General features: G+C 37.5%; 7 protein-coding genes across 16 annotated transcripts; 4 read left to right on the plus strand and 3 right to left on the minus strand.

Annotated features, from left to right (window-relative positions):
• Positions 1-24150: 24150 nt before the first annotated feature.
• gria4b (glutamate receptor, ionotropic, AMPA 4b) lies at positions 24151-110372 on the plus strand. 2 transcript variants are annotated; one of them, XM_039688387.2, is made up of 16 exons: positions 24151-24521; positions 28366-28524; positions 69818-70057; positions 76524-76708; positions 78227-78280; positions 78795-78953; positions 83273-83440; positions 84378-84482; positions 87368-87478; positions 90989-91195; positions 92070-92443; positions 101593-101791; positions 102861-103108; positions 106918-107032; positions 107710-107847; positions 108539-110372. In XM_039688387.2, exons 1-16 carry the CDS (start codon positions 24434-24436, stop codon positions 108701-108703), a joined length of 2715 nt encoding a protein of 904 aa, XP_039544321.1. In that variant the 5' UTR covers positions 24151-24433; the 3' UTR covers positions 108704-110372. The 2 variants fall into 2 exon arrangements, with proteins under 2 accessions (XP_039544321.1, XP_039544319.1); XM_039688385.2 differs by lacking the exon at positions 106918-107032 and adding an exon at positions 106029-106143 and having other exon boundaries at positions 24152-24521.
• Positions 110373-114980: 4608 nt separating this feature from the next.
• elmod1 (ELMO domain containing 1) lies at positions 114981-124521 on the minus strand. 4 transcript variants are annotated; one of them, XM_039693915.2, is made up of 12 exons: positions 124413-124521; positions 123910-123980; positions 122440-122585; positions 122275-122303; positions 121694-121791; positions 121473-121602; positions 121202-121335; positions 120168-120236; positions 119776-119799; positions 118814-118864; positions 118078-118211; positions 114981-117070 (listed from the first exon to the last, which is right to left on the minus strand). In XM_039693915.2, exons 2-12 carry the CDS (start codon positions 123924-123926, stop codon positions 116895-116897), a joined length of 1008 nt encoding a protein of 335 aa, XP_039549849.2. In that variant the 5' UTR covers positions 123927-123980; positions 124413-124521; the 3' UTR covers positions 114981-116894. The 4 variants fall into 4 exon arrangements, with proteins under 4 accessions (XP_039549849.2, XP_039549847.2, XP_039549851.2 ...); XM_039693913.2 differs by lacking the exon at positions 124413-124521 and adding an exon at positions 123145-123227; XM_039693917.2 differs by lacking the exon at positions 119776-119799.
• A 1157-nt stretch (positions 124522-125678) lies between these two features.
• Positions 125679-130646, minus strand: slc35f2 (solute carrier family 35 member F2). The gene is made up of 9 exons (XM_039693912.2): positions 130507-130646; positions 129042-129174; positions 128770-128942; positions 128184-128311; positions 127942-128101; positions 127607-127763; positions 126849-126901; positions 126599-126753; positions 125679-126390 (listed from the first exon to the last, which is right to left on the minus strand). Exons 2-9 carry the CDS (start codon positions 129155-129157, stop codon positions 126148-126150), a joined length of 1185 nt encoding a protein of 394 aa, XP_039549846.2. The 5' UTR covers positions 129158-129174; positions 130507-130646; the 3' UTR covers positions 125679-126147.
• Positions 130647-130725: 79 nt separating this feature from the next.
• Positions 130726-140784, plus strand: cul5b (cullin 5b). 3 transcript variants are annotated; one of them, XM_089124020.1, is made up of 19 exons: positions 130726-131018; positions 131926-132035; positions 132255-132354; positions 132441-132617; positions 132711-132852; positions 132941-133086; positions 133578-133658; positions 133804-133942; positions 134240-134370; positions 134937-135044; positions 135767-135831; positions 135956-136088; positions 136220-136351; positions 136437-136560; positions 137929-138104; positions 138940-139101; positions 139260-139378; positions 139622-139745; positions 140376-140784. In XM_089124020.1, the coding sequence occupies exons 1-19, from the start codon at positions 130836-130838 to the stop codon at positions 140568-140570; spliced, it is 2547 nt and encodes an 848-aa protein (XP_088980146.1). In that variant the 5' UTR covers positions 130726-130835; the 3' UTR covers positions 140571-140784. The 3 variants fall into 3 exon arrangements, with proteins under 3 accessions (XP_088980146.1, XP_039549650.1, XP_039549651.1); XM_039693716.2 differs by lacking the exon at positions 130726-131018 and adding an exon at positions 131103-131255; XM_039693717.2 differs by lacking the exon at positions 130726-131018 and adding an exon at positions 131103-131255 and having other exon boundaries at positions 133804-133897.
• A 146-nt stretch (positions 140785-140930) lies between these two features.
• Positions 140931-173976, plus strand: capn5b (calpain 5b). Of its 4 annotated transcripts, none has more exons than XM_039693720.2 (14): positions 140931-141538; positions 147688-147860; positions 154463-154594; positions 159229-159437; positions 159519-159711; positions 161387-161580; positions 164126-164203; positions 164903-165098; positions 165207-165329; positions 165520-165716; positions 166668-166789; positions 167754-167804; positions 169511-169647; positions 169799-173976. In XM_039693720.2, exons 2-14 carry the CDS (start codon positions 147696-147698, stop codon positions 169979-169981), a joined length of 1980 nt encoding a protein of 659 aa, XP_039549654.1. In that variant the 5' UTR covers positions 140931-141538; positions 147688-147695; the 3' UTR covers positions 169982-173976. The 4 variants fall into 4 exon arrangements, with proteins under 4 accessions (XP_039549654.1, XP_088980147.1, XP_039549656.1 ...); XM_089124021.1 differs by having other exon boundaries at positions 171281-173976; XM_039693722.2 differs by having other exon boundaries at positions 169511-169658; positions 169799-169911.
• Positions 157628-158095, minus strand: ompb (olfactory marker protein b). Its single transcript, XM_039693723.2, has one exon. It carries the CDS (start codon positions 158093-158095, stop codon positions 157628-157630), a length of 468 nt encoding a protein of 155 aa, XP_039549657.1.
• Positions 173977-183346: 9370 nt separating the features above from the next.
• myo7ab (myosin VIIAb) lies at positions 183347-212187 on the plus strand. Its single transcript, XM_039694054.2, has 47 exons — positions 183347-183412; positions 183919-184032; positions 184157-184309; positions 186711-186895; positions 186976-187097; positions 187694-187836; positions 187940-188053; positions 188323-188476; positions 188568-188644; positions 189901-190020; positions 190121-190263; positions 190355-190565; positions 190733-190868; positions 192210-192316; positions 193468-193605; positions 194947-195105; positions 195308-195400; positions 195487-195581; positions 195665-195749; positions 195823-196041; positions 196710-197027; positions 197116-197316; positions 198289-198465; positions 198671-198760; positions 198966-199093; positions 199194-199320; positions 199443-199562; positions 199668-199841; positions 200076-200303; positions 200395-200565; positions 202216-202333; positions 203195-203321; positions 203410-203579; positions 203681-203871; positions 204460-204584; positions 205661-205818; positions 205907-206060; positions 207063-207218; positions 207298-207403; positions 207902-208015; positions 208095-208182; positions 208271-208377; positions 208468-208653; positions 208743-208859; positions 208996-209079; positions 209742-209861; positions 210231-212187. The coding sequence occupies exons 1-47, from the start codon at positions 183395-183397 to the stop codon at positions 210318-210320; spliced, it is 6531 nt and encodes a 2176-aa protein (XP_039549988.2). The 5' UTR covers positions 183347-183394; the 3' UTR covers positions 210321-212187.
• Positions 212188-250265: the final 38078 nt, after the last annotated feature.

Below are 250265 nucleotides of genomic sequence, written 5' to 3' on the forward strand. Positions count from 1 at the left end.
TTATATTACTAATATAAATACGATTTGAAATTGTATAGCCATAATGGTAGTGCTGTTTGATTCACTATAAAGAACCAGTACAACTGTAGTTTCATGTAGAAGGTGCTAAAAATGTGCAGTGCTGCTGACTCAGAGTAGTTTGGACACAAATTGAGTACTTAAGTAAAAGTACAGATCATACCCTAATAAAATAATACTCCAGTAAAAGTTTTAAGTGGGGCCTACTACTATTCAATTTTAGTAAAAGTACAAAAGTACTTAATTTATTAGTGTACTTCAATATTTAAAGGGGTGATGAACTGAGAAATCAATATTTCCTTGAGCTTTTGACATCTAAGAGGTCATCATATTACAAGAATATCCTGTAAGTTTCAGAACTGAAAACATCCTTGTTAGTCCAATAAAAGCTTTTATTGACACCAGGCTCAGCAAACGTCTCGTTTTTCAAAGTGGGGAACTATGACTTCCAAGAGTATAACCCGCAGAAGAAGATCAATGCCTACTTTAACACGGCTGGTTTAGCCCCGCCCACAGATTCGCGCATTACACGCACAGCTAAATAACATAGATCTTAGAACATCGTCCATCTGTTCACTTCATTTCACTGAGGATTGTTTTGTAAACAAGATGGGATTTGCAGACCGATTAAGAGTAAAGAACGGTGCTGTGCCGTCTATATTGGATTGTGCAACACACGGACTCTCATGCCTGTCCTGTCTTGCGCTGCACATGGGTGTTTTGTTTTGTTGGGCCATGTGCTCGTGTCATTGTCTGATCCCTCCCCCTCGTTACCTGATTATTGTTTGAGTTGATTAGTTTCCCTTCTTAAGTCTCCTCTTGTTTGCAGTCTGTGTCGGTACGTAGTCTAATGTCTCCCATTCACCATGAACCACTGGTCAGGTTCTGTTGTTGTTTTAGATTTATTCTTATTCATTGTGTTCCCCTTCGTGGGTTTTTGCTTTGTGTTTATTTTGTTTTGTAATAAATTATAATGGGCTCTATGCGCGGTAGTACCGTGACAGAATCAATGCCATTTTACATCATTGGACGTTTTCAAAACAATTTCCCCCAAGTGCATCGACGGCGGGAGAGTTGAAACTCATTATAAAATGCAAAACTGTTATCCACTCACAGCAGTGGGCGTTTACTTCCAAGTCTTCAGTGCGAGACCCCCATAAAAACCAAGTGTTTTTCAGCTAGGCTCAACTTGGTTGCAAAATAGCCTTTTACTAATTCATTTTGATATTTTTGCATGCAAAAACCAAGCGAACGTCATAAGTTGACCTAAGACAACAATAAAATAAAATTTAAAAAGCCAGTTAATGACCCCTTTAAAGTACAAATGTATACTATTGAGGGTCAGGTTTGGAAACTGCTGTTTTAAAAATACAGTTAACCTGCCAGGTTAACCTGTGTACAAAGGAGGATTGTTTTCCTCGAATTCCAGTTCCCCTCTTTACCTTTAGATGATTATTAGATCAGCTCCTGAATAATGGATCTAATCTCATGCAAATTAGGTGACAGCCAGAATCCCCTCAGTTTAGGCATGATGAATGTTTAAGTGAATCCACGAATGTACTAAGAGACTGGGTAGAAAAGGAACAGATAAAGAAGCAAGCCTACAGCAATTTAGAAGTAGCCATGTTTAATTTAAAATGTGTGCTACCATGAAATCAGTTCAGTTGCGGTGGCGAACAAGCTTAGAAAACCAGCATTAATCCAGCCAGAGTTGGTGTGCCCTGCCAGGAATAGTGTTCCACAGCAGCTGGAACCTGGTGCAAGAAACTGATAAGGTCACGAAAAAACTGATAATAATTTCAAGCGAATCAGTGAGTAATCAGTGTTGCTGGCTAGAATGAAATGCCACTGCAATTTCACAATTTTAAACATTTCAAAAGGTTACATAGCACATTTCTCATGAATCTCACTGGTCGTATGACTCAGAGTAGATAATTGGATGCTTCGGTCACACTTTTCTCACTGCATTATTAGGTGACAATGGAGCCTTCCAGGTGGTTTGACTAAATCCAGGAGGTAATGTGCATTGAAACTGATTTAAACAAATCACTCAATATGCTCCCTCTGAATAATTTGCATGCTCTCTTATTATGAGGTAATCCTTCCAGCCATTGGCTTATTGAGGGATCTGACTTGGCATTATAACATCTGGCTGTCAGACCCAGAATCAATCCATTTTAGCTGAGTCAGAGGTGCCAACAGCAAACCCCACCGCCATCACAACCAGCATTGAAGAAAACAAGCCTGTGATAGAGAAATGAAATGTGCTAAATTAATTTTCTTGCATTTAATCATGAAAAACATCTCTAAAATATACATGTTATTTGCCACAATGATGAATGTATTGTTAGTGCAGATTTTTGAAAACTCCACTAGTCTCTGGTTTTAAATAGATTGTCTTTTATTCTCAAAAAGAACGGTTTCAATTAGGAGTGTCTATCCAGCGACACCATTATCTCTTTTTGCGTTTGCAATGACAAAATGATTTGTTTCTGTATTCAGATAGCATCCATGGAAAGTGTTCAGAAACAGAATGAAGAGCTTATTTATGTAACTCTGTTCCATTTATGATTTGCATCAATTGTAAAAAATCTAGAAAACAAAATCTGACAAAGAAAGCTTCTTAATGGCATAATAGTACATGTTTTTTCTTTGTGGGTGACTACAAATTGTTTCAGAAAGAAATTGCTCCTATTTTTTGTCAGACATGTTTTTTTTTTTTGGTATTCATTATCCATCTTGATGTGATTATTCATGTCTTTTTGAATAACGTATTCCGGTTCAGGCACAGGCTTTGTTAGGTAAAGTATTAGACATTATTGATGGTACTTTCAGATAAAAAGAAACTATGGCTAGAAATAAAGGCAAAAAGCTTTGTGGTCTAACTCACAGCTTTGGATTTCATCCGAATCTTGCCGTTCATACTAAACTTATTGCTTTTAAATATCCAACATTTACTGAGCTTGAACCATCATTGAAGCGCTACGGATGACTACTAAGAAAATATTCACTTTTTTCCTTCACCCATTCATTAACATAGAGAGCAACTTTGCTTCAAATTGTTGTTCGTATTTTCTAATGACCTCCACAGCTGTGCAGCGAGTTCAGCTCAACCTGCGTGCATCTGCAGACTGTGGAAGTGATGATTTCTCCAGGCGACAGTTACTCAATCATTACCCATACTGCCATGGTTTTAACGAGGTTGGGATTGTCGTTTTCTCAGAAGTATACATCCCCTTGAGGCAGTATAAACCTTTCCAACAGTTTTGTTGTCTCGGGAGACACCGAGGCACAGCTGTTTCATCTCAACAACATGAACAGAGCAGCAAGTGCAACTAAGCTCAGAATAATCAAGGTCTGACTTACACGGTGAGTCTGGTGCCTCCTCCGGAGAGAGATAGACATTTTTTAACTATTACTGATCTTTCGGCGGGACAGAGTAGAGATCCTGTAGAGATTTAATTCTGGGCTGTAAGTTGTGATGGCTCACCTGATCTGTCGGTTCCCCATTTGTGAGCGCTGTCGGCGTGTAATCGGCCCATCTGCTTTCTGTGTTTGAGGTATTGCCTTACCTGGCAGGAGACTCAAAGTTAGTTTTTCCACACACTCAGCTGGGCCTATTTGACAGACAGTAATGGGAACGTTTTGGGACAGTTAAGGACTGTAATCACACTGTTTTTGAAAGTTTCCTATATTTAGAGATTGTAGAAAATATGTATAACCACTTTATCTATCTATCTATCTATCTATCTATCTATCTATCTATCTATCTATCTATCTATCTATCTATCTATCTATCTATCTATCTATCTATCTATCTATCTTCTTAGGCTGCATTTGTTTGATTAAAAATAAAGTGAACACTTCTGATTACGATTATTTTAAAATGTATATAATCTAATTACAAGTAGGCTACTTACATATTTTTACAAATTAGCAGTGTCTCTGGATTTACTATATGTATATATGTATATATGTGTATATATATATGTGTATATATATATATATATATATATATATATATGGTGCAGCAACAGGGACCAAAACCAAATATTCAAAACCAAGACCAAAAACAAAAATCTTACTTTTTCTCAAACACATAAATAAATCCAGAGAAACTGCTAATATTGCAGTGCTAATATTGCTAATAATGTGTGTGTGTATTTATTGTATACTTGTGAGTACAATGCGGTTCTGCGTTTTAGGTAATATCAACCATCCCTGACTAGAGCACAGTGAAAGAACCCGCAGGAGACAAATTGATTTTGCCTTCGCTGTTTTTCCAAGGTCTCCGTTGCTGCACCGTCATAAAATACTGTCAGTTTTGTTAGTCATTCATAAAAGATCGTTGCTGTCAATGTCACATTTTCTCCACGAGCATTGTGATGTTTGAAAGCAACATGACACTTTGATAACTGGTGTCACTCTCTTCATTTAGTGCAAAAGATGAAATTTCAGATGAAAAGAATACAGTATCTTGCATCTTTGTTGCTTTACTATCGGAGTTGCCTCTCCGAAGTGTCCATCTGTTCCAAGCTCAGGTGTTTTTTTCCGAGATGTGGGCCTGGGAGAGCATCATACCAGCACAAGCAGTCAGCCGCTTGTTCATTGCTGATTACACAAACACAGGGCTCGGACCCCCTCCACAAGAGCAGTGTGTCTGCTCATCAAACTGCAACATCTGCTTACTGTTGTTCCAATCATGCTAGGAATGAATGAAGGCTCTGTATGCAAAAAATGAAAACAACTTCATTTTTGTTTAATTTAGCTCTTTAGTTGTTTTACAAAGCTCCTAAATTTAAGCCGGTTTGCTACTCAAACAAATGCATTTGGTATTTTAAGATGAATTTGCCTGCGTCTACTCAATATTGCATGACCGAGACTGCAGTTTTAGCTATTTTTGATTAAACTATTAAATTAATCTCTTTGTAATCTCACAGTTATGTTCTGGACAAAGCATTTGAAAGTGAGATTTATTAGAAGATGAAAGTTAAATAACCTCTCAGTCATGCTTAGATTAATCAAATGTGAGCCCTGAATCCAGAGACATTAAATGAGGCCTACATAGAAAATTTGCATTAGCATTAAGTCAGCACCTCTGTTATCTGATTCACTAGAGTCTGGTTTGAAAGGCTTTCTCGACTGTTACCGTTACCCAGGGCCAACTGCAGTCACAACTCTATTTAAAGAGCGGAAACAGTGCCCTGGCAATGACCATTGATTTATGCCCTGGAAAAGCAGTGCACTCGCAAGAAATTGCTCCATGTGACAAGTGAGCAGGGTAACACTTTAGAATACGGTTCCTTCGTTAATGAATAACTACACAAGAACTAATGAGTAACACAATATTAACAATCTAGTAACTATTATTAACTAACAAGAAACTCTGATTAATGAAGTAAGTAATAGCGCATAGACGAAAGTGGTAGTTCACTATTAAATAATCAATAACTACTATTTTTTTAATACTTCCCAGAGAACTACTGAAAAAGTTTATTAACAATCTAGTAACTACTATTAACTAAAAGAAATTCTTATTAACGAATTAGTAAGTAATAGCTTACAGATGAAAGTGTTACTAGATACTTCTGTGGGAATTACTAATTATTTGGATCCGTATTATAAAGTGAAGATCATTGGAACTAACTAGTAATTACTCAAGTGTTACTAAAGACATTTTCTAAAAGTATACTAAAGTTCACCAAAAATCTCAAAAGTTTGCACAAATCATGACTAGATCATGTAGTAACACTTCAGTAATTACTAGTTAGTTCCAATGATCTTCACTTTATGATACGGATCCAAATAATTAGTAAGTAATAGCTCACAGATGAAAGTGTTACTAGATACTTCTGTGGGAATTACTAATTATTTGGATTTCATCTGTGAGCTATTACTTACTAATTCGTTAATAAGAATTTCTTTTAGTTAATAGTAGTTACTAGATTGTTAATAAACTTTTTTAGTAGTTCTCTGGGAAGTATTAAAAAAAATAGTAGTTATTGATTACTTAATAGTGAACTACCACTTTCGTCTGTGTGCTATTACTTACTAGTTCGTTAATCAGAGTTTCTTGTTAGTTAATAATAGTTACTAGATTGTTAATATTGTGTTACTCCTTAGTTCTTGTGTAGTTATTCATTAATGAAGGAACCGTATTCTAAAGTGTTACCGTGAGCAGGACTGGTGTTATGAGTCATTGTGTGAATGTGCAATTTTAATAAAAGGAATCTAAAAAGATAGCATACTTTGTGTGACAAAACGAGGTTGAGGATCATCAAGAATTACTGTCTAAATCAGATTACAATGGTTAAACACAAAATGAACAGCTCCTTTCAAATAAAGGACTTATAAAGCATTCAAAACATAGAAACGAAAACCTTCATGATTCATTTTTTCTGCACGTAATTGGTGGGGCGCTACAACCAATCAGAGCAACCAAGAATGTAACGACTGAGTCCCATGTGTTTGCCCACCAGCGGAGCAAGTTGACTTTTCCTGTATCCGGTCGGCACGTTCTTTGTTCTGGTTTCAAAGAAAAGCTTAAGTTCAAATCATCCAGAGTAGCGGTCAAAGCCGAATCGAAAGACAGCTGTTCGCCAGCAGCAGCCATTCTTTATTTTCAAGTAGTAGTGAACCATCGCAACTCTGTCGTCATTATGTTAAGCCCGCCCGCCGACTCTATACACGATGTGATTGGCCTGACCAGAGTTCGTTTTTTCCAGCTAAAACGTCTATGGAGAGTTGCTAAACCACACTGGCTGCGAAATAATTTTTGCTGCCGCTAGGGTGCGTCTAGATTTCTACTTGGCCACATATTCTAACAGCAAGTTTTTCACTGTGTGTGTGTTTGTGTGTGTCATCTCTCATCTCTTAGTATTTCTCAGTATTCAAGGAACTCACTGTTCGAGCTTTGCTCTATAAAGATGTTGAAATAAGGTCAATTCACATATTTCCTTTTCTACCACGTGGCATTTCTTTATGCTACGGCAGCTTTGTATAGCCTTGCATCATGCCAAAATGTCCAGAGGCAGTCACAATCAGTCTGTTTAAGCTTAGAATAGAATGGCTCGGCGGCTCTTAAGATCCGTGAGAAGAATCTGTTCTTGTAGCTTAAACTGTAAAAAATGAATGGCTTAAATGGGGGATGATAGACCTGGATGATGTATACTCAAAAAGAAGAGAGGGCTCTAATAGTGTTACAAACACACTCTTGAATGTGATGTCGTCTCTGACTGTCTTTTTGAGGAACTGCACTGTTTGTTGTCAACATGTCTCTGTCTAAATCCTTTTCCTCCTCTCGGTGGAGTGTACAAAAACTTGGAGGATAAACAGAAGAGAAGGCAACAGCAAAGACACCGAAGACCCCTGATAAGCTGAAATCGGTCCTCAGAATGGACAAGCACAGGTCTCAAAGCCTTTAAGTTATTAGAGGCTTTTGATTCTGTTAGAAGATAGTGTAACTGCCCCTGAAGAAAACTAGCTGTTTTTCATTATTACACTTTGCCATTCTCCAACACCTATCCTCAAGCAATGCAATGGGAAAACTGTTATTGACTTTAGTTGTGGTCACTGGAAAAGTGCTTATCTTTTTTAGTTTTGAGAGAAGAAGGATCTGCAGTTTATGTGTTCTGTCCCAGATTGTGTGATGTAACCAGTAAACAGTCTTTGTTCATTTTATGGCAGATGTTCAGATGGTCATTGTGAAACTAAAGGGGTTCAACAAAGGACACAGACATATCCTTTTGTGCAGTGACTAAAAAAATGTGTTTCATTATGTAACACAGTATAGCCGTGTATTACGTTTTGGTTTTTGAATGTGATTTTCTCACAATGAGGATGTGTGCTAATGGAAACTCAGTCTTTTACCACAGTACAATAGTCCTGTCTTGTGTTTTTCGTGAAATAGACTACAATTCACAGGTTTGGGATCAGAAAGATTTTTTTTTTATGTTTTCGAAAGTCATATTGAATGATTGTCTTTTTTTTTTTTTTGTTCTTAGCTGATTAACAAGTATTGGCAATGAGACATCAAAAGACCTAAGACTACAGTATATTCCCCACCAAATAAGATTTGCCTGTTTTTATAACTTGTGAGATATCATAGCTTATGAAACTACTGCAGTGTTTTCATAATCTTATTACGATCAATAAGGTCTTTGGGGACAGCTGTTTGGGACAACAGAAAACAGTTTTGTTCATTTAATGAGGCATCGCTCTCATCATTTCACCTTCTCCAGAGAATTTTATAAAGCAGATCTCCAGAACAATTACAACAACAAAGCAGAGACAAAAACAGAAAAATAAATCATGTTATAGCCGCTCTAATAGCACATCGATTTTGAGTAATGATGCACTTCTGCATGTTTGTTCCTTGAGTTCTTAAGAAACAGACAATTATTCGACTGCTCTTGCCAAACTCTAATCCCAGTGCATTGCGGATTTATGCATTTACCGCTTCCAAAGCAACAGAGGAAAAAATTAAACCACAATCTTTTTGATTATGGCCCTTTCAGAATACAAAATAACGAAAAGGCACAGAAAGATAATGTTGCATTCTAGTTTTCCACAGTTTTTATATTATTTTGAATTTATTCTTCCTGATGTTGCACCTTTAGATGTAACACCTCAGCAGATCTGGGCCCAGTTTGTTCTACCAAAGACTTCAATGAAAAGAGCTGAGGTATCTCTCTATCTCTCTCTCTCTCTCTCTCTCTCTCTCTCTCTCTCTCTCTCTCTCTCTCTCTCTCTCTCTCTCTCTCTCTCTCTCTCTCTCTCTCTCTCTCTCTCTCTCTCTCTCTCGTTATTCTCTCCAAGGACAAGGCTTAGGGGTTTTATCCATTTTAAGGCAAAAAATAATTATGTGATACAAGGGGTGTAAAGTCTTGCATTTTAGCTGCAAGTGGGGAACATCTTGTGGGTAGAGAGCAATTTAAGTGACGATGAAATATTAAACAATGCACGTTTAGCTTTCCCACTTTAATACTTTTTCTTAATAATTAAGAGGGTTCCCAGGCTTCTTAACTGTACAATCATAATTACCTCCAGCCATATTTAAAAGACCTGGTAAAAGGTCTGGTACAGCAAGTCAGAATAAAAATATTATATTTTTAAAAAGTGTAAAATTGAACTCTCAGGTGCTCTTCGTTTCGGAGTCACACTTGTTATTTTCCCGGTCAGAAGTGACCGGACACCTAAAAATGAGTCTTTCTCTATCCCAGTAAAACCAATGCAATTTTGTTCATTAATATTTTTTTTTCTTTTTAATTTTGTATTTTGAGAGAATTTGATGTTACTTATTAATATTTATGCAATATTTAGGGTCCCTTTTTTGCCATTTTTTTATTTTTAAAAACTTTTTTTTTTCAATTATTGCAGTATTTCAGATTAAAGGAGAACTCCGGTCAATTTTAACATTGAGCTATTTTTTAATTTTTTTATTTTTTTTGTACATTTGGAGTGCTGTCAGTAAGACAAAAACGGCAAAAATCGGTGTTGCCTACACCTTCTTATCCTCTTTTTAAAATTCACACCCTGTAAACTTCAAAGGGGAAGTGTTAATAGGGTCAGATTCAAGTAGTGCTTTTAATCAGTATTAAGAACATGAAATCAGAAGCAAGACAGGATATTTTGTTGGAAATAGCCCAAGCTGTTTATAGAATTAATAGAGTAGGAGTAGTAGTAAAATTCATCTGGATTCCAGCCCATAGGAGTAGAAGGAAATGAAATTGCTGACAAATATGCCAAAAATGCAACCAAAAAAACAGAGATAGATATCGTAATAAGCTATAGTAAGGCAGAAGTTAAAAGCATAATCAAAGAAGAAATGAGAAAGAAGTGGCAAGATGAGCGGAATAAAGAAACAAAAGCAAGAATGTATTAATGTATTAGTATCCAGAAGAGGTATGAGAGAAAATAATAGGAATAAAAGGGAAGAGGACATTATTTCAAGAATGAGATTTGGGCATACTGGATTGAACAGTACACTTAAATTAATAGGGAAACACGAAACTGGGATATGTGAGGTCTGTAATATTAACGAAACAGTAGACCATAGGCTATTATTAATTGTCATAAGTGGAGGAAAGGATGAGGCTGAAGAACTGGTTTAGAAAAGAAAAATTAGATTTGAAATGAAGGAACTATTACAAATGAATTCAGGGCATGTAGGGTATAGAGCGATATTTGTGTTTTTGAGTAAAACAGGGCTTAGTAGAAGGATATGAGTTTAGTTGTCTTAGAAAGTTGTATTTAATGATAATGAATGAATATTAATAATGTTATTAGATATTTATGAAGTTATTTATTGGTTTTATCATGGATTTATGCATTTATTTATATATTTATTTCAATGGTAGTGAGGAAAAGCTGTTGTGATCCACACTCCATATCAGAAGGTGGCGGTAATGCGCACTTAAAAGTTGTTTGCCAAGAGAAGAAGAAGAACTTCAACGGGGCAAGTTCATGGGCACGTTTGGGCAAGTTGCTTTAGCCTCTTCAGGCGCACGCGAACTCGACAATCGACTACTGTGGACTTCGACCGAAAACAGGAAGTAAATACAGGTATGTGAGCTGGCTGAATTATCATCATTTTTATTAATATCTTTCATATCTACTGCAGTCAGATTGACCGTGGTCACTTTTAATAACACCACTCACATGGCTAACGACAAATCAAGGATGTTAAGAGGCTAAAGGCAGCTTTAGAACTTGCCCCATTGAAGTCAACAGGGTACGAATTTTAAAAAGAGGATAACACGGTGCAGTAGGCAACACCAATTTTTGTTGTTTTTGTCTGTACTGACAGCACTCCAAATGTAAAAAAAGAGCTCAATATTAAAATTGACCGGGGTTCTCGTTTAATACAGAGACCAGACCTTTTAAATCCAATCCAAGTCAGATTAGCTCCATCTGTTGAGAGAAAATAAATTAAAACATGTCATTTCATGGTGTAACCACTAGATGCCTGTATAGCTCTCCATGGGAGAGGCTTGTGAATTCTGTAGTTGTTTTTGGACAAAATTACTTACTTTTTACGTATTTTTTTTTTATATAATTATCAAACAATATATATATATTTTTTGCCTTGGTTTATAAAAAAAAATTTAAATAAATTTGATGTGAAGTCTACACGTTTTTGCATTATTACTACAGTCAAACCTGAATACAGAGAAAGTATTTTGTAAAAATAATTTGTACAGGTAAAAATAAAAAAATAAAAACAGTAATGCTTTTTCACAGCTTATTATTATAATTTATATTATTATTGTTACTATTTTTAAACATTGAGTTTACTTGATAACACAGTGGGTCTCGGTACTGTGTGTAGAAATATTTTAGTAACCATAAAATGTATGTAAAGAGTGTGTCAATGCAATAAATAGAGGTCCACTAACAGTCTACCACTCAAGCACGTCTATATAAATAGTCTCTGAGCACGTTCAGACCAGTGTTGGACACTGTAAAGCAATGGGAAATACAATGGAAATTAAATTAGACATACCGTGCCCTAGCTGTTTTCATATTTTTCCCATAAACCGTGTTCCAGAAAATGAAAAATAAAACCTAATATGAGTCCAAACTATTCACGCAAATCCCAGAAGCAGAAACAGGCTCCATTAAATCTCTAATAAATGATTCTGTGGAACAATGAAACTCCTCCCTGCATGCTTGCACATCAGTATAGAGAAAGTAAACCATATTCTCAGAGAAATGTGCACTGATTGATCAGCTGATTTAACATTTATATTATCAAAAGATAGCTCAAGTGTTATTAAGATAGAGCTGTGTAAAGCAAAGGTATTGTGAAAGATTTCTGTAATTAGATTTCTGTCATCTGTAAATTTCTGTACCATGAGCATTTTACCATCTACCATTTCTCTGTAATCTTTCTTTTCCTGTTGCAAAAGTGCAGGGAACTTTATAAAGAGGTCACCCAGGTCAATAATATTTCCTGCCGTGGCCAATAGATTCTTCTCTTTATTGGCTTTTCCTTCACTGTTTGTCCAACTTTATATGTCTAGCTCATACGTCCTCCTCTCTCTGTTCCATCCATCATTTACTCAGTGTAGTCAATTTTGCCAACCCTGTCCAATTCTCTTACACTTAACACACACACACACACCCACACAAGAAAAAGTCTGGAATGTTATTCCTTACCTTTAGTTATTCACAGAATTTTCACAGCACTTATACACACAAGGGAATATGCATTTACCGGTAATACTTTTTTTTTTAAGACCCTAGAGACACTCAGACCAGTTGATGTTTTCTGCTTTTCAACAGGAATCAAGCTATAGTGATCTTTTTTAGGTTTTTGAAAAAATGAAATAAAAGATTGCCATGAATATTTAGATTCAAGGTTTACTATTTTCCTCTTTCGTTTTATGTGAATAAGAAATGTGCACTCAATACATATAGAATTTTTCTATAAGCAAACAGGAAGCGTAAATCCTTGTTGACTTTCAAAGACTGTCAATCCACACAATTCACGCCATACATATTTATCTTCTGTATTGCTTTTAGAATGCATTGAGAGTGAACAATTCTATTTCAATGCAAATTGAGGCTCCTCTTAAAGGAGGTTTATGGAAAATTACAAATGGACAATATTCTTTAGCGACACTGCGTCTAACAAATATCTAGGGATGTTTGCATTTTAAAGCAGTGTTATTGTCGAGTCTAAATAGGTATTTTAATACAGAAAGGAGAGGAATACAAACTGAAAAAGAGGCTCTTGTGTTATCTGAAATGGATGGCTTCTCCATTTTTTTTTTTGCAGTTGTAGTCCACTATAGAGACTCAATTTTGTCCCCTCAGCTTTGTTCCTGACACAGACAAACACATAAACCCCTGCGGTGTGTGACAGCTCCCATATTTTTTAGCCAAGGAGACCCAACATGGCTTACATCAATGTTTTTATCACTCACACACATGCTATTTTAAAGGTTTCTGAATTTGGTTTTAGATGTCTCCTACAATAGGTTTACATTAAGGTTAAAAAAAAACTTTAATTTTCTCATAATATACATTGCACATTATCTCATTTCTCAAAGAGCTGAAATGATTCATTGGAAGATTCAGTCCTTTCTGAGAGCCTACTCTGCTGTGATTGTTCAGATGGCCCAGTCTGTTGTGTTTGGTCTACCACTTAAAGCACGTGTCAGAAACGAAATGACAATTACTACATGTATATTTGACAAATCGTTCCAATCATTTCAACATGTTTTCGAGCCTTGCCAATTTAAACATTTAAGCGCAAGACGCGAAAGACAACGCTTGTGCTGTGTAAGAAGAAGAAGAACGCATCCGAACCACACCTAGAAAGCTGCGAGTCTCAGTCAGACAGCGTGCAAATTATAAAATGTATTCTCTTTCACGTTTCCTTTAAACAAACAAATTCACACAAATTTACAACACACGTGTATCATTATATTGGATCCGCACATTAGCATTAAAGTGACATCAGCCTAATGTTCGTGCTGCTATGTGTGATTTTAATGCTTTCATTTTCTTGGAATATATAGCCTATTATATGTTTTAAACAAAAAAAGACTGTTGCAAACCCTTAGCTTCCATCGGTCATTGTCGTTTATAAGAGTTAAGAGAGCGCTGGTATCTGTTTAATTAGAGCGGCAGTTAAATTAAGCTCCGCCCCTGCACGAGTTGAGTGTGATGAAAATGTGATAAAGTTGTTAATTTAAGAGGAAAGCTGGCTAAATTTCTTTAATCATCCCATTTCTATGATTTTTGACATAACACAGCATCCCCTTAGCCAACCCTAACCACACTGGTCCAAATTAATATATTGAGTTACTATAGTAACCGAGTAACAATTGAAATAGATGTTACAAAAGCATTGAAAGATCAGTGGTGTAGTCAAGCAATCTTCCATCAGTGAAAAGACAAAAAGTAATTAGCTTTCGTTTGAATCTGCCCATTTATTATTCAGTCAAGAAGGAGTGGATTAACGGAGGGAAAGGGATATATGTGTTTGTGCTTTTAGCTATGCAGATGGTCTGAATATTAATACAGTGAAGTGGTGGAGCATAAACCTGTCCCTTATTGACCTATTTGGATCTCATATTTCCCATCTTTGGCCTAAGAAAGAGACAAGAGAAAGAATGAGTGCAGGTCTGAATTCCCTCTGAGCAGGACCTCCCCCTGTGCAGGGGGCACGCAGAGGATAATGTAGAATAAAACATTTTCATTTCGTTTGGTAGGATGAAGGGCTTGTTTCTGCATCTCCTCTAAGTCATTTCTTACTGGATTTCATCTTAAATGACCTCATTTAGTCCCAATTGTTAGGTCATAAATGAGTGATTTTTCAAAATTAGTTTTCAACTGTCAGCAGATGGTATTGTAATGTGCTGAGTGTGAATTCTGCCTATAAATATAGACTATTTAATGAGTGCCTTTTTCATAATTTTTTGTAGCATTTTGTAATACCATTGCAGATCTAGAAGACATGAGCTAAAACTGTGCTCGCTGCCTTCGCAGGGATTTGATTGAATCAGCAAAATTCCTTTGAATTTGAAATGAACACGACAAATCCGCCTAAATTTTATTGCATTTCTCCCTGTGTGCATCTGCAATGTATAGACCATTTCACAAGATGTAAACAACACTGGTCCAGAAGCACTTCCTGTTTCAGTTTTTTAACACTACATAAAAGCTGGGATAAAATACAACCAACAGAACATTTAAAACTGAATCAAAAAGTTAAACAAACATCTTTAAGATTTTTTATTTACATGTGAAATAAAGAAAACAGTTACAAACTGAAACAGGAAGTGCTTCTGGACCAGTGTTGTTTACATCTTGTGAAATGGTCTATTGAGCATGAAAGGAAAGAAAAATGTCTCTGCAAGCACTTTTCAGTGTAGAATGTTAATAGAGTGTGTGAATAGCAATGAGTGATTAAAAAAAGTGAAAGCATATTAGAGAGTATTGAGGTCAGGAATACAAGAGAATGTAAGAAAAAGACACTAATAGGAGAACCTTATTGGATGCTGACCAAATAAGCAGCCAGTCAAACCACAGCTGGATAATGAATGGTCTTCTATCGCCCTAAAGGGGTTTGTTTTGCGATAATGACGGTCTGTGTGTACATTATTAATCATATTTCATGTTTAGTTGAATTTTGTTGAAATTATTTTTATGATCTCATATCCACATTATAACGCACAAAGTCAAAATACTGCAACATTTTTACAGTTATATGAATACCAAAGTCCTCTGAGGTCATTTTTAATACATACGATAATTGAGATTCAAGATGACAGCAGTTGAAACGAGCAAGTCCGTGGTGTGTTAGTAGAGATATGAAAGTAGTGTTTCAATGTCTTTGCTGCTCTAACACAGTCTCATCCCAAGATGTCATATAACTGACGCTTTTGACCATACGTCAACATCCGCCTTTTCGGGGTACCCTTAAATGTCAGTTAGATGACGATCCTGCATGGGGCGTCATCCAATTGACGCTTTACCTTTAACGTCAGTTAGGTGACGCGGGTAGGTTTAGGTCTGGGGTAGGGTTAGGATTAGATAACGTCATCTAACCGACGTTTAAGGGTACCCTAAAACGGCGGATGCTGACGTATGGTCAAAAGCGTCAGTTGTATGACGTCTTGGGATGAGACTGCGCTGGCTGCTCACATTCGATGATCCAATGAGCAAAAATGACTTCACATGACCAAACATTACATTCGTGCATATCCAGAATTGGCTTTATGCACAGCTGCACTACTCCCTGAACTTTAGCCAGTTCCTTTGTTTCCTGTCGCCATTTTTGGACAAACTGATTAATCCAGGTGACCTCAGTAGTCACAACAACACTAATAATACACACCTGGATTAATCAGTTTGTCCAATAATGCAGTATGGCATCATGACTTTTGCGTGAACGTACACACCACTTTCAAGTCAAGTGCCGTGTTATCTATACGCATTTTGAGCTATCCATGTGTATGCATGTATGTCTACGCCGTTAAATGTCAGAGTGATTCAGTGTGTATTTACACGCCGTTAAATGTCCGAGCGACATGTTTTTTTCCAAGGATGGTAGGGGAAGACTCATAAATGGTATTATCCCAGTGATGGGTAGGTTGAGGGACGGGGTTAGGGTAGGTCATATATTTATACAGTAATGTAACGTTAAGTCAACGGCGTTCATAAACAAGCTGAAAAGCGGTTTTGCGTGTTGATAGCACAGCAAAAATGGAAATACGAATTGCCGTGTCATACATGCGCCATTTCATGAGATCAGTCTGAATAATGGCAGACAGGAAACAAAGGAGCTGGCTGTACTGCGCCCTCTACTGGGGTATTCATAAAATAAAAAAGAAGCCCAGTCCAGGTGACATAACGCGTTACTTTCCATAAAAAGTAACTGAGTAATGCAATTAGTTTTCCCAGCACTGGTTAGGATTTATTTTATTTTCAGTTGTTTTGTAGAACACTGTAAGTGTATATTAATACAATTTGTTTGCTTTTGGCTTCTGATAGAGCGTTTGAACCCGGAAACTGTGACTCGTGACATGATTCCCCATTTATTTCTACATTTTAATTTATTTCCCTCGAATATAGCTACGTCAGTGAGAGTGTGGAAGAAAAGATCTGTCAATAATAAAAGATAAATAAATATAAAAAAAACCCATCATGAACAAACTGTCCATTTCCATCGGTTTCCTTTTGTTTCTTTTCATTTTCATTACACTTTATCATTGTTGCAGATATCAGTCTGTCACTGGTTAACACGGCCACAGTAATCAAAATAAGCTGTAACAGAAAACATAGAAAGTTCAGATAAGAGAAGGTTGAGGCGAACAGAAACCCCAACTGAACTGTAACCTGGCAGCAGAGAGTCGGCGAGCCAGCTGTCCGCTGATAAGAAAAACTCTTAAAAACATGGAAGTGAAGTAGTGCCAGCAGATATCACGATTATTCCCATCTTCATCCACTCTGTGTTTGTGTCTGGCAGTCTTGGGAGATATGACAACAGAAAGACTGATTCGAGAACTGATTCGTGAAAGACAGTCCTGCCCATTCTTGCTGATTATGTTGTCTGTCTCACCCTTTGAAGGTCATTTTGGAATTGTAAAATGTTGCCAATGGAGATACTTTTTAGTCTTGCAAGAAGTGCTGATTTGTTATCAGAGAGCTAGAAAGGAAATAAAAGAATACATTACAAGGAGAGGGAGAGAAAAGGAGGCTTGCTTTTGCTGCGTCCGTGACTTGCAGAGGTTAATGTGTCTCTGCAGCGTTCTGACACACGTCTGCCTCGTTCCCTCTTACGCATTATCTCCTGTCTTCAGAAGCGACAAAGCTAGTAAGCTTCTCTGACAGGCGGCAAAGGTAAGGCCCTATTTCCTTTCATTATAAAAACAAGGCCAGAGATTCGTCTGGAAGTGGAAATCTGTGATTGAGGAGCTGAAGGACAACAGTGGCTTCCTGTAGTTAGTGTGAGAAAGAGAGTGAAAGAGTCTAAAGGACACACACTAAGACTTCAATTAAAATGTTACGCTTCACAGAAGAACACTGCCTGTATAGCAGGTGTTAGCCTGTGGGTGCAACTTCAAGACTGAAGCAATCAATCAGTCAGTCAATAAATCGTTAAGTGTGCCAAGCAAGTTCTACAGTAACTCTCCTCATACACTCACTTTGAGATCCAGCGATGGGAAGGGGTTAGACATCAGTACAATGAAGATGAATGAGATGTTTCATACTGACAAAAAAAATTTGTCATGTTTCAAAACGCATATTTCTGCTGAGAATAAGTTAATTTCAGCATGAATGCTGAAATAATTTCAGCTGCGTTTCCTTTTTTAATGTTGATACCTATTTATTTTATATAATAAATAAATAGTGAATTATATAAACTTTTTAATATTCATTATATGAATTAATGTGTTATTTAAAAAATATTAGCCTACATGTATGTAAAACAAATTTCTACGTATAAATTAAAAATACATTTTATAAATAATGTTAATAAACAAATGCTTAGTTTATTGATGAATATTATTTATACACTGTAAGAAAATATTGTTGGTTTAACTTAAAAAATGAAGTAACCTGGTTGCCTTAAAATCTTAAGTTCATTGAACTGGAAAAATTGAGTTAATACAATGAAGGAGATTGATTTAATCATCAGAAACTCAAAATATTATGTTATCTGAACTACATAAATTATTTAAGTTGATTTGACAAAAGAAAAAATGTTGTGATTACAAATCATGAAAATATACACATTTTACAGTGTACATTTAGTTTTTATTTTATTGTAAGAAAATAATAACACTATTAATTTCGCAATATATTTTTCACTGTAAAAAAACCCCACCTATAATTCAACTAATAATTTAAGTTCAGCTGCTTCCTTAAATTTTTAAGTATTTAAATTGGCTGTACCACTCATTTTCAACTACTTTTTTTAAATTGCCTTCTTAATTTAGTCTATTTATGTACAACATACAATACGTTGAAATTCGCTAAATTATTTTGATGAGGTAGCAGAAATGATAAAAGATACGTTGCCATAACATGATCATACCATTTTGTACAAGACAAAAATCGCTGTAAGGTTCACAAGGTAACAATCGCTTGTGTCTCTGATAAGATGAGCAGATTGCCCTAATGTCATCGACTCGTTTTCAGAGATAGTGTATTAAATTAGTCTTCTCAATGTATGAATTGTGTAGCTGTTCAATAAGGCTATTACTTATCCTTTGCACCTCCCAGCCCACCTAATTATACATTGTGTTATTCTTTACCCTTGCCTGCACATTATTCCTTTCTTTGTTTATTTGACTGATTACTGCGCCTCCTCTAAGATAGCCTACATCACTGTTTGCATTTCCTGCCATGCAGGTGCTGATCTGAGTGGGGTGGGAAAATGGTAAATGCCATCTAAAAATACCCCACCCCCCAATCCCTCCCCTTTCCTCGTCTGACTCAGCTCGTCCCTTGGAGTAACTAGCAAAAATGAGCGAGAAAATGGAAGAGTGACGACATTGGTACAATAACACATTCCCAGGGAAAATGTCATGTGTTTGAAATACAGCTTGGCCAGCCTGGCTCTCTAAACAGAAGGTAGAGTTATTGTTTATGAAAATGGGAGCAGATGTGAACACACCCACATGTATATACACACATTTTTATAGACATGGAAATCAGGTGCTGGTTCACTGATAGACTGGCTTATGGTATATGATGCAGGAAAAAAACAGATGGCTGAAAATGTTTCTCATTGGCAGTTGTGGGAAAAAGTTAATATTTGACCCTGTGTGTGAGTATCAGAACTGGGCTACAGTGGATCAATGCATGAAATGAGAGCGTTTGCCCTTTTCCCTATAATAGTCTGCCCTGTGTCCGAGAGAAGACCCCTGAGCACCGATTGCTGATCAAAAGCCCCTCGCTCCCCCACAAGCCCCCGAGGGGCCGCACGATAGACCCACCGCAGCATTTCTCATTCAAGCCATCTGCACTGAGAAAACCCTCATGAGGCCCACAACAATCATTGATTTATTTTAGTAACGGTAATTCCAAAGAATCTGATGGCGGATTGAATTTACATCAGCTTACTAACTTTTTGGGTTTTTTTTTTTTTTTGCAACTATCAGTTGCAGGTTGGTACAAATCCATTTGTATTATCCATCTCGAGTCCATAAGGCTTGTGCCTTCTGTTTTGCGGTAACTATTTCTGCATCAACACTTTCTGCAGTAAAAGGATTTATTTGAGATCGAGCAGGCTGATATTTCCACTCTCCCTTCAGCACCAGAAGTCCTTGTTTCAGACTAAAGCACACTTGACATTGCACATATGCCCATAACAAGCTCCCCACCGATCATGCATTCACAATAGGGGGCCGTCAATAGAATTACTCCTGAATTTTTAAAGACATTCTTCAAAAATGCAAGGAAATTCAATTAATCATTGATCCATCCTTCTCATGCAAACTGACTGATCTCATTTCAGTGCTGGGTTTGTCCGCAGGCTAAATATTATGAATATGTGGATGTTTAAGATAGGAAGACTCATTGCGCTCAGTGTAACTTGATCTGGCTTTGCACACTAAATGCCTTGATTTTCAGACAATGATGTAAGTCCTTAAAGGGATATTCCACTTTTTTTTTTGGAAATAGGCTCATTTTACAACTCCCCCAGAGTTAAACTGTTGAGTTTTACCGTTATTGAATCCATTCAGCCGATCTCCGGTTCTGGCGGTACCACTTTTAGCATAGCTTAGCATACATCATTGAAGTGGACAAGACCATTAGCATTTCTCAAAAAAAAAAATGGCCAAAGTTTTGATATTTTTCCTATTTAAAACTTGACTCTTTTGTAGTTTCATCATGCACTAAGACCAACGGAGAATGTAAAGTTGCGATTTTCTTGGCTGATATGGCTAGGAACTATACTCTCATTCCTGCGTAATAATCAAGAAACTTTACTGCCGTACCATTAGTGAAGCTAGCGCATATGATATGCCTGAATGATATGCCTGAAAATAGGCTACCTTCCGTCAACATAACTTCACAAACTTATGGTGTGTTCTATTATTCATCCGTCTCGGAGATCCGAATCGGACGACAGACGTTGCCTAGCAACACGCCCCCTTTCAAGATGGCTGCACCCTGTGACTTGTAAGAATGAATTCTTTCCATTGTTTTTGAACCGCTTTGGTATTTTAAATGACGATTATAATCACTCGTATTACTGCGTCCCCTGTAGGTATGGGAATCGGTTGTTGTGAGTGCAATTACTAACGTTGCTAAACAGAAGATTAACATGAAAAATAAATAAGTATTAAGTAATAAGTAAAAAAATATTAATAAGTAAATATTTTCAAGTTCAATGGCTGCATTTTGATAAGGTGTAGTCATAATATATATATTTTTGTTAATGTAAGTGCCTGGTACTCAGCCAGTGCTACCATTATAACTCCTTTCTGGATGGCGTCCAGTTTTTTCTCCGACTCCGACACGCAAAACATAATAGAACGCTTGTCTGAAAAGAACGGATGTCTAATCCGAGGTCCGAGACGGTTCGTTGGCTATAATAGAACGCACCATTGGTCACGGTCACGCTGGAAGTTACCGAGCTGGGGACTATTTTCAGGCGCTGCATCATATCATTACGCCTGCTGCACTCATGGTACGGCAGTAAAGTTTCTTGATAATTACACATGAATGAGAACATATTTCCTAGCCATATCAGCCTAGAATATCGCAACTTTCCATTTTCCGTCTGTCTTAGTGCACAATGTAACTACAGAAGAGTCAAGTTTTAAATAGGAAAAATATCGAAACACTTTGGTCATTTTTTTGAGAAATGCTAATGGGCTTCTCCACTTCAATGATGTATGCTAAGCTATGCTAAAAGTGGTACCGCCAGAACCGGAGATCAGCTGAATGGATTCAAAAAAGGTAAAACTCAACAGTTTAACTCTGGGTGAGTTGTAAAATGAGTGGAGTATCCCTATTTCCAAAAAAAGTGGAGTATCCCTTTAAAAACAGTGATTCATAATAAATCAATTGTTTGGATTTTTTTGTCTCTGTGTCAGCGCAGCTTTCGTGAAAGAGTCAGTGTCAAGATCAAATGGAAATGTGAGGCTAAGCAATTACAGAGCCCAAAAGATAATTCATTTTATCAATACGAATAGCTCCAAAATGGAACAGACTCCTCAGTCCAGAGGAAGCCAATGGGATGCCATTAGTCAACAAAACTGAGGAATATAATATGAACCTTCAGCAGTCTCTGTGATGTTGCATTGACTCAAACTCACAACCCAGTCGAGCCAATTTAATTTTGTACTTTAACCAAACAGGCGGTGCAATTGGCTTCCTGAGAGTTGCTGAGATACCAGCATCTGGGTATATGAAAAAAGCAGAGAGACTAATGATTTTGGACATCTCATTTACCACCAGTCTGATAAAGAAAAAATGTTGTGTCCATGATCTTTAACTGCAAACAAATATTACCTATTATGGGAAAAAAAAATTATGGTGACCTGCAGGGATAGTCACAATACATACATGCATGCATGTGTGTGAATTTTTCCCTGTTTAGGAAAATGTGTGTCTGTTAATGAGATGCCCTGTATTGGTGTGCTCCAGTTAAGTCAATTTTGACAGAGTCGCTCCGTAATTGCTAATTAAATGTATTTGGAGCATATTACTTTAAAACATAAAAGCATGTCAAAAATGTAAACGTGTAAGCTTCTTTATAGAGATAACATTTTTCGCACATGCTCTGTTTCATTTCAATGGCGCTGCATAGATTGAGGACCTTGGACAGAGACACTGCATTTGACGCCTCTCATGTCTGTTCACGCACAGTGAATGCCATGGTTGGTTAAAGCTGTGTAATTGATTCAGCCATTCAAATCTGATAGAGGACAAACAACAAAGTGACATTTAAAAGTCACTTTTGCAAGTATTTACTTATTTAAAGCCATCATAGACAATATTTGAGAGAGTACATTCAAAGGGTCATTGGGTCAATGACATTCACCTGTAAAAAAAAGAGTTCATTTTTTTGTTCTCCATCTCCAGATAAGCGTATTGGCTTCTGGGTTCTCTAAAGCGTCAGTAAATACATAGTGTTCTAAAGAACTCTATAACTTAAAGGAATAGTTCACTTCTGAAAAAACTTTTGCTGATAATTTACTCACCCCCATGTCATCCAAGATATCCATGTCATTCTTTCTTCAGTCGAAAAGAAATTAAGGTTTTTGATGAAAACATTCCAGCATTTTTCTCCATATAATGGACTTCAGTGGGAACCAAACGGTTCAAGGTCCAAAAGACACTTTCAAACTGCAAACTGTTCAAAGGGCTTTAAATGATTCCAGATGATGAATAAGGGTCTTATCAAGTGAAGCGATCGCTTATTTAATAAATAAATAACAAAGTTTAAGTTTTATAAGCTCAAGTGCTCGCCTTGCTCTGTTCTGTGACACACGTTTGTGACTCTCAATTCGAATTTGTTCATCAAAATGAACAAATCTTTTTCCGAGTCATTTGGTTAATTCAACAAACGAACGAAACGAATGAATTGACTCGGAAAAAGATTTGTTCATTTCGATGAACGACTTCGAACAGGAGAGTCACAAAATTTGTGATTCTTTTAAACTTTGTTATTTATTTATTAAATGAGCGATCGTTTTGCTTGATAAGACCCTTATTCATCGCCTGGAATCGTTTAAAGCCCTTTGAACCGTTTGCAGTTCGCACTGAAAGTGTCTTTTGGACCTTGACCAAGTTTTAGACCAATTGTCACTTGTTGACAGAAGTACAATCAATAACTTTGTACAAAACCAAATGTCACTAACCCATTTTTCACATCATTCCTTAAACTTAAAGACTAGATACTGAAGACATAGAGTGATACATTAAAGGAGGAAATTGAGATTGTGATGAACAGTATGATTAATGGGGCTGAACAGAATGGGAGTTAAAGACCAGAAAATGAAAACTCAGCGGCCATTCATTAAATGCCAACAAAATGTGTTAAATGTCTTTGGTCTCTTTCAAAGACTCATGTCTGCCATTTGTTTTATTCCCTTTTACAATTTTGTTGCAGTGCACATTTAAGATTTGTGTCTCAAAGTATGATATATATTGTCTACTAGTAGAAATATACTGGAAAGTGTCACAATCCTTTATGGTCAGCCATGATTTTTCTAATTTTTTTAACATGTAAATGCTAAACTTGCATGGATGTTGTTCCTAATTCAGATTATTTAATAACATCCATCATCATGATCACAAATTAATGTGACATTATAGGTTAAGCTACTATCAGAATAGTTTTTTGTTCCATAAATCCTGTTTTGCGATATTTGATCTATTTCAAGAGGTTGTATGATTGTGTTTCCCCCAATTTGTTCTAGATAGACACTTGTTTGCAAATTTCAAGGCAAAATAACGCACTTAAAACATTCTGGACTGCATGACGTCAAATACACCTTCATTGACCTGTGTGCACCACACTATCACAACTAGTCCAACTTAGCTTTTGTTTCAATGTGATAGTCCAATCGAAAGGGTGGTCGCGTTATAAATGAGCTTTCACTCGGCTGAGGGGATGCTGCCTCGGGAACGCGTTGGAATACGGCACTGAAAGAGAGAGAACACACGAACCCAGGCGAGAAAGAGAGTGTGTGTGTGTGATGGTGTAGAGAAGGCGCATGTGTGATGAGTGTGTATGTGTATGCAGACACTGCCCACCGCTGTCGCGCTCCCCCCATCTTGCATGTGGACCGTCTACCGCCGGACGGAGTCGCACCAGGGTTCGTGCCACTGCAGGGGAAAAACCCGGCAAGAATGGATTTCTAACAACGTTTCTCCTTTCTGTCCTTTACCCAACTGACGTCATCCTCAATGTCTCTCACAAATTTGAACTAACAAAATGAGGATTTCTTGTAATCAGCTCTTACTGCTATTCTCTTGCGTTTGGGGACTCACTATGGGTGCTTTTCCGAGCAGCGTTCAAATCGGTAAGTACGGCGATGCTTGTCAAAGACACGAGCTTCACGTTAAACAGTGTCAAATGAATGACAAAAATAAGACCGTCTGCAGTGGGGGTCAACTGCGAATGTCAGTGCGCAAATAATGCGGTTGGAAGTAGATTTGTTGTATGACAGTATAATATGATTTTAGAGGCAAAATTTAGTGTTTTAGGTTTTTTGGTTTACTTTTTGATTGTTTGTTTTTAGCTGTCACACAGATCAGTGGTTATGGCATCACTGCGGTGCTCTCCGTGGCTCTAACGGTATGTTGTTCTGAAGATGAATCATTCTGAACAAGGGCACAAACGCAATGAAAGTTTATTTATTTATTAACGAATGCTTTGTGAAATCAAAATAGTACGGATAAATGATCACAAAACGACTTAAATATTAATTCACCACCCTGTGAATTGAAAGTGGCTTAATTTATTCCAATACTGCATCAAGCCCCGTGTCAAGCTCTGAGACTCATGGTGCCTGTGAGATACATGATCTCTCTCGCAGCATATTATTTTACCGAAATGATGTAAAGTGTAGCCTACCGTTGTCAAAGGAATGTAATGCCTTAATTACAGTGTAAAAATTCAATAACATTTACAGTAAAAAACTACTGCCTGTGATTTTGTGAATTCAATATATGGTGACGTTTCAGGCATTAAGGGAGGAGTTTTGTTGTCCTTTACATTTTGTATAGGCTTTATTATTAAGTTATTATTTAAACTATTTCATTAATAATGAGTAGATTGGAAAGAAAATAGACAGTTAGCTGTCCACATATAATTCTTTTTTAGCCAACATAAATAGTTCCAAAAGTAGCCAGAGTGTCAAGTCTTGCGTGTCACCAAGCAATGCACAGACTACAATCCAGAATGGAGCTGCCTATGGAATGAAGCAATATATTTCCTTGCTCAAAGCATTCTGTAATCACTAGCTAGATCCACTCTGGGTTTTACATTTCACGCTTCCCACCCACTAAGGAGAGAAACCCACCCACAAATGGTGAATAACACAAATCTTTTTATTTTATTTATTATACCACCAGAAACTATAAAAGTCAACAGAAAGTCAAAAAATATATATTTGGACTTTCCATCCTGAAATATGTAGAAACCGTGAAGTGTTATCAAAACTAACAAACAAACATCAAATAATATGTAGCCTATAAATGTTGGCTTTGTTGCCTTTTAGAAAAAGCTTAAAAATATAAACAATACACCATAAAACAGCTACTGCTTATTAAATGTTTAAAAACAGGACTATAAGGCTAGAAAAAAGTAGAATGTTGGAGCCCGATCTCATAAAAGTTCGTATCTATAGCATGAATGTCATTTCTCGTGCCATTTATACACCAAAAATAGTTTTTGCGTGTATATGGTACGCGTTTTTCGCGTGCACATGATACGCACTTTTTGGCATATAATAAGTACGAACTCCCCATCCCCCTTTCCCCCTAAACCTACCCAGGGGGTTTTCGGTGCATAGCATATGCACGCAAAAAACATTGTTGGCGTAATTGCCACAATCGTGGTATATATAGATACGCACTTTCATGAGACTGTGTTGAATGTTTTGCAGGAAGCTGAACTCACAAAGTCCCTTCTTTGAACATTGTAACGCTCTAAATGTATTACCCACAGGAAAACTGTTAGACCGTTACAAGGTTCAGAGGAGGGACTGTGTGGGGGAGTGGGGTAAGATGAGCCAAGGGGTTGAGCCTGTATCTTGGCAACTGTACACTTTTATTGTCATGCGACTATATACTTTGGAACCACCCATTATTTCTGCCAGACTGAAAAGGAGAAGCACATGGGCGTATTGGAAAGCACCCATTTATTTTAAAAACTGTTTTGGGTCAAAGTAAAATGTTAGCATAGCAGATGTAATGGCTGTTGCATCAAAGCAAATTGTTCCAAATTGTTCTAAAATATTTATGATGCGTGTTGGTGATTTAGCAAGATATATAATATAAGATATTGGTAATAAACCGTAGCCAAACATTTCATAATTGACAGCTGTTTTTAAAGACAGAAATTTTAAATAGCCAACAAAAATAATTTTTGACTAATTTCATAATTTTTAATTGAAAATAGACCAATAAAATTGCATAACATTCATGAAGTTCGCTCTCTCTGCCATCATATGTTGCTTTTAAACATTTTTTCTTCATTGGACGTGTGCAAAATGACTAAATTAGTGATTATGTCTACACTGAACGAGTCTATTTCTGCCTTTCTCATATCTTCTCTCTGTGTAAAATACCTTGTTGTGGCATTTTGTCCACAACAATGTTAAAGGCCCATGCAGTGGCCTTGTACGAAACATTTTGCAAAAGACAACTTTGAGGTGTTTATTATAAATAATGTAAGACGGTAACTTTTACCTCATGCTGTAGGCAACGACGCGTTTCAAATCATTGCTTCTCCCGGGAGACTAGCGCTAAATTAATCACCTATTTTAGCGCCATCTACTGTTTTGATAACTATTGGAGTACCTACTGAGAAAATCGAGCTGAGAGATCTCATCTCACAATCAGACAGATATGCATTTGTATGCACTAGATTTGGTATTAATTCAAAGGTTACATGCAATTTGTTGGATGGTTTGTATTTATGTGTGAAATATTATCAAGGATCATTTGTTTATATTTGTAAAACACAATATGGTTACTCCACTGCATTTTCACTTAAAATTACCTTTGTTTTTGCAAATTGCAAATTGAGTTTTCCTTTGCAAAGCAGATCGAGTTCGTTTGCAAAATGCTGGATTTGTTTGTTTAATTTTTGCACATAATTCACTCCATAGCAGCCATCATTTTGAAATGGCTCCGTTGGGAAGAAAACCGGAAGTGTCGCTTTAAATCATAGGAGAGTCGCGAATGCGATGGGTTGTTGTGTTTCATGTAGAAATTTGTTATTCTAAAAATGTATATACATTTCTTTCATAGTTTAGACTACATACAGTGACGTTTATAAATGTATAAATACATTTTTAGATATACATTCAGAACATAAAAAAGAAGCAGGAACAAACTATATACATATCGCGGCAGCAGCTTCAGGTTGGTAGTCCAAGACATTGTTGTCTATCTGTACTTCCGGGATTCTTCCCACCGGAGCTTCGCTTTCGATTTCAAAATGGCAGCTGCGTGAAATCAGAGTATTGTGCAATTGCACGGCATTTGTTTTGCGCATGTTTTCATGCGCTCGCGGGCTTCGAGAAGCCTGATGTTTAACGGTGTGGCGTTCAGAAGCAAAACATAAACATTTAATTTTTGGGGGGAATCTGACATCTACAAAAAATAATATAATCGCAAATAGCAAGTTATGCGCGGGGGCAGACAACTCTCAAGTCAAGTTACAGCACCATATCTGCCAAATACTTGCTAAGTTACATCAACCTGTGTTTATGAGCTCATTGAAATCGTTTAATATAAAGTTCTCTCGTGCTTTTTTATAACAGGTCTGCTTGCTTTGCGGCTTCTTCTGCTATTGATTATTGTTAAATGCATATTGTTATACATTTTTATTGCTGTCAAAATTACAAGTATTTTTATAGTCCAAACCATACATTTTAATATTCCAGAGAGACGTCATATGTGCATAATGGGGTTATTCGCCTGTGAAAGCTCACTAGAGTGTGCAGTTGACTCATCTGATGTGTCATGTTACATGAATCTCAATATCCTTGAACCATGTGTATTTTTGTACCCATATATTCTCTTTTTCTTCTTAATCAAATAGCCGGTTTCCTATTTGATGTCTTCGGTGCAATGTGTTATTTTTCTTCTCCTGACTTCTTTCTTTCTCACTACGGCTCTCCCTCTTTCCTGCAGGCGGGCTGTTCATCAGGAACACAGATCAGGAGTACACTGCCTTTCGGTTGGCCATTTTTCTTCACAACACAAGCCCTAATGCATCCGAGGCCCCTTTTAACCTGGTACCCCACGTGGACAACATTGAGACAGCCAACAGCTTTGCCGTGACCAATGCCTGTGAGTTCAACCTGCTTAAACTGCCTATTTACATGCATGCTGCTTGATTAGCATCAGAAATAGGGTTGTGAAAGGATCGTGGGTGATTGCTTATGTTGATGGAAATACAGTTGGTTCAGATCAGAGATCAAGTCCCACTTCCAATATGAATAGTAAACAATTTTGGATAATACGAATCATACTGGCTACATAAACTGAACAGAAGCACTACAGACCTTCCATCCAGTCAGCACTGGTGTGTCTTTGTGAAATCTGTCCTCCGGCTCTCAACTGGCACAAATACAGGCTAAGTGCATGTAGGGAGTGTACGGTATATTTGTGTATTCACCCTTCCCCCAATGCCATGAGCCGGGTATTTATTCATGTGTGTGACTGTTTGAATGCATTTGTGTGCATTCTGCTGACATATGTGCTGGCATTGCATAAATTGTGTTTTGTCTTTGGATTTTGCAATGATACAGTCTAGGTCTGCCATAGTTGGTTTATAAACCCCTTCTGGTATTTCTTCTGTGTGGTGCCATGTTTAGGCCTGTGGGCCAGAGTGGTGGTTGTGCTTTAAACCAATAACACAATAAGGTTATGTCACTCACATTGAGGTGCTCCATACTTTCAGAAATTTTTTTTCATTCTTTTCATGCTCAGTATTTTTTGACATAGGGTCAGAGGGTAAACATGCAGCTCAGCCATATTGTGCCTGGACTTCCTTGCTTGTGCCCAGTTTACTTGTTATTTCCTTCACGTAGTTTTTTGTGCTCGACTCTAACCACAGCAGACGGTGTTCCTTATTTTTAGTTCCTTATCTATTGTGCTGTGATGAAGTGAAATGATGACCTGTGCTTCCCAGATATTTGAGCTTTGTGGAAAGTTTGAAACTATGCGACAAAAGAAATGTTTCTCTTTAACTTCTTGCAGAGACAGCATCATAAAGCCCATGAAATAAAAATTGGAGAATTGCAGCTTTCCTGTTACTTTCAAAGCTTTTTAAAAACTGATTGAAGCAGATGCACACATTTAAAATTGACTGTGTCTTTCTGGGAAATTGGAGGAATATTTTGATGACTCCTATTTCGATACACAGTTTTTGTCCAATTAAATTCTGTAGAGAAAATGACCCTCCCTCGAATATCAACCGCAGAGCTCAACAATAAGGATGTCGGAAGTGTTTCAAACTGTATACCCCTGTTTTCAGCTGGATACAAATATGAAGTTATGGTTTTTGCTGTATAATTTTGTATAACGCTGTTTAATTGTAATCAAAATTATTCAACCCCCATTGCAAATCAGGTTTATTGGCCAAATTTACAGACATTGATTCAGCTGTTTGCATTGAACAAATCAAACAAAAGAAATTGAAGTAGCTGGTACGTGATTTGAAAATGAAACTTTAATGAGTTCTGCAGTCTCAAAATTATTCAACCCCCTAAATAAAATATTCAATAGATCCTAAATATTCTTGGTGGTGGGATCCTAAGTGATCCCTAGCCAGATCACTTTTGGGACCTCAGTAGGCTATTTAGAAATTTGCATAGGACCCTGGGTGGAGACCCATTTGTGCAAAAATATTTAATTAGCTGCTCACACATTAACTTTGTGCTCAATCACTGTTATGTACCATTTTTTGAAATAGAATGGATTAAGATTAAAATTTGGACACATGCTGCTCTCCCGAGAATTTTTGGTTTATGTGGTTGCACCCCTCCACCTCCACAATGGCTGAATAGGTGCACTGGAACCCTTCCTAAAACGCATTAAACTTTAGTTTACAAAGAAGTTAAACTCATCGAGTGGTCAGGGGTGTTCACCAGTGTTGGGTGTAACTAATTACTAAGTAATTAGTTACTGTAATTTAATTACTTTTCCCTTGAAAATGTAAAGTAAGGGCAATAGTGGGTTTAACATCAAAATGTACTGTCTGATGCTAAAAAGTATGTTTTTATAATGTAACCTTCTCCTCCGTGGTCAGTTTAAAGATAATTCATGCAATTGTATAGTGTTTATTTGAAAGAATTAACAGATTCATGTCTATCATTGTATTATTCAGCTGGTTGAGATTGATATGGGATTTTGAAAGTAATTAGTAATTAAAAGTAATTAAATACTTTTTAGAGAGAGTAATTAGTACAGTAATCTAATTACACTGTTGAAGAGGTAATTAGTAACTAGTAATTAATTACTTTTTTGTAGAGTAACTAACTTACCCAACACTTGTGTTCACTGATATGCTCACAAAAAAAAATGCTGCAAAAGATGCTTTCCAACAAGTTTTATCATAGTTTTTGTCTGAATTGACTTGGACAAAAACTACGATAAAAGGTCGCTAGGGTGTTTGAATCGATCACAGCGTGTGGAAGGCAAAATGGATTCATTCAAGTTACAGGAAATCCTAGGAGAAAATGTCATGCCGTCAATGAGGAAGCTTTGGCATCATTGGACCTTCCAAAAGGACAATGATCCTAATGTCTTTACGCCAGTGAAAATCTGTCTCCATGTGTAGTACAAAAACAGAAATTTGTGCAAATGGTGACGTCATGCATATGCTTATTACGTGTTCAATCTATGGACGCTTAGTTTCTTTACAAAATGACATTGCCAACTACTGGCCTGGCATGCATAATACAGTGGTTCTAGTCATTTTTTGCGGATCCTGTGAATGGCGATCGTTTTGCATATATGCGAATAACGCAAAGGAAGAACTTTTCAGTTTTTAGAACATCATTGTCGTATAAACGTACGCTTGTACTCCTTAGGGCCGGTTCACATATCGCGTCTTTTGCGCCCTCAAGTTCGTTATTTCAAATATAGGCGCGCGGTATGCGCGCTCATAATGGAAGCGGTGCGGTCGCGGTGCGACGCGCTCGTTTTTTCCATGCGCGTCCGCGCCGCGTCAAAATAAAAACATCTCAACTTTTCAGAATACCGCAAGCGCACCATACGCACACAAGAGGTCATGTGACAAGAACAAACTGAAGCGCCACCGCCCTGGCGCTTTGAAAAATAGAGAATGCGGCGCGCCCAGCGTTTTCTACGCGTTTTTAGGCGCTATATGTGAATCCGGCCTTATCCGACATCATAACAGGCTGTGTTCCCTGATGATGGAGTTGGCCCCTTGAATGATGATGAATTCGTCTGAAATTTATATAGCCTTTTTAACCTTCTCAGCAGATTAACGCACCGTAGTCATTGTAATTTGAGCCAGCCTGATAAATTCCTGTCCTATTACTGTGTATGAACAATCGGTTTCAGTTAAACAGATTAATCGCCTGGTCCGTCACTCGCCATTTTGAGAGCAGTGTAAATCACTGCAGAGGAGCGGCATCCCTGCTTGTATAGTAGTCAGGCTACCAGGGATCTGACATGGTGTGCCAGATCCTCGGCATCTCATCCTTTCCTTCCTTCCTCTGTGGCTGTCTGCAGCTCTGTTTGCAGTGTGTTGCACATGATGGCTTTTATTCCTCGCTGGGGAGCCATCGCTGCCACGGGAGGATGAGTAGAGGACAGATTATTCGCTCCCAATGATCTTTTTTGCTTTCAGCCGCCCGTTTCTTTCCCTCCATCCTCTCAGTTCTGCAGTGTTATTTTACACAGTCAATGGTTAAATTAAGTGGAGAATGACAAATGCGTGTTTTTGGCGAGGGTGAAGGGCAATTTTGAATTGGATTTGTGTGACCTCTAGGACAGTTGTGCAAGTGGGCATGTTTTCAGCTTCTCAGCAGTGGGTATGTCAACTCAGCAGCATAGAGCTGATGCATGCCTCTTTTTGTGTAATTCAGTCATAGCCGAGACAATTTGTTTCCTACTGTCGTGTCAGTGTGCATGATAGCATCGCCACATGGGCATATGCCCCTCTCCACAGAGCGACGCTCAACCTATTTACACACAGCGCCACATGAGTGAATGCTGCTTTATAATAGGAGCATGGCAGCTGGATGAAGTGTTATTGGTGCTTTTAAACTGTTTTATTTAAGAGGTCAGCAAACAAAACAGTTGTGATGTTTACTTTTCCAGTTGTTCTAGCCCCAGGGAGTCTCTTGTATCCGATATCTTAAATATGAAATACGGTTGTGCCACTTGAGCAGGGTTCGGAGTAAAATTGTCACAAATGCGACGATTGACATTTATAAACTTGGTCAGGTTCGTGAGTGACTGATTCTGTAATTTGTAAACTAGTGATGCAAAATTTCTGCAACAGAAAATATTAGCCTGAAATGGCACAAATAAATAATTTTATGATTTCTGTTGAAATAGTTTTGGAGGGTTGACATATTGAGAGGTATTTTATCACCTCTGAACATGACAATGTGAACATCATATTAAGTAGGCCTACAGTTACCCAAATTTAATGTCCAGAATGACCAAAACTTAGAAGATCCAAAAAGGTATTTAGATGGAAATAAAAACCCATATTAAATATGGAAATTATATAAAGCAATTGCATTTTTAAATGGAAACTATAATTTCAAATGAAAACTCTATTTTTTTCTAACAAAAAAAAAACATTTCAGGTTATCACTATTGACACTTTGTAAAATAAAAATGTGATTTTGCCAATTTTGTGGCTCCCTTTTAGTCTAGAGCCCTGCACTGTAAAAATGAATATGCTTTATCTAATCAATAAAATTGTGGCAACAGATTACAAGCAATTTTATAAATTAAACTGAACAAATTAGAATTGAGTAATAATTAATCAAATTATTCCTTAAAAGTTTACACCAAAAAATTAAACTAAAATATCCGAATAACAGACAGAGGTCGAAGATTAATTAAGAACTTTTTATTTTATATTGCTAACATTGAAGACAGCTGATATTAACAAGCATAATCACTGAAGGAGAAAACCTTCATTTTATAACAAACCTAAAACAAACAATGATCACCACAATGGTGACTTAAATGTGTGTGGTTGTACATGTTACTCATTTTAAATGGTTAATTATTACTCAATTCTAATTTGTTCAATTTAATTAATGATATTGCTTGTAATCTGTTGCCACAATTTTTTTGATTAGATAAAGATTATTCATTTTTACAGTGTGTAGGCTGATTCTTATTTTTTCATTAACCTTGATTTTTGTCAAAAAATGTAACATCTGCGATACAGCAGCACTACAAGCTAGCTACGTGACATTTGCTCATCCAGTGGTGTGAGTTTAGGGTGAGAACTATTGGACATTTTTCAGACACCCGTGACAGCCTCTGTGTGGCCTTGATGCACCCTTTTGCCCAGCAATTACCTATTATATTTGCAGTTCTGTTTGGTATTGCTAGTGGTACAAAGTACTTTAAACTGCACTTTTAATATACTGTGTTCAAGCTTATGCTCTTTCATTCACTGTACTGTTTAATTTTTATTAGCATGGATCAGAGACATGATGCTCAGAACAGATTGTTTGAGAGAATTATGGTGTATGGAAACAGTGTGCAAAATAATGTCTTCGGCTAGTGCCTTTGTTCTGTTCCATCTGCTTTTCAAATGTATGAAGCTTTCAATCAGGCCCCTATGAACACCGCAAGAGTCTCTTTGCTTTGTTTGGTCTGTCAACAGAGAAGATTATGTGGCAAACAGATAGGCCTGTGTCCATATGTGTGTTTAAAGCCACAATGTCCCTCTGTCCCCATCATTCTCTCAGAAGGCTTTCTCTTCCAAGGGGTTTGGCTATCCAAAAAGAAAAGAAAAAAAGAGAGAGAAAACCGCACAAGCCAAGCGGTGATGAAAATAGCCAGAGGCTTGTAGGGACTGTTTCTCCAGATTGGATCCCTCTGTGAACAGAATCCACCCCATATCACTGTTTCTCCCTCTGCCTCACTCTTTCTCATGGATAGAATATTTCAACACTGTAGCTTTCTAACTGTCTTTTTTTATATATATAAAGGCCAGTTTATACTGTCAAAATATGTGTTTATGTATATTTTAATATTAGAACTCTTTACAATATTACCTGACAAATATTTACTTTTTATTATGATGACACTATACTTTTTTCTACCCATTATCCTCCATAAACCTGAAATGAAACAACATTTTTGCCGTCAGTAGAATTAAATAATTGTTATTTAATCTTATGATATCCAAGCAGTCTTTCAAAAACATAAACATAATGTCAAATTTGATGTAATGCAAGCTTATTTAGAGAAAAGATGTATAAATAAAATGAATGTATCCAATTTGTAGCCATTTGCTGCCCCCTCTGAGGGTCCTGAACCCCAGTTTCCATGTTGTTGTTTAGACAGAATATCTACATTGTGTATTCATGACTTGTTTTGTCTTCATCAAAAGTCTACAGTGTGCCGACATGTTTTAGTAAATGTGTGGCAGAATGTCTTTTTGCACTCTGCTGAACCATTTCCTCTCTTCTCCCCTGGAGGCAGGGCTCTGGACTCCCTTTGAGTGGTTGGGATTCACCTTTTGATTGAATGTCTCGGGCGGCTGGCTCTCTGAGGATCTTGGGGTGTATTTTTGGGTTCGGTTCGATCCTCCTGCCTCTGAATGCGTTCCGGTTAGGATCTGTAAATGATGAAGGGATGGAAGGGACTGTTTGGGCTAATGGGATGGAGGGGTGTGTAGTGGTGCAGGGTTTCCTTGAACAAGACATTAATACGGCCAGACAGTGCAGAGAACACACAGGGATGTCCAAAACATTACAGACTACTAACAAAAAAGGCTTACTTACCATACCGAAGCTATTTAATGGCACAATAACGAAATATTTATTAATGAAGATATTGTTATTTAAAAAAGGGTATTTTTTTTTCTAAATTTCTTTTTAAAAAATACAATGAAACTAGAACACTCAAATTGATGAACGGCAACATTTTCAATATATTTTGTCACAAAAAGATGCAAAAAACCTAAATGAGTCAGTGAATCATTTATTTGATCAGTAAATTTAGATCATTGAGTTGTTTATTTACACAAACTATGCGCATGAACTGGTTTAGTACAGTGAATGACTTCTTGGCTCTATATAAATACTTTTATTTATTTATTTTGAAATGTATGCTTTTATTCTGCAAGGTGATATTAAATCATTCAAAAGTGAGAGGAAAGGCATTTACAATACAAAAAAGTATATCTGTTTCCAGCATCTCTGTGCAATGAGGTTCGTTCTTGTGGGAAAGAGGCGGGAACCAGCGAACATTTCACAGTAATAACAAAATAAAACTAATACAAAAACGAAAACAAAAGTGACCGCTGTCACCGACAATAAAACAAAACATCACATAAAATCAGGCCTGTTCCTCTCTCGATCTTCACGATCTTCGCTCCTCCTGTCATGCTTCCACTCCTCCGTGAGAGATATGAGACCTGTGCGTCGCTCATCAGTGATCACGCCACCAACCTCGCCCCATTCCCTCATGGCCCCCTGCCTCGCCCTATTCGCCACACACTGTTTCTACACAAAATATGAAGCAGCATAACTGTTTTCAATGTTCATAATAATTAGAAATTATTCCGGAGCAGCAAATCAGCATATTAGAATGATTTCTAAAGGATCATGTGGCACTATACTGACAATTCAGCTTTGCCATTGGCAATAATAAATTCAATTTGAAAATATTTTAAAAGTGAAAACAATTATTTTATATTGTATTTTTTCACAGTAATACAGCTGCTATGATGAGGCTTTAGACACAATTTATCATCAGCTCTAAGTATGTCTTCACATTTACACTATTATTAGTCATTTTTTCTTGTACTTGGATTTCACAGATCAGTTGCTTTTATCAAAATTCTATTTTCCCCATGTTTAAAAAAAAAAAGCTTGGTTATCCACCAAAGAGTTCTCGAGAAATTCTTTAACTAGTGCAGAGGCCAGATATGTTCTATGGATTCTTTTCAATGGGCTCTGCTGCATCTATCTTAACGTTGCGCCAATATCTCCACAGATTAGAGCCTTTTTATCTGCCTCAAAGTGTTCGCTTCACCGAGCAACTGTCTCCGTCGAGGCCAGGTAGAGCCGATAGATTGGAAATCCTCTGAACCTCTTTCAAAGTCCTTTTCTCTCCCTGTGGGATTCTTCCCATGGCGTATTTCTCTGTCCTTCAAACTGTGCTTCAGAATCACGACGGGGCTGGAATGATGGATCACCTTAGACCCACGCACAAGGACGACATGTAGGCAGGGAGGGATGGGCTGATGCAGGGTAAGGGGTGGCTGTCCCTCAACTCTCCTCTGGCAGGTCCAGTGATTTGTCAGCCTTCTTTCATATTTTTTTGCCAGTGGATCAGACCACCGCTACATGGGAAATACAGATGTGCTGGTGGATGTTAGGAGGGGCCAGGACAGTCTCACGCAATAATAACCAACTGCAGAACCGCAGAGCCATACGTCACAGCAGTCTGAGGACAGCAGCGCCAGGCCAGGAGTCTCAGACCGGTGTTGGGGTGGAGTTATAGCGTCATTAAGGGTATATTTAGTGCTTGGATGGGGTTGGCCATGCTTTAATACACACTACAAGATATTCAGCGCAAGTTTGGGACGATTTATTCCCTTCTGTGTTTGAACAGGCCTTTAAACTCAATGGAATCCTATACAACACAATATAAAGAGTATTATTTTGGTGATGCTGGAAAAAGTGACTGTGAGTGACGCTTCCTTACACTGTAAAAAATGCCTGTGAAATGTACAGTTATTTACTGTAGATGTCACAGTAACAATACTGAAAACGATTTTTACAGTAGAATATTGTAAAGTTTACAGTAAGACCTTAAAAATCACAGTAGTCCAAGCATTACAGTGGAAATCACAGTAGTCAAAGAATTACTGTAAAAAAAATCACAATACAGCCACTAAAGTACTGTAAATAGTAAACTACTGTAATTTTCCTTTTTTAATCATATCTTTCTTTGTAACCCTTGTGTTGTAACTTGTACTCTGATGCACCTGCTGCATGAGCTTTCTATTCCATTATATATATATATATATATATATATATATATATTTATTATTATTATTTTTTTGAAGAAGAAGAATTTAAATATCTTTTGTTTGTTTGTATTTGTGACTGTAAATGGGTGTTAACAGGGCATAAACATATTTACTGTAAATACAACTAAAATCACAGTATTTAATTGTTTTTGATTTTACAGTATAAACATAAAATACTGTAAATGGAAGTACAGTACCCTTACTGTAAATAGTATTCACAGTAACTTACTGGCTAATCGTTGCCAGTAAGTTACTGTAAATTTTACAGTAAATTTTTTACAGTGTAGTCATTAGCTCCTTAATGAGTCTTTGTCCTTCCTTGCATGTTATACACCTGGAAGCTTGGCAGAATCAGTATAATAAGATTGGTAAAATCATGTTTGATGAGGTCTCTGGATTGTCAGCAATGCAATTAAGAATTCTGATTATGAATATATTTTCCATGACTTTGAACAAGATGGAGTCACAAAGATGGAGTCAAAAATTTCTACAAAATATGGCCACTGCTGGCTTATCTCCATTTGAGTCACTTTTCTTTAAAGGATTATTATTCCCTTATTCCCAGCTGTCCCGATTTGCCTTGTGCTTCTGATAGCAGCAATTGATAAGTAAGATATATGTATCACATCTGATTATTTTTTTTAGCGCTGACACATTTCTCGGGTAATGAGATAACAGCTTGACACATATGCAGCAATTTTTGCTTTGAAGCAAAATCGCTTTTATTTGTTTGTTAGATCTGTCATTTGCCATATGGCACAGCTAAAACGTTTGATCGGTCATGGCCTGTAGCCCCAACCTCATCTGCAATGCCTGTATCAGCACTACACACCTCCATCTTGATAAGTCAGTCAGCCACCTCTGCGTATGAGCGAGTCAGAATGATGGAGAGGTGTAGACAGCGGAATGAAAAGCTATGGATGGAAGGATGGATAATGCAACAAAGAGCTGACACAGGAGAAAAGATGAAGTGCCTGGTGGTGAAGAATGGCCCAGAGTACGAGACCAGACAGGTTTATTATTCCAGGAATTGTTTAGATTTCCCTGATATGTACACTGGAATTTTTATATTTTCCCTTTGAACTTGACCAACAAAGTGTAACGACAAACACGGATGTGAGCTTGACTTCTAATGAGTGGAAATACGGAAGGAGAAAATGTAGAAATTTGAATTGGAGAAGCCGTAGCACACAATATGTCGGCTATGTCGGCTACAGTGCTATTTATTTATACTGTATACTATTATACACTGCCCAGCCAAAAAAACAAACAAAAAAAAATTCACTGTTTGGATTTAAATTGAAAAATGCTTAAGAGTTGGATCATTATTGGAGTGATTATTATGTTTCTAGCATGTTATATGTTTGGCAACAGTTCTTCTAGCCCTAATCGATGGAGTGTGTAGCTTTTCATTTCTTAAACAACCATGGAAGACACATATTCCAGGATAACAAAGCCAAGATTCATCAGACTTAAAATGAAGAATCATTTTCACACACGAATTGGCAACTCTAAGTCCAGAAGAGTCTTTGGGATGTTTGCAGTGCTTCATTGCATCGTCAATATAAGATCTTGACCAAAAATTGATGCGCGTCTTAATAACATTACAACATTTATTTCAATCAAGAGGTGCATACATTTTTGGTCAAGATCTGTGCAGTATTTATTCATATTTTTAATATGTTCAATATTTTTTTATTTTTTTAGTTTAGTCCTATGCATTTGTTGTTGCATATACAGTAGTAAAACTGCAGCCTGTAGTTTACTCCTTTTTTTTTCTTCTTTTTTTTCTTTGTCAGATAAATACCATAGGCAAGTGTTTTGTTTCCCTTTAATATTTAAAGGATTTTAAAAATACAACACAAATTAATGAATTTATTTTTATTTTATTAGTTCATCTTATTTCAGTTATTTGACAAGACAATATTTCTAATTTTATTCATTTCTAAGTTTAATTTTTTCATCTAATGCTTATATTTTATAAGTAAATGTTGCTGTAATGCGATTTAAAAAATAGAAAACAGATTTTTGAATTAAAAAAAAGTATAACCTTTAAAATAATTTGCATATTTTCCATTTTATCGATTGATTTTGCCTGTGCACGTCTCTCTGCTTCTATTAACCATTTTAACTCCAATTATGACTTTCATTTTTTATGGAGTTTGATTAAATATTAAACTGTTGTCCACTCTGTGTTTATTTTAGGCAAGTTTTTGTTTATTTTTTTTTATGCTGTCTTTTTTTATTGCTGAGTTGGTTATGCAACTACCCTTTCCCTTGACACTCTTAATGGGGGAGGTGTAGACTGGAGGAGGACTTGTGTGAACTCTGTTGCTTACTGTTAATTACTTGGATAGTTAGACTAGAAGCCTCTCTTGTGTACTGCCCCAATCTTTCATATAGCTGTTTTTCATTTTTTTTCCCCACTTGGCAGCATCATTTTTTGACTAAAATTAGATTGGAAGATGGAATGATAAATGAAGTTCCTTTGCCTTAAAGCGGTGCCCTTATAACTTCCAAATCAGTCGTGCTTGGTATTACAAAATAGTTAGTAAAAGTGCGTTAAAAAACCCAAACAAACAAACACACCCCTCCCTACATTGCTCTGCCCCAAATGTACAAACACATAATGCAAAAGTGGTTGTCTCTATGATAGCTGAAACGAACCAAAAAAATGCTTTGTGAAAAATCAAGCTTTTCTAATATTATACAGTATACCCTAAACAGTTGAGAAAATGTAATGTGTGTCAGTATGTTAGAATAGATCTTAAAGTGACGGCAGCCTAATATACTTGTCTCTGTCAATAATGTTAATTAAAAAACAAACAAGATAAAATTACTCTTTGCTCTTGACTGAATAACTTTTAATTTCTGTACTAAAGTATTTGCTGAATAGGCCTTAAGTCAGAATTAACTTCGTTTAATGATTTGTTTATATAAAAGCAATATCATATTGCTTAAAAAGAGGCAAATGTGGCTCATTGATTTGAGTTTGAGGACATTATAATATGGTTATTTCAGTCCATCCACCAAGTTGTCTTTTATCCAAGGTTTGGCTATTGATCAAGGCATTTATGCAGTATACACACCCTGTAGACATTATAAGGCCAGCCAGGGTTATTCCTCTGGCGTCTTCAAGGAACTGTGGTTCCTAATTATCTTACTTGGCTTATTATAACTTAAAATACACTATTAGCTCAAATAGACCTTAGGTGAATGGACATTTATAGTCTATGCTCAAGAGTTGGCTAAATAAGCTATCGGGGGAGAAGCTTGTTTTGCTGCGTCATCCTGTACACAAAGCAACCGTCTCTTCTGCACGGTAATTACTTCTATTATAATGCTGCATTGGCAATCCTAAATATAAGCATATTAAGTTATCGTCAGTCTTTTTTATTTATGATTTCTCTTGGACTGTCTGCAGAGGAAAACTGAGATGTTTCCTAATCCATTCCGCGGCCATTGCGGTATGTCCTTTTATTGAGCGATATGAATTCATTTGTTCTTTTGAAGATCCCACAAATTGCACTCCTAAATCATTGCGCTACACTGATAAACGACCACAAGCTATGGTTTAATCTCATGACATTCCGAATGACTGGCGGGATGTTTTCAGTGGCCTTCTGCGATCCCAAGTGTGCTTCTCTCACTAAATCCAGCCAATAAATAAAGGCACTGTAGTAAATGAGTGCGAGGTCTGAACTTTGACCTCGGTCCCTGTGCAGCCATTTTCTACCCTTGGCCTTTTATTACAACTCCTTTATCATTGGGGGTTTTTCAGGACACAATGTAATGCAATGTCTTTGTTTTTTTGTTGTTGTTGTTGAAATGTGGTAAAATAAGCAAAAAAAAAAATGGTTACACAGCATTTTAAAAATATGCTGCTTATGAAATGAGATGCTGAAAAACAAAAATGCAATGCAAAAATTAACAAATATTGCATTCTTGACTGGAAAGTGGGAAAGAAAAATATAATATTTTATATTATGAAATTTTACGTCTAAAATCATAATCATAAAATGGCTTAGTATTATCTTAATTTTCAAGCAAATTTTGATTAAAACAATTTCAACAATTAATCTGCATGTCATAATTAAGATTAAGGACTTTTGACAAATTGCATTACTTTGTAAAGTATGCCTTGTTTATGATCTGTTTAATTGGTACAGTGTTATGAGGTTGTTATGAGGACTTAAGTATAAAGATAATAATTTATATTTTTTAAACTTCAGTATGTAATGTGTGTGTGTGTATACGGCAGAACTATATAGCTCTAGATTGCTGACTGCCGAGTCCACACTTCAAAAGGAAGAGGAACGGCATGCGATCCAGGTCCACAATGCTTTGTCATTACTGTGCAGGCAGACGAACAGCTGCTGTGAAAGGCCTGTGTTCCACAGCCATGCTGGACTTACGACGCACAGCACACTTTCAATTATATGGGCCGTGGGCAGGGCGCCAGGCTGTGTAGAGATGGGTGCTTTCCAATTACACGGCAGGACTCGGCTGCAAAGTGAATGAGCTGCGGCCGAACACACAGACACGCTTATGTTTTTAGCCCACACACAGGCTTGCGTGCAAGGGTGCCGTGACCAATCGCACAACTGACTTTATAGGGATGTTTAACATCAGCAATAGCTTTCAGTGTAATAAATCACTTTCTCAGCTAATGAAGTGTATGTGTCAAATGATGGTTTGTGTTTGAGAATTTTAAAGCCCTTATGTTTCTCTACTGAGGTTTGTTAGCCTGCCTAGGGAGAAACTTTATAGAGTGCTTATTGATTAGTTTAACGCAAGGTTCTTGCTCCCTGCATTTTATGAAAGGAAAAAATTACATTAGATCTAATCCGGTGGTTTTAATGGATTTCAAAAGTCGACTTGTGCACCGTTTACTCGTTTTGTCAGAATCAAAAAGGTTATTAATGGGGGCGTCATGCTTTCTTTATTTTAATCTTTTTTGTATGTACAGTAGTTTGTGCAGTAGGTGAGATAAAATATGGCCAAAGGAAAGAAAAATGTTGCATTTATATATAATCTATAATTTGTTGTTATATATAAAGTATTTTGTTTTGCATGTAAGTGTGCTGGTGACTGTGGGGGCCATTTTAGGGGCGGCAGTGGCTCAGTGGTTCATGTGGGTTGTCTACGAACCGAAAGGTTGGTGGTTCAATCCTCGGTTCCACCTGACCAAGTGTCGAGGTGTCCGTGAGCAAGACACCTAACCCCAGCTGCTCCCGACGAGCTGGCTGGCGCCTTGCATGGCTGACACCGCCGTCGGTGTATGAATGTGTGTGTGAATGGGTGAATGTGAGGCAAATGTAAAGCGCTTTGGTGGCCATTAGGTCTATGAAGGCGCTATATAAATGCAGTCCATTTACCATTTTAGTTCAGTGCTCATTGTCATGTTCAAGAAACCAATTCGAGCTTTGTGACATACAAAGTACATGGTGGCCATAAAGGGATGGACATGGTCAGAAACAATGCTCAGGTTGGCCGTGGCATTTAAACGATGCCCAATTGGTACTAAGGGGTCTGAAGTGTGCTAAGAAAACATCCCCCACACCATTACACCACCACTATCAGCCTGCACAGTGGTAACAAGGCATGATGGATCCATGTTCTCATTCTGTTTACGCCAAATTCTGACTCTACCATCTGAATGTCTCAACAGAAATCGAGACTCATCAGACCAGGCAACATTTTTCCAGTCTTCCAGTTATTTCGGTCAAAGTTGCTCTTCAATCAGCTTGAATCAGTCGGCCCATTCTCCTCTGACCTCTAGCATCAACAAGGCATTTTCACCCACAGGACTGCCGCATACTGGATGTTTTTCCCTTTTCACACCATTCTTTTGTAAACTTTAGAAATGGTTGTGCGTGAAAATCCCAGTAACTGTAGATTGTGAAATACTCAGACCGGTCCGTCTGGCACCAACAACCATGCCACGCTCAAAATTGCTTAAATCACCTTTCTTTCCCATTCTGACATTCAGTTTGGAGTTCAGGAGATTGTCTTTACGCAACTGCCATGTTATTGGTTGATTAGATAATTGCATTCATGAGAAATTGAACTGGTGTTCATAATAATCCTTTAGGTGAGTGTAAGTAGACTAGCTGCAGTAAATAATACTTCAGGGTAAATTAAAAGCAGCATAAATATAAACCATGGCAGCAAATGATTACTGTGGCGAGCAAGACGAGGCCGAGAGATGCGAGACAGGTTATAAACGACTTATTATCACTCACCCCACCGGCCTCACGCCCCTCTCACGTCCCTCGGCCTAGTCCTGCTCGCCATAATTATATTTAAAATAATAATTTAAAAGCTTGGGCTACTTTACTCCAATAGTAAGTATTCTAGCCCCATTAACCCTTAAGTTGTTGCATTCTAAACAAACTTTATCATAAAATGAAAGCAGATGGAATCTTTTAAGGTTCATGTTAGGTGTAAATCGTTGCTTTTGATATTGTTTTTTTAGCAGTAGTGAAGCCAGATATTCACAGTCTTCTCTGAACTATAATTGTAAACTTAAAAGAATCATCATCATGGAGCAACGAAAGGATCGAGGTAAAACTGCAACTTTGTGAAGTAGTTTAGCACTTGAACTACATGTTTCCAGAAATGGGATATGACCAAACAATCCCAAAACATATGCAAAAAGCCTATACCTTTAGAATAAGTATTACATTGACTAGATTAGGATTTGATGAGAGTTTCATCAGCCATCACCTATGGGGTACAATACATTTTGTGTGCAGTTTTGAAGTGCATAAGAATGTGTGAAGGGTTTTTGGAGGTGATTTAACCAAACTATTCCAATCAGAACTACAACCCAACCAGGAGAGTTATGTCTCCCATACAGCTAGTGCCTTCAATGATTTATATGAACAAGTACTAGTGTAGTTGCTTATAGATCAAAGTTTCTAGATCAAAGCTACGGAAGTTTCTAGTGTGTTTGATCCACTTTAACAATGGGTGATCACTGCAGACCTTAACTTCAAATATAAAAAAGAAGGTATACCTGACAAGTAGTAGTCTGTTTGAATTTCCTGAAATGTGCGCAGTCCTCTACCATTGAATATATCACCGAAAGTGAGTAATGGCTGCATTTATAGATACATTTCTATTTGAAGAGTTCAGATGCAAAAGTGCCATTTGAAATTTTCTTCTAGAATGATCATTTTTATCAAGCTTGTATATTTAAGTTCAGTAATTTCACTTAAATGACAATTAATAGGTAGTCTTCATTGTCATTTAAGTGAAATTACTGAACTTAAATATACAAGCTTGATAAAAATGATCATTCTAGAAGAAAATTTCAAATGGCATTTAGAGGCTTTTGCATCTGAACTCTTCATTTATTATCAATGCTGAAAACGGTCGTGCTGCCTAATTCTTTTGTGTAAACTGTGATACATTTTTTTCAGGAATCTTTGATGTATAGAAAGTTCATATATTTCACATTTATTTATTGATAAAGTACAGTTTAAAAAATATTTATCTGAAATAAAACTTTTGTAACTTAATATATTTCTTTATTGTCAGTTTTGTTCAATTGAATGCATCCTTGCTGAATAGAAGGATTAAAGGGGTGGTATAATGCCATTTTCACAAGATAAGAAAATAAGTTTCTGATGTCCCCACCCAGAGTGTGTATGTGAAGTTTTAGCTCAAACTACCCCACAGATATTTTTATATAGCATGTCAAAGTTACTTTTTGAGGGAGAGCAAAAACGCAGCGTTTTTGTGTCTGTCCCTTTAAATGTAAATGAGCTGCTGCTCCTGGCACAGATGGCTGAGCTTCTACAGCTTGTGTCCTTTTACCTCACACACACATGTATTGAAAATATCATAATACTTTTATGTTCAATCCGGAGTCAGACAATGATGGAGAGAAGCAATAAGTGATAACGTAGAATGGAACAGGACATTTCTGAATGGTTAGTTGATGAATTTAGGTAGCTTATGTGTAGTTATCTTGTAGACATTGATTAGCATATTCTGTCATGATTCTCGGGGGCGGGGTTTATGTAAATTTTAGGGTTTGTGATATCATTGACCCAGGAGCAATGTTGTGTAGTCCCTATCAGCCGTTTGTTGTAGTCCTTAAAAAGCAATTTCTTTAAAAAGAAATATCTCCCTTTGCTTTGAACTTTGAGCATCATAAATTTACAGATGTTATTTATGCTCAAACAGCAACATAACACACTAACTAAAGTTAGAAAAGTGAAATCATAATCAACCACCTCATAATCAACCAACCAACCCAACACCAGCCGTCGCCATCTTGGCAGCGCATCACCACCACCAGTTGCTACTGGCTAGGTGGCAAAACAACATTTAAGTGACTTTAATTGAGCTTAATTAAACATAATGATCAAAGACACTTTAAAAAAATAAATTTGCTTTTTAAAGTGTTTTTGTCTCAGAAATCTGTGGGGACATGTGGTTCACATCCGTCAGTTTGAATGGACATGACGCTTCTGGTTACTCAGAATTGAAGGCCGATTATGACCTCACTGTGTTCTATTTCAGTATTCTGTTCCATTCTGCCCTTAGAAAAGAGCTGTCAATCAAAGCCTCCCTGACACACATTTGTACAAAAAGACTCGACCTGTGGGACAAATGACCCTGACAGATCGCTGTATGACTCAGTCATTCTCCTGCTTGTAAGTGTTGACCCGCGGATTACAGCAAGGAACAAACCCTTCAAATTTAAAGGTCCCATGAAGTGCCTTGGAACGCAATGCTTTGTATGATTGATGAAATTTCTACTGAAAAAGGAAGCTAAGGTGGGACATATTTATTGGCTCCTCCCCCTTTTCAAATAGCCAATATCGTTTAGTTTAGACTGCTACTCGTACTTGACAGTACTGTGGAAGCGAATCCAAGTGCTGATGATACGTTGGATTTAATATTAGAGGTGTGAATAAATTCAAACCATTTCATTCTTAACCAACATACATGCGTAATAAAACTTGAGCGTTTGAGCAACCGAGCACACATCTCCAACCCATATTGCTCCGTGAAGTGCCAATGCTTTAATAAGATGGAAGATATGATGAGAAGCTGAAGTGGTTATAAAAATCTGTGATCCATTTTAGCGGAAGTGAGAGATCTCCTAAACGTGAATTTTGTCGTTGTTTTGGGACACACCAGCTTATTCATAACCTTAAGGCTAACATACTAAAAGCTAAAAAATAACATTTTAATTTCAGGGGCCTTTAAGGGTAGAAGATATCATTTTATGACAGATCGCAATGTTATGTTTTTTCAGTTTTTCTTTAAATGAAAAGAACTTCCAAACAATTACACTTGAAATTTGATCAATTCTTGCAGATTTTTTTTTTCCAAACAAAGATCATTGCCTGCCTCTCCTAATTTATTTAAACTCAGCCTTCGCTACACAGATGTTGCTTCTTGTTAGATGTGCATGTAAGAGCTCATTTGGCAAAAATGCGGTGGAAAACGTACGGGAAGGAGAGTGATTTTTCTATATTAAGACAGTGTTATGTGTATGTGTGAGAGAGAGAGCAGCTGAACGTGAATAATGATGTGAGTGTACAAGTGTGAATCTGTGTGTTGCTGTGGGTTGGTCGCGTACACATGGGGCAATTACAGGTACATAAAGCACTCCTTTTAGAGCCGTAAAAGAGTGTTTCCATGGAGATGGGGGTCATCTCGTCAGACTCGGGACTAAAGAGGGAGGAGAACTCTTAATAGTTTGAGTCGGTCACCTCTCGCCAGCCTGTGGGATAAAGTGCAGGTGTTAAGACAAGAGGATCCCTAGGTGTTGTATCTCTGTATGAATGTGATTTTCACTCTTTCTTGTCTTCTTTGAACCCCAGTTGTTGTAAAGCATGACTCGAAACTAAGGGGAAGTGGAGATGCTGCGCGTAGCCTCCCCTTTCTTCCTTTCCAGAGCGGCAGGAGTCTCGCTATGCTTCAAGTAATCAATGTATATTTTTAGCCCAGCTCGCTCGGTTTTCGAAAGAGAAAAGGCCATTCGGATAAATGGGTTTTTTTATCATTAGTCACAGACAAAAGAATAGGCAACAGCAGGGCTAGTCTCATTGTGCTGGGCCCGTGAATGGTCGTCGCACAGTTAGGGGTTGACATAGTGCTTTACTGGCCCAGTGGAGTTCCAGTAAAGGCTGACTTACACTCCTCGATCTTTGTAAAGCCCTGGCGTTGTGTGTGTTTATGAGCTTAGGCCAGCGGTAGAGAGAGAGAGAGATAAATTCCGGGCCCAAACGGTGTCGATAATGCTCGTTACAGTCCATAATGAGGTCACAGGCGCACTGTCTGGCCCTGATAAAGATTTATAGAGGCTGCGACTCATTGGAGTCCCTTCTGTATCCGGGCCCGTGCTGTGCAGCACTGCCACCGCTGGACACAGGAAGTGCCCGCTGAGACATGGGTGCGTCCTGCTGCTTTCACTGAAATTGAACTTGTGTGCTATTGCTGCCTCTTTTCATGAAGAGAGTACAAATTAGTGTCCTTTTACTTTTTTTTAAAGCATTAGCCCAGGGCAGAAATCACATTTTATTTATTTTTTATTTTTTCTTGCTAGATATATTATATAACAAAAAATTAACCAAGCATGAAATGTAGCTTGTTTTGAAAATGTATTATAATATAAATTATTATTGTCATGTAAATTGTTCAAAAGTTTGGGTGCGGTATTGTCAATGTTGAAAACCATTATGCTGCGGAAAGTGACTTTTTTCACGATGTCGATAAATACAAAGTTGCCATTTATTTGAAATAGAACTTCAACTTATATATTAGGTCTGTGCAACGAAAATAAAAGTTTGTTGTTTACATAATATATGTGTATAATTATTATGTATATAAAGATTCACGCACATGCATGTATATATTTAATAAAAATGTGTTATTAATATATAAAATATGAATATATATATATATTTAATATAAATTATGTAATGCACATATTTCTTAAATATATATGTGTATGTGTGTGTATTTATTTATACAAAATAATTATACACACTACGCACATATATTATGTAAACACAAACTTTTAATTTGGATGCGATTAATCATTTAATGAATATTAAATATTTATATATAGAAATATGAAATATGCTAGATTTATGTTGTACAACTTTTGTCTTTTTCAATTTTTAGAATAATTATTATATATTTTTTATTCATGTATATTGCTAGAAATTGGAATCTGTTCATAGAAATATGTTGACATCTCACAACGGTTTCAGAAATGGCAAACATCATATAAAATTCATATAAAAACAGCTCATGTAATATTTAGTTTGACCTCCTGTGGTTGATTATCAAGATTTTCTGAAGGTTAAGGGCCTCCTTTCACTGACAATTTGAAAACATAAGTTTAAGGACCTATTTATTCTATATCCACTACTGAGTTGTAGTGTAAGAGTGCTATTTGCTTGGTTGAGACAGCTGTCCTTGACCATGAAATGTTTTCAACTAGTGATCTGTACAAAACCTGCTCAAGGTTCAGTCTTTATCGATGACACACAGAGATGTGATGGAACAATGTGTCTGCAGAAAATCTGTCGGAAGTATCTGAACAGCTTGTCAGTGCGCCAGCCCAGTCTTTTTAGTTTCCGTCAAACATTCTTAATTCATTCTTAATTTTAATTTCAACAACCAATAAATAGGTAAATAAAACTACGGCTTTGTAGCTGTACATTTCTATTTTCTGCTCTAGCTTTTGAATTTCTCATGTTTATTCTTTATTTTCAGTATTGCGCTTCTGCTAATATTATTGGATCCTGCAAGATAAACTGCTTTTCCTCATTATGCTTGGAATAAAAGCTGCAGGATTAACATCAAGCCAGTGTGATTTCCTTCTCAGACATCTTTGCAGTGGGATGTATTCATGTTTGTGCAAATGCTTTGTTTTATGTAGGAAATGCCCTGAGCGCTTCTTTTAGAGGTGATCAGCAGTGTACACTGCTGCTCCCCACCTTCTCCTGCACATGTACTACACACACACGGGCAAGATCAGCAGGAGGAAACACATATAGTTATTCAGCCATGGGGCAAACCTGTTGGCGCGTGCTAGAATCAATCATATTAATGCCATACACTCAGACTCGCATACACACAAGTGTACTACACAGCCTATTATTTACACATGGTGCACAATACACACATATAAGCAAATAATAAAACCAAACCCATGAGGGTTTCTTATTTTAAGATTTAAAAAAAAGAGAAACAATGAAGTAAAATGTTTTTGGGAGATGTTGCTCTCATTAGGTCATTGCTTAATTTGGCATTCCAGACACACCTGATTTATTCTCATTCTTCGCCCCAGATTGCCAGTAGCTAAGAGCCCCACATCGACTTTAGTTATGCTGTGGTGCCACAGACAAACGAAATATCTCTGTTTTCACCTGCAGAGCTGCTACATAATTAAATCCTGTGGAGATCATGTAGATAATTAGACACACATGCAGAGTGTTTAACTGAATCATGAGAGGAACAATGACTATTTGAGTTTAAATCTGTGTGTTTAGGAGCATTTTATTTTAGTATATGGAGTGATAGAGTCTAATTTACCACTAATATTAAGACTAAACTGTATGGATGGTTACCAGGTCAGTTTGAGGCCAGTTGATGGTGACTTGCTATGTTTATATTTATTAAACCTGTTACTAATTTTGATGACTTAAACTTAAATCTAGCTAAATGTTTTTTTGTTGAAATTGCTAACATATATAAATGGTTTATAAATGAGCGACTTTTGAAGCTTGAGTTTTTTGACATATATAGAGTGCCGAAGTTACGACGTCACTCTGTAACACTGTCAGAAAAAAAGGTACGAAAGCTGTCACTGGGGCGGTACCTTTTCAATAAGGTACACTTTTGTACCTAAAGGGTGCATATTGGTACCATAATTGTACAAATATGTACCATGAAGGTACCAATATGCACCCTTTAGGTACAAAAGTGTACCTTTTTGAAAAGGTACCGCCCAAGTGACAGCTTTCGTACCTTTTTTTCTGAGAGTGAGTTAGTATTTTAGCACTCCCGGTTCCCTCGCTCTAAAGTCTATGGGATTTTTAAATGGGTTTTTGACCTAAATCGCCTGAAATAAGGTCTGTGGTGAACAAAGCCTCTAAATATTTTCACGTTTTGATCTATGACATAGAACACACATTTATAACCTGCTTGTGGTTTTTTAAATTTTATTGTGTCTGCTTATATGTTTTTTTAAAAAACTTTATATAGGCTTCAAAATGTATAAATTTTGGATTAACTTGTAAAGATTATCTTGATAGACAAAACGTGTAAGGGTCACAACTCTTATTTTTTGTGATTTTCCAAAAGTCTATAGGGAAAAAAATGCATACCTTTTCGATCAAGGGAACCCATGCGCCGCTAGCTTCCGAGTTGTCCTACAAAGTGACGTCATCACTTCGGCACTCTATAGGCAAGCAAAGTTTATATCGCATACACTATTATATTTCACAGTGCTTTACACAGAAAGGAATTAAAACAATCACAAAATAAACACATACAGTTTAGTCTTAATATTAGTGGTATAAACAGTTATAAAAGGAATTAAAAGAATTAAAGATGATACAGTTATGAAAGGAATTAAAAGAGTAAAAAGATAACTTATCTGGCAAAATACCGGTGTATCATATTTTTTTACAGCTGCTGTTTCACTGTGAGATTTCCCCATGTTGATTGTACGGTGTCTGCAGTGTTCTTACTCATCAGCCAATCACATGGCATCAACTTTAGGCATGTAGATATGGTCAATATGATCTGCTAGATTTCAAACGGAGCATCAGAATGGGGAAGAAAGGGGATTTAAGCAACTTTGAACATGGCAGTATTTCAGAAACTGATGATCTACTGGGATTTCTCTCAACCATTTCTAGGGTTTACAGAGAATGGTCAAAAAAAGAGAAAATATTCATTGAGAAAGCAGTTCTGTGGGTAAAAATGCCTTGTTGAGAATGGCCAGACTGGTTTGAGCTGATAGAAAGCCAACAGGAAAACAAATAAACACTAGTTACTACCATACCAATGTATGAAGAAGAGCAACTCGTCAATCCTTGAAGCAGACGGCCTACAGCAGCAGAAGACCACACTGGCGTGGCGTCACACCTGACAGCTAAGAACAGGATACTGACAATACAATTTGCACAAACTCACCAAAATTGGGCAATAGAAGATTTGAAAAATGTTGCTTGGTCTAATGAGTCAATTTCTGCTGCGACATTCAGATGGTAGAGTCAACAACAAAATGAAAGCATGGCTCAATCCTGCCTTGTGTAAACAGTTCAGGCTGGTGATGTAATTGTGTCGGGGATGTTTTCTTGGCACATTTTGCGCCCCTTAGTACCAATTGAGCTTCATTTAAACGCCACAGCGTATCGTTGCTGGCCATGTCCATCCCTTTACGACCACAGTGTATCATCCTCTGATGGCTATACTTCCAGCAGGATAACACACCATGTCACAAAGCTCATACCATCTCAATCTGGTTTTCTTGAACATGACTATTTAAAAGACCTCCACAGTCACCAGATCTCAATCCAATAGAGCTTATTTATTTGGGATGTGGTGGTGGAACAGGAGATTCGCACCATGGATGTTCAGCCGACAAATCCGAAATCTCTGAGGACTGTTTACAGCTCCTTGTTGAATCCATGCCATAAAGAATTCAGGCAGTTCAGGCAAAAGCGGGTCCAATTCGGTACTAGCAAGGCGTACCTAATAATGTGGCCTGTGAGTGTATATAAAATGTTGACAGGGCAAGAAATCCAGATTCCTCTCATAAATGATGCACTCTTTTCTGGTTATTCATTTAAAGCTTTTGTTCCCCGCCTGCAAACATTGAGTGCACCCCTGTGCTTGTAACCGAAACATAAAGGAATCTCAAACCTTTATCTCTGCGCTGACTGAGAGAACTTCCCACCACTTTCATGTAATAACAAACATGATAGAGCCATATCTTTCTTTAACATGTTGTTCTGTCAACATTTTTATAGAGCATGACATTGTAGTCAGGCATTAAATCAGGAGTCGAGTCAGAAAAGGAAATGTCAGAGATTAGAGCCTGTTTGGCTCTTTATTGAAACACAGAGGGGTTTTCTGCTTTAAATGTATTCAAAACATTCTCAACAATACCTCTGTCTAATGTGGTAATCTGGTGAATGCAGGAGTGCACATTGTTCAACAAAGGCTCCTATGAATCAGAAACAGAGCTGTCAAGGGATGCAGCTCTCTCTCTCTCTCACTCTCTCTCTCTCATGCCTGTGTACGATGTGTTATTGGTCATGCTCATTCAATAGGCTTCATTCAGTGTTCCTTCTCTGACTGGGATCAAATGATGTGGGCGTCTGTTCAGTCAGTAGCACTAATGTCTGTGCAGTATCAGAGGGATGGTGTCAGGCTGTGGTCACAGTTCTTTAGTCATTCGGCTCACTCCATACATTAGCTCTTCTTTCTTCCCATTTCAGAAGTTATGTATTTACTTATTTTAATATACATTTAATACATATCTTATTACAAACTATTTAGCTTTTCCCAGTACTTTACATTTTTACACTAAGAAGCAACATTGTTTAGTCCCTTTCCACTTACTTTAAATACACAATCTCATTCATCAAATTTGAAGCCCAATCACATTGATCGATGACTGCAAAGTGCAAACCATCATTTGGTATCAAAATATAGCTCACTGTGGGAGTGATTTGATTGGTCTAAATTTGCCACTACGTTATTCATTCATTTGATTATTATTATTTTTTGCTTATTTACTGTTTTTATTAGAAAAAAATAAAGTAAAAGAATCCGATTGTTAAACTTTACTGAGATTTCCAAGTTTATATTTGCATTTCCTTCTAAGCGAACATTGATTCTCTGTTGCTTGTTACTGTTTTATTTTGACAAATGACCTTACTGTACGTTCACACCGCCACCGACTTGAGCGTCAAAGAAGCTTTGGCCACCCTGTCAAGGATTATTTTTAAAAAGTACGGGGAAGCTTGTTGGCGCTTTGGACGCTTTGAACGCTCTGACGTTGCAGGGAGAATAGAAGTGTCACAACGTGAAATGTAATAAACAGAAAAAAAAACAAGCAATACATTGAAGAAACCTTTTATACTGACAGCATTTTTATAACATTTTTATTGGAAAAAAATAATAGTTAGCTATTATTATTATTCTTTACTGTCAAATCAGTGTCACCGTGAGCAAATGAATTGCATTCCCGCTTTAAAACGAGCGTTCGTAAATATTTCAAATAAAAGTTGCGTTCATGCGGTCCTTATAAACATGCAAAGTCATACAAACCTGTAGGAAACCCAGCAACGGCAATTATTAGCTTCTCTTCCATTTTCTCGGAACTAATGTTGTGGAAGGAACGAAAATTTACATTGTATGTTTCTCCGGAATCAGCCAGCGCGAATGACGTCTAGATTCCAATTGGTTGCTGCTGTTTTACCACTGAACCGTGTCACAGCTCATTACCATAAAGTTGAGCTTCCTTCAATTTCAACTTGACGCTCAAAACGCTCAAAAGCCCAAAACGCAACGCTGATGGATGTGAGCTGAGAAAAGCCAGCTTCAATTGAAAATGAATGACTTCCGGCCGCTTTGGAAGCTCAAGTCGGCTGTGGTGTGAACGTACAGTTACTTGTGTCTGTCGATCTACATTTACATTTTACATTTATTAATTTAGCTGAATCTTTTATCCAAAGTGACTCACAATTGCTATGTTAGAGGTTGCATGCCTCTGGAGCAACTAGGGTTAAGTGCCTTGGGGACACATTGGTGTCTCACAGTGGATTCAAACCCGGGTCTCTCACACCAAAGGCATGTGTCTTATCCACTGCGCCATAACCATCCTTCTATCTGTCTGTCATAACGTCATATCCTTCTTTATTTCTGTAAATCTAGTATATTGTTATGTTATTCTTTCTAACATTTATATCTATTGTTTTGTCGTTCCATCACTTTATCATTCTGTCTAATGTTTAATCTATCATTCTTATATCTATCGTCTTATCATCTTTTGTTCATTTGTTTTATTGTTATGGTTAGTTCTATCTGTCTGATTCTATTTTATCTATTATTCTATCTAATGTTCTGTGTATCTGTCTATGGTTTTATCGTTCGTTCATTCAATCTATCATGTTGTGTCTGTCTGTCTGCAAGGCATATATTTCAAGACTCTTTACCATGAATATCTTTAAACTCTCAGACATTATTCCGTCTCAAACTCTTTTCCAGTTACAAATTACATACAGCAGTTATGTGAATTTCTTCAAATCGGATTTCGTTTGAATTCTGCTCTTGTGTCTTGTTGCAATGCTTAATTTAAATCCAATTGTAAATGACGCACAACTCTCATATGTATCTGTAAGTGTTGGCACAGTGCAGTAACCGTTATCTCCTGCTAAATAATATCTGGATCAGTCGTGTAATCCCTGGCACTTGATTGTGACGCATCACAGTTTACAGTTTGAGCTGGATAAACTGAGGCAGGAGGTGTATCGCTGCCCCTCTTCCTGCGCTAATTAGAACAGGCAGTTCTAATCAAGCTAAGTGCGACCGACTGCGTTGAGTGGCTGTGTGCCTCTGTACAACAGTAGGTCGGGATGGTGCCGTGTGTCAATGGGGTCTTAATGATCCACACAGAGCGAGAGAGGCCTGCATCTCTCGGTTTCCACTCTCATTACGATGTTCAACCATTCAATGAGAGAAGTTTGAACAGAGAGAAGTTTATAAGCGAGCGCTGACATGGATTGTCGCGTTTATCTAAACTTGAGAGGCAGAAATGGAAAACAAGAGAGGGAGAGTGCCAAAAGAGCAAAGATGACGGAAAAAAAAACGAGAATATAGAGGGAGGCAAGGCCAAGAGGAAGCACTGAGATAGATGTGAAAGGAAATATATACAGTCTCAGAAATGTTTTATAGAAGACTAGCAGACTGGACAGAAATAGGCCAGAAATTCACTCTGATAGCTAAGGAAAGCAGCGTGGCTGTGTGCCAGTGTCAAAAAATGCCATGCGTCCCTTAGTTCTCCTTTCTGTGGCTTTGTAAAAATCGCAGCCTTGTGCTGTTTGTATTCCGAGCTAATTACTGTGACTGTAATTAGCAAGGATTGAAATAAAATGGATTTATTTGAATTAGTGACACAAGCGCAAATGAATTTTGCATTGCTATTCACGATTAAAAATGGGTGAGACATAACCTGCTGTTTTTTTTTTATCTAATGACTGAAATAATCCTGAAATATTCATCTTTCTTATTATGAAGTAGGTTTTGCTCAGACGTTTGCACTAATTGAATCAAACGAAGCCTTTGATTAAATTGAACTTAATTATGATAAAAGTATAATAAATATAATCAAATTTCAATATTTTAATAACTGAATATTTTCAGTCCACTTCCTGATCATGAGTTTATGTAGCTCAGAGGAGTGTGTCTTTTTTAGACATGTAGCCTATTATGTTGAGATATTTGGTTGCAGTTTATTATCATTTTTCTTTTAAACTAAAGGGATTTTTTTTAAATAACACATTAGCTATATACTATAAAAAATCATGATTTGTTATAATAACGTTTTTTTTTCTTCTGTCAAATCAACTTTGATAATTTATGTGGTTCAGATAACATAATATTTTGAGTTTCTGATTATTAAATCAGTCTCCTTCATTGTATTAACTCAATTGTTTAATTTCAATGAACTTAAAGCTTTAAGGCAACCAGGTTACTTAATTTTTTTAAGTTAAACCAACAATATTTTTTTTACAGTGTAGTTTTTTTAGTTTTCAGACAGTTTAGCAAAACGATGTCCTTCACCATGTCATTCTGATTCGGTTGGGTCTCTGAAAGTCTGAATGTCTGCGTGTTTCACGTTTGCCTCTGTAAAACAGAAAGGTCCTGACTGTAAATGCAGCATCAGACTGTAGTTCTGATTGATAGGCTGAAAAGTATGACAGCGTGTGACTCAGGGGAATGAGGATAAGTGATTGGCTGGTGGAGGAGGGCTGTGAATCATGATGGCTGGTATAATTTGTTATTCACTCTCTGAACGCTGTCATAGAACACTGCCCGTGTATGAGGTTAAGATTATCACACTAGATCTGATTTGTGCCACTGAAGCCTAAACCTCTCCATGTTTCTTCTGAAAAGCAGCTACTTATTGCAGTAGCTGGTGTAATTGAATGCTTTTAAACCATCTATTCCATTTTGATTGTCACTTTGGCTGTTTTGGGACACTGACAGAGATTAACATATACTGTTCATTTTAACTTAATGCTAACATATTACTTACTAGGCATAAATAAACTGGCCGGAAATCAATATTTGTATATAAATTGATATGCACTGGTTTAACTCTGATGTTTGGAGATGTTTCTCCTACAGTGCTTTGGGAATGTGTGTGTGTAAGAGGAGTTGCACCTTTGAGGGTGAATAGGTCTGACAGTTTGTGTTAAACCCAACGTCCTCGGACAGAGTGTGTGTATGTGTGTCTAGACCCAAATCCCAGGGCATTGCAGACTAACATCCTCCTCCTCCACTCTTTTGTGCTGATTTAATTTAAGAGTGGGTTGAATTACTAACGTCCCAAATGCGCACAGGGCATCCTAAAAGAGCCTATCTCATATTCACTCACCAATAATATTCATATGCAGTTCTTTTACATCTCTCCTGTGTCTTGCCAAACACTGCAACATGCTAAGGAAAGGCGGAGTTTAAATAATATTGTGAAGTTGACATCATAGTTGTCACAAATTTATGAAGGTAAAATAATGCCTAAAAGAAAGGTAAGATTTGTGAAAGAGTACATAAGATTGCAAGCGTGAAAAAAATTTGCATGCACAAGAGAAGATTTGTAAAGGTGTAAAATGCCCTTCAAGGTAACGCTTCCTTTTACAGTACAGTAATTACAGTGTACTTACTTAGAAAGTACTGCTAATATAAGGTAAGTACATGGAACAGGGGTAGGTTCAGGTTTAGTAGTTATTACCCAGTAATTGTAGTTACTAAAATAAGTACATAGTATTTACATGGGTAACTGGACTGTAAAAGGAAGCGTTACCGAAAAAAATATTTACAGAATTTAACTGTTATTCGTAAGTGTAATTCGTGTATTTTGAAGCTGCAGCTTCATGCTAACGCAAAGTAAATAAGATCTGTATTTTTCACACTTTTGGCACGTTTTTTGCGCACAAATGCGGCCAAAAGTATTGCAAGCCTGGCTATTGCAAACAACAGGGGCAGGGATTACAAAACAGATGAATTGCGTAAAATCAAACCTTGTGTAAAAAATAAACTGTTGCAAATGTCTGAATGACTTGCTGTGTGCATTGGCTAAAAAAGTTCTGGAAATAACCCGATCTGTACAGTTGCGTATCAATTTTACCTGCGCTTCCAGTTTTGGCACGATTCTCGCACTCACTGAGTTTTGTAAGCGCGAAGAGGAGGGCGGGTTCACCTTCATTCTGTAGCCAATCAGATGAGCTTCTCGCTGACACTCGGTTTACTCTTACTCCCATCATCAGAACACACCTTTATCTTTATTTGGTTCAGAAGTGTTTTCATTGTCGAACTGGTACTTTAAATATATATATATATATATATATATATATATATTCTATTTTAGGATCCCGTTTGAGCCCTTGAGCCGACCGGAGATCTCTCCATTTGTTGAAAGCCTTCCCGATGTTGACTCTCGTCTTATTCCGACGCCTGGCACTAAACAAAGTGCGTTGGGGTTTGGAATGAACTACAAGCTGGTCTCTTTGAATCCATCATCTACTTTTGTCGAAAGTTGACTAAAGTTTTGTTGCTCGAGTTGTCTTCGCTGAAGAATGGCGGGAATGCACAAACCTGCCAGGTGAGCGTGAACGCGCATGATGTCATTCCCAGTGTCAAAATCCATCCCGAATCTCTCTTATTTATTTTACTGTACAGAATTATAGAGGCAATTGCAGTGATCAGAGAAGGGCTTATTCAACCCATCAGGCAATTGTTTAAGCGTATGGGTTTGAAAAATGGGTATTTTTAACATGAATGTTGCGCAATGCACCTTTAAGCTCAGCATACAGTTTAAGGCTGTATGAATGAGTAAATAAAGAGAGAGAATTCTCTGAGGAAGTGTATGCGAATGCAAACTTGAGAGAATGAGAGCAAAAAAGGGAGAGGAGGAGGAGAAGCAGTCTGGCACAAAAGAAAAGGCAGAAAGAACACAAAGATAGCAGATGAAAAATGGAGTCACAAAGGATAGAGAGTTACAACAAAAGAATATGAGTGAAGGATAGAGACACAAGACAGGCAACAGAAGGAACAAGAGAGGCGTCAACCACAGCGGAGACCAGAGCGAGGAATAGAAGAGGAAAAGAGAGAGAGAAATGGGCCAGCGCTCCCCTGCAAGGCACACCCTGGCATTCAGCTAGAGGAGAGCAGGAGAAATGTCGAAAGAGTGAAGTGTATTTGTCAAGAACTGAGGAAACGGCGTCTGTGCAGTGTCAGGAAAAGAGACCGAGACGACACGTCTCAGAGACTGTACAGGAAGTGACTTTTAGGAATAAGCTGTGATGCGTAGATGCCAACCTTAGCTATCATCTCAGGCGCATTTGCTTGTGTTATGTCATCATTGCAAGGATATGAATATGTATCGTCTGATTGCTTAGATAAACATCAGCGTGCCAATGATTTACTGATGTCCAGATCTGGCAGAACAGAGGATGAACTATATTGTGCAGCACAAGCACACACAGTTCCAAAAGTATTCACAGGTGTTTTACTGGCGTATGCTACCATAAAACAGACTAAATTATGGGACAGCCAGTCTCTCTTTTAGTAGGCTAGATGGTTGCTTAATTGTATTTTAGGCTTATACAGTTTTATATATATATGAATAAAACTGTATAAGCCCAATTGTTTACAATAATATGCGTTGTTATTTTCAACTGATGCGTTGTCAGATTTAAGATGGGTGGACATTGGGTGGAGAATGGTTCGGTTACATTTTTTACTGAGAATAGTTACAACCCCTAATAGACGCTAATGAGACCTTTCCACTTACTCTGAAAATCACCAAAAGAAAGATGCTCTGGGTCTCTGATTGCCATGAGGACTGGAGATGTGTATGTTTATATATATATATATATATATATATACACACACTCACCTAAAAGATCATTAGGAACACCATACTAATACTGTGTTTGACCCCCTTTCGCCTTCAAAACTGCCTTAATTTTAAGTGGCATTGATTCAACAAGGTGCTGAAAGCATTCTTTAGAAATGTTGGCCCATATTGATTGGATAGCATCTTGCAGTTGTTGGATGCACATCCAGGGCACGAAGCTCCCGTTCCACCACATCCCAAAGATGCTCTATTGAGTTGAGATCTGGTGACTGTGGGGGCCATTTTAGTACAGTAAACTCATTGTCATGTTGAAGAAACCAATTTGAAGTGATTCAAGCTTTGTGACATGGTTCATTATCAGAGAATGGGTACATGGTGGCCATAAAGGGATGGACATGGTCAGAAACAATGCTCAAGTAGGCTGTGGCATTTAATCGATGCCCAATTGGCACTAAGGGGCCTAAAGTGTGCCAAGAAAACATCCACCACACCATTACACCACCACCACCACCAGCCTGCACAGTGGTAACAAGGCATGATGGATCTATGTTCTCATTCTGTTTTACGCCAATTTCTGACTCTACCATCTGAATGTCTCTTGAATGTCATTTTTTTCCAGTCTTGAGATCTTGCAATTATGTAGCCTCTTTGTAGTGGAGATGAGTGGTACCCGTTGGGGTCTTCTGCTGTTGTTACTAGCCCATCCGCCTCAAGGTTGTGTGTGTTGTGGCTTCACAAATGCTTTGCTGCATACCTTGGTTGTAAAGAGTGGTTATTTCAGTCAAAGTTGCTCTTCTATCAACTTGAATCAGTCGGCCCATTCTCCTCTGACCTCTAGCATCAACAAGGCATTTTCACCCACAGGACTGCCGCATACTGGATGTTTTTCCCTTTTCACACCATTCTTTTGTAAACTCTAGAAATGGTTGTGCGTGAAAATCCCAGTAACTGAGCAGATTGTACGGCCCGTCTGGCATCAACAACCATGCCACGCTCAAAATTGCTTAAATCACCTTTCTTTCCCATTCTGACATTCAGTTTGGAGATTTTCTTGACCAGGACCACACACTTAAATGCATTGAAGCAACTGCCATGTGAATGGATGATTAGATAATTGCATTAATGAGAAATTGAACAGGTGTTCCTAATAATCCTTTTGGTGAGTGTATAAATGTATAATTGTAACTTGCATCTAATGTAGCATTGCAAAGGATTGTGTTCCCCCAAAGAGTTAGTCTAAAACAAGGTATCTTGCACAGTACCTTCATCACACTTGTGTTTTGTGTGTTTTTACAAATAGCTACAGTGAGTGTGACATCAACAGGATGTGAGGTCATGGGAATAAAACACAGTGCTTAATGTTACAGGTGTAGACGTCAAGCTTCATTGATGTGATTCCTTTGCTTTCAGAGCAGACTGCACAAAGGTTTTCTCTCTCTTTCGCCTCTCACCATTAATGCCTGTGATGACGAATTTTGTAAATGTCACTGACAAGTGTTAGTTTATTCATTTGCCACCCAGCATTAGTCACAGTGCGCATTTCAGTGCGTGAGTGACGCCAACACTCTCTCTTGTCTCAGTCTGTACACTTGTACTTCAATGTCTGCCATTAAAAAAAACATTTCTTTCTATAAATATAGAACATGCCAATCTCGGGAGAGAAATTAATCTCTTTTTACCAGGTCGATGCAACTAAGTAACAGAAGATATGATTTCTATTCAACTTGGATTTTTAGCATACATGAAAGCTTATGTGGAATCAAACAGATTCTTATTATTCAAATGACTTTTGTTCTGACTTTTAACATGCATTGATATTATAAGCATTCAAATACATTTTCTTTCATCAACATTTTTTTATTTTAATTTATACAGGCTTTCACCCTCTACTGTCATGTGATTGCACTCCTGCGGCTCATTTCTAAAAAGACCGAATGTGACTTCTGTGTGAACTTTGCTTTATACATTGCTACGCTATTGACAAAAGACAATGGATCATTTCTGCCCACAAAACTTCCTTAATTTGATAGTTTAGAAGTTTTGAATTTCATTTGTTAAACTGATAAGTCATCCCATGTTACATAATTCCCAAGTCACCCGACAATAAAATAAGGGGGAAAAGAACAGATTCTGTAGTGGGAATATCCATATCTCTTATGTAGTGACAGGCAGCATTTAGCCCTTAGAAAGGTTAGTTTTCCTTGTGTGACCAGAGGATGGGTTAGGCTATTAGTATTGATAAAGCACTCATGCACTGAAGGATGCTCTCCATGGCCTCCCACACCGAAATAAGAGCCATTACCCTCAAACTAAAGCACCTCTAAAATGGTAAGACATCAAGATCCTCCCTCACCTTTCTACAGTTTTCTCCATTATTGAATGGTTGCTTCTATTTTGCCTCACTTTCCCACATTTTTGCCATAATCTTTAAGGTTCTGATCTGAAGAAGAGAGACCGGGCAGATAGGGACATCTAATCCATCTTTTCTGTCCCAGAGGCATTGTGGGAGATGAAGTCAAGCGCACAGCGAGTGAAGCTGTCAGCGGCGGTGATGTGTGAAGCGGAAAGCGGGATCTGTTTTTCTGCAGTTCATGGTTTACATAGAATCAGGAGCCAGTCGAGCCATACTTATTCCCTGCCCCTCGCCCACTTATGTATGCTAGGCTTTTAGGTGTCCAACTAGGGGGGTCAGAAGGCAAGACCTGCAAGCCATTATTGCATCATAAATCCCTTTGCTTGAGAATCCTGTTATAGATCAAATGAATTAAAGCAAAGCAGGTTTATTTCGCCTTTGGGCAACATTCATTTCACAGATGTATAGATGTTAATCTGAAAACTTCCTATAAAATATCCAAGCTAGCTATAGGTGATGTCAAGAATCTGTCTAAAGAGAGTCCGAAATGCTCTTTCTGTTTGGGGCGTTAAAAAAAAAGGTCAGATTAAAGGGACAATTCAACAATTGTCATTATTTACTCGCCTTCATGTCGTTTCTTCTGTGGAACATAAATAATAGATTTTGAAAATACTTTTTTAAAGACCATACAAAAAAAGTCCAATGTTGTTTTGGACCCCATTGACTTTCACTGTATGGACAACATCATTCTTCTGAATCTGTTCTTTTGTTCTCTGCAGAAAAAAGTAAGTTATACAGGTTTGGAATGACATAATGGTAAGAAAATGAATGACATAATTATTACTATTGAGTGAACCTCCCCTTTAAATGTGCTTGATGTTATATAAAACAGAATGGAGATTGTGCTATCCACACACACAGAGAGACATGCATTGATTATAGAAGTGCGGGATAACTGCACTGACCTGCTTGTTCATTTGTGTGGAATGTTGGTAGAGGCGCTTTAGGGGTCATTGTTAGCGTGGGCTGTAGCGAAATGGACCGTTGCAATGGGGAAACTGCCAATCACAGAACTGCATCATCACAAACGGAACTCTAATAGAACAGTTGATAAAATCTAGCCTATTAAATACCAAGCCTTCTTTTCACTCCTAAGGGGAAATATACGGCTCTGCTTGAAACACTGTGTGTTTACAGTATCCTGAGTATACATAAAGGGCATCTGAGCTGTGGCTTTTTGAAAATGTCAAATAAAACCTTCCTTGGGTTGTTTTCCTAAACAGACGTGGTCTCTTTAAAAAGGTCGGGCTGACAGAGAAAACAACTAAGCTGGAGTTTCAGTTGTTTCGAGGGGGTTGCCGGATTGGAGGAGCGTTTGGTGCGACTGCTTGATTGCTACAAGCAGTCTCCATGTTCCCTTTAGCGTAACTACCTCCACCCCACCCCCACTTCCTTTCCCCCCAGGGACGTATGTGATGACTTTGGAAGATATCCAACCCTGCAGAAAGAAGAAGTGTGACTGTAACACTTTAATGTTGTCTCAACCTAGACGAGATCGAAAATCTAACTGCGTTTTCCTCCAAAGGCCTGTCTGGTCACGAAACTCTTACTTTACAAAAACATTGAAGTCCCATTGTCGTTGATGATGCACTAGACACTAGCGTGAGAAAACATCCCTATTTTAGGTTGCCTTTCCCTTGGCTTGAGCTGTCCTTGGAAATTCCTCTCTGTTATTTTTTTTTTTGTGTGTGCTTTTAAAAACGGAAATATCCAAAAACCTATTAGGCTTGTAGAAAAGACAAAACTATTCTATTTGTGGGCTGTAATTCTACAAAATGTCTCATATTTATTATTTACCAGTCTCTGTTTCTCTTTTATTTATTTGATTATTGTTATCGATTGCATTTAGTGGCTTTATATAGCAGTTCAGTAGAGCAGCTGTAAGCGGTCATGCATTGTTTTGGATGTGTGCTCATGTCTTGATCAGTCAATAAGAATTAGTTTCAGTATTAGTTTTATATACAGGTGTATTTTGAATGTACAATATATTGCTAGAATATTATCAACTAGAATTTCAGAATCTGAAACTTATTTTATTGGTAAATATTAGATAAATATCAGACAATTTTTATATTGTTTGTATTTAGATACAGTATTAGAGATACTTTTGCCATAATCCAATGCTCTCTTAAAATTAATCTTTGGAAAAAAATAACCTGCTAAATGTACTCTTTTGCAAATGTCAAAATGAATATCCAGAATGTGAAAATTAATATCAGTTTTTGTGTAAAGTTTTGAAGCCTAGTTGATCTAGTTGATAATATTAATTATCAACAACTACAATTTCAGAATCTGAAACTTATTTTATAGGTAGATATTAGATAAATATCAGACAATTTTAATATTGTATGTATTTAGATATTAGAGATACTTTTGCCATAATCCAATGCTCTCTTATTATTGGATTCTCTCTTATAATTAATCTTTGGAAAAAAATAACCTGCTAAATGTACTCTTTTGCAAATGTCAAAATGAATATCCAGAATGTGAAAATTAATATCAGTTTTTGTGTAATGTTTTGAAGCCTATTTATTTAAAACATTTTTTTAAAGTATAGAGTTTTAAAACTTTGCATTTATTGCTCATCAACCATATTGTGAAAATAATTATCGGGTTATTGTATTGGCCGGATTTTATTATCTTATTTTTTATAATCAATGTTGCCACCATATCATTTTCTAGATCAATTAGTCTAATCGCAAATAATGTCCCTATAAACATAAGCATTTTTAAATATGTGTTAGATAGCAATTCAGTGTAGCAACTCTCAGCGCTCCTGCATTGTTTTGAATGCACGTAATGTCACAATCAGTCGACAAGCATTAATTTAAGGCAACAAGGGTGCCAATTAAGAAGTGTGAAGCATTTCAGTGTAGTCTGACACTATTATACAATACTTAATCACAGTTTTTTTTTTTCATTCATAGATAACAACAATAGACCTTTCAATTACATGTTGGCCACAGAACTATATTTAATTTCAGAAATAGGGTTGGCCTATACATTAAAAAAAAACCCCGATAAATTCAGTGATGTGAATGCTGGAATACAGTTTCTAGTGCTGTGTGGATTACTGGAAGACGGCAATACTGTTCTCTTTGTGCTCAATTTTGTGGCAGATATTCATTTGGGATGTGTGGTGTGACATGCACTGTGTGAGAATGTATTCAAAAGAGGGTTAACTGCAAATCAGGTGGAACAGAATGACTGCAGTGGGAAAAATCTGCCGCAATCTGGTTTCTCTCTCTGATTGGATAAACATCTAGCCTATGGCGTTGTGACTTGGTATGCAGGTCTCAGACAAAACTGCTTAAGTGGAGTTCAGATGGTGAAGGGCATGACGATGTGTGAGCTGATTGTGTGAGTGTGTGGTTTCCACTGGTGGGTAAATATAATAAGGAGACCAAACATCACTGTTCTTAAAGCGGTGATTCCCGACCAGGGAAATAAGTAACGGTAATAATGTATAATTAAGAAACAATAAATTGAATTATTTAAAACTGAATGGTAATAGATAAAATTAATATTAATTGAATGATTGTTCTGTTCTTCATTGAGGAAAGAGAAAATAATGTAAAAATGTATTTTAAAACTTGTTTGAATACATTTATATTTCCACATAAATATTATGCAGCTCTACCGTTTTTAACATTGATAAAAATAAGAAATGTTTCTTGAGCACCAAATCAACATATTAGAATGATTTCTAAAGGATCATGTGACACTGAAGTAATGATGCTGAACGTTTAGCTTCACCTTCACAGAAATAAATTACATTTTAAAATATATTAAAATACAAACGGTAACACTTTATTGTATGGTGTCCGTGATACAGAGTAATTACTTAAATTAGTAGAAATTGTAATAACATGTAACAAAGTGTAATTAGCATAACGAAGTTATGGAACAACCTGTACTTACAGATTGTAATCACACACTTGTAATAGGCAGCTACTCTTACACATATGTAACATGCCGAGTCGGTTACATACGTATTACCGACTTGGTACAATGTAACAATTATAATTATTATATATAAGAAACTACTTTGTACTACTCAATGAAACAAGTACTTAAATATGTTACTACAAAAGCCTACAGTTACATGGTCATTTTGTACCTTCTATAGTGTATCTACCTTCTAAAATGTTTGTAGATACACCTGAAGTACACTTAAGTACAATCTTGATACACTATAAGGTGCAAAATGGCCATGTAACTGCAGGTTTGATACACCTGATACAATCTTGATACACTTTATTTTACGTAGCTTATACCTGTGCAATATTATGTATTACAATGTAATTAGGAAGCTACCACATGTATTTAAGCTCTGAACAAAGGAGTTAGGCCTAATTCAAACTAAAGTACATATGGATAAGGTTTGTAGATACACATGAATTACACTTAAGTACATTCTTGATTCACTTTATTTTACGTAGCTTATACCTGTGTAATAATATTTTGTAAATTTAATTAAGAAGCTACTGCATGTATTTAAGCTGTAAACTAGAGGATTAAATCAGGTGGATAAGGTATGTACAAATGAAGTGCACTTAAGTACAACCTTGATGCACTTTATTTTAGAAGGTACAAAATGACCATGACCAAGGCTTTTACCTTAGTAACATCTTGTTACATTGGACCAAGTCGGTAACATGTATGTAACCGACTCGGCCTGTTACATGTGCGTTTTATTTTTGTTTTATTCTATATAAGCGAATTCAAATAATTTTATTTAAACTGTTCGTTAATTGAAATGTGAGATGCTGTTATTGAAAGTACGCTACCTTGTTCTTTGTTTATTACATTTTGTTAATTTATTTTTCTTCGTCTTTTATTTAAATAGCCCTATACTGTGTCAGTAATTACTGCTAATTTTTTGATTTGGGGGTGATTTGTTTGTCAGAAAAGTGTTAGGCTACCCCATTAAAAGTATTGCTCTTAACAGACCTGTGTGTTTTGTATCAGTAGTGCAGTGTTCGTTCTTGGAGCATATAAGCCGTGACCGCTTCCGGCTCGCACTGTTCTGCAGTTTATTAATTCTGAACATGTTGCGTGTTCGTATTGCACCAAATGCGACACTGCCCTTGGGTCCGCAGCAACACACCCGACACGTGTGAAGTCGATTGGATGAACGGTTCTCGGCATGATAAAAATGAAAACACACAGACAGACACAGAGATTCCTGCTTTTATTAAAGAGAAGGATATGTTCATCCCCTCCCTCTGAAGCTTCGAATATTCGGCGTTGATTATTACCGAAGCTTCGAATCTTTGGACTAGCCCTAGTATGAACACATTACTGTATTTTTATTTAGTTTTTTTGTCAATGAAGAGCTTCTTGTGCCTTAATAATGGGGCTTTACATGTGCATAAGACAAAAAAGGTTCAGAAACACTGCATGTACTTCTCTCTCTCTCTCTGTGTGTGTGTGTGTGTGTGTGTGTGTGTGTGTGAGAAAGACTGGCCTCTGCTTCTTTGCGGGAATGATGCTCCCCACCATCAGATCCAGGTGTCTTTCCGTTCCCTTCCCCCAGTCCGAGGCAGATGTAGTCTGTGCAGTCATGGAGATAGTGCTTTTAGCACATTCATGATCAAAGACCCTATACTTATGGCGCAATCAGTTCCTTCTAATAATCCACAATTACTTTCAGACACATCCCAGTGCCAATCAGAATCATACAAAAATAAATAACTACAACAAAGCACTTCAGCAATACGTAATTATGATACCATCGATTAGATAAACCTACTTGTGTACAATGACAAAAATGCCCTCATTGCCATGAGCGTATATACAACGTGTTGTTAGTTTTGACATGCAGTTGTCTTTTTGGCAAAAATCAACAAAACCAATTGGTTTTTCCATTTAGTAACGCAGTTAAGCTTCAAAGCTGAGAAGTCGGACTCGGTGCAAGAAAGAAATATGAAAAGGGAAAAACTGACAATAACTGCAAGACTGTCAGACATGAGAGATGTTTTCAGAGAAGTGCCTGCTTAACTACTCACTTCAGACTGAGGCAGTAGATTAGACGTTTCGTTCAGCAGCGACTTACGTTTCTCAGCGTTGCAAAAACACAAGGAGAAGCAGCATGGAGCTCATTATCATACAGCATATAAAGTGTAGCTATACTGGAAACTGATGGCACTTACAGCTGAAGCTCCACATATAACTGATCCAATTTTTCATTTTTTTTCCCCCTGAAAAGTTCATTTAGAAAGCAGGCGTCATGTAGCTTTTTCAATGTTAAATCAAGGGGCAAGGTTTAGCTGTTTAGCATGGTCCTGTTAGCGTGTTAGCAGATATATACAGTATATGGGGTTGGTAAGATTTTTTTTTGTTTGTTTTTGAATATTTTTGAAGTCTCTTATGCTAAATGTGTTTGCTTTATCAAAAATACACTGAAGCAGTAATTTGGGTAAATATTATTACTATTTAAAATAACTGCTTTCTATTGGAATATATTTTCAAATGTCATTTATTCCAGTTATTTTTCAGCAGCCATTACACGAGTCTTTTGTGTCACATTATCCTTCAGAAATAATTCTAACATGCTGATTTGATGCTCAAGAAACTTTATCAAAATTGATCGAATGCACTGCTTAATATCTTTGTGAAAACCATTAAAGTTAAAAAGGACATTTAAGCATTTATTTGAAATAGAAATATTTAAACTTTTTTAATATTTAACTTTGTTTTTTTTTATTAAATTTTTAAGTCTTTAACTTATATATATATATATATATTACATACTGATATATCAGTGTATATATATATATATAATATATATATATATATATAATATATATATATATATATATATATATATATTACATACTGATATATCAGTGTATATATATATATATATATATATATATATATATCAGTATATACTGGATTTATATTGGCCAATATTACAAACTTATAAAAAGGTATATTAGAGATGTTTTGCTGTCCTGTAATGCTCTTTTAAAGTTTAAAAACTATAATAATTGAATAATACTTTTAATGTAATCTTTAGCAATTCTCAAAATGAATATTAATTTTTCATACTTTATATCAATGTTTTTGATGTCTAAATATACTTGGAACAAAAAATAAACGTTTTTAACAATTTAATCCTTTTAGTGTATATTTATTTATACTCATCAATTATTTTATTGTATTTATTAAAAAAGAATTTGAATATTGTCCGTTACTGGTTGTCGGCTATAAGATGAAAATAATTATTGGGTTATTGTATTGGCCAGGTTTTTAATATCTAATGAATATAATCAGTGTTGCCATTAATTACCCCAGAGTAATTACTCACGTGATATTTACAGCTCGTGTGATTGGCTCAAAAATAACCTTGGTCTTATTGTCCCAATAAAGATAGCAGATTTCAGATCACAAACTTCCAGGGCTTCAATGCCAGCTGAGAAACTGCCTTTGACATTGAGATGAGGCAAAATGCTGCTAACAAATAACTTTCTCCAGAGATCATTGCCCCCCTTTTGTTAAACAATGGCTTTTGTATTAGTCATTCTTGTGTAACGACAACGTTCAAAACTATGATGCACAAATGAGCTGACCTGGTAATAGAATTTATGTAGACAATAAATGTACTTGTTCAGGTGGTGAAAGGGTCTCCCAGGCCGTTTCATTAATGTTTCAAACACCCACGGAAAAGCCCTGTACCAGAACACTAACGTCAGCTGGGTCCTAATGCTCTAAAGTCAATTAAATGTTCAGTACTCCCTCAGGTTTTGTGTAATTAATGTTTTAAGCATCTAACTCTCTTTCTCTTCCTCTTTGTTGTTGTGCTTTGCAGTCTGCTCGCAGTACTCACGGGGCGTCTTCGCCATTTTCGGACTGTACGACAAGAGGTCGGTTCACACGCTAACTTCCTTCTGCGGCGCACTGCACATCTCCCTCATCACGCCCAGTTTCCCCACCGAGGGCGAGAGCCAGTTCGTCTTACAGCTGCGGCCATCCATACGAGGAGCACTTCTCAGCCTGCTAGACCACTACGACTGGAATCGCTTCGTCTTTCTCTACGATACCGACAGGGGTAAGGCAATAAAAAGCTCAGAAACTCACCTACTCTTGCTAATACACATGACCATTTGCTGGTTGGATCGGAGAAATGGTATTAAGTGCCAGTGTTTAATAGGTGTCCTTTGAATGATGACTAAATATGTCTTGAAGGAATGGTTTTCCCAAAAATGAATATGCTAATCTCATGTTGTTCTAATCTTGCTTGACTTTCTACCTTTTATGAAACACATTAAATAAATTTGAAAGAATCTTTACACACCTATTTTACATACAGCAACGGTTCATAGTGAAAACGTCGGTCAAGCTCCAAAAATGAACAAAAACACTATTAAAAAACGTTATACAAGTCTGCAGCTATACAATTTTTTATACAACAGACTGAAATGTATTTATTGTTTAGTTAGTGAGCCATACTTGAGAGGCGAATCAATCTGTTTTGAGACCAAATCGTTCTTTTAATGAACCAGTTGATCTGGTTTACAAATCGAACTGGTCACTTTTCATGCTGTTACAATGAATAAGGACCGGAGATTTCAAGCTTTAAATAGGATGAAAAAAAGCATCGTAAAGTTATCCTAAATGTGGTCCATATGAATCATCCACTTTATTCAAAGTCGTCTAGTTCCATATAATAATATATAGCCTATGTGATGAACAGGCCAAAATCTTAGTACGTATTTACTGATAATCTTCCTCTCAAACAGCGATTAGTTGTTGCAAATGGAAAAGTGAATCAGTTAAACTGAATTTGAGAACAGAATCATGGAGGATTCATTCAGAACTGGAGTAAATGATTCATCAAAAAACATTCATTTTTTTCTTAAATCAGTCATTGCTAAAGTCGTGAACTTTATAAAAACGTATAGGGCAAGATATTTTTTAGAGAAAATGTTGGCCTGTCCCACACAAAAAGCTGTCATTTGACTTCAGAGAACTTGGAATTTAGTGTTTAAGTCTTATAAATTCATTTTATGATATGTGATGTTTTCTCACAGAAGAAAGTCATGGAGGTTTGGATCAATGTGTAAGTGAGCATATTGAATTTGCAAGGCAAATGTAGAAGTTGTCAGCTATGTTGAGGAGCATTTGTCACCTAAATCAATGTAAATACCACTTTATTGGTTGTCTCGTGGAGTCAGATGACCAGGAATGATCCGATTTTTATTTCCAGGGAGCTTGTTATTAAAAGAGAGCCTTATTCTCTGGAGAAAGGGCCAGGTCTTAAACTCACAGATACTCTGAGCTGTTTGTTGGCCAGAAACAGCCACTCTCTATTTTGCTTGCATGTCTCTCTCCCCTATCCTCTCCATCAATGTCTTTTCTTTTCTCGTCTTGTTCTGCTGTGTTAGACTGAGACTATCTCAGGAGCCTCGGAGGTGAGCTGTGACTTTAGGTCTGAAACACTTCTGAAATGCATGCACCGATTTCCTTTCAAAGATGAGCACAAATTCACTTGAGACTGTAATTCATGAGGGCTTATAGCAAAATATCCTATAAATAACACAACTGATCTGTGTTGTCCCGTGCAAGTATAAGATGCGCTGTTCTCTGTCATATCTCGGATGTTCCTGACATGCAGAATTCTTGGAGTTTCTGTGATTGGTCCTCTCACATCTGCCACAGGCATGTTTTTTTTTCTTTCACATCCCATATGCCACTTATTTGCAAAGTTTCCATATGGTGAGCTAAATCAATTTTTTTTTAATGTTAGCAAAATCAGAGCGTTCCAGATCCTTGTATCTACTTCATCAAGTGTTTATACAGTGAATAAGAAATGTTTTACATAAAGCAATAAAGCCACAAGAGAGACAGGCCTTTTACACATAGGCCTTAGTGATGTTTACCCATCTACTTTTATGTTGTGCCTGTAAACACTGTAAAAATCTATAGTTGGAGGATGAACCAACAGCAGATTGCAGTTTATGTCCTCCTCCACACACACACACCCATATACTTTATTTCTTTTAAAAACATATTTAACATAGATTTTGTGTCATCTCGAAAAAAAAGTTATTGGTGATACTTACAGCCTTGGGAGGCTTATTGCACTATTTCAGCAACAGCAAAAAAATTATTATTATTATTATCATTTTGATTATTATTAATACTTGTACATTGTTGTTGTTTGTAATAATTATTCTTATTTATAAAATATTACACACACACATATTACAACCTGTCCTGAACTAACAATCAAATACATACATTTAAAATAATAATTATAATATATATTATTATTTTATTCGTATTAATACATTTATTATTGTAAATTAATATTATTATTATTAACAATTTTGTTATTATTATGTGCTTTTTTATAAATACATAAAAAATTTTTTTTTATATTTTCGATGTTTAAAATGCATTGAAAACAGTCATAATTTAGAGACCGAGAACTATACTAAAGGGTACATTTAAGTGAGGCATAAACCCAAGACTGGTCAGTGCCCCTGTCACTTCTGAAATGAGTGCGACAAGACATTCAGATGGTCTTGAAAAGCACAGATTTGTCCTGGTGGTCCTTGTTTAGACTACTGGCTGAGTTGCTTTAGATTCAGTCTGCTGTGAGTGCTTGTGAGCAGACACAATCTGACTGGGATGTGGACATGATGAATGGTTTAGTGTAAAAGGTTGGCACTTCACTATATTTTCATGGTCTGTTGTCCTTCTCTCCTCTCTCTGTCTTTGCCTACCCCACATGCGCGCACACGCACACACACACGGCTGCTTCCCCCTGCTGGGCTGCATGGAAGATTTGGGGGGAAGGGTGGACGCTGGCAGCTGATTTTGGATCTCGTTAGTTCTTGCACACACATGGATATTTCACATATGCACATGACACCCCAAGCTACTGATTTATCAGCTATTAATCAGAGCTCGATTCTTCACTGGGGGCTTGAATTATTAGATTTGAAATAGATGGCAGATGAATTTTAGCTCCGAGTTCGAGGTCGATACTGCAGGTGTCTGCAGATATTGAGTGCAGAGCAGGTTTAGTATGTTGCTTGTGAGTGTGTGTGTGTAATCAGGCTACTGGTCTGATTGCTGTTTGTTTAACACACTGGCATGTAAAAATGTCCACATCAGCCATCATGTACAGTGCGCTTTGATATGTTAATTCATGACTATTTGTGTTACACGTGTCCCGAGAGGATCAGGGCATTGGTAAACACCATGGTTGCTCAACCAGCATAATGTTCCTGAAGCTTAACTGGAACAAGCATGATGCTGCAACACCAGGGTTGTGGATTTGATTTTCACACATGCCGATAAAACGCATACCTTGAAATGCTACTGTATGGATAAAAGCATCTGCCAGTTGCATGAAGGGAGTAAATACACAGTTTTAACACATTTTAGTGCCTCTTTTTTTTTTACTTGCATTAAAAGTGCATGTTTTTAATGTCTGAAATAAAATGTTGTGTGTGTATATATGTGTGTATATATATATATATATATATATATATATATATTATTTTATTATTATTTTATATATTATATTATTATTATAAATATATTTATGTGTTTGTTAGTTCAGGTTGCAATGCAACTAATGCATTTAATAAAATTTACAAATATACTTTTTTACCTAATAATTATTCATTCTGTCATTATTTACATACCCTCATGTCATTCCTAACACCGTGTCCTAACTATACGTGACGCGATAAAATTCCAGCGACAGGAAGTGTCACTACACGCGACCAAGCGACGTGATACCATTCATTATCAATGGTGAGCGGGCGACTTCCGGCGACACGCGCGTTGGCGACTGGTGGGGTGTGTCCAGCGACGCGACAAAAGTTGAGAAATGTTTAACTTTATGCAAATGAAGTGCGATTTTCGCGAGCGACAACCAATAGGAGTGAAGTCAGTGGAGCGAGGCAGTGAGTCTGACCGAGGCAAGTTGAACGAGAAGCTCATTTTAGCAGTCAGAAACTGTCCTATAATTGATGATATGTTTCTCGTTCATCTTTAATATTATGCTTTTTATGTACTGATTCCATTTATATTTAGACTTTTCCTTACAAAATATTTGTTTGTAGCGGCAATAAAACGTATTTGTTGTCTAAGTAACTTCCGTGAATGTCACTCACAAACATTACTAGGCAACCAGTAGTGGGGAACGCCCTCCAGCGCAGCCACAGGCGACCTGCAGCGACAAAGTCGCGTGTAGTGTGAACGGGGCTTGTGTCTGTCCACACTAGACGCGACGCGACTGTGAGACGCCACACGTCAATCAAAAATCAGAGCCATTCAGAACTGCACGTGGGCGGAGTCTCTCTGTGAAAGTGCACTGCTGGCCCGCACTCGCGTTGGAAATGGGTAAGGACATAATCAAATCAAGAAATAACATTATTAAGTATCAAAACATTAACAAAATATACTCATTGACTAATTTTGTTATGAAGTACAGTTGTATGTTTGCATAGAATTCATTTTGAACGCTATATTATATGCTTTCAAAATCTGAGGTAAATTATCCGTTATCGCTTGTGGCACAGTGACCTAATGCCTTTGAACTTCGACAATCAGTTCCTCCAGAGAATGTCTAATTGAAGAGAAGTGGCACTGGCTGGTTGCTTCCGAGTTCTGGACTGGCTGCAGTAACGCTTCTCTGTCCATGCGGGGGCGCTCGCGGTCGAGTGCAGAATGAATGGGAGTCAATGGGGTTTCACCCCCAGAAATCCACTTTTCGCCGGATGTAATTTTTTGTCAAGTAATTTGAAAGTTGCATTCAAAAGGGAGGGCTAAGAAAATACACTCAGCTGAAAATTGCATTTTTAAGTTCACTTATCTGTTTTAAAAATCCCTTCAAAAATGTGATGATGTCACACAATAGCAGAATGCTAGCGTGTTCCGGCCAACAACAGCCTAACCTGTAAGAAATCAAAATGACATAAGTACTCGTTCATTCGACTTTTGGCCTATAATCTATGTTGAACTTGCGGAATCAACAATAAAATCTATTTTGATTTAACGACAAGCAGGTGAAAGAGACACATTTAGCCGTTTAGCCCCATAGACTCCCATTCATTCTGCTCTCGCCTGCGATCACCTCCAGTGGAATTCTAATGGAACTGCAACCAAGATGATACACAACGGGGCTAATAGGAAGTGCCAAGGCTCTCCGTTAGACGGGCTCTGGTTCCTCGTCGTCCATGTTTGATGATTAAATATTCATGACACACAGAACTTCCATCCAATGAGATCTCTGTGTGGGCGGATCTGTCAGCCGTGACGTCGCAGAAATAGGAACCATTTCTAAATTAGAAACTTCGCGTGTCGCCGTCGCGTCTGACAAAAACTCTGATTAACATGGAAAAGATACCTTTTATCGCGTGTCGCAGCATCGCGTCGTGTGTAGTTAGGACACGGTGTAACTTGTATTTCTTTCTTCCTTCTGCAGAATGCCAAACAATGATGTAAAAAAAAAAATGTATTTGTCTATACAATAAAAGTTAGTTTGGCCCAAAATAACACTAATTGAAAGAAAAAGGGGAAACTTTTCAGACTTGATCTCAAATGATCTTATTTGCTGGTCCACAGAATAAGGAAAGTCATGCAGGTTTGAAACAATGTGAGGGTGAATAAATTATGACACAATTTTCATTTTTGGGCAGAACTATTAAGATGTGTGAAAATGTATATGGGGGAAGGAAAATAATTAAATTTTTAGTGGGTAAGATTTTTTTTCTTTTGTCATCTGTTATAGGACCATATATTAAAATACCTCCCCATTTAACATTTTAGGCTACAAACAGACACGGCACCCGAATGAGCAAAAGAGTTGCCAGATCAAGCACAGGTTAATCTATTAAATAGTGGAACCGAGTGAGTTGCGTTGCCAAATTCTGATTGTGACCATAAGGGTCCGTTTTACAGGGACATCTGCTCATCTTGGAGTCAAGTGGGCCTCAGCGGCTCCGAGTGCTTATTTCAAACAGCTAGATTAACATATCCAACAGCATCCCTGTCTGATTAGTACAAGCAGCACTGAGGACTGTAGCTGGAATCACAAACACTAATGGAGCTCTCAGGAAGCCTCAATCACACCTTGGAGAAGGTGACAAAAAGCAGCTCTTTCTGATTTCCAATTTTACCGGCACACCTACACGATGTTGGCTTCTATTTTAGGGATGCAAGAGATTAGTTTCACGGAGAAGGGTGTTTTTGTCCATTTCTCTGAGCACTGTTGAGGCTTCTGGGACTGTAAGCTTCCATGGATGAGGATTTAGGCCTAAAATGAGTCTGCATGAAAAGATAGGAGTTTGGTATCAGCACCCGATCTGTGCCACGTGATCGCTCACAGGCCTGAAGTTGCAGATGAGAGTACCGCACTGGTGCAGGAATGACTCTGACAATGCCACAAATCACATCCTTTCTGATAAATTGGAGCCGTGGCTCAATGGTTCAAGCCTTCGGTGGTTTGATGCACATGCTGATCAAATGCCTCACTGTCCCTTTTTTTGTCATAGGTTATTCTATACTACAGGCCATAATGGAAAAGGCTGGCCAGAACGGTTGGCAGGTCAGCGCTATATGTGTCGAGAACTTTAATGATGCCAGTTACCGACAGCTTCTGGAAGACCTGGACCGTAGGCAGGAAAAGACGTTTGTCATAGACCTGGAGGCAGAGAGACTGAACAACATGCTGGAACAGGTGAGATAAGGGGATGTGTTCAGGCGCGATATAAAAATTGTCCTGTTTTGCCCTCTGATGCATGCAGCATTGTAAAATAACTTGAAATATATTAATCTCGGTCAAACGAAAAATTATTCAAACACCAGATGTGATTTTTTTTTTTCCAGTGGGTGCAGGACACTATAGGTCATTTATATAAGTGAGGATAGCAAAATAAAGTAAACTGTGACGCATTATACTCAAAAATTCTTTATATAGTGGACTACTAGTAACATTTATAAAAATTTTTGGAGTCTTTTTCTATATCTAATAATAATAAATTTAATTTATATTGCGCCTTTCCCAAGCTCAGGGACACTTCACAATAAACAGTAAAGAACAAACAATCAGTTAACACATAAATGGACAATAGACATTTGCCCAGTCCAAGGAAATGAGCAATTGCAGTTGCATTTCGCATTACAATATTTGCTAATGCGACCTTTTTACACCACATACTGAACAAAATTAAGCATTGATTTGCTTGGTAATTGGTTGACCTAAATTGGTCTTATGTAATTGTGTACTTAAATTTAACAGCTGACATCTATTCAACCTTATTTATTTGTAAATCTCTAAAAGAAGGGTGGCCAAAACCAGGGAAATATACATTTATGTTGTCCTATATTATTACCATTTTCTAAACTATAGCAAATAAACAGAAATAATCTGAGAAATGTTGAAAGTGGTTGAATTTTGGTTTGACTGTGTTTGTGTATATGAATGTGTGTGTGTGTGTGTGTGTGTGTATATATATATATATATACTATATTTAATTTGATTATATTTTTATTGTTTGTTTTTTTTACTTGTATAATTAGTGGACATATGCATTTTCACTTACTGTGCGTTCACATCGCCACTGCCGAAAGCGTTAAAGTGGTCAGAAGTCATTAATTTTCAATGAGTTAATTCATTTAACAAAAGTATGTTAATTCCTGGATAAATTTTTTTTCTTTTAATCTCCTTTAAAATATTTTGGGGCTGTGTGTTATTTAAATAGCACAATACTACATAAAAAGCACAGTCAGAGAGAATTGTAAGAAAGAGGTAAAGGTAATGCAACACTGTTAAAAATGTTTTTGAAGGTCTGTACATTGTACTGAACACTGTCCATCAGAGTTCACTAAAGATAATTAAACATGCTCACGGTCCTGAGGGAACAAAGAACACATTTCCTCAAGTAACTCAGAAATGGCATATTAGACGGGCATATTTCTTTATTCCCTACAAACTGATTATATTTTATATTTTATTTTGTAGCTGTCAAAGTCATTTTAAGATATTCTAGCATGGTGTTTGCTTTAATAGTCATCAAATTTCAGCATGGTATTGGAAAAGGCAGCATGTTTGATTAGAAATAATTAATAACAGTGGAAATCTGCTTTCCCAAACGGCTTACAGCTCTGCTGTACATTCATATGCTGGGCGAATGCTGACAAATGGATTTTCTTTTAGAATTTTCCCTCACTACAAATTTCTGGTTTATTTCCACAGATTGTAAGTGTCGGCAAGCATGTCAAAGGCTACCATTACATCATGGCAAATTTGGTGAGCTAAATTTTATTCCTTTATCGCCTTATTCTCCCTATCAGCTTGTCTGCCTTTCATATTCTGTTTTATCTCTTACTTTCTACATATTCCACTCTACTGGTCTCTTCTTCTCTCTCTCTCTCTCTCTCTCTCTCTCTCTCTCTCTCTCTCTCTCTCTCTCTCTCTCTCTCTAGTTGTCTTGGTCTTGCTGTCTCCTGCCCTCCCTCATTCTTCTTCTTTCTTAATCCTCGCTTTTCTTTAAGCAAGATACATCAATTTGAGAGACTAATTCGTATTCTACTGAGCGGTTGTGACAGTGTTTTAATGATGCTGGGAGCTGCAGAGCATGCTCTCTCTCTCTCTTTCTCTGCTCTCTGGCTGTGCATGGAATTGGCTGGATATGAATGTTTGTAGAATTTCTCTTATCGTAGCGCTGCATTGCCAACTACATTTTAATAATCTTTCTCTCTCTCTCTCCCTCCCTCTCGCTCTATCTGTATTTCTTACTATTTCCCCTTCTTTGCTCTGGCAGGGTTTTAAGGACATCAATCTGGAGCGTTTCATGCATGGGGGAGCCAATGTGACAGGCTTTCAGCTTGTGGACTTCAGCAATCCCATGGTTATTAAACTCATGCAGCGGTGGAACAAGTTGGACCAGCGCGAGTACCCCGGCTCTGACGCACCTCCCAAGGTATTCTTGCATGACCCGGTCCAGTATGGAACCACTTTGAAACTAGATGCATTAGCATAAATGCATAAACGTCCCATTTGAATCCCTCCAGACATTTTGAGAGAACTCTCAAATCTCCAGAAAGAGTCTGATAATCACACCCAATGCTTTTATATGCGTTTGTCATAGTTGAGTAAGGCAGAAAGATTTCATTTTCATTTTGGATGGATGGGTGGGTGGGAGAATGGAAACATGGATGAATTTGATGGATGGATGGATGGGTGGTTGGTTAGAAAAAGATGGATGGATGGAAGAAAAAAAGAAAAAGAAGAAAAGAAAGATGGATGGATGGGAGGGTGGATGAATAGATGGTAGAAAGGAAACAGATGGATGAAAAGATGGATGAGAGAAAGGAAACATTGATGGATGGGTGAGAGGTTGGGTGGAAGAAAGTAAGGATGAATGGATGGGTGGGTGTAAATAAGGATGGATGAATGGATAGGTGGTTGGGTGGAAGAAAGTAAGGATGGATAGGTGGATGTGTTAGATGGGTGGATGTACGTAAGGATGGATGAATGTATAGGTGGGTGGGTAGAAGGAAGCAAGTAAAGAAGGAAGGGAAAGAAATATAGAGAAAGGAAGGGAGGATGGATTGATGATTGGATGCATGGATAGATGGAAAGTTTAAGAGTTGGAAGAGAAGATGATGGGATGTTGGAAGGAAGGATGGATATAAGGAAGGAAGGATGGATATAAATAAGGAAGAAAGGATAGATAGATGATAAATGAGGGAATGAAGAAAGAAAGGATGGATGGATGGATTGGTGGGTTGGTGCTGGAAGAAAGTAAGGATGGGTGGGTGTTCAAGAAAGGAAAGAAAGTAATATAGGAAAATGGAGGATGGATGGAATGAAGGAAGGTGATTGGCTGGAAGAAAGGAAAGATAGCTGGTTGTAAGCAAGGAAGGAAGAAAGGATGGATTGAATGATAGATGTTGGAAGAAAGAAAGGTTGGATGAATTAATTAATTAATGGAAGGTTGAATGAATAGATGGTTGGTTGGTTTTGTGGAATGGTGGTTGCATGGAAGGGGATAGATGAATGAAAAAAAGATGTAGACTAAGGGTGGAAGGAAGGAAAGCTTGATGGAGTAAGGAGCAAAAGATGGATAGATCAAATTAGAAAACATTAAAAAAAAAATAACATTATACACAGTGGTCAAAGGAAGTATGAGAATTACACATTTTATAACATAAACTGGAATAAATGTCAAAGACAGAACCTCAAGAAATTGTGCCGATGTATTATAATATGCATTCTTACATAGAAAACACTGTCAAACGACTCAATTACACATCTACATCATCATAAGCTGTTTCATTCATTCTAGTCTCACCAGCCGAATCCTGCTCGTGATTTGATATGCCTGTTCATGTCTGCGCCCTGAAAGCAAGGTTTTTGTTGATCCATTTTCACTGGGACTCACTTTCCCCTTGGGGCCTGATGAGGATGACATTCTTTGCAGTGCGGTTACATTGATCCCCTCCTGGTGATGCGGTGCGGTAAAGGCAATCCCTTTGGCGTGGCCTGAGGGGACGTCGCTTTAACAGGCGGCTGCTCCTCACTGCACACCGCTAGCAAGAGCAGGATGATGGGGAGCGACATCCATGGACTAGCAAATGAGATGCTGTGGTCCAACCATGTCAACACACGCACAGATCCACATATATGCTCTCACAGACCACCCTGTGGTATTTAGACTGGGCTGCTCCATCTCTTTCATCCTAAATACAAGCTACTCCCATAAGCCCTTCTCAGACAGCAGCATGACCGACACCCCTAAACCTTATAATATCTCTGAGCTGTTAGCCTTTCCTGCTGAGGCGATTGGAAAAGTCCTGAAGGCACCATCTAGTGAGGACACACTTTCTCCGGGGATCAATCCAGGTGTTTTAGGGCTTTAGCCGATGTGATTAAAACGGCACCTATTGTAATACTTCCTTTCTGTCCTGTGGGAGACACCTTCTTTGATAATTAATGTTGGACCATGAAACCCCTTCGGAACACTTCGTGTATACAGGCAGGAGCCATCTTGGAAAACAGTCACGACAAGTCAAACCACGAACGTCGTGCTGAATGAGCTGAACTGTATGAGCAGCGCTCTGGGATCGACTTATCGAGACTATTTCTAGGATGGCTCCTGCCTGTATACATGAAGTGAACTGTCTTTATAAAGTGTCTTCTTATTAAACGGTTTGTACACTTACAAAGTTTTCAATGCTTCGTTTTGCATGTAGGGACCCTCATTATGTTACCATGTTAGTGTTGGGCTATTTTGAGCCTTGTTAGTGGTATAAACTAGCGATTTCTTTCTACTTAGTGAATGCCCCCAGTACTAGCATTATACGCTAAACAGTTTTTAGAGATAAAACTCTTTACATTCGATTATCATTAAAACAAATCTTAGAGAACGGTTGATTAGGTACCGATGTTTCAATTTGAGTCCGAGCTCTCCTTTAAAGGGATAGTTCACTCAAAAATTCAAATCTGGGAATGTCTATGTTAAAGTCATTCTTTGAAATGTTTGAGCACCAAATAGCATATTAGAATGATTTACGAAGGACCATGTGACACTGAAGACTGGAGTAATGATGCTGAGAATACAGATTTACCATCACAGGAATAAATTACTTTGTAGATAATAAATTTACTGTATTTTTGATTTAATAAATCCAGCCTTGTTGAACATAAGAGACTTCTTTTAAATACGTTAAAAAATGTTACTGACCTTAAACTTTTAAACTATGGTGCTTTATTCGGAAGAACAGTGGAATGACTTGAGGGTAAGTAAATGACAGAATTAAAATTTTTAAAATACATTCTTAAATCTCTTTCTATCTCACTCTCCTTGTATGCAGTTGTAGCCCAGGGGTCTTTCTGTGTGTTTTGAATTGTGTTTGTAACGGTCTAAATAGGCAACCATAAAGCAACCAGGACAGTCTGAACACACAGGGGTGCTTTTTCTTTAACATAACTCTAATCTGACTCAAACCACGTCACACTTTCTAAAATAGCAATGATGAACACAACAGTAGACCCAAAACAAGGGCATGAAGCGCCATGCCTCTAAAGGACACATGTGCGCGCAGAGCTGCGGTTTGTTTCCTTTGTTAAAATACCGTGCGTTGCCTGCAGTGATTCATTCTGTGGCGTTTTATCTCAGCGAGGCAGAGAGAAAGAGCACAAGCCACTTATTGGTGCAATCAGGCCAGCCTCTGATAGCAGCTGACGGGCCCTCCCCCAACTCCCACCCACCAGTCTGAACACTACTGTGTCAGAGCTCACTGATTTCACATCCTCTGCCCGCTCATAATATCTGCAAGGACAAGCATGTGCGTTTCTGTTTTTGGTTTGTCCCTTGCTCTCTTTTTTTTGTTTTGTTTTTTACCCCCCTTGATACAGCTGCAAAACACAGACCTTGGCTGTCCTCTGCTCATGAGGACACCTAACCCCACCCTTACAAATGGCTTTCATTGGTGTAAACCTAATGTATTCATGTTGACTCACTGACTGATATTAAATAAACAGCATTTTGTCATAGTACAGACACTGAAGTGAATATGAAGCACTTATAAATAACATTGCACATGAATACTTGATTCTGATTGGTCAGTTGCAGAATTCTGCAGGGGTTTTTTTTCTTTTCTTTTTTTAATAAAATAAAATAATTGACAGGTAAGCGCTTTCCTGATATGTGTAAACAGTTTAGGGTAAGGCTTTTTAAATCTGTCCTATTGTACAATATTACAAATTAAAATAACTTTTATTTTTAATATTTCTTTATATTTCTTTAAAATTTTCAGCATAAATACTTTAGTCTTCAGTGTCACATGATCCTTCAGAAAACATTATAATATTCTGATTTGGTGCATAAACATTTAAATATTATTAACAATGTTATAAATAGCGTTATTTGAAATAGAAAACATTATAAATGGCTTTACTGTGACTTGATAAATGTAGGTGACTGACAGCCTCACAGTCTCCTCAAACATTGTGTTCATCCACGCTGTGCAGTGTCGAGGGTGTTGAAGTACAACTCATGTAAAGTTGATAATTCTGCAAAGAACTGCAATTGCAGATTTTGATAACCAGAGATGGTGACAAAGAGGAAAAACTGCAGACTGCAGCTTTGTCTAGATTAAAAAAATGCTGTAAAATGTGTTATTTCATGATATCTAATGCAGTAATGTTAAGAAACTGAACCCTTAAAACCCCATTAAAGCATTACTGTGTATGTACATTATATGTTGACCTTTCCATGACCCTCTGTTTCTGTAGTACACTTCCGCTCTGACGTACGATGGAGTGATGGTGATGGCAGAGGCTTTCCGGAACCTTCGCAGGCAGAAGGTGGACATCTCCCGCAGGGGCAACGCCGGAGACTGCCTCGCCAACCCAGCTGCACCCTGGAACCAGGGCATCGACATGGAGCGCACACTCAAACAGGTCACATGCACAGATGAGCAAATGCAGGCTTTATATTAGATGGGAAAGAAGTGCTTTGTGTAGTATTTCCATGGGAGGAAGACAGACAGCTGAAATAATTGTCTTTAAAAAAAAACAAACAAAGCAGTGAGGGGATAGAGGGCCAAGGCTGAACAGAACAGTAATCGGCAAAATGTCCAAATTTGAACTGATGGAAAGTGGAAAATGACAGGGGAAATGGAAAGGAAACTATAAGGATGGAGAGAGCGAGAACCATAGCAGAAAAGATGGATAGGGAAACAGTGAGAGCAAGAGTGTGAAGTGTGATGTTGTGTAGGGCAGGGTTTCTCAAACTTGCAATCCAGGGACCCCTTTTTGTAACACCAAACTGTTCTCATACCCCAATAAAATAATGTAAAAAAATTAATTTATTGTTTATCTAGCTGAGTAATTCAAACTAGTTGTTTGCAGTACGTTATGAATACTGTCGCTTATTTATAGCTTAATCACGACGTGCATGTCAAACATAAAAATACTATGAATAACTGAATCTTAAGTGTTTTATCAGCTTGATTGCTTTTAATTATACACCGATTAATAAGAAATGAATTAGAATTTGTCTCTTCCACGTTTTCATTACTAAAAGAGTCCGGGCAGAACATAAGAGCCTTTAGTATATTTATACTTAGTCCTGATGTGAGCTCAACAATTCAGAGAATAAGGTCGCTGATGATTTGGCTCTGTATCGCTTGCAGTGGTTTTCAGATTTTTATTCACAGTTCAAAGAATTTTATGTTAGATGGATCCCCGTTTGAGAAACACTGATGTGGGGTAACACTTCCAGAAGAAAGAGATGTTAAAGTTCAAGAAAGTAAGCGAATGTGTAAATGACAGTGTTTCGAGGTGCTTTGCATTGGTTGGATAAGCTGTAATGACATTGTTTATCACTGTAATCCAGGTGCGCCTCCAAGGATTAACAGGAAATGTCCAATTCGACCACTACGGGCGCAGAGTCAACTACACAATGGATGTTTTCGAATTAAAAAGTAACGGCCCCAGAAGGGTAAGATGTCATTCTTGTCGTGACGTGAGCATTGCAGAGGTCACCGCAGACAAAAGGGTTTTTTTTTGTAATACGTCCACTTTTATATTGTATGCCTGACTCAAAAACTTGCTTGTTAGGGTATTTCTGTCTGTCTCCATCTTTGATTCTGAGAAAGTGTAACCATGCTTTGCTTTTGCTCCGTCTCTCTACATCTGTCGAGTCTCATTTCAGTCTAATTCACTGTCTTTTTCGATGTGCTTAACGCTCTGTGCTTCACTTAATGCAGCTGTTTCTGTGAGAACAATCACAGGAGACCGTTATTTTATAGTCGGCGTTTTTTTTTCTTTCTCTAAAATGTAACATTTTACTTTTACTTCTCTTACACAATACTTCAACTCATTCTCATTTCACGCATACTGTATATGCATCTCTTCAAATGGTGAAAACAGCCATTTTAGATGATGAATCATTGACCATGTACAGTACACACTGCATTAAATTCTGTTGTCAATTCACCTTTTAGTGTTCAATCCTGTTGTGTACACACACTTCAGTCATTTTCAGTACCTACAGCCAAATTAACCACCGGTAAAAGCAGGTACTGAAATCCGCATTTACAAAAATGCAGTGTGTATGCAATCAAACTAAACAACTGTGTTGTGTTTCTCTCTTCTGTGTGTGCGGTGCAAGAAATCCCAGGGAAAACAGCACAAGCCTTGACTCATTCTTATTGCCAGGTCTCGCTAGAAAATGTCGAACTAGAAAAAGGCCATAATAAATCGAAATCCTAGGCTGAAAAAGAATACAGAAATATCACAACTCTTAACTGCTCACTTTAATAACTTCGCAAACGCGATCACTTTGTGAGCCAAGCTTAAACAACAAGCCCCAAAACGCATTTAATAAGTGGACATGCCAAGACTGCAAGAGCGTGGTCTAGTGAAGCAGCCTTTACAAGCATAAACAAACACAAGTTAATTTAACTAAACACAAGTCTTTTGTCTTACTTTGGTCTTAAAAGAGTAGTTCACAATTAAAAAAACTTTTGCTGATAATTTACTCACCCCCATGCCATTCAAGATATCCATGTCATTTTTTCTTCAGTCGAAAATAAATTAAGGTTTTTGATGAAAACATTCCAGGATTTTTCTCCTTAAACTGCAATTTACTGGTAACCAAACGGTTCAAGGTCCAAAAGACAGTTTCAGTATCTACAAACTGTTCAAAGGGCTTTAAACGATTCTAGACGATGAATAAGGGTCTTATCAAGTGAAATGATCGCTCATTTAAATAAAAAATCAAAAAAATAAATTTTAAGTTTTATAGGCAGAAATGCTTGCCTTACAGTATGTTCTATGATTCGTGTTCGTTCCTGTTCGAACTCGTTTATCAAAATGAACAAATCTTTTTCCGTTTCATTTGGTTCATCCCAGCAAACAAATTTAGGTTCTAGGAACGAAAAAAGATTCGTTCTTTTCCCTTAACCTTAAGGGAAAGTTCTAGGAACGTTCTGGGAACCAAAAACGTTCCTAGAACTTTCCCTTAAGGTTAAGGGAACGTTCCCGGAACATTCTCCTTACGTTATAAAAATGGAACCTAAAAATAACCTACATGAAACGTTCCTATAATGTTCTTGTTTGGTTCCCAAAAAATAACCTCATGGGACCATTCGAGAACGTTAGGGGAACATTCTGTGTTTGCTGGGATTCAACGAACGAAGTGAACGAATTGAATCGGGAAAAGATTTGTTCATTTTGATAAACGAGTTCGAACTGGAGCGTCTCGAACACGCATCACAGAACAGAGCAAGGTGACCATTTGAGCTTATAAAACTTAAAATGTTTTTTTTTTAAATGAGCGATTGTGTCACTTGATAAGACCCTTATTCATCGTCTGGAATCGTTTAAAGGCCTTTGAACAGTTTGCAGTTTGCACTGAAACTGTCTTTTGGACCTTAAACCGTTTGGTTCCCATTGAAGTCTATTATATAGAGAAAAATCCTGGAATGTTTTCATCAAAAACCTTCATTTCTTTTCGACTGATGAATGAAAGACATGGACATCTTGGATGCAATGAGGTAAATTATCAGCAAAAGTTTTTTTTTTAATGTGAACTACTCCTTTAATAGCAGATTCCAAACACTCGAGATGCCAGATCATTGATATATATCAGTTTTGGGAGTGAGTCGTGTTCCAATACACACACAGAACGATAATTTGTATTTAAAAAAAAGTCCCAACTGGATTAAAAAGTTGTATTGCTATTTTAAATTGATTGAATGCTATTAAATTGCAACCAAATGTACAGTTCTTAAAATAATACACAAATGTCTGCCTTGAATGGTCTGGTGGTTTTAGCAGCAGAGCTATGTATGTACGTACCATAAGGTCTCGTGTCACACAACTTCTTCTAAAGTTATGTGGAGCCCTCTGCCTCTGGCGTGCTTTATGGAGTGTGGCGGCTTCTGGCTGCTGTTGAGCAGTGCACCGGGGGAAGAGTGATGGGAAAAGGAGAAGGAGGGGGAGCACAGGAACGAGCCGCCAGGGCTTGGCAGTCATTTATCAGGCAGTCGTGAGCCCCGCTTTAGGCGGATGCTGGAGCCTGGCTCTTCTTTCTCCCGTTCATCTGGGTTTCATAAGGACACGGGCACACGCCGCCGCTCGAGTCTCTTCTGCATGGCAGTTTTTCATCCCACAGCAAAATGTTACACAACATTGAAACATGTGAAACTAAATAAAATATTTAAGCTTGTTTTGTTTTTTACCGCATTGACTTTTAGCACAAGATAAAGGATGAATAGTTAGCCCGGTTTAGACATCAAATTATTTCACACACTGCTTGAATGTATTCACTCGCTCTCTGTTGTGTCTTGAGTCTCATTCTCATCACTGTCCCATCTCCAGATCGGATATTGGAATGATGCTGATAAGTTGGTTCTGACCCAGGATCAAGCCTTACTTCCCAATGAAACATCTGGCATGGAGAACAGAACCGTGATTGTGACGACTATTATGGTGAGTAGCACCATTTCCTGAGGCTTTGACACATTTTGCAATTTTTTGTTTGTCCTTCATCTGAAAGCTTCCATATACCAAAAGTCCCTCTCATACACATGGTGGAAAAAAAAACAAAAAAAAAAACAATTTCTTCATAAGATGCGCACACAAAGATTATGATCAGCAAACACTACAGAAATTCACAGCCATGCTGCGCTGTTCATCAAAGCACATTTTCTCTCTGTGACCTGTCAGTCATACTGCTGTCCATCTAGATAACCCGAATGTTTTTACGTGTGCTGAATCGCATCTCTCAACATTGCTGTGTAAACGTGTGCTGCCATGGCATTGTGAATACGCCGTGTGCATCATGTGCCTTCTCACGTACTGTCAAAAAGTTACCGGAACTGGTGTCTTGGACTGTATTTTGTTTTGTTACTTTTGTCGATTGTAATCTTCATGACACTGCATGAATGGGATGCCTTCTGTATTTTGTGTTTCCTATACGTAAATTAGAGTATTGCCAATGTTTATGCACTGATTCAAGGATGTAATGGACTTTCAGACACATAATTGGTAAATGCTAAGGTTTTGGAGTGTAGCACCTGAAGCCAAATCCTCCTCTTTTCAGCCCCTGGTGAGGAACCCCTTATTAAGAAACTGAACAGATGATGGACTCTGCAGAGGTGAAATCAAGTACTTACTGAAGCACGGACAGGGAGAGTGAAAAATCAGGACTGAGGGCAAAAACATGGATTCTACTACCTGAGGCAAAATGAAAGGAACAATGAGAAATCGAGCTGTGGACGAAGACAAAGACAAGCTCTAATAAGCAACTCAATCATGAATGGAGAAGATCTGATGCCAGAATTGGAAAACTGGATGGACACATGGAAGCCAAATGAAGTCATTTCTTTAGCATTTATTTCACATGAATCGAAAAAGAAGAACCTGGTTTTTGGAGCATGCAGGTTTTGTATGTATAGCAAACTGTACATAAAGTCAACATTACTGTCCTTTTGCATTTGTTAAGCATATAATGGGTATCCATCAGGAATTCTCATTTTCCCATTGTGTTATATATTTCGTATTTATAATAATCTTAGATATTAAAGGTACAGTTCACTCAAAACAGAAAATGATTAGCATCATGCCTTTCCAAACCTGTATGGCTTTCGTCTGTGGAATTCAATAGAAGTTTTGAAGAATGTTCATTTCAGGGCTGTAGTACTCGCTGGTTTCTGACTGACTTGTCTCGGTTTCGGCCACTGGTCTTGCCAAATATGGCTTTTGGTCTTGACCAAGTCCAGGTGTCTTTCTATTCTGTTAATAATATTAAAGGAAAAGTTAAACACTGGCCAGCTAATAACCAATCACACTAGATTGCATGTCGCGCTCTGCGTCTGCATGCCCGTTAATTTTGCATTTGCCTAACGTCATAAAGTTATAAGTTCGATTACGTATGTTGATAGTAGCTAGCTGTTTGGGTGTGTGTGTCATATGCGTTAAAGGTAGTTCATTTGGGTAACGTTAATGTTACCTGACATCGGTGATGATTTCTTCAGTTTTAAATTGACAATTTTGGGTTTAGGACGAACAGAAATATTCTCCATAATGCCTGCAGAACGAAAGACATTTTTGTTTGTGTGTTAATTTATTACTAGTCTATTAGGGTAACGTTAACTTAGAAAATGCCAAAATTAACAGACCAAGTGCTCACTACAACGGAGCGCATCTTCTCATGTTGTTACTTAATGGCTACTACTTAAAAATCCTGGGTGTTGTGAAACTTTTGCTTTTAGATGAACAACTAATAAACCAATATTACTGTCTTGATATCATCATGCATAAGACTTTTTTTTGTCTTGATTCGGACCTTTTTGGACTTGGTCTTGTCTTGGACTCGAACCTCTTTGGACTCGGTCTTGACTTGGACTCGACTTGTCTTGGTCTTGGACTTGTCTTGGGACAAAGGTGGTCTTGACTACAGCCCTAGCTCATTTTCTATTGAATGAATGTGGATGGGGACCAAAAAAAGCACCATGAAAGTATATGTGCTCCCTGAAGCCTTTTGAAGTTATACAATGAAATTTAAATCGCTATTCGTGTTCAATGGAATATCTTGCCCTGAAAATCTTGGTTGACAGCCGTGGTCACCATTCACCTTCATTGTGTGGAAAAGTTCAACTTGGATATACAATAAAGGTGGGAAAATAAGGTGAATAAACTGAAAGCATCATAAAGGCCTTAAAAATGACTTAAAAACAATAGAATGAAATGTAACTCACCATTCACTTTAATTGTGTGAAAAAGGTCCGCTTGCTATTCTACCTAACTATCTCCTTTTGTGTTCCACAGAGGAGAGAAAGTCATGGGTTTCGAAACTCAGATGGTGAATACATGGTTTTCATTTCAGGGTGAATTATTCCTTAAGGTTAGAGGTTGTGCGTGATGAAGGATTTTTATGTGGTCTTTATAAGAACATGGTTTTGTATACCTGCCTATACGCCAACTCATGACGCAAGAATACAGATCGCCCATGCTTGAGGCGTTAACAGCGGCAAAAGCTAGATTTTTTTTTTTCAACAAAAAACACTGCCCAGGAACATCACTGCCCTGTGCTTGTGAAAAAAAGATTTGAAGAGAAGGCTGCATTCTCATACATCAAACAAATTTGAGATGAAACGGATCTTCCGTTGACATTCAGTTCGGAGAGCTCAATTTGCTGTGTGTGAAATATTTAATTCTCCCTACTGGGCTTTCTGGCTTTCATCATTTTAGGCTAGCCATATGGCTTAGAAAATATTTGTAAAAAGGGAAGCTGGTTTTCAGGATTTTTATGTAAATGTTCTGCTGTTTCCTTGCGAGTAAACATTTCTATTTGCTGCTGTATTGTTTTAGATATTGTTTGGTATGACAGTACATCATACTGATGACTAAGAATGACTGTTTGTGTTCGTGATGTTGCTTTTATTAGCCGAAATGTTGCTTTTTTCTCCGAACTGTAATCCTTTATAGGCTTCACCAATGTAAATTTTAGTTATGAGCAAAGTTCTGCATCATTTTGTGTAACAGATTTGCAATAGCAGTTTCCTGTTAAAATGTTTGAAGTTATGCAATGCAATTGTAATAAATTGTAGTCATGAATTGTATGGGTCAGTTATCATTGCTTTGAATCATGTACAGTAGCCATTTGATGTGCTTTTTATGTATCTTAATGTTTTTATGAACCCTATTGTTATGGTTTTATAAACACTTACCATGCAAATCTTTATTGTTTTTATTAAGGAATGTGGTTTCTTCATGGCTAACATTTGATTAGTAAATCAGTCATGTACATGCAAACATAATGGCTGTAATTATCTTTAATAACTATTCTAAAACAGCTAAATCTGTCTATAACTCCACAATAGATCATAATTTAGAATATAGAATGCTAATGGAATATAACGGCATGGCTTTCAGCACTGGTTTACAAAAGTGTTACATGTTTCCCATTGAAAGTACTTTGTTGTTTTGTTCGTTCAGGAAGGGCCGTATGTAATGCTGAAGAAGAACTGGGAGTTGTACGAGGGGAACGAGCAGTTTGAGGGATATTGCGTGGATCTGGCATTTGAAATTGCTAAACACATTGGTTTCAAGTACAAGATTTCCATCGTCCCTGATGGAAAGTATGGAGCTCGGGACCCAGAGACAAAGATCTGGAACGGGATGGTTGGGGAGCTGGTGTACGGGGTAAATTATTCACCTCTTACTTTTTGCAATATTCTGACTTCAGCATACAACCCTGTGTAAGTTTCTTTCTGCTGTTGAACACACAAGAAGATATTTTACTGTTAATGATAGTCGTTGACTTTTCAATTTTTAAGTAAACGTGAAGTTCTGTGTCTGGTGAAGGGGAAAAAAAAGAAAGACAACTACCTTTCAGAGGCTGATGTTTTTTAATGAACACTGCACACAGATTTATGCTGAGTCCTGGAAAACGCAACCCAGAAGTTTTCTTTTTTCTTCCTCTTGAAAGAGTCGGGCAGTTATATGAAACTTTAATTTCTTTTGGATTAGTCTTACGCTGCCCTGCCAAGGTCTAAAGTGTCACTAAGTCACCAACAATAATCTACCATGCAGCAAATCGTGCAGCCAGACTTTAAACTACAGTAGTAATTACAATTATTACAGTTTTTTTTCTCTCTAGTCCCATAAGCATTTTTTTTCTTTGCATTGATAAGTTTATCCCTTTCCCCAAAAACTAAACCTCAGTATTAAGCCTCTTGGATTAACTGATTGGAATTTTTGACATTAAATATGCAAAGCCTTGTTCAATTAGAGAAGTTGTAAAATGTGATGCGAGAAGAGGTGGAAATCAGTAGATTATGCTTTATTTTCTCTTTTTATTCACTCCTTTCTCCTCTGAATATAATATAATGATACATCAGCTTTGAATATTGCAAAAATTTAGTTAAACATCAGCTTATCCAGTCAAATGGCTAATAGCTAACTAGCAAATGGCTAGTTAATAAACATATCAATGTCATTATCTGTTTTGTTTTTAAACAAGTGTGGACAGGAAGTGACAAAGATTGATAAGAAACATGCTTTTCTTTTGTTCTAGAAAGCGGAAATCGCTGTGGCCCCATTGACTATCACTTTGGTCCGGGAGGAGGTCATAGACTTCTCGAAACCCTTCATGAGCTTGGGCATCTCCATCATGATTAAAAAGCCTCAGAAATCCAAGCCGGGCGTCTTCTCCTTCCTGGACCCGCTGGCCTACGAGATCTGGATGTGCATTGTGTTCGCCTACATAGGCGTGAGCGTAGTGCTCTTCCTGGTCAGCCGCTTCAGCCCGTACGAGTGGCACACCGAGGAGCCCGAGGAGGGCACTGACGGTCTGCCTAGCGACCAGCCCCCCAATGAGTTTGGGATCTTCAACAGTCTCTGGTTCTCCCTGGGAGCCTTCATGCAGCAGGGTTGTGACATCTCACCCAGGTCAGCAAACTTAAAACAACAAAGAAACATTTCTTGAGAGGACAAAATAAAAAAAAACATATATTGCAGTGGAAATTAACAGAGTTAATGTCTCTGATATGGTCATATCTCATACCTGAAATAGAGTTGCTGCAGTTTCCATAGAGATTTGATGACGAGTTTTGTCCGAGTCTGAATTAAAGAGCATATAGGCAAGCCAAGTGGGAGTACTTGCGTTAACATTCAGTGTTTATTCATTGTATTCGCTTTGGGTCTTTGGGGAGCAGGAAAACGACCAATCACAACTGGCATCACTAAGAACATTTACATGCACAATTATAATCCAGCTGTGTTTTTTTTTTTGTAGTTGAGCTGGTGTCTTTCCAAGTATACACTACCATTCAAAAAGAGTTTACTTTTTTATTGAAATTAATACTTTTATTCAGCAAGGATGCATTAAATTGATCAAAAGTGATAAAGACTAGTATAATGTCCCAAAAGATTTCTATTTTTTTTTTTTAAAAAATCACAATTTCCACAAAAAAAAAGTACTTTCAGTACTTTCAACTGTTTTTTAAGAAATGTTTCTTAAGCACCAAGTCAGCATTTTGGAAGAAAAGTTAATTTAAGTTGTAGTAATATTTCACAATGCTGCTTTTTATTGTATTTTGATCAAATAAATGCAGCCTTGCTCAGCCTTCTTTCAAAAACATTAAAACAACTTTTGAATGGTTGTGTACATGACACAATATTTGAAGGATTAAATACATGGCAAATTATTGCTGTTGTCCTTCAACTAAAATCGAATAGAAAGCATGTAAATGTGTTTTATTGATGTGATCATATTCCATTTGTATTTAGCAAGTGTCAGTCTAAAAAGTTCAGTTCACCCAAAAATGATGTTAAATTCTAAAACAAGATATTTTTGGGAATATCCATTATCCATTTAAAGACATTTAGTGAAGTTCAATATTGATTGAATATTCATAATAAGTTCAATATTGTTTTGGACCCCATTGACTTTCATTGTATGGACAAAATAAGTTGAAACTTTTGTGTTCCAGAAAGTCAAAGAAAATAATTTTTGGGTGAATTATCCTGTGAAACTTACTCTTTATTTACTGAATACATCACCCTTGTCTCCCCTCAAGTTATTGAGGTGTCATCCCACTTTGCACTTTGATGAATCTCACCGTTTTTTTTGAAGCCAGTGGGCGGTCCGGTGTGCTCCAGAACAATGCGATCTTTCATTGCCCCATTGCTATGTCCCGTTGATGTCCACACATCGCCCGTCTGTCCTGCCGGCTACTTCTCAAATCTCACGGGAAATGTGCTAGTCATTCATCGTTACTCTGTGTGGCAGTTTGTTTTTGTTATTTGTCTCTTGCTCCTTCCTTCGCCGCGGCGCTGGCTCTCACTCACACACACTCTTTTCTCTGTGTAATAAGCACCTGCATGACCACGATAGAGCTCTTTAAGAAGTGTTATCAAGAGAAGAGAGAAAAAAACAGGCTTTATTTTTCAGCCCCCACCAGATAAGAAATCACTCATGACAGGCCAAGGGGAAGAGAAGAGCAGTAAAAAAGCACAGCACATGGAGGAAGACAGCAGGTACTTAGAGAGCCGTCAAAACCATAGTGTCTATCTTCACTGCTCTATAGCCTGAACATCACAGTGCTGTAGAGGGCCTATGGTTTTAGATTAGGCTTAAGAGGACCCATTTAGGACTTATAAGAATCATGCACTTCATCGTTTTTGCATACAACTAATAAGCATTCATGAATTGGATAGGAGCCAATAAGCGGTGAAAAACAGCACTTCCATTCATTTTCTATAGTAGAGTACATGCCATTAATTCTCTTTAGTCAGCTATACCTTTACCTCAGCGTTCTTGATTTAGACAAGATGACGCAGTTGCACAGCAGCGTTACCCAGGTGCCGGTACTTGTCCTTTCCTTCTCCTCCTCCTCTTCTGTGTCTAATAGACTACTGGTTATTCAAATGTGCAGATTTGCTTTCTTTTTCATAAGCACTTTATATTTTAATGCATATTTAAGAGCTAAAGTGTGTCATTTTTTTGATGGTAAGATACTTTGTCCTATCCCACAGCACTGTACTGATTGATTTAATATTCATTTTCACATTCCATTTTCTTGGAACATAATGGAGCCAAACCCATCTGTCACAGGACAGTTTATAGTCTAAGACGGGGCTTTTCAAACTGGGCTCTGTGAACTTTCCAAGCTTTTGCTAGGAGGGCAAGTTTTTAACCGTAAGAAATAAAAACCAATGTAGCACATATTTTTTGTGAAATTTTTTTTTTCACAAAACCAATCATGCGTCTGTCATCATAATATCACACTTAGAAAATGTTCTCACAGTATTATTATTCATCTTTATACAGGAAGATACTGTATTGCTGCCTTTATATTTTAGCAAGTGGATCATTTGGTAATTCACTTTAAAAAAAATAAACTTTTGCTGATAATTTACTCACCCCCATTTCATCCATGTTATCCATGTTATTTGTTCTTCAGTCGAAAAGAAATGAAGGTTTTTGATGAAAACATTCCAGGATTTTTCTCCATATAATGGACTTCAGTGTGAACCAAACTATTCAAGGTCCAAAAGACACTTTCTCCGCAAACTGCAAACTGTTCAAAGGGCTTTTAACGATTTCAGACGATGTATTAGGGTCTTATCAAGCAAAACGATTGCTCATTTAATAAATAAATAACAAAGTTTAAGTTATATAAGCTCAAATGGTCGCCTTGCTCTGTTCTGTAATGACTCTCCTGTTCGAACTCGTTTATCAAAATGAACAAATCTTGTTTTCGTGTCATTTGGTTCATTCAATGAACAAAATGAACGAGTTGACTCGGGAAAAGATTTGTTAATTTTGACAAACGAGTTTTAATGCGAGAGTCACGAACGCACATCGCACCCTAACCCTAACCCTAACAGAGCAAGGCGAGCATTTGAGCTTATAAAACGTAAACTTTGTTATTTATTTATTAAATGAGCGATCGCTTCGCTTGATAAGACCCTTATTCATCGTCTGGAATCGTTTAAAGCCCTTTAAACAGTTTGCAGTTTGCACTGAAACTGTCTTTTAGACCTTGAACTGTTTGGTTCCCATTGAAGTGCATTATATTAAGAAAAATGCTGGAATGTTTTCATCAAAAACCTTAATTTCTTTTCGACTGAAGAAAAAATGACACGAACATTTTGGATGACATGGGGGTGAGTAAATTATCAGCAAAAGTTTTTTAAAAGTGAACTACTCCTAGGAAAAGTTTGTTATACGTTATTATATTCTATTTTTGTGATGCTAGAAGTGATCCACTTCAGCTTTGATGGTGTAATAAGCCAGTGCACAGTGAATGGTAAATTGAGGCATTGTTTTTTGTCATTTTGAGGCATTTTATTTTATTCTAATAGTTTTTTTACAGTCAGTCCGCATGTAATTAATTCATTTTCATTCAGCGCCACTCTATTACATGTATACATCTTGTTCACAGTTTGTGAGGGAGATGATTGATGAGGATGATGTGGGAATGATGGGTTATGAAAATGCTGAGGGCGTGTTGTGTGATGGGGCCGGACAGGGTCATAACTCTTGCCTGTTTTCCCTGTCGTGTTTTTGGCTCAGGCGGGCTGGCAGGTGTCATCAGCAGACAGGTAGAGCATCTTCCCGGGCCTCGAAAAACAGCCAGCATCTGGCGTGTGCGCTATTGCAGTGATTTTGTAGTTGTAATGCATGTGGGCAGCGGACCCTATCAGACATGGGAAGATTAAAAAAAACTAATTTTCAGATTCTCACACATGCAGCCTCAGTGAATGGAATTGCATCGTGGGATGAGCAGGGAATTAAGATATGCTAATGATAGTCATAGCTTTGGTATGCTGCTTGTAAGATTGTGTCGCGAGTTATAAAACCTTTTCCTGAAGTGTCAAGTCGTTGCAGTGCTTCGGTTGCACTGGCTGGGTAATATTGAAGTGTGTGTGAAGCTGACGAATGCTTGTGTTTGCAGGTGTAGTGTGTACTTGACTGTATATGAAAGGCTGGGATGTCTGGAAAATGTGAGGTTGCTGTTGGTCAAAAAACAATATTTTCTCTTTATTCTCAGCACCTATGACAGGATTTCATCTCTCGTTTTACAAACATGTTTTTTTTTCCTGATTTTTTCTTTTTTTTTCTTCTTTGTCTCTCTCTATCCCCCCTCTCTCTCTTGCTTTCTTCTTCTGTCCCTACTTTTGTGTTTTATAGTCGATCTTGCACCAGTAATTGCCTCTATTCACTGACTTCTTTTATTCCTCAGATGGCTTGGGAACGATTGTAGGGCTAGAAGGAAAGAGAGATCATGGGAGTGATGTAAGGATATGATTGACTCACCAGGCCAGTGCTGTAACAGGATGGAAATGAGAGAAAGGAGATTACGCTACAGCAGAGGAAGCTTTGCCCCAGGTTTTCTCCATGCCAAAATGATCGTTTCAGCCCACAAATCATTTATCTACATAAGACACTCTGGGATAAAAGTTGATACCCTTGAACTGTAATTTCCTTTTTAGATTTATGACTATATACAGATGAAATGCATTACAAGTAATGTCAGATGATACCACAAGTAATGCCTTTAAAATCTGACCTTTTCAAACAAGATAGCCTTATTTTTTTTTGCATAATTAATTTTTTTACAGACAAGTGCAGTTGAATACCTCTCTTTTCTCCATGTTAGAACTAAGCAATAGGGGTATTGTGTGCATGACATGCTTTGTGGGAGCAGGCCATGATGGGTATTGTTGGATTTATCTTCTAAAAGCTATTGGTGTTTTAGTGGGATCCAGTCAAACTAGGTATTTGTAGTGGACAATAATTTACCTGTTGTCTCAGAGCAGCGGTGCATTTATCTACCCTTGAACTCACAGGTGCAACCACCCCTAAATTTAGTTGTTGTCATGGCAATAGACCCTTTTCACATGTATGGGTTCTCAGCAGCGGAAGTCATCATAGTTGGGTAAACTTTTATAGTGGTGAATGAGAGAACAATATTTTTTTTGTAATTTAATGCAAAGGTAATATATAATGCAAAATATATGGTTATAAATGTACATTAAAAAAATGAAAATATAAAAAATGTGCAGTATTTACAATGCTGTGACCGACACGTCATTGCAGTCTGTGGAAAGGGTCATTGGGTTTTTTTTTTTTTTGTACATTAGATTGAGAATAAAAAGGACAGCTGTTAAGACAGTTTTGTCACACTTTAGTTTAGGGTCCAATTCTCACTATTAACCAACTATTAACTACGACTTGTGCCACAAGAAAATTCTAATTACTGCTTATTAATAGTTAGTAAGGTCGTTGTTCAGTTTTTTTAAATATTGGGTTGGATTAAGGGATGTAAAATACGGTCTTGCAGAATAATAAACGGGCAATATCCTAGTAATATGCATGCTAATTAGCAACTAGTGAGTATAGGATCTTAAACTAAAGTGTTACTGACAATTTATGTCAGAAATGGAGAGAAGCATTGTTTCCATTGGGTAAATACACTGATTCCACCATAAAAAGTCATGGAATGCAAAAGTGAGTGATATAGCTATTTAAGGAAAAGAAAGAGATTTTACAAAGTGTAATTTTATGGGGTTTTTTATTGTTCTATTAATATTGATGTTAAATATATGATAAAGTTCAACTTATAATTTCTTATATAGATATGTATAAATGGGCTAGGCGTATAAATATATATATATATATAATCTAACATTCAAAAGTTTGGGGTCAGTAAAATTGTTTTTTAAAGGAAATTAATACTTATTCAGCAAGGATGTATTAAATTGATTAAACTTTATGAACTTTATTTTCATCAAAGAAGCCTGAAAAAAATCTATTAAGCAGTACAACTGTTTTCAACATTGATAATCATAAGAAACGTATCTTGAGCAGTAAATCAGCATATTAGAATGATTATTGAAGGATCATGTGACACTGAAGACTGGAGTAATGATGCTGAAAATTCATCTTTGCAATCACAGGAATAAATAACATAAAATATACAAAAATAAAAAAATATATATTTTAAAGTACAGTAATATTTCATGATGTTGTCCCATTATTTTGATAAATGCAGCCTTGGTGAGCATAAGATATTCCTTTTAAAAACATTAAAAGAAAGGTTTTGAACAGTATTGTAGATACTTTTTTTTTTTTAGAAAGTGGATCGTCATATTCAAGGTCTCCTCCTGAAAATCTCCTCTATAGCCTTTGTAAATGCATACAAACTATGAAGATAAACACTTGACCACTGAGAAACGGTTTCAGCATAGCGCATTACAAGTAACACATTAAAGTTTCTGTAATGTTTAGGCCATACTGAGACATCCAGGTGTTTGAAGACGCCACATGCTGTATATGACGATGCCAGGAGACAGAAATTGCTCCCAAATAGGAATCGATGTATTTTTAATGAGCTAATGTAAGAGCTTGCGTTTTTATTTTTCCAATTTGCCAGTGGAAGCGAAGATCAGTAATGTGGAGTATGATTGTGAATGACTCTAGTCTCATGCATGGAGAAATTGATTTGCAGGTATTAAATCTTAATCAGAGCAGTAGAGAGGAAGCCATGAATAAATAAAATGCTGGAGGCTCACTGTGGCTGCGGGCAGTGACCTTTCCATTTATCTACGGCATGTCAAGGTCTCTCCTTTCTCTCTGTGACTCCCTCCACGAGTCTACCCGGGTACGCCTCTACGAACCTTTCAGAATGTAATTTAAATTCTCAGATACACACGTGCTGATGTGTTCAGTGTTCTTCTCGACGAGACATCTGCATGAAAGCGGCGTAGTGAGTCTCACTGAAAGTAGCACAGCTCTAATGGCACTGCTTTGATAATAAGCTGCTTTGAGGGATACACTGGTAATTGTTTGCTTATTTTGTGCTTGTGAGAGTGTGTGAAATCCACAGAGACGGTTTGATTCTTATCATTGAGCTGTGATCAGAGGGTCTGTATTACAAGAAATGACATTATGAGGACCAGAGAGAATTCCTATTTGTTCATGGATCATATCTTTATGAATGAAACTGTATGCCAAGCGGCAGGGCGTCAGAGCCGAGGGGTGACTCACTGGTTTCGCGTCCACTCAATTTAGGCTCTTATTAAATTGCCTTTGTCTCATGAAGTCAAATCGATTAGCCACTGTTAGCGCGAGCCCCGGCGCATCTGATACCCGGACGTCACCGGGGCTGAATGGTGCGTCTGCATGCAGGTTGGTGTTTAGCAGAGACTAATTCTCTTGGCTTTTAAGGTACACTGTGTTCTCTTATTCAATCCTCAGGAGGGTGACGGCCCACCTTGAGTCCATTCTTAAAAGCGAATTATTATAACCACTGGGTCTAACACAGGAATGTTTCCTTGACAGTGGAAATAGAAGCACAGGCCTGCATAAACTCACAATGAAATCATGTAAACTGATATGGATGATCAGGTTGAGGTGAGAATTTAAACAGCGTTGGGATTTAGCACTTCGCCCCCATCATGGTTGACGTTCCTGCCAGCCCACTCTAAATAGCCAATCTGTCTTCATGGCAACCGGTCGGAGAGATCTCCCTTTTAGTGGAGGAGACCCTCACCTACACAGAGTTGATTTAAAAGATGATTTTATTACTCAGAATCGCATGCTATAAAGTCAGAACTGCAAGAAATAAACTCGCAATTTTGACTTTATATCTCACAATTCTGACATCTTTCTCAGAATTGTGAGATATAAACTCGCAATTGCGAGATATAAAGTCCAATTGGGGGAAAAAATACTTTTTTAATTCTGTAGCGAAAACAAGCTTCCTTAGATTTTGAAAAGAAAAATGTTTTTCAGCAATATGTTTTTGTTATTTATTAACTCGCCATTTTTTCAGGATTTTTTATGGATAGAAAGAATAACAGCATTTATTTCAAATAGAAATCTTTTGGAACATTGTAAATGTCTTTACTGTCACTTTCGGGGGCCGTTTACTCGACGATTTCAACTGAAAACAGAAAATTTTTTATGCTTTTTTGCTGTTCATTTACATGACAATGGCGTTTTGGTTGCCTAAAAAAGCAAACGTAAAAACAGGTTTCAAAGTACGCGTTTTTGAAAACTATACCGTTATCATCTGTGTAAATTACAAAAACGTGAATCTGTGAAAATGGTGACGCCATGCACATGCGTGTTACGCGTTTAGTCTATTGGCGTGCGTGTTTGAATGCGTATGTGCGCAGGCAGTCTTTCTTTACAAAGTGACATCGCCAACTACACTGTAAAAAAATATTGTTGGTTTAACTTAAAAAAGTAAGTAACCCGGTTGCCTTAAAATTTTAAGTTCATTGAACTGGAAAAAGTGAGTTAATATAATGAAGGAGAATGATTTAATCACCAGAAACTCAAAATTATATGTTATCTGAACTAAATAAATTATTTAAGTTGATTTGACAAAAGAAAAAATGTTGTGATTACTACACTGTAAAAAAATATTGTTGGTTTAACTTAAAAAAGTAGGTAACCTGGGTTGCCTTAAAATTTTAAGTTGATTGAACTGGAAAAAGTGAGTTAATACAATGAAGGAGATTAATTTAATCATCAGAAACTCAAAATAATAAGTTATCTCAACTAAATAAATTGTTATAAAGTTGATTTGACAAAAGAAAATATGTTGTGATAACAAATCTTGAAAATATTTTTTTACAGTGTACTTGGCGTCTGACATGCATAATACAGCGTTTTCAGTCGTTTTCGCGTATCTGTGTGAATGATGTTGATGTCGTCATCTGTACAAAGGAAAAAATCTGTTTAGCCTACAGTACATCGTTGTCATGTAAACGTGCACTGTCTACTGAATAAAAGTTTGAATTTCTTTTTTTTTTTAAACATTGACTTTTTTATTATTATTTTTAATAATTGTTAAATGGTTAAAAGTTAACATATTTCTGACATTTCTCTCCTTTTCTCCTCCTCCTTTCCTCAATTTCCTCGCCCTCACCTTCTCCCACCCACCCACATGTTTTTCTCCTTTAACCTTCTTATTTTCCCATTGTTATCCTTTCTTTCATTGCACTGTCATTCACCCCTCCTTCAAACTCTCCTTGAATGGTCATTTTCCTCTCCACTCTCTCCCTTTCCGGCGGTGTAGGTCTCTATCTGGACGCATCGTGGGTGGAGTGTGGTGGTTTTTCACCCTCATCATCATCTCCTCCTACACAGCCAACCTGGCTGCTTTCCTCACTGTGGAGAGGATGGTGTCGCCCATTGAGAGCGCTGAGGACCTGGCCAAGCAGACAGACATAGCGTATGGTACTCTTGACTCGGGCTCCACCAAAGAGTTCTTCAGGGTGAGTGGGCAAAGCTAATGGGTTGAGGGGAAGGCAGCAGTGTTTTGTTAAGGGGGGTGAAAGGAATAAATGACTCCAAAACGAGAAGACTTCAAGTGCTGTATAAGAAGAAAAAAGAGATTCAGTGAAAAAATAAACTTAAAGCTTAGAAAATATGTTTTCCATTATAAAGTATACTAGGGATTCTCAGTCCACAACTCTTTTGGTCTGCAACTTTTTTTTTTTTTTAGAGAAAATTTATTCTTGTAACATCATATCCACATCATAGAATTAAACTTTATGTTATATCTTATATGTATAATTACAAAACTGGCAAACAAGAACAGGTTTTACTACTATATAGGCTATATACATCTTTCAGATAATATTGAAGACTACATTTGACAATATTTAATGTAAAAAAATGATATATAAATATATATGGCCTATGAACATAAAATTACACTTGAAAAACCTATAAATATTAATAAGTTATTTGTGTTTAATAGGGTGTACTGTTATTTTTTTAATATATAGAGTCATTCAAAAATTTGGATCTGTAATTCTAGTGTTTAAAGAAGTCTCGAATGCTCAACAACAAATACACTAAAATATTATTTTAATTTAAAATAAAAGTAATTTATTCCTGATCTTAAATGTCACATGATCCTTCAGAAATCATTCTCATATGCTGATTTTCTGCTCAAGAAATGTTTAATGAATATAAAGTTCAAGAGCAGCATTTATTTTAAAATTACAATATTTTTTAATATTATTATTATACATGGTTTGTAATAATAACTGCCACTTTTGATCAATTTAATGTGTCCTTGCTGAATAAGCGTATTCAGAAAAAATCTTAGTGACCTCACATTTTTAAACGGTACATTAATTGAAGTGTATATTCATTTCTAATTGAGTTTGTTCATTTATAAATGTTAAATGAGATGCATTCATGAAAATCTCCCACGATCCCACAAGGCTGAGAACCTCTGATCTGTAATTCAATGTCTAATTAAATAATCGGCACCCTCCACACTTCCCCTGCACACTTCACTGGCATTCTATACCTTTCCCCCCCAACTTTCAGAGGTCAAAGATCGCCGTTTATGAGAAAATGTGGAGCTACATGAAGTCGGCCGAGCCCACGGTGTTCACGAAGACCACGGGAGAGGGCGTGGCACGGGTGAGAAAGTCCAAAGGGAAGTACGCCTTCCTGCTGGAGTCCACAATGAACGAGTACACGGAGCAGCGCAAACCCTGCGACACCATGAAAGTGGGAGGCAACCTGGACTCCAAAGGCTACGGGGTGGCCACGCCCAAGGGCTCACAGTTAAGGTGGGTGGAGTAGTATAACAATATGTCACGTGTTGTTATGGTATTCCACCTTCCCTGGCGTGCCTATTTCTATTTTTCTATTCTTTCGTTTTGCTTTTCTCATGTGTTCTTGTGTGCAGTTAAAGGTCTTGAATACGTAGTGCTATATGTTTTTTTTTTTTTGTTTTTTTTTTTATATAACCTCACGCAGGTAATTTCAAACTAATGCATGCATGTTAATGCCACTGACTTTTTGAGATGAAATGTCTGGATGTTTAACAAAGAATGAATTTCGGACAAGCCTGTGAATATTCTGCCTAGTCTGACGCTACCTAAATCTCTTTCCCACGTAGACTGGGAGGTACAGACATGAAAGGGGTCATGAACTGGATTTAAAGGGGCGTGTCTGCTGTGAGACTTCAGTGTAAACGCCCACTGCTGTGGTTTGGGTTGTTTTACTACGTTTTAACCATTGCACCTATCGAGATTAACAAATCGTGAAAAGTAATGATCATTGCATCATATTTAGATCTATTCCCAACATGAACACATATGATAGACAGTCTGTTGATCGCGTGAATGAAGTGATCTCATCACTACAACGCAATTCCTGCACTCTCACGTATGCTTTCACCAAATAACAATGCACATACGCTACATCGTGCAGTGTAAAAGCATCATAGATTTCATAACGAGTTTTGTCAAGTGTCCAGATATACTCGAGCTGTGTGATTGACCGCTTAGGCGGTTGGAAAGGGAGCGCTCTTTGAGCGGCCACTTTCTGTATATAATTTAATCAGTTTAAATAAGATTATTTTCATCCTACTAAGAGAAACAATGTAAAGTTGTTTGTTTAGTCACTAGCTTGATTTTCTGATGCATAAACACTATTGAACGATTTTGAGAGAATCTGAATTTGAATAATTACACATCAGAAATCACTGATCACAGATCAGGCGTTAGAATAAATGTGGTTACTTGCGTTGCTGTCAGATCCACATTGTAAAAGTCTGTTTGCAAAGCCTGCTTTGAAATTACAACTACCAAATAATCCACAGTAAAATGCACAGAATACAAACAAATAATGCACTGCTGAGACATTCGCATTGTTGGAAAAAAAAAAACCACACACACTTTCCTAACATTAGGATCCTTTGGAAGGTAATGATCCTGTGTTGATCTGTTCTTGTTCTCATGTAACTATTCAAATGCACCAGTGGGCAGCGCCAAAGATGTGGTGATGTAGACGTAGGCGTTGATATTCTTCTTCCAAGGCTGTTTTTCACTGCCCTATGACGTCATAAGTCACCACTTTTGAGATCCTGTCGTTTTCTAGTCTTGGTTTCAATAAAAGCTGTTTTTGGAATAACAAGGACGTTTCTTAGTTCATGACCCCTTTAAAAAAGCACTAAAGTATATAGCATGAAGCATGTTCAGTAAGGCTGAGAAGAGTCAATGACAGATGACGGTAGCTCCCATGATCGGCCATTTTGTTGAGGAGTTACCGTGGTCTGTCTGACTCTTCTCCTAATACCGGGGGGAAGAGCATCCAATGGCGTAGCAGCTTTTCTCCTGCTGTTGTGATGTCAGACCAGCGCAGGAGATTCACACGGCTTCAGATCTACAGCACAGTGCCCTTAATGCTCTTCTTTCTCTTCCCCTCCTCAGATGTGTCTCACTACATTATTTCCCTGTCCCGTTCTTTGTTCCTGTGGGCTGTGTGTTTATTAATGTTGCATTCAGGATAAACTGCATTCAGGATAAACCTCTCTTGAATCATTCCCATCATATACATTTGATATTTAACCAGACCATAGATTAACTAGATCAGACTTATACAATGAGTCCAAAAAGTCCACATCTAAAAAAAAAAATAAAAAAATATTATTTTATTGAAATATAAGGTTTTGAGATTCCGATGTTTAAAACTGAATTAATAAAATGAATTTATTAATGTTCATATTAATATGACTAAATCTATGATTTTTTTATATATATATAATTTAAAATATAATGTTTTAGGTTTGTGTAATTTAAAACAAAATTATTTAGATTATATTCAACATAATTATTAATTTATTTAATTTATAAATATTTTACATTTTGCTCTTTCTAGTTCACAAACATTTGTTTGTTTGTTGATTGGTATTCATATTATCCAAAAGTATTAGGATTTTGACATTTAATACAATTATTATTATTATTATTGATTTAAAATGTTTATTTAAATGTATTAATTTAGTAAATATTTTAGTATTTGCACTTTTATTTTTCAGATTGTTACACATAGTTAGTTACATAGCAAGTTCGTAACATGATAATAATTAAAAGGCTATGCCTATATTTCTAAAACATTACCTATAGAAACTATAAGCATTCTAAGAACTGCAGGGAAAGGTGCAATCTGGTGTTTAGGAGCAGAATTGCATTGCCAGCTCCCTTGTGGCTGAGCCAAAGGTGGGAATGCAGGGGTTTGGGGAATAGGATCAAACTCATTCAGCACTTTGAGGCTTAAACCCTCAGTGCTCATTTAAAGTGTCTGTAAGCAGCATATAGGGAAAGTAACAGGCATTCAATATTTTGAGGTCCCTCTACGCATCTCACAGCAATATTGAGTACATTTTAAAGCAGTCTAGTGAGGATGGGAAATAAGGATAGCTTGGGTTGGGGAGGAGGGGTTCAAAGCGAAGAACAGATATTGATTTTTCCATTCCTCCATCTGGAGGTGTGTATTATGGGTAGACAAATAAGGCTGATGTGAATTAACATGACAACAGGGAAAGAGAGGTTTGTCCTCCGTGGTTCTGTGTTTTTTTGGGGAGGGAACTTGCGACTAATCTCTAGAGCTTTCCACCCCTTTCTTTCCCTACTTAACCTGATTGGATTCTGCTCAACTATGACAAACTGCTGCTACTGACAAACTATGTTTTATCGTTTCAAGAAGTGCCGTTAACCTGGCAGTTTTAAAACTGAATGAACAAGGCCTGTTGGACAAATTGAAAAACAAGTGGTGGTACGACAAAGGAGAGTGTGGCAGCGGAGGAGGTGGTGAGAAGGTTAGCCACTATGTCAACCAACGCGGGTAAACAGTTTCCTCTGTAACGGGAGCATCTGCCGGGGCGCAATCACATACCTGACCTTCATCCTGACCCTGTTTAGCCTCAAGAGAGAGGAACGCAATTACTGTCAGAGCACAAATATTCGCCGTGGATACTGGGCACAGAGACCCTCGCCTATCTCGTGTCATCCATCACGTTTCCCGTCAAGGAAACTTTTTCTCCTGTGAAGTCGTTGGCACATTCTAAGGCACATTCGCTCCATTTTTTCATTGTCCCTTTGAAAGAGGCTGCAGTGTCGCATTATGATTATGTATTAAAGACATGATCTAAAGTCAGAGGCAGTTTTAATTGAAACAGAAAACTAAATTAGGATAAATGTATACGACTAGAATTGGAACGAAACCAAATAACCATAACTATAATGACTCTGGCTAGAGGGATGCAGAAAAGGTTAGTGCCTGTGGTATGTTCCAATAGTTGTGGTTTAACAGTAATTGCCTCCAGCATTATTAGAGAAGGCCGTGGCAGTATGCGCCCATTACCTAAAGCGATTGAGCAAGGTCCCGTTCATATGTCTGTGGCTCCAGCGCAAGGCCCTAAAACACTGCTCCCCTAAACGGAGCTCAGAGACATGTATTACAACGGGACCATTGGCTCGGTCACTTTGCCAGTGCAACTGCTGTGTCAGCTGTTATGAGTGAATAACATAAAATAACATGTCCTATGATGTTATTTATGTTATTTGTGTTACATTCCTCTGCGTGGTTGAAGAACCCCCGTAAACCTTGCCGTTTTGAAACTGAGCGAATCAGGCATCTTAGACAAGCTGAAAAACAAATGGTGGTACGATAAGGGCGAGTGTGGACCCAAGGACTCGGGAAGTAAGGTCAGTCTGGGACCATCACTGTTGTCTAATGCTCAGTGAGGTAGAAAGTCACCAGTTTCTAGCGCATGCTCATCTGTAGGGAGATTTCAGATGTGCACCAAGATAGTTCCAGCATGCCCGGCTTCTAAATGTCTAAACTGATATTTGTTTTTCGTAACATACCTAGTACCTGAGAGGAATGGAAGTGACTGGGCTTTTTGAAGGTGTCCCAAGTTTATTTAGCTGAGCGTACCATTGATTTCTTTTTTGCATGACAAGCCTGAATTTTGGGAAGCGAGAAATGCGACACATGTGGAGATAAGCTTAAACACAGCGAGAAGTTCAATCCTGTTTCGGAGAACTCGCAGTGTGTAATCGCACATTGAGCTAGCGATCCATTTGAGAGCTTAGCCAAAAAATCCAATTGAAAAACATCTCCTTTGATTACAAATTAATTGTTTCAATTGCTGTCAAAGCACTGATGCCTGTCAGAATTCGCCACAAAAACATCAGCTTTTTCAGATTAGGTTGATTGGGAGGATATGAATTGATTTGTCTGTCAATTGTAAGTGTGTGTGTGTGTGAATGTGTTTGGTAGCAAGTAGATTCGTAGACTAGCATCCTGAATGTGTGTGTTTTTGCGTGTACGTACGTGCGCCCCGTTAACTTCCTGTTCCTTTCCTTCCTCTCGCATCCAGGACAAGAGCTCACAGGCCCTCAGCCTCAGTAATGTGGCTGGGGTCTTCTACATTCTGGTCGGGGGACTGGGCCTGGCCATGCTGGTGGCACTCATCGAGTTCTGCTACAAGTCCCGAAACGAAGCCAAGAGAATGAAGGTGGAACAGTCTGAACGTCGCCCCTCTTCCTCTCCTCTCCCCAGTCCTGTCCCCCTCCCCAGCCCCCATCCCTCACCAGGCCCCAGTCCCACCCACAGCACTCAGAGTTTAGCCACATATAGAGAGGGTTACAACGTCTACGCCACTGAAGGAGTAGAGATGTAGGAGGTCAGAGATGTACGTAGGTGCCCGGCAGTCGTAAGTGGAGTTCCTCTGTTTTCGCTGCCGTAGCTTGCCGTATGTGAGCCCGTGGTAAAGCTTCTTGTGTTTGTGACGTCCTTGTTCTGTCTCCGCCACGTGTGCTCCGAGTCGGAGACTTGCATTCACATATTTGTGCATGCTGAAGACTGAGGTATACCTGGACTGCACACGTTTGTAATCACACGCCAGTGCGGTAACCTCTCTTTGTCGTGTAAAGAAGAATAGTCAAACAAGGCTTAAGACGACCATTTCACCATAGGCATAGTCTTGAAAACCCCCTAGTTGTCAATTTCAAGTAATTTTTGGCTCCAAATGACTATGCCAGATGTATTTGAGATGCTTCATCGCTGAACTGTGTCATAATCTGGTGTTTTTGTATGTGCTTGCTGATAACGTGCACTCATTCAAATAATAATGCTCTGGCTTTTAAGTACGCACTGCTGACTCCCGTTCTCCCTGTCCCCGCTCTGTCTTTTCTCCCCCGACGCAGCTCACCTTCACCGAAGCCATGCGGAACAAGGCGCGCCTGTCCATTACGGGGAGCGTGGGCGAGAACGGGCGCGTCCTGACCCCCGACTGCCCGAAGGCTGTCCACTCCGGCCCCTCTCTGCGGCAGAGCTCCGGACTGGCTCTGGTGTCGTCCGACTTGCCGTGAAAACCAAAAACGTTCAAGTGCCTTAAAAGACCACAAAACAGACATCAGAAAAAACCGACCCTACAGCAATGACGCCACCAAGCTGAGCAATCGTGCTGACAAGGTAGATTTCGCAAAGGATCTTCTCACACCCCGAGGTGCCACCGCAAGTTACTATACTGTATGAAGGGTGGTTATCGCAAAGACTTCTGTGTTTCTTTCATGTACATTCAAAGAACTCGTGCTGCCTTTGAGGGTGAAGCAGGTGGGAAGAAAGAACAGCAAACTCAACCGAATCTTGTTGGCCTGTTTGGCCGATGAAAAAAAAAAAAAATGAGCTGCTCGTTCTAACACTCTGCCATAACCCTCGCCAAACCGAAACACCGCAACTCGACATCTTAACGTAGTTAAAAATGGGCATTTGTTTGCCCAAGAGGGTATTATTAACATGGATATGGTATTAATGAATACTTATTAAATAAACTGTGAAGAAGAGTTCATATATAGTATATATATATATTCTATAAAATCATAACTAAAATAAATTATTTACATCGTTTTGTAAATAGAAGACTGTACAACTCGCTTGCTTTTTAACGAATTTGTAAATAGTCGATTCTGTAGTGGGCAGAGTGTAATTCTCTTTTTAAACCATCTTTAGACAAAGGATTCATCGCAATAACGGTTAGAAAACATTCAAAAGATGATTTGATATATGTAGATGTACATGAACTTTTATGGATTTAATAACATGGGCATGTTATCAGTGCCAGTGACCTATGCGCCCATGATTCTCGGGAATGTGGCACACACTCTCAGTGCATCTCAGCCGCTGCTCTTTCCCAAGCCATGCTCTGCATAATCACTGTGCAGTCGTAGACCATGGTACCCTCTAGACTGTTTTATTTGATTTCCACAGAAGCATATTTTATTTTTGATTTTATGTGATTACTGGGGAAAAAAAAATTTGAAATATTGAGAAGTATTTAAATGTTTGTCCATTTATTTTAGAGCAGACGTCTTTATGACCGATATAAAGAATTTCAATTGGACGAGAAACCAATCAAGCTCAATTGCGCAAATGTGTATAGAAATACAATAGAATAGAAAGTGTTCTTTCTACTGACCGCCTCTGAAGACACTGTTTGTATCGTGAGAGCCATTGTCAGAGTTCAGCTTTGGCCTTTTTTATGAAAAACACTGTGTAACCTCATTCAGGCCTTTAGCATGTTCTCCAGAAACTGTAGCAATGGATATCTGGACGAAAGGACAGCACATGGACAATTTCAAAGCTTCAGGACACCATCGTGGAAAACGGATCAATCTTTCTCTGCCTAGTTCTGTTCAACTTGCATTTAATCTGAAAGTGCAATTTATGGCTCCTCCTGTTCCAACAACACCACTTCTTGATAAAAAAAAAAAAAAAAACAACACATACTTTTACTCAAGCACACTATGATTATCTCTTATTGTATTTCTCCTCTCTTTTTCCTCTCTCATTCTGTCTCAAACACACACACGCAATGATCCTGATGCTTATTGAAGTTCAGTGTCTGGAGAGTGGCATTGGGGTTTTTCCCCCCATGGTTTCTAAAGCTGTGATGAAAGTGGTGTCCTTACTAGGTTAATATGTTAAAATTGTAAATATTTATTTTGATCATTTTTTAGTAAAATATCAATGGACATGAAATTGCACCTCTCTGTCTTTATTTGGTTTAATGTTATTTGAACTCCCAAGAACAAAATAGAGTTTATCCTAAGATCCAATCCAGACAAGATTCTCTTCAAACTGTTTACTGAAAATACAATGTAAAGATGACTTCAATAGATTTCCACGACGCATGCGCGAGAATTGCGATCTCCTTCAACTATTTCAGTTCAGTTCTCGCGCATGCGTCGTGGAAATCTATGGAAGTCTCGTTTCAGGCCAACAAGGAAGAAAAGGAATAGTCGAATAAAGTCGTTATTTTTGTTTGTTTTTTCACACAAAAAGTATTCTCGTCGCTTGATAAACTTATAATTGAGCCGCTGTAGTCACATGGAATATTTAAACATTTTCTTCATTGACTTTCTGGGCCGTCAAGAGCCAGTCCCTTAGGCAGCCTATGTGGTAGTGATACAGCTCTCAAATTTAATCAAAAATATCTTCATTTGTGTTCCGAAGATGAACGAAGGTCTTACGGGGTTGGTACAGCATGCGGGTGAGTAATTAATGACTTAATTTTCATTTTTGGGTAAACTAACCCTTTAAAATGAGTTGAACATATTGAACACATGAGTTTAAAGGTGGAATACCTAAGATTTTTGCATTAAAATATACCAAAATCACAAGGCCAGTAGGGTTGGGTATCGAGAATCGAGTATCGATTGGAACCGAGACTAACTTTTCGTTTTTCCCGGAATCGTTCAAAAGTTAAAATTTCGATTCCTAGTTTCGATATTCACAGTCCACCTAGCGGAAGAAGAAACCGCTGAACAACACCAACGAAGAAGCATCTACCGGAAGTGTTGGCATAACCACGCGAGTCGAACATGAGTAGCTTACGTCGGCGATCCAAAGTGTGGCTTCACTTTTCTAAAAATAACGAAATCTCGGCAAAATGCAAAATTTGTGACAAAAGGAGTATTTGTGACAGAAGGAGTATTTCCTTCAGAAAGGACGTTGGTTAGCAAGGTTAGCTAAACTTTTTTGACCCTGCCTCTTAAAAGAATCGGAATCGAGAATCGTTAGGAACCGGAATCGAAACAAGGAATCGGAATCGGAATCAGAATCGTTCAAATTCAAACGATACCCAACCCTAAAGGCCAGTGTTATATATTTAGTTAAATGATAACTTACAATATTCCAAATGTTTCAAACAATGTTTAAATCACGAGAAAATTGAGATTTTAACTAAGGAAACGGGGCGTGTGAGCAGGGGTGAGCTGGGAGTCGCGAGTCAATCGCATCATATCCGCTTACCTCGGTTTCCGCTCGTACAACGTGTAGTCCTAAACAAATGCGGTAGTTGTAGTTGTGTGTTAGCAAAATGCGAGAAATGAAACTCGCACTTTCCAGTAAAACATCTATCGGGACCAGTTACCACCAGTATAATATGGGTGTGATGGCACTCATTAGGCGCTCATATACTTTTAAAAGACAATGATTATCTAGTCTCCCAGTCAGTTTATTTACAGTTCTGCAATAAAGCAAGATGGAAAGCAATCTATTGACATTGACTATATTGCATTTAAAATGTTGATTGGCTGGACATACTGGTCAATATGGATGTACATCCCTCAGTAACCATCAAGTATCAATTATTGCTTTTATCATTTAAAACAGTAACATGCAATGGCAAGCCATTTAGCTTTTATTAATTCACTCACACGATGCATTTTTGATATCAATAACTAAATGTGTACTATTTTAAAATGTGAATTATTGATATTAATATAAAAGATGTCTATTTCTGATATCAGGAATTACATTTTCATTAGTAGGCCCACTAACTAAACAAGGGAGGATTGTAGGAGAACGGGGGTGTCAGGTGTGGCAATGGCAAATGTGTCAGGTAGGAGGGCCCCTTAACAGATTTTTGCTTAGAGCCCCAAGGAGGTCAGGATCGGCTTTGCCAGTGACACCGGAGCAGATGCATTTTGACAGGGAGAGAACAACTTTTATAGAAAAGTACTTAATGAAGACAGTAATTGTTCCTTGGAGAGGCATTATAGGTAGTTTGCATCAATATCCACGCAGATAGCATTCATTAAAAACACAATATGTGGTCTTGACTGTGCATGACCAAAAAGATACTCCATTTTTCAGGGACAGAATCTAATACTCGTTATTTTAGATGCAAATTATTGAACCGTGCAAGTGCTCTGAGGATCACTTTTGTTTTGCAGAGCAGAGGATAAAAAATGACCTTGTTAGGAGTAAAGACCAGTACTGATTTTAATTTAAATAGTGTTTTTTTCTTCCCTTTAGCAATCCACACAGAAAGGGTAAAGTAGTGCATGGTGGGAATACAAATAAATATTGCAGGGAAACAGCGTTGGCTCTGAAAACCTATAAATGCCCTCCTATAACAGATGTTGGCACATATGTTAGAACACAGACAGTCAAGCTAATGACCTTGAGGAGGACCATCTCAAATGTGCACCTCTTCACAACACTCATCAGTTTGTGTTATCTCGTGAGAGCCCAAAGTGTTGGAGCCTATACATTTCATGCCTATTTATTATCTTTAGAGTCAGGATCGTAACATGGCTAATTTATCATTTGAAGTATAGGAGATGTTTACTAGGACAGATTCAGCTAGCGATCACAGCAGATGCATGCAATGTTGACAATTTAACAACGAGCTACCGTTATCAAACCCTCAAGGTCACGTAGGAGAAACTTCACCTAAAATGTGCAGCTTGCAGGAATCCAAAAACATTGCCAGTAGCATAGACTTACATTGCAACGACTTTCAAATTAAGTGACATTCTGATCACACAATTATTTTGCAGGCAAAAAGTAAATCATCATGCAAACCCTGTACTGTACGTCCAGCAAGCAGTAGGGCTTTACACATGGCTGTTGAAACATTTATAGTTAAATTAAATAAAGTTGTAATCCATAGTGCTCCATTTATTATTTATAGAAACTAGTGTGCGGTATACTGAGTACAAATGAAATAGTGATCCTATTTATTCTCTGACTGTTCTAAACATGGCCAAGGGAACCATCCGGTCGCAATATGAAATGTAATGCTAACGTATTCTATACAAACAGTAGCCTTTACTGCAATCAATGCATACTAGTACAGTATCATGATACATGTGTATGCTTGATGTGAAGTGAAATCATCATTTAAAATGATCATCATCAAGCAAGATTTGTCATACTGATGCAAAATCCTTCAATTCTGTATTCAACTCTGGATTGATTTGTGTTTTGTGAATTTCGTATTTATGCCTGGTCTCGCGTTGAGGTTCTATCATTTAATTTATCATGCTAAAGGGCTCATAATGCCTCTCGACAACCCTGTCATGAACTATGCTAAACGCTGTCACTGGCCCGCTCCACTATCAGGCACGTGTTGGGGAAACAGGAACTCGCATGTGACAGAGTGTGTCTGATGTCAGATTGGCTGCCATGTCGCATTAGGCCTTGACTGTTATGAGTGGGCAAATAACAGACTGAACACTTTTTGTCTTCACACAGGCATTTTAGTCTCAGCTAAGACGTAAGAGACACTTTTGCTTCGCAAGTTTGCTTAATCAATGGTTATGCAACTAATTATGTCAAAAAGGGGTTTAGAATTATTTAAAGGGTTTTGTTCACGCAAAAATTAACATAATTTATTCACCCTCAAGTTGTTCCAAACCTGTAATAAATTTATTTTATTTTCTACTGAATTTAAATGGTGTATACAGTTATTATTTATAAAGGGATGCCTTTATAAATAATAAATGTTACATATTCTGTATGGGTAAGTGGGTCTCCTCATTATTTAGACTTACTTGTTTGAAGCACAACATCTTTCATTCTATAACCTCATCTCTCAACCATCGCTGTTTTCTCCACACAAACACAAAGCCTTTCTTAGGATGAACGAGGCTTGACAGTCAAAATGCCCGCAATATCTAGAACGTTATTGCCCCCTTCCGATTCAAATCAGAATAACACAAACTTTTTATCTTAATTTTTATATATATATATATATATATATATATATATATATATATATATATATATATATATGCTTAATTGCAATTTTTTCTATATTTTCAATTTTAGTTTTTCTGTTATGCGCGTTTGCCATTTTTATTTATTATTTTATTGTATTTTTATATAGCTTTATTTTGAATTCAGTTTTAATTTGTATTACTTTTATTTCAAAAGTATTTTATTTTATTATTATTTCAGTTAGTTTTTAAAATGTAAGTTTTTCATTTAATATGAATCATTTATTTCAATTACTGAAAATTATTTTTAATTGTTTTAGTTAACAATAACAACACTGATTATTTATATTGCTTTTTATTATGAGAGGGAATGGAAACAGATAATTGAACTCAAACATAGGTAAATAACTGTACAAATATGGGATTAAGTATCAGTGTTCCTAGAAGTCAAAGAATCTATTGAAATTTTTAAATGATGTTAATTACTCTCCATTTTTTTCATATATAATGCAAATGTAAACTTTTATGCATCCTTTCATTCGAAAGGTTCCTTTATTTTTATTTTTTGCTCTTTTTTTTGTTTGTTTTAGCGGTTTACGCCTGTGAAAGAAAACACAAAAACTGAACAAATACATAAATATTTAGCCATGCATAATGAAGAGCTTTAATAATGTAATAATGTTTCAATGTTTTTCACCTTGAACGCTTTATGTACAGCAAGTGCTTTATCTGTAAAAGTGCTGCAATGGCAAATATATGACACGCTGTACACATTAAAAATCATGTGGAAACACAATTCAAACAATAGCTATTAAAAAGAAGCTGCTTAACACTGCCAGATAGCATAGACATTCATTGCAACGACTTTCAAATTAAGTGACATTCTGATAACACAATTATTTTGCAGGCAAAAAGTAAATCATCATGCAAACCCTGTGACCTCGTGGTAATGGACTAACTTAAAAGAGAAACATGCATTTGTGTCGTGACACAACTGTAAAAAAGTTCAATAAATGCAGAAGAGATCAAATAAAAGCCTGGAATACTCACACTAATCTTTAGAACTATACATGAATTATTCTAATGAGTGTCACTCACAATGGTAACACAATAGAGGCACGACTTGTGCAAAAGAAAACAAGACTGTTCTACTAACTGTTCTAAACGTCACTTATTGCTTTGGTGCTAGAACAGAAAAATGGAACATTCCACATTTGTTTACATCAACACTAATACATTTGTGAAACAATCATGTGCTCTGCATGATAACATTCACAAAACACACATTATCCTACCATATTTGGCAAGTAAATATTCAATTTTAAGCTCTGCTTCTTGGCAACAAATAGTCGGCTATGTAAGTATTTGATAGAAGAATTCAGAATATGACATGATGAAGGTTATGAACTTATGATTATCTGTTAATGCGGCAAGCAGAAACCATTTCCGTTTAATGGATTTTTCCGGGTTCAGTGCAAGTTAGTTAATTAACAGCATGTTGATTAGCACAAAAAATAATGTTGACTCTTCCATTTGTTTTCTATTTAAAAGAAAATGAGGCTAACAATATTATAAAACCACTTAAAGTTAAAGTTGTCAAGCTATTTAAATCATTGTATTAACAGATGTTCTAAAATTTGAAACACAGAAAAGAATAGTAAGTGTTTTATTTTTATTTTTTTTTACACTAAAATCATGTTAACGTATATTGTTTACATCTTGTGGCTACACTTTACAAATTGGTCCCATTCATTTCATTGTAAGGGGCCGTTCACACAGAACGCCTATTTTCCATTATTTTTCATTTTAAACACACGCTAGACGGATATCTTTAACTGTTGCGCTCATGTCTCGCGTCTTTTGCAACGTCTCACACATGACACGGCATTCCTCGTGTTTTTAACAGCAAAATCTGTGTGAACCTCACTGTAAAAGCAGATTTTGCTTTTTTTTTTTTTTTTAAAGAAAAGCAGAGACAGGTTAATATTATTTTTTGGTAATCAACATTATACCATAAGTGCTGTTGATTGAGCTGGATTTGCACTGAACCTTCGATATTCCTTTAACCGATTCACAATAAGTAAAGAAAGGTTATCCGTCATATATGAGCTGAAAAAGTATGCTGACTACAAACAAGGGCGACCTGTTTCTAAGTGTGCCTGGTATCAGTGCAGCCTTCTGCGGTGGATGTGGGTCGAAACTCTCGCATGCCTGAAGCTCACTGTCTTACCTAATATGTACCAACAGCTCGACCTACTGGTGGATAGGGAGCCCTGTCCAATCTCCCTCCGATCCACATTCAGATGCTGACTTCAGCATACAGTAGCTGTAAATATCACAATCGTTGTGAGGTGCACTGTTGCCATGTGCACATACAATCAACATGGTCTTCAGCAGTGCTGGTGATCTTCAGTTGTTTCTGGTTAGATGGGCTGAAGGAGACATTGGTGAGAGAATGTGTGAGAAGAAGACCAGCTGAGCAGTTGGCAGTAATGAGACATGGGCTTTAAGGATGAGAAGGTGAAGTGTCACTAGATTTGAGATGAGTGAGAAGCTACAGGTTGACCAGGTGAAGGTCCGAGGCCGTGAAGTGAGGACACAGTGCCATGTCAGGGTTCTTCAGCTGCTTCAGGACGCGCTTGTAGAACTTGGTGCGCACGCGGTTGAACTCCATGATATCACACGGGTCTTCCTCGATCCAGAACCTGTGGAACTCCTGCATCAGATAACCTAAGAAAAACAAATAATACATTTACATATATATATATATATAAATAAAATGTATATTCATGTCCCAATTATACCTACACTTACTGTTTTCAATAATAAGTACGAAGCCCTTAAAGGGACATTTGCAAAAATAAAAATATACAGACTTTCACGCGCTCAAAAGAAACTATCTCTAAATTTCTTGTGAGCATGTGAAAGTGTGTCAAAGTCCATTTATTAATGTTTATTTAAAAAACATTATATGCGTGTGGTACTTAAGCGTGCACACCTCTGGTCGCAGTTTGGCTTGTCGCCAGAGGGGGCATAGTTCTGCAAAAACTCAGAGACTTGCGCAATGCACCTTTAATGTAAATTTTGCCTTTATATTTTGCTTTTAATATAATGTAATATGGTCAGGAAAAGCAAGAATTGTAGAAACTGTAGAAATACAGTTACTGTAGAAACTTGCAGACAGCTTTTTATAGGGAGAAGAGTCAGTGTTGTTCCACTCAATTTTAATGGTTTCCAGTAGTGTTTTAATTTACATAATAATTAGGGCATTTCATTTTATGTAATTTAATGAATGATAAAAAATATATGAAGAGTTCAGATGCAAAAGCCTCTACGTGCCATTTGAAATTTTCTTCTAGAATGATAACTTTTTATCAAGCTTGTATATTTAAGTTCAGTAATTTCACTTAAATGATCCCATTTAAGTGAAATTACTGAACTTAAATATACAAGCTTGATAAAAAATTATCATTCTAGAAGAAAATTTCAAATGGCACTTAGAGGCTTTTGCATCTGAACTCTTCATATATATATATATATATATATATATATGATATATATGATATATAATTTATATCATGCTAAATATTAAATGTAAACATTTTTATTTGGTTATTTTTACTAATTTTATAATTGAATGGCCATAAATGATGTATATAGTTTAAAATGTATATTTAATTTTATTTCAAGAGTTGTTTTCACAACGAGAACAATGGCAACATTATGATACCACTCACAGAAGGTCTGTTGGAAGTTCACTAGACTTGGCATCTCTGGTGCCACATTGTACAGATGAGTCTTCAGAGCCCCGCTCACCAGCAGGGCATACGCCAGGTCTGTGATGTTTATGCCAACTATGGCAAAGGAGTATCTGCACCACAAAAGATTTGGGTCAGCACAAAATACATTGTAAAAGAAATCCTTGTTTAGTGTAAATACACATTATAAAATGTTAAGACACTGCCAGTGTTTGCCTGTGTGATTACATGTTTCTGTGTGCACATGTCAGCGGCACAGAGATTTAACAGCCTCCACGCTACACATCAGAGCTAATGCATCCTGAAACCCTCAAACAAAGCATCAGTGCTGCCACACAAGCAGGGTTCAGGGACTTAACTACTAATAACTACTGCACACAAAGCAGAATTATTTTTAACATTCACAGATGTAAAAACTGGTGTTCATGTTAGGCAGCACCACTCTACAAATGAATGTAGTGAAAATAAAATAGAAAAAATATTTTATTAATGGTTAAATAGATTTTCTAAATGTATTTTTAATGTTTTTATTTTGCTAGTTTGTGGATGTTTTCCCAGGTGTGGTTGCAAGGTGTTTTTTTGAGAGCTTTTAGGATGTTGCTGTGCGGTTTTCACTTAGTGGCTTACTGACCCAAATGAAAACACAAAGTACTACGTTTATGTTCTACTACCTTAAATTTGTGTGTAAAAAAAATCTGCAATATTCTGAACTCACCCAATCGCTTTGTCAAATTTGTTCTTGTCCCACTCAGCTTTGCTCATCTTGCTGTGTGAAGAACCATAATGTTAGTGTCCCCTCAATCCTGTGCTAATAGTCTTTAAACAGCTAATATAATGGTCAACAACGACAATTACACATGTGAGACTGGAGAAAAGAGAAAGCATTCACAGCTACTAACCAACATTACATGAAGCATAATGCCTTGTGTTTAGAGTGAAGTGAGGTAAGGCGTTTCGAGATTAAAACAACAACAAAATACAGCCATTAGTACGGAGGCGTATTGCATTCACTTGAAGAAAAAAAATCTACTCTGTTTTTCTGAATTAACGAGTTAATTTTTCATGAGAAAAAAAAATTTGCTCTGTTTTTCTGAATTAATGAGTTAATTTTTCATGAAAATTTTTTTGCTCTGTTTTTCTGAATTAACGAGTTAATTTTTCATGAGAAAAAAAAGTTTTTGCTCTGTTTTTCTGAATTAATGAGTTAATTTTTCATGAGAAAAAAAATTTGCTCTGTTTTTCTGAATTAACGAGTTAGTTTTTCTTGAGAAAAAAAGTTTTTGCTCTGTTTTTCTAAATTAATGAGTTAATTTTTCACGAGAAAATTTATTTTTGCTGTTTTTCTGAATTAACTCATTAATTCAGAAAAACAGAGCAAAAAAAAAAATTCCATTAAAAATTAACTCATTAATTCAGAAAAACAGAACAAAAATTTTTTTCTCATGAAAAATTAACTCGTTAATTCAGAAAAACAGAGCAAAAAAATTTTTCTCATGAAAAATTAACTCATTAATTCAGAAAAACAGAGCAAAAATTTTTTTCTCATGAAAAATTAACTCGTTAATTCAGAAAAACAGAGTCGATTTTTTTTCTTCAAGTGAATGCAATACGTCTCCGTACATAAGTATGAGCCAAAATGATCAAATGAATTTCATACTGAGAGAAAAAATGGAGTACCTGGCTTCCTCTTTGGAAAAGTTCCTGCGTATGACAGTGATGTGAATAAAAAAGAAGCAGGAACAGAAATAAAGGAATGTGTGGGTGCATGATGGTGAAGGAGCATGCTGAAGGTTTGATTGATTACACAGCATGAAAACATCACCTGTTAACAAACACGGTATGCACACACACAGTAAAAAGCAATAGACTGATGAGTGTAAGCCTGAAGAGGCTTCTGGGGAACTACACCCTAACTGGCAAGATCGTTGTTGTATGTTTGCTCATGTGCATTTAAAGCCCATCAATCATATTTAGGGTGTTTTTTTTGGATATAACAATGTATCATAACGATGTATATTCTGTAAAGTGTACATAGGAACCACTCAAGAGGACTATCTGAGGGATCTGACCTGTGTTTGGGCTGCAAGGAGTCATGGAGAACTTGGAGAGCAGTGGCTTTATCATTCTCTGCAAAATATCTGCAAAGAGGGAAAATCACCCATTGAATTGTCCTGTTCGAAAACCCAGTGAGCTACCTACATATTGTTCCAAAAGCTAGACAACTTAATTATGCTAAGATGTATTGTTTTGAGAAAGTGCTTTGCAACAAGATCAGAGAAAATAGCAAATGAAATATTGACCATAATGTAAAATTATTTAATTCTATAATACAAAGTAGTGAGAAAAACTAGTTGAGTGTAGTTCTAATAATATATATTTTGAATATATTTTTTAGCTTTGTAATCTGTTAGCATCAAAATCGATTGCTAGCTGATAAAAACTAGTTCAAAAACATATTTTACTCAATGTGTGTTATGCATTTATTGTTTATTAGAGTGTATCGTCTTGTAGCAACATGTTGATGTCAAAATGTTTTGCAAACTGCTAAAAACTAGTCTCATTCAAGAACTTATTTTACTCAATGTATGTTATGTATTCAATGCTTATTTGAGTATTGTGTTGTTAGCTTAGCAACATGCTAACGTCAAAATCAGTGTCATTCAAAAATGTATTTTACTCAATGTATGTTATGTATTTAATGCTTATTTGAGTGCTGTGTTGTTAGCTTAGCAACATGCTAACGTCAAAATTAGTCCAGTGTCATTCAAAAGCGTATTTTACTCAATGTATGTTATGTATTTAATGTTTATTAGAGGATCGTGTTAGCCTAGCAATGCTAATGGCAAAATCTATTGCTATTTTAGTTGTGAATGCCTATGCAGAGCATTCCAAATTGGTCTTTTATGAGGTTACATGATGCTGCTTTAAAACATAGCTGTATATTTAGTTAGTAGACAGCAAGACTCACTATGTTTTTGGAACAGGGTTAATATCTGGTATGATCTAAATAACTAGATTTCACTTAAGCACATTTGTTTAAAGTAGTATAAAGATCTAATGTTTGTGCTGATTTCACCTCAGCAGATTCTACCAGGCTACTCACAGTAGGTTGTGCAAGCCCAAGAGACCCATGCCCCTGAAATCAGTCTTGGGGTCGTTTCCTTGGAAACCAATCTCGCACCATTGCTTGGAGATGCGTCCAGAGAGAGGAGAATCAGGACGGAGTTCCTTCCACAGCTGGTGAGAAAAATATGTTTGAGAAAAGTGTCATTTAAAGACTATTACATTGTAGATGTTAAATTTGTAGCTATTGAAGTTCTGTTCAATTCTGAATTATAATTGCCTGTAACAAAAAGACTGGCAACCACTAATACCTTCATGAGCATCTCCTCATGTGCTGGATTTTCACAGTCGTACGGCTCTCTACGTAGCTTCTCCACCTCCACTACTAGGTTTCTGTAACCCGCGATCTGGAGGAGGCAAGCCTGGAGAGAGATGCCAAGCCTGGAAGAAGTCAAGAAACACAGAATATGTGTTCAAAAGGTAAGAAGTAGATGATAATGAATACTCTATCAGCAAATGACGGGGTCCGTACTGTGGGTTAGTGTCGAGGTTGATCTTTTTCAGGGCCATAATATCATCGATAGTTTTCTCCACAGAGTCTGGGTGAACGCTGATGGCAGACTGCAAAAGCTATGGAGGTAGAGTAATTGAAAGGAAGATTATTCAATTATTAGCTAATACACAAAAAATTGCATAATATGTTAAAATTATGCAGCTTTGTAGTTTGAGACGGGCTTATAAACAGTGATGATATTGTTAACTAAACAAAGTAATACAATAATTTACGTTAATTGAAATAAAACTGAAATAGATATAAATAATAGATGAAAAATTAAATGAAAATTTTAAATTTTGATTAATAAAAAATAAATTAATGCTAAACAGAAATATAAAAAATGACATAAGAACATTAAAATCCCTAAAACTTCATTTAAAATGAAAATGAAAACTGAAAATATCAAAATAAATAAAAAATATTGATAAATAAAATATTATTATATTACATAAAATTACAAAATACCTTCCATTTTATAATATTATTAAAAGTTACAATAAAATAGATTCAATATTTAAAATATTTGTACTTCATAAACCAACAACATCATGACTCACCTCATGTTTAGAACATTTGAGTGAGGATTCTGTGAAATGAAAGGAAACATAAAATAATATAAAAAATGTTCCCACGTACATCCAGGATGGCCAATATACAGAACGATATAGTGTATTTTACAGCAGATGTACCGCTAAATAGTATTTAGCACTGTAAGCATTTACCAATCTTGAGCGTCCTTCGAGCACCAGGTTTGTTATTGTAACAGATGCGTTGAAGCTCGCATCGTCCCGTCACCTTCCTGATGACAAACTTCAGGCCCCGCCACAGACACTTACAGTAAAGGAACACCAGCAACTGGGTCAGTACCCTAGAAGATTCGAAGAAATAAAGAGGCCTGAATAAAGCAACTCAAGTCCAGAACTGATAGGCCTAATACACTTGCGTATTCTGTCCCAGAATCAAGCGTACTCACTGGGGTATTTTGAAAGCTCATTATATTTGAGTTCAATAAATCTGAACTGCATAACCTTCAGATGTGTGTTTCGCATGAACACTCCTCGAGCTATTCAAAGAGAAATGCTCATTATTTTTTCTATTGTCTACAAAAGCTAGGCCTAATTCCCTTTGTAAAAAGCATATCTGTGTTTTGAGAGAGAGATTTGGGCCATGATGATGAAATGGGTCACAGTTCTGCAAAGATGTGCGCGATGAAAGTGAAATATAATAGTGAAAGTAAAATTCTTTAAACAGGTTTCGTGTCCTGCAGGTATCAAGCATGTATTCACCTAAGGATTTCATGACACATCTAACTGCTATATGCATCTGTTTTTGAATCAATGCATGGTTGAATTCATCCATCCGTATTATATACTAATCTAATTGCGGTCTATTTCACTACAGAAAAACATACTGTACTAGGAATAAACCTGTTTGAGTCCGGTTGCTGAGAGTTACTGCTCACAGGATAGACTCGACTCCCCATCGGCATGCAATGAATTTGTAGTCAAACCTGCGTTTTGTAAAAAAGGTGTTATTGTGAAAACTGTTGAACAAGAGTGACGTGCCTTGAAGGTAATAAGCGCTATCTGGTCTCTACCTCTAAAGGTCTAGGCGAAATACAAAACTAAATTCACTGGGAGCAACCTGGGTTTAATGCCTTTCAACATAATTTATTGTAAACAATATAATTAAGAGAGGTGGGTGATAAGAAAGCACTTAAAACTGAAAGCCAGAGGACAACTTATTCAAATTAAAAGGTAATTAAAATGTATTTATCAGTCATTTACATTTTAAGAACAATTGAACAAAGAATGTTAGTATGAAAAGGCCTCTGACTGGTGTGTGTGTGTGTGTGTGTGTGTGTGTGGGGGGGGGGATATTTGATCTTTATGATATTATTTATGTAGAAATATATCATATTTGTTTCCACATCTATGACATTATTGGACAATAATGCATGCAATATAAATTTATTATTATAATCTGATAAGATTCGGTTATAGTTTAATTTCTATTTTTGTTTCCACATCCATGACATAATTGGGGCATACAACTATGCATACAATATGAAACCTAACGGTGAATTTAATCATGTGATTTTTAAAAAATGGAAAATGAAAGCAATGACATTTCAGCTTCAAAGCAATAATAGGCTACGCGTGTCTCTATTAGCAGTAACAGTGGCTACTTACCTTAGAAAATGCTTCATCGTGATTGTCTGCTTTGGTACTGTATAATTCACATTCGCGAATGGTCTGACCACCTGCACAAAACACAATTCTAAATAAATACTTCAATGTATCGTTCTTTAATTATTGTATTACATTAAACGTGGATACAAATCGCAATAATGTCATAAGGACGTCAGTGTGGCGTTAGGCGGATTAAGACGTTGCCGTGGGTAACTGCTCCTGCAACCAGCAACCAGCAACCAACATACGATCTACAAAATCCACTTTCACATTATGTCTGATGCGTTATTTCATCATAAATGAGACGTTTATAATAATGTAAAATATCACAGGTTATATAACACCAAATGGACTCATTTACCGTCGAGCCTAGCTCTTTAATTTTGCATTAGGTGTTATTCTGCTCTCTATTCTACACCACACATATGGTCGTGTGTGGAAACTGAGTATCAAATAATAGATCGGAGTATCTGATAAAATATAAATAAATGGCAGAAACATACGTTTCAAGATGTCGCTGTGAATTGGAATATGCCTGTCCTCCTCTCTCTGCAAGGCAGATACCTGTTATTCCTCCATGATGAGCATGTGAATGAGGGTGGGCGGGCGCTTCAGAGCATCGCAATGCAGCGAACACAGCAGACCCTGCTGTCACTCGAACTCTTCAATACTTAGTTGAAAGTATTATAGATTTAACTGTTTCTCTATCATTTAGAATTGAATAGTATGATCTTGCTCTTCTAGAAGCAGGAGTACATTCCTCAGTAAACTTTGAATTAGCATTTTATTCTAACATCTTGAAACTTCTGGAATCACAGTCTATTTGATGTGATTTTTACATCTGGAAGACGTATTTTTAAGTGTTTTCTCATCTGCAATACGTATATTTGTACGTTTCCTGTCAGATGTTTAAGATGTCAGTTTAACATGCATTCTAAATCATTACATCTTAAAGGAATTTTCTAAAAGTCTATTTGACATCTGACAGGAAACATATTCAACTTATTAGATTTATTATTAATATTGAACATGTGACGTATTGCAGATGAGCAAACACTCTTAAAAATACATCTTTCAGATGTAAAAATCACATCAAATAGACTTGTGCTATCTGGGAAATTCATTTAATGTAGGATACCCTGTTTCTGTTAATTAAAAATATTATAAACAAGCAGCTTTTTCATAATTCCAGTAGAAAAAATACCATTAACTACCAACAATATAGCCGTCTGCTTTCATATGGGGGGCCTTTAAATATTCAGACCAAAAAAAAAAAAGTTAAGAACCACTGTTAAAGCAGGACCACCAATAAAACTTGGTATAGTTTTTTTTGTTGTTTTTTTTGTAAAACTTGAACTAAAAATGAAAAATAAATCTATAAAGCATTTCATTAATTTAATTTTAGCATTTACTTACAAAAAAAAAAAAAATCTGTTCTTTATTGAATGGACCTGAGCTAACAAAAACCAACAATGAACGGTTATTTTTTTTTATTTACTAACATTAGCAAAGATAAATAGCCTACTGTAACAAAATGCTAATTAATGTTAATGCATTGACTAACAATAACTAATAAGACCTTATTGTAAAGTGTTAACCTTTTTTTTTTTTTTTACTGCATATTCATATAATTTTATAAATATTACTAACATTCAAAGGCAGTCCCTGGGTTGGCTGAGAAGTCTGGGGAATCATCCAGGAGTCCAAAAACGTTGTAATGTAAAGCCAACTTCGCATATTTGACAAACACCACTATATTACTGATTAACTATGAAACATCAAACCACTTTAATCGTCATAAATAATAACTCCAAATATGCATATGATACATAAAATATAAACATACATAAGCACGTGCAATACTAATAATAAATCTAACAAGTTGAATATAAAAAAGTTATTTTTCAATACAGTTTCATAGCTTTTCATAATTTTCTAATGCAAGAAAAAAAAAGTATTAAATCAAAAATACAAAGATAAAGAATGTTAATACAAGTAATAATACTAGAAGTTAGTACTGTTCAAATCATAGTGCATTACTTTCTGAAATATTTTTTTCTTGTTTGAATGTACCATCTGAACTTCAATCTCAGAAGATTTAAATAACATGCAAATTGGGGTGTATAAAAATACAGTCTGAAGGCACACCTTAGTGGACTTAAAATCCATAAAAAACTAATTAAACACTGCCTTTGGCAAAAAATATAAACTCTATCCATTACTGTACATTGTAGAGCTTTATGTCAGGGAATAGTGCCCATTGCAATGTGCTTTGTGATTGGTCCCTGTTCTATCCAGATCATGCCCTTCCTTCTGCAGCTGATCTACGGCTCCCTCTTGTTGGACATCAGCAGATGAAGCAAGGTGATACACCTCATCATTAGTGGAAAACGACTGACCGCGAGTGTAGGTCGGTACGACGTTGAACATGGTAAAACCAAGTGTGATCACCACAAAAGACACGATATACAGACCTGTGAACTGTGAAGAAGAAAAAAATATGCAAGTGATCAAGCAAACTCTAGAAGCTAAAACTGTATAAACAGAAATATCGAGAATTGGTGCAAACACAGCACCCATGGCCAATTATCATTTCAGCATGAGGACTGAGACGAAGATATTGGAAAATATTTTAATCTTTTTGGCTCTTTTATTGAACATTTTCTGAAAATGTGTTCTTTCTACTCACCTTGTAGTGAAAAAGGAAAATACCACAGAAGAGGCTGAAGAGGTCAGCAGTCAGCAGCGAGAGGTTTACAGCAGTGGCGCTGGTCATCTTCACTACGACAGGCATGAAACTGTACAGCCCATACATGCACAGAGTATACGCAACAAAGAGCAGGCCTACAAAACACAAATATTCAGTTATCTAATGACAATATTATCTTCAAGTCAATGACAATTAAAAAAAAGGTACGATTTTACACTTAGTTACGCACTTATTCTCCAGTTCCAGCTGGTGACAGGTATAGCTTTGGATTCAAGTATAGCCCTTTAAAACAAAAAGCACAGTTCACCTAAAAAGAACTAGGGCTAAAGATTTACAGTATTGTTCAAAAGTTTGGAGTCAGTAAGATTTTTAATGTTTTTAAGAAAAATAATTTAAAATAACACTAATATACTCTAAAATGTAACATTTGGTCTTCATCAGCTGCGTGCAAATAACATCTTTGCCTGGAAGAGTTTGGTTTGAGTTCTAGACATGTGAGAAAAAAACATTTTCAGTGCTGTTGCTGTATATCCAATGATGAGGACTAGCACTGGAATTGTTACCGGAAAACAACGCCATCGTTCATATCATGCTATATCAAAGCCTCCAGAGCTGAAATTCAAATATGGCAACAGGCGTTTTGTTTCAGACACTTGCTGTAAGCAGTAGACCAATCACAACAGACTAGGCCATCAGACCAATCAAAGCAGAGTAGGCTCTCAGAAAGAAGTCTTTCAGTGAGATGAGGTGATGTACATTATTATTTTTTTTTACTTAGTGTGCATGTAAATTTGACCTTGAATGCTCAACTTAATGATTAAATTAAAATTTGAGATATAAATCTTTTACAACATTATAAAAATGTCCTTCTGTCAATCATACCGACCCCCAAACTTTAGCACGGTAGTGTACATATCGCTTCTCTTTTTCAAAAGCGAGCATGATGCGGACATTCACTTTAAAAATGAGGTGAAGAACAAAACTTACATTTGCACACCGCTGATGAGGGTCCCAAAGAGCCCCATCATGCCCAAGAACTCCACCCTGCTCAGGTTTTTCACTGTGTATTCCTGACAGACGTTAGACACTGCATACAGAGCAGCACTGATCAACACAAGTCCATCCCCCAACAACACATGACTACCTGCAGTGAAAGAGAGACACAGATCAACTATTTTGGTGCACGATTTCAAGCTACAGACAAACTACAGTCTGATAAATTATTCATGCATCTTCTAAACTCAGTTGTCCTTATTTCATATAATCTTATCTTAATAACAGATATGAAATGTCCTCATTATAGTATAAAGTACAGTACTTACTTGAGCCTTGGTCTCTCCCCGCCAGCAGATCTGCTCCCACCATCGCCCCGACCCCAAACAAGCACACGGCCACAGCTACAAAATGCAATGGTCTGTAGCGAGTCTTCAAGAAGATCCACGAGAGCACCATCAGAACCGGGATAACAAAACAGTCCAGCAGCTGCAACACAGAACAGGTATTGTATTATATTTAACACGAACACTCCAAAGTGTGTGCGTGTGTACGAAGAATGTATTCTTACCTGTATACTTGTAAGCGTAGTGAACTGGTATGCCTTTACAACAGTGTAGTTGGCTTGCACATCCGTAAAAGCCATCAGAAAATACTTCCACCACTTTGTTTTTAAAATTTGAACAATATTACTTTCACCTAAATTATGGGAGCAAAAAAAGTATTAATCCAAGTTGTGAACAAAACTACATGAGGTTTTATTAGTACATTTTAACTTTGGATGTTGACAACACTCAATTTAATTTAGCGATTGTTCTCTCTCCACCATGTTTAAAGTTTATGGCCCGCCCCACTCGGAAACTTCTGTATAAAAATTATCCCCAAGCTTCCCAGTGGTAAATAGGACTTGAGATGGTGTTCATGTCCAATTTTTAACTAGGAAACTTGTATTTATGATAATTTTGATAGCATCATGTGAAGGCAGCATTAATCCACACGATTGGCCATACAGGTATGAATCCTTAAATAAGTTTTATTTAATATCTGGAGCAATGCTATGATAAGTATGGTCATGGCAACATTATTCTGCCCTTCTAAACATCTGATAAAATCAGTGAGTGAGTGATTCCATGCAGGGAAGGTGTGCTGCAGCGTACCTCTCCTGAAGGCTAAGGCTAAAGTATAGGTGAGCAGCAGCAAGGTGTAATTGAGAAAGCTTTGCAGCATTGGCGTCTCTACCCCATCATCTGCCAGATACTGACATGTAACTGCCGTCCCACATATCAGCATGGACAGGGCCTGACCCATTACAATAGTTTTGAAGAGCTGCCTGTAAACACAATTCTCAAGTTACTATGAAAGAATTGCCATGAATATGCAGATAACTGACACTTAAAAACATTTTCAAACCATAAAATAGAAATCATACCATGTAAAAACAACTTTGAGCGTGAGATTCCGAGGACCACAAAGGAATTTCCTCCAGCGGCTGAGAGTTCCCACGCTTCCATACGTAAACGAGTCCTCTCCTGCCTCACGATCCATATTTTACATATAGAGACCTAGAAAATTCAGAGAAAGTGTATGAAGAATATCATGTTGGAAAGGTCACGCTGGACGTAGGCAAAAGTACCACCCCATTGTTTTAAGAATCCAGGATACGCACACAAAAAGACCAGTTTAAACAATAAACTGACACAAAGACATAATGTCATTCAACAAAATTTGAACCTCCTTCTCCATGCTTGTAAACAATGGGGCGGTACTTCAGCCTACGTCCAGCGTGACTACGTAATGCCTAGCGCGTCACAGACCGGCACAAGACTAAGAACTGTGGTTGAAGTACATACATTTATTTTCTTTTTTAGAAAAAGACCGATCGTTTCACTAGATAATACGTATTCCTCAGCTGGGATCGTGCAGAGCCCTTTGAAGCTCCTCAAAGCCCTTTGAAACTGCATTGACTTGGACCTCAAAAATGTGGTTACTGTTGAAGTTCATTGTTTGGCGAAAAATCCTGAAATGTCTTTTCCACTGAAGAAAGACAGACATGAACATCTTGGATGGCATTGGGGTGAGAAAATTATCAGGAATTATTAATTTTGAGGTGAACTAATCCTTTAATGCAAGTCACATGATGTTGGGTAACATCTACTTATTAGTTGAGGAAATAATCTTAATCTCTTCAGGAATGTATACCCAATAATGCTTACCTCAAGTAGGCCTCTTTAATAAAAATAAGCTTTCCTTGTTTAACTTACAGGTGATAAACCCAAAATTAAAAGGTAATTAGCCTTTTTAATACTTACCAACTTTAAGTATAGTAATTAAATGAAAGTGTACAATGTACTATAAAACCTACACTAGATCAAGATATACAACAGCCTCTTAACAATATATATATATATATATATATATATATATATATATATATATAAAATTGAAAATACTAAAGATGAACATAGCAATTACAATTTACTTTTAATTAGTTCTACATAAAGACCTTATAAAAACATTGGCATAAGCCGAAAAAATAATAATAAAATGGGTTAAAATTTTAATGAATTGCTATGTTGTTTATAGACTAGCGCTTTGGACACACATGTGGAACGTCTGAAGCTGTGATGGTTGTAATGCGGCTCTCCTCAGAGCACGTGGCGACCTGTCAGGCACTTTAGACAAATTTTGAATAGCCTAAACTATTTTTGACCACCGATATCAAAATAGGGTGAACTCATTCATTAAAAAAATAAATTCGTTTGCGTTTTAGTATTTCTAGAAGCTTTGTAGCTCGATAGCTCAAAGCAAACTACGCTACAAAAACATGCTACGCTACAAAACACAACGGCACGTGTTTACAAGTAAAAGAATATAACCAAGGGTCTGTTAAGTACCTGAATATAACTGATCCATCATGTCCGTAGTTTACGAATCAGATAAAATACAACCACAGAATCATCATTCCATGAAAGCGAGAAACCATAAATGCGCAACTTAAGGCCCCGCCCATTTCCCAAACAGCCAATTGGAGCTGATTGTACGTCCTCTTTATTAAATTGTGACCAATGGCAGCACACACGGAAGTTGTGTGCAATGAATGAACACGAATGAACGCTTAACGGGTATCAAATCGATCAGAAATGTACTTAAGTTATTTGAAAGATTAATAGTTTGGAAACGCCGTGTTTAAGTGAGCCGTTACATTTATTTCTATCAATGATTAATGAGAATTGTGATTTCAAAACGAGTCTATATCTGCAACTACAAACTGCAGCAGCTGGTCGGCCTTCAGATTGTTATGGGAAAGAAGAACTCATCTTGTCCTTCAATCAGGCATGCCGACTCCAGTCCAGATTATCACCAAGGACAGGGCAATTCGTTTGACCCTGCTAACGTTAGATTGCGTGTCAATATTCCTTGTTTATTACATATTTTTCTCACTGGCATGATGATAAAAACAATCGCGTAATCCTATAACAAAAAACAATCAAGTCACACACGCACACACATAATAAACAACACTGCAGACAGTGCTGCTGATGCAGTCTGTCGCAATTCTCCCTAGCAACCAAACCTTCTCAAACATCGCGAGATTACACGAGGTTCAAGTTGAAGAAACATGGCGACGTCTAATTTATTGAAGGTAGGAGGTCCCACAATGTGAGATTATTTTGCATCGTTTGCGTCTCCCAGAGTGTTATGACAGTGATCCTATGAGCCGGTGACTGTGCGCTTCTAATTAGATCGCTAAACATGACGCGTTCATTTCAAACTACATTGTTCGAGTTGTTCATTGCAGCTAGTGAGGTTTTGAGCTAATATAATGTTTAGGGTTTCAGAGCTCTATTCAACTATGTCTCTCTTCACTGCACAGTTTACAGTAATAAATAAAACTACCTGCTATCATGGGACTGCATTGTGTGGATCACGAGAATGATATATATATATATATATATATATATATATATATATATATATATATATATATATATATATTCTTGATTAAAATTACAAACCAAAAGTTAATCATTTAAATTACTTATATAATTCAGCCTGTGCATATTTGGTTTATGTCAAGCTTGAAGCTCACCTGGTGCCTCTGGTCTCTAATGATAAAGCTGTAATAATCCATCAACATTTATTATAGTGCATGATAAAGCTGTAATAATCTATCTACGGATATTATATTGCACTGTACTTCTGTTAGTGTTATACAATTTTGCTATAATGTAAACTTAATTAAATGTTATGTTTTTTTTAAATGCATAAAACTCCTAACATATTTTTGAAGAACTGTTTATCTCCTTTCTTAGAATAAAGGCTCCCTGCAGTTTGAAGACAAATGGGATTTGATGCGGCCCATTGTTTTGAAGTTACTACGTCAGGAGTCAGTTACTAAGCAGCAGTGGTTCGATTTGTTCTCGTAAGTTGTCTTCGATGTGACATAGTCTGTACTGACTGAAATATCAAGTCAGTGTACTGTACATCCAGACTTTTATTTATTTAACTAATGGTGCTGTTTGGGTCTGATTTTCACCTTAATAATATCAACTAGCACTAACAACATACAGTAGGTTAAATTGTTGCACAATGAGTAGAATCTGATCTTAGATCATCTCTTGATACTGTTTTTGGTTTGCAGAGACGTCCATGCAGTGTGTTTATGGGACGACAAAGGCCCGGCAAAAATTCACCAGGCACTGAAAGAAGACATCCTAGATTTCATCAAGCAAGCACAGGCAGTACGTACTGTACCACTTTTGCACCTACTATAATAAAGTGAAGACTGTAATCATTGCATGCTGAGTCTCTTTCTGATCTACTTCAGCGAGTACTCAGTCACCAGGATGACACAGCTTTGCTTAAAGCCTACATTGTGGAGTGGAGGAAGTTCTTTACACAGTGTGATATTCTACCTAAACCCTTCTGCAAGCTAGAGATCACCCTGCTGGGTAACCAGGGGAGCAATAAGAAGTCCAGTGTCGAAGACAGTATTGTTAGAAAGGTGGTTTCTATATTATCAATCTATATTATCACTTAAATGCAGTTGTTATTATTGTAACAATACATGCTCAACATTAACATTTTCTTGCTAAAGCTTATGCTAGACACATGGAACGAGTCTATATTCTGTAATATAAAGAACCGGCTCCAGGACAGTGCCATGAAACTGGTCCATGCTGAGAGATTAGGAGAAGCGTTCGACTCGCAGCTTGTCATCGGAGTGCGCGAGTCATATGGTAAAGCTATCATAATGCTAAGCCACTCAGGTTCTGTCTAGATGGACCTCTTCTAATGGACACTCTTGTCTTTTGCTCTGTCTCACAGTGAATTTGTGTTCCAACACTGATGACAAGCTCCAGATCTATAGAGAGAATTTTGAGAAGGCATATCTGGATTCCACAGAGAGGTTCTACAAGACACAAGCACCCTCCTATCTGCAACAGAACGGCGTTCAGAACTATATGAAATATGTGAGTGTATTTTAAACTGCTCTAAACTTGAAAAATCTGAATGACACTAGTGTTGTCAAAAATAACATATCGATTCTGAATATTTGAAATGGTTTTATTCATTTATATAGTCAGTTGTGCCATTTTCAGGGTGTGTTCTCACTACCTGAGATTATTATTATATAATCACCTTCAGAGCAACTGGATATTTTGATTTTGAGTTTCAGTTGATAATGTACTTTTGACCATAGTCAAAATATTTTTCTTACCTGTTCAAGTTTTATACCCTTAATGTTGTTGCAGTTTTTTCCTGTATTATCAAAAATTGTATCGAATATCGATATTTTAAGTTCCAGCAACTCTAGTTGACACTACAGCTTTCTACTCTGGTGGTTTGTTTAACAAGCATTTATGTGTATGAACGGTAAATCACAGCACATTTCTGAATTATGATAATGATGTGTCACAATATCTGAGAGTTGTTTATCCCAAGTTACGCTTTTGATTGACAGGCAGACGGCAAGTTAAGAGAAGAGGAGAAGCGTGCACTTCGATATCTGGAAACCAGACGTGAATGTAACTCCGTCCAGGCAGTGAGTGTTGCGTGCTCCAAAAATGCTCCAAAACAAGACCCCGTGGTGTGCCGCATTATTAAATAATGCTCAGCGTGTAGTGCGCACTTGTCTTTTTCGCATACTAACATCGGGTGCTCAGTTTGTGCCTTTTGCGTTCATTCAGCTAATGGAGTGTTGTGTGAATGCGCTGGTGACGTCGTTCAAAGAGACAATCCTGGCCGAATGTCCGGGAATGATCAAGCGAAACGAGACAGAGAGTGAGTACGGCAGGAGCTCTGGCACCAAAGGCTCAGCAAGTTCAGGTTGGCAATGGGACCCCGTTCCCATCTATATCTTGCCAACACCTCCCCATCCATCTCACCATCTGTGTGTTTGTGTGCTAAAGTTCACCAACCCATTTACACTGTAAACAAACACAACAGCATACAACTGAAGGAAATCCCACATTTGTGTAGATTGCATGAGGAACACTTGGTTTAACTCATGTGCATTTTGGCTTTAGAGCTCCATAGACAGGAACTTCATGTTTTTTTTTACTGTGTTAATATGTTTTAATGTAATTGAAGTGTGTTTGTTCTGCTGTTGGTGTGTTTCCACAGAGCTGCACCTTATGTTTTCGCTGATGGACAAAGTGCCCAATGGGATTGAGCCTATGCTGAAAGACCTGGAGGATCATATCTTGAATGCAGGTCTGGCTGATATGGTGGCCACAGCGGAGACCATTACCTCAGTGAGTAGAGACAGTAGAGTCCAGTTCCTGTAAGGCAATCACTGAATGATCTAGGAATAGGAATTCATTCATTTTTATTAATCCTTGTTTGTAAATTTGTATGATTTATTTTTGCGCATATGCTTTGGGGATGTGTGGGACTAGTCTACTGAACGAAATCGCTGCTGCTAGTGGACATTGGAAATACTAGTTCTGGAGTGTGAGCTTCCGGTTGTATAACAGCAAATTTTGATATAAACATTTTGGGTGAACTACTCAATGTAGAATTATAATAATGCAAGGCAAGCACAACGTATGTATATGATCTATTTTTCTGTGAATTCAGAATGAGATTTGACTGTTTGATTTATAGATTAAGTAGGCTTTTTTTAAATGGATCGCTGATACAAACTGTTTTTGACTGTGATCTGGGGGTTTCTTCGACTGGTTGGTCATAAAATTTCAGTTTAAACATTATGGAAATTAATCGTGGCACACATCCCTAAAATCCATAATATGATTCCAAACTGTTTCTCAAAATTCTTAATTATTGCTCTTTATGACTTATTGATGTTTTATTTTTGCAGGACTCTGAAAAATATGTCGAGCAACTCCTAACATTGTTTAACCGCTTTAGTAAATTAGTTAAGGATGCATTCCAAGATGACCCACGTTTCCTAACAGCCAGGGATAAAGTAAGTCTCAATAAATCCAAACCATTCACTGTTAAAGACTTCACTGAAAAATGATATTTATTAATGTTATTTTTATTAGACAAAATAATAATATATATATATATATATTCATGTAATCTATAGGTATAAAAAATACATTACTAAAGGTGGGGTCAGTGAGATTTTTTTTTTTTTAAAGTATTTTATTATTCACCAAGGATGCATTTTTAAATTTCTATTTTAAATAAGTATTTTTCTTGTTTTTCTTTTCATTTATCAAAGAATCCTGAACAAAAAGTGTATCAAGGTTTACCCTAAAATATTTGGCAGCTCAACTCTTTTCATCATTGATAGTAATAAGAAATATTTCTTGAGCACCAAATCAGCATATTATAATAATTTATGAAGGATCATATTATGACACTGAAGCCTGAATTAATAATGCTGAAAATTAAAAAAAATACAAATCTGCTTATCCTGCAAGACCATATTCTACGTCCCTTAATCCTACCCAATACTTACTAACAACTACTTTAATATTAATACGCAGTAATTTGGAGTACTAAAAGTCATAGTTAATAGTTAGTTAATAGTGAGAATTGGACCCTAAAGTGTGACCAAAAAATCTTACTCACCCCAAATAGTGTATTTTTTTTTTACATGTTGAAAAGTGAAGAGGAGAGGAGGTGATTTCCTTTTTTCATTATTATTTATTACCATATTATACTTGCATGTTTACGCAGGCATACAAAGCAGTAGTGAATGATGCAACAATATTTAAACTAGAGCTCCCTCTAAAACAAAAAGGGTAAGACAACTCAATATATACATACACTGTGTATCTTTTGAAAAATTGCTTTTTTTATCTGTAGATCTGGGATATATTTAAATCACTGTGGTTTTGCTTTGAATTATTTGTCCTTTATGTGCAGTGGGGGTCTAAAAACACAACCAGAGTCCAAATGTCCAGAACTGCTGGCCAACTACTGTGATATGCTCCTTAGAAAGACTCCACTGAGTAAGAAACTCACATCAGAGGAAATAGAGGCCAAGCTGAAGGAAGTGGTGAGTGGGTAGAGTGTCCATTAAATATTTGTAATTTATTGTGGCAGTGTTTTTTTGCTCGTCTCTGTTCACAACTGCTATATTAGATGCAATGCGTTAATTATTTATTTTGATCTATCTACTGATTACAGCTCTTGGTTCTAAAGTATGTTCAGAACAAAGATGTCTTCATGAGGTACCACAAAGCGCACTTGACTCGCAGGCTCATTCTTGACATTTCTGCAGACAGTGAGATTGAAGAGAACATGGTGGAGTGGCTCAGGGTAAGTGGAACTGAGAACGAGATTGTAATTATCGATGAAAGACGTTTTAGTGAATCTCTGTCGAGTGACTTTTGTGTCTGTACAGGAGGTTGGTATGCCAGCAGATTACGTGAACAAGCTCGCCAGAATGTTCCAGGACATCAAAGTATCAGAAGACTTAAATCAATCCTTCAAAGAAATGCATAAACACAACAAACTTGCATTGCCAGGTCAGATATGAGTGTCTTATGTTGCTTCTGAATTAGAGGTCTCCGCTCCTGCAAAATTGTTACCTTCTCCCACTCCTACCCGCAACATTCATGTTTTGTCCCACTACCGCCCACAAAAGTCTTCAGGTAAAATTAAACAGATTTTTTCAGTACATCCATGAAATAATTTCAAGTTTGGCCACCTAGCAACAACCTACACATCTCAGCATAAACACTCCAGATATATTATTTGTTTTTAAAGCATCTACATTTACAAAGCCCTGTTAATTTTAACAGAAAAGCAAGTACAGTACAGTCTAATACATGTGTGATTAGCATTGCAGAAAGCGCACAAAGAGCGCTCCCTTCATAATCACTAAAAAGCTGTTAGTTTTACAACTCATTTTAGTTCATCACAATCTCACAAAGTTACGTTATATTCAATTAAGCTGACTGCACAAATTAATCTCATAATGTCTACACTTTGTTTGCGAGGTACAAATACAAATACACAAATACCCAGTCGTTTTGAGTGGTAAGAAAGTGTAACTAAACACTTAACCAACTTTTTTTAGTTAATGATCTGTAAGAATGGATCTTTATTAATACCAGTCACTGATTCGATTAACTTTTTTGACATTTGTTTATAAAGTGTTCTATTTCTACTATGGTGTAAAAACGTCTTAGTGCTGCCCTCTTCAGGTTGAACGGTGGCTACTGCAGTTGAATTTTCCTATTGAATGTTCCGCACTTTGTGACGTACGCAGGTTTCAGCTCACCACGCGAGCTACGCCCTCGTCAAAACCACTGTAGGGAGTCAGGAATTGGAATTGTGAGTATTGAAAACGATCAGGATAGAGTGTTTTAGCATCTATTTCGTCCCCTCTATCTCCGCTGGGGTCTGCCCACTTTTTCAGCATTTTCAAATATTGCCAGTGGGTGGAGTCAAGCTCTGACCAGGGGTTTAGTTACCCTTTAAACACCTCTGATTGGCCATTGCGTTCAAGAAATCAACAGATATGTTGGAGATTTACTTAACGCTGCAGAAATGTGTTGAAAATAGAAACCTTTGATGCTTTCCAGAGCACAAACACAGATATGCACTTGATCGCTTGCCAAATCTGTTTCACCAATATGCTATTACTACAGAGAAAACTAAACCATGCAGTTATGACCGGCTTTTCCCTCTACAAGTGATCAGAAGTAGCAGCAAACAGGGGAAGACTAAGCCTTGCCCACACACGAGTATCTAACCGCTCGCACCCACATTCACCCATCAAATCTCGCCCCGCGCCGCACTCTGTTGCATTGGTTGGGAGTGTAAGCCTCTATTCTGAACTGTTTTGTTGTACATTCAAACTAATTTTGAATTATGTCTTTACACTATAGCCGACTCTGTCAATATAAAGATCTTGAATGCGGGAGCATGGTCTCGGAGTTCAGAGAAAGTGTTCGTATCGTTGCCCACCGAACTAGAAGATCTCATTCCTGAAGTCGAGGAGTTTTACAAGAAAAATCACAGTGGCAGAAAATTACACTGGCACCATTTGATGTCCAATGGCATTGTGAGTGGCAGCTTCAGCTTAAGCCCTTTGTATAATGGCATACTCTACTTCCTGTGAAATAAGGGAGAGACAAAACCAGAAGTTTTCAATGAAGACTATTAAGGCAAAAAAGTTCTAGGTCCAATTGTAGTTGTGAGGTTATCAAATTAAACTATTTGGAAATTATATTTTATTTTATAAAAATGCACACATTCACTCTTCATCGTATGTCTACGTCACAATATTTCTTGTCTCGTCATGTTTAGTGATGATTTACATGAATCATTCGAAACAGTGAAATTTCATGAAAAAGTTGAGTAGTTTCAATCCTTGGACATTTCTGTAACACATTTGTCAGATATTGAATGTTAAACTACTAGCATCTCACCATACTCATTTTAACCGTTAAAACTAAACCATTGTGGTGGAATTCACACCAGTCATCTGTGAACAGTAAGGCCCGCCTTCTTTGATTAGATTGGCCGTTCCAATCATTTTGACATTGATGAGTGATGAGGCTACAAATGTAGGCTAACTTTTAAAACATTTCGTCATCCTAACAACAAACAGAGCAGTGCGTAAAGGAGTACAGCAGAACAGCTTCAAGAATGTCAAATACTGGGGATGAACAATTTGACCATTTCTAATCATTGAGTCGGACTTGTGGTTACAGCCCTGAAAAAAATGCTGAACTTTGATGCTCAGAAGTTGTACTAATGTGGAAACTTTAATTTAGTCTTTGAAATTTAGTCTTGCTACACTGGATTTGGATAATCTGTCTCAAATTTGACATTGTATAGGGCACCTTCATGTCAAGGGAACAGGTCAAGATTGGTCTCATCTCTTCTATCCCTAGATCACATTCAAGAATGAAGTTGGGCAGTATGATTTAGAAGTTACAACATTCCAGTTAGCTGTGCTGTTTGCCTGGAACCAAAGGCCAAGAGAGAGGATCAGCTTTGAGAATTTGAAATTAGCCACAGAACTTCCAGACGCTGAGCTACGCCGGACCCTCTGGGTAACAGAGTCTTTATTTTGATGACATTAAAATAATTCACTGTTAGCAATAGGATGAACATGGTCTGATCTTGTGGAATGAAAATGAAGGGATCTGATATGACATTGCTTAATACTGTCTAACCATTTTTTGGTTGTTTGTTGTTTTTAAATGTGTAGTCTCTTGTAGCTTTCCCCAAACTAAAGCGTCAGGTGCTGTCATATGAACCTGTGGTGGGCTCTCCTAAAGACTTTGCTGACGGCTCTGTATTTTACATCAATCAAGAGTTTTCTTTAATGTAAGGACACTCATCACTGTTTGTAGAGAAAAAAAGGTATTTATTTGTCATTTTTGATCAATTTAAAACACCCTTGCTGGAAAAAAGAAATGTTAAAAACCTTTTAACACATGCGTGCCCCCAAACCTTTGAATGGTATTTAATGGTGTGTACATAATATGCAAATATTGTTGGACTACTATATTTTTCTTAATTGCATGTTTTAACAGACCTCATTTCAATGAAATGATCTCTTCTGCACAGAAAAAACTCAAAGGTCCAGAAAAGAGGGAAGATCAATTTGATTGGTCGATTACAACTCACCACAGAGAGAATGCGCGAAGAAGAAAATGAGGGCATAGTGCAACTTAGGATACTACGCACACAGGTATTGGAGTTATTGAACTTATCATTGATACTCCTATCTATCTATCTATCTATCTATCTATCTATCTATCTATCTATCTATCTATCTATCTATCTATCTATCTATCTATCTATCTATCTATCTGTCTGTCTGTCTGTCTGTCTGTCTGTCTGTCTGTCTGTCTGTCTGTCTGTCTGTCTGTCTGTCTGTCTGTCTGTCTCTCTGTCTGTCTGTCTGTCTGTCTGTCTGTCTATACCAAATATTCACCTTGGTCCCCATAATATTATATTAGCAGTGTGTGCGTGTGCACGTGTGTGTGTTAGATTCTTTATTATATTTTTTTTCCACATTTTAGAATAATAGTGAAGTAATCAAACAGTGATACAGGTATAATGGGAATTATATGGTGATTTCATGAGGTGCGTCCTCAGATGTTTTTCAAATGGTTTTGAAGGTTGTTTTCTGGGTACTGTACCATGTGGTCCATCTTACCCATTTATTTTTTTACGTTTTGTAAAAATATTCATATGCAGGCAGTTTCAACTTTTCTATAATAGCATGAGAAACATTAAACTCTAGACATTTCTCAGACATGCTAACACTGAAGGAAACCTCATTTGTCACCAAACTCCTTTTCTTCACTCTGTATAGGAAGCTATCATTCAGATTATGAAGATGAGGAAGAGGATCAGCAACGCCCAGCTTCAGACGGAGCTGGTGGAGATCCTAAAGAACATGTTTCTTCCCCAGAAAAAGATGATCAAAGAGCAGATCGAGTGGCTGATAGAACAGAAGTACATCAAACGGGACGAGACGGACATTAACACGTTTATCTACATGGCGTAGCCTATCACGCCCAGTGAACTCTGGGACGTTTTTTTTTTTAGACACTAGCACTCCTTTGAGGAATTCCATATCTGATTTCAGCTCATTGCCCAGCCTGGCCTGCTGGATGACTGACTAGATCTCAACACACATCTTGCTGAGAAATTGCTGAAATATCCCTGCCTTATTTCACAAATCTATGAAATTAATAAAAATGAACTTTGAAAGAAATAGAGGAGTACAGGGTTAGGTGCATGTCTGTGATCTTGGGCAACTTAAATGCATCTTTTAAATGCGTTTTGTCACCTTTGACGCCAACACCCTAGGTGAAAATATGACTACATTCTGAAAAAGACTTTTTCTGGGTTCACCATTAGCTTATCCTTGCTCTGAACATCCAATCTCAGAAAATGTGCCTTTCATTGCGTTAAGAAAATGTAAATTTCAGGCCAATTCCTTTTTTTAGTGATTAAATTATCCTCATGATTCATATTGTATGTTATTTCAGAGAATTGCAGGGCTCAGGCGTCTTTTCCTCAGTAGGTTTACCCATCAGTTCACGCCGGTCTCTGTTTAGTTTGTCTCCCTAGTGGCAAGTTAGAAATGTACGCTGCCGCTGTCCATGGTGCTGATGAGATGGACTGATGGACTACTTCTGATTATAATACTGCAAGAGTAGTATTATGTTGAGTTACACGCTAATGCTATTGAATAAAGGCACTATTTCAACAAAAATGACATAATGCCTCATCGCGCGCGCGCGCGTGTGTGTGTGTGTGTGTGTGTCTGCTGGGCACACATTGGTGTCTACCCCGCCGCCCGCACATGCTCAGAAAGTCCCCCCTCCGCTCGTAGGCCCCTCCCAGACACGCTTGAGAGTGATCCGGAGCTCGGAGAAGAGCCTCGGTTGCACGGGACCGCAAGAACGTCGCTGGATCCCGGGAGGACCGGAGAGAGAGACGCCAACGTGGGACTGGAGTTGTGCTCAGGTATTGGATTATTTCACAAGCAAGGAGGCCGTGTCGATCTATTAGACTAGCAGAGTGTGATATCCGATCGAATTTGACACGGTTTAGAATGCGAGACTGTAATTACCCGTACAAACGAGATGAGCGCGCTGATTTATGTTAATTCCGAGCGCGAGAGGTACATCTTGCTAGTGCCACCTGACGGGACGCGTGCAGCGGCGAAAAAAATAACAATAATATCGCGCTCTTATTTGATCGGGATTCTTGGCTTTTCCAGGCACAATTTGTCATGTCTTTAAAGCCCAGTGTGTGAACTAGAAGCCTAATGCATCTGTTCGGTACGTTCGGGTAAAGCAGAGCCCAATTGTTCTTGAACGGGAAAGGAAATCACTTTCCGTGGCACGTTGTAAATTAGTTGTTCCCACGCCTTGCGTTTCTTATTAAGATAAGTTTGTCCGAGTGTAGTCTATCAGTCGTTAGCGGAACTGTTAATGCAACAAAATGATCTGATGACATGCTTAGTGTTTGTTTGAAAACCTTATTGTGCAGTTCCGTCAATATTTGGGTAAAATGTAATCTGTTTGGCCTAATCAGATGAGGTATTTGTAATTATAATTGGCCTACATTACATTGTTTTAATATATTTTTTTATGAATTAGATATAGGCAATTTGATTACTATTATTGATTAAAAAACACGTAATGGTAATAAATTAGTTTGCTTATTCATTTATTTATATCTTTCAAGGAGAAGTCATATATTAGTGTGCGAAGCAATTTTGTTTTCTTCAAAGTATTAAGTAAAATTTTATGGACATGACCTGGTTTTTAGCTAAACTAAGATTATTAGTTAGTTATTAATTGGTCAGTTGGTTAAGCAGTCACAGCTTGCGCCCACTTTAAAGTGGAATGACAAATTAAATGCCCCAAATCATTTAAACTTGACTTTACTACTCTGACTAGTTAACTAGTTCTCTTCTAGCTGATTGTCATTAGCTGGTTGACCAGTCACCATGTTATAAAAACCTTTTGCCTGATTGGAAAATGACTGAAATTGGAATGACTAGCTGATAGCTTCATGTTTGTTGCTAGTCCAAATTGGTTTACCAGCTAATGATAATCTTAGACTAAACCAACTACCATGTTCCAAAATACTGCTACCATGTTAAGATTGATTATTTCTTTAGTTGGGCTATAATTTACTGCTCTAACTAGTTCTGTTCTATTGCTGGTCAAGTATGTTCATTAGATGGTTAGCCAGCCACCATATAATATAAACCAGCTTGACCACCATACATGTACAGTAATAACTAAAAAGCAGCTGGTTTATTTACAAGCTAATGATGATCATTTTAAACTGTGTTCCAAATTTCAACCACTATCTAATAACAACCACCAAATTGTATTTTCCAGCAGAGCTCAAACTAGTTCATTGTTTAGTGAAAAGAGTGTTAATTAGTATACTTAATGCACAATATTTATTTATTGAAACATGCAATAATATGAAAAAGGGGTAACACTTTACAATAAGGTTTAATTTGTTTACATAACTAACATGAACTAACCAGGATCAACACATTTGTTAATATATTTGTTCATCTTTAGTTAATACAAATACAGTTGTTCATTTGTTCATGTTAGTTCGCAGTGCATTAACTAACGTTAACAAATACAACTTTTGATTTTGATAATGTATTAATAAATGCTGAAATTAACATAAACAAAGATGAATTAATGCTGAAGTGCAGTTCATTATTAGTTCATGTTAGTTAACTAATGAACCTTAAGTGTTACCAGAATAGGTTGATGATGCTTCTCTGTGCTTTTTGTCAAAACATTGCACAATTATTGTTGTTTGTGACACCAAATAAATAAGAAGTAATATTCAGAAGTGTTGAGATTATATTACCTAAAGGCATTCAATTTGTCCTCAGTAACCAGATTGCATTTCAAAAGTAACACATCCAACACTGTCTGCAGTACATTTTGAATTGAGCATATTTTGCAATAGTGATGGACTCAGCAATGCATGTTTTAGGCATAAGGAGTCATGGAGTACTGGGGTGATTCTAGGTGTACTGTATGGCTGGTGAGATGAGATGACATACTAAATGTATTCATGAGGTGGATGCAGTGACGCAGCTGGGATACCCTGAAATGATGATTTGTCGGAGAGGGGAGGGGGTTTTCATCAAGCTCTTTGGTGCACACTGTTTCTCTGCCAGCTATTCCAGTGCAGCTTCCTCTCTTGCGCTCTCACTCTTTTTACCACCTACACTTCTATTGCACAGTAGGAGTTTTAGTAGGTAGTGCACCATGTTAGCCCTGCTGTCTCGTGGGATTCATACAGTGCATTTTCTTCAGGAACTCAATATTCTGGGTCTTACTCTTGTTTTTTTTTTTTTTTTCTCCAAATGACAAATGTCAAGTCAAGTTACTTTTGTTTATATAGCGCTTTTTACAATACTGATTGTATCAAAGCAGCTTCACAGTGATAACATGAAAATAATACAACGATTGTTTGTAAAAGAAAATTGCTGTCAACTTTGTGACTATTAAATGTATTTTTGAATATTAAACGTCCCCAACTAAGCAAGCCAAAAGCCAAGGCAACAATGGCAAGGAATCACAACTCCATCAGGTGACAGGATGGTGAAAAAACACCTTGGGAGAAACCACACTGATTCGGAGGGCCAGTTCTGTTCTGGCCAACGAAGGAACAGTGTATGATTCGGGCAGCATTAGAAGTCAGATTGGATCGGAACATTTAGAGTATATTTATCCATTTCCATCTGGTTGGAAGTCTAAATAATCATGGTGGTATGGAAGACGAGTTGTTGAGGATCAGTCGTGTCGATGAGGCCTTCACATGGCTGATGAGGCTGGCACTTCAGGAATACGTTGGGTTGGGTCCAGGCGCAGGTCCACCATAGAGGAGAGGCTAGGTGACACTTCAGGACTGCATTGAGATGGGTCCAGGCACAGGTCCACCATAGAAGAGAGACTAGATGACACTTCAGGACTGCTGCTGGTCCTTATCAGATATGGATACAGCCTGGATCTGGTGGACAGCAGTAAACCTCGGGATAAGCAGAGAGACTAATATTAGTGTAGACGCCATCCTTCTTATGATGTACCAAGTACATCATAGATTTGAACCGACAGAGTGTGTCTGCTTCCCGGACAATGTAAGGAAGATTGTTCCAGAGTTTTGGTGCTAAATAGGAAAAGGATCTTCCGCCAGCAGTCGATTTTGATATTCTAGGTATTATCAACAGGCCGGAATTTCGAGATCGCAATAGATCACTCAAGTACAGGGGAGCTAAACCATTTAGTGCTTTGTAAGTAATCAGCAATATTTTAAAATGTATACAATGTTTAATAGGCAGCCAATGCAGTGTTGATAGAACTGGACAATGCTTAATCGACCCGAGACCATAAACCACATCATTCCACTACCCCGCTTATAAACTTTTATGAGCTAACGGTGCATAAGTTGGGTGTGAAAGAGAGTCAAAAGACCTCTATCGGTCTCAATTGGCACATTACATCTGTCATTAAGCTTAGTTTTAACATTGCAAATTCATAAAGCCAATATGGTGCTTCTGAACAGATGCAGCATAATCACATAATATTCTTGCAGCTTTGATCCCTCTGTTGTACTCTTTGGTTCCCCCGAAGTTTGAATTCCACTTGCAAGCATCAGCACTGCCTACATGTTTCCTATCGTCAGGAGGATCGTGTAGAGGAGAGACCGTTTGCTTGTGTGGTGGACATCTCACTGATGTCACGAGTCAGTCACGAGACAAGACCAGGCACCATCTGCTTTGCTGGCAGTCCAACTGCTGTGTTTTCATTTCCCCAGGTTCTCCAGTCAAGTGTACTGTACAATCAAGTAGGGTTGTAGCGGTATACCAGTATGGCGGTTTATCGCGATATTGACATGTACGATTATCATATCGTGTACATTTGCTTATCCGTGGTTTAAAAAAAAAAAAACAGAATTGTAGAAAAACAGACTGTAACTAGATATATACTAGCTATAAATACAGTAATCATTACTTTATTTAAGCAGAAAAAGTTCATTGTGGTTTCCAAGCTTATTAATGTTAACGTTAGCGGTCTTCCACTGATGATTTTGGCATTAGCTTGCTTTGTGGTTAGCTAGTCTATGATGAGCCATAATTTAGCAATAGATAACATCATACTTACTGCAAGTTGTAAAACATTTATTTTCAATATAACAGGCCAAGGAGAGATGATTGAAGCGTGTTTCGTCCGTTTTTATTTTATTTTTTAAATATTTATTTATCGGCCATTATAACTGCCGATACCGATATTATGGAAAATGCCTAATATCGGCCGATAATATCGGTCTGGCTCCATTTATCATTATGTTGTATCTATAACATATGATGCAAATATGATATCATTATTATCAGCGCCAATTAAGGAGATCATCAATATGGAAGAAGCTTCATGCTACATTTGCTAACATTGATATTGCGTGACGATATGGAGCTGTTATTATCCGAAGTCTTTACGTTTTGTCTGCAGTCTGCAGAAATGGTGTAAATGTGGCGGTAGAATGACATAAGCTAGGGTTTTCTGTCATTAGTGCTGAGAAAATGGGCAGAAAGCTGAAGACATAATTAATGTTCCTGAAGGTTTGGGAATGGAGATGAATAATTCACCGCAGCTCGGCTCTCAAAACTAGCCTCTCAGAGAGCTGTGATTGACAGACTGCCCATGCTTTTTAGACAAGTCGTCGGAAATATGCAGATAAATGGACGCAAGGGTCCTTTTTTGTACATTTGAACATAAATGGCGTGTCGTATGTGACGTTTCTGGATAAGATGTCATCTGAACTACTTTCAAACTCATGAATGGCTGTTATAGACTCGTTTAGTCGAAAAAAGGTATTCGCCAGTCAACACACTCGTCTCTGGCATCGCTTTTACTCTACTAGTCTCTGTGGTCAATACAACTTTGTAATTATACATTCCAGTTCAACCTGGATTTGAAGCAAAGTGTCACAGCAGTGCCGCGGCACAGTGACATGGTCGTTCTGCAGGTACAGTTCCTGCCATGACTTAATCTCCTCTTGACAGACATTGACATTGTCATCGTATATCTTTTGTTTGTCAAGTCTAATTGCGTTTTCACATTCTCTGTCTCATAGAATCTGGCCAGGTGCACACGTATTGTGTTGTTTTGTCCACAATGCCGACATCTGATCAATGTGTAGTGTTCAAATAGAGTTTGTTTTATTGTATTTGGCATTTAAGATATACCGTACTTAGATAGTTTGGGGTTGGTAAGATTTTTTTTTTAAAGATGATGTTTTTGGTTATTCCCATCAATGATGCATTTGATCAATAAATACTGTAAAAACAGTAATATTTTAAGATGTTACAATAAAAAAAAAACGTATTTCTATTTTATTATATTTCAAAGTTGTATATTCCTCTGATGGTAAAGCTGTATTTTCAACATCATTACTCCAGTCTTCAGTGTCACATGATCCTTTAGAAATCATTCTAATATGCTGGATGTGCTGTTCAAAAAAACATTTCTTATTAACATCTTGAAATCAATTGTGCTGCTTAATCTTTTTGTGGAAACAGGGATAAACTTTTTTTTAGGATCCTTTAGTTTAAAAAGCAGCATTTATTTGAAATGCAAATATTTTGTAAGATTTCTTTACTGTCACTTTTGATTCGTTTAACGCATCGTTGCTGAATAAATGTAATATTTTCATTAAAAGAAAACTCATACTGACCCCAAACTTTTAAACAGTAGTGCATATGAATATTAACATTAGATCAATATGGAAAAATTAACTAAATTAATTAAACTAAAAATTAAATAAAAAATTAAAACGAAATATATATTTGTGCCTGTAAATATCTAGTTAGCTCAAGTGCCTCAAACAAACAAAAGATTTTATGCCACCCAATAATTATAACTGGAGAATACAGTCAGCTTGTTTTTTGTGAGCAATATGAACAGACACAAAGCTAGAAAGTCATGCGTGCAATAATAGGCACATCATGTTCCTGGAAAAAAAAGGTGATGAGATCTTTACAGCAGCAAGAGCACCTTGTACTGTTTCTATACTGCATCTGTCTTATTGGCATTTCTCTCTCTTTCTGTGTTGTCCCTCTGTAGGCTGAAAGATGTTCTCGTCTGTGAAGGCCTTTGAGGGGCAGCATTACTCCACCCTCAAGAGGCAGTGTCTACAGAGTGGAGCGCTGTTTGAGGACCCACTGTTTCCGTCCGTGGACGAATCGCTCTTCTACCTGGGTAACAGGATTGGCCGTGTGCACTGGAAAAGACCTGGGGTCAGTGCTTAGAACTCACCATTTACATTTGCAATTATTCATTTATCAGCAATGTGAATTAGACAATCAGGAGGCCTGCTTTGCTTGTGATTCCCAGATTCCCAAGAGGGCCTTAAGCAGATTCCGGGTTGGAAAGATATTGATTTTGCTTTATTAAACCTTTAAAACAGAACCTTAAAAATGAACACATTCAATTCCTTTGAAAGTAAATCCATTTACTTTATTTATGCATATTTTTACCATATACTTTTTGTTCAGCTTGTGCTAGTCTGCTGTTTCAGCTACAGGAATTATAAAACCTACAAAATGAGTCAAAATGACCTTACCAGTTGATGACGCACCGCTATAAATAATGTTTTATTTTAAATATATATATTTATATATATATATATATATTTAAAAAAATATAGTCGGTGGAATCGGATCCAGACTCCTCCCACCTTACATATACCTAAACCTACCTAGCTCCACCCCCTGATCTCTAAACCCACCCCTAAACCTACCCAACTCCACCCCTCAGATCTGGATCCAACTCCGCCCCCTGGATCTCGTGTACTGCAGTGAGTTGCTACTGCACCGAGACCGGTTTTAGCCCCGCCCAAAATCCGGTTTGACGGTCTAACTCCACAATAGGCTATATGCACGCATAAGTTCCGCATTTGACACAAGGCTGCTCTTCAGTTTCCGTTTGGGGAGATTTAAAGCGGAGGAAAACCGAGGAAACGGGATTATGGGCAGAGTCTTCAAAATGTACTGTCCTCCCGTCTTTGAAAGGAAACTTTAATACGTTTAGATGTAATTTTATATATAATATGTTTGTTTAGTAATATGTTTATTTATTATAATAAACAAAGAAGCATAAACAAAATGAGGGGTGTCTGTTTTGTCTGTTTTTGTGACTAACGTTTCTTTAGTATAGCCATAGAGTAGAAAAACCAATAAAAATTTTCGATATAGCATTGGACTCTATGATCGGTGGAATTAATCCAGCATCCTTAGAGCTTCACCAGAAATACCACCCATTCAGTACTTCGTAGTCTTTGTAATATGTTTTAGCAATACATTTGTAACATTTATAATGTGTTTAGATTTTTTTTAATTGCCTTTACAGGGACTTTCTATGAGAGGAAAATGATTCTGATTTATCGTTTTGTATTTTTATATATTATAAATTGTGGTCTTAATTGTTGATTATTTTTCAGTGCATCGATGTTGTGCTGTAGGCCTTTAGAGCGTGCTGGAACAGCCAATTTAGACGATTTAATTTGATTTGCATGTGAAATGTAAATCCTATCTGCAGTCTGTGGTTATTTATGTTATTTCTTAGTTTTATTGATCCGAAATGTTTGAATAATGAATGCATTTCATTAAATGTAGTTTATGTGCTTTAGTGTTCACAGTTGCAAAAATATATGTATGCTAACTTTCTTTTTTCTTATAGTCTACACGCTCAGATTAACACATAACACAGCACAGATGTGCTAAAAATAGGATTCTGCTTGTTATCGAGCATTATATACCGGTATGTTGATCAGTAACATATCGTTCGTGATTCATCATAAGCATAGTTAATAATCTGTGTTCGTCAAGCCAAGGCAAAAGGAAAGGTCAGCCTGAGGCTTTCATACATAATAGATGTCTGTCATCCATCACCGGATGACACAGAAATTCCAAAACTAAATTACAGTTTTTGTTTTGGGCTTTGTAGGGTTGTTTTTGACCATATAGTGTCAATGTTAGTCCACAAGGACACATTAGATCTGTAAAATCTCAATGGCTGTGGGGAAACAGCCATCAACAGGCTTCTTGAAGCATCATGATGGTTTTCCTGTGCTTCATTACTGAGTTAATGTTACATTGTAGCTTCCTAAAAAACTATCTGTAACATTTCAAATCCCAGGGATGCGAACCCCCCCTTTGCGCCTGTCTTGCCCAGGGGCATACTAAGTGTCAAGTCTGTCCAAGTCAATTATCTCTTTCTCTCACTCACTCACTCACTCCTGGAACATTGCCCGACCCAGAATCTCATTCACACTTACGCTCGCTCAAACACACGAGTGAAGTGTTCCAGTGAAGGGGAGTCTGAATTGCACTGTGGCCATTAAAGCTGCTGTAGGTAACTTTTGTAAAAAAAATTTTATTTTACATATTTGTTAAAACGTTCATTATGTCCTGACAGTAGAATATGAGACAGATAATCTGTGAAAAAATCAAGCTCCTCCGGCTCCTCCCAGTGGTCCTATTGCCATTTGCAGAAATACCAGTCGTTTAAACTCAAGATTGCCGGTGTGCCGCAGCTGTTCAAATGGCGGAGAAACAACCTAAACTGCCAATTTCTCGAGTGGCAACTGCCCATAAAATAAAGACGGGTAAAAGGAAAAAGATCGATGACAAAAAACAAGTAAGAATTAGACAGACCTCGCATTGACTCAAAACTCAAAACTCTAGCCGTGTAAGTACATTAGCCAAAGAGGGACATACCCGTTAATTCAAGCTTCGTCTTTCGCGTTTATGTTTCAGTTAACACTCATGGACGAGGTCGAACTGGAAGCCATGTTAATCTTGGACTGCATTGGCCACCGTAGGAGTTAAAACGAAATCGGAATTGAGAGGAACAGAAACTAATATTCACTGGATGGTCATATACCTTTTCACTGCTAGATGGGGGTAAAAATCACACAGTGTAGCTTTAAATCACTCAACATCAAGCCTAATGATTTCACACGTCTGAACTGTAAAAATGAAATGCTCCTTACTCTATCCATGTTTGACGTGATTGAAGACATTGCCACAAATCACTCTAAATGACTAAACGCCATTAGGAGCTTTAATGCAGTTCACCGCAGCTACTTCATATTTCACTGTGTTTCCCCCTTGGGTCCTTGATCACGCTTTTTTAACCATTTACCATTCCTCACTCCCACACGCTTCCTTTTCTGCCTCCTGCCATTTCAGGCCACCTCACTCTCCAAAGAGAAGAAAAACTGTGTTTTATGAGTTAAAGCCAGTGGAATGGGTGATAGACGGTCATTTATCCAAACTGTGGGCTCACTGGTGTCTGAGTTTGTGTTCATTGATTCTGTGTTTGTTCTGGCCGTCCGATTTGTCTTCTCTTTCAAAGCTGGCCAAGACAGAGTCAGTATGACTTATATTAGTGTGTGAACTCTCAATACATGAAATAATGCCAAATAAGCCTTATTTCGCATCATTTCATTTTCAATTTCACACACATGAAATTCCGAGCCGCTGGAGAAGGTTGCCCCTCGGATGCCATTTTGCTCTGTGATTAAAAAGTGTGTGTGTGTTCGCAGAAGTGACTGGAGTGCTGAGCTGTAACTCAAATGACCTTGCTCTCGAATCAGTCAGCTCACCATCCTCTTAACACACACACACAACACTCCACCCACCCACAACACTGAAAAACCTCTGAAGAGAGCATTCACACACAAACAATGTCTTTTCTTTCTCTCTTTCAGTGTCTTTGTCTCAGGGTCCTTTGTTCCATGAGTGAACGGGGGAGACAATGGACTTTTATTTTATGGATTTTTAGATATTATGTCTATTTTCAGGCTTTTTAGGAAATCGCAAAAAACTGAAAAGACTAAATGCTCGTCGAAAAAGATTGATGTATTGCACACTAGAGAAAAATGGTGTTGTCTCGGCCTGTCTGGGGGTAACTAGTGAGCTACCTGTTGGAAAAAAAAGGGAAATTACATTCTAGATTTTTCTTTTTTGATAGTTTTAGTATTAGTTAACAATAACAAAATTGTAGTCAGCATCATTATATTGCCTTCAAAGATTTTTGGACAAATGAACTTTGTTAATGTATGGATGAGATTGGTGAAAATGACTGTCCCAAAATGTTAATGTAAAAACAAGCTTAGAATTATAAGGTTATATCTCCACTTTTGGTCGAAATTGAGTTTTTGACATAATCTGATCCATTAGGTGTTTATTAATACCTGTGTAGTGTTATTTTTGTAAAAAAAAAAATTAATAAAAAAAAAAATTTTCCAGCTGGGATGTAAAAACTTTGATGCTTAATATCTGAGAACTACACTAAACGGAGATAGCTCACGAAATGTCGAGGGCAAAAAATCATTAAATACTGAAAAAAATAGATGAAAGCAGTTGATTTCATAATCATCAAAGCATGATTTCATTACTATTTAAATGGCATTAGCTTAGCAACATGCTAATGCCAGAGTGAACAGCTGTATTTACTGCCAATGTAAACAATGCTTATAAAACAAGATATGGCATTTTTAGACTATTTCAGTTTGGATTCAGCCTTAGATAACTGTTTGTGTAGAAAGTAGACAGCAAGGCAGCTCATTTAATTTACTTTTCTTGATGTTTTTTTTGATGGTCTCTTTTCCATGGTGTTTTTTTCTGCTCAAACACACTCAACTGGCGTGTATTAGACAAGTGTTTTAATGATTAATCTGAAGTCAGAGCCCTTTTGAAGGTTTTAAACAGATTTATTAGATTCGTTGCTGCCGGTTGTTGATCAAAAATCTGAATCCCAAGGAACTGTCAGAAATGAGAATCACTTCATGATGGATTGATATTTATTCAGATCAATGAAACTCAAAATGACCTAGCATCGCTTTTAGAGGGACGACAGCGGCTTGAACCAACTCACCGCACCAAGCCGAATTTGTATTCCTGTCTGTTTGAATCAAGCTTTGACTGAATAACATTCTGTAATGACAGAGTGATAATATCAGAGGGTCTGATGGAAAATCAGTCATGCACTGTGATCAAGCCACAAACAAAAACAGAGATTCTGTGTCGCCCGTCTTGATTTATTGGCTCTGAAATAGAGAAATGTGTCTGGTGTGTATATGTTTTGCCTTTGCACTTCGTTCTCACACACCGTGGCATGATGACATGTCTCATCTCTAGTGGTTTGCAGGTGTTATTGAAGAGGTGAGAGAAGCCCAGCGCTGAAAGAATGAAATGTTGCTGGTGTGAGTGCTGGGCTGGATGTGTGTCGGCCGGATAGCGAGGAGAGTCCTCGCCTGCTGAGCTGTGAAGATGATTTCGGATAGCACAATGTGAAAGACAAATGAGTGTTTTGAAAGTGAGAACTTGGACTGTGAGTACATTTATTTTATACCTCCAGAGGAAAAACAAACGAGTAGAGGTGTCATGCTCATATTAATTTTTATGGAATCCTGGCTTCTTAGGCGAGATTTGACATGACAACTGGGGGGAAAAAACACTGTTCTAGGAGTACATTCATTCATTTATTCATTCTATTAGTTCAAACTGCCTGAAGTCTGTTTGAAGAATCAGCTTTTAAAAGGTATTAGAGGTTTGTTAGGTGCTTATTAAAGCATTTAGTCTTTTACCAGGGCTCATTTGTGGCTGCTCTTCGACATGGAGGCAGAATGAGTTATAGTCTGTGAGTTGCTACGTCCCTCTGCTGCTGTCATTGTGCCCAGTGTATGTCAGCTGTTTAAAGGGACCAAAAAGTAAAGAATTGTAGGTCACTACAAATCTCACTTACTCCTGGGCTATGTGTGGTTGTGACGAGGTCTCTGCAGAGGTGTGCTGGATGCTGTCACAGCAAAACTCATTTAAATTTATAACAGCTTTCAGCACAGCACTGCACTACTTCATCTACATTCATAACTATTATTAAATTAATTAAAGAGCCTGTGCCCTGCTTCGGTCTTTTTCAAGTACTTTTTATGTTTTCACTTCTCGTCAATCAAAATGAAGTGAAATTAACTGTATTTGAAGAGTTCAGATGCAAAAGCCTCTAAGTGCCATTTGAAATTTTCTTCTAAAATTATCATTTTTATCAAGCTTGTGTATTTAAGTTCAGTAATTTTACTTAAATGGCAATGAAGATTACCTATTAATTGTCAGTTAAGTGAAATTACTGAACTTAAATACACAAGCTTGATAAAAATGGTCATTCTGGAACAAAATTTCAAATGGCACTTAGAGGCTTTTGCATCTGAACTCTTCATTTATTAGACAAAGTGCAATGTTTATAGACAAGGGGCCAGGTTAACAGATTTAAAGCCCTCTTTTGGTGTTAAAAAAAATGCTGTCAGGATTTACTAAAGACACACAGTGAAAAATTAATGCTAAAAAGGCGTGGACAAGGATATTTTTGCAGCTGACCTTATTTCATGTGCATTTGTACTGTAGGAGTTTCCTTTTCAGATGCAAAATTTATAGGAGGAGAGTATTTAAATGAATCATGCAAGGTGATTTACTATGGTTCGCACTTGTCAATTTACTGGTATTTGCACCATTATTTAACGACCAAAAAAAGGCATGTCTTGACCCAAAAGCTAATTTGCGCTGCTCTTGGTGGATTGCGTTGGTCATTATGGAAATGATCCCACTGTGTCTGTGTTCTTTCATTTGCCAGTACTTTTCTTCTCAAAAAACCACTTTTTTGGTTTTGCACTCTTACGCAAATTAGCCCTGTTTAGTAAATCTGGCCCATGGTCTTTGCAGTCTTTCTTAAAATATATCTTTTCTACCCTGGGTGCATGTTTGCTATTCACGCAATTTTTTTTTTCTTCTTCGTCTCACCAATTTATTTCTCTCTCTCTTTGTGTCTGTTTCTCCATCAGGAGCTGTGCGATGATCCTCACTTGTTTGTGGATGGGATCAGTGCCCATGATCTGCACCAAGGGCAGCTGGGAAACTGCTGGTTTGTGGCAGCCTGCACCAGCTTGGCTTCTAGAGAGTCTCTGTGGCAGAAAGTAAGTAAGCGGAGAGTGTAAACGTGTGTATGAACATTACAGTATGTTTTCTCTAAGCTGCAACCTTGCTCGCGGAGATGGTAAAAGTCCAGTGATACCAAAATATATGTGAAAAAGCTAGAGATTTCTTGAATCAGAGCTAAAGGAAGTAACAGCATTTAAAAAGGAATTTGTCTTATGTCCTCTGGTTTTCAGTATGGAAGTGCAACTGTGAGATAATTGTGTTGAAATACTCAACATTGATTCATTTGCAAGATAAGGAGAGTATCCTTGAATATGGAGGCCATTTAAAAAATAAAATAAAATCAATATGTTAGATTATATGATAAGTAAATAATAGTTATTAAAAAATAATATATGTAATTGTAATGTAATTTATGTTATTATTATTTTGCTTGGCAACCAAAATTTTAAATCATATTCAGTCAATCTAATAATAAATAAATTACATAGACAAATATATTGTGGATAATTAATTTATGGATTTTTAATAAAATCCTATAATGATATTTAAAGTTTTGATTCACTTTTTGCTTGATATTATTAATAATATTTAATCTTATATTGTTTTGTATGTATCATTACATTTTATATATTATATGAATTCTTGTATAAATTATTTATTGTTATTTTTATTTTTGTATTTATGATTCAAAATCAAAATTTATATTATAATTCTTGAAAAATTATAGAATCATATAATAATGTATAGAATTAAAGAATGTATTATATTTATATCATAATGTCATTTGTGGCTAAATGGGATTCCCAATAGAATCATGTTTTGCTCAGCAAGCACAAAATGATAGTAGGTTTTTGCTTACGCAAATCACTTTTCCTTTGATACTGTACGCCTGCATAGGTTTCCCATTAGACCTGCATTGACGGATTAAAACCTGCTTGTTTTGTCTGCAGTGCTTGACATTTTTTGCTCACCAGCCACTGTGGATAGTGGTTTTCCAAAGTTATTAGCCACTCAGCATTTTCACTGGCCACAATTTCACTGTTTAAGCACAATAAGCAGGGAAAATTAACTCGCCAACAATATTCATCCGGAGCAAATGAGTGAGTGAGTGAGTGAGGAGAGGCGGGTTTGTGTGTCAACTCACTTTCGGCGAGATCATTAAGAGAGCGAGAAAGCGCTGCTGGTATCGTGTATCTATTCTGTGGAAAATTAGTATTGGAAGCGTTTATTTATACAGATATTTCAGTATCGCTATGTATAGAAAAATCAATATTGTTGACAACACTACATTGCACTATTATTTATTTTACATTTATTGTTTCAGATGCCTTTTTTAAAGACTCGAATTGAAAAATGTATATATTACATATAAAATTCAACTCGCTAATATGGCTGGAAGGACTGACTGTGTTACACACCACTGCTGAAATACACCCGCATTTGGCAGGAGGTGAGGTCAAGCCTTGTCTGTCAAAATATCGATATGATATCTTATGTATTGAGTGTGTTAAGCTCTAAGTAAAACGGTCTCTATGAGCTCTTTTAGCAGCTGTAAGTTATAGGCTGCCATGGGAGCTGTTTGCTCTATTAGAAACCATTACCTGATGATGGTTAAACATGGGAGAGATCTGCTCACCTGTGGATTCATGAATGTACACACACACACACACACACACACACACACAAACCTTGTAGTCCCAACCAGTACTACTGTTACTGTATCTCAGTTTCTGTTTGTAGCTTTGGTGGTGGTAGACAGGTAAAGAGTGCTATCATTTTCTGAGCTGTTAATTAGTTATAAATGTTAAGTTTCAGTCTCCCTGCATACTCCCCAGGGTGTGAGGTGTTTTCTCCTGCCTGGGGAAACATTTCCTCTCCCCTAGAAACACATCACCATGCAGGAGATGACCTATGGGTCTTTCCAATGGGACTCCTCCCTTCCCCCTGTCCTGACATTTGTTTTCCTGACAGGGTCGGGCATTGATAAATGAGAGAGTGTGTGATACTATCTATGCAATGTGTCTTTGCAGTAACCTTTGATCCCACCCAATCACATGCGCTCAGCACGGATACATCCTCAAGGGCAGTGGCTCGCAACCAGGGGGCCTCAGCAAACTTCCAAGGCGGCCACAAGATAACTTAAAATAATTGAAAACAAGACAAAACAAGCATTCGAAGTAAACCAAAACAACTCAAATTGAATTCACACCCTCAACTTTCTTTAAAGAACCAGTATTACCACAGTCTAGAAAAAAAACTCAGGTAGTTTCATTATAAAAGTGTCATTTCTAAATCTGGAAATTGGAAATTATTATCCTTAAAGGGAGACTCCACTTTTTTTGTAGTTAAACTGTTGGGTTTTACCATTTTCGGATGTATTCAGACGATTTTTTTTATATTTAGAAGAATGTCAGTAACCAGACAGTTTCTGGTCTCATTGACTTCCATAGTATATTTTTTTCCTACTATGAAAGTTAATGAGACCAGAAACTGTCTGGTTACTGATGTTCTTCTAAATATCAGAAAATCGGGTGAATGGATTTGAAAACGGTAAAACCCAACTGTTTAACTCCGGGGGAGTGGTAAAATGAGCCTATTTCCAAAAAAAGTGGAGTATCCCTTTAAGTTAATCCTTATCCAGAAAATCATTAACAACTGGAAGAGTCATGTGGCTTTTGAATATTGTTGCTGAAATTGGGGTGCCTTGGAGTCAAAAAGATTGAGAACCACTGCTCAAGGACACTCATAACCCAGTAAAGTTATTTGCATCAATTGTTCAATGGATTAATGACTACGACTACTAAAAGCACAAGTTTTACTTTTATTCATCAATAATTTAGATTTTCTTGAATTATTAGTGTGATTTATTGTGGGTTAACTCCATTACAGTCTCATCACAGTCACAAAAACAGCTAAACATGAACAATCAATCACACAGATACAGCTCATCACATTGCATAAAATGTTCACGGCTTTGTCATAACTTTATAGGTGTTTAGGTACATCATGTTATAACTACTTAAAGTACTAGGTCTAGGTTAAGCACACCGATAAAGCTGTCGTACCCTTCACTTGGAGATCTGGAATTCAATTGAGCAGTCGATGCTCTCCGGAGTCAAGCCGTCTTCAAAAGCAAACAGGAAATACATCACCTTACGGACTTTGGCCAGCTCGGCTATCCTCTCGCCGAACTCCTGGGCATCAGCCTCGTAGCATTGGATGAGATCGTCGTCTGCGCTTTTCCAGAAGAGCCCTGTCGGTTCGAGGAGCTGGCGGGTCATGAGATAGGTGAGGTCGGGCGTCCAGAGCTGAGAGGTGGCAATGATGTTGAGGCGGCCAGGGGTGGACATGCGGATGTTCCAGCGGGTGAAATGCAGGGCCTGTTCGGAGAAGTCCAGGCGGTAGACGCGCTCACTGGACCTCAGTAGACGCTCTCCGTCCTGGCGTTTCTGTCCCCGCTGTTGCAGAGACTGTACGCGCAGACTCATGATCTCTGTCAGCTGTATATCAGGGTTGAATATCAACTCAAGAGACATGTTCCTTGTGAAGATGTTTTGAAAGCTGACTGCAAATTTCTTCTCCTTGTTTTTTTTTTCTTGATCTTTTCTTGCCTAGCCAAATTAGGCTTGTTGTGACCTCCTCGGCTCTCTGCTGATGTCTTCTGCCGTAAGTGCCACAATGAGCCTTTGCGCTCTGAAACCAACTTATTTCACTCTGGGATTTTTTGTTTAGATGTATGTTGCTCTCGGCAACAGCTATGCCGGGTTCAAGAGGGAATTTGAGACATCTGTGTTTGCTACATGTGTGTTTGTTTCACATTCACATGTCCATAAAGTTTACCTGGAACAGGAGCTGATTCTGTTAGTGGTTAACAGGACTGTGCACTTCAACTGCAGTCAGTATCACAGTGTCCAGATAATAGACCTGCTTCTCTTGGAACAATTACCACAGAGGTGTACTTGAAATCTAATCTCTGTTCTGTCCCAGAGGTGAAAGAGACGTGGTTCTGCTATACAGCCTCCAAATCACCCTGGTGTCCTACCCACAATAGACTTTAACATTGAGGAAAACCTGCATCTACCTGCATTTATGAACATTTAAAGTGATACGCAATGATCCATTGAATATTACACTGCAACAATATTGGAAATTCATCTGGATTAGTATTCATTTTTATACAGTTTTTTGGGGTTTTTGTCATATTTTTTTCTTTTGATGAAAATATAGTTTAAAATTAGTCAGTATTTGTTCGTCAATTTTAGTCCACATGCCTCTGATTAAAATTAAAATGATTTAAGTGTGCGAATATATTTAGCACACCTAAAAAAAGCACACTAAAACTAAACTGAATATATATATATATATATATATATATAGAAAGAAAAATTATAAAAAAATGTAATATTTTATATAACAATATAATTTTATATAAAAATATAAAAATTAAGAAAAAATATAAAAATGACAAAAGCACATAACACTTACTAAGACTTAAATTACTAAGACGTAACTAAAATTAAAATGAAAACTGTAAATATAAAAATAAAAGCACATTTAAATGATAAATAAATACTATAATAGTTTATAAATAATAATAACTACAGTACATAGGTCTGTGATTTGTCACCACTTTTAGTAAGCACTACATGTCACTTTCGTGTCTTTCAAGGTTATTCCAGACTGGAAGGAGCAGGAATGGGATCCAGAGAAGGAAGACTCTTATGCAGGAATATTCCACTTCCGTTTCTGGCGGTTTGGGGATTGGGTGGACGTGGTGATCGATGACCGTCTCCCCACAGTGGACAACCAGCTGGTGTACTGCCATTCAAATGATAGCAATGAGTTCTGGAGTGCCCTTGTGGAAAAAGCCTATGCCAAGTAAGCAGTTATACTGAGATAAACAATATATACAGAGATTAACATTAAAGTGTGATAAATTCTTTCTCTATACCAATTAAGAGTTTATGGTTGCTATGAAGCCTTGGATGGTGGGAACACGGCCGATGCCCTAGTGGACTTTACTGGTGGCGTGTCAGAACCTATGGACCTTCTGGAGGGCCAGTTTGCTCAGGATGAAATCGGCAGAAACCAGCTCTTTGAAAGAGTGCTCAAGGTCCATAATCGAGATGGCCTTATCAGCTGCTCTATCAGGGTGAGAGATACAAACTTGCAATATAATCTGAACAAGTCTGACTATATTTACATTTTATTTTATTTTTTTTATTTTTTTATTGTTTTTGCTGTTGATGTAAATTGTATTTATATAAAATTTATATTATATTATTATATTTATCCCCATGTTAATACATTGGAAGTACAGAGCGCATTTTGTACATGTTATTGTCTCATGTGTCTCACGTTTGTCAAGATTTTTTTTATACAGTATATATGTTTTATTGAGCACAAATCATACAACAATGTGTACCCAATGTTAAACAGTACTGATAAATATGAAACAGTGCTCACATTTTTTAATCCCCCCCCAAAAGAGTGTCAAATATTGTAAACCAAAAGTCTGTCAGCTTTGAACATGACCAAAACACATGGATAAAGTCTGCCGGTGATTGGTTGCACACCTATTACAGGTATCTGCAACATTGGGGTAGAACTTGGACAATCTGTGGTTAGTATAGTAAGTCCTATGTATTAGTTTACATTGAATCAGACCATCAATATTTGTATTCTGACACTCATCCATCTATTATTCTAGCCATCCGTCATTTTTTCTGTTCTTGTGTATTTTCTTTCATAAAAGTATACTTTCTCAAAGTCAAAGAAATCTCTAATTGTGTGTGACTTGCTTACCAATGGTCTGTGAAACTTCATCTTCATAGATTAATTATATATATATATATATATATATATATATATATATATATTAGGAATCAATTTAAAGCAGACAGGGTTGTCATTTAAGCAGATTGTCTGGTGTTCATAATAGAGCCAGACCGATATATCGGCAGACCGATATATCGGCAGACCGATATTATCGGCCGATATTAGCTATTTTCCAAACTATCAGTATTGGCAGTTATAATGGCCGATAAATGAATATTTCAAAAATAAAATAAAAACAAACGAAACACGCTTGAACCTTGTCATGAGTGTTGGAGTTGTATAGTTTGTCCACCAGAGGGCACTCTACACCGTTCCTGTTGGCAACACTCGTTGAGTTGGTCACGATACATACATTGCTTAAATAACAATTAAAAGAACATCCCCATCAGTTCAATAAGTTCAACTCAAATAAGCATGACAAAATTTGTGACTATCATGTCCAGTTTAAAATAAATAAATAAATAAAATATCGGCCGATATATCGGAATATCGGATTATAAAACCCAAATTTATTTGTATCAGTATCGGCCTTCAAAATACTTTATCAAGTTTTACGTTATATTCAGGGCTTTCGTTCAAATGTGCAGGAGAAAATGGCTGTTTGCATTTGTGTAAAATGCTCCTTTTTATACGCAACATAGTCCTTCCATGTCACTCTCCGTCCGTCCTTCCAACCTAGTCTTGATAATGTCGACAATTGATTCATGTCACGTGGAGCTTACACACCTGTGCATTATTGTCAGCTTCATTTGCACAGCAAGTCCTCTGCTCGTTGGAGTGTAATAAATGTGCGTGGCTTGTCTCCTACTGATTAACATCACTATTCTTCACTGTACCATGAAATAACGCCCATGTTTTTATAATCGATAACTCACACACAGTGATTGTGCTTGCATTCTAATCAAGGATAACAATGTTTATGCTTTAAGATAGACTTCATGATGTCAGGTGTTCAGCAAACTAACTGAAATTTGACCTTCGGTGTTCAGGCAACCACAATAGAGGACATGGAGGCAAGACTGGAATGTGGGTTAGTGAAAGGACACGCATATGCGGTGACCGACGTTCGCAAGGTTCGACTGGGACATGGCCTTCTGGCGTATTTCAAGTCAGAAAAGCTACAAATGATCCGCATGAGGAACCCGTGGGGCGAGAAGGAGTGGAGTGGACCCTGGAGTGACAGGTGAGACTGCCCCCTCCTGGATTGGAGGTCGTATAGCATCTAGAACATATTGTATAGCAGGTTTCCCAAACTGTGGTTCATGAAACCCTTGCAAGTTTGTGAGTTTACGTAAAGCTTATAATTGATTGATTAATTAATTATTGAATTAATAAAAAAAATTTTAAATACTTTTTTTTAATTGTTTACCTGTGTTTCATGGGACGATTAACCAACATCAGAGAACCAAGAACATGTAAATGTAGTGTAAAATTATTATATACTTATATACTATATTATATATATATATTATATACTCAATGGCGTAATAATCAACAATGGCTTTTTTTTTCTATTGCCATTTTTATGAGAAATGTTGAGAGATAAGGGAGATAAGTTGCAAGCCAGACTCAAACCCAAATTTCCCACATTAGTTCCAAAGCTGATGTTTCAGAGCAAAAAGTTTTACGATGTGGCATTGTATTCAGACACTTCTTGCACGTCTTCCCAACAGTCAATTCTAAATAATCGCTACAAAAACAGTGTAAACATATACAGAAATGATTTGTCTTTTTTGCCTTTTCTGCTCTTTTTGCTGTGTTGTGCTATACATCCTCAGAGACTAGAGAAAACCATTTCTCTCCCTCCTCCTGAGATGGTTTTATTATAAATAACACATAGCCAGAGTGTCTATTCTTATCGCTGACTGGTGTGATATTGAGAAATCAAGCAAGGCAGGCTGGTAAAAAAATAGCAAGCGGCTGTAATTGAAACGCAGAGGTTTGAGGGTGTTTAGACATCCACCTCCTTTCATTTAAATAACTGTGTTATCACATGTTTGATGACACCTACCCTAAATATCCACCACTGCAGCGAAGAGCATATTATTAAAATGGGGCTGTGGACAGTGTTGTGTGCAACGCATTACAGTAACGTATCTACTTTTTCAGGTAAAAAGTAGTGTAGCGCGAAAACGTAGTTCCTTTTTCAATTTAGCGAAATGTTACTTTTCCCAGGGACAGATTTGACAGCGATCTCGTCATTTGACAGAGAGTAGCCTATTTCTTTTCATTTTTAATTGTTTCCAAGCACCGAAGGTGCGGAGGCCCCTATTGTATCTGTTCCGGTTCTTATTATTATCATTCTTCTCCGTCTGGGCGTCTATGGCAACCCATAGAACTGTTTGCGGGAAAGTTGTTTTGGTATGATATTCTGATAGAGGACAGTCTCAATAATAAATACACCAATTTTGGTGTCTCTAACTCATTGCCTCTAGCGCCACCACCTGTCCAAAGTTTCACTCAAATTATGCTAATAACTTTTGAACCGTGAGGCTCATCAACAAAACTCTGAGCTCATGCCGATTCGATCTCATCCTATGATGTCATTTTGCGTCATAAATATACGCCATTTTGAATTGTCTGGAAAAACTACTTTTGCGAGGCTCTATCTCCGTAACGCTTAATCGTATTCAGACCAAACTTGGTACATGTCATCACAAGCATAACCTGAGGCTATATGCTGCGTTTTCATGCAGCGCCACCTACTGGTCCGGAGATATGAAAAATGGCTAATTTTGCTCAGAACTTCTGATCGGTTTGTCCAAATCATAAAAGTGGTCTCGTTAGATTCTGGGCGTCATGCTGAGTCGACTTATATGCAATTTTGGAAATTTTGGCTGTTGGCCATTTTGAATTATGTGCTAATAGGCTGTATTTTCTGAACGCATGAATGAATTGATACGAAACTTGGTATGGGTCATCAGTACGATGGCCTGAAGGAGCCTGGGAAGTTTTGAAACACCGCCACCTAGTGGTAAAATCAAATTTTCAAATGCTTATAACTCTGGCTGTGGTTGACTTATTTTCACGTGAGTCATACCATTAGACTCCTGAATCCTTGCCAAGTCCAGTGATACTAGACAGGCCTTACCATTTGGTTTGTGAAGCATTGTAATTTAGTGCTTAAAAAACATTTGCGGATATCTTCGAAAACGCTAGTCTGATCGAGACGAAACCACTGTCAGAAGTTTGGAACCATAGGTCACTGGCTATATTTAAATGTCCAAAGGTCAAAAATATAAGGGGTAGTAAAATTCTATCAAAGTCACCTGTCAGTCATTTTTGACTTGTTTTTTCACATAAATGTCTATAACTCTGAAGCAAATTGAGATATTTTCACCAATATTGAAATACACTACTTATTAAAAGTGACATCCCCAACACTGGCTGTGTAATTGGAGTAAGGAAAATCTTGACAATCCTTCTCATCACTCTTTGTTCAAGTGCTACAACAGGCAGACTTATATTGGCCTCTGAATTATTTACTGGGTAGCCAGAAGAATCTTATTGAGGTGAAAGTAATCTTTCTTAATATTTCTGCTTGATGAATTATTTATTCAGGGCTTGATTAGAAATACCATACTTGGTGAAGTGCTCTATTTTTTTCACAGCATCCTAGAAAATCTTATTTGATGGTTATGGACACAGGCTGTGTATATGCTGTCGTGTGTGTATGTTTATTTCTCACAGTTTGGTATATGGCGAGTAATCACTGGTCTGTTTTGTAGCTCAGAGGAGTGGAAGAAAGTGAGCAAGAGTGAGAGAGAGAAACTGGGCGTCACTGTTCAGGATGATGGAGAGTTTTGGTGAGGCTTGCTCTGATCTTACCTTCTAGATCGGTCTAGATCACTGTCTCTGATCAGATGGGTTCCAAAAGTTGAGACCATTGTTTATTATAAAAAACTATTTATTATATTATTTTTAACACTTTACAATAAGGTTAAACTCATTAACATTCATTACTTCATTAGGTGTCATTTACTAACAGTGAACATTTTTTTACAGCATTAATCTAGATTCTAGATTCTATACTATTGTAGAGTGTTTATTATTATATTATATTATATTTTTTAACATTTTACAATAAGGTTAAATTCATTAACATTCATTACTCCATTAGGGATCATGTACTAACAATAAGTACATTTTTTACAGAATTTATTCATCTAGATCAATAGTAATTTATTTATAAATATACTATTTTTGAGTGTTATATTATATTATATTAAATTATATTTTTAACATTTTACAATATGGTCAAACTCATTAACATTTGTTACTCCATTAGGTATCCTGTACTAACAATGAACAATGTTTTACAGCATTTATTAATCTTGATCCATTATATAAATATTTTGCCCTTTTGCTTTAAAATCTGATTTTATTAGAGAAATCTCAAGAATCCCAGGTTTAGGACAGTTGCACACCACTGCATCTAAAAACACCTAAATTATCCAGTTATCATAAACTTCACTTCCCTTGCTGGCTATAAACTGCATCACCAGGATGAACTTTGAGGATTTCTGTCACTACTTCACCGACCTGATCCTGTGTCGCCTGATAAACACATCTTACTTGAGCATTCATAAGACCTGGGAGGAGGAGGTGATGAGGGGCTCCTGGACCCACCGAGACGACCCGCTCCGCAACCGCTCCGGAGGCTGCATTAACCATAAAGCCACTTTTCTTCAAAACCCACAGGTCAGAGTGCCTGTGGGAATGTGCCTTGTAAAATGTTGTTCTTGTCCTGGAGGCATTTAAAGCTTGCGGGTTTCATTGGAGTGAGATATTGCATGTTTCTGCCCACAGTATGTTTTTGATGTGAGAAAAGTGGAAGATGAGGTGCTGATCTGCCTGCAGCAAAAGGAACGCAGAGCTACTCCCAAGGAGGGCAAAGGCGAAAACCTGGCCATTGGATTTGACATCCATAGGGTACAGAATTAAATGCACACATAAATATCTTTATTTCACATTGCAGCACAATACAAGCCTTCACGTCTGCCTGTCATATTGTATACAAGACTAAAGACAATGCTATAAGAAAATAAATAATAAATAAAAATGGTATTTTATCTGTCCATGTAATATTTCTGTCTTCATTAAGCCTCTTTCCAACCACTAGGTGGAGTTGAACAGAAAATACAGAATGCACACAGCTCAGCAAAAGGTCGCAGGGTCGATCTACATCAACTCTCGCTGCGTCTTTCTGAGGAAAGAGCTGAAGGAGGGGCGTTACGTCATCATCCCCACAACCTTTGACCCTGGTCAGCAAGGAGAGTTCCTGCTCAGAGTCTTCACTGATGTGCCTTCAGACTGCAAGTAAATTAGTTTTCTGAGAAAATCAACTTGCACTGCATTGTCCTGTTTAACCCTAGCTATTCTTGTTTTTTTAGTACAGTTACAGTTCAGTTGGAATATGTAATACATGGTGGACATGTACCTGGCAGTGTTATTTTACTATTTTTAATATTCTATTATATTTAGTGATAAAGCAAAATTTCTATTCTGGGCCGAAATGGAAAAATTCAGGATGCGAAGTTACTTTTTTATTTTCCTTTTTTTGTATAATTCTATTAATATTAGACTTTTTGATTAATTACAATTTTTGGAAAATGAAAATGTCAATAATCAAATTTATTTAATAATCAACAGTCAAGTAAAACTGAGTTTAACAAAAACATTTTGTATTTTATAACAAACATACATTAAATAATGAAGTCGCCATCACTAACGGTTAAGTAAAAATATAATGGATATGTAATTGAGTGCATATAGGTGTTATTTACATGGTGTTATTTTTTATAGCTAACTAATGAGTTAATGGACATTGAATTACTTACTTGATGTAACTAAATCAACTGTAAATGTAACATAAAGGGACAATTTATAGCCCAGAAGCTGTTTTGACGTCTTTTCCTAGTTCAAAAACGGACATATTTAATTTAAGAAACCATATCATTACCAATTAAAATCTAGAAATGAATATTGTCAATCCACAGCTAGTGTCCACACAGCTGACGTGTTTAACTGTTGTAGCTTATCCACGTGGTGTGTGCGAAATAGACACCGAACACAGTCAAAATGTGCCATCGGAGACGTGCTAATTGAACATCTGTTTCGCTCACTGATTTTTGCTCTCCAAAACCATTTCGGCCCGAAACTGAAAATTGGACGAAAGTTTTTGGTAGCTAAAATTTCGGTAGCATCCCTAAGAACAACACTGGTACTTAGCCAGAAAGGCTCAAATCATTCTTGCTTGTGTTTCCTCAGAGAATTAACACTGGACGAGCCTCCTCAGACATGCTGGACTGGGATTTGCGGCTACCCTCAGCTGGTTACCCAGGTGCATGTGTTAAGTGCCGACGGCTTGCAGGGCCAAGATGCCAATGGAGGTATGCGTACTATTTCTTTTTATATATATAAATATTTATTTATTTATAAACTAGCGAGTGAGTATACTACTAGCGAGTGACACTAGTGGCTGTGGTCTTTAGCATCCTTGTTAGCGCGTGCCTCCTACGCCAGAGACCCTAGTTCGAATCCTGCTTGGAGTGGGTTGAGTAGGGCCGGTTACATTTGGTGCCGTGACCCAAGAGGGGTTGAGTGTAATGGATGTAGGCCAGTAAGAACTATGCGTGTAAACTCCCCTGGGTTAAAGAGTAGCGCTAGCAACTGACATTAGTGACTGTGACCGGTGTCTTTAGCGTCCTTGTTAGCGCCATCTCTCACACCGGAGACACCAGTTCAAATAGGGCAGAGTAGGGCCGGTTACATTTGGTGCTGTGACTGGGATGGGAGTGAGGTTTAGGGGGGTGAATGTAACAGACGTAGGTCAGTAAGAGCTGTGCGACTGATGCTAGCGGCTGCAGTTTTTAATGTCCTTGGTGTCCTCGCCAAAAAGTGGATATCTCTGCCAATAGACATACGAACTATGAAAACGTTCCTCCGGTGCAAAAGGGCCTCATAAGTGTGGGTTTTAGAGGAATTGTATATTAATATATCAATAGCTGATGAACAACACTATTAATCTACCTTGATAAAAGTTGCATTTATGATTTCTCTTCTTAATAAAAGGTCTTGCTTCTGGATTCCATTGATGCTCTTGCATTTGAATGTGATAATACTAATAACAATTTTCATAGTTGATTCTCCCCATAGACCCTGAAACCAGTGCTCTATAAACTGCAGTCATGTTCAATTTTAAAGGCTAGTTCACCCAAAAAATGTTTTCTGTTATCATTGAGTACAGACTGTAAATGATGAATTATTCCTGTAACCCATTACAGATTCAGATTTTTGTGCTGCTTAATAAATCTGGAGCTTTTACACATAGAAATCTCTTTTGACCGCACACAGAGCTGCACCGCTTGATCTCCCACAAGACACGCTCTGACTTCTACACAGGAGGTACTGATATTAGCAGCCACTAGCATCTCCTTCCACTTATAGAAAATAGAAATGTAAGCATGTTACAACATTAATTCTAATTAAGTGTCTAAATCTGCCACACTGTATCTCATTTACTTTAGTTCTAGCACAGAATAGTGAAAGTGACATTTGTGAAGACTTATTTTTAACATGTTTTCAGTGTAACTTTGTGCTCTAGAATATTAAATTGTCTAGTGTCAGTCTGTGCCTGTCTTTTGCTTTTGCTTCTTTCACCTCAGCACTCTGGTTCTGCATTTACATTTATGTTCTTAGTGATTTTTTATTTTTTCGCTAGAGCCCAAGAGGATGAGCCCACTCCGGGTAAGCAATGGCGTCCACTATCCAGTGAGACAGCCTTTGCTTGGAGAGAGCCTTTCCAGGCGCTGGATCGGGGTGTGGATGAGGGGGCTCTCACTCTTGCGAGGTCACTGAGTCTCGATCGTAGTGTTGCGATGGTCATGTTCCCACAGAGAGAACATGAGTCATCCACGAGCGCTGCTCTAGCATGATCAATGCCCAAACACGCTAGACAGCGCTCGTGCCCATCAGAGCCAGATACAAGTCGACCTTAACCAGAAGTGCACGGGCGAGGCATCTTTAAAAAGACGTGCCACGTGCAAGCTCTTTTGAGAAAAAAACTTGAGTGTTGAAACACACCAACTGGCAAACCATGCACAGATTAGCGTCACACCAACACTGGAGAGTTTGCTCGTCTCGTAGAAAGCTGACGAATCAGAGATGGCTAAAGGAACGAAAAATTAACTTGGCTCCGAAGCGAAAACATATCTGCATTCTGCCGGCTTCCTCGTTTTATTCCCACAAGGTGGGGAGGAGTTGCGCTGTGCCATTCCACAGACCCATGGCATTTCTTTGCCATTGGCTCGTTTTGTAAGTACTCGAAGTTGATAGGCTTCTAAGCGAGACAATGAAAGGGAACTGGGGTTTTCTCTTCCTTAATTGTTTCCTAGCTACACTCGTAAACAGGTGAAATTCACAGTGATGATGAAAACATCCCGTAATGTTAAAAAAAGACCTGCTGGGAAAACTAGGTGGAACTGAACTCGGGTTCAGAGCAAGAGCTTTTTTAATTTATTTTTCAATCTCCGACTTGTCTGTATTCAATGCATGGCATTGTATTTGTTTCTTTATGGTGCACTGCCAAAATCATTTTCTTAATCATTATTTTTGCCTCAAACATCCAAAGAACAAGATACATTTATTCTAGACTTGCAATATACTGTAAATATACACCAACGTTCAAAAGTTTAGGGTCACTAAGATTTTTTTAATAATGTTTTAATAAATGCTGGTCTTTAAACCTTTCTATTCATCAAAGATTAAAAAAAAATTATCACAATTTCCACAAAATATTAAGCAGCAGCAACTTTTTTCAACATTGATGATGATAAGAAATGTTTATTAAGCAGCAGATCAGCATTTTAGAATGATTTCTGAAGGATCATGTGACACTGAAAACTGGAGTAATAATGCTGAAAATGTATCAAAGGAATATATTATATTCTATTTAAATAGAAAACAGTTACTTGTATTATTTTTTACTATAAAAAAATGACTAATTAAGAAAATATTTAGCAGCGTGTCAGTGGTAGAGGCAGCAACTGTATGTTCTGAATCCTGTCATATCCTGTGTGTTGCTAACACTTTTTTTATTTTATGTTTTTTAGCCTCTGACCCATATGTGATCATAACCTGTGAGGGGGAAAAAGTTCGCTCCCCCGTGTACAAAGACACACGCTGCCCTAGTTTTGATATTAAGGGAATATTCTACCGCAGAAAACCAAAGGAAGGCATTCACATCGAGGTGAGTTGGAAGTATGTAATTACTTCTCTTCCTCCTTCAATCCTTTTCACCAACTGCTACAGATCTCCTGATCTGTTCCTCTTACCTTATTTCTGCTTTTCTCCTCTGTTTCTCCTGCTTAACCCCTCTGACTGCTCCTTGACGAACTCAGATCTACAATAAGAATGTGATTGTTGACACCTTCCTGGGTCAGGTGACCCTCTTTACTGACCCTAATGACCGGCAAGAGCAGCACACAGTCTACCTTAAAGACAAGGGTAGTCGCCAAGACAACAACCTTCCAGGCACGGTCACTGTGCGGGTGATCACCTGCACCACTTTAACCAACATCTGATCACAAACTTAATGCAGCCTGAGCCTCATGCGTCCCGCCACTTCACACTTTCAGCTTGGTTTCTTCATTCACCCTCAATGCCTTTATCACTCATACATTCTTCCTCTTTTTTACCCCTTCAAAAAAAGCTGAACCCTTATTCACTTTCATGTTGTCCTAAACCCCTTTAATGCTGTTTTCTATAGATCAAATGACAGTTTTGTATAATCCTCACAGTTGGTACTTGGTAGTGACCACAGTAATCCATACAGTAGATTACGAGTCTTTTGAAGCCATACGATAGCTTTATGTGTGGAACAGACTGAAATTGAAGTCATTATTCAGTGATAATATTCTGCTCCAGTGATCTTGTAACTTGTAATCAGTGAATTGAACTTGGTCTGTGCCTGAAATTGCCCCCTTCTGAAATCGGCAGCTTTAGTAGTAAGATAAAAAGATCTACAGTATCTTCATGGAATATGTATAAACCTTTAATAATTAATAATGATATATTAAAAATGTATTTATACCTGTATGATATTACGCTGTATCCACAAAATGGCAAGACGCAGAAATTAATTTGACGCACAAGTACATTATGGGTATTCTCTAGCTGTTTAGCGTACATCTGTTGTACACTCGTTATTGCGGTGCTTTGTGGGATTGAATGAGTGTACTCGATAACGTCCACTTTATTAGGTTTAAGGGTATATGGGGTGATTTTAAGGGTATAGGGGGTGATTTTTGACACAACCTTGTACATTCTGATTCACAAATCATTAATCTTTTGAGCCTGTTCGTTTCAGTGAACCATTTGATCTGGTTCACAAATCAGTTCTTGAGTTCTCACTTAATAACCACTGATCCATGATTCATTGATCCGTTTTCCATTGGTTCTTAATTCAGCGGTTCACTGGAGGGGAAGATTATAGGTGAATAATGAATTCATTTTTTTTTTTTTTTTAAAAAAGCTCTTCAGAAGACTTTGAAAAAGTTGTATGGACCACTTTTGTGGTGTTTGGAGCTTGACGGCATGTTGTGTGAAAAATAGCTACATAAAGATAAAAAAAAATGTTTTTGTGTTCCACAAAAAACAGTATATGGGTTTATAACATGACAGTGAGTAAATTCTCTGTGAATCAATTTTTAATACATTTAAAACCACCTAGTCAAGAGGTGGTCTAAGGTAGAATTAGATCTTTAAGGAGTCTTAGTCACATGAGCGACCATGCCTCGTCTGCCAGATCACTGAATGCAGCCCAGCCCAGGGAAATGATTCAAATCCACTTTTTCCCCCTTGTCTCTCTTCCATGCATTCAGTCATCACATGTCCAGTCAGTGTCAACACGTGCCCATTCAGGAGGTCCACCTGATTACAAAGACCTTGATCTTTAGCTAGACCTGATCAGCTGTCATTTAGCTGAAAGATTAGTGACCGGTGGGCCGCAGCGGGCAACTCTTCAGATTTTCCGGGTCAAGTCGCTTAGCAACAGGAATCTGGATTGGAGCCTACTGGAGTTTGAAGGCAAGTTCTACTTTTACCACCGGACTCATGGTACTAAAAGCCCACCCGAACTATCTGCCATGCCATTTTCTGCCTGAAAACATGGATTGGCATTACAAAAATGCTGGGGGGTTTGATGAGCATTTCACCTTTGTTCTGCATTTGATATTGTGTGTGTGTGTTTGGGTGACCAAATAGTCCTGATTTGACAAGTCTTGTCCCACATCACAAGCTAAATTTAGGATGACATTTGTCCTAATAATTAGTCTTAGTTTGACAGCTAAAAACATTATTTTAAATTTGTCATCGCTATGATTGTATGCTTTTTCTAACGTAAGAATCCAGCAGCCTGATTTGTAGCGATTCATAACAAAAGAGGGGGTGGGTTAATGTGTGTAGTCCATTGACTTTATTTTTGTGTTATTTATATACCATTATAGTACTACAAATATTTTTAATTATCTTATACTTTTATATTTTTAGTTTTCATTTTAATTTCAGTTTATTTTTTTTATAAAATTTAGTTTTTACTTTTATCAATTTTATATTTTTATCGATTTTTATTGATTTATTGATTTTGATATTTTATTTCAGCTCACGTGTTTAGTATTTTTTCAGTTACTGACAAGGCAATCTTTTTTTATTTTAGCCTTATTTTTATTAAATAATTAAAGTAATTCATTGAAATAATTATTGTGCTTGAATGGTTTACGATCGCTCGAATGTTTAAATTAGCAAGACTTAAAAAACATGTTCAAATGACAAACTTTCATGAGTACGCAGAATTGGCCCACCTGTCAGCGATCCACTGGGCCATTGGGCAGTCCTTACTGTCGAGCCCTGCTGTGTATGTAACCCCTCCACCCAGGTCCTACTCAACTCCACTACTTCAACGTGAGAGTCGGGCGCTCTAACAAGGAGGCTAAAGACTGCAGCCCCTAGCGTCTGTTGCTAGAGCACCTATTGAGATCAGAGGAGTGAGGTTTACTTGCACAGCAACTACTAGCTGGCCTCCGTTACATCATGGATTGTATATCATGGATTTCTGGTCACCTGTGTGTGTGTGCGTGTGTGTGTGTGTGTGTGTGATCCACTAGCCCTCAAATATAACCTAAGGACCATTAAAAGGTAATGCACGTTTAAATCAAAGGGAAAACTCTTATCAGTGCTAGCGGTGCTCAAAGGATGAAGAGCAGGCCTTTGGACCCACAAATATCTCTGGGTTTACCTCACTCTTGCTCTGAGGATCGTGAGACTGTAAAACAAGGATTTGTCTGTGTCTTAATGACTTTCTAGTCAGTCTCCTGCCAAACAGCATGTGCCATTGTTTGAGATTCGCAACAACTGCTGCACGATTGCATTAACGAACATTCTGTACTTGAGAAGATCCTCGTTTTTTTTTTTCTCTCAACTTCTATTGAAAATGAGGAAATACACCACATGGTGAATATCATCACCAGCTTTGTGTCCTTTCCAATGGCTAGTTGTGCTGTTCCACCAGAGACTGCTACAGAACTCTTAGTGCACTACAATGTCTTGTTTATGCTTCATCCCAAAATTTCAGTCACTATAACTGAGTTTTGGAAAAAGAAATAAGTCCACATCAGTCTTTTATCATGGTTGGGTATGTTTTAGCATCCTCTGATTTGAATGTCAGCGACACTGAAAAACTTCTTTTAACCACAATGGCAAGGCATAAACTTCACTAAATTCTGTTAGAATTAAAATAAATAAATGCAGTTGCCAATGTGGTAAGAGAAAATAAACATAATTAAAAACATTTTCTAAGAAGACGATTTAATTATTTTTGGCAGTTTTAAGTTTTAAGGATGTTAAAATGATTCTACACAAGACAAAAACACTGATTAAGAATGGGTTTTCTGCAGTGTTAAGTTGACAATTTGAGGATTTATTCCTTCGTAACTCATCTTCGCCGATTTCACTTCAAGTTAATTCATTTATTATTGCCTTTGAGGAGTTTTTGTTACATTGTGTTATTTTTTTTTTTTTAATAATCTTTAAATTCTTCCGCAATGAAACAAATGTGAAGGCCAAATGGTGCAGTAGTTACAATGAGCCTGTTTGCAGTTTTTACTATTTTGTGTCTAAAATGTAGCATAAGAATCTCCAACATTAGGTTAAAATGACTAATGTTTATAACATTTGTAATGTTTTTAAAGTTGAGCCAGTATTTATACTCAAACTTAGATGAGCAAGAAAAAGAAGAGAAACACCAACAGTGTTAAATACTAGGTTTGAACAACGCAGTGCCAATCAGAGTAACAATGTTGGATGACAAGGAATCCCACTGGATTAGCCAGTGTGGCACACCAGAGACAAAATGATCTTATTCAGGGATTAAAGAAGCTTTTTCTTTAACCTCCATTACATTTCAGTTTTTATACAACCAGACTGAATTGGAAATCCCCAACAATAGCCCAGTCATTCTTTTACAACATTTGTGCCTCCACAGGCCAGATTATAATGGTTAAACAGGATTTAGCAAGGAAAATTTCATGTCTGTTGAAGGATTTTACTTATCTCCATTTTGTCCTCTATGACTGATTGATTTAGATAATAGACAGCAGTTTGTGCTGAGCAGAGAGGTGTTTGATTGAAAGTACAAGTTCAAACAGCAACATTTTGACATGTATGCTTTAAGTTAGCCATCTTGTTTTTGCCTTTTAGATATTGAGACATCAGTTTTTAATCATTTTTAATGTTTGTTTCCATGAAGTCTAACCCTTTAGTTCTGTGGCGCTATCAAAATATTGCTCTGTTTGTTTGAGCGATCCAACCAGCAGCATTGGCTTAACCAATGGGGTGAGTTTGGGGCAGGGCTATCTGTTTATCTGACCAATGACAAATGAGGGTCATGTTCTGGAATTTGTGCAATTTAGTTAGATTATGTGTGCAGAAATTACACACTTAATACCATTTAATCTGACTAAACAAACTAATAAATAGCCTTAAATCTAGTCAGTTTCTCTTTAACCGTTTACCGGTTCTCTTCAGACAACAAACTTTTCATTTTTCTTTTCGTTTGTTTCATCTAAAGCTTACATTGTAGATTTTGATTTTAATGTGAAAGATGCCAATGTGCCAGTACAGTTGGAGCCATATGCATTTCCTGTTTATTTTTCCAAATAACATATGTGGCCAATGGCATATAATAAGAACCGTTGAAGTTCAAATGCCTTGTGTAAAGATTTCTTTATATTTCAATCAATTATTTGTGTGTTTTCTTTAAAGGGATAGTTCACTTTGAAATGAATTTTTGATATGTTTTAGCTTACCTCAAGTGCATCCAAGATGTAGTTGTGTTTGTTTCAGCAGAATTTTGATATTTTAAGGTCAAGCCGTTCATGTCTGTCAGTCATATAATGGAGGTCTATGGGGTCCACCTCAAAGATCATGCACAGAAAAATCCAAATTAAACATGATTCAATGACTCGTAAATATAAGTACACATTGATAGCCTAAGACACGAAACGAGCGGTTTGTGTGGGAAAACGAACAGTATTTATATTGTTTTTACCTCTTGTAACCACAGCTACAAAGTGCCCGCGCCCTCATATTACTTGAACGTGGCTGTGGTCACAAGAGGTAAAATCTATATAAAAACTATTCGTTTTCTCACACAAACCGCTCGTTTCGTGTCTTAGGCCATCCATGTGTACTTACATTAATGAGTCATTAAATCATGTTTAATTTGGACTTCTCTGTGCATGCTCTTTGAGGTGGACCCCATAGACCTCCATTATATGACTGACAGACATGAACGGCTTGACCTAAAAATATCAAAATTTTGCTGAAACAAACACAACTACATCTTGGATGCCCTTGAGGTAAGCTAAAACATACCAAAAATTAATTTCAAAGTGAACTATCCCTTTAATTCATTAGAATTTTCTTTGGCCCTCGCCAATGCCATATGGCAGAACGACACCGTTCAAATGGTCTTAGAAGGTCTTGGTTCACTCAGATAGTGGTGCATGCTTCAGATCAAATAGAGGAATTTTGCCATGTTGTGTTGAGTGGATCTTGATGCTGCTTCCATGTGATAGTCTAATCTAACATTGCATGTGGGTTTGTGTTTGTTTACAAACGGGATTTATACACACTATGGATTGATGCAGCAACCCAATTTTTCGCAGCTACAGTAATTCAATGTATGAAGGAAAAACATTTGCATAGGATGCCTATATCACTCTCATGCATATTCACAATCTCAACATGTATTATGTCTGTGGAGACTTTTAACTGCTTGTAAGCAGAAATTCCAATCGTCTAAACTAAAGCACTGGCATTGTTTCGGCTCATATGATCACGCGAATGACGTTCTTGAGTGTTTCTTCTGGCCGTTATTTGCTCTCTGTGATGTTACTGGCTCTCTGGCCTTGACTGCTGCATGTACTTTGGCTGAGTGAACCTCTTTTCTTTAAAACACGCCGTCACAAATACTGTCATGCCATGTTGGACTTTCTCTAGGCATCTTGATTGAGTACAGCCTTAATAACTAGTGAATGCTTGCGGAGAGAGTGAATCTCTTTGTCATTTTTTGACATAGGTCAGATGTCCAGAAAATGAGCTTGTGATACTCTTGTATTTTTTCTGCTGATGTTGAACTTGAAACCGACATATATATATATATATACATAAACAGAAGTACACAAAATATCTTGCATGGTATCATTATATGAAACATAGCTGATATTATCTTTATAACAAGTATCTTTTATCAGCATTTTATACTCATTTGTTTACTGTTTTATATCTAGCCATTGAATCTTGTGTTCAAAAATCAAACAGACACAGACATATACTATTATCTTTACTGATTGTAGGGTTTCTGTATCTTTTCTCTGTTTAAATGTGTTTTATTTTGCGTGTAAGTCTCCTGGGTTACACTGTGGTTATTTGATATACTTATTTGAAGTACTTCTTTGTTTCTTTTGTATTTTGTCAACTTGTGGCATGACTTTGAAATAAAAGATAAAAAATGTATATTGCTGCAGTTGTTTTGTGTACAAGGATTTTTGCGCTTCACTATTCTAACTCATTCAAATCCTATTGTAATTTATTGTTTGTTTTGTCTTGTTTCGACACAGCAACATGGAGGTGAGTTAAATATGATAGAATTTGAATTAATGTTTTCATGTTGGGTCTGAGAGAGCCCAGTGATGTAAGTAAATAAAAAAGCTAATTAAATTCAAATTTCATTCAAAGTTAAAAATGTAATTTACTTAAATTTTCACATATTTCTGATGCTGTTTCTTTTTTATTAGAAAAATGTCAGGAAGAATCAATGATGCTTTTACATTAAATGTTTTTCCGACCGATTAAAGGGGCTTTATCCTTGAGAGATTTCACTGTATTTAATGTTATTTATGGGTGTTGCATATTCTGGATTCATGCCATTTCCATTTAAACTTTACAATCAGTGAATCAGACACACCCAGCATCTGTTTATAGATACAAAAGCTTGACCTTTTCATGTTTAGTTTGCAAAGGCGATGAACGTTTAACGGGAAACTAGTGGCCATGTACCACTGTTGAAGTGACCACCGGACCTTTGTGTCAAGCCTTCCCTCCCCCACAGCGTCTAACCCCGCCTCCTCTAAGCTGGATCAGGAGTGCCATTGAAGGAGACGCTGAATGCTGCCACTGCTCTCCTGCTTCATTACCCAGCATTACACATCAACAGGTAGTGCACAGTAGGACATACGTAAGAGGACAACAACACAATTGAGAGACTGTTGAAGAGTGTGCTTTATCCTCTAAAATCATTGTCTGATACACCTGTCAATCACCTGACTCCAGATCAACTCTTGAACCTGGACGTGTGGACCTAAATAACATCTGGTGACAGAGGGACGAACAGATAGAGCTGCAAAGATAGAAGAAGGGAGAAAAGAAACTCTTGAGTCACTGTGAGGTGAGTAAGTGTTCAGATTCAGGGCTTAGCCGTCCAGCACCTCATGCTCTTTTAAGGCTTTACAGAAAGCTACTTACTGCCGACTGTTTTCTGCACTGCCGCTCTCTGTACCAGGCCTCAGGAGGAACCATTTATACCTTCCTATAGAGAGAAAGGGGTTGTGAAATACTTTAGCTTTAGAAAGTAAAGATACTTTTTTCCCCTATATAATTATTGAAATATTTAATTTACTGGAAAAGCCAAATTGTATGAGAAAACTATAAATTATACACAATAACAAAGAAATTGACAATGAAAAGTATATCTAAACTCAGTTTATGTTTAATCTCAACATTTACTAAAGGATTATTTAATTCAAACACTGTGTCTAACATGAATTAACAATAAACAGTTATATTTTTTAACAAAGATTAATAAGTACTGCCATGAATGTGCTCATTGCTATTAATGCATTAACTAACTTATAAGTGTTACTATTATCATTTATCATGACTACTCCTAATTGTGTTTCTATTTACTTTTTTACAATATATGTATATATATATATATATTAATTTATAGCTATTACATTTTAATTTTCTACTTACTTTTTTTTTGAAGTGTAAAACTGTTATCCACATGTGTTTGTGTGGATGGCATGCAGCATCTTCTACAGAGAAGTGAATTGCGTTGACATGCTGATCTGACGGACACAGAGGAAGTGACTGTGTTAATCTACCTCTGGCACTCAGTGACGTGCTGGATAAAGCAGTTAAGAGTTTAGAGGGCCACAAGATTTAAGACCTTTATGTGAGTCTTGGCCCAGGGCAAACAACTGGTTATGAAACCAGCCAAATAAACGTCTGACCTAAAAGTCTAGAAACAAATAAGCAATAATAGGGGGACACACACGTTCATTATTTATTCAGTGCTTCACTGCTAACGGGATAGTTCTCCCAAAAATGAATATTCTGCCATCATTTACTCGCCCTCAACCTGTATGAATTTCTTTCTTTTGCTGAACACAAAAGAAGATTATTTGAAGAATGTCTGAAAGCAAACAGTTAATAGGCCCCATTGACTTCCATGTTATTTTTTCCCATAGTGTTTCTGCCATTACACTGATCCAGCAAACTGTGAGATTAGACGTGTTTAAGCGAGAAAAGCCAGACTGTTTACATTTTAATCTATAACAATCTCCTTAAATGTTATAGCGTGATGTCTTCCTGTACTATTTTTTGCCAGATCCTTTTTTTTCCTCCAAAGTTCTAGTGTTGGGGAACAACTAAGTAAAAATACTGTATATATAAATGCTATTATTTATAGCTATTGATATGTTTTAAACTCAGTTTTTAAAATAAAATAAGTGTATTGTCGTTTATTTACTTAAAATTAGCATCTTGGCATGCTACAGTTTCACAGTAGCTTATCCAATGTTTTCCAACACCTTAGAGTTAGTATCATCACCCTGGTTCCCTCGACAAAAACTCAATAGGCTTTTGAATTATGCAGAAAATAAGACCAGTGGCCAATAAAAGTTTATGATTCTTAGTCTTACACATTTAACCAAAAAAAATTGTAGTTAACAGCTAAATGTAGGCTATAAATTGACTACACCATAGTTGAGTGACTACAACATCACCATCACATAACTTTTTGTCTTGCTTAAAAAAAAAAAAATATTGAAAGTTTGAGTTAGAACAGGTTTTAAGATTGTGGTTATAAACACAATGAGCCTGTAAAAGTATACTAGTGAGTAGATGAGTTTACCTGTTCGGCTGATGATGTTTAATGTCAAGGGTTGCCAAGTGGAATGTGGCTACTTTAAAATTGGTGCCATGGGTTTATTTTATTTTATTTTTTTCCCTGTGGTTTAAAGGTTTTGCATATTTCATAAACTGCATTTGGCTGAAATGTTTGTAGTGCTTGTATAATGTTTTATATTTGTCTATTCATAAAACATACTCGGTTACCAGTGTGGTCTGTAAATGCTAACGGTCAAAATAATTAATTGGTTTGAGTAGGACAAACTTAAATTCAACGAATTAGTTCAGTCAAATTAATTTTTATGAGTATATAGCACTTTCTTTTTCTTTCAAGTTCACAGAACTGATATATTTTAAGTAAACTGAACTGTTTCATTGTTTTGAGTTTTATGAAATTATTTATTTTAATTTAGACTAACTTAAGTTTAACTGAAACGGCTGGGATGTCTATTTCCCAGCATGCTTTGCCGATGGAACTCGAAAGAGAGTGTAAATGCTAAAATTAAGTGCAATATAATGTTTTTTTTTGTGTAAGATTAATGTTACGTGTGAGATTTAGTAGTGATTAATGTTTTGTTATGCTAATTTACGCTAATTTAATTGACGGTTACTAACGTAACCTTGGTTCTCTCTAGAAGACGGAACGAGTACTGTGTAATATCTTACCAATATAATCCATGAGATATTGAAGCCAAAAATTAATTCATGTAAAAAGTGTTGTGGCAGCATGCAGACATAGGCAAGACGGCTCGCGTGCCTATTGGCTGTCCTGCGGCAACTGCAGCAGCCTATAAAGAGAGGCCATTGGTGACGTCAGATCCAATGGGGGCACTTTGCGTCCACAACGTCACGTCAGACAGGGGTGGCTTGTGCCTATAAGTATGGCTGATATAATCTGTTTTTTCATCGGCGAAGCAAACCAGAGCGTGTTGCGCGCACGGCAAAGATACGCAGTACTTGTTCCCTCCTCTAGAGAACCGAGGTTACGTTAGTAACCAAAACGTTCCCTTATGATAGGTTCTCTCATACTGCGTAATGGGGAAACGCCATGCATTCTGGGATCCAACACCAAAGTCCCAAGGGCAGGTGCCCGGGGTTCATATAGTGCATAATCACCAGGGACTCACAGAGAGTCTGAGAAGAGAGGCTAGAAGCATTATTCCCAATAACTTATAGCATCCTAAGGGAGCTTAATGCCCTGACTGGGCAAAGGGATCTCGCGTCCTTTTCCTCGTTGTAAACCGGCACGGCAGACAGGCAAATAACCTGATCCCTGAACGGTGTGTTGAGGGATTTAGGCACGTACCCGTGTCTTGGTTTGAGTATGACTTTCGAGTCATTTGGCCCAAATTCCATACATGCCGCGCTTACTGAGAGCGCTTGTAAATCCCCTATGCACTTCACTGAAGCAAGAGCCATAAGAAACTCTGTCTTGAACGACAAATGTTTCATGTCTGATAAATGGATTGGCTCAAATGGGCCACCTTTCATGGCTTCCAAGACCGTAGAAAAGTCCCACATGGGTACAGAAGGGGGTCTGGGAGGATTCAGCCTCTTAGCTACCTTAAGGAAACGGATGACCAGGTCGTTCTTCCCCAGTGACTGACCAATCGCTGGTTTAGTAATCGCTGCTATGGACATTTTGATGATATGCCGGTCAAACATTGCCCTTTAATTAGTCAAGTTGAGGAAAACTGGAGGCAGGCTATGTACTATAATTTTAAAAAAAATGACAGGCCGTATAGAATGCAATGTTTATTAGCCTAACTTTCAAATAGACGGAAAAAAACATGAACGTCCAATTGGCGTCAATCAACGGCAACTGTTTTTACTATGGTTTCACATTCATAGTTTAACAAACCAATCCCCCTTCCCCACATTAAATATCCGAATAGTGCCTATTGTTTTTAAAATAGTATGTGAGATTAAAATAAGTGTGTCCCAATGCATAGTATGTTGAAAAGAGTATGCCAGAAGTCTCCGGATGGTCTACTATTTCCGGTGGTTTTTCAAAGTGTGGATCTGTGCACACTACAACAGCTAATATTTCCCACAACCCATTGCACTTTGGAGGAGGATTCAGGAAAAAAAACTACAAACATGAGTAAAAAGTGTTCAGAAAACTATAAAACGTGGCGAATGTGCACGATCAATGGCTCAGATAAGGGGTTTCAGTGACTAATAATCAACATTTAAGCTGATAAAATATTTATGTAATATTGTCCATGTTATATTTCATCTGCAACAACAACGTGAACTTTTATAAAGTTCCCCTTGGCCATTAACTTTTAAATGCATTGTTATGCATGAATATGAGGAGAGTCTCCCCACGAAAGACCCATGACTCAACGCACAACTGCAGTTACGTATATACCGCTTTTTACAATAGTAGATAGTTACAGATAGTTTCAAAGCTCTTCTGCTACACACTTCATTTATACTTTGTACCACGTTTCTGCATTCTGCATTACATTCTTAAAAACTAAATTGGTCTTTATATTGTGCTTAATCTGTGATTAACATCCGTACTAATCTTCTTATTGAGTGTGCCATGAGGACAGCACAGGAGGTAACACATACCTCAGTCTTACTCCCCAAACTTCATTCTCACATTTAATTTGATAATGGTGACATGACTCTAGAATAACTCATCTGTGAAACAGTTAAGCTGTTATTCTTATGATGCCTGCTCTGCTCATGACGCAGGTGAGGATGGAATTGGTTATCTAGTGTTGCAGAAGGAGAAAAAAACGCACAAGGAAATGATTCAGCTGGAATTTACAAACGACAGTTTGCGTAGTGACTAATAATAGTAGTAATAATTCATAAAGTGCTTTACATAGAAGCGGGAATCTCCTCAACCACCACCAATGTGCAGCATCCACCTGAATGATGCGACGGCAGCCATATTGCGTCAGAAAGCCCACCACACACCAGCTTACTGGTGGAGAGGAGACAGTGATGAAGCCAATCAGTATATGGAGATGATTAGGAGGCCATGATGGACAGAGGCCACTGAGCAAATTTGACCATGCCGGGGTTACACCCCTACTCTTTCGAAAGATATCCTGTGATTTATTTATTTATTTATTTTTTGTGACAACAGAGAGTCAGGTCCTTTTTTTCGTTAGGTTTTTACGTCTCATCCGAAGGACAGTGCTCTTTGACAGTATAGTATCCCCACCACTACTTGGGCGTTAAAAGGCAAACAGACCATTGGGTGAGCGCCCCCTGCTGGCGTCACTAACACCTCTTCCAGCAGCAACCTTGGTTTTGATCATCGTTCTGATTCTGATTCAGATGCAGTCTTTGACAAAAACGTGATTTTTCTCAGCTTTTTGCTCAAAATGTTGCTTTTTTACAAAACGTATCCATATTTAAGTGTTGATCAAGAAGAATGCGCAAGAATGCGTTTTTTTTTTTTTTTTTTTTTTTAAGAGGTATTGTTGAACATTGTTGGCATTGACAGGGCAGTTCTGCAGGCCAATCAGAACACACTCTTTTAGCCTTTAAATCATTGAGGGAAGCTCATTGTGTGTTTTATACACTGCTCTTCATGCTGGCTGTAATGACATGTATTCTGTAAGGACTTGAGGACGCTCTGCCTGAGTAAAACTATTGTTGGATCTGCTTTCACAGCTGTGTAATTATCCTCAGTAGCACAGGGTGTGAATACATACATCCATCCAGTATATTTGGCATCAGGCAGTTGCTTCAAGTAACTACTAGCAGCATTTTGTTCAAAAGGCGTTCTGTGTGATATTCTGTACTGATAATGTCTTTCTAATGATCACAGTGTGGGCAGTCTCAGTCTTATCTTAAAATAAACTCTACCTAGTTGTGATTTTCATGCCTCAATCAGTGATCTAGTATAATATAACAGCTTTTCTGTGCTCTGCAAAGTTCGCAATGTTTTTGGTCTTTAATACTCATGGGATCAGATTCTTACTAGTAAAGTCCATTATAATTCCATTTCAAAATGTATGATGCAATGTGAAACTGTGATCAGATTCTTGCTTTTATTTGAAACGCTGTGATATCTTTGTTTATTAATAATTATTTGCAAAGTCGGTGTGGAGTATTTTATTTTTTTCATCATTTCATGCTGTACAGCAGTGCATTTGCTTTAATCTTTTTTTAAATTTGATACATTAATTTTTAATGTTCTCTTATTCTCTTTATTTATTTTTATCCTGTATAGGTCCCTCACATGGTGACTTCTAATGTCAAAACTCTAAACCAGAAACATGGTCATTCTGCAACAGGTAAGACTTAAACTAAAAAAAACAGTGTTAAACTTCTTTACTTGCTCAAAGGACACTGTATTTTGGCAGCTAGAACATCATGCATTATTAGCACACTTTCCCTGCATAAATTGAACTATATCTAGTTTTCCACTCCAGTAATCAATTTGAATGAAGCTACTTTAAATCAGTTTTATGTTGCAGTGGAATGGCCACCTTGCATTGTCAATGAGTCTTATTGCTATGACAAAAAAATCTCTGTGCTGGACCTGTTGGGACTAATTAAAATTTTATAGGCATAATTCTTCTTATAGGGTGCCATGCTTTTATATTAAATAAAAAAACTATTATACAGTGAACCAGATACAAAACAAAACTGTCTTTTATTTACTTAAAATGTAAATCTTGTTACATTTTATTCTATTTTTCCAATAAAGTTTTTAGTCTGTTTTTGCAATCAGTTATGAATTTTTTCCAATGACTGTTGATTGTTTAAAGATTAGATTATTTGATTGGTTGTCCAATAGGGGGACTATGTCTGGTTGGACCTTAGAACAGGCCGTGAGTTTGATGTCCCTGTTGGTGCCGTGGTCAAACTCTGTGATTCGGGTCAAATTCAGGTCTTGGATGATGAAGGGAAGGTGGGTCTTTCAGTGTATACCACTCATAATTACATGCGAGAGAAAACCAGTTAGTGAACTATGAAAGCACTTTCTCTACCAATGAGAAAGGGAGGTTTAATAGTCTGCCTTTTCCCTCATACAGGAGCATTGGATCTCTCTTCAGAATGCTACAAACATCAAGCCCATGCACCCAACCTCCATTCATGGAGTAGAGGACATGATCCGTCTCGGGGACCTGAATGAAGCTGGTATCCTCAGAAATCTCCTGATCCGTTACAACGACAGGGTCATATATGTAAGCCTGAGCTTTGACATTTTTTTCTCTCCGGTCTGGTCTCTTTGATTGCATGGAAATCTAATAACGCTGCATGGGAATTTTTTACTATTGTGCTCAAAAAATCATATGACCATTATTTTGTCAAATATAGCGACCGCAATTACAATATAACAGTAAACATTTCATCATTAAGATTATTGCATAATTATTGCATAATGTTAACCAGCAGCCAAATTCTTATTTTGGCCTTATTTGATCAAAGTCCATGTTTTTCTCACTTTTTCTCACTCTTTCACTAAGATTTTTAGAAATAAAATGGGTTGAAAACTGATAAATGCTGACTATTAATTGCAGATGACACTTTTTATCAACACTGGTTTGTTGTTGCTTAGCATGAAATATATTTTTAAAGATTTTATGCTTCAAAACTTGTTGACTTAGAAAAATAGACTGTTGTTAGAACACTGGCGTTGATTTATGACTGAACAATGTATTGAGACCAAAACATTTTACCATTGTAGCGTTGGCTGAATATAAAGGGGTGTGTTTTTTCATTCAAATCAATTGAGGGGAAAAAAAATAATGATTTGTTTTGGTTTCTTATATGGAATAACTTTTTTGCTTGTTTTTTTGGGTGTCAGATCACATTGGCTTTGTGAAATGTAACCTTTTCATTTTGTTTCATCATTGAATCCCCTTCAGCCATTCTCACCACTAGAATGCTTAATGGAAGGCAGTGTAGCTTTGTCAAAGTTTAAATGGATGCTTGAATCATTTCAATCATTGGGCACAGAATTGGAGGGTCTGACTGAATCATTAACGCTCACTGTGAAAAGAGCTTAAATATGGAAATTATGTCATGATATCAGTTTTACTTTCTTATGCATTCAGAATGTAAATACATTCAGTGGATGGCCTATATTCAGTTTTTCATTTGTAAAAAAAACTTTTGCTGATAATTTACTCACCCCCATCTCATCCAAGATGTCCATGTCCACGGTTCAAGGTCCAAAAGACAGTTTCAGTGCACACTGCAAACTGTTCAAACTGGTCTTATCAAGCGAAACTCATTTAAAAAAAAAAAATCGTTTTCTGAGTCAATTCGTTCAGTTCATTCGTTGAATGAACCAAATGACACGAAAAAAGATTCGTTCATTTTGATAAACAAGTTCGAACAGGAGAGTCACAAACATACATCACAGAATACAGGGCAAGGCGACCATTTGAGCTTATAAAAATTAAACTTTGTTATTATTTTTTTTTAAATGAACTATCGTTTCGCTTTATAAGACCCTTATTCATCGTCTGGAATCGTTTAAAGCCCTTTGAACAGTTTGCACTGAAACTGTCTTTTGGACCTTGAACAGTTTGGTTACCAGTAAAGATATATGGAGAGAAATCTTGGAATGTTTTCATCAAAAACCTTAATTTCTTTTTGACTGAAGAAAGAAAGACATGGACATCTTGGATGACATAGGGGTGAGTAAATTATCAGCAAAAGTTTTTGTAGTAGTGAACTACTCCTTTAAGCTTGAATCGAAAAGTATTTTAACATAAACAAAATTGTCTTACAGTCTTACTCAAAGTTGCTATAGTTCATAACCAAAAAAAAATGATTTGTGGTTCAGTGTGGGAAGTTAATTGTGACTTCATTAACAACTCACTGAGGGAGTGAGTTTGGTTCTCAGTGCAGGAAACACTGGCAAACTCCCTAAAAAAGTAATTGGCTCACCTCAGAATCTGAATGCATTACACAGTCACAAAGATCCCAGAGCCGCCAATTAAACAAAACTAAACGCAATGGGCCGCCGTTCAGACATGCGAGCAAAAAAAAAAAGAAAAAAAGAAAGTACTAGATGTAGGCTATCGGCCCACAAAGCACGTCAGCCCACCGGGAAAATGCCCGCTATGCCCGATGGCCAGTCCAGCCCTGCCTCAGATTATTTTGATGAAATCACATATTTACAGTGTTCTCAACTGTCTCCAAAGACTTGATTTTAAATCATTGTTGCAAATATTTTCATCACATTTGCAACAATTCAAAATCCTGTTCATAGTATATAGCCACCATTGGGCTGAACTGTTCTAAACATAGTAAAGAACTATTATGGTTATATTTCCTCTCGTGCTTGGTTTGGCACGGCGCTATTAAAAACTGCTTTCGGCCCTGTAAAACACGATAGTGATGAGCGGAGCAACACAAGCAAAGTAACACAAGTTAATAATAGAAATAACGTGGTCACTATTTACATCTCATACCTCTGTAAACTCTTCCGTTACCAAGGCAACGACTGATGCAGTTACTTTGCATTCCAAAGAGCTCCGCTATCAGCCCCACAGTGGAACATGAAACCAAATCCGTACCAGCTGGGACAGTTGGTCAAAAAGTGGCTTATGTGTTCACAATAATGTATTTCAGACCTACACGGGATCGATTCTGATAGCAGTGAATCCATACCAGCTCCTGCCCATCTACACACCTGATCACATTCGCCTCTATACAAACAAAAAGTTAAGAGAGATGCCACCCCACATCTTTGGCATTGCAGACAACTGCTACTTCAGCATGCAAAGGAACAATAAGGACCAATGCTGCATCATCAGGTAAACCAAAGCTTGTAATGGTTTAAGATAAGTTTGGTTTTTACCACAGTATAATTCATTGGACCATGTTGCGTGTTCAGTGGCGAGTCTGGAGCTGGGAAGACGGAGAGCACCAAGCTCATTTTGCAGTTCTTGGCAGCTATCAGTGGCCAACACTCCTGGATTGAGCAGCAGGTTCTGGAAGCCAACCCTATTTTAGAAGGTCAGGAAGATCATCTCTAAACCTAATGACATGAAATCTACCTGTCTGACACTGATCCAATAACTGCCAGAACTTATTAAACACAGTATGCTATGAAAGCAGGATAGTCTATCAGACTAGAAATGAACATTCATTTACTTAAATTCCTGAACTTGAATTGAGTAGGAAAAAGAATTTTGTAATTTTAAATATAAAAAAGAAATGGAAAAAAGTTTAGTTTTTGATAAAATAATATTCATTGATATATTTTTCTGTATTAATAAAAAACGTGTTATCATTCATACAGTATACTTTATGTGATATGTCCAGAAGCATTACATTACATTTGAAATTTAAAAATGAAAAAATGTATTTATATTTCTTAATTATGTTTTATATTTCTGTGAAAAGTTATATACACATATACATAATGTTAGTTTTATGCTGTTATAAGGCTTCATTAATTGTTTTGACAGTATTGAACTTCATTTAGAGAAACTAGTATTCTGTAAGTCAAGGAATAAAAAGGATATGATTATTCAAAGAAGGCAGGGCTTTGTTTGTTTGCGCTTTGCCGTGGAATTGAGATTTCATATTTGTTTGTCCTGTTCCCACAGCATTCGGTAATGCTAAGACCATACGCAATGACAACTCCAGCCGATTTGGGAAATACATTGACATTCACTTCAACAAGCGGGGAGCTATCGAGGGCGCAAAGATCGAGCAGTACTTGCTGGAGAAATCAAGAGTTTGTAGACAGGTGAGAGATTGAGAATGGCAGAATGTGTCTCATGTGGATCTCTTTATCATGCTATTGCTTATGCTGATGTCAGTGATGAGATTACATTTCATTGTCTTTGTAGGCAGCCGATGAGAGGAACTACCATATATTCTACTGTATGCTTGCAGGCATGAGCCCTGATCAGAAGACTAAATTAGGGCTGGGCCTGGCCAAAGACTACATTTATCTTACTATGGTGAGAGCCTGTGTTTTATCAGCACAGACTAATACACTTTTACAAAATTTTCAGAAAACACAATTTTCTGTAATATATATATATATTTTTTTTTTCTTTTTTTTTTTTTTTTTCTGCATGCCTGGAGTGTGTCGGCACTGTTTTTGCATCAAGGGGTCATGATGTTTTAGATTAGATCTTCAGTGTGTGTGTGTGTGTGTGTTTAAAGATATGCTGTGTAAAAGGCTGAGTGTACTATAAGCGGTGTGTCATTCTCTCTTGGCATCCAGGGAAACTGTACCGTCTGTGAGGGGAGGAATGATATGAAGGAGTACTCAAGTATTCTGTCAGCCATGAAGGTCCTGATGTTTACTGACACAGAAAACTGGGAGATCTCCAAACTGCTGGCTGCCATCCTGCATATGGGCAACATGCGCTTTGAAGGTAGAAAGAGATGTTATTAATAATAATTGTCAGCCCCATAAGACGTGACAGACTGGCATAATAGCACATTTCTTTTGTGTTGCCCCAACAGCTCGAACTTCAAAGAACTTGGATACCTGTGTAGTGGTCCGCTCACCTGACCTGGCCAAAGCAGCCACTCTGTTAGAGGTGAGGTACACATGTGAACGCATTAGAGAGCTTTAAAGTCAACATGAAGTGAGCCCTTTATTTCTGTAATGTGATATTACTGAGAAACATATGGATGCTCATTTCCACCTTAAAGTGAAAAAGATAAAAAGATAATTACAACCTTATTTATTGTAATTGTGACTATATTTCACAATGCAACTTGTAACTGTTTCGCATTATTGCGACTTTATATAAATTCGATTTTATATCTAATAACTGCAATGTTATTCTCACAATATAACTTTTTTCTCATACAGTAACTGTGACTTTAAGTCACACAATTATGACCTTATATCTCACAGCGTGACTATTTCTTATTATAAATTTTTGGGGGTTTTGATAAAAGGAAATTTTATCAAAGCTAAAGCTTTTTTGTGTGAAAAGTGAGTCTCCAATTCCAGAATGGAGCCAGACCTGAATGCTTAAATAGCCTTTTGACTATTGCTTAACATTAACATTAAAGACTCTGTATATGTCTTTTAGCTTTGGTTTAATCCCATTTTTGCATCAACTTGAAGTTGCTGTTACTTGAAGGGGCTTGTTTCTGCTGTCTTGTTGAGATTCATCTCTTTCATTAGCTCTTTGCCGTGCAGTTAAAGGGAGGGGAGTTCGAGATAAATGCAGTCATTAGCGAGTATCAGACTGAGCATCATTCTAATGTTATTATCGTAGACACTGGCACAGTGTGACAGTCTGTTCTGACTTCCTGCCGGCAGCTCTCTGCTGTCAGTCTTCCCGATGTCTGTCTCTACGTTTCCACTGTCCAAAGTCTTTGTTCTGTTTTCAGTTTGATTTAAATGGCTGTGGCAGTACTGAATTTCAAAACCTTTTCTGTGTTTGCATCTGCCCCCTGGTGGCAAGACATACAAGTTTTCATGAGCAGTCAGAAGGAAGTTTTGAGATCCAGTCCAATACTCTCTTCAGGGCATTTCTTGGTATCTTCAACTTAAAATATCTAGTGGCTTGCAATGTTTCGTTTGTATTATAAATAAATTAATGAATTGGAACTTCAATATAAATATTCAATACTATATTATGTTGGCTCAAATAGAATGAATAGAGTTAGAATAAGTAATTATGTGCTGAATTTACAAGGTTTATTTTTAGCACAGTAATTAATTACAATGAACTGCAATCAATCAGAAAAAAAATCACATTTAAATTAGCCTACATTTTATTTTTTCAAACATTGCCTATTTCTACAGTGTATCACAATAATAAATACTCTAATACAGGTGGACCCTCATGATGTTATGACATGTCTGACCACACGTACACTGATCACCAGGGGAGAGAGTGTGTCCACTCCTCTCAGTGTGGACCAGGGACTGGATGTCCGTAATGCTTTTGTCAAGGTGAGGTTGTTCACAATCCATAAGTGGTCCAGTTTGGATCCTCAATTTGTCATAGAAGTCGTCAATATCCACTAAGTGGACTCTTTTTTGTCTCCATCAGGGAATCTATGGGAGATTGTTTGTGTGGATAGTGGATAAAATTAATGCTGCCATCTTTAGGGTTCCTTCCACAGAAAGCAAGACTGTACGTAGGTCTATAGGCCTGCTCGACATTTTCGGCTTTGAGAATTTTACTATTAACAGGCGAGTATTTGTGTACAGAACATTCAAGACCATTTATGCATCAGTATTTTCTGGACAAACTAGTACTAATCCTTCTTCATTCCTGCTGTAGTTTTGAGCAACTGTGCATCAACTTTGCAAATGAGAACCTGCAGCAATTCTTCGTTCGCCACGTTTTCAAAATCGAACAGGAGGAGTACAACCTTGAGGATATCAACTGGCAGCACATCGAATTCACTGACAACCAGGATGCTTTGGACATGATTGCCATGAAACCTATGAATATCATTTCCCTTATTGATGAGGAGAGCAAGTTCCCAAAGGTAAGGTTTGAGTTTTGTTGCTGTCCTGTATGTTTATACAGGATTATAGTTGGATTGCAATGTCCGTAGAGCACTGCAGAACATTGCTGGTTCACTTTTGAGCATCTATCTTAATTTTTTATTCATCTGTTTAATGGATGTCCATGACTGGCTGTTGTGTTTCTTAGGGAACAGATGCTACCATGCTGAACAAGCTAAACTCCCAGCACAAACTTAATTCCAACTACATCCCCCCTAAGCACAGACACGAGACCCAGTTTGGCATTCAGCACTTTGCTGGAGTGGTGAATTATGAAACCAAAGGTACACATTAGTGAATTATGCAATTTCTAATCTCTTAAAGGATTAGGTCACCCAAAAATTTATTTTCTGTCATTAATTACTCACATGGATGTTTACCAAACCTGTATAAAGATATTTTAGATTTAATAAGATAAATAAGTAAGACACTTTCAAGGCCCAAAAGTTAGTAAAGACATCGTTAAAATAGTCCATATGACTACAATGGTTCAACCTTCATGTTATAAAAGGGGTGAGAATACTTTTTGTGCGCAGAAAACAAAAATGATCAAAAATGTATTCTCTCCTGTGTCAGTTTTTAACGCTATTAACGTTGTTCACACAGTACAGCGCTTCTGGGTTCTACGTCAGAACGCCGGCTCAGACAAACACGTGAATAGTGTCAGAGACTGACACAGAAGAGAAGAAATTATTAAATAAATTCAATATTTTTGTTTATTTTTTTGCGCACAAAAAGTATTCTCATCACTACATAACATTAAGATTAAACCACTGTAGTCACATGGACTATTTTAACAATGTTTTTACTACCTATCTGGTCCTTGAAAGTGGTAATAGCATTGTAGTCTATGCGGGTGGTCAGAAAATATCAAAATCAAAAATATCCTCATTTGTGTTCTGAAGACAAAGGTCTTACGAGTTTATTAATTATAGTAATTAATGACGAGTAATTAATGACAGAAATTTCATTTTTTGGTAAACTAACCGCTTCAGACTAGCAGATTAACAGACTAGCTTCTCAAAAAAAACGAAACATTTATAATTATTTATAAAATGTTGTATAAGTGTAAAAATAGAAATATATTTTTAAATACATTAACTTATGCACTTTTTGTCTTTCAAAAACATTTAATAATTTTACCGACCCCAAAATTTTTAACAGTAGTATATAATTTTATTAGGGCTGTGCAAAAGTTAATTGCGATTAATCGCATCCAAAATAAAAGTCTGTGTTTACATAATATATTTGTGTGTGCTGTATATAATTATTTTGTATATATAAATACCTATGCATGCATGTATATATTTAAGAATTATTTGCGCTTAAATTCTGTATATATTTATAAATACATAATCTATATTATATAAATATAAATATTTTATATATTAATAACATATTTTCTTAAATATATACATGCATGTGTGTGTATTTATATATACAAAATAATTATATACAGCACACACAAATATATTATGAAAAAACACAGACTTTTATTTTGGATGCGATTAATCGCAATTAACTTTTGCACAGCCCTAAATTTTATATAATAAACTACATAATTATATAATATATTTTTTTTCTTAATTTAAGTTAACATGATCCCCTTTTGGTTCATTGTTCAGGTTTCCTGGAGAAAAACCGAGACAGCCTCCACAGTGACATCATCCAACTTGTGCACTCATCCAAAAACAAGTTCATCAAGCAGATCTTCCAAGCTGATGTTGCTATGGTGATGCCCTTTTTCGATACTGAATCCATATTTGCTCAGCATTAAAATGCTCACGACATGCCACATCTCTGAGGGCCAAATGCTGGCCATTCAGGTTTATGTGAGGGTTGCATATTAAAAGCCAAGGCATGTGCTAGCATAATCGCCCTTGGAAAAAACACTGTGAATAAAAGAAGTGACACCTACAAATGAGTGAACTTTAGACTAAGGCTTTAACATGACTCTATGTGACAGTGTCAGCACAGTCTAACTAACTCTGCTGATGTAACTCACTCTCTCTGTGGTGATGTCAGCCCTAATCTATCCTGGCTGATTCTCAGCAGACTTGGCTAACAGCAGTCATTTCTCTCTCTCTCTTTCTCTCTGCGCTTTCCTCCATCTGTCTCTCAATCTTTTACCTTATTTTTGGCATCAGTTTCTATGTGGTTATTTGGAGCCCACTGCATCCCTTCAAAAGGTACTCAATGGCGTGGTTTGTGTCCCTCTCAGACTCCTATTAAACTAAATTTTCTCAATAGTCCCTTGCGAAACCCATTCCTCTGTTTTTTTTTCTCCTTTGAAAATGGTTTCTGTGGAAGTAGTCTGTAAGGGCACGCTGACAGAATAATTTAATAGCTCTAAAAGTGGCATTATTCTCCAGATGGATTGAGTAAAAAGGCAGTCATCACAGAGAGATCCTGTTTCAAGTTAGATGCAGCTTGTTCTCATTAATGTTTTTCAGCATTATTTTGAGTTTTTTTTTCTTTCCATTTACTCATTTTCCTGGCGCTGGGCGAAGGTTGAAAAGAAAGGAAACTATTAGATTTCTTTTTTCTTCACAATGCCTTCCTAAAGCATTTGCTTGTAAAGCATTGGGGATTACAGCAAGAGAATGGATAGATAGAGGATACAAGCAAACAATGAAGATCCAGAAGAAACGTGGTGAGCGAGGGAGAAAGTATGAAAGAATGACATTTATTAGAGGCAGGAAAGAAAGGAGAAATGATCGGACCAAAAAAGAGCACAGAAAGGTGAATTAGTGTCCTTGTGATGTGCATACGTAGTATGGGTATTTGTTGTAGCTTTGTGTGAAGTGTGTATTCGTGTGTTTGTGGCAGTAAAGGTCCTCTTAATTTTCTGTAAAGTTAATGGGATAATTTCTGTGTTTTCAGGGAATGGAAACAAGGAAGCGGTCCCCGACTTTAAGCAGTCAGTTTAAGCGCTCGCTCGAGCTGCTCATGAGGACGCTGAGCGTGTGTCAGCCTTTTTTTGTACGCTGTATCAAACCAAATGAGCTCAAAAAGCCCATGGTGAGTCGATTCATATTTCTGTGAGAAATTAATAGATGTAGACTTTAAAAACAGGGCTTAAGAATAATGATGACGTGAAGGCCTATGGCCAGGTTCAAGTCTGTTAACAGATGTTTCAATTATTAGTAGCCTATATCTCACATCCATTAATCATGTAAAATGTGTTTTTATGCCTCACAAACTAAAACATTTGGCTTTCTATAATGATTGAAATAATGATTCTGCTGAACTATGTTGTTTCTAGTGTTGTCATGCCATTATTATGCAGCTGTATAATTTCCTGTTTTTAGAACTCTAAACATTTGTTTGTTTGTTTGTTTTTGTTTTTTTACAACCACCCTACTTATTATAAGTGGTTTGGTTTGGATTTTATTTTTATTAATGGATTTATATATTCTTATTCGATAGTTCGATTGTGTTGGGTTTATTACAAAAGAAAATGCCAATTTGGGTAAAAAAATAAATGTTATATAGGTTCCAGTTTATTTTACACTATGTGCACTTACTTAAATATACTTAAAGGAGTAGTTCACTTTAAAAAAAAACTTTTGCTGAAAATTTACTCACCCCCTTGTCATCCAAGATATCCATGTCATTCTTTCTTCAGTCGAAAAGAAATTAAGGTTTTTGATGAAAAATCAAAATGAACGAATTTTTTCCAGTCAACTCGTTCATTTCGTTTGTTGAATGAACCAAATGACATGAAAAAAGATTCGTTCATTTTGATAATGAGTTCGAACAGGAGAGTCACGAGCGCGCATCACAGCACAGAGCAAGGCGACCATTTGAGCTTATAAAACTTAAACTTTGTTATTTATTTTTTAAATGAGCGATCGTTTCGCTTGATAACACCCTAATTCGTTGTCTGAAATCGTTTAAAGCCCTTTGAACAGTTTACAGTTTGCACTGAAACTGTCTTTTGGACCTTGAACCGTTGTTTGGTTCCCATTGAAGTCCATTATATGGAGAAAAATCCTGGAATGTGTTCATCAAAAAACGTAATTTTTTTTCGACTGATGAAAGAATGACATGGAAATCATGGGGGTGAATAAATTATCAGCAAAAGTTTTTTTTTAAAAGTGAACTACTCCTTTAAAGTACTGGTAATATACGCTAACTATATGGGTTAAGGTTAGGTTTACGGGTAGGTTCAGGGTTAGTAATTTGTTATAACCCAGTTATTGTAATTGCTATAATAAGTACATAGTATGTACATGTGGAACAGGACTGTAAAATAAAGTGCCATTATATATGTTAAAAAAAGAATTTCTAATCCTGATTTTCCTGAATCCTGAAAAACATTTGAGCCCTGAATACCAGCCCTCGTTCTCTCCTCTGCAGATGTTTGATAGTGGACTATGTGTCAGGCAGTTACGCTACTCCGGGATGATGGAGACTATCCGCATACGCAGAGCTGGATATCCCATACGCTACACATTTGCTGAGTTTGTGGACCGTTATCGGGTCCTTATGCCTGGGGTCAAACCAGCCTTCAAACAGGCGAGTCTAAAGCGTGACTGTTACTGCAGTCAACACACAGATGTGACTTGCAGGTCTGGAGTATGTTGTTTGCTTGACAGCTCTTTTAAAAGCTTTTTTTTTTTTTTTGCAGTCTGTTGCCTTTTGCCTTCTGTTGGTGTTATTTGACAAGTGCTGACAATTTGCTATAAGGAGGTAGCTTTGTATCTCTGTCCTCTTACAGGAAGATCTGCGAGGGACCTCTCAACGCATTGTTGTGTCAGTTCTGCAGAAAGCTGATGACTGGCAGATGGGAAAGACAAAAATCTTTCTGAAGGTTTGCCACAAATAAGCAAATATAATAATTGACAAATATACAATATAATTGTGACAAATGCTATACTTGGTCTATATTTGCTGTAGGATCATCATGACATGCAGCTGGAAATTGAAAGAGATAAAACCATTACTGACAAAGTCATTTTCATCCAGAAGTCTGTGAGAGGTGTGAAAGCGAGGTACGAGAAAAAGAAAGAGTGAAGAAGAGCAGGCGCAAAATACAAATAAAGTCTGATATGTATTTGTCTGTTTTGTTTACCAGAACTAACTTCCTGAAGATTAGACGGGCTGTGACATTAATTCAGCGAATATGGAGAGGCTACATCTCCCGAAAGAACTATGCTGTGGTGAGTTTGTGAAAACTAAGCAGACAGAATCTATCTGAGGTTTTTGTCTGATTGTAAGTATCCCTTTTTCCAGATGCGTGTAGGTTTCCTGCGGCTTCAAGCCTTGTACAGGTCCCGGAAGCTGTACCTGGCATATCAAGCGGCCAGGAGACGCATCACTCTGCTCCAGGCCTGGTGCCGTGGATTCCTGGTGCGCCGGACTTTCTCCGAGCGCTTCCATGCGGTCCTGATCATCCAGGCTTATGCACGAGGAATGATAGCTCGAAGACTCTGCAAGCATCTCAAACTCGAGGTAAATCTGTATCTATCATCTGTCTGTCTATCTATCTTTCTGTTGCTATTTATCTATCTATCTATCTATCTATCTATCTATCTATCTATCTATCTATCTATCTATCTATCTATCTATCTATCTATCTATCTATCTATCTATCTATCTATCTATCTATCTATCTATCTATCTATCATCTGTCTATCTTTTTTGTGTTGCTCTATCTATCGGCCTATCTATCTATCATCATCTGCCTATCTATTACTTGTCTATCTATCTATCTATCTATCTATCTATCTATCTATCTATCTATCTATCTATCTATCTATCTATCTATCTATCTATCTATCTATCTATCTATCATCTGTATGTCTTTTTTCTATCTATCTATCTATCTATCTATCTATCTATCTATCTATCTATCTATCTATCTATCTATCTATCTATCTATCTATCTATCTATCTATCTATCTATCTATCTATCTATCTATCTATCTAATCTATTTATCTATCATCTGTCTATCTTTTTTCTGTTCCTCTATCTATCTATCATCATCTGCCTATCTATTACTTGTCTGTCTATCTATCTATCTATCTATCCATCCATCCATCCATCCATCCATCCATCCATCCATCCATCCATCCATCCATCCATCCATCCATCTCTTGTTCACACTCTCTCCGTTTAGAGGGAGCGTCGTTTAGAAGCCGAGCAGCAGCGTCTGGCTGAAGAGGAGCGTCTGAAGAACCAGATGACGGCACGCAGGGCTCGGGCAGAGGCAGCGAGGAAGCACCAGGAGCGTCTGGCCCAGCTCGACCGAGAGCAGGAGGAAAGAGAGCAGGCGGAGCGGAATGAGACACGGAGGAAAAAGGAGCTTCTGGAGCAGATGGAGAGAGAAAAACTGGAACCGGTCAACGACTCCGAAATGGTGGACAAGATGTTTGGATTCCTGGGTAATGCCAACTCCCTTCCCAACCTGGAGGGTGAAGCACCAGAAGGGTTTGAAGTACGATCTTTGTAACTATTGATCTCTGTAATTAATAACTTGCCTGGATTGCATGTTATCTTAGTTTGCTTTTGTTTGTATGCAACAGGATCTAGAGAACGTTCCGAGACAGTTTGAGGAAGAAATTAATGTGCCTCTACCTCTTCCTGACGACGAAGAGGAAGACCTATCAGAGTATAAGTTTGCAAAGTTTGCTGCAACCTACTTCCAAGGAAATGCCACACACGTGTATACACGGCGACCACTGAAACAACCTCTGCTGTTTCATGAGGATGAAGGAGATCAGCTAGTAAGCTTTTTTACATTTAAAATATTAAAGCTGCAGTCTATAACTTTTTCTAGGTTAAAAATGATCCAATATTAGCAAGTACATAACCAGCCAGTGTTCAAAACGATCTGCTTGCAATAGCTCGATTCTAAACTGTAAGACTGTAATAATGTTTTTAATTCCAGTGGTTCTGGTGGATTTTCACGGGAAATTCGAGCATGTCTTAGCATCATTACGTCACATCTGTACACATAAAGGAGGAGTCTCGGCTAGTAGGCTATATTGCGTGTGAGGATGCTGGAGGTGGAGATTTATAGCCTTTTCTCTCAGCACTTATGATATAATTAAACTTATCAATTTGATGGCGGATCCATAAAGGTTCAAACAACAATCGCCAGTGACAACTGATTCACCCGCTGTAAAATGCAAAAGGCCCATGCGAAAACAAGGATAAATATCGGAAGGGCTTTAAATTTAGTCATGCAGTTCTGATGTTGTTAACGTGAACAATTTTATAACAAAGTATAATTTGCACGGTTTGCGTGATATGATAAACGATCGTTAAATTTAATCAGCGCGATTTACTGCAATGCTTTTTTCCCTTAGTTGTTCAGAACAAAAGTGGATGTTACCTGTTCAGAGGACATTTGCATGTTGGTCATATTTCCAAAACGTAAAAAGTAAAATCTGTGATTCCGAATGACAGTATCCACACAGGTGCGGTGACTGACAACCGCACATTCTTCTCAAAACATTGGATTCATTCGCGCTGTGCCATGCCGTGGCACAACCCACGTAAAGTTGATAAATTCGCAAATAACTGCAATTGCAGATGACGACAAAGAGGAAAAACTGCGGACTGCAGCTTTAAAGCTATTATTTATAATAATAATGTAGATTATTAGATGTCAGTGTCTTTGCTTACAGGTTTACTGTATAATATTTAAGCTGTGTAGTAGCCCATATCTTATTATCGTTCTTTTGTGTCTTTAGGCTGCTCTAGCTGTGTGGATCACTGTGTTGAGGTTTATGGGAGATCTCCCTGAACCCAAATACCATATCAGCATTAGTGATGGCACTGAGAAAATTCCAGTTATGACTAAAATCTATGAGACATTGGGGAAGAGGACCTACAAAAGAGAGTTGCAGGCCCTGCAGGTGGATGAGGAGGTAAGACAAATCAGGTGGTGGATGCAGTGAAAATAAACTTGCATAGACACATCATCAATATTACTTATTTTAACATATAAAAATATTATTTTATATTAAGTTGTATAAAAGTCCAGGAATTATGAACATAAATTAATAATGAACAAAAGTTTATTTATAAATTAACATTAACCTTGCTGTAAAGTGTTTTCTTCTTTGTTCCCAGAGTTCCACTACTGACATCCAGAAGAGGAACAGTGTACGGCATAAGCTGGTGTCCCTCACATTAAAGAAGAAAACAAAGATCACAGAAGAGGTCTATAGCAAAGAAACCATTACATTTCCTTATAATTAAAGTCATTTCTGTGCCTCTAGTGACACCAAATGCTAATGCATTATAAAAACTGTCTTCAAACACTCCCCTTGTCTGCCATTCAAATAAATAGTCCTGACCCTGTATGGTATTGGTTGAAATGCTGCTGTTTGCCTGGTTGGTAAAAGTGTTTTCCTGCCTCTGTTAGGTGACCAGACGGCTTACAGACAGTGATTACAGTCTACAGGGAAACAGCATGCTGGAAGACCGACCCACCTCCAATTTAGAGAAGCTCCACTTCATCATCGGCAATGGCATTTTACGCCCTGCTCTCAGGTCATTACGGTGGCAAATGCTTTATTGTTGATGTGCTTGTGACTGTTGAACATACATTGTATTTAAATTGTATTGCATCTGGGTTTGTTTCCTCTCTCAGAGATGAGATCTACTGTCAGATCTGTAAACAGCTGAGCCAGAACACATCCAAAAGCAGCCATGCACGCGGCTGGATCCTGCTGTCCCTCTGTGTGGGCTGCTTTGCTCCTTCAGAAAAATTTGTCAAAGTAAAAAGAAAATATCATTTTTATTTTTGCATTCGTCAGCAGAAAAGAAGACGTGCTACATTTTTAATTACCCTAATAACTCTTCATCCCATTGCATGTGTCTTTATCTGTATTTTCTTTAGTATCTGCGGACATTCATTACCAGTGGGCCGCCTGGTTATGCACCTTATTGTGAGGAGAGACTGAGAAGAACGTTTGTGAATAAAACAAGGACTCAGCCTCCTTCTTGGCTTGAGCTGCAGGTATTTTAGGACCCACAAAAGCCATTAGAGATCGCTTTGGGAAAATGAATCGGGGAAAAAAAATATGAGTAATGTGACTGGATTTCTTTCCCTTTTCTCCTCCAGGCCACTAAATCTAAAAAACCCATCATGTTACCGGTGACCTTTATGGACAGCACCACTAAGACCCTGCTGACTGACTCCGCCACCACAGCCGAAGAGCTCTGCAATGCTCTGTCTGACAAAATCGGCCTGAAGGATCGCTTTGGCTTCTCCTTATACATTGCTCTTTTTGATAAGGTACATTAATGCTCACTCAGACTTTTAACAGCCATTACTGTAATATTCAGTATCACATGATCCTTTTGAAATACTGATATGGCTCTTAAGGAACATTTAACATTTTAAATGTGTTTACTTCCACTTATTTAATGGATAAAGGATGCATTCAAAAACCAACAAAAAAAATGTATTAACCCCAAACTTTTGAATGTGTCCTCATATTCATTTTTATTTGGACATCCAAATCCTCAGGTTTCATCCCTGGGCAGTGGGAAGGATCATGTGATGGATGCCGTGTCACAGTGTGAGCAGTACGCTAAAGAGCAGGGTGCACAGGAGCGCAACGCCCCCTGGAGGCTATTCTTCAGGAAGGAAATCTTCACGCCCTGGCACAACCCTGCCGAGGATAGCGTGGCCACTAACCTCATATACCAGCAAATCGTGCGCGGGGTCAAATTCGGAGAGTACCGCTGTGATAGGGTCAGAGCTGTTGTGTGCATATTTCACATTGCCTTATGTAAGTGAAATGACTTGCATTAACCAAGTGTATGCGTGTGCTCTGTCATCTTAGGAGGAGGACCTGGCCGAGCTAGCTTCTCAGCAGTACTATGTGGACTATGGGTCAGAGGTTCTACCAGACCGTCTTCTGAGTCTTATTCCATCCTACATTCCGGACCGAGAAATTACTCCCTCCAAGACAGTGGACAAATGGTCTCAAATGATCATAGCAACTCTCATAAAGGTATATATAGTTTCAACACATCATTTTTTTGTTGGGTTAATTGTAATTGTTTTGTACACCATTATATTATGTTATATTATATTAGAATAATTATATATAGTGCTGTCTATTGATTAAAAAATAACTAATTAATTGCACATTTTTTTGTAATTATTTTATATTGTAATAATTCCATATTTAAACTCCAAATTAATGTAGAAACAGCATAAAGACAGTAGCCTATATTTCAAATATTTGTTTAATGGCTTCTGATGATAATGATTTCATAGTCTATAGGCACTCAGAATTACAGTATAATTGAAAGCTATGAATTTTAACATTTATTATACATTTGACTTTAAAAATACTGCAACTTTTAATTTAAGTGAACTTAAAACCTCATAAACTTTGCATAAACCCATTAAAAATGTTGCATTTACCTTTGCCCTTCAATATATCAGCCATTTTTTTTTATCTATTGGCCCATATTTACACAAAAATATATCGTTTTTGTTGTTTTTGACCCATGTAAAGAGTGCTTTGAGATTTTTAGGTAGGTCTGAGTGATAGGATATATACAGTACAGAAATTGAATAAAGTTATCAAACACTTTGCAGTCTTTAAATATAGTAATTAAATATAGATTAATCCGTATTAAAGTTAGCATTGAATCAGTTATCTATTCATATTATAAGTATGCAAATAAGTATAATCAAAAATACTGTGGCATGATTTAAATAATTCATATAATTGGATAAATACGATTATTTTAAATAAGAGTTTTCATGGTTGTAATAGCATACTTAGAATTAGGAATATTTTTTTAAAAATAAACCAAAGGAAAACTGACTAATCTGGGTTGATAATTTGGTAATTTGATAAATTTGGTGGTTTTACGATGTCTATGTGGTTAAAGCCTTAGTATTTTGTGCTTGACGTGGAAAAATGCTAATAACATTTTTTTTAAACACAAAATTTAAAAAAATCCTAACATTATACACAATTTGTCACCACTTCAGGAGAATGGTATTACAATTACATGATAGAAAAGTATAGATAACTAAACACATCTAGTATTAACCTTTTCATTATAAGTAACATTAAACTTACAGAACTCCACTGTCAGCACATATCTGCGCTTCAGTCTTCATTACTGTCTGACTCACCTCTCGGTACATTCTCAAGGTCGGCAGTCTCATTATCTTACAGCGGTACCTTCCTTTCCACCCAGCACTAATATAATCTCATTAACTCTCTGAACTGAAGTGTGTGCATGGACGACCTTCTGCTGTCTGCCGTAATCAGGAGCCTGAATGTTTGAGACATTTCTTTCAACCTCACTTAATGGTCACTGTCTTGTTATGGATTTGTAGGTCTGTGTGCTAGCTCGTAACGGTTGATGGGACTGAGCAGGTTTGATTTGATTGACCATTCTTGTGAGACCATTAATCACATTTCTTCTCTCAAGGGTGAAGGCCGTTTTAATTACCCTTCTGCCTCTCATAGGCTAAAGTGATGGACATGAATGCTTAAAAATGCTGGGGATACATTTTATGGATCGTCCTAGCCCTTTGTTACATTTCCTGCTTATAAGCATGATGAGAGCCTCTGAGGTAATCACCGATATTGTGTTGTGCTGAGAGTAAGATATTGACGATTGCATCTCCACAGGGAATCTACACGCAGAAGAAGTTTGACTCGCAGAGAGTGAAGGAAGAAGTGGTGGATTTCGCTCGATTTAAGTGGCCTTTGCTTTTTTCACGCTTCTATGAGGCCTTCAAATTTTCAGGTAAGGCTTTCAGAGAATAGTTCACCCAAAAATAGTACGTCAATGAGTTGAATAGGTCTGTCAGAATTGCGAACGAATCATTCAGACCAGTTTTGTGAACTGAATCATTGGTTTGAATTAAAAGATCTGACTCAGTCCATTCACAAATTTAATGTATGTCACTATCAAAACTTTAAGGAGAACTAGGGCAGATATATTTATTGTTAATATATTGTCATTTATAGTTTATATAATTGTTTATATAGTTTAGTTTTGTATAATTTACTGGTTATCTATCTTCAATAGCAAATCTACAATTACAAACGCCATTTTAGAGTCTGTATTCAAAATAAAAATACCTTTTAGCAGTTTGCAAGGCTGTAATAGCTTATTTTGTATTGGGGATAATATTAATAATTCGCCATTGAAAAAAAAAAAAACACTTCTGGTTTGGCAATCTGAATATTTAGCGGTTCTCCAATGTCTATGGTGGTCGTGGTCCTGGTCCTTGGGGCTTGAGGTGGAAAAATTTTTAGGAAAAATTTTTTTTGATAGAAGAGTTTGTATTAACCTGTTCATTTCAAGTCCAGATGTTAAGATTGCTTAAATTTAAGTCTGTTCATCAGTTTTGAATATCAATGTCAATATATCAGACATTTTAAATGAGCTTTATAAAGCTCCAGTCTCCATTCTTTTTAATAACATGGAAAAAAAAAGTGACTGGTATGTTATTCCAATTTTTTTTTGATTTGTGTTTCATCGAAGAAATTCTGTTGGGGGAATTATTCTTCTAAGTTATTCTTAAAATTCTATTTTAAATTATCATATTGATCTGATAAAGTGTGGTGAAGCTAAACCATTCTTTCTGGGGGGTTTTCACAGGTCCTAGTCTCCCAAAGAATGATGTTATAGTAGCAGTGAACTGGACTGGAGTCTACTTTGTAGATGAGCAGGAGCAGGTCCTTCTGGACCTTTCTTTCCCAGAGATCACTGCAGTCTCCAGCAGCAGGTGTGGTAGCCTATCGAACCAAACATACTTCATTTTATGTAAGTGTTCTCTATATTGATTTTTTTTTTGGTCAAACTTGTGGATGCAGAGGTGGAAAGCTTCAAGGACAGAGCTTCACTCTGGCTACCATTAAAGGAGATGAGTACACCTTCACATCCAACAATGCCGAAGACATCCGTGACCTGGTTGTCACCTTTTTAGAGGGTCTGCGTTCCCGATCAAAGTTTGTGGTGGCCCTGATGGACAGCCATTACCCTGGTAAGCACACATTGACCATGTAGGCAGCAGTTGAGCTTATAACCACTGAATTTGATAAGACTGTCCGGCAAAAAACATCTTGTTTCTGTTTGTTTTCCCAGCTGGGCAAGACTCTTCATTCTTGAGATTCTCAAAGGGAGATCTGATTTTCCTGGATGAGCAGAATGGAGAGCAGGTCATGACTTCAGGTTGGGCTCATGGGGTCAATGACAGAACCAAGAAAAGAGGAGACTTCCCTGCAGACAGTGTCTATGTGCTGCCCACTATCACCAGGCCACAGTATGATATTGTGGTCAGTGTTTTTTATTCAATACATTATTTGGACATTCTCTCAGAAAAAAAACAGTGTGCTGTTAAAGGAACAACTTTGTACCACCTTATTTACCCCTAAATGAACTGGTTTGACAATATTTTGAACAAAATTTGGCCAAAAATTGGAAACAGCTTGCTAAAGAGAAATTCTTGTTCAGTCCATCAAGGTAAAAAAAAAATAATTTTTGTTTTGTTTATTTTGTTATTGAGAGAAAAAGTGCACAGCTCATATTTACATATTAACACCACTCCCAGTAGCATGGGTGGCATCACTAACAGTCTATCATTGCTCGGATATTTTTAATTTCTTTTTACACCGAAGCAAAGAATGAAAAAGACCTTTGCCATAAGCATATTGGGTACATATTACTACCCTAAGGTGCTGACATGCTCCTTTTTGGAGTGGATAAGGTACAAAGTTGTCCCTTTTAAGGTTTTTTTTTCTGACGGTGTATTATAATTACCTTGGTTTACCTTGGTATAATTACCAATATGCCACATATTTAAACTAAAGAAAGAATTGCGACATGGAATAACAACTGGATCATCTCATTTCTTTTTCTCATAGACATTGATTACCATGTCACCAGACCAGCGTAAGGACTGCATAAAGTTGTCTGATCAGAATCTGTTGGAAAGTGGAGAGAAGGCTCAGCCACACACTCTAGAGGAATTCTCCTACGATCACTTCAGGTGCTTGAACGCTCTTCAGAACCTTTCCACTCTGTTGTGTCCGAATGGAAAAGTACTGTTTTTAAAGTTGGGAAAAGGAAGTATAGTGCAAACTAAAAGGTTTATTATATGATTAAAAGGGGTGGTAAAGTATGATTTCACTTTTTTAACTTTAGTTAGTTGCTGTTTGAGCATAAACAACCATATCAAAGTTACAACACTCAAAGTTCAAAGCAAAGGAAGAAATTTGCTCTTAAAGAAAAGGACTACAACACACGGCTGGTAGGGACTACACGACATTCCTCGAGGGTTAGTGACATCACTAACCCTAAAATGTACATAAACCCCAGGAACATGCAGTCCATGTTGAGAAGAGGAAGAGTGGTTGTAAGAGTTCATTTGTCAGTCAGCTCAAACTTTAGCATCCATTTTTTCACATGCAATAGAAAGTCACTCACAACAGTTCCGATATGAGCGATTTATAGATTACATGACAGAATATCCTAATTGAAGATAGTTAACTTTACATCAGCAACATAAATTCATTAAACATTCAGAGATGTCCTGTTGCATTCTACATGTTGTCACTTCTTCTCGAGTCTCTCCATCTTTGACTGACTCCGTTTTTTAACATTAAAGGGAGAAAAGTTTCTGTCATTTAGTGTGTCTGTGTGAGGTAATCACAGCCAGCTCTTGAAACCCCGCCCTCTGCAGCAGCTCATTTACATTTAAAGGGCCAGGGACAAAACAGTGCGTTTTTGCAAACCCTCAAAAGGTGACAACTTAGACGTAATATAAAAATATCTGGGGGGTATTTTGTGCTAAAATTTCACACACACACACTCTGGGGACATTAGAGACTTATTTTATATCTTGTGAAAATGGCATTTTACCACCCCTTTTAAAGGGTACGAGGGTCAGATATCAAAACCTCAACATCTTGCCAATAACATTGAAGGATTAATTAAACTCATACTTTAATGATCAATATCTTTTAAATATTAGTCAATACTCACCAGACCTAAGGTTGAATTTCATCATTTTGCACACAATTTTTTTGGGATTTATTACCTTTCTGGGTCCTTTCCATCCTCTAGACCCCCTTCAAAGAGCACACTGAGTCGTGTGATCATCAATAAAGGCAGAGGGAAGGACAAAATGTGGTGTTGCACCAGAGAACCGCTCAAACAGCCTTTGCTGAAAAAAGTCCTCAACCATGAAGAGCTGTCCCAGGATGCCTGTCAGGCTTTCATTAATATCCTTTACAGTTAATAGCATTACCTTTATAACATTTTAAATGTCTAACTGCTGTTCCCTCATTTTGACCCTTGACTCTGTCTTACCTATCATGAAGTATATGGGCGACTACCCCTCGAAGAGAAGCCGTTCGGTCAATGAGCTCACTGATCAGATCTTTGAGGGCGCTTTGAAGGCTGAACCTCTGAAGGATGAGATCTTCTGTCAGATCATCAAGCAACTGACCGAGAATCACGTTAAGTAGGTTTTTTCCAGCTAAAGCTGGCGCAGTGTATATTTAATGGATCTCATTCACGCAATTGGGTTTTATTGCACAGTTTATGTGCACAGAAAAAGCCAAATTAGGATATTACACGGCTGGAACTCTCCATAAAAGGGATTTAGCATATTATTATTATTACTGTAACTATTTTATATATATATATATATATATATATATATATATATAAACGTTCTTATTATTATTAAAACACAACATTTAAATATACAGTATATACAACAGCTATTATTATTGTTATTAGTAGGGCTGACAAATGATTAATTGCGATTAATCGCATCCAAAATAAAAGTTTGTGTTTACATTATATATGTGGGTGCACTGTGTATAATTATTATATATATATAAATACACACACACACGCTGGTATATATTTAAGAAATATTTTCATGTATATACTGTATATAGATTTATATAGAATTTATATTATATATAAATATCAATATTTTATATATAAATTATATATTTTTTCTTAAATATACATGCATGTGTGTGGATTTATATATATACAAAATAATTATACACAGTGCACCCACATATATTATGTAAACACAAACCTTTATTTTGGATGCGATTAATCATGATAAATCGTTTGACAGCCCTAGTACACATATACACATTTTAGAATTACACATTATTTACATATATACATATTTTATTATATAAACATTATTTTATAAAATTATTATAAATATTATTAAAATGATAACTTGTTGATATTATTTTTTTTATAAAATCTTTAGTTTCTAAAGTGCATGTTTATTTAAATATTATCTTAAATATACTTGATAAATTGACTCAGCATGAAAATATTTGCTCACTCACAGGTTATACATTTAGTGAATGAGACCCATTACTGTGAAAACAATTAATGTGGCTGATAAATCTGTAACACTAGTGGTTAGCCTTTTTAAATGCTGGTTAGCTGCTTTATTTTGTCAGCATTATTTGTTCTGTGTGTTCAGATACAGTGAGGAGAAGGGCTGGGAGCTGCTCTGGCTCTGCACTGGGCTTTTCCCTCCCAGTAACATGCTGCTTCCTCATGTCCAAAAGTTCCTGCAGTCCAAGAAACATCATCCAGTCGCGCCAGACTGCATGCAGAGACTGCAGAAAGCCTTGCGGTAACTCTAACAGCACAAACAAACACTCACCTCCAATGTTGCATAGATTCCCTTCCAACATTTTTCTCTTCACGGACAGAAATGGATCCAGAAAGTATCCTCCTCACCTTGTAGAAGTGGAAGCCATTCAGCACAAAACTACCCAGATCTTTCACAAAGTGTACTTCCCTGATGACACTGATGAGGTGAGTTTTTATTTTTTTTACTTTGTTTCCAATCTCCTGTGGTTGTAATATTCTCTCTCTCTCTCTCTCTCTCTCTCTCTCTCTCATGCCCGGCTGTTTATTTATGCGTGAGGAAACGGAGAGAACGCCCCATTGTGATCTGACCTCATTTCAATTCTCCAGGCTCAGAGTTATGTGGTGCTGCTGGAGAAAACGCCATAGTGTGAATAGACTTAGAACTCCAGAGACTCGCATCTTTTTTGGATTAAATATAGTTGAAATATTATGGCCTGCACTTTTATATAAAAAAAAAATATATAAAAGTAGACATGGAATGTATTTCACAATGCAATATAACAAACACCAAATACACAATTTAGCTATGTGAATCAACGAGGATGGATAAATGGATGTGCAATAAAAGCATTTACACTCAGGCTTTTGGTCCCAAAAATGAATTTCCCCCATAACCCATTGACTGAAACAGTGTCTTTTATATTCTACTATCCTTTTTCAAAGGCTTTTGAGGTTGAATCAAGCACAAAAGCCAAAGATTTCTGTCTGAACATCGCTGGTAGAATGATGCTCCAATCCTCTGAGGGCTTCAGCTTGTTTGTCAAAATTTCTGACAAGGTGAGGTTACAAAGGTGTCAAATGTCTGTTCAGATATTTTTTTCAGATGTCTTATCAGTACTGGTTTAAAACGTTTCAGGTGATCAGTGTGCCAGAAGGAGATTTTTTCTTCGACTTTGTTCGACATCTGACAGACTGGATTAAAAAAGCCAGAGCTGTGAAAGATGGTGATTTTCTGTTTATTGTTCTGAAAAATGATCAATATTTTGAGTGTAAAAACCATAAGGGGTGTTAATGCTTCTGTTCGTTCTGTAGGCACAGTGCCTTCACTGACCTATCAAGTGTTTTACATGAAGAAACTGTGGACCAACACCATTCCAGGCAAAGATCCCATGGCCGACTCCATTTTCCATTACTTCCAGGTGGAAATCTCTCTCTCTGTACTTAATCTGTGCATATAGGCTCACTTTCAAACGTATCACACTCTTGCTTCTTCATGAACTCTTCTTCAGGAGCTCCCAAAGTACCTGCGTGGCTACCACAAGTGCTGTCTTGAAGAGGCTTTCCAATTGGCTGCGCTGATTTACAGGGTGAGGTTTGAGGAGGACAAATCCCAGTTTCTCAACTTCACCAAGATGCTGAAGGAGTTCGTTCCTCAGGACCTGATCCGTCAGCTCTCACCCGACGACTGGAAACGGGTGAGTCAGCAACGCTGGTCCTACTTCAGACCTTCAGTTATGACAAGAAGTGAATGCTGTGAATGTGCACGTCTTTGTTTCTTCTGCAGCCTGTCGTCACATACTTCAATAGCCATGCAGGGAAATCTCGAGAGGAAGCAAAACTGATGTTTCTAGAAATCATTTATAAGTGGCCAACTTTTGGATCTGCCTTTTTTGAAGTCAAGGCAAGTTTGTCACAATGTTGATTTACCTAAATGTCAGGCAAACAAAATTACATTTTCCTCAATTATAGTATTTGATTTGTTATTTTTTGTCAAATAATCTACATCTGGCTTGATGATGTTTGATATTCGTCCACAGCAATCCTCAGATACAAATTTCCCAGAAGTCCTTTTGATAGCGATCAACAAACTTGGAGTTACTCTTATTGACCCAAAAACAAAGGTAGGTGTACACACTGCCCAGAATAATGTTAGGTAAATAAGCGGTATCTTTAATATATTGTCATTTTAGCCTAAAGTGCTAACTTTACTGCATACACTAATGTTCAAGTTTGGGGTCAGTAAGATTTTTTTTTATGTATTTGAAATGTCTTATGGTTTATTTGATTAAAAAGACAGTAAAAACAGTATTGTGAAATGTTAAAAATGTACATTTTATACATTTTAAAATGTAATTTAGTTATATAATGGTAATGCTGATTTTTCAACATCATTACTCCAGTCGTCAGTGTCACATGATCCTTCAAAAATCATTCTAATATGCAGATTTGGCACTCAAGAAACATTTCTTCTTATTATCAATATTGAAAACTTATTATACATTTTTTTTTACTGTAATTTTAAAACAATGTAATGAGTCTTAATTGTGTATTAATTGCTTTAATTCCTTTTTTACTGACCCCAAACGTTGGAATGGTTATTGTATGGAATTAAGTGTATTTGATAATTTTGCACATTTAAATATTGATGTTAAACTTGCGTTGCTGTGACATAAAGCCAACTGCCATTTTTTCATCATTCGTGTCAACAACAAAACTTTTATTATATACTTTTGTAAAAACCTTTTGGATATTGTTTGAATGGCATTTACTCATTTGTCTGCAGGACATTTTGGGCACTCATCCCTTCACCAAAATCTCCAACTGGAGTAGTGGACATACCTATTTCCACATTACCATTGGTAACCTGGTTAGAGGCAGCAAACTGCTGTGTGAGACATCACTGGTGAGTCAGTCATCCCTTAATATAGTGCTTTCCAACCCTGTTCTGGAGACACACCAACAGTACACTTTTCAATCTCCTCCTATCAAACACACCTGATTCAACTCATCTGATGATCAATCCTTTTCGGTTCTTGGAATATCTACTAATACGCTGATAAGGGAGATATCCAAAATGTGTATTGTTGGTGTGCCTCCAGGAACAGGGTTGGGAAACACTGCCTTACATACAGTATAATACTGTGGTGGGACAATGATACAGTGATGGTATCAGATGGTAATACCATGGTGACACAAATGCTCCAGATGATATATAACCATACTTTGCTGTGTGGTTAAATAATACATTATTTAATCGTCCAACTATTCTCAGGGATACAAGATGGATGACCTTCTCACCTCTTACATCAGTCAGATGTTGACTACCATGACCAAGCAGCGCAGTTCACGTGGAAACCAGTAACACACAAGGCTTGGAATAGGCAGTTTACAGACTTCTCACTTTTTCTTAGATCCATAATTTTGATACATGAGAATAAACTAAATCTGCTTTTAGTGTTGTTACTTTTTCATACCGGAGCCTTAATTGTAAATTGCAAGTTTAATTTATTTTATAGCATTTCTATAGTATTTTAATGTCAATGAAGGACATGTTTCATTGACAGTCAACAAACTTGTTGCCTTTAAGTTGTAGGCCCTCAAATAGTTTTTACTCTGACACCGAATTAAAAGTCAGTTCAAGTTCCTGATTTCAGTTATTCAATTTGTGGATGATTTGCACATCTCATGTTGCCAATTAAATGCATTATAAAGATTTAGAAATGTTGCGATATTTGGGTTTGCTTCTTAGCTTAAGACTTAGTTTTAAGACAACACTTGGTTCTCATCCTAGTCATTTTAAAGCACTTTTATTGGTACATAAATGTCATTTTACTAAATCAATGACAGCAACATTTATTCAGTCGAAAAAGATCCTTTTGTTACTTTTTCTGAATTGAGTTTCTCTTCCTTTGTAAATCTTTGAACAGGTATTGTAGAGATATGTATTAAAATGTATTTTATAAATTAAATGATCAGTATATATATATGGCCATAATCATTATTTTTTTTCTGCACAATATATTCAGGATAAATGATTCAATCTTTAAAGACAGTTTAATTTATTTATTCTTTTTTTATATATGTGCATTAATTGGTAACACTTTACGTAAGTTTTCATTAACATTAGTTAATTACATTAGTTAACATGAACTAAGAATGAACAATACTTTGATAGCATTTATTATTCTTAGTTCATTTTGATTTACATTTAATGTTGTTGTCATTTACTAATACATTATTAAAATCAAATGTTTGTGTTAACATTAGTAAATAAACTGTTAACTGAACTTACAATAAATGAGTGTATTTTTATTAACTCATGTCAACAAACGAGACCATATTGTAAAGCGTTACCCATTAATTTTTAGTTTTTAATTGGTCAATCTCATTTTATTATGTTTGAAGCTGCTGTTTATAAATATATATGAGATGACTTGGCTATTTTAATGAGGTTCATGTAATTTGTTATTCTCATTGATCAATGATTTGATTTATGATCATGACAATAAGATTCCTTGAATGCAACATGTAAAACCCTATATTTAGTTTTAAAGTAGATCTGTTCACTAAACACTAAACATATTATTAATGTATTACTAAATAATAATAATAAATGTATTATTTATATATTGGTATTATAGTATTTATTCATATTTTGAATCAGCTTTTATTTTTATATTTTCCATTTTGATTTTAGTTTTTGTCATTTTTATGCACTTTTGTCTGTTATTACTATTGTTTGTTTTTATTTTGCTTGACTTTATTTTTATTTCATTTTTAGATTAAGTCATTTTATTGCTTCAGGTTAAACATATTTTATTGCAGTTAGTTGCCAAGGAACATTTCATTTTTTCATTTTTATTTCAGCTTTATTTCATTTAGCAAAAACTATTTTTATATTGTTTATCTAACAATAACACTATTTGTAGTTTGTATAAGATTTTGTAGATTCTAGAAAACTCAATGTACAACAATATACTCATGCCAGAATTTAATCAGACTTCAAATAATAAAAAATAACAAGATTGTAACAGTTTTCACATTTGAGTAAAAAGTATGTGATTTAATGAAAAAAAAAAATTAAAGAGCAAATATCAGTTTAAAAACTGAAAAACTAGATTACCGACATCATGATTTCAGACAGACACTGATCATATTGCAATAACTAAATACTCTTTACACAGAATGATATTTTGTGGCTTAATATTGATTGAGAATCCTACATTAAATTAGAACAAGACAAAAAGAACAAAACATTAGCACAACAATTATTTATGACTTAAGATTCTTACACAATCAGGGTCCTCTCTGGGAGTAATGTTTCAAACAAAACCATTACAATGGTTTTAAATAAAAAAAACATAAAATAAATGGATACCCTAATATTTAAATGAAGGAAACTTTTCTGATACTTTTCATCAACATGACACATATTTTCGTTCATGCTCAAAATGGAAACCTTTAAGAAAAGCCAGAGGCTTGTGAAATGCATTAACTCGAATGACAATCTAAAGTCAGAGGTAGACGTAGGTGCCCTGGCAAAGTGGTGTATAGGTGTAGATATCCAGGCAAAGTAACTCATTTTGGAGACAAAAATAGAATAATGAGGTGTCCAGATCCATAAAAGTCCTAAGAAATCCTAGTTGAGGAAATATGTTTAATTCTCATCAATCCGAGATTACAATGAAAGTATCCATGAAAAGTAAAAAAAAAAAAAAAATGTATTTTAAGTTTCTTTGAAATTAATTTTATTATGCAAATGAACAATATACTAATCAAATATGCCCAAAATACACCCTAATGAGCTTATTTTTTCCTTTACCCCAATCACAATCAAACCTCACACAGTAAATGTATACATAAAAAGGAACATTTTTGTTTAACAAGGGAATATTTTGTTATCAGAATTGGTATTACTCTCAGTCTTGGGCAGGTTTCTAAACCTGTATAATTAATTTACATGCTTTGTTTCAGAGTGTCTCTACCTCTATGTAACACCTCCCCCAAGTAAGGTATACAAACAGCCTGTATTTTAGTTTAGTCAGACTAGGCTTAGATTTATGGATGAAGCAGACTTGACAAGGACTGCAGTCCTCAATAAAGAATCTTGCTGAAGATACAACTAACCCAGCAAACACAGAACGTTCCCCTAACGTTTCCGAATGGTCACATGAGGTTATTTTTTTGGGAACCAAACAAGAACGTTATAGGAATGTTCCATGTAGGTTATTTTTTAGGTTCCATTTTTATAACGCAAGGAGAACGTTCCGGGAACTTTCCCTTAACCTTAAGGGAAAGTTCTAGGTACGTTCTGGGAACCAAAATCTAACATTTCCAGAACGTTCTCAGAACCTAAATTTGTTTGCTAGGAAGTCTCCTGGTCTTCGCTTCTGAGTTTCCTACACTTTAGAAGAAAAAAGTTCACAACAGTACTTTCATTGTGTAAAGTTTAATTTTGATAGGAGTAAATGAAAAAAATAGCCCCATTAGGGTGTATTGTTGCCTGGTCTTATTGGCACAAAAACATATTTCCTCAACTAGGATTTCTCAAAGACTTTTAGTATGTTTTTCTGGACACCTAATAGAAATGATTTAAGCTGCAAAAAAATAATTTACAGTCTGTCGTAAAATGCTACTTTGCCTGGACTATAAGATCAGTCACGAGCATTTGTTAACTGTATGTATCCCATCATATCAGCACACATGTCTGTCATAAGACATTTTGTGACAATTAGAATTTATAAAATTGTAAGGGTGATTTAAATGTACCACTTAAACTGTGGTTTAAACTGGCTTAACTGAACATCAGTTAGTTGTTTTTTTAATATAAGGGGTTAAATATGAACCAACAGTTTTAATCAGGCTCTTCAGAGAGATGGTACCTGCTTCTCAGGGCTGCTCATGTTGGATAAAGACCACACATCATTCACCTCTGTTCATGGGAACATGAAACATGATCGGATTACTCCTCAGATTACTGTCCATTAATTTGCCTTAAGAAGTGGTTTACAGTATTAAATGCCTCTTACCTGTCCTGAACTGGTAATTAAAGTATCCCCAAGATACTTTTTTTTAGTATCTCCAAGTCTCGTGGCCCTCTATCAGAATCCAGAGTTTTGAAAAGATTGGGGATACTTAATTTTTCGCCCCCCCAAAAAAACGTAAGGGGTAACACTGTCGTTTTTTTTCTGGTCGAAATTTTGATTTTCAATATCTCAGCTCTGGAAGGGTCTAAAGCCTCCATTGTTGCACTCAGGTCCAAGTCTCGTGGCCCTCTATCAGAATCCAGAGTTTTGAAAAGATTGGGGATACTTAATTTTTCACCCCCCCAAAAAAAAACGTAAGGGGTAACACTGTCGTTTTTTTTTTCGGGTCGAAATTTTGAGTTTCGATATCTCAGCTCTGGAAGGGTCTAAAGCCTCCATTGTTGCACTCAGGTCCAAGTCTCGTGGCCCTCTATCAGAATCCAGAGTTTTGAAAAGATTGGGGATACTTAATTTTTCGCCCCCCCAAAAAAAAACGTAAGGGGTAACACTGTCGTTTTTTTTTTCTGGTCGAAATTTTGATTTTCGATATCTCAGCTCTGGAAGGGTGTAAAGCCTCCATTTTTGCACTCAGGTCTAAGTCTCATGGCCCTCTATCAGAATCCAGAGTTTTGAGAAGATTGGGGATACTTAATTTTTCGCCCCCAAAAAAAACGTAAGGGGTAACACTGTCGTTTTTTTAGGGTCGAAATTTTGATTTTCGATATCTCAGCTCTGGAAGGATCTAGAGCCTCCATTTTTGCACTCAGGTTTAAGTCTCATTGCCCTCTATCAGAATCCAGAGTTTTGAAAAAATTGGGGATACTTAATTTTTCGCCCCCCCCCCCCCCAAAAAAAAAACGTAAGGGGTAACACTGTCGTTTTTTTTTCTGGTCAAAATTTTGAGTTTCGATATCTCAGCTCTGGAAGGGTCTAAAGCCTCCATTGTTGCACTCAGGTCCAAGTCTCGTGGCCCTCTATCAGAATCAAGAGTTTTGAAAAGATTGGGGATACTTAATTTTATGCCCCCCCCCCAAAAAAAAACGTAAGGGGTAACACTGTCGTTTTTTTTTCGGGTCGAAATTTTGAGTTTCGATATCACAGCTCTGGAAGGGTCTAGACCCTCCATTTTTACACTCAGGTCTAAGTCTCATGGCCCTCTATCAGAATCCAGAGTTTTGAAAAGATTGGGGATACTTAATTTTTCGCCCCCCCCCAAAAAAAACGTAAGGGGTAACACTGTCGTTTTTTTTTCTGGTCGAAATTTTGATTTTCAATATCTCAGCTCTGGAAGGGTCTAAAGCCTCCATTGTTGCACTCAGGTCCAAGTCTCGTGGCCCTCTATCAGAATCAAGAGTTTTGAAAAGATTGGGGATACTTAATTTTATGCCCCCCCCCCCAAAAAAAACGTAAGGGGTAACACTGTCGTTTTTTTTTCGGGTCGAAATTTTGAGTTTCGATATCACAGCTCTGGAAGGGTCTAGACCCTCCATTTTTACACTCAGGTCTAAGTCTCATGGCCCTCTATCAGAATCCAGAGTTTTGAAAAGATTGGGGATACTTAATTTTTCGCCCCCCCCCAAAAAAAACGTAAGGGGTAACACTGTCGTTTTTTTTTCTGGTCGAAATTTTGATTTTCAATATCTCAGCTCTGGAAGGGTCTAAAGCCTCCATTGTTGCACTCAGGTCCAAGTCTCGTGGCCCTCTATCAGAATCCAGAGTTTTGAAAAGATTGGGGATACTTAATTTTTCACCCCAAAAAAAAAACCGTAAGGGGTAACACTGTCGTTTTTTTTTCGGGTCGAAATTTTGAGTTTCGATATCTCAGCTCTGGAAGGGTCTGAAGCCTCCATTGTTGCACTCAGGTCCAAGTCTCGTGGCCCTCTATCAGAATCCAGAGTTTTGAAAAGATTGGGGATACTTAATTTTTCACCCCAAAAAAAAAACGTAAGGGGTAACACTGTCGTTTTTTTTTCTGGTCGAAATTTTGATTTTCGATATCTCAGCTCTGGAAGGATCTAGAGCCTCCATTTTTGCACTCATGTTTAAGTCTCATGGCCCTCTATCAGAATCCTGAGTTTTGAAAAGATTGGGGATACTTAATTTTTCGCCCCCCCCCCCCAAAAAAAACGTAAGGGGTAACACTGTCGGTTTTTTTTTCTGGTCGAAATTTTGATTTTCGATATCTCAGCTCTGGAAGGGTCTAGAGCCTCCATTTTTGCACTCAGGTCTAAGTCTCATGGCCCTCTATCAGAATCCAGAGTTTTGAGAAGATTGGGGATACTTAATTTTTCGCCCCAAAAAAAAAAACGTAAGGGGTAACACTGTCGTTTTTTTTTTCTGGTCGAACTTTTGATTTTCGATATCTCAGCTCTGGAAGGGTGTAAAGCCTGCATTTTTGCACTCAGGTCTAAGTCTCATGGCCCTCTATCAGAATCTAGAGTTTTGAAAAGATTGGGGATACTTAATTTTTCACCCCCCCAAAAAAAACGTAAGGGGTAACACTGTCGTTTTTTTTCTGGTCGAAATTTTGATTTTCAATATCTCAGCTCTGGAAGGGTCTGAAGCCTCCATTGTTGCACTCAGGTCCAAGTCTCGTGGCCCTCTATCAGAATCCAGAGTTTTGAAAAGATTGGGGATACTTAATTTTTCGCCCCAAAAAAAAAAACGTAAGGGGTAACACTGTCGTTTTTTTTTTGGGTCGAAATTTTTATTTTCGATATCTCAGCTCTGGAAGGATCTAGAGCCTCCATTTTTGCACTCAGGTTTAAGTCTCATGGCCCTCTATCAGAATCCAGAGTTTTGAAAAGATTGGGGATACTTAATTTTTCGCCCCCCCAAAAAAAACGTAAGGGGTAACACTGTCGTTTTTTTTCTGGTCGAAATTTTGATTTTCAATATCTCAGCTCTGGAAGGGTCTGAAGCCTCCATTGTTGCACTCAGGTCCAAGTCTCGTGGCCCTCTATCAGAATCCAGAGTTTTGAAAAGATTGGGGATACTTAATTTTTCACCCCCCCCAAAAAAAACGTAAGGGGTAACACTGTCGTTTTTTTTTTTCGGGTCGGAATTTTGAGTTTCGATATCTCAGCTCTGGAAGGGTCTAAAGCCTCCATTGTTGCACTCAGGTCCAAGTCTCGTGGCCCTCTATCAGAATCCAGAGTTTGGAAAAGATTGGGGATACTTAATTTTTCGCCCCAAAAAAAAAAAACGTAAGGGGTAACACTGTCGTTTTTTTTTCTGGTCGAAATTTAGATTTTCGATATCTCAGCTCTGGAAGGGTGTAAAGCCTCCATTTTTGCACTCAGGTCTAAGTCTCATGGCCCTCTATCAGAATCTAGAGTTTTGAAAAGATTGGAGATACTTAATTTTTCGCCCCCCCAAAAAAAACGTAAGGGGTAACACTGTCGTTTTTTTTGTCTGGTCGAAATTTTGATTTTCAATATCTCAGCTCTGGAAGGGTCTAAAGCCTCCATTGTTGCACTCAGGTCCAAGTCTTGTGGCCCTCTATCAGAATCCAGAGTTTTGAAAAGATTGGGGATACTTAATTTTTCACCCCCCCAAAAAAAACGTAAGGGGTAACACTGTCGTTTTTTTTTCGGGTCGAAATTTTGATTTTCGATATCTCAGCTCTGGAAGGATCTAGAGCCTCCATTTTTGCACTCATGTTTAAGTCTCATGGCCCTCTATCAGAATCCCGAGTTTTGAAAAGATTGGGGATACTTAATTTTTCGCCCCCCCCCAAAAAACGTAAGGGGTAACACTGTCGTTTTTTTTTTCTGGTCGAAATTTTGATTTTCGATATCTCAGCTCTGGAAGGGTCTAGAGCCTCCATTTTTGCACTCAGGTCTAAGTCTCATGGCCCTCTATCAGAATCCAGAGTTTTGAGAAGATTGGGGATACTTAATTTTTCGCCCCAAAAAAAAAACGTAAGGGGTAACACTGTCGTTTTTTTTTCTGGTCGAAATTTTGATTTTCGATATCTCAGCTCTGGAAGGGTGTAAAGCCTGCATTTTTGCACTCAGGTCTAAGTCTCATGGCCCTCTATCAGAATCTAGAGTTTTGAAAAGATTGGGGATACTTAATTTTTCGCCCCCCCAAAAAAAACGTAAGGGGTAACACTGTCGTTTTTTTTTCGGGTCGAAATTTTGAGTTTCGATATCTCAGCTCTGGAAGGGTCTGAAGCCTCCATTGTTGCACTCAGGTCCAAGTCTCGTGGCCCTCTATCAGAATCCAGAGTTTTGAAAAGATTGGGGATACTTAATTTTTCGCCCCCCCCAAAAAAAACGTAAGAGATAACACTGTCGTTTTTTTTCTGGTCGAAATTTTGATTTTCGATATCTCAGCTCTGGAAGGGTCTAGAGCCTCCATTTTTGCACTCAGGTCTAAGTCTCATGGCCCTCTATCAGAATCCAGAGTTTTGAGAAGATTGGGGATACTTAATTTTTCGCCCCAAAAAAAACCGTAAGGGGTAACACTGTCGTTTTTTTTTCGGGTCGAAATTTTGATTTTCGATATCTCAGCTCTGGAAGGATCTAGAGCCTCAATTTTTGCACTCAGGTTTAAGTCTCATTGCCCTCTATCAGAATCCAGAGTTTTGAAAAAATTGGGGATACTTAATTTTTCGCCCCCCCCAAAAAACATAAGGGGTAACACTGTCGTTTTTTTTTCGGGTCGAAATTTTGAGTTTCGATATCTCAGCTCTGGAAGGGTCTAAAGCCTCCATTGTTGCACTCAGGTCCAAGTCTCGTGGCCCTCTATCAGAATCCAGAGTTTTGAAAAGATTGGGGATACTTAATTTTTCGCCCCCCCAAAAAAAACGTAAGGGGTAACACTGTCGTTTTTTTTTTCTGGTCGAAATTTTGATTTTCGATATCTCAGCTCTGGAAGGGTGTAAAGCCTCCATTTTTGCACTCAGGTCTAAGTCTCATGGCCCTCTATCAGAATCCAGAGTTTTGAGAAGATTGGGGATACTTAATTTTTCGCCCCCAAAAAAAACGTAAGGGGTAACACTGTCGTTTTTTTAGGGTCGAAATTTTGATTTTCGATATCTCAGCTCTGGAAGGATCTAGAGCCTCCATTTTTGCACTCAGGTTTAAGTCTCATTGCCCTCTATCAGAATCCAGAGTTTTGAAAAAATTGGGGATACTTAATTTTTCGCCCCCCCCCCCCCAAAAAAAAACGTAAGGGGTAACACTGTCGTTTTTTTTTCTGGTCAAAATTTTGAGTTTCGATATCTCAGCTCTGGAAGGGTCTAAAGCCTCCATTGTTGCACTCAGGTCCAAGTCTCGTGGCCCTCTATCAGAATCAAGAGTTTTGAAAAGATTGGGGATACTTAATTTTATGCCCCCCCCCCAAAAAAAAACGTAAGGGGTAACACTGTCGTTTTTTTTTCGGGTCGAAATTTTGAGTTTCGATATCACAGCTCTGGAAGGGTCTAGACCCTCCATTTTTACACTCAGGTCTAAGTCTCATGGCCCTCTATCAGAATCCAGAGTTTTGAAAAGATTGGGGATACTTAATTTTTCGCCCCCCCCCAAAAAAAACGTAAGGGGTAACACTGTCGTTTTTTTTTCTGGTCGAAATTTTGATTTTCAATATCTCAGCTCTGGAAGGGTCTAAAGCCTCCATTGTTGCACTCAGGTCCAAGTCTCGTGGCCTTCTATCAGAATCCAGAGTTTTGAAAAGATTGGGGATACTTAATTTTTCACCCCAAAAAAAAACCGTAAGGGGTAACACTGTCGTTTTTTTTTTCGGGTCGAAATTTTGAGTTTCGATATCTCAGCTCTGGAAGGGTCTGAAGCCTCCATTGTTGCACTCAGGTCCAAGTCTCGTGGCCCTCTATCAGAATCCAGAGTTTTGAAAAGATTGGGGATACTTAATTTTTCACCCCAAAAAAAAAACGTAAGGGGTAACACTGTCGTTTTTTTTTTCTGGTCGAAATTTTGATTTTCGATATCTCAGCTCTGGAAGGGTGTAAAGCCTGCATTTTTGCACTCAGGTCCAAGTCTCGTGGCCCTCTATCAGAATCCAGAGTTTTGAAAAGATTGGGGATACTTAATTTTTTGCCCCCCCCCAAAAAAAACGTAAGGGGTAACACTGTCGTTTTTTTTTCTGGTCGAAATTTTGATTTTCAATATCTCAGCTCTGGAAGGGTCTAAAGCCTCCATTGTTGCACTCAGGTCCAAGTCTCGTGGCCTTCTATCAGAATCCAGAGTTTTGAAAAGATTGGGGATACTTAATTTTTCACCCCAAAAAAAAAACCGTAAGGGGTAACACTGTCGTTTTTTTTTCTCGGGTCGAAATTTTGAGTTTCGATATCTCAGCTCTGGAAGGGTCTGAAGCCTCCATTGTTGCACTCAGGTCCAAGTCTCGTGGCCCTCTATCAGAATCCAGAGTTTTGAAAAGATTGGGGATACTTAATTTTTCACCCCAAAAAAAAAACGTAAGGGGTAACACTGTCGTTTTTTTTTTCTGGTCGAAATTTTGATTTTCGATATCTCAGCTCTGGAAGGGTGTAAAGCCTGCATTTTTGCACTCAGGTCTAAGTCTCATGGCCCTCTATCAGAATCTAGAGTTTTGAAAAGATTGGGGATACTTAATTTTTCACCCCCCCCAAAAAAACGTAAGGGGTAACACTGTCGTTTTTTTTCTGGTCGAAATTTTGATTTTCAATATCTCAGCTCTGGAAGGGTCTGAAGCCTCCATTGTTGCACTCAGGTCCAAGTCTCGTGGCCCTCTATCAGAATCCAGAGTTTTGAAAAGATTGGGGATACTTAATTTTTCGCCCCAAAAAAAAAAACGTAAGGGGTAACACTGTCGTTTTTTTTTTGGGTCGAAATTTTTATTTTCGATATCTCAGCTCTGGAAGGATCTAGAGCCTCCATTTTTGCACTCAGGTTTAAGTCTCATGGCCCTCTATCAGAATCCAGAGTTTTGAAAAGATTGGGGATACTTAATTTTTCGCCCCCCCAAAAAAAACGTAAGGGGTAACACTGTCGTTTTTTTTCTGGTCGAAATTTTGATTTTCAATATCTCAGCTCTGGAAGGGTCTGAAGCCTCCATTGTTGCACTCAGGTCCAAGTCTCGTGGCCCTCTATCAGAATCCAGAGTTTTGAAAAGATTGGGGATACTTAATTTTTCACCCCCCCCAAAAAAAACATAAGGGGTAACACTGTCGTTTTTTTTTTTCGGGTCGGAATTTTGAGTTTCGATATCTCAGCTCTGGAAGGGTCTAAAGCCTCCATTGTTGCACTCAGGTCCAAGTCTCGTGGCCCTCTATCAGAATCCAGAGTTTGGAAAAGATTGGGGATACTTAATTTTTCGCCCCCCAAAAAAAAAACGTAAGGGGTAACACTGTCGTTTTTTTTTCTGGTCGAAATTTAGATTTTCGATATCTCAGCTCTGGAAGGGTGTAAAGCCTCCATTTTTGCACTCAGGTCTAAGTCTCATGGCCCTCTATCAGAATCTAGAGTTTTGAAAAGATTGGAGATACTTAATTTTTCGCCCCCCCAAAAAAAACGTAAGGGGTAACACTGTCGTTTTTTTTGTCTGGTCGAAATTTTGATTTTCAATATCTCAGCTCTGGAAGGGTCTAAAGCCTCCATTGTTGCACTCAGGTCCAAGTCTTGTGGCCCTCTATCAGAATCCAGAGTTTTGAAAAGATTGGGGATACTTAATTTTTCGCCCCCCCCCAAAAAAAACGTAAGGGGTAACACTGTCGTTTTTTTTTCTGGTCGAAATTTTGATTTTCAATATCTCAGCTCTGGAAGGGTCTAAAGCCTCCATTGTTGCACTCAGGTCCAAGTCTCGTGGCCCTCTATCAGAATCCAGAGTTTTGAAAAGATTGGGGATACTTAATTTTTCACCCCAAAAAAAAAACCGTAAGGGGTAACACTGTCGTTTTTTTTTCGGGTCGAAATTTTGAGTTTCGATATCTCAGCTCTGGAAGGGTCTGAAGCCTCCATTGTTGCACTCAGGTCCAAGTCTCGTGGCCCTCTATCAGAATCCAGAGTTTTGAAAAGATTGGGGATACTTAATTTTTCACCCCAAAAAAAAAACGTAAGGGGTAACACTGTCGTTTTTTTTTCTGGTCGAAATTTTGATTTTCGATATCTCAGCTCTGGAAGGATCTAGAGCCTCCATTTTTGCACTCATGTTTAAGTCTCATGGCCCTCTATCAGAATCCTGAGTTTTGAAAAGATTGGGGATACTTAATTTTTCGCCCCCCCCCCCCAAAAAAAACGTAAGGGGTAACACTGTCGGTTTTTTTTTCTGGTCGAAATTTTGATTTTCGATATCTCAGCTCTGGAAGGGTCTAGAGCCTCCATTTTTGCACTCAGGTCTAAGTCTCATGGCCCTCTATCAGAATCCAGAGTTTTGAGAAGATTGGGGATACTTAATTTTTCGCCCCAAAAAAAAAAACGTAAGGGGTAACACTGTCGTTTTTTTTTTCTGGTCGAACTTTTGATTTTCGATATCTCAGCTCTGGAAGGGTGTAAAGCCTGCATTTTTGCACTCAGGTCTAAGTCTCATGGCCCTCTATCAGAATCTAGAGTTTTGAAAAGATTGGGGATACTTAATTTTTCACCCCCCCAAAAAAAACGTAAGGGGTAACACTGTCGTTTTTTTTCTGGTCGAAATTTTGATTTTCAATATCTCAGCTCTGGAAGGGTCTGAAGCCTCCATTGTTGCACTCAGGTCCAAGTCTCGTGGCCCTCTATCAGAATCCAGAGTTTTGAAAAGATTGGGGATACTTAATTTTTCGCCCCAAAAAAAAAACGTAAGGGGTAACACTGTCGTTTTTTTTTTGGGTCGAAATTTTTATTTTCGATATCTCAGCTCTGGAAGGATCTAGAGCCTCCATTTTTGCACTCAGGTTTAAGTCTCATGGCCCTCTATCAGAATCCAGAGTTTTGAAAAGATTGGGGATACTTAATTTTTCGCCCCCCCAAAAAAAACGTAAGGGGTAACACTGTCGTTTTTTTTCTGGTCGAAATTTTGATTTTCAATATCTCAGCTCTGGAAGGGTCTGAAGCCTCCATTGTTGCACTCAGGTCCAAGTCTCGTGGCCCTCTATCAGAATCCAGAGTTTTGAAAAGATTGGGGATACTTAATTTTTCACCCCCCCCAAAAAAAACGTAAGGGGTAACACTGTCGTTTTTTTTTTTCGGGTCGGAATTTTGAGTTTCGATATCTCAGCTCTGGAAGGGTCTAAAGCCTCCATTGTTGCACTCAGGTCCAAGTCTCGTGGCCCTCTATCAGAATCCAGAGTTTGGAAAAGATTGGGGATACTTAATTTTTCGCCCCAAAAAAAAAAAACGTAAGGGGTAACACTGTCGTTTTTTTTTCTGGTCGAAATTTAGATTTTCGATATCTCAGCTCTGGAAGGGTGTAAAGCCTCCATTTTTGCACTCAGGTCTAAGTCTCATGGCCCTCTATCAGAATCTAGAGTTTTGAAAAGATTGGAGATACTTAATTTTTCGCCCCCCCAAAAAAAACGTAAGGGGTAACACTGTCGTTTTTTTTGTCTGGTCGAAATTTTGATTTTCAATATCTCAGCTCTGGAAGGGTCTAAAGCCTCCATTGTTGCACTCAGGTCCAAGTCTTGTGGCCCTCTATCAGAATCCAGAGTTTTGAAAAGATTGGGGATACTTAATTTTTCACCCCCCCAAAAAAAACGTAAGGGGTAACACTGTCGTTTTTTTTTCGGGTCGAAATTTTGATTTTCGATATCTCAGCTCTGGAAGGATCTAGAGCCTCCATTTTTGCACTCATGTTTAAGTCTCATGGCCCTCTATCAGAATCCCGAGTTTTGAAAAGATTGGGGATACTTAATTTTTCGCCCCCCCCCAAAAAACGTAAGGGGTAACACTGTCGTTTTTTTTTTCTGGTCGAAATTTTGATTTTCGATATCTCAGCTCTGGAAGGGTCTAGAGCCTCCATTTTTGCACTCAGGTCTAAGTCTCATGGCCCTCTATCAGAATCCAGAGTTTTGAGAAGATTGGGGATACTTAATTTTTCGCCCCAAAAAAAAAACGTAAGGGGTAACACTGTCGTTTTTTTTTCTGGTCGAAATTTTGATTTTCGATATCTCAGCTCTGGAAGGGTGTAAAGCCTGCATTTTTGCACTCAGGTCTAAGTCTCATGGCCCTCTATCAGAATCTAGAGTTTTGAAAAGATTGGGGATACTTAATTTTTCGCCCCCCCAAAAAAAACGTAAGGGGTAACACTGTCGTTTTTTTTTCGGGTCGAAATTTTGAGTTTCGATATCTCAGCTCTGGAAGGGTCTGAAGCCTCCATTGTTGCACTCAGGTCCAAGTCTCGTGGCCCTCTATCAGAATCCAGAGTTTTGAAAAGATTGGGGATACTTAATTTTTCGCCCCCCCCAAAAAAAACGTAAGAGATAACACTGTCGTTTTTTTTCTGGTCGAAATTTTGATTTTCGATATCTCAGCTCTGGAAGGGTCTAGAGCCTCCATTTTTGCACTCAGGTCTAAGTCTCATGGCCCTCTATCAGAATCCAGAGTTTTGAGAAGATTGGGGATACTTAATTTTTCGCCCCAAAAAAAACCGTAAGGGGTAACACTGTCGTTTTTTTTTCGGGTCGAAATTTTGATTTTCGATATCTCAGCTCTGGAAGGATCTAGAGCCTCAATTTTTGCACTCAGGTTTAAGTCTCATTGCCCTCTATCAGAATCCAGAGTTTTGAAAAAATTGGGGATACTTAATTTTTCGCCCCCCCCAAAAAACATAAGGGGTAACACTGTCGTTTTTTTTTCGGGTCGAAATTTTGAGTTTCGATATCTCAGCTCTGGAAGGGTCTAAAGCCTCCATTGTTGCACTCAGGTCCAAGTCTCGTGGCCCTCTATCAGAATCCAGAGTTTTGAAAAGATTGGGGATACTTAATTTTTCGCCCCCCCAAAAAAAACGTAAGGGGTAACACTGTCGTTTTTTTTTTCTGGTCGAAATTTTGATTTTCGATATCTCAGCTCTGGAAGGGTGTAAAGCCTCCATTTTTGCACTCAGGTCTAAGTCTCATGGCCCTCTATCAGAATCCAGAGTTTTGAGAAGATTGGGGATACTTAATTTTTCGCCCCAAAAAAAACCGTAAGGGGTAACACTGTCGTTTTTTTAGGGTCGAAATTTTGATTTTCGATATCTCAGCTCTGGAAGGATCTAGAGCCTCCATTTTTGCACTCAGGTTTAAGTCTCATTGCCCTCTATCAGAATCCAGAGTTTTGAAAAAATTGGGGATACTTAATTTTTCGCCCCCCCCCCCCCCAAAAAAAACGTAAGGGGTAACACTGTCGTTTTTTTTTCTGGTCAAAATTTTGAGTTTCGATATCTCAGCTCTGGAAGGGTCTAAAGCCTCCATTGTTGCACTCAGGTCCAAGTCTCGTGGCCCTCTATCAGAATCAAGAGTTTTGAAAAGATTGGGGATACTTAATTTTATGCCCCCCCCCCCAAAAAAAAACGTAAGGGGTAACACTGTCGTTTTTTTTTCGGGTCGAAATTTTGAGTTTCGATATCACAGCTCTGGAAGGGTCTAGACCCTCCATTTTTACACTCAGGTCTAAGTCTCATGGCCCTCTATCAGAATCCAGAGTTTTGAAAAGATTGGGGATACTTAATTTTTCGCCCCCCCCCAAAAAAAACGTAAGGGGTAACACTGTCGTTTTTTTTTCTGGTCGAAATTTTGATTTTCAATATCTCAGCTCTGGAAGGGTCTAAAGCCTCCATTGTTGCACTCAGGTCCAAGTCTCGTGGCCTTCTATCAGAATCCAGAGTTTTGAAAAGATTGGGGATACTTAATTTTTCACCCCAAAAAAAAAACCGTAAGGGGTAACACTGTCGTTTTTTTTTTCGGGTCGAAATTTTGAGTTTCGATATCTCAGCTCTGGAAGGGTCTGAAGCCTCCATTGTTGCACTCAGGTCCAAGTCTCGTGGCCCTCTATCAGAATCCAGAGTTTTGAAAAGATTGGGGATACTTAATTTTTCACCCCAAAAAAAAAACGTAAGGGGTAACACTGTCGTTTTTTTTTTCTGGTCGAAATTTTGATTTTCGATATCTCAGCTCTGGAAGGGTGTAAAGCCTGCATTTTTGCACTCAGGTCCAAGTCTCGTGGCCCTCTATCAGAATCCAGAGTTTTGAAAAGATTGGGGATACTTAATTTTTCGCCCCCCCCCAAAAAAAACGTAAGGGGTAACACTGTCGTTTTTTTTTCTGGTCGAAATTTTGATTTTCAATATCTCAGCTCTGGAAGGGTCTAAAGCCTCCATTGTTGCACTCAGGTCCAAGTCTCATGGCCTTCTATCAGAATCCAGAGTTTTGAAAAGATTGGGGATACTTAATTTTTCACCCCAAAAAAAAAACCGTAAGGGGTAACACTGTCGTTTTTTTTTCTCGGGTCGAAATTTTGAGTTTCGATATCTCAGCTCTGGAAGGGTCTGAAGCCTCCATTGTTGCACTCAGGTCCAAGTCTCGTGGCCCTCTATCAGAATCCAGAGTTTTGAAAAGATTGGGGATACTTAATTTTTCACCCCAAAAAAAAAACGTAAGGGGTAACACTGTCGTTTTTTTTTTCTGGTCGAAATTTTGATTTTCGATATCTCAGCTCTGGAAGGGTGTAAAGCCTGCATTTTTGCACTCAGGTCTAAGTCTCATGGCCCTCTATCAGAATCTAGAGTTTTGAAAAGATTGGGGATACTTAATTTTTCACCCCCCCAAAAAAAACGTAAGGGGTAACACTGTCGTTTTTTTTCTGGTCGAAATTTTGATTTTCAATATCTCAGCTCTGGAAGGGTCTGAAGCCTCCATTGTTGCACTCAGGTCCAAGTCTCGTGGCCCTCTATCAGAATCCAGAGTTTTGAAAAGATTGGGGATACTTAATTTTTCGCCCCAAAAAAAAAAACGTAAGGGGTAACACTGTCGTTTTTTTTTTGGGTCGAAATTTTTATTTTCGATATCTCAGCTCTGGAAGGATCTAGAGCCTCCATTTTTGCACTCAGGTTTAAGTCTCATGGCCCTCTATCAGAATCCAGAGTTTTGAAAAGATTGGGGATACTTAATTTTTCGCCCCCCCAAAAAAAACGTAAGGGGTAACACTGTCGTTTTTTTTCTGGTCGAAATTTTGATTTTCAATATCTCAGCTCTGGAAGGGTCTGAAGCCTCCATTGTTGCACTCAGGTCCAAGTCTCGTGGCCCTCTATCAGAATCCAGAGTTTTGAAAAGATTGGGGATACTTAATTTTTCACCCCCCCCAAAAAAAACATAAGGGGTAACACTGTCGTTTTTTTTTTTCGGGTCGGAATTTTGAGTTTCGATATCTCAGCTCTGGAAGGGTCTAAAGCCTCCATTGTTGCACTCAGGTCCAAGTCTCGTGGCCCTCTATCAGAATCCAGAGTTTGGAAAAGATTGGGGATACTTAATTTTTCGCCCCCAAAAAAAAAAACGTAAGGGGTAACACTGTCGTTTTTTTTTCTGGTCGAAATTTAGATTTTCGATATCTCAGCTCTGGAAGGGTGTAAAGCCTCCATTTTTGCACTCAGGTCTAAGTCTCATGGCCCTCTATCAGAATCTAGAGTTTTGAAAAGATTGGAGATACTTAATTTTTCGCCCCCCCAAAAAAAACGTAAGGGGTAACACTGTCGTTTTTTTTGTCTGGTCGAAATTTTGATTTTCAATATCTCAGCTCTGGAAGGGTCTAAAGCCTCCATTGTTGCACTCAGGTCCAAGTCTTGTGGCCCTCTATCAGAATCCAGAGTTTTGAAAAGATTGGGGATACTTAATTTTTCACCCCCCCAAAAAAAACGTAAGGGGTAACACTGTCGTTTTTTTTTCGGGTCGAAATTTTGATTTTCGATATCTCAGCTCTGGAAGGATCTAGAGCCTCCATTTTTGCACTCATGTTTAAGTCTCATGGCCCTCTATCAGAATCCCGAGTTTTGAAAAGATTGGGGATACTTAATTTTTCGCCCCCCCCCCAAAAAACGTAAGGGGTAACACTGTCGTTTTTTTTTTCTGGTCGAAATTTTGATTTTCGATATCTCAGCTCTGGAAGGGTCTAGAGCCTCCATTTTTGCACTCAGGTCTAAGTCTCATGGCCCTCTATCAGAATCCAGAGTTTTGAGAAGATTGGGGATACTTAATTTTTCGCCCCAAAAAAAAAACGTAAGGGGTAACACTGTCGTTTTTTTTTCTGGTCGAAATTTTGATTTTCGATATCTCAGCTCTGGAAGGGTGTAAAGCCTGCATTTTTGCACTCAGGTCTAAGTCTCATGGCCCTCTATCAGAATCTAGAGTTTTGAAAAGATTGGGGATACTTAATTTTTCGCCCCCCCAAAAAAAACGTAAGGGGTAACACTGTCGTTTTTTTTTCTGGTCGAAATTTTGAGTTTCGATATCTCAGCTCTGGAAGGGTCTAGAGCCTCCATTGTTGCACTCAGGTCTAAGTCTCATGGCCCTCTATCAGAATCCTGAGTTTTGATAAGATTGGGGATACTCAATTTTTCGCCCCCCCCCCAAAAAAAACGTAAGGGGTAACACTGTTGGTTTTTTTTTCTGGTCAAAATGTTGAGTTTCGATATCTCAGCTCTGGAAGGGTCTAAAGCCTCCATTGTTGCACTCAGGTCCAAGTCTCGTGGCCCTCTATCAGAATCCTGAGTTTTGAAAAGATTAGGGATACTTAATTTTTCGCCCCCCCAAAAAAAACGTAAGGGGTAACACTGTCGTTTTTTTTTTCAGGTCGAAATTTTGATTTTCGATATCTCAGCTCTGGAAGGATCTAGAGCCTCCATTTTTGCACTCAGGTTTAAGTCTCATGGCCCTCTATCAGAATCCAGAGTTTTGAAAAGATTGGGGATACTTAATTTTTCGCCCCAAAAAAAAAACGTAAGGGGTAACACTGTCGTTTTTTTTTTGGGTCGAAATTTTTATTTTCGATATCTCAGCTCTGGAAGGATCTAGAGCCTCCATTTTTGCACTCAGGTTTAAGTCTCATGGCCCTCTATCAGAATCCAGAGTTTTGAAAAGATTGGGGATACTTAATTTTTCGCCCCCCCCCCCCCCCCAAAAAACGTAAGGGGTAACACTGTCGTTTTTTTTTCTGGTCGAAATTTTGATTTTCGATATCTCAGCTCTGGAAGGGTGTAAAGCCTCCATTTTTGCACTCAGGTCTAAGTCTCATGGCCCTCTATCAGAATCTAGAGTTTTGAAAAGATTGGAGATACTTAATTTTTCGCCCCCCCCCAAAAAAACGTAAGGGGTAACACTGTCGTTTTTTTTTCTGGTCGAAATTTTGATTTTCGATATCTCAGCTCTGGAAGGGTCTAGAGCCTCCATTTTTGCACTCAGGTCTAAGTCTCATGGCCCTCTATCAGAATCCTGAGTTTTGAAAAGATTGGGGATACTTAATTTTTCACCCCAAAAAAAAAAACGTAAGGGGTAACACTGTCGTTTTTTTTTCGGGTCGAAATTTTGAGTTTCGATATCTCAGCTCTGGAAGGGTCTGAAGCCTCCATTGTTGCACTCAGGTCCAAGTCTCGTGGCCCTCTATCAGAATCCAGAGTTTTGAAAAGATTGGGGATACTTAATTTTTCGCCCCCCCCAAAAAAAACGTAAGGGATAACACTGTCGTTTTTTTTCTGGTCGAAATTTTGATTTTCGATATCTCAGCTCTGGAAGGGTCTAGAGCCTCCATTTTTGCACTCAGGTCTAAGTCTCATGGCCCTCTATCAGAATCCAGAGTTTTGAGAAGATTGGGGATACTTAATTTTTCGCCCCAAAAAAAACCGTAAGGGGTAACACTGTCGTTTTTTTTTCGGGTCGAAATTTTGATTTTCGATATCTCAGCTCTGGAAGGATCTAGAGCCTCAATTTTTGCACTCAGGTTTAAGTCTCATTGCCCTCTATCAGAATCCAGAGTTTTGAAAAAATTGGGGATACTTAATTTTTCGCCCCCCCCAAAAAACATAAGGGGTAACACTGTCGTTTTTTTTTCTGGTCAAAATTTTGATTTTCGATATCTCAGCTCTGGAAGGGTCTAAAGCCTCCATTTTTGCACTCAGGTCTAAGTCTCATGGCCCTCTATCAGAATCCAGAGTTTTGAGAAGATTGGGGATACTTAATTTTTCGCCCCCCCCAAAAAAAACGTAAGGGGTAACACTGTCGTTTTTTTTTCGGGTCGAAATTTTGAGTTTCGATATCACAGCTCTGGAAGGGTCTAGACCCTCCATTTTTACACTCAGGTCTAAGTCTCATGGCCCTCTATCAGAATCCAGAGTTTTGAGAAGATTGGAGAAACTTCATTTTTCAACCGAAAAAAAACCCGAAAGGGGTACCACTGTCGTTTTTTTTTCGGGTCGAAATTTTGAGTTTCGATATCTCAGCTCTGGAAGGGTCTAGAGCCTCCATTTTTGCACTCAGGTCTAAGTCTCATGGCCCTCTATCAGAATCCAGAGTTTTGAGAAGATTGGGGATACTTAATTTTTCGCCCCCCCAAAAAAAACGTAAGGGGTAACACTGTCGTTTTTTTTCTGGTCGAAATTTTGATTTTCGATATCTCAGCTCTTGAAGGGTGTAAAGCCTCCATTTTTGCACTCAGGTCTAAGTCTCATGGCCCTCTATCAGAATCCAGAGTTTTGAAAAAATTGGGGATACTTAATTTTTCGCCCCCCCCAAAAAACATAAGGGGTAACACTGTCGTTTTTTTTTCTGGTCAAAATTTAGATTTTCGATATCTCAGCTCTGGAAGGGTCTAAAGCCTCAATTTTTGCACTCAGGTTTAAGTCTCATTGCCCTCTATCAGAATCCTGAGTTTTGAAAAATTGGGGATACTTAATTTTTCGCCCCCCCCCAAAAAACATAAGGGGTAACACTGTCGTTTTTTTTTCTGGTCAAAATTTTGATTTTCGATATCTCAGCTCTGGAAGGGTCTAAAGCCTCCATTTTTGCACTCAGGTCTAAGTCTCATGGCCCTCTATCAGAATCCAGAGTTTTGAGAAGATTGGGGATACTTAATTTTTCGCCCCCCCAAAAAAAACGTAAGGGGTAACACTGTCGTTTTTTTTTCGGGTCGAAATTTTGAGTTTCGATATCACAGCTCTGGAAGGGTCTAGACCCTCCATTTTTACACTCAGGTCTAAGTCTCATGGCCCTCTATCAGAATCCAGAGTTTTGAGAAGATTGGAGAAACTTCATTTTTCAACCGAAAAAAACCCGAAAGGGGTACCACTGTCGTTTTTTTTTCGGGTCGAAATTTTGAGTTTCGATATCTCAGCTCTGGAAGGGTCTAGAGCCTCCATTTTTGCACTCAGGTCTAAGTCTCATGGCCCTCTATCAGAATCCAGAGTTTTGAGAAGATTGGGGATACTTAATTTTTCGCCCCCCCCCAAAAAAACGTAAGGGGTAACACTGTCGTTTTTTTTCTGGTCGAAATTTTGATTTTCGATATCTCAGCTCTTGAAGGGTGTAAAGCCTCCATTTTTGCACTCAGGTCTAAGTCTCATGGCCCTCTATCAGAATCTAGAGTTTTGAAAAGATTGGGGATACTTAATTTTTCGCCCAAAAAACAAAACAAAAAACATAAGGGGTGACACTATCGGGGTTTTTTTTCTGGTCGAAATTTTGAGTTTCGATATCTCAGCTCTGGAAGGGTCTAGAGCCTCCATTTCTGCACTCAGGTGTAAGTCTCATGGCCCTCTATCAGAATCCAGAGTTTCAAGAAGATCAGAGAAACTCAAAATTTTGACCCCCCAAAAAAACGACAGTGGTACCCCTTTCGTTTTTTTCTTTGGGTGCGAAAAAAAGTTTCTCCAATCTTGTTGAAACTCTGGATTCTGATAGAGGGCCATGAGACTTACACCTGAGTGCAAAAATGGAGGCTCTAGACCCTTCCAGTGCTGAGATATTTAGGTATTTATAATGGCATAAATGCTAAGTGGGATCTCAATATCTCAGCTCTGGAAGGGTCTAGAGCCTCCATTTGTGCACTCGGGTCTAAGTCCCATGGCCCTCTTTCAGAATCCAGAGTTTCAAGAAGTTTTGTATCCAGCCTCTCATGGAGACTTCAAATGCCCCAACGCCTGTGGTGAGAAGACCAACGCCTGTGAAAAGACGACTCAACGCTGGCGATATTTATGCCCTTAATATTACATGACTAACCAAATGTATTTTTTCCATGTACTTTTCTGATATGCATTTTCTGTAAAGCTGCTTTGAAACAATATGTATGTTAGCCAGAGGAGAACTGTCCCCCGACTGAGCCTGGTTTCTCCTAAGGTTTTTTTCTCCATTCAATCGCCTGATGGAGTTTTGGTTCCTTGCCACTGTTGCCTTGCTTTTGGCTTGCTTAGTTGGTGACATTTAATATTCAATAATATTATTGATCTGTGTTGTATTACTTTCATGTTATCAGTGTGAAGCTGCTTTGATACAATTTGTATAGTACAAATCTATATCTGTAATAGAATCTATAATATGGTGTTCGTCAGGTCCAGTTTTGTATCTAGTCTATCATGGAGACTTCAGATGCCCCAACACCTGTGATGAGAAGACCAACGCCGGCAATATATTATGCCCTCAATATTACATGAGTAATTAAATGTATTCTTTCCATGTACTTTTCTGATATGCACTTTCTGTAAAGCTGCTTTGAAACAATATGTATGTTAGCCAGAGGAGAACTGGCCCCCGACTGAGCCTGGGTCTGTGTTGTATTACTTTCATGTTATCAGAGTAAAGCTGCTTTGATACAATTTGTATTGTACAAATCTGTATCTACAATAAAATCTATAATATCTACATCTATAATATCTATATCTATAATAAACTGTTAGTGTATAGCAGTGTTTCCCAACCCTGTTCCTGGCGGCACACCAACACTGCGTGTTTTCTTTGTCTCCCTAATCAAACACACCTGATTCAACCCATCAGCTCATTAACCCACCTGATTATGAGCTGATGGGTTGAGTCAGGTGTGTTTGATAAGGGAGACAAAGAAAACACGCAGTGTTGGTGTGCCGCCAGGAACAGGGTTGGAAAACACTGGTGTATAGTATCTTTAAAATCTATAATATCTACATATATATTAACATCTATGTATCAACAGCTATAATATCTACATCTATAATGAAATCTATAATATCTACATCTATATTAAAACCTATAGTTTCTACATCTATAATAAAATCTAGAATATCTACATCTATAATACAGTGTCAGTGTCTATAACATCAATAATAAAATCTATAATATATACATATATAATCTAGTGTTGTTCTATAATATCTACATCTATAATCTAGAGTCAAAAACAGAAAATACAAAAACAAACAGAAAAAAGAAACAAAAAAAATGACGGGTTATTTTGAGTTTCGATATCTCAGCTCTGGGAGGGTCTAAAGCCTCCATTTTTGCACTCAGGTCTAAGTCTCATGGCCCTCTATCAGAATCCAGGGTTTTGAGAAGATTGGGGATACTTAATTTTTCGCCCCCCCCCCAAAAAACGTAAGGGGTAACACTGTCGTTTTTTTTCGGGGTCGAAATTTTGATTTTCGATATCTCAGCTCTGGAAGGATCTAGAGCCTCCATTTTTGCACTCAGGTTTAAGTCTCATGGCCCTCTATCAGAATTCAGAGTTTTGAAAAGATTGGGGATACTTAATTTTTCGCCCCTCCCCCAAAAAAAACGTAAGGGGTAACACTGTCGTTTTTTTTCTGGTCGAAATTTTGATTTAAGATATCTCAGCTCTGGAAGGGTGTAAAGCCTCCATTTTTGCACTCAGGTCTAAGTCTCATGGCCCTCTATTAGAATCCAGAGTTTTGAAAAGATTGGGGATACTTAATTTTTCGCCCCCCCAAAAAAAACGTAAGGGGTAACACTGTCGTTTTTTTTTCTGGTCGAAATTTTGATTTTCGATATCTCAGCTCTGGAAGGGTGTAAAGCCTCCATTTTTGCACTCAGGTCTAAGTCTCATGGCCCTCTATCAGAATCTTGAGTTTTGAAAAGATTGGGGATACTTAATTTTTTGCCCCAAAAAAAAAACAAAAAACATAAGGGGTGACACTATGGGGTTTTTTTTCTGGTCGAAATTTTGAGTTTCGATATCTCAGCTCTGGAAGGGTCTAGAGCCTCCATTTTTGCACTCAGGTGTAAGTCTCGTGGCCCTCTATCAGAATCCAGAGTTTCAAGAAGATCAGAGAAACTCAAAATTTTGACCCCCAAAAGAAAACGACAGTGGTACCCCTTTCGTTTTTTTCTTTGGGTGCGAAAAAAAAGTTTCTCCAATCTTGTTGAAACTCTGGATTCTGATAGAGGGCCATGAGACTTACACCTGAGTGCAAAAATGGAGGCTCTAGACCCTTCCAATGCTGAGATATTGAGGTATTTATAATGGCATAAATGCTAAGTGGGATCTCAATATCTCAGCTCTGGAAGGGTCTAGAGCCTCCATTTGTGCACTCAGGTCTAAGTCCCATGGCCCTTTTTCAGAATCCAGAGTTTCAAGAAGTTTTGTATCCAGCCTCTCATGGAGACTTAAAATGCCCCAACGCCTGTGGTGAGAAGACCAACGCCTGTGAAAAGACGACTCAACGCCGGCGATATTTATGCCCTTAATATTACATGACTAGCCAAATGTATTTTTTCCATGTACTTTTCTGATATGCATTTTCTGTAAAGCTGCTTTGAAACAATATGTATGTTAGCCAGAGGAGAACTAGCCCCCGACTGAGCCTGGTTTCTCCCAAGGTTTTTTTCTCCATTCAATCGCCTGATGGAGTTTTGGTTCCTTGCCACTGTTGCCTTGCTTTTGGCTTGCTTAGTTGGTGACATTTAATATTCAATAATATTATTGATCTGTGTTGTATTACTTTCATGTTATCAGTGTGAAGCTGCTTTGATACAATTTGTATAGTACAAATCTATATCTGTAATAGAATCTATAATATGGTGTTCGTCAGGTCCAGTTTTGTATCTAGTCTATCATGGAGACTTCAGATGCCCCAACACCTGTGATGAGAAGACCAACGCCGGCAATATATTATGCCCTCAATATTACATGAGTTATTAAATGTATTCTTTCCATGTACTTTTCTGATATGCACTTTCTGTAAAGCTGCTTTGAAACAATATGTATGTTAGCCAGAGGAGAACTGGCCCCCGACTGAGCCTGGGTCTGTGTTGTATTACTTTCATGTTATCAGAGTAAAGCTACTTTGATACAATTTGTATTGTACAAATCTGTATCTACAATAAAATCTATAATATCTACATCTATAATATCTATATCTATAATAAACTGTTAGTGTATAGTGTCTATAGTATCTACATCTATAATAAATTCTATAATATCTACATCTATAATAAAATCTACAGTATCTACATTTATAATAAAATCTATAATATCTACATATATATTAACATCTATGTATCAACAGCTATAATATCTACATCTATAATGAAATCTATAATATCTACATCTATATTAAAACCTATAGTTTCTACATCTATAATAAAATCTAGAATATCTACATCTATAATAGAGTGTCAGTGTCTATAACATCTATAATAAAATCTATAATATATACATATATAATCTAGTGTTGGTCTATAATATCTACATCTATAATCTAGTGTCAAAAACAGAAAATACAAAAACAGAAAAAAGAAACAAAAAAAATGACAGGGGTTATTTTGAGTTTCGATATCTCAGCTCTGGGAGGGTCTAAAGCCTCCATTTTTGCACTCAGGTCTAAGTCTCATGGCCCTCTATCAGAATCCAGAGTTTTGAGAAGATTGGGGATACTTAATTTTTCGCCCCAAAAAAAAAAAAACGTAAGGGGTAACACTGTCGTTTTTTTTTCGGGTCGAAATTTTGATTTTCAACATCTCAGCTCTGGAAGGGTCTAGAGCCTCCATTTTTGCACTCAGGTTTAAGTCTCATGGCCCTCTATCAGAATCCAGAGTTTTGAAAAGATTGGGGATACTTAATTTTTCGCCCCCCCCCAAAAAAAACGTAAGGGGTAACACTGTCGTTTTTTTTTTCTGGTCGAAATTTTGATTTTCGATATCTCAGCTCTGGAACGGTGTAAAGCCTCCATTGTTGCACTCAGGTCTAAGTCTCATGGCCCTCTATCAGAATCAAGAGTTTTGAGAAGATTGGGGATACTTAATTTTTCGCCCCCCCAAAAAAAACGTAAGGGGTAACACTGTTGTTTTTTTTCTGGTCGAAATTTTGATTTTCAATATCTCAGCTCTGGAAGGGTCTGAAGCCTCCATTGTTGCACTCAGGTCCAAGTCTCGTGGCCCTCTATCAGAATCCAGAGTTTTGAAAAGATTGGGGATACTTAATTTTTCACCCCCCCCCCAAAAAAACGTAAGGGGTAACACTGTCGTTTTTTTTTTCGGGTCAAAATTTTGAGTTTCGATATCTCAGCTCTGGAAGGGTCTAGAGCCTCCATTTTTGCACTCAGGTCAAAGTCTCACAGCCCTCTATCATAATCCAGAGTTTTGAGAAGATTGGAGAAACTTAATTTTTTGCCCAAAAATGAAAAAAACGTAAGGGGTAACACTGTCGTTTTTTTTTCGGGTCGAAATTTTGAGTTTCGATATCTCAGCTCTGGAAGGGTCTAGAGCCTCCATTTTTGCACTCAGGTCAAAGTCTCACAGCCCTCTATCATAATCCAGAGTTTTGAGAAGATTGGAGAAACTTAATTTTTCGCCCAAAAATGAAAAAAACGTAAGGGGTAACACTGTCGTTTTTTTTTCGGGTCAAAATTTTGAGTTTCGATATCTCAGCTCTGGAAGGGTCTAGAGCCTCCATTTTAGCACTCAGGTCAAAGTCTCACAGCCCTCTATCATAATCCAGAGTTTTGAGAAGATTGGAGAAACTTAATTTTTTGCCCAAAAATGAAAAAAACGTAAGGGGTAACACTGTCGTTTTTTTTTCGGGTCAAAATTTTGAGTTTCGATATCTCAGCTCTGGAAGGGTCTAGAGCCTCCATTTTTGCACTCAGGTCAAAGTCTCACAGCCCTCTATCATAATCCAGAGTTTTGAGAAGATTGGAGAAACTTAATTTTTCGCCCAAAAATGAAAAAAACGTAAGGGGTAACACTGTCGTTTTTTTTTCGGGTCAAAATTTTGAGTTTCGATATCTCAGCTCTGGAAGGGTCTAGAGCCTCCATTTTAGCACTCAGGTCAAAGTCTCACAGCCCTCTATCATAATCCAGAGTTTTGAGAAGATTGGAGAAACTTAATTTTTTGCCCAAAAATGAAAAAAACGTAAGGGGTAACACTGTCGTTTTTTTTTCGGGTCAAAATTTTGAGTTTCGATATCTCAGCTCTGGAAGGGTCTAGAGCCTCCATTTTTGCACTCAGGTCAAAGTCTCGTGGCCCTCTATCAGAATCCAGAGTTTTGAGAAGATCGGAGAAACTTAATTTTTCGCCCGAAAACGAAAAAAACGTAAGGGGTAACACTGTCGTTTTTTTTTTCGGGTCGAAATTTTGAGTTTCGATATCTCAGCTCTGGAAGGGTCTAGAGCCTCCATTTTTGCACTCAGGTCAAAGTCTCACAGCCCTCTATCATAATCCAGAGTTTTGAGAAGATTGGAGAAACTTAATTTTTTGCCCAAAAATGAAAAAAAACGTAAGGGGTAACACTGTCGTTTTTTTTTGGGTCGAAATTTTGAAATTCGATATCTCAGCTCTGGAAGGGTCTAGAGCCTCCATTTTTGCACTCAGGTCAAAGTCTCACAGCCCTCTATCATAATCCAGAGTTTTGAGAAGATTGGAGAAACTTAATTTTTTGCCCAAAAATGAAAAAAAACGTAAGGGGTAACACTGTGGTTTTTTTTTTCGGGTCGAAATTTTGAGTTTCGATATCTCAGCTCTGGAAGGGTCTAGAGCCTCCATTTTTGCACTCAGGTCAAAGTCTCGTGGCCCTCTATCAGAATCCAGAGTTTTGAGAAGATTGGAGAAACTTAATTTTTTGCCCAAAAATGAAAAAAACGTAAGGGGTAACACTGTCGGTTTTTTTTCGGGTCGAAATTTTGAGTTTCGATATCTCAGCTCTGGAAGGGTCTAGAGCCTCCATTTTTGCACTCAGGTCAAAGTCTCACAGCCCTCTATCATAATCCAGAGTTTTGAGAAGATTGGAGAAACTTAATTTTTCGCCCAAAAATGAAAAAAACGTAAGGGGTAACACTGTCGTTTTTTTTTCGGGTCGAAATTTTGAGTTTCGATATCTCAGCTCTGGAAGGGTCTAGAGCCTCCATTTTTGCACTCAGGTCAAAGTCTCACAGCCCTCTATCATAATCCAGAGTCTTGAGAAGATTGGAGAAACTTAATTTTTTGCCCAAAAATGAAAAAAACGTAAGGGGTAACACTGTCGTTTTTTTTTTCGGGTAAAAATTTTGAGTTTCGATATCTCAGCTCTGGAAGGGTCTAGAGCCTCCATTTTTGCACTCAGGTCAAAGTCTCGTGGCCCTCTATCATAATCCAGAGTTTTGAGAAGATTGGAGAAACTTAATTTTTCGCCCAAAAATGAAAAAAACGTAAGGGGTAACACTGTCATTTTTTTTTCGGGTCGAAATTTTGAGTTTCGATATCTCAGCTCTGGAAGGGTCTAGAGCCTCCATTTTTGCACTCAGGTCAAAGTCTCGTGGCCCTCTATCATAATCCAGAGTTTTGAGAAGATTGGAGAAACTTAATTTTTTGCCAAAAAATGAAAAAAACGTAAGGGGTAACACTGTCGTTTTTTTTTTCGGGTCGAAATTTTGAAATTCGATATCTCAGCTCTGGAAGGGTCTAGAGCCTCCATTTTTGCACTCAGGTCAAAGTCTCGTGGCCCTCTATCATAATCCAGAGTTTTGAGAAGATTGGAGAAACTTAATTTTTCGCCCAAAAATGAAAAAAACGTAAGGGGTAACACTGTCGTTTTTTTTTCGGGTAAAAATTTTGAGTTTCGATATCTCAGCTCTGGAAGGGTCTAGAGCCTCCATTTTTGCACTCAGGTCAAAGTCTCGTGGCCCTCTATCATAATCCAGAGTTTTGAGAAGATTGGAGAAACTTAATTTTTCGCCCAAAAATGAAAAAAACGTAAGGGGTAACACTGTCGTTTTTTTTTTCGGGTCAAAATTTTGAGTTTCGACATCTCAGCTCTGGAAGGGTCTAGAGCCTCCATTTTTGCACTCAGGTCAAAGTCTCACAGCCCTCTATCATAATCCAGAGTTTTGAGAAGATTGGAGAAACTTAATTTTTCGCCCAAAAATGAAAAAAAACGTAAGGGGTAACACTGTCGTTTTTTTTTCGGGTCGAAATTTTGAGTTTCGATATCTCAGCTCTGGAAGGGTCTAGAGCCTCCATTTTTGCACTCAGGTCAAAGTCTCGTGGCCCTCTATCAGAATCCAGAGTTTTGAGAAGATTGGAGAAACTTAATTTTTTGCCCAAAAATGAAAAAAAAAACGTAAGGGGTAACACTGTCGTTTTTTTTTCGGGTCAAAATTTTGAGTTTCGATATCTCAGCTCTGGAAGGGTCTAGAGCCTCCATTTTTGCACTCAGGTCAAAGTCTCACAGCCCTCTATCATAATCCAGAGTTTTGAGAAGATTGGAGAAACTTAATTTTTTGCCCAAAAATGAAAAAAACGTAAGGGGTAACACTGTCGTTTTTTTTTCGGGTCAAAATTTTGAGTTTCGATATCTCAGCTCTGGAAGGGTCTAGAGCCTCCATTTTTGCACTCAGGTCAAAGTCTCACAGCCCTCTATCATAATCCAGAGTTTTGAGAAGATTGGAGAAACTTAATTTTTCGCCCAAAAATGAAAAAAACGTAAGGGGTAACACTGTCGTTTTTTTTTCGGGTCGAAATTTTGAGTTTCGATATCTCAGCTCTGGAAGGGTCTAGAGCCTCCATTTTTGCACTCAGGTCAAAGTCTCGTGGCCCTCTATCAGAATCCAGAGTTTTGAGAAGATTGGAGAAACTTAATTTTTTGCCCAAAAATGAAAAAAACGTAAGGGGTAACACTGTCGTTTTTTTTTCGGGTCAAAATTTTGAGTTTCGATAACTCAGCTCTGGAAGGGTCTAGAGCCTCCATTTTTGCACTCAGGTCAAAGTCTCACAGCCCTCTATCATAATCCAGAGTTTTGAGAAGATTGGAGAAACTTAATTTTTCGCCCAAAAATGAAAAAAACGTAAGGGGTAACACTGTCGTTTTTTTTTCGGGTCGAAATTTTGAGTTTCGATATCTCAGCTCTGGAAGGGTCTAGAGCCTCCATTTTTGCACTCAGGTCAAAGTCTCGTGGCCCTCTATCAGAATCCAGAGTTTTGAGAAGATTGGAGAAACTTAATTTTTTGCCCAAAAATGAAAAAAAAAACGTAAGGGGTAACACTGTCGTTTTTTTTTCGGGTCAAAATTCAAAGTTTCGATATCTCAGCTCTGGAAGGGTCTAGAGCCTCCATTTTTGCACTCAGGTCAAAGTCTCGTGGCCCTCTATCAGAATCCAGAGTTTTGAGAAGATTGGAGAAACTTAATTTTTTGCCCAAAAATGAAAAAAACGTAAGGGGTAACACTGTCGTTTTTTTTTCGGGTCGAAATTTTGAGTTTCGATATCTCAGCTCTGGAAGGGTCTAGAGCCTCCATTTTTGCACTCAGCTCAAAGTCTCACAGCCCTCTATCATAATCAAGAGTTTTGAGAAGATTGGAGAAACTTAATTTTTCGCCCAAAAATGAAAAAAACGTAAGGGGTAACACTGTCGTTTTTTTTTCGGGTCAAAATTTTGAGTTTCGATATCTCAGCTCTGGAAGGGTCTAGAGCCTCCATTTTTGCACTCAGGTCAAAGTCTCACAGCCCTCTATCATAATCCAGAGTTTTGAGAAGATTGGAGAAACTTAATTTTTCGCCCAAAAATGAAAAAAAAAACGTAAGGGGTAACACTGTCGTTTTTTTTTCGGGTCGAAATTTTGAGTTTCGATATCTCAGCTCTGGAAGGGTCTAGAGCCTCCATTTTTGCACTCAGGTCAAAGTCTCACAGCCCTCTATCATAATCCAGAGTTTTGAGAAGATTGGAGAAACTTAATTTTTTGCCCAAAAAGGAAAAAAAACGTAAGGGGTAACACTGTGGTTTTTTTTTTTCGGGTCAAAATTTTGAGTTTCGATATCTCAGCTCTGGAAGGGTCTAGAGCCTCCATTTTTGCACTCAGGTCAAAGTCTCGTGGCCCTCTATCAGAATCCAGAGTTTTGAGAAGATTGGAGAAACTTAATTTTTTGCCCAAAAATGAAAAAAACGTAAGGGGTAACACTGTCGGTTTTTTTTCGGGTCGAAATTTTGAGTTTCGATATCTCAGCTCTGGAAGGGTCTAGAGCCTCCATTTTTGCACTCAGGTCAAAGTCTCACAGCCCTCTATCATAATCCAGAGTTTTGAGAAGATTGGAGAAACTTAATTTTTCGCCCAAAAATGAAAAAAACGTAAGGGGTAACACTGTCGTTTTTTTTTCGGGTCGAAATTTTGAGTTTCGATATCTCAGCTCTGGAAGGGTCTAGAGCCTCCATTTTTGCACTCAGGTCAAAGTCTCACAGCCCTCTATCATAATCCAGAGTCTTGAGAAGATTGGAGAAACTTAATTTTTTGCCCAAAAATGAAAAAAACGTAAGGGGTAACACTGTCGTTTTTTTTTTCGGGTAAAAATTTTGAGTTTCGATATCTCAGCTCTGGAAGGGTCTAGAGCCTCCATTTTTGCACTCAGGTCAAAGTCTCGTGGCCCTCTATCATAATCCAGAGTTTTGAGAAGATTGGAGAAACTTAATTTTTCGCCCAAAAATGAAAAAAACGTAAGGGGTAACACTGTCGTTTTTTTTTCGGGTCGAAATTTTGAGTTTCGATATCTCAGCTCTGGAAGGGTCTAGAGCCTCCATTTTTGCACTCAGGTCAAAGTCTCGTGGCCCTCTATCAGAATCCAGAGTTTTGAGAAGATTGGAGAAACTTAATTTTTTGCCCAAAAATGAAAAAAAAAAACGTAAGGGGTAACACTGTCGTTTTTTTTTCGGGTCAAAATTTTGAGTTTCGATATCTCAGCTCTGGAAGGGTCTAGAGCCTCCATTTTTGCACTCAGGTCAAAGTCTCACAGCCCTCTATCATAATCCAGAGTTTTGAGAAGATTGGAGAAACTTAATTTTTCGCCCAAAAATGAAAAAAACGTAAGGGGTAACACTGTCGTTTTTTTTTCGGGTCGAAATTTTGAGTTTCGATATCTCAGCTCTGGAAGGGTCTAGAGCCTCCATTTTTGCACTCAGGTCAAAGTCTCGTGGCCCTCTATCAGAATCCAGAGTTTTGAGAAGATTGGAGAAACTTAATTTTTTGCCCAAAAATGAAAAAAACGTAAGGGGTAACACTGTCGTTTTTTTTTCGGGTCAAAATTTTGAGTTTCGATATCTCAGCTCTGGAAGGGTCTAGAGCCTCCATTTTTGCACTCAGGTCAAAGTCTCGTGGCCCTCTATCAGAATCCAGAGTTTTGAGAAGATTGGAGAAACTTAATTTTTTGCCCAAAAATGAAAAAAACGTAAGGGGTAACACTGTCGTTTTTTTTTCGGGTCGAAATTTTGAGTTTCGATATCTCAGCTCTGGAAGGGTCTAGAGCCTCCATTTTTGCACTCAGCTCAAAGTCTCACAGCCCTCTATCATAATCCAGAGTTTTGAGAAGATTGGAGAAACTTCATTTTTCGCCCAAAAATGAAAAAAACGTAAGGGGTAACACTGTCGTTTTTTTTTCGGGTCAAAATTTTGAGTTTCGATATCTCAGCTCTGGAAGGGTCTAGAGCCTCCATTTTTGCACTCAGGTCAAAGTCTCACAGCCCTCTATCATAATCCAGAGTTTTGAGAAGATTGGAGAAACTTAATTTTTCGCCCAAAAATGAAAAAAACGTAAGGGGTAACACTGTCGTTTTTTTTTCGGGTCGAAATTTTGAGTTTCGATATCTCAGCTCTGGAAGGGTCTAGAGCCTCCATTTTTGCACTCAGGTCAAAGTCTCACAGCCCTCTATCATAATCCAGAGTTTTGAGAAGATTGGAGAAACTTAATTTTTCGCCCAAAAATGAAAAAAACGTAAGGGGTAACACTGTCGTTTTTTTTTCGGGTCGAAATTTTGAGTTTCGATATCTCAGCTCTGGAACGGTCTAGAGCCTCCATTTTTGCACTCAGGTCAAAGTCTCACAGCCCTCTATCATAATCCAGAGTCTTGAGAAGATTGGAGAAACTTAATTTTTTGCCCAAAAATGAAAAAACGTAAGGGGTAACACTGTCGTTTTTTTTTCGTGTAAAAATTTTGAGTTTCGATATCTCAGCTCTGGAAGGGTCTAGAGCCTCCATTTTTGCACTCAGGTCAAAGTCTCGTGGCCCTCTATCATAATCCAGAGTTTTGAGAAGATTGGAGAAACTTAATTTTTCGCCCAAAAATGAAAAAAACGTAAGGGGTAACACTGTCGTTTTTTTTTTCGGGTCGAAATTTTGAAATTCGATATCTCAGCTCTGGAAGGGTCTAGAGCCTCCATTTTTGCACTCAGGTCAAAGTCTCGTGGCCCTCTATCATAATCCAGAGTTTTGAGAAGATTGGAGAAACTTAATTTTTCGCCCAAAAATGAAAAAAACGTAAGGGGTAACACTGTCGTTTTTTTTTATGGTAAAAATTTTGAGTTTCGATATCTCAGCTCTGGAAGGGTCTAGAGCCTCCATTTTTGCACTCAGGTCAAAGTCTCGTGGCCCTCTATCATAATCCAGAGTTTTGAGAAGATTGGAGAAACTTAATTTTTTGCCCAAAAATGAAAAAAACGTAAGGGGTAACACTGTCGTTTTTTTTTCGGGTCGAAATTTTGAAATTCGATATCTCAGCTCTGGAAGGGTCTAGAGCCTCCATTTTTGCACTCAGGTCAAAGTCTCGTGGCCCTCTATCATAATCCAGAGTTTTGAGAAGATTGGAGAAACTTAATTTTTCGCCCAAAAATGAAAAAAACGTAAGGGGTAACACTGTCGTTTTTTTTTTATGGTAAAAATTTTGAGTTTCGATATCTCAGCTCTGGAAGGGTCTAGAGCCTCCATTTTTGCACTCAGGTCAAAGTCTCGTGGCCCTCTATCATAATCCAGAGTTTTGAGAAGATTGGAGAAACTTAATTTTTCGCCCAAAAATGAAAAAAACGTAAGGGGTAACACTGTCGTTTTTTTTTCGGGTCGAAATTTTGAGTTTCGATATCTCAGCTCTGGAAGGGTCTAGAGCGTCCATTTTTGCACTCAAGTCAAAGTCTCGTGGCCCTCTATCAGAATCCAGAGTTTTGAGAAGATTGGAGAAACTTAATTTTTTGCCCAAAAATGAAAAAAACGTAAGGGGTAACACTGTCGTTTTTTTTTCGGGTCGAAATTTTGAGTTTCGATATCTCAGCTCTGGAAGGGTCTAGAGCCTCCATTTTTGCACTAAGGTCAAAGTCTCACAGCCCTCTATCATAATCCAGAGTTTTGAGAAGATTGGAGAAACTGAATTTTTTGCCCAAAAATGAAAAAAACGTAAGGGGTAACACTGTCGGTTTTTTTTCGGGTCGAAATTTTGAGTTTCGATATCTCAGCTCTGGAAGGGTCTAGAGCCTCCATTTTTGCACTCAGGTCAAAGTCTCACAGCCCTCTATCATAATCCAGAGTTTTGAGAAGATTGGAGAAACTTAATTTTTTGCCCAAAAATGAAAAAAAAAAACGTAAGGGGTAACACTGTCGTTTTTTTTTTCGGGTCAAAATTTTGAGTTTCGATATCTCAGCTCTGGAAGGGTCTAGAGCCTCCATTTTTGCACTCAGGTCAAAGTCTCGTGGCCCTCTATCAGAATCCAGAGTTTTGAGAAGATTGGAGAAACTTAATTTTTTGAACAAAAATGAAAAAAACGTAAGGGGTAACACTGTCGTTTTTTTTTCGGGTCGAAATTTTGAGTTTCGATATCTCAGCTCTGGAAGGGTCTAGAGCCTCCATTTTTGCACTCAGCTCAAAGTCTCACAGCCCTCTATCATAATCCAGAGTTTTGAGAAGATTGGAGAAACTTAATTTTTCGCCCAAAAATGAAAAAAACGTAAGGGGTAACACTGTCGTTTTTTTTTCGGGTCAAAATTTTGAGTTTCGATATCTCAGCTCTGGAAGGGTCTAGAGCCTCCATTTTTGCACTCAGGTCAAAGTCTCACAGCCCTCTATCATAATCCAGAGTTTTGAGAAGATTGGAGAAACTTAATTTTTTGCCCAAAAATGAAAAAAACGTAAGGGGTAACACTGTCGTTTTTTTTTCGGGTCGAAATTTTGAGTTTCGATATCTCAGCTCTGGAAGGGTCTAGAGCCTCCATTTTTGCACTCAGGTCAAAGTCTCACAGCCCTCTATCATAATCCAGAGTTTTGAGAAGATTGGAGAAACTTAATTTTTTGCCCAAAAAGGAAAAAAAACGTAAGGGGTAACACTGTGGTTTTTTTTTTTCGGGTCAAAATTTTGAGTTTCGATATCTCAGCTCTGGAAGGGTCTAGAGCCTCCATTTTTGCACTCAGGTCAAAGTCTCACAGCCCTCTATCATAATCCAGAGTTTTGAGAAGATTGGAGAAACTTAATTTTTTGCCCAAAAATGAAAAAAAACGTAAGGGGTAACACTGTCGGTTTTTTTTCGGGTCGAAATTTTGAGTTTCGATATCTCAGCTCTGGAAGGGTCTAGAGCCTCCATTTTTGCACTCAGGTCAAAGTCTCACAGCCCTCTATCATAATCCAGAGTTTTGAGAAGATTGGAGAAACTTAATTTTTCGCCCAAAAATGAAAAAACGTAAGGGGTAACACTGTCGTTTTTTTTTCGGGTCGAAATTTTGAGTTTCGATATCTCAGCTCTGGAAGGGTCTAGAGCCTCCATTTTTGCACTCAGGTCAAAGTCTCACAGCCCTCTATCATAATCCAGAGTCTTGAGAAGATTGGAGAAACTTAATTTTTTGCCCAAAAATGAAAAAACGTAAGGGGTAACACTGTCGTTTTTTTTTCGTGTAAAAATTTTGAGTTTCGATATCTCAGCTCTGGAAGGGTCTAGAGCCTCCATTTTTGCACTCAGGTCAAAGTCTCGTGGCCCTCTATCATAATCCAGAGTTTTGAGAAGATTGGAGAAACTTAATTTTTCGCCCAAAAATGAAAAAAAACGTAAGGGGTAACACTGTCATTTTTTTTTCGGGTCGAAATTTTGAGTTTCGATATCTCAGCTCTGGAAGGGTCTAGAGCCTCCATTTTTGCACTCAGGTCAAAGTCTCGTGGCCCTCTATCATAATCCAGAGTTTTGAGAAGATTGGAGAAACTTATTTTTTTGCCCAAAAATGAAAAAAACGTAAGGGGTAACACTGTCGTTTTTTTTTCGGGTCGAAATTTTGAAATTCGATATCTCAGCTCTGGAAGGGTCTAGAGCCTCCATTTTTGCACTCAGGTCAAAGTCTCGTGGCCCTCTATCATAATCCAGAGTTTTGAGAAGATTGGAGAAACTTAATTTTTCGCCCAAAAATGAAAAAAACGTAAGGGGTAACACTGTCGTTTTTTTTTATGGTAAAAATTTTGAGTTTCGATATCTCAGCTCTGGAAGGGTCTAGAGCCTCCATTTTTGCACTCAGGTCAAAGTCTCGTGGCCCTCTATCATAATCCAGAGTTTTGAGAAGATTGGAGAAACTTAATTTTTCGCCCAAAAATGAAAAAAACGTAAGGGGTAACACTGTCGTTTTTTTTTCGGGTCGAAATTTTGAGTTTCGATATCTCAGCTCTGGAAGGGTCTAGAGCGTCCATTTTTGCACTCAAGTCAAAGTCTCGTGGCCCTCTATCAGAATCCAGAGTTTTGAGAAGATTGGAGAAACTTAATTTTTTGCCCAAAAATGAAAAAAACGTAAGGGGTAACACTGTCGTTTTTTTTTCGGGTCGAAATTTTGAGTTTCGATATCTCAGCTCTGGAAGGGTCTAGAGCCTCCATTTTTGCACTCAGGTCAAAGTCTCACAGCCCTCAATCATAATCCAGAGTTTTGAGAAGATTGAAGAAACTTAATTTTTCGCCCAAAAATGAAAAAAACGTAAGGGGTAACACTGTCGTTTTTTTTTCGGGTCGAAATTTTGAGTTTCGATATCTCAGCTCTGGAAGGGTCTAGAGCCTCCATTTTTGCACTCAGGTCAAAGTCTCACAGCCCTCTATCATAATCCAGAGTTTTGAGAAGATTGGAGAAACTTAATTTTTTGCCCAAAAATGAAAAAAACGTAAGGGGTAACACTGTCGTTTTTTTTTCGGGTCGAAATTTTGAGTTTCGATATCTCAGCTCTGGAAGGGTCTAGAGCCTCCATTTTTGCACTCAGGTCAAAGTCTCACAGCCCTCTATCATAATCCAGAGTTTTGAGAAGATTGGAGAAACTTAATTTTTCGCCCAAAAATGAAAAAACCGTAAGGGGTAACACTGTCGTTTTTTTTTCGGGTCAAAATTTTGAGTTTCGATATCTCAGCTCTGGAAGGGTCTAGAGCCTCCATTTTTGCACTCAGGTCAAAGTCTCACAGCCCTCTATCATAATCCAGAGTTTTGAGAAGATTGGAGAAACTTAATTTTTTGCCCAAAAATGAAAAAAAACGTAAGGGGTAACACTGTCGTTTTTTTTTTTCGGGTCAAAATTTTGAGTTACGATATCTCAGCTCTGGAAGGGTCTAGAGCGTCCATTTTTGCACTCAGGTCAAAGTCTCGTGGCCTTCTATCAGAATCCAGAGTTTTGAGAAGATTGGAGAAACTTAATTTTTCGCCCAAAAATGAAAAAAACGTAAGGGGTAACACTGTCGGTTTTTTTTCGGGTCGAAATTTTGAGTTTCGATATCTCAGCTCTGGAAGGGTCTAGAGCCTCCATTTTTGCACTCAGGTCAAAGTCTCGTGGCCCTCTATCAGAATCCAGAGTTTTGAGAAGATTGGAGAAACTTAATTTTTCGCCCAAAAATGAAAAAAACGTAAGGGGTAACACTGTCGTTTTTTTTTTCGGGTCAAAATTTTGAGTTTCGATATCTCAGCTCTGGAAGGGTCTAGAGCCTCCATTTTTGCACTCAGGTCAAAGTCCCACAGCCCTCTATCATAATCCAGAGTTTTGAGAAGATTGGAGAAACTTAATTTTTTGCCCAAAAATGATAAAAACGTAAGGGGTAACACTGTCGTTTTTTTTTTCGGGTCAAAATTTTGAGTTTCGATATCTCAGCTCTGGAAGGGTCTAGAGCCTCCATTTTTGCACTCAGGTCAAAGTCTCACAGCCCTCTATCATAATCCAGAGTTTTGAGAAGATTGGAGAAACTTAATTTTTTGCCCACAAATGAAAAAAACGTAAGGGGTAACACTGTCGTTTTTTTTTCGGGTCAAAATTTTGAGTTTCGATATCTCAGCTCTGGAAGGGTCTAGAGCCTCCATTTTTGCACTCAGGTCAAAGTCTCACAGCCCTCTATCATAATCCAGAGTTTTGAGAAGATTGGAGAAACTTAATTTTTCGCCCAAAAATGAAAAAAAACGTAAGGGGTAACACTGTCGTTTTTTTTTTCGGGTCAAAATTTTGAGTTTCGATATCTCAGCTCTGGAAGGGTCTAGAGCTTCCATTTTTGCACTCAGGTCAAAGTCTCACAGCCCTCTATCATAATCCAGAGTTTTGAGAAGATTGGAGAAACTTATTTTTTTGCCCAAAAATGAAAAAAACATAAGGGGTAACACTGTCGTTTTTTTTTCGGGTCAAAATTTTGAGTTTCGATATCTCAGCTCTGGAAGGGTCTAGAGCCTCCATTTTTGCACTCAGGTCAAAGTCTCACAGCCCTCTATCATAATCCAGAGTTTTGAGAAGATTGGAGAAACTTAATTTTTTGCCCAAAAATGAAAAAAACGTAAGGGGTAACACTGTCGTTTTTTTTTCGGGTCAAAATTTTGAGTTTCGATATCTCAGCTCTGGAAGGGTCTAGAGCCTCCATTTTTGCACTCAGGTCAAAGTCTCACAGCCCTCTATCATAATCCAGAGTTTTGAGAAGATTGGAGAAACTTAATTTTTCGCCCAAAAATGAAAAAAACGTAAGGGGTAACACTGTCGTTTTTTTTTTCGGGTCAAAATTTTGAGTTTCGATATCTCAGCTCTGGAAGGGTCTAGAGCCTCCATTTTTGCACTCAGGTCAAAGTCTCGTGGCCCTCTATCAGAATCCTGAGTTTTGAGAAGATTGGAGAAACTTAATTTTTCGCCCGAAAACGAAAAAAACGTAAGGGGTAACACTGTCGTTTTTTTTTCGGGTCGAAATTTTGAGTTTCGATATCTCAGCTCTGGAAGGGTCTAGAGCCTCCATTTTTGCACTCAGGTCAAAGTCTCACAGCCCTCTATCATAATCCAGAGTTTTGAGAAGATTGGAGAAACTTAATTTTTCGCCCAAAAATGAAAAAAAAACGTAAGGGGTAACACTGTCGTTTTTTTTCGGGTCAAAATTTTGAGTTTCGATATCTCAGCTCTGGAAGGGTCTAGAGCCTCCATTTTTGCACTCAGGTCAAAGTCTCACGGCCCTCTATCATAATCCAGAGTTTTGAGAAGATTGGAGAAACTTAATTTTTCGCCCAAAAATGAAAAAAAACGTAAGGGGTAACACTGTCGTTTTTTTTTCGGGTCGAAATTTTGAGTTTCGATATCTCAGCTCTGGAAGGGTCTAGAGCCTCCATTTTTGCACTCAGGTCAAAGTCTCACAGCCCTCTATCATAATCCAGAGTTTTGAGAAGATTGGAGAAACTTAATTTTTTGCCCAAAAATGAAAAAAACGTAAGGGGTAACACTGTCGTTTTTTTTTCGGGTCGAAATTTTGAGTTTCGATATCTCAGCTCTGGAAGGGTCTAGAGCCTCCATTTTTGCACTCAGGTCAAAGTCTCACAGCCCTCTATCATAATCCAGAGTTTTGAGAAGATTGGAGAAACTTAATTTTTTGCCCAAAAATGAAAAAAAACGTAAGGGGTAACACTGTCGTTTTTTTTTTCGGGTCAAAATTTTGAGTTTCGATATCTCAGCTCTGGAAGGGTCTGGAGCCTCCATTTTTGCACTCAGGTCAAAGTCTCGTGGCCCTCTATCAGAATCCAGAGTTTTGAGAAGATTGGAGAAACTTAATTTTTTGCCCAAAAATGAAAAAAACGTAAGGGGTAACACTGTCGGTTTTTTTTCGGGTCGAAATTTTGATTTTCGATATCTCAGCTCTGGAAGGATCTAGAGCCTCCATTTTTGCACTCATGTTTAAGTCTCAT

This window comes from Pimephales promelas, chromosome 19 (genome assembly GCF_988280905.1).
Source record: "Pimephales promelas chromosome 19, fPimPro1.hap1.1, whole genome shotgun sequence".
Taxonomy (NCBI): Eukaryota; Metazoa; Chordata; class Actinopteri; order Cypriniformes; family Leuciscidae; genus Pimephales; species Pimephales promelas.

Bases quoted from the DNA above. Each gene is read 5' to 3' on its own strand.
- capn5b (XM_039693720.2), top strand. From the start codon at position 147,696: ATGTTCTCGTCTGTGAAGGCCTTTGAGGGGCAGCATTACTCCACCCTC. The intron at 147,861-154,462 runs GTCAGTGCTTAG...TTTCTCCATCAG, and splicing joins TGCACTGGAAAAGACCTGGG to GAGCTGTGCGATGATCCTCA. The intron at 167,805-169,510 runs GTACTGATATTA...TATGTTTTTTAG, and splicing joins CTCTGACTTCTACACAGGAG to CCTCTGACCCATATGTGATC.
- elmod1 (XM_039693913.2), bottom strand. From the start codon at position 123,206: ATGCCGATGGGGAGTCGAGTCTATCCTGTGAGCAGTAACTCTCAGCAA. The intron at 119,800-120,167 runs GTCAGATCCCTC...TGTCATACGCAG, and splicing joins TCCTTGCAGCCCAAACACAG to GAACTTTTCCAAAGAGGAAG. The intron at 118,212-118,813 runs GTGAGTTCAGAA...TTTGTGGTGCAG, and splicing joins AAATTTGACAAAGCGATTGG to ATACTCCTTTGCCATAGTTG.
- cul5b (XM_089124020.1), top strand. From the start codon at position 130,836: ATGAGAATTGTGATTTCAAAACGAGTCTATATCTGCAACTACAAACTG. The intron at 138,105-138,939 runs GTGAGTGGCAGC...TTCTATCCCTAG, and splicing joins ATTTGATGTCCAATGGCATT to ATCACATTCAAGAATGAAGT. The intron at 139,379-139,621 runs GTAAGGACACTC...TCTTCTGCACAG, and splicing joins AATCAAGAGTTTTCTTTAAT to AAAAAACTCAAAGGTCCAGA.
- slc35f2 (XM_039693912.2), bottom strand. From the start codon at position 129,157: ATGGATCGTGAGGCAGGAGAGGACTCGTTTACGTATGGAAGCGTGGGA. The intron at 126,754-126,848 runs GTGCGTAACTAA...TGTGTTTTGTAG, and splicing joins CAGCTGGAACTGGAGAATAA to GCCTGCTCTTTGTTGCGTAT. The intron at 126,391-126,598 runs GTGAGTAGAAAG...TCTTCTTCACAG, and splicing joins TTTTCCTTTTTCACTACAAG to TTCACAGGTCTGTATATCGT.
- gria4b (XM_039688387.2), top strand. From the start codon at position 24,434: ATGAGGATTTCTTGTAATCAGCTCTTACTGCTATTCTCTTGCGTTTGG. The intron at 76,709-78,226 runs GTGAGATAAGGG...TTATTTCCACAG, and splicing joins TGAACAACATGCTGGAACAG to ATTGTAAGTGTCGGCAAGCA. The intron at 107,848-108,538 runs GTGGAACAGTCT...CCCCCGACGCAG, and splicing joins ACGAAGCCAAGAGAATGAAG to CTCACCTTCACCGAAGCCAT.
- myo7ab (XM_039694054.2), top strand. The intron at 195,582-195,664 runs GTACGAGAAAAA...TTTGTTTACCAG, and splicing joins GTGAGAGGTGTGAAAGCGAG to AACTAACTTCCTGAAGATTA. The intron at 208,860-208,995 runs GCAAGTTTGTCA...ATTCGTCCACAG, and splicing joins CTGCCTTTTTTGAAGTCAAG to CAATCCTCAGATACAAATTT.
- ompb (XM_039693723.2), bottom strand. From the start codon at position 158,095: ATGTCTCTTGAGTTGATATTCAACCCTGATATACAGCTGACAGAGATC.